Source organism: Onychomys torridus, chromosome 6, assembly GCF_903995425.1.
Source record: "Onychomys torridus chromosome 6, mOncTor1.1, whole genome shotgun sequence".
NCBI lineage: Eukaryota > Metazoa > Chordata > Mammalia > Rodentia > Cricetidae > Onychomys > Onychomys torridus.
In genome coordinates, this window is record NC_050448.1 from 44,068,350 (window position 1) to 44,356,707 (window position 288,358).

At 41.4% G+C, this 288,358-nt stretch overlaps 2 protein-coding genes across 2 annotated transcripts; one reads left to right on the forward strand and one right to left on the reverse strand.

The window, feature by feature from the left end:
- Positions 1–20,707: 20,707 nt before the first annotated feature.
- Veph1 (ventricular zone expressed PH domain containing 1) lies at positions 20,708–226,593 on the reverse strand. Its single transcript, XM_036189338.1, has 14 exons — positions 226,455–226,593; positions 217,402–217,687; positions 207,196–207,411; positions 196,378–196,552; positions 172,348–172,514; positions 164,051–164,260; positions 129,955–130,175; positions 113,854–114,069; positions 112,618–113,015; positions 83,146–83,285; positions 78,052–78,186; positions 50,029–50,146; positions 25,653–25,789; positions 20,708–21,429 (listed from the first exon to the last, which is right to left on the reverse strand). Exons 2-14 carry the CDS (start codon positions 217,537–217,539, stop codon positions 21,193–21,195), a joined length of 2,508 nt encoding a protein of 835 aa, XP_036045231.1. The 5' UTR covers positions 217,540–217,687; positions 226,455–226,593; the 3' UTR covers positions 20,708–21,192.
- Ptx3 (pentraxin 3) lies at positions 178,180–184,077 on the forward strand. Its single transcript, XM_036189339.1, has 3 exons — positions 178,180–178,482; positions 178,934–179,335; positions 182,864–184,077. The coding sequence occupies exons 1-3, from the start codon at positions 178,353–178,355 to the stop codon at positions 183,475–183,477; spliced, it is 1,146 nt and encodes a 381-aa protein (XP_036045232.1). The 5' UTR covers positions 178,180–178,352; the 3' UTR covers positions 183,478–184,077.
- Positions 226,594–288,358: the final 61,765 nt, after the last annotated feature.

Genomic DNA, 288,358 nt, shown 5'->3' on the forward strand with positions numbered 1-288,358 from the left:
TGAACTCAATATTCTTGTCAGGAGCAAGTTTCCTCATGAAATTGCAAAAAAAAAAAAAAACAAAAAAAAACCCCAAACATATAATTTAATTTATGTGATTTTTTGTCAATTCTGGTTCATTTTGCTGCTTTTGCCTGTTTATTTTCTTGGAGGGTTTTGACTGTTAAGCTTTTGAACGGAGGCCAGAAAACTCTGAGCTTCATTGACCTTGACTTGCCAAGTGGAGTGGAGGAAACCGGCTCCATCTTTTTATATTTCCGAGTGCCTACGATGAAGAAGATTATACCCCTAACTTGTTAGAAAGTGTCTGGTGAGTTTTTATATGAACACTGGGCAAGCCTTCAAAGTTCAGAGGGCAGCTCAGAGGCCCTGCTCACCACTCTGTCTCCTCTCAACTTGCCACGTGCTGGAGTCACTGTTTTCCACCCCAAGCTTCTGACTGCATTCCCAGATTCGAGTGTTGGACACTGGAATACCCCAGCTACCTTAAACCTAAGTTCTCTAGCAGGAAGTGAGTCCTCCAGCAGGAAGTGAGTCCTCCAGCCTACTCCCCTTTCTGTTAAAAACTTTCCAGAACCAAGAGTGACTTGAGTCAACCCTAACAAAAAGATAGTCAGGGACTCACAAAGGAAGGGTTCTCATACATGATCCCCTGATAACCATTGCAGACTTTGTGACTTTTCACAGAGGCCACCACAATATCACCCCCAAACCACATCTGCAAGGACATATGCCTGGCAACTGTCTGTTCAACCCCAGACTGGCACCACCCTTGTTATTGATCTTGAAGCCAAGGGCTATTGTTTCAAAATATCTTATGTAATCCTTCACATTGCATTTAAAATTTTCACCCTTGCCTCAACTTCAATGAATGTGCTCACCATTTTCGATGGCTCAAGTATTCCCATTTCAGTGTTCTCTATTTCCAAGTAAATATTATTCTTTGGAAAATCTCTCTTTGATTGTTATTTGAGTTGACAGTACCATCTTCTCATAGTTAATGAGCCTCCATGTATTTTTACTTTCTTTGTCTTCCACACAGGGGCAATGACAATGTCTGATGACAATGTCTACCATGACATCACCTCCCTTTCTCCCCACATCTAAAAGGTAGCCGCATTTGTTCAGACTCTCTCTACCATGTTCTCAGCCCCACTCCCTCCCTCCTATCTCTTTCAGCTATTACTCTGCTTTTATCACCTACTGGGCTAAGTGGCCACTACCTTCTCGATTTCATGCTGCAGATGGCAGCTGGAGTTGTTTTGTTGAGAAATCAATGGCTTCTGTGGCATGTCTAGTGGCAGCATCATTTTCTGTTCCCATTGCATCTCCTCCCCACTCCAAACTGCAGTCCAGCTGTGCTGTGTTCTGCTCATCTGGAACATCATGCACTTCCATGGCTCATGCTTGTTTCTCCTCCTGTCATACTATTCCGAGTGGTCAAATTACAACAGTACTTCTAAATCCAAGCCATTAGAAACATGTAACAGAATATGTTTAGAACAGAACAGGGCTCAAAATTATTTTTGGATTGAATTAAGTTGAAGTGAAAAATTAAAAACTTCATGATCCAAATAAAGTATGGGGGATTATTTTATTGGCTGAGAAGTATCATTGGAAGTTAAGAATATACCTCACATCTGTCCACTATTCCCCAATCTTTGTCCCTAAGCTCCTGCCGTTGGAATGGCCGGCCTTGGATAATTCTTGTCTACACCCCTACTTAAAAAGAATTTCTGCATATATATCCATATAGAACACATTATAAAATGTATTTTAGAAAATCACTTTGAAATGAACATATTTTGTGGACTTATTTTTAAAAGCACATTTGTAATTTTAAGTTCCTAGCAATGCAATTGTTGAATAAAAAGAAAGACAGATTAAACCATTTGATTTATGTTGGAAAATTTTAGTAACTACTTTAATTTAGTAACTAGCCAAAAGATGTTGAAGATGCTCAGGTTTCCTGTACTTCTCAAAAGTGAATATCATCAAACTCTTGTCCATTGTATACCCCAAATATCCCAATTACCTTCGTTATTGAAAAGTATAGTGAGCATCTTTTCATATGTGCTTTGGGGTTTTGTCATAGTGCAGACCCAGTGCTCATGTGGGCATTTCTATAAGACTTTATGGTGTTTCTGTGCTACAGCCCTGCCTCTCTCTTAGCTGGAAGTTTCTTGAGGTTATTTTTATAAAATATTTTTCATTACTTAAAACAATTTTTTAAATTTAAATCTATTTTGCTCATATTCTTTGTCCTTGAATTCCTTCCAGATCTTCTCTTTCACCCTACCCACCCAACTTTAGCTTCTTTCTCAATAATCAAATGAAAACTCAAAAGAACAAACCCCCAAAACTAAGAAAACAAAGTAAATCCCACCCAAAAGGAAAGAAAAAACAAAACGAACACCCCCCCTCCAAACTGTAATTAAATGAAAGCACACACAAACAAACTGCAGAGTCCATTATTTATTGGTCAACTACTCCTGAACATGAGGCCTGTTGTGGAGTGGTTGATATAGCAGTGCCACTCTATTGGAGAAAGCTGATTTTCCCTTTCTCAGCAGGAATAAGTAACAATTCCGTTGTTAACCTTTATACTAGTGGCTAGGTTTTCATTCATTTATTCATTCATTCAAAATTCAACAAGATAAAATATAATAAGATAAAACAAAAACCATCATGTTGAAGTTGGACTAGACAAACCAAGAGAAGGAAAAGAGCCAGAGAGAAGGCACAAGAATCAGAGACCCACTTGTTTGCACACTCAGGAATACTATAAAAACACTAAACTGAAATCTGTGATACATACATGAAGATCTGGTGCAGACCTGTGTGTGCTGTTTCAGTCTCTGTGAGTTCTCATGATCTTCGCTCATGGTGGTTTAGAGGGTCTTGTTTTCTTGGTGTCTTCCATCCCCTTCGGCTCTGACACTTTTTCCCTGTGCTCTGAGGGGAGGGGTTGGATGGAGACATCCATTTAAGGCTGAGCATTCCAAGGTCTTTCACTCTCTCTGTAATGTCTGGTTATGGGTCTCCATATTTGTTTCCATCTGCTGTAAGAGAAAGTGTCTCTGCGGAACAAGTTATATAGCAGAATATTATTAAGAATCATTTCATCACTACATTTTTTTCTTCTTTTTTTAGACCAGTATTACTTGGTTTTATCCTAAGTTCCTGGGCTATCAAATAGCAGGTTCTTGGTCACCCAAGCAGTGTCAGGTACGGGTTCCAACCTTTGCAGCAGGCCCCAAGTCAAATCAGTTATTATTGGTTGCAGGCAGTAAATCATTGTAGATAAAGGGTTTGTGGGTGGTTTGGTGTTTGCATTTCTTTTTTGAGAGTGTACAGAGTTTGTTCCTGTATCAAAGATGCTGGAACAGACGGGTAAGACTCTATAAAGGGACTGGCTCGACATCTTCATCTTCAATGTGGTGTGTAGGTGGTATCTTCAGCAATGGGGCCTTGCTGTCAGTTTGTGGAGAGCAACCTATAGTCTTGAGAACATCCTGGGTTGTTTGGGGATTCCTCATGGGGCCACTTTGGCCAAAAACTCAATTAGATGTAACCCAATTCCAGTATTAGAAGTTTTGCTTGGTGACAAGAGATGGCCAGTTAGGGCTCTGTCTCTCCCACTGTTTGGTGATATCATTTAAATTGCCTTCATATGTCTATATATTTTAGGAAGTTCTGCTGTATTAGGTTTCCATACTACCCCTCCAATGCCCTGTAATTTTAGCCATCTTTCCCTGCATTCCCTCCCACAATCACCTCTCTTCTTCCCGTCCTCACTTGATCTTCCCATTCCAGTGACCCCACCCAATCCATCCATAACTCTCTATTCTATTTTCATATTCTAGTGAGATTGATCTGTTTCCTATATTCCCTTGCTCTACACCTCTGTGGTTCTATGGATTGTAGCTTGGTTATCATTGACTTCACAGCTAATATCCAAATACAAGCAAATACACACCATATTGTCTTTCTGAGTCTGGGATACCTCAGGATGATTTTTTTTTCTAGTGCCAGTCATTTGCCTGTGAATTTCATGATGTCATTTTTTTTTTATGGCTGAGTAGTACTCCATTGTTTAAATGTATCACATTTTCTTTATTCATTCTTCTGTTGAGGGACATCTAGGTGGTTTCCAGTTTCTGGCTGTTATAGATAGAACAGCAATGAACATAGTTGAGCATGTGTCTCTGTGGTAGCATCTTTTGGGTATATGTCCAAGAGTGGTACAGCTGGATCCTGAGGTAGATTGATTCCCATCTTCCTAAGGAACTGCCACACTGATTTCCGTCGTGGCTGTACAAGCTTGCATTCTCATCAGCAATAGATGTGTGTTCCCTTTACTCCACCTCCTTGCCAGCGTGAGCTATCACTTGTTTTATTGATTTTAGCCGTTCTGAAAAGTGTAAGATGAAATCTTAAAGCAGTTTTGATTTGTGTTTCTCTGATCGCCAAGGACGTTGAGCATTTGTGTATCTCAGCCATTTGAGTTTTCTCTATTGAGAATTCTCTGATTAGGTCTGTACTCCATTTTTTAATTGGGATACTTGTTTTCTTGAGTTTTTTGTATATTTTGGATATTAGCCCTCTGTTCTTTTGAAGTCATCACTCCATAGATTTGGACCCTGATATAGAGTTAGGAAGCTCCTTTCTCTGTAATCTATGTCAATTACTCATTTTAGTTCACTTTTGTCAACAGGGAGTATACCTGTGTGGGTGGAAGTATTAAGGCAACTCCATGTAGCTAAAAGGGGGGTTTATTTGAGGGGTTTACTTACAACAAGTAAAGGGATAGGTTACAGGGTCTGGGAGAGGTGAAATGCATCCAGTGGTGTTCTCTGGAGAACTCTGCTCGGTCTACATCCAGCATCCAGGATCACCAGGAACCAGAAGAGCTTGCACATCTGGATCTTGGGTCTTAAGGGCTCCCATCTAGGCCTTGCCTTGTAGGTATGACAGTTACCTGAAGCATGTGTAACCTACAATCACTCTTTTATTTATTATTATTATTATTATTATTATTATTATTATTATTATTATTACTAATAATTTTCTGCCCCCTCAAGTGAGATTTTCCTTGGTCTTGGGCAGGTGGCAGTGTCTGGGCTGGGAGGAAGAATGTGACACCTCCCCAGCCTTGGGTGATCTCCAGCCCACTGTGGACAGTACAAACTATGACTGGGGTATAAACATTCAGTTCAGACCTTTGGATCTTGGTATTCACAGCTGAACTTCTGGAGCCCAAACTACCATTTGTCTCTCAAAAACCATTATTTAAAAATAGTCATTTTAGTCTTTAACAGGTTGTGATGGATAAGAACCTATTCCGGAACTCATGGCTGGGAGGGTAATTCTTTGTCCTTGCTGCATCAGAAGCGTCCTGGGCACAGAGAAGCCTTGGGTCACGGATGCCTGAGAGGAGGCTTTTACAGTATCTGAAAACTGATCTGCCATGGATTCCTGGCTGCACCCTGCGCTCAGTTCCTTGGTCTTGATGTCCCAGTTGGCTAGCAGCTCTCTGATGCTCTTAGTTGTTCTCTTTTGCTTTGTCCCAACTGCCTAAAACATTTATAATTGTAAACTGGCAAATTATAGTTTTATATAGTTACAGGGTAGGAAATGATCGTGGTTTACGGGTACAATATAGAATAATTCAATTAAGCTGATTAACATATCCACCATTCGAATACCTATCATTTTTGAGGTGCGAGCATTTGAGATTTACTCCCCTAGTGATTTTGAAATTAGAGTGTACTATTAACTACACCTAAACCATGCTATGCAGTAGATCTGGAAAAAGGAAACCTCTCTAATTTATTTCCCCTGTCTAATTTGGGTTTTGTATACTTTGAATATCAACTCCCCATTCCTGCATTCCTTAACCTCTGGTAACCAATCAATGCTTTTCTGTTTCAACTGAGCTCAGTGGTTTTAGATTCCATAAGTAAGTGAGAACATACAGCGTTTGTCTTTCTGAGCCTGGCATATTTCAGTGACTATAATGCTTTCCAGTTCCACACATGTTGTTTTAATGATAGAATTTCCTTATTTTTTAAAAGCTGAATGGTATGTTGTATATGTACTCACCACATTTTCTTTACTCATTCATCTACTGAATGACATTTAGGTGGATTCCATAGCTTGACTATGAACAATGAACAGAGCTTCAATAAACATGGGAATGCAGACAGCTCTGTAGCACGCCAACTATAAATCTTTTGGATAAATACCCAGAAGTGGGATTGCTGGCTTGTAAGATAATTCTTCTTTTCACTTTTTGAGGAATTTCTATGCAGTTTTCCATAATGGTTATGCTGATTTACGTTCCTACCAATGGTATGTAAGGAGTCCCCTTTTCTCCACACCCACTGTTTTCTGAGCGAGGGCTTGCTTGGCTTCTCTCACTTCTAAACTTTCCAAGGAGCAAAGTCTCAGAACATAGCTGAATCTGATGCATGAATCCTAATTGGTCTTATAATAAAAACCCAGAGCCAGATATTGGGGTAAATGCTGAAAGATCAGAAGAGACAAGCCACGGCTTGTCTCACCTCAACAACTTCTCAGCCCATCCTGTCTCCACAAATTCTCAGACTGAACGCCTCTGAGTCCTCAGCCGAAAGCCCTTGAGTTCCTGTCTCCTCATTCCTCATTTGCCTTTCTCTGCCCAGCCATTTCACTTCCTATCTCAACCTTCCTGGTGCTGGGATTAAAGACGCATGTGCTTCTCAAATACTGGCAGCAAAGGTCTGAGATCTCAAGTGCTGGGATTAAAAGTGTGTGCCACCACTGCCTGGCTCTGTCTCTTTTAGACTGGATTAATCTACTATAGTCTAGGGTGGCCTTGAATTTACAGAGATCCAGACAGATCTCTGCCTCTGCCTCCTGAGGGCTAGGATTAAGGTGTGTGGCACCACTGCCTGACCTCTGTGGCTAACTCTGTGGCTGGCTCTGTCCTCTGATCTTCAGGCAAGCTTTATTTCTTAGATTACAAATATCACCACACACCATTTGAGTGTGGAGCTGTCTACATTTCAAGCTTTTGCCTCCTGTCTCCCCTGGGAACCTCTTGATGCTGTTTCCTGCTTGTCTCCCGTTACAGCTGTCGGCTCTCCCCAGGGTTGCCCACATCACCCCGGCTCCCCGTCTGATAGGAGCACAGCTACAGTGTTCCTGTGTGGGAGGCAGGGTGTGTGGTGAGAGCAGGACACAGTGAGTAATGTAGACACAAAACAGAGTTACTTCAAAGAAGGACGCTGTTCAGGAGGAAGACTGCCGTGAAGAAAGTATCATGAAGTTTCTCAGGGGAGACCAGACTTGTTGAAAGGTCTAGCCTGGGCTTCTTCTTGGATCATCATTTCAGTACGTTTCTACAGTGAGTGACCTTTGTTCAAATTAAGTCTTTCCTGCTACAAGTCCTTATATCTCACGCTTTCCTCACAGATCCTGAGTGGGGTATAAGGAAGTCAGTTGTTTGTTTTCTTTGGGACAGAGTCTCACTGTGTATCTCTGGCTGTTCTGGAACTCATTATGTAGATCTGGCTGGCTCAAACTCACAGAGATCAGCCTGTCTCTGCCTCTGCCTCCCTAGCTCTAGGATTAAAGGCATGTAATACCACACCTAGTTAGGAAGTTAATTTAAAAAAAAATTGCTGGGTGTTGTTGTTTCACGCCTTTAATCCCAGATCTCTGGAGGCAGAGGCAGGCAGATCTCTGTGAATTCGAGGCCAGTCTGCTCTACAGAGTTCTAGGACATTCAGGAACATTACACAGAGAAACCCTGTCTGAAAAAAATATATAATATATAATCATGTGTTGTATTATCCTAAGTAACCCTCACAGCATGAAGTTTTAAATTAAATGAAAAATGCTTGAGGAAATAAATTACTACAAACGAGCAAGAAGCAATGTAATTGGGGCTCCTCAGCTAGCAGATAATGAAGATGCTGTTAAAAAATAGTTTATTTCAAACACTTAAAGTAGTAAAATATGCACTAAACAGAGACAAAGGAGTAAAATACTATCAAAGAAGTTAGAAGATTAAAAGAACAAGAATCCCAGGAAGGGCAATATGACAATTGGAATGAAAACTTGGTGTGTGGAAGTTAGGGTACAAGTGGAGAAAAGAGAGAGATCTGAAACAATTATGCAGACCGTGGTACAAAGAGATGAAAAGATACAGTAGAGAACAAGCTGTGGAGACCAAACATGCATCTGGAAGGTACTTCCTTCCATTCCCTAGGCATTTCACCCAACAGGAACAAGAACACAGCACAAACCATTTCACTGAAGAATGTTCATGGCAGGTCTTAAATCACAATAGCCCAAACCAGAAACATCACTAATGACCACCTGCTAGTGAGCAGATAAATACATTCTGCTCTAGTCACACAAAAAGTGTTAATTACCCTCAGTCACAAAGGTGGAGATGTTACACTGAGTGAAAAAAGTAATACATAAAGGAATACATGCATTACAATCTTATGTATTGGACCCAATTTAATTTAGGGTGGAGGCCTCTGGGAAAGGCATGAAGAACTTTATAGAATGACGGTAATAGTCTACATGTTGCTTTGTCTGTTAATAATATGGGTTTATGAAACTGTCAAAGCCCATAGCTTGAACATGTGTGCTGTATCCATTTTATTGCAGGTAAATTATACTTCACCAATAGGTAAAAATTAAAATATCAGAGAGAAGCAGAAGGTACATACATGAAACATATATCCCTTAAAAATTAAACTAAGGAGACAATAAATAATTCATTAGAGAAACATATAAAATATAAATAGGAATTCAAGGAAAGGAAAATTGGTAAGCCAGTAAACACATGGAAAAAAGTGCAATTTCACTAGTAAATACAGACACGCAAATTCAAATACCACAGTGTTGGCACCTACCACACACAAACAGGAATTAAGTCTAACACAGTTCTCAAAGGCTGACAGGATTTGAGAATGACAGATATTGCCACACACTGCAAGTGAGCGTTGAGACTGCAGCACTCATTTTGGAGAAGAGTCATTTGGCAACAGAAGGTGAAGGAGGCCTGTGAGCTCCATTCCTGGATATACCTTAGGTCACACGTTCTATACTTTCATATCCCAGAAGTTTTTTCCTGCCACCACCTCCTGAGCGCTGAGCTCACAAGTGAGTCCCCACAGTCAGATCACTCAGTGCTGGGCTTGGAACCCAGGGCTTGGTACATGTTCAACAAGCACTCTACCAGCTGAGCCACATCCCACGCCCTCAAGACACATTTAAAATAGAAACAATTTTATTACATTTTATTTTTTGTATGTGCACCACGGTGTGTGGATGGAGGTCAGAGAACAACTCTTCTATCACATGGGTCCCAGGTATTGGCCTCAGGTTGTTAGGCTTGGCAGCAGGAACCTTTACCCATTAAGGCATCCCACTGCTTGGATTTAATATACATATAAATATATGTATTTATATATAATATAATACACATATTTATAAACACATATATCACACATATTTATATTATATAAAAATAAACTTCAAGTTATATATAAATACATATGTGTGTGTGGTGTATGTTGAATATGACTTTCTCAAATATCCTTAGAGTTATTTCTATTTCCTGCTTCTTATTCTGTATTTAGCTACCATCCTCCCCCCCCCACCCCCCCTGCCAGTATGAAACCTGAAATGCTGAACTGCTAGAAGAAAACACAGGCGGTGTTTTATAGATCAAGAAGGGGGTTTCTGAACAGGACCCCATTCGCTCAGGAATTAAGGTCAAAAGCTGACAAATGGGATCTCATAGAACTAAAAAGCTTCTGTACAGCAAAGGAAACAGTCAGGGCAGTGATGAGGAGGCCCACAGAGTGGGGGAGAATCTTCCCCAGCTCTCCATCTGATGGATGATTACTATCCAGAGTTTACAAACAGATAATCAGGAAAACAAGCACAGCCCAATTAACAACAGACTACTGATTTGAACAGGGTGTTCTCAAAACGCAGAAATAAAAGTGACAAAAAGCTTAAAAATGTTTAATATCTTTAGCAATTAGGAAAACTCAAATGAGAACGCCTTGAGACTTCATCTTACCTAAAAAAAGAATGCTGGTAAGGATGTGGGTGCACAGGAAAGCTCATTCACCACTGGTGGGATTGCAAACTGATGCAGCCACTGTGTAAATCAGTGTGGAGAATTCTCAGAAACCTAAAAGTGGATCTACCATATAACCTGGATGTACTGTTCCCTGGACTTGAAATCCTACTCCACAGATATTTGTTCAGCGATGCCCATTGTCACTCTATTCATAATAGCTAGGAAATGGAGCAACCAAAATGTCTTTTTAACTGATAAACGGATAATGAAAATGTGGTGCATAGACACAAGAATTCTATCCAGCTGTGAAGAAAACTGAAATAATGAAGTCGGCAGGTGAAGAGATAGAACTGGAAAATTTTGTACTGAGTGAGGTAACTCAAGCCAGAGAGACAAATACCACGTATGTGCTCTTATTTTTAAATCCTAGTTCCAAATCTTTAAATTTGAGCATATAACCTAAAGTAACTTCCAAAGCTAGGAAATTAGAAAGGGACCATGACAAAGGTGTGTGGATGTGAGAAAGAGCTCTAGAGAAGGGGCTGGGAAAACAGTGGGACATACTAAGCTCCTTAAAGGCACAGATGACAACACGTTAGTCATCTTTTAGTCTAGGGTCGCAGATTCAAGGCAGGCATATGCTGAGCGTTCACTAAGCACTGGTTAAGTTACTACCTGACTTGCATTATTTTAAGGACGTCCTGGGGAATGGGAGCAGAAATGATATGTGGCTGCAAGAGAGAGAAGCAGGACTAATGATGAGAAGTCAGGAAAGGTCGCATTTCCTAAAGAACAACCTTTAGCAATGAGTAACCTAATGGGAGCCGGTATTTGAAAATGCCCTTGACTATTTTGGGTTCTGAATGATTGACTAACTATGAGGGATTTTTTTATTGCAGTTCTAAATAAATACCTGTTGCATTTTTTGAGTACTCTACAAGATTTGTTATTTTATAATCAGAGCAATTTTTTTTTTAAATTTTTGCTTTTTGAGACAGAGTTTCTCAGTGTAGCTTTGAGCCTTTCCTGGAACTCGCTTTGGGGACCAGGCTGGCCTCGAACTCACAGAGATCCACCTGCCTCTGCCTCCTGAGTGCTGGAATTAAAGCATGCGCCACCACCGCCTGGCTAGAGCAAATTATTTTAATGAAATGCAGACTGATGAGAAAGTCATGCTGTATCTGTCTCTGACACTGAGCAGCTAGAGATAACACCTGCCAGTGATGAGTAAGGGCCTTCTTTCTCTATGGGAGAAGGATGGTAGACCAGCAAGCCCCAATTTTCTCAACAATAGCTTGAAATGCTGTTCACTGAATGGAAAACGCCAAGTCCCTTCTTTGAAAGAACGTGGCCTAACTTACTTGGCTGCTTACATTCTGCTAGTGGCTTCATGACATTGGCAGTAGCAGCTGCAATAGGATTTAATTTATCCAACTGAAGTGGGTTCAAGAGATGGTGACATTGTAGTGATGCCCTAAACATAAGTAGATATGTTAGAGGTGTTCTTATGGAAAAGCACAGGATATGCCCCTGTGAGATATCTGAGTGGCAAGTGGTTAAAATGTCCTCAACTTCATGCATATATACCCTCAGTATTATGGTTAATTTTCCAAGATAGACATGTCCAAATGGTGGTTTGGGCTAGACTTAAAAAAAATGTGCCTTATCCTGATTTTGTAGTACATGAGCTAGTTTAGAAAACCAAATCATTTTTTTTTCTTTTGTAGAGAAAAGACACTTAGGTCATTTCTTCCATATTATGGTAGACTTAAATTAAGAGGGAACAGAACACTCCTAAAAGAAATCTGTGTAGATGTAACAGTCTTATTAAATAAGAAACACAGAGCCAAATGCAGAGTTAAAAGCCCAAGAGGTCAGAGCAGTAGCTAAGAGCTGATACTAAAAACCCTTTCTTACCCTTCACTGCTGCTGCCATCCTTCCTCTCAGAAAGAGACCTACTTCCTGTGTGTCTGTCTTTTTATTGACTTTCTGTTCTGCCTTCTCATTGGTTGTAAACCCAACCACATGACCTCCTCATCACTGCCTGTTTATACAGACCTCCAGGTCTTCTATGGTTGGTATTGAGATTAAAGGCGTGTGTCACCATGCTGGTTGTATCTTTGAACACACAGAGATCTGTTTGTCATGTGATTGGGATTAAAGGTGTGTGCCACTACTGCCTGGCTTCTGCTATGGCTTGCTATTAGCTCTGACCTCCAGGCAATTTTATTTATTAACATATAAATAAAATCACATTTCAGTACAAAGAAAATATCACCATAAATCCGTCTGCAGAAGTGACTGGTAAACACAGTAGAACACATGTGAGTTTCCTTCTGACTACACAAAATCCCAGTCTGGTGGTAATGATGGTGATGGTGGGAAGGTCAGAGCTATAAATTTAATATAATATGAAATAAAATCAATTTCTGCAAAGCAGAAAGCAGTGATTGTGTCCTCACACATGTGAAAGTACTGTGTATAGATTTACACTGTGGATAGTCTGTTAACATGAGCAGACTGGTAAATGAAAGTAAAACAAGGTAAGAAAAAAACTCTAAAATAATTCAAACTAAAAAAAAAATTCAGCTTTCTGATTGTTAGGAGCTGTCACTCTTGGCTTCTAATGGGACCTCACAGGACTCTGTCATTGCTGAGTCAGTGAGTCTGCCACTTAAGTGCTTTGTATGTGACATTATTTGACCACTTTGTGACTCTTCTAGATTCTCAGTACCAAAATGATATTTAGTCATTTATCTATCGAAAAGCAATAGAACTTGTTTTCTTTCTGTTTGATGGAAGCTTGAAGGTTTCTATAAAGAGACATAAAGGAACTATGTAAGCACAATGCATTTGCTGATCATTTCATAGACAACTACACAAGCAATGCAGGATTTCTCACCCATGTAGGCCCCCAGAGAAATTTTCGCTGAAGTAATTAATTCAGTATGTGCTGTAAATGGGGTTGGTGAGGGAATAAAAGATTGTTGATCTGGAATGTGCTTTGTCAAGGATGGGGTTCTCATGTTAGGACCCAGGAGCTAAGTTTCCTTCCAGATCTGGTCATTGCTATACAAATACATGGCTGTAGGGTCTTGCAAAACCTGTCAATAGAAGGCTACACATATTGCAGTGGAAATCTGTCATCAGAGTTGATTCAGTGAAAAATGCTCAACAAGTGCATATAAAAACTAGCCCCAGGAACTGTGTAGCATCTTTGAGGGTCATACAGTCAACTACCCAGCCATGCATCCTTGCTAATCTATGCCTCTGGTTCTCTAGCTTCCATCATGGTTGCTAACTTTGTCTTTCTGTTTTGTCTTTAGTATGTTTATTTTGAAAGTATCTTCTGGAAATGCTCTTTCTACATCATGGCAAAAGAGGAATCAAAGAAAGAAAGCTGAAATCAGTGGTAATAAAACCTTCAAAGGCTTACCTCCTGCTTACCTGAGACATATTTCCTCCAGCTATGTTCCACCTGTTAAAGGCTACACAGTCTCCCAAGGTTACACCATAGGCTGATGACCAAAATTGTGAACTTGTAATGGCACATGTCAGATTTAAACTATAATGAGAACCAATGAGCTGTTGCAGGAGGAGTGACCATAGTTCCATATGGTCTTGCAAAGCAATCACCAATGTTTTCTAAGGAAGGGAGACATAGGCCCACAAAATCAGTTATGTTTTCTTTTCTTACTGAAATAGACAGGAAAGAATTATATACCAACACACGTACCTGGAGCAAAGTAATTGCTAAATCTCTCTGAATAAGTTTAAAATGTCTTTCAGTAAGATCATTGCTTAGAACTATCATCAGTACAATGTATTGCAGTTTCATTGGTAAGATTTTTTTTCTCTTACTGGTAAATTAAATGGAGTGACTTTCTCCAGTTTCTATTAAGGTAAAGATCCTGTAGAATATTTTCATGTGAAACATTGCTTGCATCAGATCTGATCTTTCTTCACTGTTCTGCCCAATCTAGAGATGGAAGAGTGTAGCTGGATGTTTTCCTGTGTCCCGCCCAGTCCTGCAGCCACTCAGACCCAAGTAGAACACAAAGAGGCTTATATCAATTACAAATTGCATGGCCATGGCCTAGATTTAATTTTCTTGCTAGCTATCTCTTCTATCTTAAATTAATGCATTTCTATTAATCTATAAGTTGCCACATGGTCGTGGCTTACTGGTGTTATCACATCTTGCTTCTCTTGCCAGCAGCTTCCAGTGTCTCCTTCCTCTCCTTTCTCCTCCCACTCTCTCTCCTGGATTTTCCCCTGCCTCTAAGCTGCCTTGCCATAGGCCAAATAGCTTTATTTATCAACCAATCAGTGCAACACATATTCACAGCGGACAGAAAGACATCCCACAGCAGAAGAGGAGCAGGCTGCTCTAGGCAATAACCTCCTTTCATAGGGTAATAATTTGAGTTCTCATGAATCTGTGCTCAGAGGAGTATGGCATTTTCTTAGACTATGCCACAGAAGACATTTTTTAGCTCCTTTGTCTTTCGGAAACATCTCTGGGGATAACTGGAACAAGAAATCTTAAGTTATTTCTGTTTCTTTTTTCATATAAAAACTTAGAGAACTAGACATCCCTTATGAGGTTCTCACATCATGGTATTTATTTCTCTGCAATGCCCCTTAGATTCTGTCCACATCTCTCCCTCTTTCATCTCCTTTCATCTCTCTTTTGTTTATCTCAGCATCACAAACATGCCATTGGCTCTGAGGGGAAATAGGTAGCTAGAAGAGGAACCAGTTATCAGTGTATTTTCACATGGCCAATCAAAGATCAGTGTTAGAAAATAATTACTGAACTTTTTTTTCTTTTTTACTAAATTAAAAGTTCTCAAGAATAACCACATAAAGCTCGCACATATTTTTGTTTCATAAGTATTTATTATTTTAAGGCTTTCTGTAAGAAAAAAGAACCAAAATGAAGTAAGAATGAAAACAAATTGGATTTCTATTCACAATTACAAACTTGACAGCATTTTTTAAGGTTTTGGCCTATTTGGAAGAGCAGTTTCTTCTTCAGTCTTGGGAAGGCCTGTCTGTGGATGCCTGAGGCGGCAGCTGTGGAAATGACAGGAATCTCCTTGGGTGGAAATGGAAATGATTCTGATACACAACGAAACCAGGGGAGTTCACTGGTCTTTGAGACTGAGCATCATGGAATGAAACCAGAGGGATCTGGTTTGAAGGCCCCAAGAGCCAAGTTCCAAGTTAGAGGCATCTAGTCAAGTCAGTCACAAAGATTGTAATAAGTAGAAAAAGCAGCCACCTGCCCTCATAGAGCTGAGAGGTCTATGCTCTTTTTAGGCTGAATATTCAGTAGAAAAAAAGAAGCACTACTCGGCCATTTCAAAAGAATATTTATTTTATTATTTATTTGTGTTTGTGTGTGTGTGTGTGTGTTATTTTATGTTTGTGTATGTGCACATTTGTGTGGTGCCAATGGAGGCCAAGAGAGGGCATTAGATCCCCATGAATTAGAGTTACAGGTGATTGTCTATGTGGGTACTGAGACCCAAACTTCAGTCCTTTGAAAAAACCAGGAAGTGTCTTGACCCCTAATGCATTTCTCCAGCCTTCGACCATTGTTTTATTAGAATCTCTCCCGGTGAAAGGTGTGAGTGCAACGTTGGCATTCATCTTAATAACTCATCATGCTACCTAGCACTTTGTGACTATTCGATTAAAGCAACTAGAGTTTCTCTCTGGATCTTAAGAAGGGGCTGGTAGGGGATGGGGAGATGGCTCAGAGGTTTAAAAACACTTGATGCTCTCCAGAGGACCTTGAATCTAAACACCCACATTGTGGCACATCTGTAATTTCAGTTCCAGGAGATCTGACACCCTCTTCTGACCCCTGTGGGTGCAAGAGTGTGGTATATACTAAGACATCACATTGCACTCTGTTAATATGCATGATTTATATGTATTATTTTAATACATCTATGCATTAGTTAAAATAAACTTAAATTTAATAGGCTCTTGTAGGTGGCAAAAAATCAAATTCAGCATTTGCCTTATTTCTCAAACTGTTTCTATGTTTTTTTTTCTTTTTTTCTTTTTTTCTTTTTTTTTTTATCTCAGAGAATATCATCACCCACACAGTCTCCTAGGCAAATCCCTAGGAATGGGCATATTCATTCTTTTCCATCCCTGTCCTCCAGCTCCAGCCCCCAGTCCTCATCCATCTTAGTAATTCCAAATTTTATTAATTCTCTTGCCTGACCACTTGCCTTAGTCTGTTTCCCATCAGTGCAACAAAATATCGGAGTCTCGCTAACTCCGCAAAGAAGAGAGGTGTCTTTAAATTATAGTTCTTTAGGTTCAAGGACATGACCCTGGCCTGGGCTGGACTCTAAAGAGACATTGTAGCAGATGAAATCAGAGTGATGACAGCTTGTGCAAGAAGGAGAGAGCATCTGGCAAAACCGGAAGCCAGTGTGGATGGGGAAGGGCCAGGTGTGCTTTTAACAGTCCTCTCTGAAGAACTACCCAGAGTTCCTCTATATCAATTTCTTCCAGGAACAGCTCCCTCCATGACCTAATTTCTTGTCACTAGGCTTCACCGATTCCCAACATCTCCATCTGAGAGCAAGATTCCTATGTGAACACTTGAGGAAAGACACGAACCATATCCATCCACACAGTTGTATCATTTCTCTCTGTTGTGTCTACTCCTGCATCAGTTCCGGCCCTCACCACCTTAGAAGAGTCTTCCAACTGTTATTGTAGGGTTTGTTTGTTTGTTTGTTTGTTTCTGTGCAGTTTGGGGGATTGAACCTAGGACTTCATGCATAGTAGGAATTCACTCTGCCACTAGGCTATCATGTCCTACAGACTTGGCTCCAATTTCTGATATGTATTCCATTAATTGTACTACCATGAAGGTTATCTTTCTAAGTGTGAATCTGCTTAACACCTTGTAATGGTGCAATACCATCTTAACCATCTCCATTTCCGGAATGGACGGGGTGCTCCTTTGCATTTGCAGGGACGTTCCCTGTCCTGCTATTTTGCTCTTTGTTTATCCATATTGTTACTATTCAATAAGCTCAGGGAAACAGTGAGGGAGTGCATTAGAATGGTGTCATCTCCTCTGCTTCCGTATGACTGTGTGCATAACTTCACCAAGGCACTAGACACAAGCATGTGAACTTTTGTTGTATGTGTCTCTCTCTTTCACTATACATTAAACTTCTTGGAGAAAGAAATACTCCCCACCCCAGTGTAATTAATTTTAAATACACCAGGAAAAAAACAAACAAACAAAACACCTACAAATTCCTCCAATGGGGGAGTCAGTCTCTTCATGTCCTTTACTCGGTGCTTCTGCTTTCAATAAAAATCTAGTTTGCCGGGCGGTGGTGGCGCACACCTTTAATCCCAGCATTCAGGAGGCAGAGGCAGGTGGATCTCTGTGAGTTTGAGGCCAGCCTGGTCTACAGAGCGAGATCCAGGAAAGGCACAAAGCTACACGGAGAAACCCTGTATTGAAAAACAAAAAACAAACAAACAAACAAAATCTAGTTGAGGCCTGGAGTGGAGTGGGGTGGGGTGGGATAGAGGTTATCTTGTTATTTTGGAACCTACAGGCCAGGTATGATCTCTGTTGCTTAGCAGGTACTCAGTAAATTGCTGCTTAATACAGATTGTACACATGTGCTTGTATGTAGTGTGTGTGTGTGTTTCATGTATATGGTACATGCATGTGAGTCTCTGAGTGCTCATGAGTGTGGAGGTTAGAGCAGGATGTCAGGTATCTTTCTCTACAGCTCTCTGCCTTTTAGCCTTGGGTCTCAGTTACTTCTCTATTGCTGTGACCGAATACCTAAGACCAAGGCAACTTTAGAAGAGCTTACTGGGGACTTACAGTTTCAGAGGGTGAATACATTTCCAAAATGGCAGGGAGCATGGCAGTAGTTGAGAACTCACATCTGTGACAACAGCCATGTGGCAGTGTGGAGGGAGGGCTAACTTGAAATGGCTTGGGCTTTTGAAACCTCAAAGCCTATTCCCAGTGGCACACCTCCTCCAACAAGGCCACACCTCCTAATCCTTCCCAAATAGTTCCATCAACTGGGGACTAAGTAGTCAAATTTATAAGCCTATTGGGGCCATTCTCATCCAAACCACCATACAGGGTTCCTCACTGAGCCAGATGCTCACCATTTCCGTCAAACTGGCAGGCCAAGGAGCCCTTGGGATTCTCTTGTCTCCAACTCTCATTGTGGGGTTATAGGCTCCCAAAGCTGTTCTGGGCTTCTCATGTATGTGCTGGGGATTTGACCTCAGGGCAAGCTCCCTTATGATTAAGACATTTCCTTGGCTCCTTGATACAGAACTTGAAAAATTATTCTCTATCACATCTAGCAACTTTGCCCTTGCCTTCTCTTGTCTATATTTATTAAACTGTTTTCCCTCTTAAGATGACTTCACCTAAAAACAAAATAGGAAATTATTTATCTATCCTTGCTCTTTCACCTTAACCCCACCTTTAAAAAAAATGAAATACGACAGTCAATTACTATAACACATTGAAAGTTAACTTTTACTCCACCATTCCAATGAAATTGTTCTTATCAGTGACATCAATTGCTTCCTAATTATGAAAGTCAAGCTTTATCTTCAGGACTTCAAATTGCTGACATCCTGAAAATCCTTCTTAATTTAGCTTTTGTAATATCATGTCTCCTGGGCTACATCTTCTCTGAATACTGATCAGCTATAACCTGCCATTGCCTAGATATTGGTATCCCAAGGGGTTCTTATCAATTCCTCCATTTCTTTTTCTCCTTCAGTAATTTCAGCCAATTCTGCATCTTTCACAATTACTTACATATGCAGTAGACCCAAATTTAGACCTCTTGACCTCTATTTACAATGTGTAATAACTCCTGAGGCTCATAATCTCCTCAAAGTTTATGTATTAAAATTGAATTAAGTTTCTTTGCTCAAATATGACCCCTTTTATATTTCTTATGCCAGTGAGTTAACAGTGGTGTCAGTACAGTGACAACTTACTATACTAAAATACATAATAAATCATCTTTACAGAAAAAGTTATCTTTGATATATTACCAGGAGGATTTTGTATGAATTAATCAGTGCATAACAAATCACCACATGGTTTGCATTTAAAGCAGAATATAGTTATTATTGCACAGTTTCTGTGGGGCAAGCATCCATCTTGCCTGGTACATCTGATCAGAGTATGTCATGGCTCCCATCAAGGTGGTGGTGGGGCTAGAGAGTACATACGTTACTCATGGCTGCCACCGCAGTGGTGGCTGGGCTAGATCCCGAGAGGATCTCAGGGTCAGAGGCCTGTTGAAATGTAATACAATTATAGGAGAGACTATCCTATCACCTTGTCCTATTATGTAAGTTAGAAACAAGCTTCAGGTCCCACACTCCACCACTCAAGGGGTAGAACATTTTTCCAGGGCATGGGTCACTGGAAGTCACCTAAGGTGCCTATGATGGCTTAATTCAAAAGTGTATATGGATAATGGAAAAAAAAAATACATGCTTATAATTTGGACAAAACAAGGCTTACTACGAAAAGAAAACAGAATTTTAATTAAAAAGCTTCATTTAAGGGAGGTGATGCACATTAGAAAGGCATCTTTCCATGCTTACTCTGTCTATACTTAACTGCCTTGAATAGTAGATGTAACTGTGTGTCTAAATAGGAAAACCCAATTACTTTAACTCCAATTAAAGCCTACATTTAATTATGTAACTGGATGCAGAATCATCGTATTATGTGTTAGCACCTTTTGTATTGAGAAGAGAAATACAATGTGGCAGTTTAAATAGTAAATGACCCCCATAGGCTCAGGTATTTGAATGCTGGGTAGTGCTGCTTGAGGAGGTTATGGAACCCTTTGGAGGTGGAGCCTTGGTAGAGGAAGTACATCAGTGGAGGTGGGTTTTGTGGTTTTATAGCCTTACCCTTTTTCCAGCTTTCTCTGCTTCTCCTCCAAGAATGAAAATCAGCTGCTTCCTGTTCCTGCTGCCATGTTTTCTCGGCCTATTACCATGTGTTGCCTGTCACCATAGACTCTATGCCTCTGGGACCATAAACCAAAATAAATCCTATCTTCTGTAATTTGCTTATGTCAGAGTGTTTTATCACAGCAGAAAGGTAACTAATATATTAAAGTCAATGTTTTATTGTTATTGTTTTTGTTTTTCTGGACAGGGTTTCTTTGTGTAGCCCTGGCTGTCCTGGGACTCGCTCTGTAGACCAGGCTGGCTTCAAACTCACAGAGATCTGCCTGCCTCTGCCTCCCGAGTGCTGGGATTAAAGGTATGTGCTACCTCCTCCCAGTTCAAATTATTGGTTTTCTTCAGTGTACATTAGTTCAACTTTTCCTAATAGTTTTTGTTTTGTTTTGTTTTTCGAGACAGGGTTTCTCTGTGTAGCTTTGCACCTTTTCTGGAGCTCACATGGTAGCCCAGGTTGGCCTCAAACTCACAGAGATCCGCCTGGCTCTGCCTCCCGAGTGCTGGGATTAAAGGCGTGCACCACCACCGCCCGGCAATAGTTTTTTAAAAATATGTTTTTAATGTGATAGTTTTCTTTCAAGGTAGATCTTTCAGGCACCTGTTTCTAAAATTCCGTTTATTTATTTATTTATTTACTTACTTACTGGGGGCATGAATGTGCTGTGGTATGTGGAGAGCAGACGGGGCTAGAACTCAGGCCATCAGGCTTGGCAGCAAGTGCCTTTTACCTGCTGAGCCTTCTCACTGACCCCTTTACTGTTTTCTTACAGTCACAGATCGCATAGCTACAGAAGTTCCTTCCTTCATAACTTTCCCTTCCTAGCCCCCTACACGCTCCAATACGAACTCTATGGCTTCTCTTTCTCATGCACTTCAGGAAGACATCTTGGAGTTAACACAAGAGTTGTGAGGGCGTGGGAATGAGAACCCTGTCATTTTAGACCCTCCTTAGGGATAATGGTTTCACTGGTGTTTAGTGAAACCCAGTATGCTGCGGTGGATTTCTCTTTCTGTTGACATTGGCATCGCCTATCATGCACAGTCCTAAGAAGCGGTGTCCATGTCTCTACAGATACGTGGTCACTTCTCTACTTTCCCTCTCTTTCGCCTGGGCAAGTGCCACGTGGATGTACTGCAGCCACTCCTCGGCATTCTTCTCATCCTTGGCTTTGAAAACATAGGTCTTATTGTCTGTGAAGATCTCAAAAGCCCGAGGGAGAGAGCGATCCCGGCGTTTCTTAGCCACAGCTTTCACACTCTGCACTTTGCTGAGTTCTATTGGGGAGTCATCAGGATCATCTTTCTGAAATGAACGGAAAGGAAAGGTCACCAGTTGGTTCCTGCTGATGCCTAGGTTCACAGGCTCTTGGAATTTCCCAAGAGGGTCGGGTCCTTCATATCCGATGGCTCAAGACCTTTCTGTTTCTGGTGCAGAGGCACCTAAGGGTCATTAGGACAACAAAAGCCAAACACGTGGCCTTTAGTATAGCACCATAAGTCAGCACAAGATAGCCAGTTTACCAGAAGTCATTACAAGTAAAATTAGGAAAATGTTTAATTCATGGTACTTTGATTTTCTCTGACTTTCTATTTATATTAACACTATTAATAGAGCAAAAGACAGCAGTGAAATCTGGAATATTTTTACCTCAAATTTTCAGCTAGTGGAGGAGGCATAATACAGTTTTCCTTTGTACTACCTCTGGGGAAAGTTGTGCTCATTCTGAATTGAAAAACAGGATTCTACTTTCTGAGTAGCTTTTGGAATCTTTGCACTAGAAACATGCACTATCCACAAACATTAGTACATTTGCTTTTCGGGAAGCAGAGGTTTAGGGATCTCTGTGATACCAGAGTTATTATGTTGGGCTAGCATGAATGGTTTTAGGATAATTAGAAATGCCTAAAAGCAAGGAGGAAACTTTGTCTACTGGAAAATGTGCCTGTGGTTGGACATCTTGCCAACTGTTCTTTCCCACTTCCTCTCTGAGAGTTATCTCCCCCTGCTTTACAATGAAAACACACTCTTCCTACTTATCACAAACTTTCTATTGTGTATGTCCAGCTTGGAAAAGTCTCCAGAACACTGAACCAAACAAGCCCACAGTTCAACATACTAATGTTAGGGAAGTACTGACCAATCAAGACCACATAATTTTTTTATATCAATTCCATTAGTAGGCAGCACCCCCTTTATTTAGTGTATCTATGTGTGCATATGTGGAAGTCAGAGGTCCACATCAGAGGCCTCCTCTATACTTGCCACCTTAGTCTTTTGAGACAGGCTGTCTCACTGAACCTAAAGGTCACCATCTTGGTTAGAATGACTGACGTGTAAGGGCCCGGGATCCACCTTTCCAGTCTCTGGGGTTGGAGACAAGAGTCACTGTGTCTGCTTTTACAGGACTGCCAGGGATTCAAACGCAAGTCTTTATGCTTATGCAGCAAGTACTTTGCCCTCCCTTGTCTAGCATTTCTCTTTTTAATGTTTAATACTTATTTTTTAAATGTGGCATTATACTTAACTGTATTCCTAAATGATAAAACTTAAAAAGAGAAGTCAATCAGAAAAATGAATACTCAGAAGTTGATCACAGAAGTTAAAACAATTCATGTACATGATTTCCTTTATATTGGAAACTGATGGGGGAGGGGGACTAGAGAGGTATCTCAGTGATTAAGAGCATGCTTAAGTCCTGCTCTTGCTGAGGACCTGAGCTCAGTTCGAAGCACCCACATTGGGATGCTTACAACTCCCTGTAACTATAGTTCCAGGTGATCTGCTGCCATCTTCTGGCCTTCATGGGCACCTATACTTATGTGCACATACCCATACACAGACACATATAATTAAAAATAGAATTCTTACAAGTGATAGGGTGATTGAGATAAATAGCTAGGGAGAGGTAGACTAGAAATATGAGTTCAAGGGAAAGAGAAGTCATGCAAATATCTCCACTAACGGTATTATATATGCATTTTTGAAAAAGATGGATGATATTGAATTAATATGTTATGGTATTTTTTATTTTATTCTAGTAATTACATTTAAAGAGGAAATACATTCTTTTTATTTTAAAGTGTCAGTATTTATAGCTCAACAGAAATTATAACTGTTTAAACTTTGATAAATGTGTTGATAACATTTAAAATTTACAAGCTATTATTACATAGATTTTTTTTTCCCAAAAAAAATTCTATTAGGGACTACATAGGAAAAAATTTTAAGACATCTACACTATACAGTTTATGAGCCTAATTTGGTTTACACTAAGTGCCTGAAGATAATAAACTGTGTCAAGGTCAGTCTATAGCACAGAAATAACCAATGGAGAACAGAGAGTTCCCGTAAGGAGAACAGTAGGTCAATTAAGATAGGAACAGAGAAAAGAACACTGCTGCCTAGCTGACTTGTGGAAATTAAGACCATAAGGATGTTAAAAATACACACACTTTGTGTTTTTCAGCCTGAGTTCTCGTACATCTTCATAAAAGAAAGCTAGTAAGGATATGACTGAATTTCAGCAGGATTTCAGCCCTGGTGGGTTATCATATCCTTGTGACCAGAGGTATGTCGTTGTATACTATTTCTCACTTTTTGAGACACATGTTCTGTCAGATTTCTACAATGCTAATTCCCTGATAAAGATATCAAATAAAAGCCGGGCGTTGTTGGTGCACACCTTTAATCCCAGCACTCGGGAGGCAGAGTCAGGCAGATCTTTGTGAGTTCCAGGCCAGCCTGGTCTCCAAAGCGAGTTCCAGGAAAGGCGCAAAGCTACACAGAGAAACCCTGTCTCGAAAAACCAAAGAGAGAGAGAGATAGAGATAGAGATAGATAGATAGATAGATAGAGAGAGATCAAATAAGTTAGCTAATTATAAAATAGTTTATTCTTTAGAACTTAGTTAAAAGTTTAAAGTTAAGATGTATGTAGATCATTATTTAAGTACTTGAAAGTAGTCTTCTAGACTAATTCTGTTTTTGTCTTAAGGGGTCTAAGAAACACTGTATCTTCCTGTCTATTCCCGAGTTCTTGAGTAAATATAGGAAATTCAGATGGCCATTTTAAACACTTAAAAATGCTTCAATGTGAGCTTATGCCAAAAAAACCCATTTTTTAAAAAGTCCAGTTTAACTGTTTAAATTGGACACGCTTACATACTTACATTCTGAAAAGCTTTTTACCCAGAGAAAAGCCACCTCTGTATGACACAGACTGAGAAACTTACATAATTGCAAAGTATCAGAAAAATGCTTTTTTTTAATTCAAAAAAATTTTGAGGGAGGTCTTATTAAAGTAATACTTGCTCAGACTTCATCATAAGTCAGATGTGCTATACTTGACACTCAGTACTTAAACCTATTAATAAGACAATAGTTTAGTTTAGATTATGGTTAAATAGCTGTTAAAACATGATTTCTGAGTGTGTCTGTATGTTTCCAGAAGAGACTAGCATTTGAGTCAGAGGTGAAAAAGATTTGCCTCCACCACTGTGGATGGCATCATTCCATTTATGCACCATTGAAGAAAAAGACAGAGAAGAGCAATCTGTGTTACCCTAAAGATCTTTTCAGAATGAAAGTATAATGGCATGTTCAATGTAGACAGGCAGAACTCTGAGTATGAGGCCAGCCAGGGCTTCATAGTGAGATTGTTCCTCAAGAACACCACCACCATTACCATCACCATCACCACCACCACCACCACCACCACCACCACCACCACCACCACCACCACAACTACACACTGGTGCCTATTGTGGTGGCACAACCTAATCCTAGCACTCTGGAGGCAGAGGCACTATGATCACCGTAAGTTCAAGGTCAGCCAATGCTCTATAATAAGACCCTGTCCCAACACCTCCTCTTATAGTGTCCCTGTCTTGGGGAGCAGAGGCAGGAGAACAGCTTTACCATCACCCTCAGCAGCCTGGGGAATTTTCCTAATCTCTTAGAGAACCTGAGTCAGGTCAAACTGGGACTCAAGGATTCTACAGAGCAAAGAATTGCAGGACTAGCCAGTCTGATGTAGAGCTGTGTGGGATAAAGACTTTAAGACAGGCTTAAGCATGAGGTACTCAGAAGGTAAGATACTCGAAAGCCCGGGTATGGGCTTCTGAGACTCATACCTGTGTTTTTACGATAGTCATCTGTGGTGGTTTGAACGAAAATGGCCCTCACAGCCTCAGAGAATGGCAGTCCTAGGGGGTGTGGCTTTGTTGAAGTGGCCTTGCTGGAGGAAGTGTGCTCTTCCTATTGTCTGCTGATCCAGATGTAGAACTCTCAGCTACTTTTTCAACACCATGTCTGCCTGCATGCCACCATGTTCTCTGCCATAATGACAGTGGACTAACCTCTGAATGTAAGCCAGCCCCAATTAAATGTTTTCTTTATAAGAGTTGCTGTGGTCATGGTGTCTCTTCACAGCAATAGAAACCCTAGCTAAGACATCATCTATAGGATTTTGGTGGGTTTTGAAAGAAAGAAAAACAATCCAAGTTTAAGACATGACAAAAAACTCACAGATTTTCCTTTTTGAAACAGAAGTTGGTTTCCAGCCAATGTAAAATAACGTGTTTTCCACCTCTTGATGAACTTCCATCTGACTTGTTTCTCTTTAAGTTTTCCTTCTATGAGAGGCTGGCCATCTTGATTCACAACTGTGGAGGGGAACAGAATGATCGAGCATTTATTTTCCATTATTGATTTGGCAAGTGATCAAAAGTCAGAGTTGCAAAATGAACCAGATCCTGGTGAGCACGTTTGAAAAGTGGTCAATGTGGCTGGAGACATCACTCAGTGGTTAAGAGTGCTTGCTGCTCTTGCAGAGGGCCTGGGTTTGGCTCCCAGCACCCATACCATGGCTCATAACCACCTGTAACTCCAGTTCCAGGGGATCAATGCCTTTTTCTGGCATCAGACAACACCTATTAAGTGCATAGTACACATAAACTCACCTAGGCACATACAAATGCATTAATAAGTGAATAAATAAAAAAGCACCAATGATTTGTCAATTTCATTACACTTTTCTGCTTTGTGCCAAAAAGATCATTTCAGACACAATAATGAGAAAGTGTGAAAGGCCTCAATTAGTTTTTAAAGGCTTTATGTTCACTTTTAATTATATATGTGCATATATGTTTGTGCAGATGATGCAGTGTCCATAGAGGCCAGAGGAGAGCACCGAAGCTGCCTAACGTAGGTAATATGTCCTCTGGAAGAGCAATGAGAGGTATTCTCAACTACTGAGCCATTTCTTCAGCTTTCTTCAATGAGATGTTTTAAAGGAATGAGGTCATAATGCAAGAGTCTAGTTAATGGTATTTACACCCAGCTCCCGTGTTTCTGGATAGCTCTGTTCATAGTATTCAGTTCCTTAGATTAGATTGGAATGATCAAATTTGAAATTTTAGCCTAAAATATTTAATAATGCCATAAGCTTATTTTCTATGTTGATTCTGCCCATATCTAGGCAATAAAGCCATTTACATGCTTCATGTCACATGAATTACTTACAAATAACCCATAAACCAGGGCTACTATATTAAGCTGATTTTTTGTTTTCCGGCACACATCTTCCCTTTCTCCTCTCCGCCATCCTCCAGTGTTTTAGTTTGCTTTCCTGTTGTGATAAACACTCTGACTGAAAGCAATCTGGGGAAGAAAGGGTTTATTTTATCTTATGGATTACAGTCCATCATCCATCAAAGGAAACCATGGCAGGAACTCAAGCCAGAGCTTGAAGCGGAAACTGCAGAGCCCCTCTGATTACTGGCTTGCTCAGCTTCAGCTACCTTTCTTCTTTAGTACAGGTTCACTCACCTAGGGATTATACAGTCCGTGGTGGGCTGGGACCTCCCAAATCAATTAACAAGTAAGAAAACATCCCACAGATATGTTTAATGGAAGAAATTCCTTAGTAGTGTCCTCTCTTCTCATGTGTGTCAAGCTGATGATAATGGAGAGAGCCATTACCTCTAGCCAGCACTGGGCCATTTTTTATTTCAACTCAAAATATTTCTCCTAAGAATCTTTCCTCAAACCCAAGACAGAGAAGCCTCCATCCGTCTGCCCTCAGAGCTCACAGTGGTTCCTTCATGGCTGCCACCAACACTCATGAATGGTTGTTGGTGCTTACCTATTTAATCCCTGCATTCCCCATTCATCTGAAAGCTTTGTGAGGGAGGGTCTTTGCTGTGTTTACCACTAAAACACCTGATATCTCACACAGTGTGTGGGAAGTAGTAAAGGAATCTATAAATGCATTAAATGAGTAGATCAATTATACACTAAAGTAGAGCACATAATGATTACACATAGTCATAGAACTGCAAGGTTCACTAGAGTGTTAGAGGTTGAGAAGTTGTATTGAATAATTTCCATTCTCTTACCAACTTTGTAAGATTCGTTTTCAGATTTCTACGAAAGCATTTGCTTTAACAGGGAGGTACAATGGTGAACACCATTGAGAACAGGACAATAGTTACTGGTATTCCATTGCACTCAATTTTCATAGCACTTTATAAACAAGCTTATAGTAGTTGTTTTTTTCCATTGCTTTAGAATTTTAAAAATGGACAGTGCCTACTTGGCTATATGAACACAATCTGTCTTTTGCTATCTTCACAAACTATGTCCAACATAAAATAATCAAATGTGTGGTTTTCATTAGCAAAGTTCTATTAAGGTTAGTTTGACATCTATTTCTCTTTTGGTCTAATGGCTATTCAGTTGACTCTTCTATCAACTTAAAATCAAGGCTAAAAATAAAGATTATACATCACGTATTTTAGGTAAAGGTAAGGACAGTGATGAATTTATAATAAAGCATGACTTGGGGGCTAGAGAGATGGCTCAGAGGTTAAGAACACTGGCTGTTCTTCCAGAGGTCCTGAGTTCAATTCCCAGCAACCACATGGTGGCTCTCAACCACCTATAATGAGATCTGGTGTCCTCTTGTGAAGTGCAGGCATACATGCGGGCAGAACATTGTATACATAATAAATAACCTTTAAAAAAAAAAAAAAAAAGCATGGCCGGGTGGTGGTGGTGGTGGTGGTGGTGGTGGTGGTGGTGGCGGCGGCGGCGGCGCAGGCCTTTAATCCCAGCACTTGGGAGGCAGAGCCAGGCGGATCTCTGTGAGTTTGAGGCCAGCCTGGGCTACAGAGTGAGTTCCAGGAAAGGCGCAAAGATACACAGGGAAACCCTGTCTCGAAAAACCAAAAAAAAAAAAAAAAGCATGACTTGGGGTTTGTGTCCATATACTAAGTAGTCAGGAAAAGGCTTAGCCATGTGAGGGATGGTTGACCTGAGACCTCAGTGCTCAGAGGCTGGCCTGTCTCCTCAGAAGCTTCATGTGGCCCAGCACTAATGGCAGGAGACAGGAGAAGCAGGAGTTGGGCACATTAATTGACAATCAATATTAAGGAAAGCATTCTGCTATCTCTTTTCCTAGAAACCATCTGGATTGGAGGATTACTGTAATAAGGCTCTTCATAAACTTGAATTCTTCATAAACACTGTGGTTGCTTCTTTTGTGCTGCTCCACACCCAGCAGCAAAAACACCTACACACTGCGTCCTGTAGTTCCAGGTTAGGAACAGAAGAGTCAAGAAGGAAAAATGTCAATGAAACAAAACCAGCAGATGCCCTCCCAAAGGGCAACATGCAAAGCCTTCTAATAACAGTGCGTTTTTCTTCTCTGTGTCTTTCAAGTAATATTTAAACATATGGATCAACAGGATCTGCCACTGTATTTCTCCTCAAAGTAGAACCAAATGGTTTACTTGAAGGGCCTATTTGATGAAGTTTACTACCTTGGTAACACTGCTGAAACAGGGGCCATTTAGAGACACAACAAACAAGGTGTGATATCCACAAAACCCAAGAGAGGGGCAATGTAAACCATGGGTCTATCAGGAGCCAAGAGTGAAAGGCCTCAGAAATCTGCTGCTACCCCAAGGTCTCACTGGAGCCTAGGGAACATTATCCCAGAGAGAAAGTCCGTGGGAAGAATTTTAGGAAGGAAATGTTAGCAGAAGCTTACAGTAGTTGAATGTTAGAAACCAAATTTAGGCATCACAGTCAATGTCAGCAAATTCAGTAAGAGAAAGGAGGAAGAGGAAGCGAGGGAGGGGAGGAGGGAGGAGGGGACTTAATTCTTTTCCAGTTGCTAACTCTTGCAGACATTTTTGTTTACAATTGTGTATAGCTTATATATTATGGAACATATATCATTTTAATAAGTTTTTCACCTACAGTATTTCCTTATAAACAAGTAGAATATGATAGTACTGTGTCTTTATAGCCAAAATGATGAACATGAATCTTTTTCCTAAAGATTATCACATTTTATTGAAAACTACGATACTGAATAATAACATGGACAAATAGTGTTTGTAATACACAGAGAATATTAAAAGACTTTCCCACTTCTAATTAACACTTTACCTTACCCAAAGTAGCATAATTTGTTTAGGGCATTCTCTACCTGGATCTGTTCTTTTCTTTTAAATATCAGCAGACTGAAAAGATAGAGTAATACATTGAAATTGTTGATATACTTATAATCCCCCAAATTACCACGTTTATCAACTAAAACATTTTTTGGAATGTTAATTCAAATACTTATATGTTATCACTAGCCCCTTTTGTGCTCCAAGAGTCGAAAATACTTGATAAGAAACAAGTCCTGAAGGTGCTGTTTTATTCTAATGAGGTCAGTGAATAAGAATGAAAGAACAATAGTGAATCTCTTAGGCTGAGAAGCTCGCCATGAACGAAGCAACAGAGAATGTTCATCTGTCCATCATCTGTCTGTCCATGTCACAGGTGCTTCTGAGCAAAGAGACAGTATGAGGCACCATGTGTGGCTTGAGAGGCTGCAGAACCTGTCTTCCAGGGAGCTGAAACTATGCTATAAGATAGAGATAAACACTTAAAAACCCCACACTGCTCAACACAGAGATTGGTGAGTGACGTCAGAGACGGGAAGCCAAGTGTTCGGGCACCCAAGAGGAAATCCTGCTTTTAGCTGAGAAGAGATGACAGGTTGAGTTGAGCCTTCATGAAGAAGGGGAAAAAGAACTCTCCAGAAAGTGCAGAAAGGTGTGTGTGGAAAACCACACAAAAGAACCTCAAGAAGCTGGAAGACTCAGAAGCAAGTTCAAAAGCATCTGCTTGGGAGAGAGTCCTGGGCTGAGGGCTGAGGCAGTAAACCAGTTCAAGACTTTAAGTGTGTAAAATGCAGGGAAGAGATTGGTTATCAGTCATGGGAGGTCATACTGGGATTTGGGAGCACTGTGTTAAAAAACTAGCAAGGGATCCAGGGCTCTGAGGTGTCAGCCAGCACGGCAGGAAGCCTCACAGGCCCCATTTGGCATCTGCTGGATATCCTGCAGGGCCCCAGCAGGAAGCAGTTTGCATATCCAGGAAGTTGGATAATTGAGGGGAGTTCATAAAGTACTGTTGACACAGATGTGGGCAAGGAAGACACTATAGCACTCTGAGGCCAGTGGCCATGCAGGCATAAAGCCCCCTGCCTAAAGAGGAGAGGGGAGGGGAGGGGAGAGAGCAGTTAGGGCCTTGGGGGAGACTTGTCTGATGGGTGCCTGGCAGGAGCTGCGGCCTGGGAAAGCGGACACAGTCAACTCCCATTGACCAAACAGGGAGAGAATTTGTGGATCAATAATCCCACCTCAGTCTCTCCCCTTCTGCTAGTCTCCTGCAGGAGGAGGGAGTCTGTGTTGATGAACACATGATGAGCTTAACTGAGAGTCAGAGGTAAAGGGGACCATGAGTACAGTCTCCACCTGGTAGCCTGTCGGGCATGGAGTTTGGTGGGAGAAAGGGGAAGGACATTGTATCAAGTTGGGCCAAAGTTGGAAGGTAGTTCATAACCTTTCCTCTCAACTGTGGTAAGTTATGTGCTAAGGGTTTTATTTAGAGGAAGGATAGACAGGAGCAAAAAGGGAGGTCTGTGGGTCCACAGGAGGCGTGTGTTGGTTTTTATGTGGTGGCGCAATGTTATTCATTAAGTGGCACTATTACCATGCAAGAAAAGCCATGAGGCAAGACAAAACCCATTATCAGAGTTTTATTAGGAGGAGGGACAAGACAGAATGTGATCAGGCCTGTGGAAGACATGTGGGGGTGGGGGGAAGGAGTCTGTGATCTGCTTTTTATGCATTCCCCTGCACATGCGCATATGGGTTTATGGAGCTACACCACGCATGCACATAGATTGCAGGACCACCCTGTGTGCAAATTATGCGACCACTGTAAAGCTTTGGAATGACTAAACACTTGAACAGCACATGCGAAGTCATGTAGCTGGTGGAGTGGCCAGGAATTCCAACAATGTGTTCCTTTTAACCATTAGGAATGACATGGATTAGAGGCGAATGGGGCGCTTACCACGGTTTCCTATGCCAATACCGATTGGCATTCATTAATTCTTCCTTTCTTTTATTTAAAATGCCTTCTAGAATACCTACCCTAGTGGGAAGATAGGAGGATCTTCAAAGGCAAACAGGACAGCCGAAGTCTTTGAGACACCAAGAAATGCAGCAGGCTAACAAGTGCAGAGCTAGGTGCAGCACAATGGGGGAATCCCAAGGAAGAGCCCACGTGGGTGTTCCTGAAATATGTGGGCGAGACAGTCATTATAAGCGAGGCATAGGAGGAGCAGGAAAGCTTCCCGGAGTAGATGCTGCCTGAGCTGGAGCCTCAGGGATGAAGGATAGTCAGAAGGCAGTTGTTCTACCAAAACAACAACAACAAATCACACACAGCAAAGGACTGAAGCCCAGAGGGATGGGAAAGGCTTTCTGGGATCTGTGACTCATTCTATGTGACTGGGGTTTGGGAAAGAGTTAGAGATCAGGATGGGAGAAAAAGGTAAGAGATAAAGTATTCAATTCAGATAGACTGAGTCACCATGCAAGGTAGAACCTTAATACTTTGTAATACACAGAACAGTTTTTTAAATCACACAACTGCCATGCCTTTCTTTTTTTTTTTTTTTTTTTTTTTTTGAGGGTCTCATTATGTAGAACTGGCTGGTCTGGAACTTTTCTATGTAGACCAAGCTGGCCTCAAACTCAGAGATCCACCTGCCCCTACCCTAAAGTCAAGTGTTGACTTTAAAGGTGTGTGCCACCATGCCTGGCTAATACAATCCTTTTTCTCTCAAGAGGACAAGAATTGAACAACTCAATCTACCCCTTATTTTAATACATATTATAATTTTGAATAATTTTATTTATTTATATCTTTGTGTGTGTGATAACCTCAGGTCCTTGACTTCAACCTTGGTCCTGGCCAATGAGCCTCTCCAGATTCTGCTGCCTGTCTGCCATCTTGCTATTGTAAGGCTGGGATTACAAATGTCTGCTACTGCACCTGGTCAGGACTGAATTCAGGTCCTCATGCTTTCAAGGCTAGTGCTTTATCCACTGAGCCTCTGTCTGCTTAATTCTAAAAGTGTTTTAAGTCAATTTGAATGTATTTAAACATAGTGTGCCATCTTACTCCTTAACATAATAGCTCATATAGGGTTATGTGAAAACCAGTCTCTGACATAGACCTATAGTTTATGAGACAAGGGCACTGTCTTTGGAGCCTGGCCTGAGCTGAATTTCAGAACATGTCCCTTTCTAGCTGACTGGTCTTCAGTAAGCTGTTTAACCACAGCAAGTGTCAGTTGTAGCTCACAACAGGGTCAACACAAAAGACGGCAGATGGTTCTCAGGATGAGAGCACTTGGCCAAGGTGGCCAGTTGGGGCTGAAATCCAGCCTGAATTTTACTATTTGGGCCAAACATCCTGAATACATTAATTACATCCACCACAAATATAAATGTGCCATGAAAGTTAACAGTGGCCTTGTCTTTGCTGACAAAGACCTGACCATCATTAACTATCGTCAGGACCGTCATAATCCTGAGCACGACACAACTGTCACCATTATTTCCTTATAATGAAGAAATGCATTTTAGAGATGTCATATCTCAATGACTTCAGGAGAGGAGCGTCTCCCTCCATTTATTAACAAAGTAATGAAACATAAAAGGCTTTAAAGACATTTGTCTCCTGCCCCCCCCATGCATATGCATGTTAGTGGAATGTATCTCATGTACAGATGACACAGCACACAAGTGGAAATCAGAGGACAACTTGTGGTCAGTTCTCTTTCCACCATGTAGGATTCAGGGATGGAACTCAGATAGTCATCACCTGCTGAACCATCTCTCTGACCTTTAACTTTTTTTTTTTTTTTAAACAGTAACTTATGTATAAATGCTAAGAATAGTGAGAATTCAAAGTGAGACAGGAAGTCCTTTTGAGGTCGACATGATAGGTTTGAGAAGTCATTTAGTCTGAAAAGGAAGGAGTATACTTTTTTTGTTTGTTTTCAAGACAGGGAAACAGGAGTTCTCTGTACTTTTTGAATAACTGATTGACTTATTCACGAAGACTGTCACCGGTGGCTTGGGTTGCATTGGAAGCATCTCCAATGACATCTGTGGTTGTTCTCTTTTCTTTCTAGACTGTACTCTTGTCTTGGCAATATATTGGAAAGAATGAGTAGACAATAAGTAGACTTCCATTCAGACTTAGGAGCTATTGGTTTTGTATGCTTTTCTCACCTTGAAATATCTCACTATATATAAACAACCATATCTCACTGCATATAGACAACCATACCACTCTGCATATAGACAATTGTATCTCACTGCATATACACATCCATACCTCACTGCATATACACAACCATATCTCACTGCATGTACACAATACCACACTGCATATAGACAATTGTACCTCCTCAGTGCATATATACAACCATATCTTACTGCATATACACAACCATATCTCACTCCATATACACAACCATACCTCACTGCATATATACAACCATACCTCACTGGATATAGAGAATCATATTTTACTATAAATAAACAACCTGTATTTAAGGCCATCATGAATTTTGTTTGTGATATCTGAATTTTTATATATATATTTTTCTGATTTGTTATAGTTAAATGGCTTTAAAAGAAGGCATATTCTGGGAGAAAATATGTAATTCCCAAATGCTGAGTTTCAAAATAAAAGTTTTAAACTAAGAGCTGAGAAAAAGTACACAGTCACTCCTGAGATGACCGTGGATGGGAGCTGTGGCTTCTCTGCCGTCTATGGGGAATTTCTTTGTATGTATTGAGAGTCTCAAATTTGCTTCTTTTGGTAGTGTGTGTGTCAGTTCTAATAAAGCCAGAAGTAATTATAGAGAAAGAGAAGCATTAGCTGTGGGGTCTGAGGAGCCACATCGACTGAGTGTGGTTTTTGAAATCACTAAGGATCCTAACAAATGTCATGTTTCTTGTGTGCTTTAGAGTCTATATTTCCTTATTGGGGTGAGTAAATAAATAGATACAAACACAAAATAATCAGCTGTCCCTCCAAGATGCTGTGGGAACCAAAACAGGAGAGTGAGATAACCTTGTGAGGATACTACCAGACGCCCGAGTGGCCTTAGTGCTCCATAGTTTCATATTCACCAAGATAGAGCTCATTGCTTTTTAGATAATTTAGTTAAATATCTGACAAACCACTGAGAATCAGCCTGCTGGGTTGTCAGAGTTACACTTTATAAAGCCTTTAGACTGTATTTCCGGGACTGCTCTGGGGCCAGCTTCTTCAGAATCAGCTGCTAGTTTGGGAAAACACACTTTCCAAAGCATGTTGCAAATGCACTGACTTTTGGAGTGGTGAGGGATTCAGGAGTTTTAACGAGGTCTCCAGATTATGGACAGCAGCAATCTACTGTGTTGCTCAAGAACTCCTGGGAAGTTTTGAGTTTTGTCATGGTGGATGAGAATAATTGGTCAAATGACACACAAAAAAAGTAAAGCCAAAAACATCCAGAGGAAAATGGTTATAACTCTTCTACAGAATAAAATAATAGGATAACGGTACAATCATATACATGTTGTTGGCTTTATTCATTAAATTTACAGAGAAAGTGCTTAGAATCAATGTTGGTGGAATTATTATTATTATACATATATAATTATTATTACATTACTAATGAAACAAAAGCTCTTTTTTGTGTTTGTGTGTATGCATAACATGTATATGTATGGGTGCACATGCGTGCATGTGTATATGTAGGTCAGAGGGCAACCTTGGGTTTCATGTCACAGGGTCTTTCTGGCTCATTGGCCTAGAACCTTTTGTAGTAGGTAGACCAGCTGGCTAATGAGCCTCCTGTCTGCCTGTCTCTGCCTTCACCTTTCATCTTGCATTGTTGGGATAATCAAGGCATGCCACTGATGGGTCTAGCTTTTCATGTTCGTTCTGAGGATCTGAACTCAGATCCTCACACTTGCAAGGCAAATGATTTACTTACTGAGCCATAACCCCTGTATGGTGAGACAAACAACGTCTAAGGGCACTTTCCAAGAAGAGAGCCATTTCAGCAATTCTGAGTGGTATGTGTGGCCACCTGTGTACTCTTCTGAGAGCCTCACAACAGAGATTGGCTTGGACTTGGTGAATCGTGACTGAAAGGGACCAATGGGAAAAAAATCAGGAAGTAGAAAGAAATGGCGGTAATTGTTCAATCTTGGGATTAAACTTTTAACAAGAAAGAGTTTCATCCACATATCCCATGGAGGTCCCACGTGGTCTCATTAATGAGATCTTATGATAGGGTATTATTGGCAACATCTTGTAACTATAATTTGTGATCTACATAGCAGACTGTGCATGCTGAGAACTGAGCATGGAGACAACCTGCAGAGAAGCAGCTGACCCGGGGCTGATTTACATTCTCCCAGGAAAGAACTGATCAAACTGTGTGACAGCAAAATCTACATATTTTCTGGCTTTTATCTTGACCTATTTATTTATTTATTTACAAACTGTAAGGCTGCCACAGGGCTGGTGGAAAGAAATTTCATTTTTATTTCTCTCTCTAGGTTGGCCAAACTGTAAATAAGTCCATTTTCCTTTACCAGTTTCTGTTTCCTAATTTGTTTGGGAATACAGGGAAACGAAGATGGCAGGCCATGGACCTGTAATATCTGTAAATTGTTTTGGCCCAGCCATCTAGGAAGAAAATTTGTGGCCCATCCAATCCTCAAATTTAAGCCACAGGGGACAGAAAGCTCAGCTGCCCAGAGCTTTCTGCCAAACTCCCTTCACCCACCGAAGGTGCTGGTTGCCTGTAAACACCTATTGGTGAATTGGTAATGGAAAAAGCTTGTGCTTTTGGCCTGGTCTCATTTCTGAAGATTTTTCTGGGGTCCTTTGGTTTCATGACTTAGAAAGTTTGGGATAAACTCCTATGGTCTAGACTTTGTTTTGTGCTCTTGGGCAACTTGTAAGGGAAATTTGGAGCGAAACCAGGCACATTTGATACACTCGTCATGCTGAAGGCTCATCTGAGCCTTTTACTGATGAGTTGCTCAGTTGTTTGAAAGGAAAATTCTGAGTTTGTTTGGATTTTGCCTCCATTTTTGTAGCCAGAATTGGCGTTAGTGAAGCACAGGCCTGACTAAGTCAGGCCTTTATTTGGCAAGGCACCCATTGTCTGGGTAAACCCATTTGTATAGTTGGATTTGGCACTGTGTGCTTTGGTGTTGGTTGAATCTTTGTCTCTACACCTGAGCTTTGATCGCCATTTGGACTCCCCTCTGTCACTCTGTAGTGCCACGTGACGTGAAGTCAGTTCAAGTGTCTGAAGCTAAAAAAACTACTTTGTTTTGTTTTGGTTTTTGAGTTCTGCTCTTATGAAATGAAGATCAGAGGACTAAAATTCACAGGAAAGTTGTCTGCATTTGATTTTTTTTTTAAAATCTCTGTTGTAATTGGTGTAAACATGGGAAATGGTAAGTCTATGCTATTCTGGTGGCTTTAGGACAATTGTGTGACTAGTCCTTTCATGGTAATTTGTCTGGAGTATACATATGAGTTTATATAAGTACTAATTAGCTGATAAATATTTAGAAAGCTACCGAGGATGCTCTGGAATAAGTTTGGAAACGAACTAAAATTCTAAGGGCTTTTATAATTAATTGCTATTTAGGACATAATATCAGAATTCTTAGACTCATCAGGTCTATTTTTTTTTTTTCCAACACAGGGTTTCTCTGTGCAGCTTTGCGCCTTTCCTGGAACTCACTCGGTAGACCAGGCTGGCCTCAAACTCACAAAGAGCCTCCTGGCTCTGCCTCCTGAGTGCTGGGATTAAAGGCGTGCGCCACCACCACCCGGCATCAGGTCTATTTTTATGTGATATTTCTTTTCCTTGTCTCAAGGCAAAATTTCATGCAACTAGGTTGACTATAACCAAAGAGTTCTTTATACAGTTTTCTAGTTCTTTGTGTTCAAAGCAACCAGACTTCTTTAGAATATTGAACCAATTTTAGTATACTTTATAAAGGGGCTAACTTTAAAAGTACAAAAATCAAAAATTAAAAATAATTAAATATATTTATTTACTAATTATTTTTATTTTACATATCAACCCCAGTTCCTTCTCCCTCCCCTTCTCCCACCTCCTCACCTCCCTCCCACTCTACTCCCATCCACTCTTCAGAGTGGGTTAGGCCTCCCATGGTAGTCAACAAAGTCTGGCATACCAAGTTTAAGGAGAGCCTAGCCCCTCCCCCTTGTATCAAGTCTGAGCAAGGTTTCCCACCCCAGGGAATGGTCTCCAAAAAGTCAGTTCATGCACTCGGGATAAGTCCTGGTCCTGCTGCCAGGGACCCCACAAACAGATCAAGCCACACAACTGTCACCCACATTCAGCGGGCCTAGTTCAGTCCCATGCAGGTTCCCAGGCTGTCAGTCCAGAGTCAGTGAGCTCCAACTAGCACCAGTCAGCTGTTTCTGTGGGTTTCCCCATCATGATCTTGACCCCCTCTTCTTCTTCTTCTTCTTCTTCTTCTTCTTCTTCTTCTTCTTCTTCTTCTTCTTCTTCTTCTCCTTCTTCTTCTTTTTTGAATGCCGAATGCCGTTTATTGAAGGAGGGAGGAGGTCTTAAATACAGGCTTACAGCACAATGGGAGAACCCCAGAGGGCAGAAGTTCACTTCTGATTTTTTTTTTCAAAAATCAAAATTTAATATTTAATTTTATTAGGTTTTTAGTAGAGTCAGGCTCACTTAAATTTCTCTTTGAGCTGAAAACATCTCAATGGTCACGTTATAGTTCTGGCTAAACAGGTGTGTTATTGCACTTGTGTACCAGACGACTCTGATCTTAATACTGTTTTCAGATATGAGTGAAAAATCTTAAAATAAAAGTGCCTGTAGAACTATGATGCTGTTTTCTTTATCTGTGTCTATGATCCCTTGGGATGCCACTCTTTTAGAATGTAAAGTCTATACATGCTTACCAAGCTGGTATCATGAAAATGAAGATCATTGCCAGTCAGTGGTGGTGCATGCCTTTAATCCCAGCACTCTGGAGGTAGAGATAGGTGGATCTCTGAGTTTGAGGTCAGCCTGGTCTACAGATTGAGTTCCAGAACAGCCATAGCTACACAGCAAAACCCTGTCTGACAAAGCAATAAAAACAAACAAACAAACCAACTCCCAAATTACCAATTATGACAATTTTTAGTACGTATGTTCCTAATTATAGTATGACAATTATTTTGAGGCACAAACAATTAAATACACTCGAGCCCTTCCTGTCCTAAGCAGAACCAGTCTAATAGCTGACAGTTGTAAATATTGGTCCTGCCGAGTTTCCTGATGTCACGCTGTACACAGTAGGACAATGAGACAGTTTAGACATCTGTAGGCCCTTTGGGGTTTTGTTTTCATAACTTTCTTTTCAAGCTTTATAGCTCATATTTTCTTTTACAAAAGAAAGAACGAAACACTCATGGATTTCAATGGCAAAGTTAGTGTTTTTAACAGGCATTTCAGGGGGCTGAGGTTAAAGGTGACCTTGGATAGAAGGGCAAGGGGAAGCTCCTCTCAATAGCTGAGGAAGAGAAAGGCAGAACATAAATGGACCTGGAGACAAAGAACTCCCACAGTGTGGTAATAATAGGGGATTTTTCCAGCTGAGATGTAAAATACTGAAAAATTTAAGAATAGATCTGAAGTGAACTCAGCCTAAGAGCCCTTATTTCTAGACATCCGTGGCTTTAATTTGACCTTTGACTCTGGCCTCTGCCTGTCTCCTCCTTCCTGGTGTGGGACCAGATCAGATAACGAGGGAAAGAATTTTATCCTGGCAGTGACAGACAGGTAAGCAGCAATGTCTTAAAAAGATACAGTGAAAAGGAAAGACATAGAATGGAAATGATGTAAAGTCTGAGGCAAAGCCAGTCTGACCTACAGAGGCATCAACAAAGATGAATCACTGGGCCAGAACTAAAGCCAAGGGGCTAAGAAGGATCTCAGGCAATGCTTCTTGATTCTGGCCTGACTCCTACATATATTGCTTCTAGTATTTCTTTCAATGGACATATTTTAGAAAATTCCAGCTCCACAGTACTGGTATAGCATCCCCAAACCCCCAAGACTGGAGAATGTCAAAGAAGGAGGGGCGGCTGTGACAGAAGAACTTAGAAAGATACAACAGACCCTTCATGCTTAGAGCTGGGTAGCACCAGGCAGCCAGCTAAGGACAGGCAACCTGCTGAGAATGGAGGTGACCTGGGCAGAGACAAGTGGTCTCACAACAAAGTCTATGTAGATTACGGCTTTTGTCTCATATGTTTCTATAAATTTTAAGTCCAGCATGGTGGGGAGAGAACTTAGGCTGTGTCTCCAGTTCTGCTAAATATCAAATCAGTTCATTTTCCTGTCTCACTTTCTGTTTCTTAATTTCTTTTGGAATAGCTGGTAGGTTGTGGACCTGCATATTCAGAAACGAATGGGCCATAGGATGTTAGATAGTTTTAAACGTTGAGTACTTTCTCATACTGTCAGGATACGGTAGAGCTTGTCTAGGGTTGGGATATTTGGACATGAGATACTTGTGTAAAGTTTGTGATAGAAAGGGTCAACCTGTGGAGTGCCTTCTAGTCACTCTCTTAGCTGGACACATATGGTATTCTGGATTTTAAGGCATTATCCATAATGCTTTCATGTGATTTGAAAAGATCCCAACAATTTCCATCTTCTATAGTTCAGCATTTGGCCTCAAACTTTTGGACAACAAACCAAAATTTAATATGTCTATGTTAGAAGCATTATCTACTTTCTCTCTCTCTCTCTCTCTCTCTCTCTCTCTCTCTCTCTCTCTATATATATATATATATATATATATATATATATATATATACACACACACACACACAAGCATATGTGTATACATATTTAAGTATATATAAACACATGTTTTGAACACACACACACACACAAAGCTGTCACACATACTATTAAATAAAATGGTCCGTTTATAATAGTGCTGAAAAGAATTTGTCTATGAAAACATAGTTTATATAAAGAGTATATGTGACACTGCAAGTGTCATCAGATGAATTTCTGTTTTTCCTCCTAAAATGAATATTTGTGCTTTGTTACTACTGGCTGAGGAAAATTTTTACTACTGAAATTATTCTAAGATACAAGCTTTAGAGCTTGTGTAACACTTATCTTCAAATGGAAACATTACCTCCAGGAAGGATGGTGGAGGTTTGGAGATTCAGGAAGTAAACAACTCACAAATCTCAAGAAGTTCCTAAAATACACAAGATTCACAAGGCTCCTTCCCCAGGATTATGCAAACACTAAACACATGCCTGGGGTGGAGACTCCCCAACCACCAGCACTCCCTGGAGGAGACTCTGAATTGTCCAGCTGCCTGCAAATCAACCAGAGAGCTCTAAGATGCAGCCTTCACTCACTCAGGCTGGGTGAGCTCTTATTAATGCAATTGCCTTTGTGTTATCCACGCTCCATGTTGTAAGTGACATTTTGCCTATGCACCTGGAAGTTTGTAAAAATTAAAAAACAGTCTTGGCCACTTATGTTTCTTCTTTTGAGAACTCTGTTTAGTTCCATAGGCCCAAACAGTCCCATAGGCTCCTTTTTAATTGGGTTGTTTGTTTTCTTAGTGTTTTGTTTTTTGAGTTCTGTGTATTTTATGCACAAATCCTCTATCAGAGGTGTAGCTGGCAAAGACATTTTCCCCATTCTGTGGCTGCCTCTTTCAGTAGATCAGCAATTTTCTTTACAGTAGAGACTCTTTTGTTATCCTGACATCCTGCTTGTTGGTTGTGGGTCCTCGTTCCTGGGCAACCAGTGTCCTAATCAGAAGGTCCTTACCTGAGCCTACATCCTGAAATATATTCCCTATTCTTTCTTCTAGAAGTTTCAGAGTTTTAGGTATAACACTGAGATTTTTAGATCTGATTCGTGTGCAGAGTGAGAAAGGGAGGATCAGATTTTATTCCCCTACATATAGATATCCAGTTTCCCCAACATCATGCTGGCTTTTCTACAATGTGCATTTTTGACGGCCTTGTTAAAAATCAGGAGGCTGTAGGAGTGTGGACTTACAGCTGGGTCCATGGTTATTGCCCACTGATCAGTGTTTTTTGGTTTTGTTTTTTTCCCGAGACAGGGTTTCTCTGTGCAGCCTGGAACTCACTCTGTAGCCCAGGCTGGCCTTGAACTCACAGAGATTGCCTGCCTCTGCCTCCCAAGTGCTGGGATTGAAGGCGTGCACCACCACCGCCCAGCCTGATCAGTGTTTTTGTGACAGTCCTTGCTAAGAGCGCCCAGCTCATCTTGAACGCCTCAAGTGCTTCCTCTGTCTCAGTCTCTTGAGTGCCTGCGACCACAGAAGCAGAGCACCAGGCTATTTTTATTTAAAAAAAATTGATAGACGAACTTCAGAGTATGGATGGCAGATAAGAAATCGCTTCTCAGTAACAAATTGAAGAAGAGTCAGGATAAGAAAAAAAAATTCCAAAATTCAAAATTCACAAAGGAAGTAGATAGGCGTTTTTTTTTTTTTTGTTGTTTTTTTGTTTTTGATTTTTGGGGACCCACCACCCAGCTCCCAAATAAATCACACATGGAGGCTTATTCTTAATTCTGAATGTTCAGCCTTAGCTTGGCTTGTTTCTAGCCAGCTTTCCTTAACTTTAATTATCCCATCACCCTTATGCCTCTGGGCTTTTCCTGTTTTCTCACTTCTGTAAATCTTACTCTTACTCTGTGTAGCTTTGTGGCTGGTCCCTGATGTCCTCCTCCTTCTCTGGCTACTTCCCCCCCACCCCAGATTTCTCCTCCTAGTAATTCTTTCTGCCTGCCAGCCCTGCCTATCCTTTGTCCTGTCTTGCTATTGGCTGTTCAGCTCTTTATTAGACCATTAGTTGTTTTAGACAGGCACAGTAACACAGTTTCACAGAGTTGAACAAATGCAACATAAACAAAAGTAACACACTTTAAAATAATATTCTACAACAGATAGGGCAGTGGAAGCACACACACAATACACACACACACACACACACACACACGTATGTATTGTGTGTGTATAGTACGTATGTGTGCACACACATGATGAAAGTACAGAGACAAGTCTACCTGAGTATTTCTCAGTGCTGTGCATGCTTCCCGCAAGCTGGCTTTCTGTTAAGCACTAGACACCCCAAGGTGTGTGAACTGGGGATTTTCAGGAGGGTTTGAGGATCGGCATCCACAGGTTTCAAAGATAATAATGGCCAGCAGAGGGCGTACATACTCAGAGGCAAGAACTCAGCTCTACAGAGGTCTGGTAAACCACAGGAAATACATGAATCTGCAAGTTTCATGGACCCCATTGTGCCTGGAAGATTTCAATGCTGGAGTAAAGAAAACCACAAGTTGCCCCAACCCTTTTCCTGCCTTGCGTTTGCATCCTCCACCCCCACTTCCCATTTTACTACACTATCAATAACAGTCTTTTTGGCTCTGAACTCACTAGGTAACGGAAGCTTGAACTTCTGATCTGTCTCTACTTCCTATATGGTGGGATTACAGGAGTAATCTTCTTCTCCTTGACATCATTCTTCTCCGTTCTTCCACGTCCCCTTCATTCATTTTCTCTATATGACTTTTGTATTTACAGCACATTGGACATGATTTTTGCTCTATTCTGTCTTGTGGTCATGGGCGGGCTTATATTGATTGGTGTTAAGTGTATTCTTCTGTCTTGCTCAGAGTGGTGGTGATGTTACTGTGGTTTGCTCTATCTTCTCTAAGAGGTACCAAGGTCTGAGCCCCCAAGGGAAGGCTGACCATTAGGAAGATCCCCAAATAAAGCTATAGGATCCAGTTCCCCGCATCAGGGGAAGCTAAGTCGGCATACTTCGGAGCTATTACACAGCTGTTCTCACCATTGTACTGTTCCCAACAACCAAGCTGTGGAACCAGCCTGGATGGCCTCAATAAACAAAGAAATGTGGCAGCTATATATGGTAGAGTTTTGTTCAGACATAAAGGAGAAGGAAGTTATTTCATTTTCAGAAAAGTGGGTAGAACTGAAGAGAGCCATGTTAAGAGAAATAAGACAGAAAGATGAACATTTAATGTTTTCTCTTTGGTATACATTATTATGAATTTATGAATATGCATTATGTATTTGACATACAAGTAGAAGGGGAAGAAGAGATGTAAAGTGAAGGAGAGCAGAGAAAAAGAGAGGACAATGGGGAAAACAGATAAATATTGCTTGTCTTCTGTCACATACAGAATCTAGCTTTAATAAGTTTATATGCACACACACACACACACACACACACACACACACACACACAGAAGGGGGACTATTAAGGGCAGGGGAAGATCAACAAAGCGAGAGGAGGTGATGGGAGGTAAGATGAGTTAGCACAAGCAAGTTACAATGATGTGTATGTTTAAAAATGACATGATGGGATCCACTATTTTGTATACCAACTAAAACTAGTAAATTTAAAAGTCAGTAAGTCAGCATTAGATTTTGTTTGTGACACAGTCTTGCTATATAGCCCTGGCTAGCCTCCAACTCACGATCTTCCTCCTTCACTCTTGCAAGTGCTGGGGCCTTTTAACTCTTGTTTCAAAACAAATCCAATTTTCTATCATGCCTATGCCACCAATGACATGATTCACAAATTGCTTAATCACCCATCTTTTTGTCTTATTGAACATGGCTGTGTGCTAGGCCTGGAATCATACATAATGCATCCTTCATGTTACTGTCTGATGTCAATATGCCATGTGCAATGCAGACATGCAGGCAGAAGACAGAAAGAGCAAAGGGAAGGAGAGTTCTTTCTGTCTTAGAGGGGGTGTGCGTATGTTGGGGGGGGGCACTGCTGCTGCTGCTGCTGCAGCCTAGAACTAGACGTTGAAAGATGAGGAAGAGGAAAGAAAAAGAATTTCAAGATGATAAGTCATCTGCTATGGTGATATTTTATTTGTGCTTCAATAAATAAAGCTTGCCTGGAGATCAGAGGAAATGGCAAGCCATTTTAAGTAAACAAAGCAGTCAGGCAATGGTAGCACATGCCCTTAATCCTATCACTTAGCAGGCAGGCTTTCTGTGTGTTCAAGGCCACACTGGAAACAGAGCCAGGTGTGGTGGCACACACACACACCTTAATTCCATAGTAAGGCATATAGACGTGGGTAGACAGGGAGTAAATCTCATTTGGAAGTTGCCTAGTTGGTGAGGTAAGGTTAGCTGTGGTTTTCCCTATTTCCCTGATCTCTCTCAGGCTTTCACCATATATCTGGCTCTGTATTTTTTATTTAATAAGACCATTTAGAAATTTGTCTACAATCTGGGTTGATGAGTACATGTTTATATCATTATTGATAATTCAGAGTATCTGAACAATAAGTTGGGTTCAATATTACATAATCAATACAAGGCAATAGTCACTGACAGTGTGTAAATATGAACTGTGGAGTTGTGTACAATAGTGTTGTGCTGTTTTGGGGATGCTAGTAATATTTATCAGATAAGCCTATGCTTGGATATGTGTGGAAAGCTATGACAACCCCAGCCATTGCATAAGTCTAAAGTGGATTCTTTTCATTTTTTATTTTTTTGGTTTTTTGAGACAGGGTTTCTTTGTGTAGCTTTGTGCCTTTCCTGGAACTCACTTGGTAGCCCAGGCTGGCCTCAAACTCACAGAGATCCGCCTGGCTCTGCCTCCCGAGTGCTGGGATTAAAGGCGTGCACCACCACCATCTGGCGGATTCTTTCTTTATGTTTGAAGTTTTATGAAAGTGCCATTGAAATTAAATGGAAAAGTTTCCAACTAGTGGACTCACAAGCTATTTGTGGGCTATGAGTTGGGTTCTCTAGGGTCATTTAGCCCATATTCATGTTGGCATTTGGTGCAGAAAGGCATCTAGCCCACAAGAATGGTATGTATTGAAGGATTGCCACACCATAATTCCCATTGTCTTTAGTGTCTGAAGATAATCTCATCACTGAGGAGGCCGTTTCTACACTGAATTTATTTAGAACCCCCTTCCATTTGTTTGTGTGATAGAAAGGGCAGCATGCTGTCTCATCCAGCAAATATTTATAATCAGTTCTACAGAGGACTCATGATAGAACATTATTCAAAAATAATTCCATTTTCTTTTAGAATCCGTGGAGACCTCCTACTGACAACCACATTCAGATTCTAAATATCAAATGACTCAGACAATGACTATGTTGGGGATTACTTGGGTTTATAGAGGACACGTGTGCCAAAATTCTGAGCTTTCCCTTCCTTCTTTCACCCTTTGCAGGTTACGAGAACTAAGTCACCCCACGTGCTTCAGGCAGCAAGAGTGAAAGTCGTGACCTACTTCTCTCTCCTTAAAAAAGTGTGGCAGATGAGAAGCCCTGAGGAGCCCCAGGCAGCCCTCTGACTTCCTTTACTGTCACAGGCCTTGCAATTCCAAGACTCACAGGCAGATGATAAAGAGTCTGCATGGTTTTCCAGAAGTCAGTTATGTTCAGCTAAATCATCTTGCTCAACCTTTGTTCTTTCACTCACGTGGAGTAAGGGGATGTGCCGTAAATATCACCAGACAGGTCTCGGAGGGCTTCTTAGTTATTTCTGGGATTTTGAAATCAGCTGCTTTCTACTTTGTAAAATGGCTGTTGGAACTGAATCAGCAATTGGACTGGAAATAGTTTCTATTTTAATCACTGACTACATGTAATGATCACCCACTTATTACCATATCAAAGTTCCCGGACTTGTAAAATAAATCAAAGAGACAGATCACATCTAAACAATTAAACTTCCCTTTGGTCTTTACAACATACCATAACACTGTGAAATAATTTTTATTGAAGTTTCTAAAATTCTATGTTTTTAATTTGGACTGGCCCTAGAAGTTGAAATTTCAATTTCTGGAATTAGCTTATCTTGAAGAAAATGCTAGTTCTACCAGTGAATAACTGTGCAACTTTGCGGGAAATTGCTGAATCTGTTTTGATTTTCTTCCTTCCTTCCTTCCTTCTTCCTTTCTTCCTTTCTTCCTTCCTTTCTTTCTTTTCTCTTTCTTTTTTTCTTTCTTTCTTTCTCTCGTTCTCTCTCTTTCTTTCTTTCTTTCTTTCTTTCTTTCTTTCTTTCTTTCTTTCTTTCTTTCTTTCTTTCTACAATAATGACAACAAAAGAAGAAAAACACATGCAACATGCAATGACACGTTAGTTAGAATGGTAAATTGCCCTGATCTTAGGGCCTCTCTGCTGCTCTAGCATTTAGTTTTTTCTCTGACTCATTTCAACTTAATGGTATTGAGGACTAGACATTAAACTTCAGCGTGCTTCTGTGTGAAGATGGAAGAGATGGGAAGGCAGTGATGATGAGAATTTCACCAGGGTTGGGACATACGTGAGGTGGTGACACAGGCCAGTTGATGACTGTTGATGGCTGAAGGACTCCTAGAGCCTTAGTCTGACCATTCTACAAAATCTTCTATAGTTCTAGATTTCTTTCCTGATGTGTAATTGCCTTATGACATGTTACCCATTTATAGAGGTGGGCAGTAGTTCAAAAACATCGGAACACAGACTAGATGAGAACAATTACTGTGTCACTGGTTAGTCCCTGTGATGGTGGTGGATCAGTCGATCCAGTCTTTTCAGTTGGAGAGTGACCCTACTTCTTTCAAGTTGTCCTCTCACAGATGGCAGGCTATCTGACCCAAGGCAGGCACAAGGGCAGCCCAGGGTTGTGCACAGCACAGAGCTGGGCAAAATGTAGCCAGGTGTGAGGCTGACCATCTGGTTTCTTTTCTTTCTCTTTTTAAAAACTTGTTTATTTATTATCTATACAGTGTTCTATCTGCATACATGCCTACACACCAGAAGAAGGCATCCGATCTCATTATAGATGGTTCTAAGCCACCATGTGGTTGTTGGAGATTGAACTCAGGACCTCTGGACCTCTGAGCCATCTCTCCAGCCCCCAACCATCTGGTTTCTATGTGGTGAGTTCTCTTGTGGAGGAAACAGGACTAAACTTCTCTTGCTAGGTTTGCAATACCCTAAATTCGGTATAGTGATGTGTATTTGATATGGTTAACACATCATCACGGCCTTGAAGCATCACATGTTAATATTAAGGAGTATTTGATTGGCTGCTTTTGTTGTTGTTGTTTGTTTTTTGAGACAGGGTTTCTCTGTAGCCCTGGCTGTCCTGGAACTCTCTATGTAGACCAGGTTGGCCTTGAACTCACAGAGACCCATCTGTCTCTGCCTCCTGAATGCTGGGATTAAATGCATGTGCCTGGCGACTTGGCCGTTTTTAAATATCATATACACATTCATTTATTCAATGAGTATTTATTGTATGCTAAAGAATGGATGAAGAACAGAGTAAGATTTTCTCACAGAAGTCTTCTGGCCCTAACTGCACTGTGGATCCCTTCCAAAGCAGAAGCACTGCACCTCCCTCACCTTTCTGTCTCAGGCATCCCATAGAAGAAACTCAGCCTTTGCAAAAGGCACACACTGCATATGTGAAAAATGGGCCGCAACCAGACCATCATGCCCATGACCCAGATATTCATTTGTACGTCTTAGTCATCTTTCTAGCTGGAATTTAAGTACAATGAAAATGCAAATGCCTTCTCCCTGAAGAATACATTTGGCTGCAGGATGATGTTAGACCTTTTGCTTAGATTAAATATGTCATTTATATGCCCATATAAAAGGAAGATGAAATCAAGAACAAATATAAACTCTCCAGGGACTCATGAGTTTCTGAGTGTGAAAATAACAGTTTAAAAGAGGGCCCCTCTCTGTCTCAGATCCTCTTTCACGCAGCCCAAGGAAATGAGGAAAGAAATCCAAACACACACAAGTTTTTAGGGCCGGACATTTTGATTCAATATGTTCTGCTATAAAGTAGTTGGCCTTGTTAGAGCTTTTATTGCTCCGTGTTCCCAGTCTGTGCTTCACGGTGAGAAAAACAAATAAGACAGTGATGTGCAAAATGTTCTTTTCAAGTGCGTGGCAGCAAATTTGAGAAAATACATGTTAAAGGAACACCCCGTAACGTTTAGCACCTTTCCTGAGGCCTTCCTCAGCAAGTCTGACTCAATATTTATTGTATTAAGGACTTAGCTCACTTGGAGTGAGCACTCTGAAGGGCCCTCTCAGCTCCACCTAAGAGAAGTACCTTATTTCACCAGGCTCTCAAATGAGGCTGCTTTTATGCACTGTCGTTTTGCATACATGTGGTAAAGCTCTAATTAGAAAGTTTTATAATGGAGGCATGCAATTCCCCAATTTCTTATTTGCTTGAATTAACTTTTTACAAGCTGAGGTGTTCACTCTGGCATGGGCTTAATCCAAACTCTGTAATCAGCCTGCAATCTGTGCCTCACAAAGGCTGGCATCCTCCACCGCCAGCTTCTTCCTTCCATACCTTTTCCGTGGGGTAATGCATTTTAATTGGTACCTCTCTGTGAGCCCCTAACATCTCCGTCTGGTCAAATAAACACTTTTTTTTTTTTTTTTAAAATATCCAACCCTAACATCTTGGCAGTTAACAAGAGGATAGACTTGCCCCTATAGGCTATCTTTAAGATGATAAAATCCCCAAATTGGAAGAGAAGGTGCAGGAAACAAAGCATTTACCTCAATATTGCTGTACCGACTAAATGAATGCAGGCATCGGGCATGCTTAGCATGGAGCCTTGCTCATATCCACTGACAATTACTTTTAGTGAGGTTGGTGGACTAGATTCCTTGGGCAGCAGAAAAGGTGAGGAATGGTGAGTGGGTAGCAACTGGTTGCTGCCCATGAGCAGTGCACATGGATCACTCACCAAACAGCACCATAAGGAATAACCACAAGACAATGTGGACTGGGTGCTCACTCCCTCATGGGGTGTGGCCGCAGCTCTTTGAGGCACAGCTGGGCAGAATGTTTTCCCCAACCAACCTTCAGGGTCATTTGGGTGACATAAAGATAACTTTCATAGTGAAACATCTCTCTCTTCCTTCATTCGTTCATTCCTTCCTCCCTCTGTCTCTCCCTCTGTCTCTCCCTCCGTCTCTTCCTCCCTCCCTCCCTCCTTCCTTCCTCTCTCCCTTCTTAAAATAAATTCTGGAGGTTGGGCCCAGGATTTTGTATGCGCTTTGCAAGCGCTCCACCACAAAGCCATCCCGGCCTTGCTTAGCCACAGACAGGTCAAAGACTCCTCTCTCCTTTCTGGTTGTGTATCCCTCCTTCTGGCATCTTGCCTTTTTTTGCACAGCCATTCCAGTGAGAAGCCTCTCTCAGTATGAGGCAGAGATCAGACACTACTCTGTAAGTTAGTACAACGGGGGGCATTTACCAAGCAGAAGGCCAACCAGAGCCCCTGGGCTCACAGACCCCTGCCCATCCAAAGGTGCACAACTGGTTCTTTGTAACAAGGGGGCCACTCACCGGTTGCCTTTTCAGGGTTGTTGCACATAAAGCATTGCCATGCCCCTGCTGTTTCACTGAAGCCAAACACGTCAAAGAACCTCACTTCTTCCAGATGGAGCTGAACCTGCTCCAGATCCTGTTTCAGGAACACAAAGCACAAAGAAATGAGCAGGGCTGCCTGCTGCAGATTGCCGGAAGAAAGGGACATGGAGCTGGAATGGTCGGGGCTCAGCAGCAGGGCCGGGACCAAGAGAGCACACAGAGGGGTGTGACACAGATGAGAAGCGTACTAGACTCTGAGCCATTTGAGACCGGAACTCAGTCTGCTTTGATAACAGCTGCATCCCGAGTATCTAGCATAGCCCTGGGAATGGAGAGGCATCATTGGTTTGTAGGCCCAGTACAAATCCCGTTTGCCAAAGAACTATATGAAAGGCATAATGGCAATTTAAGAATTCTTTTTAGAGAACATTCATGTTCACCAGAAGTCAGACACAATGAAGACAGGGATTTTCTTTGTTGAACTGGATGTTTGAAACCTCAGCCTCTGAAAGTGCTTGTCACACAAATAAGCATTAAACAAACATTTCTAATGAAAACCACAGACCAGGCCTTTCAGCATCTTTATTAATAAAACTGTGCATTACAATCTGGGATTAGACATTTTGGAGGTTTAATATGCTGAATACAATATTTTGGATTCCTAACATTAGAGGCGTTTCAATAGACCCTGTGTGTGTATGTGTGTGTGTGTATGTGCAAGCACATGCGCACGCATGCGCATGTGCCCACTCTCATGAATGAAAGTTGTCTTAACAAAATGACTTAGAATGTGTTTATTGGAAAAGAGAGACTTTTTTTTTTTTTAAAGAATGTTCCCCAAGATAAAGACCAAAGAAGCACCTGGGAGCTTTGTATGTTTCAAAGGATAAAATCCATATTAAAATTTATGGGAAGAAAGCAGATGTTCATAAATATCTGTTTCAAAACTGCAAGGTCTCTGAAGTCTGCCCTTGGCCATCGGCATGCAGATCAGTCTTTGTTTCTCACACAATTAGAGATCAATTCTTCATTCCCCGCAAACACTGCTAGCAAACAAAGTACTTGACTAATACGTGGAGCTTCCTTTATTTTTCCTGTTCTGAGACCAGGAATGTCCCAGGTTGTTGCCTATAATCCACACTTGCCTTGGCAGAAAGATATTCAAGAAGTTTAAGACAGATGGCGGGCCATATCCCAGAGCCCAAGTCCTGTAGCCAAGAGCAGGTGTAGTCCTTTGGAGGACTGAGGTGTTATGCAAAGGGATCCGAGTGAGGAGGATGGACAGTAGTTGCAGGAACTATTGCACTTGGCTGTGACAGCCAGCTTTAAATGGATTTCAAATATCTGTGGAAACTCAAAGTGAGTCACAAAACAGGCAAGTGCAGACTGCCAGTGACATGTTTCGGAATTTGTATATCTTAAATGTGCTTGGGGCCATTTTTAAAAAGTTATCTTTACCCTTCTGAGTCCTCAGTTTTGCCCCAGAACTGATATACAGCCACATTTCCTTCCTCTCCTCCTTACTTCCTCTTCAAAACAAGACAACTTGTTTCAAAAAGTAGTTTAGAAAATCACAAACTTCCTTTTAGATATCTGGACTACAGAAGAATGATAAAAATCGTTCATATCTGATTCTCCATCTCTCTCTTGGTATTTCAGTTCAGATGGGATTGTGGCAGATGGGTCTTCAGAAGACCTACCAACAATGTTCATTTCTCAATGTTCAGCTGCTTGGATAATCCTTTACCCTTGAGTATTGGAGGCTCCTGTGTCTTTTTAGAAAATGGCAAAGATGACAGAATATTAATTTCGTAACACACACACACACACACACACACACACACCTTGCACATATAAGATCCATCTTGCTAGCATTCACCTACAAAGGAAGGCTCTCCTACTGGCCTTGGAGAAACAAGAAACTCGAGGAAACTATGAGAAGCTTCCAGTAGCTAGCAAAGATCAAGAACTGTGCTTATCCAGCAAAAAATAAATGGTATTTTGCCAACACTCTGGTCTTTCGACTATTCCCAGAAAGAAGGATGGTCCTACTCAGAAGAGTCAGTCTCCTAGTTACCCTTCAAGTCAGGTCTCAGCAAAACCTGAGCTACAATGAACTCACATTGTTTATGTGGACTTAGGAAAGAGTTACATAATAATACCAGTAAACTTGTTCTGAGGAGGATTTCTCTAGCAAGTGTTACTTAATTAAAAAAGTTAAAAAGTCACCGGAGGGAAAATGGTCTTGTAAACACAGTTGTTTAAATAAGATGGTCTCCAACTTTAGAAAAAGTAATTAATGAAATTAAGAATCTGGAAATCCATAAAGAAGTCTCTTGTAAATCTACTTAGGGAAAAATAAACAAGGTATCAGGAGAGATGAGCAGACATTCACAACATTATTTCATTATATTCTATAAAACTCTCTCTCTCTCTCTCTCTCTCTCTCTCTCTCTCTCTGTGTGTGTGTGTGTGTGTGTGTGTGTGTGTGTGTGTGTGTGTGTGTGTGTGTGTGTGTGGTGACAACAGGTAGCTTAGCAGGCAAAGACACTTGGGTAAAGGGGTTTTTCCACCAGGCTTGATGACCTGAGTTCAATTCCTGGAATCCGTGGTGGAAAGAGATAACTGTTCCCTCAAGTTGTGCCCCGCCTTCTGCATGTACACATGGCATCCATGCCATGCCCTCCTCTAAGCACATAAATAAATGTGATACTTGTTTTTAAAGTGTGAAGTGGGCTCTGGAGCTCATGCCATGGCTGATGTACTGAGAAGGTCTGGGAAGAGTTTTCTAGAAATCAGTCAGAGCATACATCTGGAAGAGCTTTGTCTTCTGGCACATTTAAATTCTGTTCTAAAGTTCTCCATGCACAGTAAGGAAACATGGGCTTGCCTTGTGTGCTGCGTGTGCTTCTGGTTAACAGGACTTCTAGCTTGAAAACTCAAGTTCTTATAAGAAATAGAAATGAAAAAATTCAAGAAGTCTCTAATGTTCTTGCACATTAGACTTCATGCCTTAATAGTAATTTCTAGAGTGTACACCCTAACTATAAGCAGTTCCAGGTACAAAATGAATTTATTGAGGGCATATAATCAATAATTCATCTGTCATTGAACAGGTATGATGTAAGAAACACTATGTTGAAAGCATGAATTAACATGAGACTTTAAAGAATGTCCACCCTCTAACTTAATCTTTTTTATTCTTTCAGCTACTGAAAAATACTGCTGTTGAATTCAATTAATAAAGCACAGTGTCAGAGCAGTTGGTGTGTCGGGGACTACGGATAAAGGGATGAAGGTGGCATGGATCTGCTGTCCCAGGAAGTGGGACGGGACACTGGAAGATGCCTTCTCTTTGTGTGTGGTGAGCAGCTTACTATATGAGCAGCTTACTATGTGACCTTGACCATCCACTGAACGAAAGCTCCTTCACAGGAAGATGGACTTTTGTGCTCCTTTGTCACTTTTGGAAATATGACGAAAAGTAATTTGTCTATAGTATAGTTCAATGAATTGTTATTTTACTAATTGAGCTACATAGATCGTATTTCTAATTTATACCAAGGGAAACAATTGGGTTTTCTATTTGCATGTTTATTCAAGTGTGCTCATTAAAGATGTGCAGAACACTTCTGTTCCTGTTTTTCAAGAAATGGGTCTTGCTGTGTTGCCCAGGCTGGCCTCAAACTCATGCTCTAGAAATTCTGCCTCCTTGGCTGGGACAACAGGTGCAGGCTACCATGTTCAAAAGAGAGCATCTTTCTGAGTCTCTAATCTGGGAGGTGAGGATGTAGGTCAATGGTAGAGTACTTGACTTGCATGTGCAATGCCTTAAGCTTATTCCCAACAATGCAAATACAATACAAACAACACAATACAATACACCCACATCTCTATGAGTATTATAGGAATTGGTTTTATTTAACAAGTATTTAGAATAAAATCACTAAGTGAAGCTGTGTAGGAGTCTGAATTCGCCAGTATGGCATGCTGGTTATTTCTAAGATAGTCATCTTCCCCAAATCATTAGTTCTCAGCTGGATTCAACATTAGGAATCTTGGGAGACCTGCTATAAGCATTATATGTAGCTTTCATCTGTGAGAGCCTAACGTAAGACTTTGGTCAGGTCTGAGAACACATGCTTTTCAACAAGTTTCCAAGTTATTCTGATGTTCACTGCCTGGAAAATTCTACACCTTTGGGAACAGATGTGGAGATGGCTGGCCTGTGTCTATTAATTGGTATTTGAGGAATTTGCCAATTTCCTGGTACATCTGCTCATACTTTCCCACAGTATTTGGTTTCATGTGACAAAGTATGTAGTCTGTTCCCAAAAGCACAATTTTCATATTTAAAAATCAGAACACGTCACTATTTGAAGTTGTTCAATATAGAAGGGAGAGATGAGCTGTGCAAATCACCAGGCCTAGTTTAGACTTTGGTAAAATGTTCTAGTGCTTGTGGAGGAAGGTGAGCATCAGGTAGGAGATAGCCATTTAGCAGTGGCAGCATGGAGCTAATCTGGACATGTAGGATTTGGTGTCTTAATCTTCAACCTGGATCCCACATGTGAGATGGGTTCCATTGGCTCTCATTTTGGCAGCCTAAATTAATAAGGGAAATCTAGGAATGCAAAACCAATGAGGTCCTCATAGCAGGCTTCCCACTATCAATAGAGACCCCAAACTAGACTCGAGTTCTTTGTGTCCTTTAGGATTCTGAGTCTGGCAGTTCAGGGCAGTTGTGACTCTGGTTGTGCCACCAACTGGCTGGATGAGAACTTCCACCTTTGGTTCATGGTAGACAGAGTTCTGGAAAACACCTTTATGTAAGAACTAAAAAAGGTGGCAACATGATTTAGTGCAAAAGACAAATCTTCACATTTACCTACACATAAGGCAAAAAAGAACATGCCTAGAGGATAGAGGTTGATGACGTAAGAGTTTAAGCCAAAGGTTTATGGAAAAGATCACAGAAGAGTATGGGGCCAAGTAGAAAATGATGGTCATGAGACATAAGCTTTATCAATATTTGATAAACACATATTTTTTTTTCCTCGTATGTCCCAAGCTGGCCTTGTACTTGCTATGTAGCTGAGGATCATCTGGAACCTCTGATTTTCTTGCCCATATCTTCCAGGTGCTAGTATCACAGATGTGTACCACTATGTCCAGGTTTTATATGGTGCTGCAAGTGGAACCCAGAACTCTGTGCATGTTAGGCAAGTACTCTGCAACTGTGTACACATCCCCAGCACCATGCATCACTTCTTTATAAACCAAAATTACTTAAATATTTTTTTGTTTTTTTTGAGACAGGGTTTCTCTGTAGCTTTGGAGGCTGTCCTGGAACTCACTTTGTAGACCAGGCTGGCCTCGAACTCACAGAGATCCACCTGCCTCTGCCTCCCGAGTGCTGGGATTATAGGCGTGCACCACCATCACCTGGCTATTTTAAATTTTATATCATTAGAACCAGCAATATATTTTATTGGTGTGAAAACAAGGGCAATAGGTTACTATTGTGCAAAACACCAAAAAAACTTTTGACATTGTTATTGTGGGGTCAGCAGTAAAATATTAGATTTTTAGAAATAATAGCCAGCATTTTGTGTTCTCTTTTTGTGTTGAAAAACAAAGAATTTCCATTCTTTTCTTCTAATTGATGGCTATCACCAGCATTTACCAGGTATGCTTTGGGTATCTACAGTGTGGCACAAGACCTGCCTCTTTGCAGGGACCTGCTTTCCCTTCCTTTGGTAAGAAGATGAGGGAACCACATTACTCAGTCATGGGTCTTACTCTGCTGGAGGCAAGGTTCTTCTCTTGCTCCCTTTTGTCCCTGATACCACCCTTTCCCTCAGACTGGTCCTCACTTTCTACTGATACAGATACTTCTTATGTTATGATACAGGTATAAATAAACTCACCATAATTAAAATGCCGTAAGTTCAATTGCATTTAATGTATCTACTCTACCATCCCAGTTAGGTTTCTGTTGCCATGATAAACATTATGTCCAATGGGACTCAAGGAGGGAAGGGTTTATTTAGCTTATACTTTCAGACAACAGTCCATCACAAGAGAAGTCAGGGCAGGAACTTGAAGGCAAGAACTGAAGTAGAAACCATAGCGGAACACTGGCTTGTTCCCTGTGGCTCATGCTAAGCCAGATTTCTTGCAGAACCCCCCCCCTCAGGGATGGCCCCACACATGGTGGACTAAGGCTTTCCCACATCAGTCAACAATCAAGACAATTTCTCATGACGTGTCAGTACAGACTGGGCAATCCCTCAACTGAGACTCCCTCTTCCCAGGTGACCCTTGTTTACATTGAGTTGATCCCCCCAAAAAACAAAACAACCCCCCCAAAACAAAACAAAACAAAACAAACCCCAAAAACCCCAAACAAACAAAAATAAAACTAAGCAGGACTCCTGCTGAACATCATAGTTTAGTGCTGTGGAACTTTCCATCTTCTAGACATGGCACAACCATTACCAACTTGCTATCAGAGCATGAGTGACTACTTGTCTGAGACAAGTAAGAAAAAGAAGCCTTTGTCTGAGATTCTAGCCACTCAGTCACACTCACTCTGGTGGCCTTCTTCAGTCCCCAACTGCATATGATCCTGCCCCGGCTATGAGTCTCAGGAGGTACTGAAGTGTAGAGAGATGGAAGAGTAACTGACGGGGGACTCTATAAAGCTTTATGGAGGTCACTGTCTGTGAGATGGGTAGGACTTTATGGAGGTCACTGTCTGTGAGATGGGTAGGACTTTATGGAGGTCACCACCTATGTGATGGGTAGGATTTTTTGGTCATGCAGCTGATTTGTGCTCACACATGCTCCTCCTATAAATAAGCTTAGGCCTACATTCTTGTATATAAACCCAATATACTCACTGGTTCTACTTGTACTTGGATGGAGTTTTTCTTTAGTCTGTTGGAGTCATACTTGGGGTGTGTTTGTTTGCCTCCCCTCAGGGAAGTCATGAGACCACCACAGTGCACAGATGGCTGCTGTTTACCCTGATGGTCTCCTGGCCGACTGTTGGCTGCTGAGAGTATCTTGTCATAGATCACCCAAAATTCAAAATTGGAATTATAATTTCTCTTCAAGGCATATAACTTTTATGATGCTAAGCAAGGCAGGCATGGACTCTTAAGGAACACACCTTTAAGATATTCCTTTTTTTCTGCTACACATTTGGAAGAAAACTCAGCATGCTCAGAGGTATTCCTGTTCTCCATCTTTCTGACACAATTGAGCATGCTCAAAGTATTCCTGACCAGTTTTTAAGCTCTGAACATGTGTGCGTGACCTTAAGCTAAGCATGTTTAAAAATGTGTTTGCCACTTACTATTTTTTAACTGTGCCCTTAAACTGAGCATGCTCAGAAATGTGTACACCCCTAGTGTGCTTTCCAAAGAATATGTGTGAACTCTGCATTTGGTTAAACTTTCATGTCACTGAAAGTGTGAGAGATTTTAAGTCAAGCCATTTTTATGTAAATATTTACCCTTTGATTTGTATCTTGGGACCAATACCTGTTCTTGAAAACATGTGTCAATGTTTAGGAGTATTTTCAGTTTTACAACTGGTATTATACTGTGGACTTCACTCTGTGTGTTTCACTCACGATCTCTCCATGAGGGCTGGGGATAGGGCTTGCTGGACAAAGTACTGGCTACACAGGTATGAGGACCTGAGTTTGGATCCTCAGAAGGCAGATAAAAGCCAACCAAATGATGTATGTCTGTTAACCTGGTGTTGAAGGGTTGGGACAGAGACAAGTAGATCTAGGATGGTTTCTGGCAAACCTTTCTAGCTGAAACAGTAAGATCCAGGATCAGTGAGACACCCTGTATACAAATAACAACAACAACAACAATATGGAGGGTTATGGAGGAAGACACTTGATAGTGGCTTGCCCTTATGTGTAAGCATGGGTGAATGTACCCTCTACATGCACAAACATGTATGTAATGTACACACATGTGTGCACGTAGCTCTCCTTATAATGCTGTGCTCACCATATTTCTAACCATTCCCTTGGCAATGGGTACCAAGCATTATATAACCTTTGTACTCACACAAAACCTGAAACAAATAATATCCTCACCTGTCTCTTTGTGGTATGAGAAGGGATGGTTCTGGGACAGTGTCTCCAGAATCAAATTCCTGGGTCATAAGGTATTCATGTTGGACTGTTGAGAAGATTCGTGTGTGTTTATGTTTTGTGTGCATGCTTCTGCAGAGTTAGGGCTTTCTGAGAAATTTTTAGTGAATAGTAGGACCTAACTTTATGGCTGACTAGAAAGTGAGATACCATCTAGGGAGATATATTTTCTCAGAAGTGTTTATGATTCAGTGTGGGGATGAGACCAAAGATCATGGAGAAATCCACATCTATTTGGGTGTCCAGTGGAGAATTTGGTCTCATCTTTCCCCTGGAGAGTATTCCAAAGGGCAAAAGTAGAAATCCAGGTCTCTTCCCAAGGAGTATAGATTCTTTCTTCCCTCCTTTCAGAAGGTGAGGAGGGGGCTGCTGTCCCTCTCCTACATGAGTGACCAGATTCGTCTTTTCTGTGTTCTTTGCCTGTAGTGCAGACCCCATAATGTGTTTGACATCTGGTTCTCATTGTGTTGCCTCAGCGTTAACAACAGAAGCCAAAGGGAACTGGCTATTTGCTCTCAGAAAATAATAATCTGCTCAACCCCAGAAACTTGGTTTCATGAGATATTAAACATTTTGCATCATGCATATCCTTAATGTCACTGGGTTCTGCCAAAGTGCTTTCCAGAATGACTTTCTTGTTCACATTTCCACCAGCTGAACACCAGGGGTTCTTTTCCATCTCACATTGGGAAACCTTTCTAGGCTCAGAGTTCTCTGGGAATTAGAATGTAAGTTTCTTCTTGTGTCTGAATAGGCTTTTGTGGGCCATCAATTCATGGGGTTTGATTGTGTTAGGTGCTTGTCAGTCTGTGATAACTTCTCAAGTGGTTGCTTCTTAAAGATTTATTTATTTATTATGTATTCAGAAGAGGGCGCCAGATCTCATTACAGATGGTTGTGAGCCACCATGTGGGTGCTGGGAATCGAACTCAGGACCTCTGGAAGAGTAGTCGGTGCTCTTAACCTCTGAGCCATCTCTCCAGCCCAAGTGGTTGCTTCTTAAAAAGCAGTCACACTTGTCTAGAGAACAGTTTGTTGTCCCTCGTGACTGCCTCTGGATGGTGAGAAGTGTTCCGGGTTCTGGGCACCAGGGCAACCATTTTTAGGTGGCAATCATTTTAATATGCCGATGCATGTCAACGTTTGAGCAACATCTAGCTTTAAGAATTATTTTGTCACTGTAGTAACTGCTTGAAGTAGTAAAAAAGGAGATGAAACTGATTCTGGTGGGTGGGAGAGATGGGTGAGCAGGAAAGAGCACTTGCTGCTTTTCCAGAGGACCAGAGTCTGGCTTCCTGTGCTAGCCTTTGTCATTCTCTTCTGGCCTCCATGGACACCTGCACACATGTGGCATGCTTTCATACATACATACACACACACACACACACACACACACACACACACACACACACACACACACACGTGCTGGGGGGGGGAGAGAGAGAGAGAGAGAGAAAGAGAGAAAGAGAGAGAGAGAGAAAGAGAGAGAGAGAGAGAGAGAGAGAGAGAGATTAAAAACAAACAAAGCTGCACTTGATTTTGGTGCTGACAGCACCCCTACAAACATGGGGAACACTCCTAAAACAAAAACATTCCAGGCTTTCTGAAAGAAATGTGTCAAACACAACCCCACAAGTGGCACAGTACATGAAGGACAAGGATTCTCTGCGTGTCCAAGGAAAGCTGTGTCACGACAAGCAGAGTGGCCATGGTGGGCAAGCTGAGTTTATTTCCACAGAAAGAGGAAAACCACAGAGAGGCGTGTGCAGAGGCTTGTGTGTGTTGAGCCCAAGTGCATGTCGAAGAGGACACTGGCTATCCAGAGGCAGGAGCATTCTGAACTGGGAGGCAAAAAGAAGAGAAAGGGCCACGATTTCATCCATGCTGCTGGAATTTTAAATATGTCCATTTAGTCATTCAACAGACAAAGCTCAGCATTAAGCGTAGGTGAAGTAACAGAGATTGAGGTAGATGCCATCAGCCAGATAGCTACTCTGTGCCAGAGAAACCGATACAGCAAACTGTGGTCTATTTGTACAATGCGAGCTTATATGGATGCTAAAATGTGGTGATCTACATTCATAAACATACTTGAAACTATTATTATTATTACTATTATTATGTGCACATGATGCATATGCGTATTTATCGAATGACCCAGAGGTTACATCACATAGGGCTTTTGGGGGCATGCACACCAAGTGCTACAGTATAAAGGACAGACTTGGAGCAAGAGGATCAGAGTTCACGCTCCTGCCATTCACTAGCATTCTGGGGGAAACATCCTCACTTCCTCTAGGCTTCCAATACACCACTCCAATGCAAAATACTATGACCCCTGAACTTCAGGGAGGAGCTGCTACAGCCATCATGGGTAATTACACTACTTCGAAAACTGTAGACAAATAACACAAATAGTAAAAATGACATCTAAAAATGAAGCTAAGCCTCGCTTTCACATATATTGAATATAATGCTTTGGATCTTTCAGCTAAGTATATGTAAATTTTTCTGAAATAAATGACTTGTATCAGAAACACTGATGTTATGTGCCCGAGAAACATATTTAATTTTCTAAAAGCAAGACATACTTATCTGCCTGTTTTTGTTAGTTGGTTGTCAAATCTGGGAACAGTGGCTGTAATGGGACGCCAACACAGAAGGATGCGAGGCGACATGAATGTTTCAGGGGGCCGTAATGACATGCACATGCTTGATGGGGCCATAATGAGGCAGACAAACAGAAACGCACACAGAGAGACACATCGGTAATGATGTCATGAGATGCATAAATGGATGAGTGTAATGATAAAGGCACGGGGTGGGGGGGCATGATGTGATTTGTAAACGGGAGCTTTAAATGGGGAGGGTGGGGGGGCAGCGCATGATGAGAAGCGGAGGGGAAGAATGCAGTGCCGTGTGTGAATGGAGGAGCGAATCACATGTGCATGATGAGGAGGTAATGAGATAAAAATGAGAAGGGATAATGAAGTCCACAGATGGAGGGGTGTAATGAGCTGTGCGGAAAGGGAGGGACGACAACAAGCATAAAAGGAAGAGTTTAATACCAAGAAGAAAGAAGTGGGCACAGAGAGACGCGGGGAACTGAAAGGGGGTGCAGAGGGAAGGGACGCGGCTGACGGGACGCAGATAACAAGATGAGCCAATTAGCACTCTAATGAGGCGCCGACATGAAAGGGTGCAGTGGGGTGTGTCCATTTAGGGGATAATTAGACACCCACATAGGATGCCAGTGAAGGACTCGGGCTCTGATGGGACACAGATCTAAGGCAGTGAAAACTGAAGGAAAAAAAAAATCCAGAAGAGGCCACAAAGGTATTTAAATCAGAAAGAGACAACAAAGCAGGTGGTTTAGACAGCCTTCAAGGTCTGTGATGAGATGGGTTTACCACTGCTGTGGCCAGGGCCCTGCTCTGCGTCAGGCACTCTGCTAAGTTATTTTTAAGAGACTCTATGGGCTCATACGTTCTAAGAAGCCCGCGAGGAAAGGGTTCATTTTTAGATTGAAAAAAAAAAAAAATGAGCTGCAGTTTGGGGAAACCATCTGCCCAGCACATTAACACATGGGTGGTGGATATGGAAGTCCCATCAGACGGGCTACTATAGCCTTTGCCTCCATGTTGGTGTTCTGGGAGAGCTCATGGCCTATAATTATTAGGATCACCTGGTATCTTGGCTGCTTTTCTATCACTGTGGTAAGGCATCACAACCTAGGCAACTGATAAAAGAAAACATTTCATTTGGGGCTCACGGTTGCAGAGGGGTAGAGTCCATGACCATCATGGTAGGCAGCATGGCAATAGGCAGGCAGGACACTGGAATGGTAGCTGAGAACTCACATCTTTATCTGAAAGTAGGAGGCAGAGAGCTAACTGGAAATAGCATGGGCTTTTGAAACCTCAAAGCCCACGCCCAGTGGCACACCTCCTTCAACAAAGCCACACCCTTTAATCGTGCTCAAGCATTTCCACCAACTGGGGACATAGGAGCCTACGGGGCCATCTCATTCAAGCCCCTACACTGGCAGAGATGCAGTGACACGAGTCCACCCCAGCAAGGGCACCATTTGCAAAATTTGCAGAAGCTCCAGGAACCTGTACAGCTGTTGTTTTGTTGTTGTTTTTTTCCCTTTTGTTTTTTGGAGACAGTCTCCTATATCTCAGACTGGTCTTGACCTTCTTATGCTCAAGGTTGACCTTGAACTTCTGATCCACCTGTTGCCATCTCCAGAGTGTTGGGGTTACAGGTGAACATCACTGTGCCTGCTGCTTTGTGTGGTGCCGGGGACTGAAGCAGGGTCTCTTGCATGCTAGGCAGGCACTCTACCAATGGAGCTCCAGCTCTAGCCTCAACCTGGCATTTGAAGTAGCTCCCTAAGCATGGGAAGTACTCAGGGAAATCAGCGCCAGTTTGTGTGCTGACGTAATGCTGTCCTCGGTTCCAGGGAAGGGGTGGCCATGTGAGCATGAGACATTTGGGTTCACTACAGTGAGCACTGTTTTGATAGGAGTCACCACTCTATTGTGGAGGCCCACAAAGGTTTCCTAGTGAGATCTGAACTTGCTTTACCCAACAGAGCTGCGTTAGAGAATTGTTTGACCATGTGCATGGTAACCAGGTATTTGGAAGGGTCTGCACTTGGATGTGTGGTGTGCTTTGATCTAGCAAGGGGAGGTCTTTTGCCCTGCCCCTTGGCATTCCTTTAAAAAACCCTTTAGAAGAGACAATAGGGGCCGGTGGATAAGGATCCAGGCCCTCCTGAGTCTATCCTGTGTTATCTGTCTCTCTCCCCTCTGTATTTCTATCTAAATCTCTTATCCCTCACCCCTCAAGAGTACTCTGGGAGAAAAAGGTGGGGGCAGGCCCCCCACAATCTGTATGAGGCATCAGGTGATTCCATGGATTGTCACTCAGCATGCAAGTTTTTTTTTCCTTAAAACAGGTCCCCTTCCTTTTAGATTGATACTCAATAGAAACAGCATTTTAATATTGAATATAAAAATCAAAATGTACTGAAAATAATTAGATTCTGAAAAGTATTTATTTCCTGAATTCAAACAAAACAGAGATCACTCCATATTCATATAATTGCTCAGGAGAAGAAGTGATATATTCTTAGAACCACACATTTGCCAATTCACAGGCAACTCAGGAGTCTAACATTAAAAACAAATGCCACTGACTGGCTGTTCTCTTTCCTCATGTGTCTGTCATCAAGAGCTGTAGATTATTCTGAACTTTCGGGGACAAACTAGAATTTTGTTAAACCTGAATGACTATTCACATTTAGGGGCACAAGGTCTAAAAAATTAAAATCCTTTGGGCCTTTCCTCAAAAACTTTTCACGAGTATCTCAGAATTGTTCTCAGAGTATTTTTCATCATAGAATAAGAGACTATAAAAAACAAGTTTCATTGCTTTCATGAAACCTTGTTTTGTTTATGTGTGTGTGTGTGTGTGTGTGTGTGTGTGTGTGTGTGTATACAAGTGTGGGTGCATGAGTGTGTGTGCACATCTTTTTGTGTGGGTGGTTGTGCCTGTGTCCCATGTGTCCATGGGAGCTGGTGAAGTTCAGAGGACAATCTGGGTGGTTGTTTCTCAGATGCCATTTACCTTTACTGGAGACAAGATCTCTCACCAGCCCAGAATTTGCCAAGCAGGTGAGGCTGGTTGGCTAGGGAGCCTGGAGGATCCATCTGCCTCTGCCTTCCCAATGCTGGGATCATGAGTCTATGCAACCATGCCTAGTTTTTAAAAATGCGGGTGCTGAGAATTGTACTCAGGTTCAAGAACTTTTCTAATTAAACTATCTTCCCATGACTGCAGTTTAGTTTTTACTGAGACATATTCAAATTGAGCCATTTCCTTTTATAATGCATCTGGGCACAGATAAATTTTGGGTTATCTGTGAAAATAAAACTCCTTTCCAATGGTGAAACTTTTGTTAGGATTAAGAATATATAGCCGTAGTGGGTGTGCAGAATGCAGACATGAATTGGAGGACCTCAATCCCACAGGTTATGAGAGGCATAGAGACATTAAAATGAAGTGATTCTGCAGTATGTTGATAAGGTTATACATGTCAGTAAAGAAACCAAGGCACAGGGCAATAAAAGAGCAGGTAAGGAAATGGCAGGGACAGGAGTCAAGCTCTGGTGCTATATTTTAGTCACCACACTATGATGTTGCATAAAAACAGGTTAGTGCTGGTGCTTGCAGGAACTTATATGCTCCCCATGAGAGCAGTGGGGAGATCCCCTCTGCTCTCATAAAGTAGAGAAAACTTATGCTTGCACTGATCACTTAGAAAACAGTGCAAACCTCCATTGGATTAGAACAGACATTTCAGAGGGACTGCATACCTCAGTTCCCCTAGGAATAGAGTTATTTTGCTAAGTATTTGTGAAGGTTAAAAAAAATCCTTTGACTGATGCAGAACATCTGGTTGCCTGTGAAGGCATGTTCACGACAGTGGTAAAATCGACATGCTTCATTATCAGTCTGGCTTGAGAAACACGGAGGAAATATGATACGATGATAGACCTGACTATCAGCTAACTGAGAAAAACACTTCTATGTTAACTTAAAAATAATTTAAAGCAAATGCACAGGGAAAGCAAGGTACATGTGGACAGTGGATAGAAATAAATGATAGTATATTTTCTTAGACTAGTGTAAGTAAGGATAATGATTTTCTAAGGGAACTGAGTATTCAAAAACAAGGATGGTAAAACAACAGATCAGTGTTTAACAATTAAAGAAATCTGGTTTTGGATGGTGAATAAACTGTCATTTAGTTAGGTCCATTGTGGCTACAAAATCATATGTAATCACTTAGCATAATGGGTCACGGGGCCAGAATTGTTTAAATATGGACCCTGAAGGATAGCTGTTAAGGAAAAAGAATGAATCCAGCCGAAGGTAGGGATCGTGTTTCGGGAGGCAAGATTCAGAATCTGGTTGGATTTCCAAACTCAGTGGTCCCAAGGCATCCATAACAGGCATGCGTGTAGAAATGTCCAAGGGCTGCATTATTCCTTTCAAGGACCCCTCATCTTCAAACCTCTCTTCCTATGTCAATCATGCCAACTGCAGATGAATGAGTATTTGGTTATGGTTGTGGAGATTTATTGACCTACAGATATATACTATATACAGCATGGTAAAAACCTATCTTGTGTTCTTTTATTATGACTTTGCAGTGTGAGCCTATTCTCAGAGTGTGATGAGAACACATTATGGTAAGTTAGCTTCATCTACCCTCTCCTCAAAGCCTATCTTTGTTAATCTTGACCAGTTTCAAAAATGCTTCTGTGGTTGCTTCCAAAGTCAATTTGCTGACCCTGGGAGGAGAAGCAAAGGACTCTTGTGAAGAGAAACATAACACAAATCTAGTATCTTCTCAGAAAATAATGGATCCCCACACTCTGGATCTGAAGACCCATATGCATTTCCAAAACTGGTTTGTAGGTATCTTGAAACTGAAGTTTCAGTAGTTTGAACTTTCAGTTTTTGGCTGTGTCTTTACCCTTGATCATCTCAAAAATACATCTCTCTTAGCTTGAGATGAACTGCACCTCAGCACCCAACGGTCTGATCACAGCTGGATAAACTGTTACCTCAAATCCAAATAGTTGCTCTTCAGTGCCCAGCAGCCCCACTGCATTCTTCTGGGATTTTCTTCTGTGGCTGAGTGATAGTTTATCACACACATATGCACACATAGGCCTATACACTTACACACACACATTTTCTTCATTCTCTCTTCTAGTTCTGATGAACCAGTCTGCCTCCATGACTTCAAAGCCATTGTATAGTAAAGACAAACTAGGCTCATTCGTGTTTATGTTTAAATCTGTTTCTCAAGGATTGGCATATCCTCCACCTGTTACCTTAATGACAAATGATTCTGTACATTTCTGTACATTCCTGATTCCAGGAAACAGCAACCATGCCTTTGTTTCAAATAACCATCTCACAACCCTACCATTTTTTAAGAAAGAGTTTTATGAATACCTGCTGTTATGACTACCTTGCAGTCATTTCTTTGTTTTAGGAGGTCAACATGGCTAACTTGTTATTCTTATGTTCTGCTCCTGGAACCCTTTATTGCCTGCCAAATTCTCCATTTGAAAACCCCTTACCCCTGAGCTATAAAAATGTTGTCTTCTTCACATCCAATGCTGACCTCTTGAACCCCAACTTAGGTGGAAGCAGCCCATGTATATGAATAAAGAAGCTTGCTCTAATTAGTTGCTTGCTTTAATTATCTTGGCCATGATGATTTGGGTCGGTGGTCTTTCTCCTCCCATCTTTGGGATCAACAGTTCCTAGTTGTAGCCCTCACTTTGCTTATTCCTTAATCGCTGGATGAGCTCCTTGGCCTAGCTTCTTCACTCACTAATTCACACCCCTTTCTGTGACTCCAAGAACTGGATCTTGTGAATAATGCAGCAACACACATGTGGTAGACATCTCTGGGTAGGCTGGCACCATTTCCTTTGGTTACATACCCAGACGCAGGATAGTAGAATCCTCTGGAAAAATCTAGCTTTAGTTTCTAGCGGAACTTTCACATGGCGTTTCCACATGCAGCTGTACCAATCTGCATTCCCACCAACAGTGTCTAGTCCATTTTCTCCATGCCCTATCCAGAGTTTATTAACTTCCATCTTTGAACCCAGGTAGGGAGATATCTCCTTGTAGTTTTGATTTGCATTTCCCTGATGGTTAAAGATGTTGAACATTTTCACTTTTTAAATTTTTTCTTATCTCTACATTTTTCTTTTCTGGGCTGGTAAGATAGCTCAATGGGTAAAGGAACTTCCCACCAAGGGGAACCTGAGTTCAATCCTTGGGACCCACACGGTAGAAGAGAAAAAAAACATGATCTCCTCCTCATGTGCCTACTGACATATGCTCTCCCCTCCAAAAGAATGTGACAAAAATGAAAAAAATACTTCGAGTATGTTTTATAATAAAAGAACACTGTGAAAACACAAACATGCACACACACACACACACACTGAAGGTGTGCTCACAATTCTGTTTCTGTTGTGGTTTGTTTTAAATGGGACATTTGACAAATTTGGAGGAGAACACTCTAATACACCACGGGTTTCCCTCCTCCCCCTCTTCCTTCCCTCTCCTCTGTCCTTCTTTTCCTCCTCCCCACCTCCTCATTGTTTGGATTTTTCCTTTCAAGGCCTTTGCAAATCATTCTCTTAGTCAGGAAAGCTTACCTGAAATCTGCTCAATGATTAGTAGTTTGTACATTTTAATCTAAAGGTGAGTTTCTCTTGTGGTCAAAGGAAAGTATTAAGGCATGTTGGCACACACCTATAAGCTCAGCACATGGGATATGGAGGCAAAAGCACCAGAAAGTCAAGGACAGCCTCAGCTAAATAAATTTGAAGTTAGCCTGAGCTACATGGGATCCTATCTCAAAGAAAACAAACAGCAAAGAAGTATATAAGACCTTAAGTTCTATTGCTTTATCTAGGTCAACATTAAAATTTACTTTAAAAAAATCTGTGAACATAGGTGAAGTTTATTATAAAATAATTTTATAAAGAGGAAGGAAGATCAATTGGTTTATTGAAGAAATGATGGCCTCCATGGAGCATCTAAAGAGTGCTGTTAATAATTCCATCCATGCATGTGCTGTCCATCCCTTTGAGGGGAGCAGAGCTCTGATTATCAGAGGACCAGACAGCTGGGGAATTGCTGACAGGCCAGAATTTGAGAGAGATGGAGTCTTTAGTGATGCACATGACCCAGTTTCCAAAGCATGGGGAAATCCCATATGCCATGGAAATGAGGTCTCCAAGACTGTACCCGTCATGGAAACAAAACTAGCTAAATGACATTTGCTGCTGAAATAAAATTTCTAAAAAATGTGTCCTAGCTGATTACCAGTTAGAGATTTGTTTTTGGTCCACATTGTTTCAAACACACCTGACAGTTCCCGGGGTAACTGGTCAGAGAGTTGAAGCATAAATAAAAGCAAAGTTTCAGTCCTGGGTGGAAGAAAATGAGACCTTCTGATGCTCCCAAAGGCTTAGATGTAGTGTGTCAAATGATGGTGTTAATGTGCTTGAACAGATAAATGCACGGGTAAGTAAATAGTAAGCTTATGCACAATTAGGTAAATAGTGAGCTTATGCACAGGATGCAACATTCAGAGCCTTCTGTGAAACTGCAGTGTGTGTTGGTAAGGCAAATTAATGAGGGTTGTGGAATGTAGGCCTCCAGGGAAGGCAGTGTGAGCCGGTGTCAGAAGCAGGCGGGCTAAGGTGCCAAATCTCCCTTTCAGATGGGAAGCCTAGATGCAGAGCAGGGGCTTGAGTCCATGAGTACAGAACCAGGCTCAACAGGAGGGTAGTATTAAAACAGCTGAGGCAAGGTTAAAGAGATTTTTTTTTAAAGGTGTAACTAAGAGTCTATTGGAAGAAGCCATGAAAATGTGTTCAGCTAGTGATGAAGGGGTGAACCACACGGGGGTGGGGGAGGTAGGGGTAAGGGGATGGGAGTAAGGGGGTGGGAGGAGTGGGGGCTGAGACTAGGAACTGGGGCAAGGGGCTGGAGAGAACAGGGTTCAAAAGTTTATTCAAGTGCAAATATCTGACATGCTTTCATGCTTTGGTCAGGAAGGGAGCTATTTGGAAGGACAAGGGGCTAAAATGCAGAGTTGGGAGACTGGAGAAATGGCTCAGTGGTGAAGGGAACTCCGCATTTCCAGAGGACCAGTGTTTGATTTTTAGTACCCTTGTAAGCCTGTAACTCCAGCCCAGTGGATCCAATGTCCTCTTCTGGCCTCCACAGGAACCCTCTCACATATAGAATGCATACATACAGACACATACTAAAAATAAATTCTAAACAAAGTTAGAGTTTAATAAGAAAAGGGGAAGAAGGAAATAGTTCTATTTAGAAAGAATGCTGTAGTAATAAGAATGCCTTTAAGTTCACAGGGTCAGCTAAAACTGTTTTTTTGTTGTTGAGTATCTGCTGCATACCAACTGAGTGTGTGAGTGTGTGAAGGTATGTGTGTGTTTGTATGTCTTTCTGTGTAAACATACACATAAATAAAAGTTAAAAAATAATGCAGGTTTTTTTTATGAGCACATGTTGAGCGGTCAGGGAAGGTTTCTCCATCAACCAGAGTTAACACGTGTACATTTCCTTGTATGTGTGTGTGAGAGTGCACATATATATGCATATACACAAAGGTGTATGTATATACATGCATATGTACACAGATGCTATTTAGATTTTATCAGTTTGATACAAGCTAGAGTCATCTGGAAGAGGAGATCTCAACTGAGAAAAAGCCTCCATCAACTTGGCCTGTATGCAAGTCTGTGGGGCATTTTCTGGGTGGCATTTAATGTGGGAGGGCTAAGCCCACTGAGGGTAGTGCCTTCCCTGGGCAGGTGGTCCTGCATTGTTTTTGTTATTTATTTATTTATTTATTTATCTATCTAGTTATTTATCTATTTATTTATTTATTTGGAGAGAGAAAGACTTGAAGTTTGGTGTGTGGGTGGAGGGGGTCTGAGAGGTGTTGGGGGAAGGAAAAGAATATGATCACAATATAGTGTATGAAATTTTCAAAAAATAAAAATATTTTTAAAAGAAAAATAAACAAGCAAAGAAAGAAAGGAAGGAAGGAAGGAAGGAAGGAAGGAAGGAAGCAAGCAAGCAAGCAAGCAAAGCAAGCAAGCAAGCAAAGCAAGCCTTAGGGAGCAAGCCAGTAACAGCAGGGCAGCGGCATTCTTCTATGGTCTCTGCTTCAGTTCCAGCTTTCAGGTTTAGGTCTTGAGTTCCCGCCTCAGTTTCCCTCAGTGGTGCACTGTGATTGGGACATGTAAGCCGAACTAACCCTTTCCTACCCAAGGTGCTTTCGGCCTCGTTCTTTATTACACACAATAAGAGGAAGCAAACTGGGTCAAAGACCTCTCACCTTTTCTGTGAGACAAGGGTCTCTCGTTGGCCTGGAACAGAACCAAGAAGACCAGGCTAGCTGGCCAGCAAGCGCCAGGGACCCGTCCGTCTTGCCTCCCAGTTTTCCATCCCTGGGAGTACAAGCCTGTGCAGCTTTGCCCAACTTTTTATGTAGATTCTTGGAACTGGGTCCTCTACAGACAGTACTTGCCCAGGTCTCCCTGGTTCTTTTAACAGGTAAGCCTCCTGTAAGTAATCTTCTAACTTGAACTACGACACTTAATGACACTGTTTCACACTATTAAAATGTTTATAATAGTTGTACTTTCTTAACATCCCTTCATGTGGATAATAATTTTAGCATCTGGTCTCCAACCATTTAAACGAGTTACTAGTTATTCCATATTTTTTTGTTTGTATATCTTATGTTCTATGTACATTTATATTATTTTTTAGAACAGAGTTTTATCTTAAGGATATTAAACCTGTTCCTTCATGTTTGGTACAAATAATATATTTTATGTTATTATGTATGATCGATTTTTTTTATCTTTTTAAAATCTTTTTGTGTAATCCTCTACTCCTTGACAGATTAAATTTATAGGTTTAATAAAATTAAGAAGACAGAAAAACAAGTACAAAGAATAATGTAATGAATGACCATGAGGTTCTCAGCTAAATAGGAAAAATGGTATTTTTTCCAGATTATTTAAATAAAACCTTGCAGAGCTGTTTGTTGTGGTCCACGCCTGTGATCCCAGCAGAGGCAAAGCGATAAGGAGTTGGGGGCCAGGGTAGACTGCTTAGTGACATCAGAGAGACCCCACCTCAAAAATCACAATGTAGAAGTAAAGTAATATCAAATAACAGGTGAATTTGAGATCTCCTTCATTCCTCCCACCAGCAAGACTCTCCTGCTTTTCTCAGTCTTGTTTACCCAAAAGCAACCCCATCCATCAAAGCTGCAGCCTGATTCTGAAGTGTATTTTTATAGCAAGCTAAGGCTGCTTGATGCATTTTAAAAATATATGCAAGCTATCACAGGGCTTATGTAAGTTTTGCAATTTGCTCATCGAAATCTTATATTCCAAAATCAGATCTTGTTATTTTATATGCTCATTTTGTTGTTAAGCCTAGCTCTGCGACCACGCTTTTCTTCAGTCTTTGGTTGGAGGTTTGTGCTGCTCCCGAAGGTGTTGAAACAGACAACACTGGAGTTCATATCTCTGCATGTGTTTCCTGTTGCAGGTGTGTGAATGCTTTGCCTAGACATGGAAGCACATGGTAATAGCACACATGAATAATACATAACCAGCTATTGCCAGATCCCTTTTGAGGAGTGGTGTGTGGGGCTGTTCTGGGTTAAGCCCAGGGCCTTGTGTATGCTAGGCAAGTGTTCTACCACTGAGATGTATCTCCTTGGGTTGCTTTTTAGTTTTGAGTCAAGATATTGCTTCTTTGACAAGGAAGGCCTAGAGTTCACTCTGTGGTGCATGCTGGCCTTGAACTGGTGATCTTCCTGGTTTGGCCTCCCAAGAAACTGTGATAGACCTATGATACCAGATATGGCTCAAGTTGACTTTTAAAGAAGGCTGTAACTGAGAAAATGGCCTTATGCTTTGTTTAGGACAGAGTGTTTTTGCATTATAATACAAAACTTCCTTATGCTTAAGTATTTTTTTTTTCTGATAAACTTAGCTATAATTAAGACTTTTGGAAAGACTATTCCTCATTCACTCTGACTGTCAAACTAATGATTACATAGATTTTTCTTAAGTATTTTTAATTGGGTCTACCTGCTTTGATATTAATAGTATATGAAATCTCCATTTTTTCCTATTATTGTCAATTTGGGCATCTTGGTATTATCACAAGACTTTATTTTAGTCAATCTGGATATTATAAAATTGCATAATGTTAAAAATATTTAAACCAGTCACTTCAGTGACATTGTGTCTGGACATCTTGTCCTCCGTGATTTGGTCACTTGAGGTCCATTATAAGTATTTCAAATACTTTCTCCAGCTTGTGTAAGTCTTTAACTTTGTTACAGTGTATTTAACTAGACAGAAATTAAACTTTTTAGATAGTTAAATTTATTCATATTTTCTCTATGATTTTTGCTCATTTGTGCCCCCAATTTTTTCTTGTCAAGAAGTTTTCAGATGACTTTAGGTATTTTCTTCTAATTAGTATAAAATTTTACTAATTATAGTTAGGTCTTCAATTTCTCTCCACAGTGTTTGAGATGGACCTAATTCTACCTTCTGAGCCTAGTAAAGACACAAATCTTCACACTATTTTATAAATATTTAACTTTAATATTTAATAGATGACCTGAAATCTCTCCCCTATTACTTATGGAATTCCATCTGAATTCAAGACTGGCTATAGACTCTGTTCTTTTATTTCTTTTTGCTTTGAGAGATAGTTTTGGAATGTAGTCCTGTGTGATTTAAAACACTGATGATTCTCCTGCTTCAGCCTCTTAAGTCAAGTGCTGGGATTACAACTGTGTACCACCATGTCTGGCTCAGACTCTATTCTTGTTTTTGGTGGTGGTAATGGTGGGGAGGTTGAGACAGGGTTTCTCTGTGTAGCCCTGGCTGTCCTGGAACTAACTCTGTAGAAAAGGCTAGACTTGAACTCAGAGATCCAATTGCCTCTGCTTCCCAAGTGCTGGGATTAAAGGCATTCACCATCTTGCTAGGTTTCTGACTCTACTCTTTATTGTTGATTTACTTCTGAAGCAGTAAGAAGAAACATGGGTTAGAATTCTTTTCAGAATAGAAAAATTTCCTCCTTACTTTTATTTCTTACAATTCTTCTGTTCATTTATAATTTAGGATCAGCACAAAGAGGCTGGGCCTGGTGGCATAGGCCTGCTACCCGAGATACTCAGGATGTTCAAATAAAGATGTCTTTTGAGTTCCAGGTCTTCCTGGACATTTAGTGAGACGCTACCTCAAAATGGAAAGTGGAAAGAAGGCTGACGATGCACGTAGTTCAGTGTTAGAGGATTTACCTAGCATGCACCGGGCATTTTGCTCAGTCCTCAGTTATGGATGAACCCAAACAAAAGCAAACTAGCAGTAATAACAAAACCAGAGTGAAGAAATCCTATAGCTGATATGATCAGGAATAGCACTGTATTCATATTTTCATCTGGAAAAATGTTTGTTGTGATAATGACTTCCTATTCATAGGAATGGTGCACCTTTTCAGTGTTGTGGAATATTAGTTGAAGATGTGTTACACTTGTTTATGCTGTGGAACATTTGTTTAATGATGCATTGATGTGTTACATTCTTTTATGTTGCATTTGCTTAGCTCTGTGAAGCTGTGTTACTGTGCCTGTGTAAAACACCTGAGGGTCTAATAAAAGCCCAGAGGCCAAAGGATATTTTTTAAAAAATTTTCTTGAGACGGTTTCTCTGTGGTTTTGGAGTCTGTCTGGAACTCACTCTGTAGACCAGGCTGGCCTTACACTCACAGATCTGCCTGTCACTGCCTCCTGAGTGCTAGGATTAAAGGTGTGCACCACCACCACTGCCAGGCCACAAAAGGAAATTTTAAGTGAAGAAAAGCTGGCTAGAAATAAGCCAAGCTAAAGCCAGGCATTTAGAAATAAGGATATGTCTCAGTGTGTGATTATTTGGGAGCTGGGTGGCAGGTCCCCCAAAGAGTCAAAAGAGGAAAGAGAAAAAACAACCAACATTTCAGCAATTCAGGTCTTCCAGTAAGGCCTTTGCTAATATAAAACATTTGTTCATTAAAGGATTCTTTTCTATTGTGGTTTGAATATTAAGTGTACACCTTGGACTCATGGGTTTGAACACTTGGTCTTTGGCTGAAAGTGCTGTCTGGGAGGGTTGTTAAACTCTTAGGAGGTGGAGCCTTGGTGTAAGAAGTGGGTCATTGCTTGTGGGCCTTGAGGTTTTAAATCCCAGCCCCACTTTCTGTTGGCTGTCTGTATCCTGCTTGAATCTGCAGTGTACCAGCTGGTGGACTGCTCATACCATGGAGGTCTTCCCTGAGTTGATGGAGTGTAGCCCTTGAAACAGCAAGCCAGAAAAACCCTTCCTCCTTTCAACTGCTTCCTGTCAGGCATTTTACCCCAGAGATAAGAGAAGTAACAAACATGGTACCTTTTTATTAAATGATTATTTTTACATTCCTTATAGATTTAGTTTTGTCATAAATGATATTTTTAAAGCATTTTCATGTCTAGGTTATTCTTGATCTTATATCAGATAACTTCTTGTTCCTCATTATAAGTTCTAAAAATTAAATTGTTTTGTATTTTCTGTACACATGATCTCTTTGTCCATAACTTCTCTCTGTGTGTCACCACCCCCCTCTTTCTATAGTTTCATCTGTGTCAATTCCTAGCGCTCTGAGTTCTCATGTCTTCCTATTAGACAGGAACTCTGGTTGAAGCATAAATGCTGAGCACGATAGTGGATATACTGCCAGGGACGACATGGTCTGTGAATAGAGCGGTGTGAGGAGATTTCTGAGACCTTACGAGAAAACTCTAAATATAGACAAGAGTCTTGTGATCTGGTTGCCCGTAACATGGCTGTTCTTGGGATGTATTTCTGTACCCCTCCCAGACACAGCAGATAGGAGGGAGCTGACTTCAGCTTGTTTGTTACAGCTGGTGATTGTTACTTATTTACATGCCTCAGTGAAAAAGCATGCTTTTGCCACGTGTGGCTTGTCCTTATGATGGTACACTTTACTCAGGTGACTTCTTAAGCCTCAGAATGTGAATGGATGTTCTGAGTAAAGTGAGCTATTGCATGAGACTTCAGTCTGCCTCATTTTTAGGCCCCACTCTCCCTGGTTCACACCACCAGCTAGAGCAGTAAACAATAGACCACTGAGTTTTAATTACAGCAACTGCCCTTACATTTTTCTGTATGCTTAAGTTAGTGCTAAGGATTTGATATTTATTTCTCTTTCTTGAAAGTTTTAAAGAAAATATTTAACTTCCTTTACATATTTTCCCCTTAACATACTGTGTGTACATATTCCTGATAGTTTCTGGACTAAACACTTTGTTCTATTTGACTGTGTGTTATTTCTTTTTTTTTTTTTTGAAGAAGTGGAGTGATTTAATAATTATACTTTTTTGTTATATTTTGAAATTTAGGTTAGAGTTCTCACTTTTTTTAACCTTAAAAACTTGAACTAACCTCACTTGTTTATCTATGTATTTTAAAAACTATTACTATTATTAACGTGCATATGGTGTGTGTGTGTGTGTGTGTGTGTGTGTGTGTGTGTGTGTGTGTTTAATGTTTGTGTATATTCTGGAGCATACTGTGGAAATAGAGAAGTCCCTGCTCAAGCCTCAGCTGTTTTGAACTTAATATGGAGAATGGTAGCAAGGAAGTATGATTGAGAAATTTGGGGACAGACAACTTTGCCATACCACGTACATCCTAGACACCAACATTTTTCTGTTCTCATGAATAAACCAAATTACGACATTTCTGAAACCTGGCTTTACAGTTACCTTTTCCCTGGAGGGTATTTGTTGGCATGAAGCAAGAACATGAATAACAGTAATAGCAAGTACAAAATTGACTGCCAAGTAATTTTTTAATCTCTTAGAACTTGAAGTAGGTGCCAGGTTTCAATTTTCTTGTTGTCTCTGGTCAAAATAGCTAATGCTTAAAAAATTTGTAAGAATTGGATGCATTGTCTTTAAGCATAATATAACAGTTGAAAATTTGAGTGAAATATGCAAAGAATTTCATTTACTTTCTGCTGACGTGTTTGTGGGATTTCCTTTCTCTCTCAATACCAAGCATCATATTCTTAAACCAAAGCCAAAAGTCAGGGGAACAGAAGTTGGATATTCCTCTGTTTTCTTTAGGCATCCTGTTGGCTATCCTTCATGTGAGAGATATTTTCACACTGTAACAGGTTTGGATTGATTTGCTGCTTGTTTATACTTCCTTACTGTGTACATGCATTGTGTATGTGTACATGCATTGTGTGTATGTGCACATGCTAGTGCACAGGCATGCAGGGCACAGAGGAGGACATTGATGTCTTCATCTCTTGCTTTCTGTCTCATTCCTGAGACAGGGTCCCTCACTGAAGCAGAAGCTCACTGTTTGTGCGAGGCTGGCTACCTGCCAGCTCTTAGGATTGCTTCCTGTCCCTGCCCCCAGACTCCTGGGGTCCAAGCGCATGCAGCCATGCCTTTTAAAAAATGTGATGCTGGGGCTTTGAACTCAGGCCTTCTTGCTTGTAGAGCAAGAGCCCTTACCCAAGGAGACATCTTCCAAGTTCTTGTTTGACTTTACTTAATACTGACATGCTTATTTCCTTTCTCAAAAGCAAAACCAGTGAAGGGAGAGAAGGGGAAGGTTGGTCAGATGGTACCAAGTTATAGCTAGACAAGAGACAGACATGGTGCAGTAAAGTGACTATAGATAGTTGACAACGAATATATATTTCAAAGAGCTATAATAACAGATTTTGAATCTTTTTCACAAAATACTAAATGTTTGAAATTGAGATATTTATCCTAATTTGAATATTATACAAGATATACATGTATTTAAGTATCCCATAATACTCCATGAAAATGTACAATTTTTAAAGGAAAAATCAGTAAAATGAGGTCAGAGACAATGATCAAATATATCAGAAACTCTGGATTTCCCACTTGGCATCCAACACTCATCACTGGGAATTCTTAAAAGTAAAACCAATAATCAGAGTCCTTGGTGTAGACATGGCCTATTGTGGGAATCGGGCAATGGTCAGAGAAGTTCTCAGTAGCCATCTGCATTTGCCACATGCCTCGTCTCTTGAGTGACCCAGTCTACGGTAATGATACCAAGCGCTACCTTGTGACTCCCAAATCCATACCAATGTCATACATTCCTCTGTGACAATGATTCAACCACCAACATGCACAAATGTGCCGCCCTTCCTATCTTATTCTGCTGATGTTAACATACTCCAGGCTCAGACACCTGCAGAATTTATTTCTTACAGTCCCAGAAGCCAGGATACCTAAGACCAAGGCCCTGGAAAGTGTGATGTATGGTAAGAGCTTGGTCTGCTCCCAATGCACACTGAACTCTGCCTCCTCTGTGGATGGCAGAAGGAGAGATGAGCTTAGCTGGTTCTTCCTATCATTTCTACAAAGCCCTTAATGGCATTTACAAGGGTTTTACCCCATGATTTAATTCCTTAATACCCACCTCTTTATTCTATTACACAGTACATTAAATAGGGTTAATGACATTTGGAGATTTGAAAGTGTCCATATTACCTCAAACCATGGCACCTTCATCAACCCCAAAGTAATCCAGCCTTCCAAGTGTGGTTCCTGTCTTTGGCCAGGCTTACAGTAAGCATTCCCTGCTCCACACAGCCCCATGGCTTTTCTTACAGGAAACTGAGCTCACTAGAGTCCCTGTATCACACTTGCCCTCTATCCAAAAGCCATGTCTATTCTGCCCTGTGGTATTTTTCTGGTCCAGCTGCCTGCTAAGGAGGTTTCAGTCTACCATGAGGTTGATACTATTGCTACCATGAGGGTGATTGCTATTATTGACTCAAGGCCTTACTATATAGCCCAGCTTGGCCTTGAACTTGCGATCCTTCTGCTTTGCCTTCCTGAGTGCTAGGATTCCAGGTGGGTACAATAAGATCAAATTCCAAAAGTAATTGTTTAATAAGTATTTTCTGATAATAACAGACGGGAAACAAAAAAAAAAAAAAAGGGGTAATTGAACCATTAAGAACAAATGCAAACCATTTAAACACAACATTGAATCTTGGTTTAAAATACCATGTGTGAGAAGAAAAGCATTTACCTTCTGCTGTGGAAATGTGGACTCTGTCATGGCATCTTCAAAGCTGTGGGTTCCGCTGGCCTGTGTCTTCTCCCACAGGGCTTTGAGGAACTGCACAGACCCACTCTGAATGGACAGGGGCTCGGGAAACAGGCTCTGCATGGGCATAAGGATGGAGACATTACATTCCCTCTTGGCCCAATGACACAATCTGACAGGCTCCAAGGTACTATGGAGGCCTGCTTTGAATGTCAATATGATATAACTTTAAGTGATACACCAGAAATCTATACTGAAGAGCAAATATATGATTTAGCTTACACATCTGAGTTTCTAAAAGAAATTTTAAATTAATATTTATATTCTTGCCTGTATATATATATATATATATATATATATATATATATATATATATATATATATATATACCTAGAGCTTGTAATATAATGCTATCTTAATGATTTCCCAATAACATTATTTAGTTGCAAAGTGATAAATGTAAATATTGATATTGAATTTATCAAAGATCTGAGAATGAAGGCATAAAGTTAAAACTGGAGTTTAAAAGAGTCTATTTATATACAAAGTGGATTATGAAGAATAGAGATCAAATAATCACTAGAGTTCATTATATAATTATGCAGTATTCTGATTGAGTATAGGACAAATAAAACATTCTTCATCCTAAAATGTGAAATGAGTGAATATTCTTAAAGCTTTAATGTTGTGTTGTCAATGAGACATTACATTAAAAAAAATCAATATTTAAATAGAATTCAGTACAGCCAATGAGAATCAGCTTTTAAATGGGCATGTTAAATGTATGCTTACATATTTATTAATCTATGATGTGACTGGTAATCCTTGATATGTTGGAAATTTCCATTTACAGATGTGAGAAGCCAAATCAATTTGAGAGAAGAATTTTGTAAAAATATATTGAACACTGATAAGTGACATAAATATCATTTATTCACATACAATACCATAAATGTTGTTATTATGAGGTAGGATACAGTAATGGGATTGGCTTATAAGTTATATTTTCACGGCAATGACTGAGACCTTCTAGACTGTTTGTGTACAAAACCTTCTACTTAGTGAGTGAGAAATACTAAATATTTCTCTAGGAAAATCTCATGATTGTTGTCATAATGAGTGAGTCTCCTCTTGTGCTGACTGTGAAAAGTGGAGAATTGTGGCCCCCCAAGTTAGTGACAGACAGATTTTTTTTTACTAACTTTTAAAAAATATATTAACTTTTTTTGGGAATGATTTATTTTTATTTTATGTGCATTGGTGTTTTTCCTGAATGTATGTCTGTGTGAGGTGTTGGATCCCCTATAACTGGAGTTACAGACAGTTGTGAGCTGCTGTGTGGGTGCTGGGAATTGAACCTGGGTCCTCTGGAGGAGCAGCTAGTGCCCTTAACTGCTGAGCTGTCTCTCTAGCCCAAATGACAGATTTGTTTTGTTTTGTTTTGTTTTTTGAGACAGGGTTTCTCTGTGTAGCTTTGCGCCTTTCATGGAACTCACTCAGTAGCCCAGGCTGGCCTTGAACTCACAAAGACCCACCTGCTTCTGCCTCCCGAGTGCTGGGATTACAGAAATGAGCCACCACTGCCCGGCCAAAATGACAGATTTTAAAAGTTTATGAGCCAGCGACTGACTGAAATTTACTTTGCGCACACACCCTGGATTTTCTGAGTCATTACAGTACATAATGTTTTGTTTCAAGAAGAGCAGGGCTCTATTTAATGAATCATTAATCCAAAGAGGAACAGGCTCTAAGTCTGAGAACTCCGTGAATGTGGGAAGTTGACATGACAAGAAGTGTTGGCCAAGCACACAAGACCAGTGATGGCTTTGTAATTACTAAATAAATGAAAGTTTGTTGTGGCTTTGCCCCAAGCCAGGATTTACCCAGATTGCATAAATCTTAAGTATGGACAAAGAAAAAGCACTACAATAAAATAAACTCAAAGAAAACCTTACAAAGATATACTTTCTGGTGGATTTCCTTAAAGAGGAAGAGAAAGAATCAGATTATCAATAAAACAAAATTGAAAGAATGAAAAAAAAAAGTTTTCTTTGTGTGTTTTCAGAAAGTTAAGAACAAAGCCAAACAGAGCCAAATACAAAATCACTGATGAAAACTATTTGAAAAAAAAATGAGTGGAGGAAATGGATATTATTATTCTAAGAAAAAAGAATGTTATTTATATGTTTATGTGCAATTTGGCTCACACCAAAGTGTGAGCTCTTCTTTGCAAGATGTTATTAAGTGTTCTTAAGAAGACATACCGCAGTAAAACCTGGCAGATTCTACACCTTCCCTTACTGTAGTTACATTTTATGACTATGAAGCAGTCAGCACTACATTTCACTATTTCCTTAATAAGCCTGACTTCATAAAGAAATGTTAGACTATTTTGACTTGTGACTTTTGAATTTTATTTAATTTTGATTTTTTCCTTGTCTTATAATATTTTGTCTGAAATTTTCATATATGCATATAAGGTGTTTGATCAAGTCCACTCCTCTATTCCCTCCTCTCTTTTCTACTACAATTCCTTCCCAGTTTTACATGGCCTGTCTTTTCAAATCTAGCAAACCCACTATATTCATGGGTATTTGATCACCCCCCTGGAGCATTGGTAGCCTCTCAGGGGCTGCATCCTAGAAACGCTAACTAGCCGTCTCAAAGCATCCATCAATTGCCAATAGCTTCTCAGCTAGTAGCAGAGCTTTGTGACCATCTCCAAACTCTGTGGTGATTTTTGTCTGGCCTGATCTTGGGCAAGCTGTTGCAACCACCATAAATTGATGTGCAGCTGTTACATTGTGTCTGTTTTGCTGTGGTCATCCACTACCTTTGGCTCTTAAAATCATTATACCCTCTCATCCATGATGATTCCTGCCTTGGGAGGAAGTGTGGTAGAAATGTCCCATTTAGGGCTGAGCACTCTGGGCTTTTATGCTTTACATGTTGGCCAATTGTGGGTCTCGGCATTAGCTGTTCATTGCCATCTACTATAAAAAGAAGCTTCTTTGATAAGGGTTGGGTGACACACTCTTGTATTGGTATAACAAGAAGTCATTAGGAGACAGTTTAATACTATGCCCACTTAGCAGAAAAATAGTAGTACTTTTCTCCCCGAGGGCCTGTGCTCTACCTAACCATGAGTTCTTGACCCTGTTAATGATGCCAGGCATGAGTTCCATCTTGTGGAGTGGGCCTTAAATCCAATCAGAAGCTGTTTGGTTACTCCTATATTTGTGCCACTATTGCATCAGTGTGTAATCTTTTCAGGCCACTTACTGTAGCTTGCAGAACTTACAGTTGGGTAAGGTGGATAATTACTTTTATCTCCTGGTAGCATGTACGCTGTCTTTCAGTATTGTAAAAACTAGCCAGTAGAGACAAGGCTTCCAAGTTGGTACCAGCTTGATTTCTCCATATTATTTGATTCAAGTATATCATGTCTTCAGCAATGGATGTTCTATCCATTATCATTTTCATGATGTTCTAGTGCATGTTATTCTCAACATGTGGGGTTGCAGCCCCTTTGACAAACCTCTATCTCCAAAAATATTTACATTCAAAAATATGATTCATAACAGTATCAAAATTTCAGTTATGAAGTAGCAACAAAATAATTTTATGGTTGGGGTTGCCACATGAGGAACTGTATTAAAGGGTCACATCATGAGGAAGACTGAGAACCATTGTTTTGTGGGGAAACACAAGTAACTGCAAAGCTTGTGATGGTTAGTCATCTTTGAGACCTAACAGGTGAGTAATTTGAAAAGAGGTAACCTATATAGGGTCACTAGGCTTTATATTTGACAGCCTATGATGTCTAGGAAAGGCATTGTCCACTTGTAATTTTTAAATAATTCCATTAAATGAAAAATTAATTAATTAATTATTTGTGTGTGTGTGTATGTTTATGGGCACGTGCACGCTATGTTATACAGATGTGCATGTCAAAAGACAACTTGCAAAAGCTGGTCTTCTTCCTTGTGATTCCAGTGAATTAAACCCAGGTCATCAGAGCCACTTCTATGCCTCAGGTGATTTTTGTAGGTACTATTATAGAAATATTTTATTAATTGAAGTAATTATATGGTTGAATCACTCGGCTTAATTTTCAACCATTTTATAACACTCAGATCCTACATTTTTAATTTTCAACCATTTTATAACACTCAGATCCTACAGTTTCAATTCTGCCCACCTTTCTATTACCTGAAATATTTCCCATTTTGTTTTCAAAATACAGACTTTGTTGGTTGCTTTTTACTCTCTGACTCTTTTGGGGGCCCACTACCCAGCTCCCAAATAATACAAGGAAGCTTATTCTTACTTATAAATGCTTGGCCTTAGCTTGCCTTATTTCTAGACAGTCTTTCTTCACTTAAAATATCCCAATCTACTTTTTGCCTCTGGGCTTTTATCTTTCTCTATTCTATATACCTTACTTTACTTCTTACTTTGTGACTTGCTGTGTAGCTGGGTGGCTGGCCCTTAGAATCCTCCTCCTCCTCCTCCTTCTCTCACTCCTAGATTTCTCCTCCCAGATTTCTCCTCCTATTTATTCTCTCTGCCTGTCAGCCCTGCCTATCCGTTCTCCTGCCTCAATATTGACCATTTAGCTCTTTATTAGACCATCAGATGTTTTAGACAGGCAAAGTAACACAGCTTCCCAGAGTTAAACAAATGCAACACAAGAGACTGAACACATCTTTGCATCATTAAAGAAACATTCCACAGCATAAACAAATGTAACACATCTTTAATCTTCTACAACACGCAGGCAACAATGAAAAGATCACTGTATTGGAGATCCAATGATCTGAGTTGTGCCCTTCAATTTCCTTAGTCAGTAAAAGTGGTGTTTAAGATCTCTTCTGGTACTGATATCTCACATTCTACCTTTATATTTTAAGTGCAAATTTAATGCTTCTAGTGAGCAGTTTTAAATAAGAATCTCTTTTCATGTTGCCATTTTGACATAAATTCTTCAGTGTTGAAAATTTTTCAATAAACGTGATTATAACTACACGTGCTAGCAGCTCATCCAGGAGCCCAGTGAGCTTGACTTATACACACCTGTTGGAAGAGGAACATAATCTGGATCCATGGCTGGGGTGCTTGGCTGATGAGGATGAAACTGGACTTGCTGTACAGGCAGTAATGACCCTTTAAGGAACAGGTAAAGAACAGCTTTGCCACACAACTTCTCATGGTATCTAGAAATAATATAGTATTAAACATTAGTTATGCTTTATGATACAACATGAAAGCACCTTTAGGAATCATTCTTGTGTTCTCCAGCAGTGAGCTAATGACTCCAAACAACTCTGGATTTGGGAGTGGATCCATTTCATAGAAAGTACCTATTTTAAATGTATATAAATGTAAATATGTTCAAATGAATATGGCTGAGACAGGTTGTATTCTGACAACTTTTATCTTCTTTTAAATACCATGCAATGATGAAAAGATCAGGCAACTCCCAGAGAAAGGAAAGCCATTGAGTTACTACAAAGGTCTGCATGTCACCATACTGTAGTCATCTGATAGACACATTGAAGTGGGGACTTTGGAGGATAAACTAATGAATAGAGGAAATATAGAGGAAATGGCAGTGGGTAGTGTGCTTCCAACTGTTGATGCTATTCTTTTGGCTGTGTATGAGCCATAAAGATAGCTTCCAATAAACTCCTGGCAGAAATGTAAGCTCCTGTACCCTGACCTTACCTGGTTGGAGAGGCAATCTCAATCTGAAAATCAATAACCTGTAGATTCAATGGGATCATTCCTTAAGGACAAGAAAGTGGTGGGAAGGTGATATGGGGCCAAAGCAGTGAAGGACCATACAATTAGGTAGTCAAGAATAAATGGATGAGTGAATGTTGTAAGTATAGGTTGAGACTGTATGTGCTAGGCACTGTGTGAAGTTCTAGACAGTAACATTTATCCTGGATTGATTTCCACACGTTTACATGCTGGATTCCTTGAATTTTTCCAACCCTGTAAGATGAATGATGTTATTGTTTGAATCTTAAATGTCACCCAAGTCTCCTATGTTAGAAGCTTGGTCTCCAACTAGTGGACTTTGAGGATGAGGGTGACTAGTCATGAGGATTGTAGCTCCATCAGTGGATTAATCCATTAATAAGCTAGGTGATGGCATTTTTGGGAGGCAGTAGGAACCAAGAGGTGAAATCTATTTGGAAGTAGTAGGTTACACTAAGGGCATGCCCTGGAAGTATATATCATAACTCATCCCTCGTCCTCTCCCTCACCCAGCTGCCTTCAGGAGAACATCTTCCCCTTTCACACATTCTACCACCATGATATTCTATATTACCTCAGGTATAAGCCACAGAAGCCAGGTCACCATGGACCGAACCTTGGAAACCTTGAGCCAGAAAACCTCTTCCTTTTTTAGTTAGTTCCTACTGGCATTTGTCATAGCAACGAAAGCTAACTAATACAGATGTTACTATTTCTCCTTTAAAAGTGAAGACTCAGATCATTAGAAAGTTGGTCTAGTGAACTGTTGAGATCACCTTGCTTACCCCTAACCCTGCACACTATGGATTAGTAAATAAATAGATTAACTGTGTTTAGACAGATGAATGATGTTCAGGAACCCAGAAAAAAAATGTTCATTTTTTAAACCCTTATATCAGTTTGAGCCAGGATTTGAACCAAGCAGGGCTGATGATACCACATTGAGATACATTAAGATCTACATACTAGAGGGATATTTAAATTTGTGGAGTTATATTGATAAATACCAGGAATTTATTGTTTCAGATTAATCTGACTTTTTTTTTGCCTGCATGTATTTCTGTGCCCCATTTGTGTGCCTGGTACCCACTGAGGCTGAAAGAGGGCACCAATTTCCATAGGACTGGGGTTCCAGATAGTTGTGAACCATCATTTGGGTGCTGGAAATTGAACTCAGGTCCTTTGGAAATCCATCCAGTGTTCTTAACCACTGAGCCATCTTTAAAGACTAGAGTTTCTTTAAAGTTTATGAGAGAATAACAGGGTTGACAGAATCAGTAACCACTAAAACCAGTACAATGATGTTGGTTATCTCAAAAATTTTGTTATAATGATAGAAAAATAACTAATACATGACAATGTATTAGTAAAAGTAATGGTATACAAAAACTAAATTTAAACTGATTGATGTTGAAACTGCCATGATGGTGCACACCTGGGAACTTAGCATATGGGAGGGTGAGAGGTGGGAAAATCATGAGTTCAAACTCAGCCTGGGCTGCATAGCAAGAACCTGTCACCAAGCTACCAACCAGCTAACCACCTATATTAAAGACACAGGAAATCAAGCAGTCTGTAAGTGTATAGACCCAATGCTTGAAGTGTTTCCCCCCAGAATTACAGTTTGAAAGTTTCTGGTTTCACAATAAGGTTTTTGATCTATTTTCAATCACAAAGTTTGTCTTAATGAAATCCATCACTTTGTACAGTTAATATATTCTAATAATAGAACATCGATCTTAGGTTTGGGTAACACCTTCCAAAAGGAATTGTCCCTCCGAGCACATAGCATCTACTGCTGTTCTTAGTGTAGGAGATTAAGCAAGACCACTTGATAAGTTATTCTAGAGGGTTTATTTGTGCAATATCTACTGCTTACTAAATATAGTTTGTTGCAGAATGCATGGTCATATATTTAGGTATTTTTATTATGGTAAAAATATAATAACAAAACTGCTATTTTAACTATTTAAAAGTATACAATTGAGTGCTATTAGGTATGTTAATGATGTGTAACTATGACTGATGTCTAGTTCCAGAAGTTTTTCATTGTCCCAAATGGAAAACTTATTTATTAAATAATTATTACTCACTTTCAAACCTCTGCCTCGTTCTTGGCAACCATAAATCTGAATTTTTGCTCTATAGATTTGCCAATTTTGGATATTTCTTCTTTTTTTTTTTCCTAGAGCTGAGGACCAAACCCAGGGCCTTGTGCTTGCTAGGCAAGGGCTCTACCACTGAGCTAAATCCCCAACCCCTGGATATTTCATATAAATGGAATCAATTGGCCTTTTGAGTATTGCTTCTTCATTTAACATGTCTTCAGAGTCATCCATATGGTAGCACAGATTAACATTTTCTTTCTCTTTTATAACATCCCATTGTGTGGATGTGATACATCATGTAGATATAAACATTTTGATATCTGTTTGTCTTTTGATGGGAATCTGGTTGTTTCTACCTGTTGGTTGTGATGAACAGTGGTACTTCTATGAACATATATAAGCACTTATTGTTTGAATGTTTGTTTTCAGTTCTTTGGACATACATATATTCATACACACATATATGCCAATAATAGCCAGGCGGTGGTGGTGCACACCTTTAATCCCAGCACTCGGGAGGCAGAGGCAGGTGGATCCTCTGTGAGTTTGAGGCCAGCCTGGGCTACAGAGTGAGTTCCAGGACAGGCTCCAAAGCTACACAGAGAAACCCTGTCTCGAAAAACAAAACAAAACAAAAATAAATAAATAAAATAGTTATCTTACTTTGGATAACATCTTTAAAAAAGAAATTCTGTCTAGCATATGGCACCTACAGCCACTATTAGTGTAGAAGGGTTAGCTAGACCACATGAGTTATTCTAGAATGTATATATGTGTATATACACTTATGTGTATATACACACATATGCAGTTATGGAATTTCTGGACCATATGGTATTTTTATGCCAAGGAGTACTCATATATTTTCAAATAGTGGTTTTCTTATTCTTATGATGTCCCCTATTGGAAATGAGGCTGTCCTAGTGCGAAGGAGGGGTGGTTGAACAGTGAAACCTTCCTGGTTTCTAGATTATACAGATGGAGAACAGTCTTAGGCAAATATCTCTCAAACCAGAACCTTTCTGATAAGGCGACTTAAGCACTGGTCCTCTCAGAAAAGGATTATTGTGGCAATACTATTTGCATTTTTAGACTAGTTTCAGGGACATTGCTAATAATCTCCCAAATATGATTAATCAAACTATAAATTACAAAATTTGTTTCCAATTGGACGTGTTACTGAATGACTGCACCACAACTTGCTTTTGATATCCACTAGAGAAAAGCACACATGCATCTTCTAACCCCAGTCCCACCTACCACTGTGGGAGCCTCGTGTAGTGTTAGCCCAATCATAGACCCCTCAGGGCAGAGCATTTGAAAGAATGCAATATTGCCCCACCATACCTCCTGATGCTTGCCAAATACAAGCTAGATCTCCAAACATAAAGATGCAAGAGAGAAGTCAACATCAAACAAAATCAGAGATACATTTAGGATATTTTCATAGGAGCTCTCAGAGTCTGTACACATGAAAGTACTTTTGGAATTTATATGAACTTTAAATCAAATGCATGACTTCCCCCCCCCCCCCACACACACACATAATGCTAATATAGTTGATTTCTGGCAATGATAGAGTCACTCTGTGGTTACACTGAGTCAGTGGGAGGCCATATGTTATAAATAAACATTTGGCTCTCCCAAGCAGAGACTTATCAAAAGTTGTGCAGAGGCAAATGAGGCTGGCAAGTTGGGATCCCCTGCAGGCAATGGCCCCCATTGTGACTCCTGCAGGCACCGTCCCACGTGCTACCAATTACTTTACAATTCTGCATAATACATAACAGCAACCAGATTTGAGGAAGAGAACATTTTAGAAAATTTTATGATTAAATTCCACTAAAATGAGCCTCTTGATATTTTTTCCCCTTCCTGAAGAGGGCAAGACAAGGGCAAGATAGTCTGGATGTGATTCATTTGCCTCCTCCGTCTCCAGCTGGACATTCTGAATTAAGGTCTTGTGTCTCAGCTGCTGCACACTGGTGTCTTGGCCAAGGGACTGACAATGTTGGTAAGTCTGTTGCATCTCTGAAAAGTGCATATCAGACTCTGAAGCTCTTGTTAGAGCTTACCCTTTTAGTCTTAATGATCCTGGCTTTCCTAAGACATTTACTACTTCTGTGTTGACTTAATAATTATGTGGATGTCATGAGCAAGTCAGGAGGCATCTTGTTCAAGTAAATGCTGCTAACTAAGGTTCACTGGATAGAAAGGAACTATCCCTGTGCAGCCAATTCTGGAGACATGCTGTGAATATGTATACCAAATTTAGAACCCCTGTCTGAAAACAAGGGTCACACTATAAAAAATGTGTGTATTTGAAGTGTATGGGTGTAAAAAATGATCAGTGTGAGGTTTAGCATGTGAAAATAGCTCTGGGAATCACTGACAGCAGAGGGGTTAGCCTTGATGATTGAAGCTGAGGACCCTAATGGAGCCACATCCTGGACACCAGCCTTGGGGCGGGGATGAGAACACACATGTGGACATCACTGAGGGCAGAGGGGTTAGAACTAATGGCTCTTGAAGATCAACAGCTTGGATATCGGCATCGGGGCAGGGATGAGAACACATGTCTGAGAAAAAGTGTGGGACCATAGCTATGAATCAGAATCAAGTCCTCACTGTGTCACCGGCCGGCTACATGATCTTGGGGTGGGTGGATTGACTTCCTGAGTCTGTTTTGTCAAGTTAAAGTAGGACAGCAGCTATATTAAGAACTTGCCCATCAGAGTTAAGCAAAGTTATTCCAGCTAGGCTGTGGTGCATGTCTTTTGCTACGGGCTAGAGGAATATATTATAAGAACTCAGCTGGTTATGGCAAAGCCACTACCTGAAGGGATCAAGGAATTCCTTCAGAGGAAGCCAAATTCCAAGGAGGTTTTGGTTTTACTTGGCTTGTTATAGATCAGCTGTCTTCTGTTATGAAAATTATGTGTGCCTTCATAGCTTTCCCAATTTATTTTTTCCTAAGAATGGCTAGCAGTGTGGACTGATCATATTTGGACATATACATTGGAGGTATTTGGAGAACAACCTCAGGAAAGACTTCCTTCCCTCAGGCCCATCTGTTTCTTCTTTTAGCGCTGGAATCAGATGTCTCCCTTAGCCACATTCAGGAATAACAGTCCAAACAATCACATAATAAGTCTCCTGAATTAAGGTAAATTCCACATGGAGACATTGCCTAGGTCAGGTGGATGTTAAGTAATAGCTTCACACAATTTAGTTCAGACCCTTCTTTTCTTACAGCCTTACTAACTTTATAGACCTCTACTCCTTACCTAACCACTTCTAGGAATATTTAGATAACCTTCTGCACTGACAGCTATGCTCAGCTAGAACCCCAGTTCAAGCCTCCCTGTAATTATCATCATTGGCAGCATACAGCCAGGTCCATCCCCAGTTGAAGGAAAGTACCTTATCAGAGATACCTCTGTACTCTCTAAGAACAGACTTAGCATCCTGTTTGAGAAGGCCTGGTGGATGTGCCAATTACGCTTAACTTTCTCCTTTCTAAAGTCTTATCTCTAGCTTTAGATCCACCCTTAACAATGAACTCAGAACTAAAGGGTTCCAGCTTACAGGTACATCTAGCTGTGATGGAAGTTGCCTAGAGACAGAGCACACTTGACAGGAACGGCAAGAGCAGAGATAGCTAGGAGAGATGAGGGCCAAAGGGATAAAAAGGTAGTTTTATTTTCAGAGAATGAGGATAGAACTTAGAGGTATAAGGAAACAGAGAGGAAGAGAGGGTAGAGAACTTGAGGATGGAGAACTGAGAAGGATAAGGAGGATTTTGACTAGAGAGAACATGTGGACGAGATGGGAGGTGAGGAAGAGTCAGACGGGGAAGAACTAGTTGGGTAAGAACAAGATGAGAAGCTCCTAAATGAGGCAGAATTAAGATGAGAGAATTATGATAGATGTTAGAGGTAACAGTAGATAAAAGTAGAGAGAAATCAGGCAGGAGAGAGTTAGGCATGAGAGCAGAACTGAAGCTGTGTGGATAGGATTTTATCTCAGAGGAATAAAGTAAACAGACAAAGAGCTTGGTGTACTTAGATTCATTTCCTGAAAATAATTCTTGCCGTTCATAGTTTTCTCTTCTGAGCCCCTGGGAAGTACAATATTAAGGCTGGTCCTTTTAATATTGTACAAGATTCTTTAATCCTAGCACTCTCGAGGTAGAGGCAGGGGGATCTCTGTGAGTTCAAGGTCAGCTTGGTCTATTTCCAGGACAGCCAAAACTACACAAAGAAACACTGTCTCTAGCCCCCCAAAAGAAAACAATAAAGTCATTTCATTTATTATTTTATTCAATTACTATTCACCATGCACCATAAACTGAAATTAATTGTTTTTGCTACTAATAAGCTTACAACGCATAAGCACAAGGTGATCTGGATCTGGGCCCAAGATGGACTCTGGAAATTGGCTACAACGGATCCTATGAAGGAGAAAAGGGCCGGGTCCCAGTCACACAGCCTTAATGACTACTTCCGACTGACTGACCTTCCTCTCTCATTCCTTCTCCTCTTCCTTCGTCCCCCTCCCAGCCTTTCTTTTTAAATTCATCTAACCCACGCCCCTGCTGGATGACTCCAAGTCAAGTTAGGCCACGTGACTGCTAAGGTCTTTTGGCATCTTGCAGAATAGAACACTGAAAACTATCTCTGGTGACAGGGTAGGCGGTGTCCTAGCCTCCATGCAAATACTCCCCGACTTTCAGACATCACAGCCACAAAAATCAGCTGAAACCAGACAGGTCCAGGTAACCGTGGGTCTATGCTGCATGCAAGAACCAGCAGTAAAGAGGGGGAATAAAGGCTGGTAGACTTAGTTTTATTTCTTTTTAAAGTACATCTTTTTGTTTGTTCGTTTTTGTTTTGCAAGACAAGGCTTCTTTGTGTAGCCCTGTCTGTCCCATAACTGGCTCTGTGGACCAGGCTGGCTTCAATCTCACAGAAATCCAGCAACCTTTGCCTCCTGATTGCTGGGATTAAGGGTGTGTGCCACCACCACCCAGCTAAAATAAATCTTACTTTTAGTTAGCACACACAGTATTAGGCTTCACTGTAGGATTTTCAAATAAAATTAGATTTTGCTGATTTTCTTTCCCGATTATCCCCCTCATGTTCCCTGCACCTTTCCACACCCCATAACTTCCTTTTCCTCACTTTCATGTCTCACGTGTCCTGTCACCCTCATGGAGGACTCCTTTCAGGTGTCACAGCCTAGACTGCACTGACCTTCACTTGTATACACACCTAAAAACAGAATCTAGGGTCCACGTGGGAGACAGGATGTGTGATTTTTTTACCTTTTGAGTCTGAGTTACCTCGTAATACAATTCTTCCCAGTTTTGTTTTCCTACATAGTTCATGATTTTATTTTTTCTTTGTGTCTAAATAAAATTCAATTATGTACACAGATGTGCCAAATTTTCATTATCTATTCATCTGTTGATGGACACCTGGGCTGGTTACACTCCCCTTATAACCTACTACTGTGGATAGAGCAGCAATGAATATGGATGTCTAGGTATCTCTGTGGTTTGATGTAAAGTCCTTTGAGTAGAAACCCAAGAGTGACATAATGGGGCCACATGGTAGTTCTATTTTTAAGTTTTTGAGAAGCCAGCAATGCAAACTAATTTTATTTCTGTTTCAAGGTTGCATTTGTCTGCATGAACCAGGGGCCCTTATTCTGAGAGCAGCTGTCAAGCTCTTCTTGCAGGCCTCACATGACAAATGTCCACTGTGTCATCCCCCTCTGACTTGATGAGTTGATTTTTCCCCAATTTAAGTATCGCATAGTATAAATCCAAAGATTAACAGCCAAGACTGGCTGTGGATGGCCTTAAAGAGGGTCCAGGGTGTGCTGTGACCTTCACGATCTGCACTGACATAAAATCCCAGTGGCTGGAACCTGAGGTGCCATGACGAACAGGAACATCTGTGGATGAGTGTTGGCACAAGCTTTCCATTCAGGAGAGCTGCAGTTTCTTTTACTTCCTGCCTTCTCTAGTCCATTTCAGGAACACGGGCTGCTGAGTTTGATTTGATTGGATGTTCTGTCAAAACTGAAATCAGAGGGCTGGAGAGATGCCTCAACAGTTATAAGGGCATGAGCTGCTCTTCCGGTGGGTCTACGTTTGGTTCCCAGCACCAACTGTCTGTAACTCCAGCTCCAGGGCGATCTGATGCCTCTGGCTTCCGTGGACACCTGCACTTATGTACACACCCACACACACCCTACAAAACCAACAAGCAGCTACCTCACCCAATAACCTTCATTAATGTTGTTATAATAGGCACTTCAGCCCACAAAGTAACTAAAGGCAGTATAAAAAAGTCTGATATCTCTTCACCTTCATTTTGTACTTATAACCCTTCAGTATCTCAAATGCCACAGTTTACAGTGTCTTTGTTGTTGTTGTTGTTTTTAGGCCCTGCCCCCCAAATGGCATCCAAACTTGCAGCTTCCTTGGATACCACAGATAACAGGTCAGATTTTTAGTAGACTTCTTTACTACAAGAAACTGGTTACCCTACATACCCTCAACACTATGTAGGGTACCCCAAACAAAGGTGAGCAGCAGATCAGTCACCTTCCAAATGAGGGCAATTGTCTATGATATCAAGGCTTCATCCTGGAGGGACAGCATCATCTTGTGGGAACCAGACGGCTCCATTCAAGCAACGAGGGCCGTTTCGAGCCACCTTGGGAACCGGATGCTCAATCAAACGACACCAAAGGCTGCTCACTTATGCACAGTCTTTATCCGCTGCCTCTCTGCTTAAAGCTATGTCAGTGCCCCAGTTGTGGATTGGGGGCCACTGAGCGACTTCAATCTGTACTTCCCAATGGAGTCACACTGCTCCAATCACCTTCCTTCACTTCTCTTCATCACCCGTCTCTTTAGTTGGAATATCGCTGGATCTAGCCTGTTGGGAACCTGGGCATTTTCTCTAACCTTCCAGTAGTACTGTCTCTCCCAAAGTCGGTGGGATGATCTTTGAAAGTTTGCTGTGGAAAAGTCAGCGTCTATGGCAGGGAAGTATTGGGATGTGTTTTCTCCTTGACATTCCCAAAGGAATAGAGCCACTATGCAAAGAGTGACGAAAATGTGCATGTGACAAAGAAGCCCAAATACAATGAAGTGAGAACATTAGAGATGGGAGAATACTGGAGATTCACTGAGGGGAAGAAGTCAAGTCAAAGAAGACAAGCATGCCTCCGTGCTCATAACCTGGAAGCTGGGATGCTTTCCCTGTAAGTAGTGAGGGCTGGGCTGGAGTATAACCAGCATCTGCTTTGAGATGAAAGAGGGAAACAGGACAAAAGGCAGAGAGGGCTTTACCAAATAGCCGGTCAACTTTGCATACTTCCCTTTTCTCTCATCAATTCTGTAAATGTGATGCTGGGAAAAGGAGACGTGAGTTCCAGTACAGGTGAGTGAAGCCTGTTCAGTTGGTGACAACCACAGTGACCCTTGAAGTTTGCATCCACTGCTACCAAGCACACCACTCCTCACCACAGTGCTCTGTCTGTGCTGTGCACAGTCCCCCGGCACCATAGCTACCAGCCTCCCTCTATCTTATCATTCACTCTGTGGACTGAGAGCCAGCCATGCACGTCATCACCCTAGAAACTCGCTTCCTGTCAGTCAGCCATGCAAGTCATCGCCCTAGAAACCCGGACCTGCTTCCTGTCACTTCTCGTCTTCCGGGTTTCGACCCCTTCCTCACTTGAAAGGCTCTCATCAGTGATGCTGAGTCAATGCAAATATTTCTGAGGGGCACTAATGGGGAAAAAAAAGAGAGGTGTTTTGGGACAGCCTAAAGGCAATATGAATATTGTAAACGTAACTAGTCGTTATTGTTGGCATTATTCTCTTCTTTCCACATATGTTACGAGTACCAAAACATTTAGTTAGGGTCAGAACACCCCCCACCTCAATTCAGTTACATACCTGGAGCTTTGTGGGTGAGCTAAATGTGGCAGCCTGGACTGACTGTGCAGTCAGGACCCTGCTTTCCTGAGGAGCAGCCTGCCTCTCCAGTGATCACTGGAAGGCTTCAATAGAACTCAGAACTCTTTGAAACCCTCCTCAGGAACCATAGGCAGAATCACCCAGAAGCATGTACTAAGTTTCACTCTAGCAAATATTTTGTTGATATCTCTTGCTTGGATGAATAAGAGGGGATGAGGAAAGAGGTGGGGGGACTGGGAGAAGATGGAGAGGGGAATGGGGGTGTGTATAATCCTAATATATTGTGTTTGTGTATGAGATTACCAAAGAATAACTAAAACTTTAAAAAATGAAAAAAATTCTAGGAAGAAATAAGTAAAATTTCTAACATTGGTCGGCTGGTAAGATTAAAGTGAGTTTTAAGCCTTTTCTATGATTTTTCAAATTTTTACACTGAACATTGTATTTTTATAATAATAGTATCTTCAGTAGGATTTTTTTTTTCCACCAGGAAATGGATGAGAATTGGGCTAACATACTGTGGACTTGAGTGAAGTGATCATTAAATTTATTTTATACATAAAATGATTTCAAGTAATACTAGCGTCAGAAATGCAAAACACTTCGAGACTGACTGTGTATTGGGGAGATTTCTCCACCATTATGATCACCAGCTGCTCTTCCAGAGGACTCACGTTTGGTTCCCAGCAGCCATAGAGTGGCTCACAACTCTGGCCTCCAGGAGCAGCCTGCACATGTGTGGCATAAAGATATACATGCAAGGAAAGCACCCCCCACACACACAAATAATAATGGAAATTATATGTAAAAATTGTGTATGAAAATTGAGTGCATGTAAAAACGAACAGCTCCTATTTTGAAGAATTAGCTGATAAAGGATGTATAGGTGTCCTGGGGAGATGACCTTCTGAGTTTATACCTCAATCTCTGTCTTTCTTATTGTAGAAGAGAGGGCTGGGGTGCAGGGGTGAATCCTGAGCAGAGACCCCTGGATCTAGCATGATTATGGAGCCTGCATTCCCATCCACCCAGCTGCCTCACCCTGTGTTTCTGATCCACTTTTATGAATAACTAATGGAGTTCAGTTATTCATCAGGAGCCAAGAATCACCATCACCTGTCTGGAAAGCCCCAGCCACTCTGTCTGGAGGACACAAAGGTTGCATTGTGTCTTAGAATGTGACTTAGGCTTATAATGTGGAAATAGCAGAGTACATTAAAAATGGGTAGTGAAGTTTTCTACAACATTTAAACGTGGTTATTGTATTTAGTGCCCTTCCTCTGTTATTACACACATTCCAAGGCAACCTCACCTATAATGAATGAGTGTTCATGTCTCCCTACGCAAACCTTGCTCATGACCTGTGGTGGGTATTGTGTTCCCTGAAATATTGTGTGTTCCCCGAAATAAACATATCTGGGGTCAGAGAACAGACAGCCACTAGAACAGAGCCAGAAATGGTGGCTAGAAAATGGGAAGAGTAAGCCATAACAGAAGTTGGGCGGTGGTGGTACACACCTTTAATCCCAGCACTTGGGAGGCAGAGCTAGCCAGATCTCTGAGTTCAAGGCCACTTTAGAAACAGTTAAGCATGGTGACCCACGCCTTTAATCCCAGGGAGTGGGGGCAGAAAGAAAAAGGTATATAAGGCGTGAGGACCAGGAACTAAAGGGGAAAAAGCATGTAGTCAGTTTAAGCTTTGGAGCAACACAGTTCAGCTGAGATTCATGTGGAGGAGGACTCAGAAGTTTCCAGCCTGAGGAAACAAGATCACCTGAGGAACTAGCAAGGTGAGATAGCTGTGGCTTGTTCTGCTTCTCTGATCTTCCAGCATTCACCCCAATAACTGGCCTCAGGTTTGGTTTCATTAATAAGACCTTTTAAGTTTCCTACTACAATGACCAGCTGACTCCATGTCAAGTTCCTATTATTTTACTGTGTCTTGAGTGGAAGGATAGGACCGTGATCAAAAGTAAGAAGAATTCTCTTTACTTCAGTATGGTTACATTCTGATGTGCGCCTGGTACTTCTTAACACTGACACACTCATTTCTTGGTAAGATTTCTGCTCTAGGGAAACATCCCGTGGAGATGAGAGCAGCTCCCCAAGCCATGTCCTGAGGGAGAAAGTGAAAATGAATTTGACCACATGGAGTACATGCTTCAAAAATGGACTTGAGTTCAAAAGATAACAAATGTAACACTTGGTTTAAAATGTTTGGGCATTTCTTAAGCCTCAAATGTTTGAAAGCTCAATTTCTGACTTGGAATGAGATGGTTCTTTAACTATTAGGGCATCATCATTTACACTAAATATATCTACAGATAATAATTTAACAAACTGTAGGCGCAAACATGCTATTCTATTTCTTTTTTTCTTTTGGTAATTTCCTCATATTTTAGTATTTAAATTCTCAAACAGTTTTATTCATATAATAGCTGAATTACTTCAAGGAAATAGAAGAATTCTTCTGTTGCACATAAGTTCAAAAAGCACAGTTAACTAGGGAACTCAAAGTCAAACATGACACATTTTTAAAAATAATAACACAAATATCTTAAATAGTTAATACGTATTTGATACTTGAACTATAAGGACAATATCAATACTGCAGGAATGTGAAGAATGCTGGTCTTGAATCTTTTACAGTAGACTCAATTTATACAAGTTTGAAGACTTTGCTGAAAAAGAACAAAAATTCCCATGGTATGCTTGTATTTATGAATTGGCATAATTGGAAAATAAAATTTCATCATGAAGATTTGACAATGACTATCCTGGTTAGGCCTCATTGTTAACTTGACAAGGCTTAGAGTCATCAGAGAGGAAAAGCCTTAATTGAGTCATTGCCTAGATAGATTCAATTGCTGTGGGGGCATGTTTGTGCTGCATTAACAACTGCTGTAAAGGGCTCAGCCCACTGCGGCGGGAGGAGGGGGAGGAGCCGGGGAGCACCATTCTTCCAGTGGGTGGTCCAAGGCTAACATAGCTAGCTAAACACAAGCTCATTTGAGAGCCAGGGAGCAAATTAGTAAGCATCATCCTCCATGGTTTCTGCTGTATTCATTGATTATCGGATCAGGGTAGCAAGCAGTTCTGCCTTCAGGTGCCTGCTTTGAGTTCCTGTCCTGACATCTCTCAATGATGGACTGTGGTGATTGTGCACCCTAATAAACTTATCTGGGGTCAGAGAACAGAACAGCCACTAGATAGACATACAGAAAATGGTGGCACACACACCTTTAATCCTATCACTTGGGAAGCAGAGATCCATCCGGTTCTCTGTGAGTTCAAGGCCACGCTGGAAACAGCTAGGCATGGTGACACACACCTTTAATGCCAGCACTTGAGATCTCATGTTTTGCTTGGAAAAGGCAGACAGACGCCTTTAATCCAAGGAAGTGATGGCAGGAAGAAGAAAGGTATAGAAGGCGCGAGGACCAGGAACTAGAGGCTCTTAAGCTTTTAGGCTTTCAGCAGCAGTTCGGCTGAGATCCATTCAGATGAGGACTCAGGCTTCCAGTTTGAGGAAACAGGATCAGCTGAGAAGTTGGCAAGGTGAGGTTAGCTGTGGCTTGTTCTGTCTCTCTGACCTTTCAGAATTTACCCCAATAGCTGGCACTGAGTTTTTTTTTAATTAATAAGACCCTTTAAGATTCATGTTACGGGGGCTGGAGAGATGGCTCAGAGGTTAAGAGCATTGACTCTTCTTCCAGGGGTCCTGAGTTCAATTCCCAGCAACCACATGGTGGCTCACAACCATCTATAAAGAGATCTGGTGCCCTCTTCTGGCCTGCAAGCATACAAGCAGACAGAACACTGTATACATAATAAATAAAATAAATCAATAAAAAAAAAAAAGATTCATGTTACAATGGACTGTGACCTGGAATTACAAGATGAAATAAACCCTTTCCTTTCCCAAGTTGTATTTAAGTGTGTCCAAGGTTCTTTATGAAGAACTAAGAAAAGAGTACGTCATACATTCAATAGAAGAAATGGTGATTTATAGTACAATGACAGTTCCCATAAAGAGGAATGAGGGCCAATTGGATTAATCACTGAACATCAATGAAGGTAAATTTATTTGTTTCACTCTCTTTTCAATGTTTTAAGGTTAGGAGAATATATTGCCTCCAACATATTTTTGCTTAATTTTAATTCTCTGTGTATTTTAAGTGAAATGTAATCCACATCTTTTACTTTACTCACTTATACATTTAGTGAGGCATTTTTAAGACACATTGGATGCAAGGGTATTCTGAGACTTACAAAACTACCATCCATAAAGAAATAAATACCATGTTTATGGAGAATCAGGACACAGAACATAAATTTAAACATATTCCCAGGTGTAAGTTTCTTGCCTTCTAAGCCCAATCATCTTTCTTAAAATGCACATCCAAGGATGCCTAGAACCACAAAATCAGTGCTGTGAAGAGGCTATACAGCTAACCCTGGTACCACAGAGGAAAGGATGGACTCAGTTAAATCGCACATTTCTTTAACACAAAAGTTCTTTTCAGTACTACTAGGATCTGATGGACCCTTTCATTCCTGGCTTCAGGGCAGGGCAAGATAACATTCTTGCTACCCTTCCCCAAGCTATTAGAGTCCTTTAATTTACGGACACTGTAGATTTTGTGACTGATACAGCTTCTGTCCTTTCTATCACCATTTGGTCAATTGTAACCACATTCACTATTGCAAAAGTCTTCAGATATAAATGTCTGAAGAATAACTCAACTAATGGATTTGTTTAATTTTCTGTGTTTATTTTTTCACATTGAATGAATTATCCGTCTCTTTCAAAATGTATTTTTGTTTGTAGATTTGGTGCAACTGAGGAAGGTAAACAAATCTATTGGAATAGGAATAGTAAACACAAACACAGTGTACCAATATGCTAATTAGGGTTATTTGCCATTTAATGCATATTAATGAATTTAAGCAAATAGTGACAAAAACCTCAAAAAGTCCTGATAATACAGCCTGTTTCCTCCTAACAGAAGCAAAACCACTAGAGGAAAAGGACAGGGAACTAATATGAAAAAGGTTTCTTTTGGTGTATGCTTATTAGAGATATAAAATTAGGTATAAAGTTGAAGCTGATTAAGAAAAGTCAAGTATCAGCTGGGTGGTGGTGGCACACGCCTTTAATCCCAATACTTGGGAGGCAGAGGCAGGCGGATCTCTGTGAGTTTGAGGCCAGCCTGGTCTACAGAGTGAGTTCCAGGACAGGCACCAAAGTTACACAGAGAAACTCTGTCTTGAAAAACAAACAAACAAACAAACAAAAGTCAAGTATCAATAGTTTCATACTTCTGCCACCTCTGGAATGAGATATTTGGACTTCATTGCATGCAGAACATAAAAGCCCTGGAAGTAACCCAGTCCAGAGTGTGTCACAGTACCTTAAGCTGTGGGACTCTTGGTTTAAGCATCTATGAGGAAGGCCAGTGTGCAAAACCACCTACATCAGAGCTGCCCAGCTTGAGGGCAAGAGGAAAGAGGATGGAAGACAGAAATTATGCATTAGATGCTTATCAACTCCCATAGGCCAAAGCCAATAGATACCCATAGTAACCAGTCCCAAACTGTGGCAAAAAGATGTCCTAAAACATGACTAAATCGTCTTGTAAACTTGTCTCTGAGTTAAACCACTGCTTTATTGCCATGACATACTGTGAATGACCCCAAGGCTTTTTAGGGAACACAGCTTGAAAACTTACAAATTCTTAGCATCCTTTGGGGAGAAGCACAATGATGTGAGAACAAAAGAAAAGAAGACACCTAATCAAGTCATGGGAAATGACTTACAGCAGAGCTGTGACTAGAACACAGGACAGGACACTTCAGAGCCTGGAGTCACTATTAGGGTTCAAGTTGCCAGCATCACTAGTACTGATGCAAAGTATTCTCATTAAAAGTTCCAAACTGAACTTCTGAAGAAGACTTAGGCTTTACTGGAGGCCAGGCTGGATTAGTAACCACAGGGTAAGACACTGCCCACCACCTGCTAACACTTCTTAAAGCCTGCCCAACAACCCCAGAGTGTACCTCCCCCACCTCCCCAGGCCCATACTTCAGGCCACAGACCTGACTGCTTTACCAAAGGCCAAGCTGGTCCTAGGAACTCCAGGTAAGACACAGCCCACTGCCTGCTAGCACTCCTTAAAGGCTGCCCCCAAACCCCAGACTGCAATCCCCTCATGCCCCAGCCCTGGGCTCCATATTCCAGCTACAGCTTTGGAAGAAGACTTCTGTTTACCAGAGGCCAGGCTGGATCTGGGAACCCAAGGCCCCCCCAAAAACACAGTGAAGACACCCTACTGAAATGGGAGACTCACTAGTCACCAGAATCCTTGGTTACTTCAGCCAGAAGACCAGAGAGGAAACAGAAACCAAAGAACAAAACACCTATCCAAAAATGATAGACACAGGAATCAACACCTAGACTTATAATCATCCCCAAAGCAGATGCCTAAAGGCCAGTGTGAGAACACAATCAATAACAGAAAGGGCAATATGGCACCACCAGGACCCAGCTATCTTGTGACAGCAAGACCTGAACATTCCAATGCAGCTGAAGCACAAGAAAATGACTTTAAAAATAACTTGAAGGTGATAGAGGTCCTCAAAGGGGAAATGAAAAAAAAAAAAAAAAAAACTCTTAAAGAAATTGAGGAAAATACACCTCCCCCCATGGAAGAAATCAATAAATCTCTTAAAGAACACCAAGAAAGTCAAGAAAAAACAAACATGCAGGTGAAGGAAATGATTCAAGACCTGAAAATGGAAATAGAAGCAATAAAGAAAATATGAACTAAGGGAATGCTGGAAATGGAAAATCTAGGTAAGCAAACAGGAACTACAGATGCAAGCATCACCAACAAATACAAGAGATAGAAGAGAGAATCTCAGGCATTGAAGATATGATAGAAGAAATAGATTCATCAGTCAAAGAAAATGTTAAATCTAAACATTCCTAACACAAAACATCCAAGAAATCTGGAACATTATGAAAAGACCAAATCTAAGAATAATAGGAATAAAAGAATAAGAATCCCAGCTCAAAGGCACAGAAATAAACTTTAAAAAAAATCATAGAAGAAAAATTTTCCAACATAAAGAAGGACATACCTATAAAGGTATAAGAAACTTACAGAACACCAAATAGACTAGATTGAAAAAAAAAGTTCCTGTGCCACATAATAATCAAAACACTAAGCATACAGAATAAAGAAAGAATATTGAGAGCTGCAAAGGAAAAGGCCAAGTAACAAATAAAGGCAGACCTATCAGAATTACACCTGATTTCTCAATGGAGGTTCTAAAAGCCAGGAAGGCATGGCCAGATGTCTTGTAGACTCTAAGAGACCACAAATGCCAGCCCAGATTACTATACCCAACAAACCTTTCAATCACCATAGATGGAGAAAACATTATATTTCATTACAAAGTAAAATATTTTCCCACAAATCCAGCTCCATAGCAGGTACTAGAAGGAAAACTCCAACCCAAGGAAGTTACCTACACTTACAAAAACACAGGTAATAGATAATCTCACACCAGCAAAATCCAAAGAAGGGAAACTCATACACACACACACATACACACACACACACACACACACACACACACACACACACACCAAAAAAATAACAGGAATTAGCAATCACTGGTCATTAATATCTCTTAATATTAATGAACTAAATTTGCCAATAAAAAACATAGGCTAACAGAATTGATATGAAAACAAGATCCATCCTTGTGCTTCATACAAGAAACACACCTCAACATCAAAGATAGACATTACCTCAGAGTAAAGTGTCAGGAAAAGACTTTCCAATCAAACAGACCTAAGGAGCAAGCTGGTGTAGCTATCCTAATATTTAAGAAAATAGAATTCAAACCAAAATTATTCAAAAGAATGAAGAAAGACATTTCATACTCATAAAAGGATAATCCACCAACATAATGTCTCAATCCTAAACATCTAGGCCCCAAATACAAGGTCACCCACATCTGTAAAACAAACATTACTAAAACTTAAGTCATACATTGAACCCCACACATTAATAGTGGGGGGCTTCACTACCCGACTCTCACCAATGGGCAAGTCATCCAGACAGAAACTAAACAGAGAAATCATGGAATTAACAGATATTATGACTCAAATGGACCTAAAAAATATCTACAGAACATTTCACCCCAATACAAAAGAATATACCTTCTTCTCAGCACCACTTGGAACCTTCTCCAAAACTGACCAAATACTTGGTCACAAAGCAAGTCTCAACAGATACAAAAAACTGAAATAAACCCCTGTATCCTGCCAGATCACCATGGATTAAAGCTGGAGTTCAACAACAACAGGAACTACAGAAAGCCTACAAACCCATGGAAACTAAACAACTCTACAATGAACGACAACTGGATAAGGCCGAAGTAAAGATGGAAATTAAAGACTTGCCAGAATTCAATGAAAATGAATACACGGCATACCCAAACTCATGGGACACAAAGAAAGCTGTGCTAAAAGAAAAGTTCATAGCATGAAGAGCCTGCATAAAGAATTTGGAGAAATCTCATATTTGCCACTTAACAGCAAATCTGAAAGCTCTAGAACAAAAATAAGCAAACACACCCAAGAGGAATAGATAGCATAGATAGATAGCAGGAAATAATCAAACTGAGGGCTGAAATCAATAGAAACAAAGAGAACAATATAAAGAATCATTGAAACAAAAAGTTGGTTCTTTGAGACAATCAACAAGATAGAGAAGCCCTTATCCAAATTAACTAAAAGTAGAGAGAATATCCACATTAATAAAATCAGAAACAAAAGGACATGACAACAGACAATGAGGAAATCCAGAGAATCATCAGGTCATACTTCAAAAATCTGTACTCCACAAAAATGGAAATTCTAAAAGAAATGGACAAGTTTCTTGATAGGTACCACACACCAAAATTAAATCAAGATCAGATAAATAATTTAAATAGACCAATGATCTCTAAAGAAATAGAAGCAGTCATCAAAAGTCTCCCAACCCTTCCCATCTCTCCCTACACTTCTCTCATCTCTCCCTGCAACTTTCCCATCTCTCTCTGCAACTCTATACATATAAGGACCCCTTCCTTTCCTTTGTTTATGTTCTTCTCTTTATTTTTTCTTTTATCAAAGCACTTACCATGTTCTAACATCTTCCCTACTGTGTTTATCCCTTAGTTAGGTTTTCTATCATTGTGATGAAACACCATGACAAAAGCAATTTGGGGAAGAAAGGGTTTATTTGGTCGTTGTAGTCCATCATTGAAGGAAGTCAGGGCAAGAACTCAAACTGGGAAGGAACCTGGAGGCAGGAAGTGATGCAGAAACCATGGAGGGATGCTGCGTACTGGCTTGTGCCCCATGGCTTGCTTAATCTGCTTTCTTATAGAACCCAGGACCAGCCCAGGGATGGCACACCCACAGTGGGCTGCACCCTCATTAATCACTAATTTAAAAAAAAAATGCTTTGCAGCCAGATCTTATGGAGGAGTTTTCTCAATTGAGGTTCCCTCCTTTCAGTAACTCTAGCTTGTGTCAAGTTGACATAGAACAGCCAGGACAGCTTATTTTTCATTTTTATTGTTTATTTCATGGCTTTTCAAAGTAGAACAGTCTTAATGAAGTTAAGATCATCACACTGAAGTTTTTCAGGTGCCTCGTGTGGTGCTGTCATGTAACAGACACTCAGAATATTGAAGAATGAATAAATGAACGAGCAATAAATGGGAAATAAGTAGAGCATGGAACTTTCAGCACATTAGGACTAATTCTGTATAATGAGGGAACAATGGGGGAGAGACTGAAGTGGGTAGTGGAGTCAGGGGGATATGGAAACATGGTCAGGGGACAGTTAACTAAATGAAGTGTGCATGAAGAAGCCACATAGGACCCTATGATTCTGCAACCCAAGTAGAAAATATAATGAAAAGGAATAATAGATCACATGTAATATGACTCAGAGCTAAAGGTTTAAGTGGGGATGGGGAATCGGTGTAGGGTGGTTGCCTAACTCAAACTAAAGATGTATGAAGAAGCCTTATGGAACCCCATTAGTTTGTAAACTAACTAAAGCATGGTTAAAAATAAAAAGGAGCTTGAACAGAGGCATCACTCATTGTTAAACAACTTTGCTTTCAGGGGACATTGGTTATTAAATGAAAATCTGAGGGCCAGGCACAGGTTGCTTTCCTATGAATTACTGGTCAAGGAGCCCCAGAAACACCAAAACAACTCCCACTATTGCCATTGCTCGTGGCTGTATGTCCTAAGTAGATGGTAAGAGGCTATCACAGGAGATACTACATACTTCAGTTGCAGGACACAGAGAAGCTAATCCTGAACTGACCAGGAAACTCTCCCTGATGGCTAACTGTCTTAGTTCCAGAAGGTGCTATGTAAGCTGCTTGGGAAGAAAAGACACCAGTAGTCTTAACTAGCACTGAATCACACATGCTACAATAGTGATCTGCCATGCAAGATATGCTCACTGGAGCAATAGTGTCAAGACTGTTCATGGGGGTAACCAATGGCTCTCTTTAGGCCTGCTCCACAGGAGGGAATGAACGCCTGGCACAAACCTTTGGCTAGGGAAGCCACAGGATCTAGAAGAGAACCCACTGATGTTTTGCTAAATGGTCATGCTGTCAAACTGCCTTTTAAATATTTATTTTTATAGCCATAGATTTGTGCTGCTCCCAACCTTGGTCGGAGAAACTTATTACATTTGGGTAGTGGTTACTACAAGGACTCATAATTATTCAAAGTACTGAAAATAAGTGGCTGAGTTCAGCTACAGATGATGGGACCACTATGTCAACCTCCACCTCTCCCCAATCCAGGCTCAGGGGACATAGAGGGACCAGAAAAAAACGTAAGAGACAGATGAAGGGGAGGAGGGCTGTAAAAGGCTGTTCTCTGGGCTTGACACAGTCGTCACACACATGAACTCATGGTTTCTCATGAAAGACCCCATCAAAACCAAGATTGCAGCGAGGAGGTGGGAGAGTTCCCGATGGTGCACCCGAGTGGAGGAGCTAATGGCAGCTGATGGGTGCTGAGGCTGAGAGATCACTTTACTTTGAGGGAGGGCATTGGTTGGTAGGCTGCGCATACCCCAGTGGATGATGTGAATGTATGCACAGCACTAGTTGGACTTGGTGGATTATTTTTAAAGATCCAAGCCAAGAATGAATCCTCATGAATCTTCATATAAGCTATAAGTGATAATGGGACAAGATAGTTTCATCAGCTGCATACCTGCTTTACTGCTATGGTAGATGGGCATTGTGCAGGTGTTGTCTCTGTGTGGGGGTGGGGGCACATAGACACTGCATAATTCTTCCCTTTATTAAAATTTTACTTTAATTTTTAAATCAGGGCCCCTCTATGTAGTCCTGGCTGACCTAGAATTTGCTGTATAGATGAGGTTGACCTTGAACCCACAGAGACCCTCCTGTCTCTGCCATCCAAGGGCTGGGATTAAAGGCATGTGCCACCATGACCACTGAAACTCCACACCTTTTACTTAATTTTTCTATGACTCTAAAGGTACTTAAAAAAATACCATTTATTACTTTTAAAAAAGATAGTCTGAACTCACAAGCCTAAAACCAAACTTTAATTCCTACCTCTTTGTGTTTAATGCCTATCTCTTCATATTCTCTCTTTCTCTAGTCTAAGCTGTCTTGGTAAAGGATGCTTTTATCCTTTGGGTGGCCAGGCCCAGCCTCTTTGTCTTCCATCTCCTTGTCCTCCATCTCCTAACCCCCGTCCCACCCAGTATTGCTGACAGCTTTGCTTGCAGCATACAAGGTGTGGACACTTTCTGACACCCGCATCTCAGCCACCCTGGTCCACATTTCCTCAGTGAAACACTCTTCTCTCTCAGAGTTCTGAATTTGCCTTTCACCCCTACCTCATCTCTTTAGACCACCAATGCAGGTCACATGGGTGGAGAGCCTTTCCCAGTCATTCCGTCTAACAGCAGTCCCATCCCACGTCCATCTCCATGCCTGGTTGTGTTCTGTTTTATAGCACCTACCATGCTAAAGAGATAGATGACAAGGTTCTTGGGCCTTGGGGCCTTGAGCATCTTGTTGGGGGACATAGTCATCTGCTTTTGTTGCTAGCCATGGAGGTAAGATGTTATTTTCCAGGTTAGCATTCCTTCAAATATCTAAATATATGTGATCATATGTGAAATATAGTTTTAACTTAAATTTTGTAGATGAGAAAGAGAATCACACTCTCAGAAGAAGGGTTTCGGTTTAAAGTGGGCTGGGCCAGAACTCATGACATCTGCGCTGGTTGATTTTTATATGCTTGATACAAAACTAGACATATCTTAATTGAGAGGATGCTTCTGTAAGATCAGCCTGTAGGCACTTCTATGAGGGTATTGTCTTGATTAATGATTGATGTGGGAGGGCCCAGCTCGCTGTGGGAAGTGCCACCCCCTGGGTCCTGGGTGTGTAAGAAGGCAGGCTGAGCAAGCTACAAGGAGGAAGCCAGCAAGCAGCATTCCTCCACAGTTTCTGCTTCAGCTCCTGCCTCCAGTTTCCTGTCGTGAGTTCCTGCCCTGACTTCCCTCAGTAATAAAACATGACCTGAGAGTTGCAAGGTGAAACAAACCCTTCCCTCCCCAAGTTGTTCTTGGTCATGGTGTTTTATCACAGCAATAGAAACCCTAACACAGACAAGGTCTGAAATGGGAGCCCTCCCTGTGAGAAAAAAACAGACGAGAAAAGACCCTAGGCTTGCCATGTGGAGACTCATCCCTAGAGGATGCCAGAGAGTCTGCCTTAGAACTTGTTTTTCTAAGGGGAGAGATCCATTCTCTCAGAGTTCTTGAGAACTCATGGCTTATTTTAATGTTGACATGAAATGCTTCATGTAAAATATTCATCTGAAAGAAATGATTATTTCCATAACATAGTTTTTAAAAGTTTGTTGAATCTTTCTATAAGATAAGAGAAAAAAGGTTTGTTATTTTTCTTCTTACCAGTTCCTAAACTGCAAAAAAGTAACCCAGGGATTGGCTGAGGGTCTGTGTGCTCATTTCAGGTCTGTCTGCCAACAGGTGCTCAGGTCCCTGTCAGACTCACCTGCTTCTGGGAACATGCAACTTTCTGAAGGTGAACCCTAACACACATTATTGAACACCTGGACCCCTGTCTGCCTACATTTTGGGCAAACACCTAGATATCCTCCATCCTCTGAAATTTGGTGCAACTAGAGGTAAGTTGCCCATGTCCCTCCGCTATCCATCTTTTCTCTGTCCCATCATTTCACCCAGCCATATTACCATTCTTCAGTTTCCTGGGTACCAGCACTTCAATTGCAACAGAGATCAAGATACAGTTTTTCTCTTCTTGTTAGGTTTTGAAATGAGATTTGATGGTGAGCAGAGGCTGCCATTTGCTTCTCTGCAGAGCAGTTTCACTGGGGAAGTTAGTGGAAAACAGGGTACACTTTACTGAGATTTAACCTGTAGCATTGGACTGGAATGCCCCCCTTCTGCAGGGGACACTCATTGTCTCAGCACCACATTTTATCTCTTAGAGCAAGCAGTCCCAAAACAATGACAGTGGATGACCAATAAGAATCTGAGTGTAAGCTCTTGTGAAAAAGAATGCGAAGACCGACTGCCAGTGAGTACTTCACCACATAACCGCATAGTTTAAAGATGCTGCCTTTAGAAGACTGCATCCAAGACACAGAGACACACTAGAGCAAACTGTCTCTGCTTATCTTCTCTTTAATGTGGGTTATCTCCAGGGTAAGGGGTATGAAATACATTTCTGTACATTTTTTTTTCTCATTTATAAGCTCGCTTGTGCATCTAATTATTTGTGAGCAAGGTATATTTAAATCTACCAGAGGCATGCCCAAGGTGAACGTTATCACAAAGGGCTGGTCGTTTCCGGGTTTTGGGTGCCTGGTTTCACTGACAGGCAGACAAACCTTTCTAGATCTCCACACAAGTGGCCTAGAGAGTACCAGTGCTTACAAAGTTGGTTGCATGTTATTCTCCAGTTAGGCAAATGTTCATCTCATATGTAGATAAACTTCACGTCCCAAGCTAAGACAGGCTTTGCAAGGAAGATTAAAAATGGCTTAATGACTTAAAACCCAATTTTCTTTTAAGCAGAACCTTTTGAAAACATAGCTAACAGGTAATAACAGTACTTAATGTCCTCTACTGGAATTTGGGGTGTGATAAGTGTGGATGGAAGTGTGTAACATCCTACCCACTGATTTGAAGTCATATGCCTGTCTAGAACTTATCCCTACTCTTGCTTTGGGACATGATACATAGAACAACAATCTGGTGTGAGCTAATGAAAGCAACGTGTAGAGGACCCTTTCAAAAGATCCACTGATCTTTCTCTAGCTGTGGCATTTGGAAATCTCTAGACCATCACAGGTGACTTGAATCCATACAAGTGTTGGCAAGAAAGTCATAGAGGAAGACTTCACCATGATTATGTCTGCCTCCTTTAGCTAAGACCCACTCTGTGGAGAAATGAGCTCCAGAGTAACACAATCTGAGAGAAGTCCCAGAGCACCAAGAAAAAAATTCTAGAAGCTGGAATTAGTGTTCCCTAATCAGTGTCTTGGGAAAAGGGCCAGAATGAAACAAGGGTGTCTTTTACTCTTAAATTCTGTGAAAAGTTTTCAAGTTGTTTTCCAGCTCCAAATTTTACCACTTTCTTGGTGGAGAAATTATCTTAATCCTGAAGCTCATGTATTAAAAACAACAACAACAACAACAACAATTAAGAAACGTCATCGAAAGCAGCAAATCGATGCACATTATTATCACTGCTAGACTGTTTTCGGCTAGGCAAGCCCAGTACCTTGAAGGAGAAAAGACTATCAGTGAGGCTTCTAATTGTCTTCCAACAGGAATCCGAATCATCACCCGAGGTTCTGTGATGAAAGTCCAGCATGCCTGGAGGCATTTGCTGCCCACCATCTTTATAGTGAGAGCTGAGCATGCCCACAGTGCTCTTGACCAGAATTTTAGCCCTTAGCCTCATCATGCATCATGACCTTGAGCTCAGCATGCTCAAAAAAAGTGCCTATCATCTATCCTTTAACAATGACCTTAAACTGAGTGTGCTCAGGTCTGTACCCAAGTCTAAAGTGCTTTCATATACCAACAGAGACAGTGACAGTGCCCCATCCCTAATAAAAGCTTCATGCTTCTTCCCATGTTCCCAGTTCGTGATTCAGTCAATACATTTCTCCACCCTTTTCTTCCTCAGGGATGCTAACTTTGGCTTTACATTCACAGAGATGTAAACCACTGCATAATTGTGCTAGAAGAGTGTAGGGACCTGTGTTGACACTTCCCTCTCAGTGACCATGAGTGTGAACTGGGCTACCTGCCAATGATAAGTTATGAGGCTTTATTTGCATGTAGGCATACAAGCGTTTCTTCATTTTTACAGAGAGTTTTATCTTTCTTTAAGGAAAAATCTTCTCATGTGGCCTGATTGGAGCAAGAACTATCTTCTAAAGTTAAAAATAAGCTTTCTGTAAGTCAGGATTATTTTTATACAATTAAGAAACACTTCAAAGTAAACCAAAGTAACACTGATGGGTTCTTACAAGCTCACAAGTTCTTTTCAGAACTCCAGAGATGGACCAGATTTTCAAAGATGTATTTAATACTATCTGTGTAGATTCTTTTGGCCTCTGATTATTTTGCTCACATTAATGAATACTAATGATTCAAACTTTTAAAACATCCTTAGCCAGATGAATCTAATTTTTCTGGTCCTGTGTGTAAATATAATCAACTAGTAACATTAGGCCATGTTTGCTTACAGATACACAGTTTTCAGTGACTAGTAAGCAGAAACAAAGCCATCCAGACTCATCAGAGAACTGGCTCACCCAATAACAAGAATATTGCGACTCAAAAGTGACCCAACCTCATTAAGACCTGGGGTTTGACACGTTTCTTTCCAGAGATGATGTTAGATAAATACAGATTCACTTCCCCACTACTGTTGGTTCCCAGTATGACCAAGGTCAGGGTTAACAATGTGATTTGTGACCTTGAGTCATCTTATACTGACTTCTGTGGTTTCCATGAGACTCCTATTCTTCTATCACTATTTATTATTGAAGTATCAGGTTGAAGGGCAGGAAACTGATGTTTTTGTAGATCAAAACAGTCGAACATTTTGTCTTTTCTGTCTTTCTCATATGAACCAACCTAATGTCCAGAGAGTTCCCTTATGAAGGTGTTTCATCATTTTTGCAGTGTGGGCTTTGTATAGCACTCCAAAATGCTACCTTGTTTTGTTGTTTCCTACTGCTTGTCTCTTTAATTAAATGTTGAACAAAGTTTTTGTTTGTTTCTGCTTCTTTTCTTCTTTGTCTCTTGATTGTTTTGAATAATTTACTCAGAAAGGAGATGCTTCTTTTAGGCCAACAACACACTTGACATTAACATAATTTCTCAGCCTGAATGTTCACTAAGGTTCTAAGGAAAGAGACGTAATACTGTTGTGCTGGGTGAGGACATGAAGCACATGAAGTCATGTCAGCCAGAGGACAGCTGGTGTCTACTGACTAGTTCACCATCTTTGGAATGTCAACAGTGTCTCCTGCAATAAGTCCAAGTGCTTCATTGGCAGATGTATTACCAAGGAGCCATATCAATATTCCATTCTGTACACATGCCCCTGCCCTGTACAGGAATTCCCTAGGAAATTACTAAAATGTGAATGAATTCTAAAATGTCAATGTAAAAAATACATACTCAGTTCTAGGTTATCCCTGGTTGGAAATATTACCATCAAAAGTAATTATACCTTTTTTCTTTTTCTTTTTTTAGATAATGGATTCATTCAGCATTTGGGGAAAAAGTCCAAACAAACCCAAATCATTTAGTTGAGTCTAAAGCTAATTTAACTCCTGAAATAATTCTTTGTAACTGGATGTTTAAAGTAATTCTGTTGGTTTACTTCCACAATTGAAAGTCATTATAGAGTAAACTTTCTATATTTTAGGCCAAATTTCACACACACACACACACACACACACACACACACACACACACACACTATTCTATGAAGTGAAATGTGTTTGGCTTTCTCTTGGATAACAGATACCCTTTATGGCACTTTGAAATTCACTTCTCCCTTACATTAACCTCTTCAACCTGTGTACATAGAGTATTGGCAAAATAGAAATTATAAAGAGGTCACTCAGATTGAACTTCGGTGTACTTCACCATAGAGAATATATTTGAATGTAAGCAACACCACTTTCATTTTTACCACTAGAGAATAAATATAGGAAGGCTGGTCAGATTACCACAGACATTGAAAGGTGTCAGCCTCTGTATAGACACAGCAACTAATTACACTTGCTACACTTGAAGCTCCTTTGGCTTGGCAGAACACAATCTCTCCTCTGTTTGGAAATGGGAAACAGGGTAGGAAGTAGAGTATGGGGAAGTGGACCCTCAAGGGATCCCCACTTTTCTGCTGTAGCCTTAGGGGGCTGTACTGTCTGGCTTTTTTCCTGTGGGAAGATGACATGTTGACACTTCACTTTAACTTCCAAGAAAGAGTGTCTGTTGTCTGAGGACTGCTGGAGTAAAGCCCTAAGAGCCCCACAGTGCCATCCAAGCTAGTCCAGTCTACAATCTGCCCTGGTGCCTGGTGCCCTGGTGCCCTGGTGCTCTGGTGCCCTGGTGCCCTGGTATTGGTGCACTTGTGTCTCAAACATTCTATCTTTTCCCAGAGTCAGAGTAAAGACATAAAATGTAAGAGAGTGTCAGGAGATTTATTGATTGATATGCATAGCATTAAAGAGACTAACATAACGCAAGAACTGTGATGACCAAAATGTCCAAATTATAATTAGAGAAAGACTCAATATACAGTGATTCTTTCTTTGGACCAAGCATCCTATACAGAGTGGCAAGAGACTGTGACTGATCTGTCACGACTTCAGTTTGACTGGGTCTTTTGTGACACTTTAAACTGTGTTCCTGTGGGAGGTATAGCCCCTGACAATCTTTCTCTACTTTGTTCTTTGTTGTCCTGGTGTCCCCCACAGGCTTGTTATCTGTCCCACCTCCTGGCGTGGCTTTGCTGTACTCCTCCTGTACCCCAATCTCTAGGAAATCAGGGACTGTCTGTCACTCAGATCTCGAGTCTCTGAGGGGCCAGAGCAGGGCACACAGCGATGGGCTAAGAGGACAATCTGTCACGGTCAGTGAGATGCATGGCTTCCCTGTTTGATTACATGGATGGAAGCATTCTCTGGATGCCCTGAACGCAGAGCCTGCTTCGAGGTCACTGTGTTGTTTCCCTTTTTGAACACTGGGAATAGGAAACAAAGCCACACAAAGGTTTGCAAAACTCCGGAGACTCAGAAGCATCTGTGTAGAACTAAAAAGACAAAAGTCAACAGATGGGACAGCTTCCCTCAAAGAGAAGAAGCAAAGATACTGGAAGGTATTTTCAAACACTCTATTTTAAAGCAAGAGGTCCATAAATAGGTACAAGTACATAAGTGTTTTGAGAGTTTTGTCTTTGTCACTGACACCTGAAGTTTCTTGAGTGTGGGAAGCTCAAAGCACTTACCTTCAATGGTGCACTGGTCTGGGACTGGGACCTTTTTTGCGATTTCCATGGCATAAGCCTTCACTTTACTGAAGTTTTCCTTTAAATGCAAGTACAGCTTATCTTGGTATTCAGTGGGACTTGTGGCTGTCTCTGGAATGGCTTCCTGGATGTTTTCTTTAACAGTTCCAGGCATATTCTCTGATTCTATATGTACAATACTTGGGTGTGAAGCTGAGGAATTTCTCAGCTGTGATCCACGGGCATCTATCTTAAGGGGCAACTTGCCAGTTCCGTGGCTAAGTGGGTCTATTTCTGAAAGAGAGATGCTGGCGTGTATTCCCGCCCTTTCTTCAGCTTCCCCATCTCCTGCTCTCACTCCATTTGTGAGAACAGTATTCAAAGCCAAACTCCTGGACCTGTAATGAAAGGTTAGAGGAGTTAAGGAAGCTCTTGTTCCCTGGCAAAGAAAAAACAGTCATACCAGGACAGAACTTCACCTTCACCAGAGGGAGACACTATTAATATACCGGATAACATGAGGACCACCAAGCTGTGTAACAACACTCTGAAAACATAGGGCTGGGGTTGTAGTTCAGCAGCCTAGTACATGCTTGATATGCATAAGGCCCTGGGTTTTATCCTCAGCCCTGCCGATAAGAAAGTAGAGAATGTTTAGGTACCTCCAAAAGAAGATTTAAATCAACTTCCTAGCAAAGTTGGCTGTGAAATGGTAGACAGAGAGTTTTTATTCTTTCTTGCTTTTGCCTCTGATTATTCACTAGAATAAGAGATGCAACTGGCAGCCATTTTCAAACTTAGCATGCTTAATTTTAAAAAGTGTTTAAAAGATCAGATGTTGGCCTTCTGTTTATAGTCCCTAAGTCAGTGGTTCTCAGCCCCCTTGGGTCACATATCAGATATTTACATTACAATTCACAACAGTAGCAAATTACACTTGTGAAGTAGCAATGAAAATAATCTTATGGTTGGGGGGGGTCACCACAACACGAGGAATTGTATAAAGGGTTGTAGCATTAGGAAGGTTGAGAACCACTGCCCTAAGTAAATAAATAGTAAGGTTACTTGAATAATGAGAGCACTATGGGTAATATTTTTTAACTCATTAAAGGATAGAACTTTGGTAAGCTATAGGTTAAGAAAAAAAATAATTAAACACCCCAAAGCATCACAACAATAAAAGCAATAGCCAATGTAAGTTCATACTTCAAAATGATGACCAAATAAAAATTATACCTGCTAAATCGAATGTTTCTTCGTTCCTCCTTAGAGATGTGGTCTAAGCTGTATCTGCGGACAGAGCCAGGGGAATTGCTCTCAGCATTTATTTTGTCTTCAAAGGCTTGGATTTTAACTTGGAGTTTTTCATGGTCTTCACTTTTAGGCTCCTCCATCATGGTCTTGGCTTCTCCAAGTTTCTCCGGAAAGCCAACCTCAGAGCTGGTTTTTCTCCTAAAAGAACAGAGATCATGAGCCGCTTGCCATCCATACCCTTTGGATCAGGGAGACTTCATTCCACTACCCTTTATCTGGAAATGAAAACTCTGCTGGATAACTTTCTGGCTAGTTGTGTAGCAAACTTTTGTTGACTATTTAGACACAGGCCTTTGATATTCCTTCTATACAGCTCATTTGCCAGAAGGTTAGAAACATTGGAGATGATGCCAACTCTGTATTAGAAATGCTTTCTGGGGGCTTGGGGAATGAAGGCAACTTGTGCTCACATTTATCACATTCCTTCTTAGAAACTCTGAGCCACCATGTGGTTTTTGGGAATCGAACTCAGGACCTTTGGAAGAGCAACAAGTCCTCTTAACCACTGAGCCATCTCTCCAGTCATATCTTCTCAATTTTAAGATATGGGAAAAAATAAGGTTATTTTGTTTTTTCTTTCTTTTTTAAAATAAATGATATTAGTAGCTTTCTCTCTATAGATGTGTGTGTATATATATATTATTGTGCTCACATATATATTTACAAATATACAAGATTTATTTGTACTTTTTATTTATGTGGATATGTACATGTATATGTGTGTATGCCATGTGTATGGGTGCCTGTGGAGGCCAGAAGAGGGAGTGAGACTCCTCAGAATTGTAGGTACAGGTGGTTGTGGGCTGCTCTGGAAAGCAGCAAGGGCTGTTAATTGCTGAGCCATCTCTCTAGATATAGTTTATGAGAGTTTATGAAACACTTTGTACATACTAAACTTCATCTTTTAAGGCTTAAGTCAAAATGTGGTATGATTTAAGGCCCTCTGAGAGCCTAGATTCCTTAGACAGGATTAAGAACTGCAGCCAAGCCATAGAAAAAACCTGCTCTGTGACACTCACTGAGCTGGACGATGATGACAGTCAAAAGGCGGAATGTCTTGGCTTATCTGCATTCAGATGACCTAGGGTTACTTTAATCTTTTAAAACAATTTACTTTTTTATGTGTTTGTACCCCAGCGTAGGTATTTGCATCACAAATGTGCAGGACACTAGAGCAGTCAGAAGAGGGCGCTGGAGGTTCTGGAACTGGAGTTGTAGGCAGTTGTGAGCCACTCTGTAGGTGCTGGGGACTGAATCTCGGCCCTCTATGAGAACAGTAAGTTCTCTTACCCACAGAGCCTTCTATCCAGCATGGGCTACTTTAATTTGAGTTACTTTACAATCATCACTGATTAAAACCCATTTCTATTTGCATACTAATCATGGTAAAACAAGCTGTTTTTAGATCCCACACTTCTGACATAAAATATGTATCTTTTATTCATACAAACTAATTCCCCATCCCCAACTGGGTGTCCTACAGTTCTATACACTTCCAGTACTAATTGCCTGGAGTTAGTTAGCATCGGTCTGCACAGATCTCCACGCTTTGTTATCAGTTTCAAGCATTTGCTCCCAAGCCAATAACACTGAATAACTTGAGAACAAAGTCAGAAGGTTTCCACACACACCTCTTCCCCTAGGTTCAATAATTCACCAAAGGAGACCTTAGGTTCAAGAGTCTAAAAAGCTAAGACTCTTGGCTACAAGTTATCCTTAGATGCCCACTAACCCCAAGAGGCACACACACATCATATACCTCTGGGCAGGGTTGCCAATAAAATACAAACATTAGGCCAAATAAGAATTCCAGATAAACACCAAATATTTTAAAGATGTATTTATTATTAAAATATTTATTACATTAAATATTCATATATTTTATAAAATGAAATTATTATGTATTTTTAGTGTTTTATGACATTTATTTATGTATGCGTGTATTTTATTAGTAGTAGTATTCAGCTATATTTTAGTATATTATTACTAAAATTTATTTCACTATATTAAGATTATATTAAAAATCCTAAATTTTTTCATCTGAAATTCAACTAGACATCCTGTACATTTAATACATTTAGATATCCAGGCCACCTGGCAACACTGCTTTGCTCCCTCATGATTTCAAATGCAGGGCACTCACAGCGGCCTGCAAGGTTTGTGGAATCTGAGAACCAGGAATGCCTGAAGTCTGAAGCCAGGCTGGCCACATCACCTCAGGTCTACCAGATGCCCAGGAGACACGGGCAGCTTCTACTGACTCATCCCAGCAGAGAGAAGCATTGCGTCAAATGCGAGGGGTAAAGATAGGCAGAATGTAACAGGGGGAACAAAAGCCCCCCACTTCTACCATTTTATATCTTGTCACTCAACCCAGACGGAGCACAGCAGGGACTTTGGAAGGGACCAAGTGAGAGTCAGGAATCAGTAATAAAAATCTCGGTCTGAAGAAATGGTCTACAGACATGAGGCTGATGACTGTGGCTCATGGGCTGAGCTGTGGCCACACAGGCTTTTCACTGCACACAGTTTCCCCTCATTTTGGGATTTTCAGACTTTGAGTGCACAGGAGTTAAGGAATGGGGGTGGAGGGTGGGGAGTAATGGATGACCATGACTCTACCAAAGCCTTAAGATGGGTTAAAGGGAACTTTTTGTCACTGGTCACCACTCCACCTGGACATGCCCAGTTTCATCAGGGAGCTAAGCAGGTTTTGGTTCTGGTAGGTTAGAAGGCCAGGAGAGAGTAGCTAGAAGGTTGGAGCTTAAAATACCATTCCTTAGGTGGGCGGTGGCGCACACCTTTAATCCCAGCACTCGGGAGGCAGAGGCAGGCAGATCTCTGTGAGTTCCAGGCCAGCCTGGGCTACTGAATGAGTTCCAGGACAGGCTCCAAAGCTACACAGAGAAATCCTGTCTCGAAAAACAGAACAACAACAAAAATCATTCCTTACTCATTAACTTCCTCTTTCATATAAAATATAATATAAAAAGTGAGAGAGAAAAATGTCTTTTAAAAAAACAAAGCCCCTTTCCAGATAAGCAGACCCCCCTCTGCCTGTCTCCCCAGCCTCCATCCCCCCCCCCACCCCCGCCTTCCTTCAAAAGCAGGAACTACACAACTGTGACCATGAGTGGGCTGGCAGGCCACGCCTCCTGTGGGGGTTTTTCTGGGATGAGGGCAAGTGGGCTGGTCTCTTGCAGGGGGCCCCTATTCCTTTACCATTTGTCACTTTTAACTCCAGCGGTAATTTACAGAATGCTCTGCCAACATTCTGTAGTCCCTTAAATATTAACTTGGCCTTAACTCAACAAGCCACATTACAAGAGGCTCAGCTGATTTGGTCTGAACAGTTTCTGGTCTCTGCTGCCAAAGTAAAGTCTTTAGAAGTGCGTCTAGGGATGCCCAGGGGAGGCCTGATTGCCTCCCTCTTGTGTGTACTGGGACTCTCCTAAGAAACCAATTGGCCCTTGGGCAGTTTGCTGTTCTCCCTCTACGCTGGATGATGAGACTAGATGCTGGTAGGAGTGGGGAGATTGGTGAGCTCTGTTCCTGACCCCTTAAATCAAAGAAAAATAATATTAGTTCATGTTTGATGATCTTGGCTTTCGATCCCATGTCCAGGATATACTCTCCTGCAGAGTTAAGCTTGCGATGGGGGAAGGAGACCTCAATGGGCTAAATCCATACCAGAGTCCTAAATTCTGGGGATGTTATATTTTTTTACTCCTCAGCAATTTCTTGGGTCATCATCAGTCATCAAAAGGATGACAGAGATGATCCCCTAGCTGAGAGTCCCATGGCCTGTTCAGTGCTTAATGCTGCTAGAGTCTGAAAGTGCAGACGTGCAGCTGGGTCCTGTGAACATCTGTTCTTGAGCTATTCTGTGGGCAGAAGTGGAGCCATGCAAAGGCCCAGTTATGTGGGGATTAGAATGTGGTCAAGTCCACAGTACTGTTTCACTGAAAAGAAATGCCACCACAGCTGATCTCCTTTATGTTAGAACTTTAAGAGGGATGTCAGGAGAGGATGCTGTAGAAACCTGGAGTGATCAGGGCCTCATGAGGGAGAGGCCTAGGGGCATGCCTCCAATTTCCCACTTACTAGTGAGTGATGTGCCAAGTCTCTTTCTGACTCTAAGGCACATTTTATTAAATAAAAATGGGATTAATGGTTTTGTATCTCTAGGTAGCTAAAAATGTCATGTAAAATGGTGTATCGAACAGTGTAGCCCCTATAGTATTGGCTTGAAAATTTCTATCGGTTAAACCCTAGGTGTTGCTGTCCATTGTGAACCTTGACACTGAGAGGTGGCCTGAGCCAGTGGCACTAAACTTTGAAGGTAAATGCCTGCTCAAAGCCAGGGAAGACTATCAAAGCCCTCCTTCGCGGTGGCATCCTAAAGCATGCACGCCAAAGGAGAGCAAGGCTCACGGTGTGTGAGCATGCAAGAACTGCCATAATGATATAGGGGATTTGTAAAACTTCTGAGCTTCGAGAATGAGTTCTGATGGCCGGGCTGGCAGCAACATTTGGAATCCCAGCACTAAGGAGGCCAAGGTAGGAGTTAGAAGGCAGGCTCAGTGACATAGCATGTTCCATGTCAACCTGGACTAGAGATTGGGGGCGCGGGGAAGAATATTAATTCTGAACAGTTGTAGACATTGAGAAGTCCCTGCAATCAGAACAAAAATATTAAGCTCCAATACAAAGAAATGGTCTCCTTAACACAGATGCTCAATCGTTTACACTCTCAGCCCTTTGGTCAGAGAGAAATAGGGAAGTGAGGGATCTGGAAAAAGTGCAAAGACCCTTGCACATGTTCTTCAAGTGGGAGCTGCAGACCAACAACTCCAAGTCCTTGGAGCTCATGGGAATCAGAGTATCCTCCCCAGACCTACAAAATCAGAATGATCATTGAACAATCCCGTCACACTCCCCCCAGCCAACCCCATGTTATCTGCCATGTGTACAGACAGGAGCAGCACAGATCAATCACAGGAAGAACAGACTGGCTCGGGGCAGAAGGCCTATTGTAAGACAATCTGTGCATCATTTGGAGTTGACAGACTTTACTGTCCGACCCACTTGGAGTCTCTGTAAATTCCAGGGTGAAGTTTTTTTTTTTATTTTATTTATTTATTTTTTTTAGTTTTCACTATCAACAGATACTGGTGCCGATGCACCCTAAATCTACAGTCAAGATTCTGGAGTTGAGGGTGGGCATATGGGAAGTCATGGTCCCCAGAACAGGAGGTGGCCCCCGTCTGTCACGTGGCTGTCTGGATGTGGCACAAGTTTTGAAATTTCAAAGGAATGTACAGCAGCGATGTCACCGCAATGCTCTGAGTCAGGACGGAACTGTGGAGGAAGGGTACCCATCTTTTTCTAGACTGTCATGCCCGGGAATAGGAGCAGGCAATGGGCTGGTAGTGAGCTGTCAACTGTGAAGACGTCATTAGTGTCCAGGATGTGACACTGGCAGAGCAAGAAAAAAAAGGTTTAATACCTCCTTCTTGACATTCCTCAATCATCACACGCGGCCCACTTTGAATAGGTAGAAGCCCACAGTTAGACTTGCTGTTGCTGTGGCCGAATACAGACAAGAGGCAACTAATAGAAGAAAGTGTATTTCAGCTTGAAGTTCATGGGGAGACTGTCCACCATGGCTGTGAAAGGGATGGTGGCAGGAGCTGAGAGCACCCGGGCACTTGTGTATTCAGGAAGCAGAGAGTGACCAGCAACTGGGGTCTGGCTAGAGAGCCTTGGGGCCTGCCCCCAGTGACACACTTCCCCCAGTGAGGCTTGACCCCCTAAAGGTTCCAGAGACTTCCCACACAGCACCACCAGCGGGACTAGCTGTTAAAACATGAGCCTTAGGGATCCAAAGCACTCTATATTTACCCAGCATTGGCAGAATGTCATTAGTTGAAAACATGTCACTGACTGGGCTGGGGTGAGAACTCTACACACTCTCCAGGTCAATTTCTAGCTCATTTAGAATTCAGCACTTACCTATGGAGAAGTCAAGTTATGCTGCCAGCTTAAAAGAAAAAAAGGTATACTTTTACCATAGATATAGATATATAGATATAGACACACACATATGCTATTAAGACTGGTTTTTGTCACAGCTGTAACTTGTCTCCAATGGCTGAAAATGTGTGTGTGTGTGTGTGTGTGTGTGTGTGTGTGTGCATGTGCTCACATGTGAGACCTTTTACCAGTAAGTCTTTTTTTCTTGGGGTCCCAGAGGAAAGTCTAGGAAGTAAAGTGTTGGATACTAAGGAGCCCCCTCAGATTGGTGTAGGCAGCTTCCCTGAGGATGGATCACAGCACTTTCCAAACTACTTGTGGCAAACAACTGTTTACTGTTTTTATTTTCATAAGCCAAGGACCCATGTTCCTGTAAGTCAGTACAGTACAGTACCAGAGAAACGTAAGGGCTAAACAAAGCTTGCAGAGTCTACTGGTCATGGGCTCGGCTGCTGCAGTAATGCCATATAGCTGCGAATGCTCCAAGCTGTGTTCAGCTTCTGTAATAATTTCGCTGTGGTCTGCTAAGAAAGAGTTTGCAAATGAGCACTTCTCTGTGGGCCATGCTCCAGGCAGCTCTGTATTCAAGAGTCACTACCCCAACGCTCACCTGGCACATAATGTGAACACTACCAGTTAACATTTACTGTGGGCCTTTAATCCATAGGCCACAGATGTTCTAAATCCAGTCTATCTGGGATCTTTTATCTTCAGTTTTGCTTGAAGGGTGGTGGGGGGGGGGGGGGGTGGGGAGGTTCAGTTACCTGTTACATCAAATGGAAAATCCCAGAGACAAACAAATCAATGAATGTTAAATTGGGCATCATTCTGAGTAGTAAGATGAATTTTTATACCATCTTGTTCTGTTTCATCCAGGACAAGTATCATCCTTTTGCCCAGAATATCCATGACTACATAGTATATACTATACTACCCCATTAGTTATCATATCAATTCTTGTACTGTTAAAATGCTTGTATTTAAGTAACTATCTTTTTACTTAGTAAGGGTCCTAAAGCACAAGAATAGTTATTTTGTCAATTTGAATAAGCTAAAGATGTGTTAGCGATTTGTGTTCACCATAATGTACTTCCTTTAGTGAAAAGACAAAGAGAGAACAATAAGATGTTATGAGAGGGTGAGAGAAACCCTCTAATACTATGTTGTCATGATTATTGTATTTTCTTAATAGTCATTAATTGTTATTAATCATTTACTGTGGAAAATTACTAAAATAAATTTAGTAGGTACAGAATAGATGTATATAGAAACCTTCACATATAGCATGAATCTTAAAGGTACTTGTTAATAAAAACAAACCTGAGGCTAGTTATTGGGGTGAATGCTGGAAGATCAGAGAAGCAGAAAAAGTCACGGCTATCTCACCTTGCTAGTTCCTCAGCTGATCCTGTTTCCTCAGGCTGCAAGCTTCTGAGTCCTCCTCCACATGAATCTCAGCTGAACTGTGTTGCTCCAAAGCCTGAATGCTTCTCCAGCCAAATGCTTAACTAACTACATGCTTTACTGCTTTAGTTCCTGGTCCTCACGCCTTATATACCTTTCTCTTTCTGCCCCCACTGCCTGGGATTAAAGATTGGGTTTCTGGGATTAAAGGCATGGGTCACCACGCTTAGCTGTTTCTAAAGTGGCCTTGAACTCAGAGATCTGGCTAGCTCTGCCTCCCAAGTGCTGGGATTAAAGATGTGTACCACCACCGCTTAACTTCTGTAATGGCTTACTCTTCCCATTTTCTAGCCACCATTTTTGGCTTTGTTCTAGTGGCTGTCTGTTCTCTGACCCCAGATATGTTTATTTCAGGGAACACACAATATTTCAGGGAACACAACACCCACCACATTCACACTGATTGGGAAGATAAGCATTTGCCTTCTTTTAGCCCCAACTGAAAAGATGTTCAAGATGCAGAAAACACCACCCAAATGAAAATTTTAGAATTCAAACATGATGGATGGAGCAAGGCAACAGGGACCATTTCCTGAAGCAAAATATCAAGCAGCTAGGTAACAAGGGTCTACTGAGTCCCTGCAGAACAGCCAGCACCTCAGGTGGGTAGGAGAAGGTCAAGCCTCCATTACATCTCCCACAAGTGCCTTTTCCCTCCTCCAGGCTAGAACCTGGGTCTTCTCTGCCTTGTTTGAAATGGAACACCAGGCCATCGGCGCTCCACAAAAGCCTGTGATTTGGTGTGTCCTGTGATTTAAAAACTGTGGTCCTGCGTCTCCTGGCAAGGCTGCAGCTGTGTTACTCACACTTCAGCAGGGCTACCACCATTCCCATCCCCCTTCGTCTACACCCTGCAAAGCTAGCTCTGCTGGAGTCTCACACTCACTGGCCTTGCTCCATTGTCTCCAAAGCAGATAATTGCGTCTCCCACCTATGTCTCTTGCTAATAAATGAATTCTTGAAATACCTTTAAAGACCTTCCTGTAGTCCTAAGTACTGGTTAAGGAAGGAAGACCAATGAAGTAAATGAACAACACATGGGACATAAATGGTACCACATGTCAGCTGCAACCTCTTTGGGATGAAGCCGGGCAAAACCTGAAGTGATTACTTCATATGTATGGAGGGGTCACAGCCACCACACAGCCACCACAAGAGGCCGTTAGGATTTTCTTCTGATACAGGACATATCTAGATGGAAAAGATGCACTCTTTTCTTATGGAAACCCCAGTTTCATCTTCAGATGTTACCTTAGCAGGGTGGAAGTACCTTCAACTTTTCCTAAGCAGGGGCAATACTGTCCAGAATGTCACATGGTTTTAATTATGTCCTGGAACTACTTGTGGCAATTCCTTGAGTCTACAGTTGGTCTCAAAAAGTCAGTTTTTTCCTTTGTGTAAACATATCTTGCCTTTTTTGGAAAAAAATAGTTATTATTATTATTATTATTACTATAATTATTACTATTATTATTATTATTATCACTATATTTCTTCTGTATACTAGCTCTCTAATTTGGAGGCAAGTAGGACACAAAGAGATATCCAGTGCTCCAGGAGCTGGAGAGATGGAGGAAAGGGGGATCATGGGAATCAGAGGAAAGTGGGATCATGGGAAAGAATGGGTGGAAAGACCTCACAGAGAAGTGGTACCAACTGCAGTTGTAGGGAACAGCAGCCTTTCATGGGAAGGGAGGAATGAAGAGAGTATTCTAGAATGTGATGGAAAAAGGAAGCAGAGTTGGCCTGAATTTTGGTAGGAATATGCAGAAGTCACCTGGAACATTCCTTTGAATTATATAACTGCTGTGTTTATTGTAAATCTCATCCACACTAAAATCTGAGACAAGACTAAAGGAAGAAACAAAAGGAAGCTTCGTGAATTATTACCTCATATTTATGCAGAAATGACTGCAGGACTACAGGGGGAGTGGAGGGTGAGTAGAGTCTTGAACTTTGTGCTAGTTTATTTTTATTTTTATTTTGTTGTTTATGTGTATGTGTGTGAGCCTGTGTGGAGTTTGTGTGTACCATGTGCATAGAGGAATCCGTGGAGACCAGAAGAAGGGATTGGATCTCCTGGAACTGGAGATACAGAAGGTTATGCGCTGCCATGTGGGTTCTGGGAACTGAACCCAGGTCCTCTAAAAGAGCAATAAGTACTCATAACCACATCTCTCTAATTCCTCTCTCTTCTAGGGGAACTTATTCCATTATGCTTTAATGAAGCCTCTACAATTCTGATGTACATTAAGATATTTTTGTGAAGATTAAATAAAATGGGACTGGAGAGAGAGAGAGAGAGAGAGAGAGAGAGAGAGAGAGAGAGAGCGAGCGAGCGAGCTAAAAGCACTAGCTCCCAGAGCACTAGGTATCCAGAGGGCCCTACCCACATATGGGTTCATCACCATCTGTAACTCCAGTTCCAGGGGATCCAATGCCTTCTTCTGGCCTCTGTGGGCATTGAGTGCACATGACACACAGAATACATTCAGGCAAAACTCTCACACACACAAAATAAAAATAAAGGAAAAGAGATGAAATAAAATAATATTGTTAGTTGTTTTAAGCTTGATTAGACCTATTAGCAGCATTCCTGGCAAAGATGTAGATGAGTTGTCCTCTGTTCTCTGTGATTTCTGTGCCAGTGAAGGATCATCATTCTCAAGTTGCCATTCCGTGTCTTGGGGTGAAGGTGTATTCCAGCCTCTCTCTTGGGCTAGCTCTCTTTCACATTTGCAGCTTTCCTTACTAGATACATCACCATCTGACATCTCAGCATCCCGTGGTTTCCACCGCGACTTAGACCTTACCTTCCCAGCTTCATTCTCAGGGCTGCCTTGCCCTGCCACACACACTGCCTGGCTGCAGCCACTTTCTGAAATTCTGAAAGATGTCCTCATGACCCACTTCTCTCTTGTAATCTTCATGCCTGCAAAGCCAATACCGTATGGACAACGCTGCCAGGTTACGTTGCCAGTTTAAGATCTAGCCTGACTCTCGTAGACTACCTTCAAGAGCCTTCAAAGCTGATCCTCAGCTGGGTGGTGGTGGCACACACCTTTAATCCCAGCACTAGAAAGGCAGAGGCAGGCAAATCACTCAGTTCGAGGCCAGCCTGGTCTTTAAAAGCTGACCCTAGAAAAACATTTCCTTAGGTGTTCATTAAGAGATCCAAGTTCAGGCTCTGCCCTTTCGAATATATTTGCCCTGCACACTCAAGAACCTCCCTTCAGTGAGTGAGGGCTTGCTCTTGGCATCTTTCCTGTTTTCCAGCACAAAGTTCAGGAGTTCTCTCACCATGCTAAACTTCTTCAGCAATCCTAACTGCCTTCTTTGTACCCTCCTTATTGGCAACATTAAAATTCTTTCATGTTTCTTTCCTTGCCAAACCGTATATTTTTCCAAAATTTTCTTCTTTACTTGCTGTTTTCTCTCACTGTAGACAGGAGTAGTGAGCAGTAGCCATAATTTTAAAAAGTCTGAATGCTCCCCTGTCTTGGAATTTTCTCCACCAAAAAAGAATCATCCATTACTTTTGCATTTAGCTCTAGTTGCATTGTCATGATGTGAACAGAATAGAGCCAGATTATTAGCTAAGATGTGACATGAATGGCCTCTCACTTCCCAGCAGAGCCCTGTTATAGGGCTCTGAAATGCCATGAGTCTGGCCTCCATTGTCTGCACTCCTCATGGCATCTAATCTTCCAAATTCCCACCAGAATGTCCCACTTAGCTCTGCTTACAGAGTTCTTGGGCTTTTCTGGTCTATCGCTTCAAACTCTTCCACATTCCTCCTACAAAACAATTCCAAAAGCATATGGACTGCGGTAAGGTTTGTCACAGCAACAGTCTCACTTTAGGGTACCAAGTTTTGGTTATTTGTCACTCATCTTGTTAATGTGACAAAAATAAGTAACAAACACAACTTAAGGCAGGAAGGGTTTGTTTCGGCTCAGAAACAGTCCTTTGTGGTGGGAACGGCATGGCAGAGGAGCATGAGGCAGGCAGTCACGCTGCGTTGGTGCTTACAAAGATGGATGAGTTGAATGCTGGTTCTCAGATCAACTTCTTTTCTGTCTAGAGCTCCAGCTCAAAGGATGGTGCACCCATCATTCAGGGAGTGTCTTCTCTCAGTACAATTTTTTTCCCCCAACAACCTCACAGACTTACCCAGAAGTGTGACTGCATGGTGATTTAAAACCCAGTCAAGCTGACCCAAAAGATTAACCATCATGCCATCCATCCCACATTAGTTTTATGCCTTCCTAATTTGTTTTGGCTATAGTTTTCTTCTTCTTCTCCTTTTTAACTTTAAGGCGTGCTTCTTTAAGACAAAAGAGAGACATAGCTGACATCATTGCTACTAAGATAACAGGAGAGCAAGTACCTATTTAACTAAGCAAAGATGGGAATCATTTTGTCACGGACTTTGCTTACAAACAACTTTCTTTCCTCTACGACTCCAGTGGCGTTGGCTTGGCTCTAGGCTCCAGAAGTCACATCTAAGGGAAGAGTTAGTCTGCTGCCGCCAATCCTTGGCTGGAGACCGTGAGTCTGTCCTCTCTCCTTCTGCTCCTCACTATTACATCCTCGTCCTTTCATCTTTTCTCCTCTTTACTTCCCTATCCCTCTTTCCACAATTTTCATTCCTCCAAGTTTCCATGTCCAAATGGAGTCTGACCTCCTGCTAAGAACACATGTGACGAACTGTCCCCTTCTACTGAGGCTGGATCAGAGATGCTTCTCTCGTGCAGAACATGCTTGGTAAAGGCATCTGCTTGTGGCTGATTTCTTAAACTGGATGGGAGGGTTGGGAGAAACAACTGGTAACAGCAAAAGTTCTGTGAAGGTGCAATGGCAAAATATCAGTTCAAAATCAGACATGTGGGCTAGAGAGGTGGCTCAGCGGTTAAGAGCACCGGCTGCTCTTCCAGAGGTCCTGAGTTCAATTCCCAGCAACCACATGGTAGCTCACATCTGTAACCAGATCTGGTGCCCTCTTCTGGCCTGCAGGCATACATGCAGGCCGAACACTGTATACGTAAAAAATAAATAAATATTTTTTAAAAATCAGAAATGTAACAACTCTGAGGTGCTTCTGGCAATGCTTATTGGGGCTGCATGCACAACTTCACGGGAGCCTTGGTTTGGAACATACAACAACACGTGCACTTGCCCCGTGCATTCGCCATACCACCTGCCACCAGCAAATGCTGCTTGGAACGCCTCAACTCAGGGTCAAGACTCCAGTATGTTTTTATTCTGTGTGAAAGAGTTTCCTGTTCTTATATAAACATGATGGCTTGATTATGGAAACAGAGACATTCAGTATCTTCCTACCGTCATCTCTCTGCACACGACTATCAAGTTACTGTCTTTGGATTGCATCGTGTTGGCATGTTTAGTTTTAGAAATTGCTACTTGAAAACCCAGCGAGTTTCATAAAAAAAAACAATACATCCTGATTTGGTATTTGGACAGAATTTCCGTATCTGAAGTGGACCTATATGCACTTCTGTCTTTCTGTACTATGTGTTCCTGTGCAGTGACATCTCAGCATTGATAATTATAAATTGAAAATAATGATCAACTCTAAACATTAGAGATGTTCTATGCCTGGCAGCATTAAATATTCAGCCAAAATTTAATTCTTTCTGTAAAAATAAACAAGGCCACCTCCCTCATTAGTATGCAAATCTGCTTTAATTGCCAATAAACAATAAAATTATATATATGTAAATAAAGATTTGTCTTATAAATTTCTTTGTGATTTATTATCATTGTTTGATTTGTATATTCATTTGTATGCATGCATATATAAATACACACACACACACACACACACACACACACACACACACACACACACATACAAGGTCACAGAAACTTCTTGTCTATAAAGAAGTTTCAAGTAGAAAAAGCTTGAGAAGCTGTGATCTACTGAAATGGTCACTGAACACCATGATTGCTGGGGAACTGCTCAGCCAGTTACACATTCACCAAGAACACACTCTCTCCTTCCCCAGTTTTGACAGGGTCTGACAGGCAAGCCGCCCAATGGTTAAGGGCTGCCCTGGAGGCCACAAAGGGCATGCCATTTGCAAAAGTATAGGTCTCTTTTCCTAACTCCTTAGTCACCTTGTCAATCCTGAGTCGCCTCCTTTTTTGTTTCTCCAGAATTGATTTCAAAATTTAAATGCTCTGCTTGGTTCTGTCATTTAGGCTTCCTTGGCTTTTATTTAAATACAAACAGTTAGAGACAGAGGAAATGGGGGGAAATGCAAACAGGCTCACCTGCTGCCCTTTACAAAACTCACTCAATTTATTCAGAATCTTTCTGGCAAGAGGACGGCTCATCTGCTTTGGTTTTTTCATTCTCTCTGGGATGCTGATTGTTTTTCTTTTGATAGTCTTGTTGTTTTGGCCTGAAGTCTAAAATCTGGCCTGCTGAGCTGTGTGTCTCATTTGTAAAGTAGCTGACATCTGCTTTGAGTTTTATCATCTTTAATTTTCTTTCAGGATCGCTTTGTAAGAATCGGGTTTTTGTCTTTGCCTCATACAAAAGTGTAGACCTTTCTGCTTTAGGGGCATGGACTCAAATGGGTGGAATCGCATGGTCCCAAGGAGGACTATTCAGGGAAAACATGCTGGGAGAGATGCCTTAGCAACCGCCCCAGAGAGGATGAGCTTTGGACACAAAAGGCTAGCTGTCCACACCACACTTCGGAGGTTCCCACTGAATAATTACAATCTGGTGGAAGGAGATTGACAGCAAGGGTTGAACTGGGAGAAATATTTTGAGTTGAGAGAGGCTGAGGTGGTGGACATATGTGGGATGAATGCTGACTTCTTATTTATCTTTTTCAGTGCTGCAGAGTGAAACCAGGACTTCACATGCAAGGCAAAGCTCTACTGAGCTACATAGCCCTGCCTCCCTCCTTCTCTTACTGTCCCTTCTTCCTTCCTTCCCTTCTTTCCTTCTCTTTCCCTTCCTCCCCCTCACTTTCTTTATTTCCTCGGGGTGGGGGGGGGAGAGGGCGGAAACAGTAAAGGGAGTATTATTGCTATATAGACTGAGGTTATTTATCAAAGATTAATTACACTGTTAAATTATTGAGCACCACAGCCTTGTAACTTTCCCCTACTTTATAGGAAGCTTTCATACACACAAGCTCAGCCATGTCTGTCAGCAGAATGTCCCCTGGCCAGGGCCTGTGCATGGGCTTTTCTTCTGGCAAGCGTGACCATCATGGCCAGAAGAGGTCACAAGCAGGTTGGCAAGTGTGACCATCATGGCCGGAAGAGGTCACAAGCAGGTTGGCAAGTGTGACCATCATGGCTGGAAGAGGTCACAAGCAGGTTGGCTGTGCACACAGTATAAAAACTTTCCTTAATACCAGGCGCAGAGACTCCATGGCACATTTCTGAAACTATATCATAAAACTTATTTGACAGTGGCTTTGGAGTTTCATATACGTTATTGCATGCTACTATGATAAAGCTATTACTATGTAAGTCAAGGGTGTGCTATTTTTGAATGGTAAATGTATATGTTTCTCAATCGGGGCACTTTTTGTCTCCTAAGGACATTTAGAAATGTCACAGACAAGTTCACAGTCACAACCAAGAGAGGAGACTGGTGACAGTACCTAGTGAGTAGATACTTGGGTTTCTGATAAATACTTTATAATGCATAAGATAGCCCCACAAGAATAGAAGGGCTAGCTGGGTGCACTGAACTCACTCCCACTCTTCAGTTACAATCGCCCTCTTTCCAACTCAGCCAGATTGTGGCAGCTCATTCATAACCGCCACCCATAATTTCCTTATGACAGTCCATTAATGTGTACTGTCTTTCCCTTGCTTGATCTGGCCTTGTCATCTTCTTGCCGGGACAGTCTCCATACTGAGACTAGAGAGACCTTGAAATGGGTTCTGGCTTCACCCCACCATGCACCAAACCTCACAGTGATTCCTACAGGATAAAATGGAAACTTCTTAGAAAGGTATACCAAGTCTACCATGTGTCATCCCTGCCTCTACCTCATCATCCTTCCAAATATTGCTCTTCTTGTAGCATATTCTTCACTTATACAAAATGATGCTCATTTCAAGAAAGATAGATATGTCACCAAAATGACAGTATGGAGCAATCTGGTTACCTCCTAAGACTTGGTCCAAAATGTCTCTTACTCTAGGAGATGTTTCTTGATCCCAATTTTACCCCTCTTCTTCCATACACAGGTAGACTCCACCATGTCATTGTTCCTCAAATTCTTTGAACCCATATTTATTAGTCTATTCTTCCTCTGGCCTCTAATTTTATTCTCTGATCCGTTGACTACCCAACCTACTGGACCTCTGTCTCTCTGCTTAGATTCCTGGTTCAGCATAAATAAGTGTCAGATGTTTACTGAGTCAATAAAAGAGAGCTACCTGGCACGGCCACTTGTGCTTCATTCTATTCCTTTACAAGTTTGCATTTCCCCCAGACTTTGGCGTATTGGTTTCTATAGATACCTGCCATTCCCAGCCGTGCTGTTTTCCAGTCGTCGGGAAAGCAGCTTGGCAATGTTGGTGAAGCTGTTGCTCATTCGGAAGATGTCCCTGCTGTGAGGGCCCAGGATGGAGGAGAAGGCATCAGTGATGCTCTTGATTTCCAGCAGGAGAATATGGTGAAATGAGTGCTCCATGTTAGCTAGCTGGCTCACCAGGTATCGTAAGCAGCTCCTGGCTCTTTCCTGCCAAAAACAATGAGCAACAACAGACGTTTGTATGATAATATAATATCGAAGTTCCATGAACTCCATTCCTTCAAAGAAGTGTGGGTGGTATTAATAATGTAGGCACTTTTGAAGACATCACATTTGCGTGAACTCATGATGAGCCATGTATCACAGAGACATCATCCATCCCCAACTTAGAGCCAGAAGATAGAAGTGGGGAATCTTCATCACACCACAGACCCATCCTAGAAGTTAGGAAGACAACACAAAAGGAAAAGGGTGGAAATCTACTGTCAAGGTGAAGCAGACAGACTGTGAACAAAATACTCATGTAAAAAACGTAGTGTGGCCGGGCGGTGGTGGCGCACGCCTTTAATCCCAGCACTCGGGAGGCAGAGCCAGGCGGATCTCTGTGAGTTTCAGGCCAGCTTGGGTTACCAGGAAAGGCGCAAAGCTACACAGAGAAACCCTGTCTCGAAAAACCAAATCAAACCAACCAACCAACCAAATAAACAAACAAAAAACCCAAAATACAAAAAAACAAAAATAAACATAGTGTGTTGGGTGGAGAAATGTGCCCCAAGACAAAAATGAAGCAGGAAGAGGAGACCCTGGGAAATTAATATTAAATAGTGCACTAGGCACATCCCAGAGAGAAAGTAACATTCAAATTCAATAAAGTTTTTTATAATTGAAATCCAGCATGCTCAGAAACCTTAGTAACAATTAGAGTAAAATTCATCTTGCTTGACCCAGGGTAGAAGGGAAACCTAGGAGCCAGGCTACATGGGATGTGATATTTTATTTACTGTTTGTCTCACGGACAAGTGTAACTTCAAACTTCATGTATGCTCCTCAGCCTCAGAATCACGTTCTGTTTTAGCATCCTGAAAAGTCATTCCACAAATTCTTAAGCATCCCTATGGCTCTCTGGAGAGGATTTCCTGGGCCGCAGATATAGATCAGTTGCTACAGCAATTTTGTAGCAGGGTGAGGCCCAGGATTGACCCAGGGATTCTCTCTCCAACCCCCACTCCAAAACCTTCCTCATCATAAAAAACTTAGAACATTCTTTTCTTAGAGAAGCATTTGTCTTCCTGGCAGTGAAGGCGACTGTGTGGATGTTTGCTGAAAGCAGCCTCATTCTGAACGATCCTCTGGCATCCAAACTGAGCTGCAGAGAGAATTCATCACATTTCGGGAACAAGGAAAATCCTAACTGCTTGGGACCCTGCATATGAATCCATGCCAACCTCACATCATTTGTTCTGAAACCTTGGAGCTCATCCAGGTTCCTCACCGGGGCAACAGATGTGATTCTGGATGAGAAAGTGTGATGTTGGGGTAAGAAGCGGGTTATGGAATTCTGATTTCTTTCTCAGCTCCAAAGTATTTTGTCTCTGAGGCTTAGTGGCCTCTTCTTGTGCCTTCAGTCTTTCCACAGTGGGGCAAGGTCAGCGGCACCTGTGTGTCATAATGTGGGCCATTAACTGTCCACTCAGACACAGACTCACTACTTGTGATTAGAATAAAAATAGAAGGTACACAGGGCAGTTAGTCTAAGTGTCAAGGCTCTCCCACATGCTCTTTAGTCTAAGTGTCAATCAAGGCTATTCCACATGCTCTTTAGTACTCATGGGATACTCTGAGTAATATTGTGAGGTAAGTAGTGTGATGGCTATCATTGTATGGGGAAGAAACGGAGGAGAGACTAATATACTTAAAGCCACATATCCTCTCTGTCTCTGACCATTGTGCCCTTGCTGTCTATGGCACCAGCCCTTCCTGCAAAGAACCAAGACCACAAGTTAGTCCATCCCCTTTGTGGTCTCTCATTCATTACAGTTGTGCAGTTCATTTGATTTACATAGTAAACATCATAAATACTCTGTAAATACAAAACATGCCAGCAATTTTCAAACCTTTTTGTTTGTAGGGTACCTTACCTCTTTTTCAAATGCTTGAAGTTCTCAAAGAGCTTTTGTTTGTCTAGGCTGTATTGATATTTGCCATTTACAAACTAAATTGATAAATTAGAATCACCAATTCATTTAAAAATAATAAACCATATGTATGTTAGAAATATTTGTTTATGAAAAAAATCTCAGTCTCTGAAACAGAACAGAAATCTCTATAGTATAGTGATTGTTCACATGGACAAAAAAAGTGTATTCTCATATCTGTTCTTTACTTGCTACATTATATATGGCCTCATATAGATTATATAGTTGGAAAAATTAGGATTATTTTCAAAATAGCTGTGATAATTATGCACATTCTTCATGGATAGTACATGAAAACTCAATAAATGGTAGTAACAATGTGTAATATTAATATTTTTGTACTCTGTTACACTAAAACCCATCTTGTAGTTTTAATGGGTCTTTTTACCCCTGCATGATATTGTAACATTAAACATCGATTATATGGCAAAACATCACTTCACTGAATTAGGCGTAGCTTCCAAGTGTAGATTCATTTTATTCTATAAGATCAGAAAACATTGCACTTGACAGAGCGGGAAAGGGTTCACGAGTTCCCACCCCAGGTAAGTAAGGAGCTACTGGTAACTGAAGGCTTTAAGCAAGGGAGAGAGAGTCAGTTTTCTTTCAGGGTGTTGCCCACAGTCCATTAGATTTCCCAACACCCATGAATATATGGGGAGCACAAAATGACTCAAAGGGTTATTGACAGAAAAAAGAGGATATAATGTTGGGAGAGGGTGAGAGTGAGGATTGGAGCTAGGAGAAGTTACAGAGAGGAGCAGGGGCAAATATGAACAAACATTCATGGAAGGGCATGCATAAATTATCAAACAGTTAATAAAGGTATTTTAAAAGGAGAAAACAATAAGAAAAAACTCAACTCTCAACTGTTCACATGACCATGCTTTTTTTTAAATCAGGAAATATCTCTCTCTCTCTCTCTCTCTCTCTCTCTCTCTCTCTCTCTCTCTCTCTGGTTTCTCTGTGTAGCTTTGCACCTTTCCTGGATCTCATTCTGTAGACCAGGCTGGCCTCGAGCTCACAGAGATCCGCTTGCCTCTGCTTCCTGTGCTGGGATTAAAGGCATGCACCACCACCACCTAGCTAAGGAAATCTCTTGCACTAGGGGAACCTAGTGGTGGTTTAGAGTGGCGGTTATAGATTTTCATAATTCTAATTTTCACTCCAACTTCAGAATTTTATCACCGGCAACTGGTACAGTTGTCAGTCTGTGTCCATGAGTTCCATATCTGTGGATTCAACTTACTGCAGATGGAAATACTCAAGAGGGAAATTGGCATCTGTGTTGCACATGTGCAGACCGTTCACATCATTATTCCCGAAACAATTTAGCAAGAAGATGGTCTGCACAGCACTTACACCATGTTAGGTGTTCTAAGTAGTTTGGAGATGAAATGACACACAGGAGAGGATCCACACATTAAGTGGTGTTTTCTGTAACGAAATCAAGTACTCTTGCATCTTGATATCCACAGTCTATTAATCCTCGCCACACACACTTTTTGTTGCAATAAAATGCCATATTGGAATCAACTTAAGACAAGGGTTTATTTGAGCTTATAGTTCAAGGGGATAATACAGTCTGTATATATGAATATAATCTGATACATTGCATTATCAGTCTGGAAATAGGAAAATGACAGGATTAGGGGCAGGCTAAGAATTTAAAAGCCTGTCCTCAGGAACCTACCTCCTCCAGTTAGACCCCACTTAACTGTGCTCCCCTCCACATACCAAGTAGAGGACTGTAATAGTCAGGGTTCTCCAGAGGAATAAAACATATAGAATGGAGCTATTTATCTGTCTGTCTGTATGTATATATGTAGTATGTATGTATATGTGTATACTTAAAGGGAGTTCAGCTAATCCAATAATAGCTGCCTATGAACAGAAGGTCCAAGAATCCAGTAGATGTTCGGTCCACAAGGCTGCATGTCTTTGCTGGTCTTCACTATACTCTGAAATCCCAAAGAAGTGGGATATAATTCTAGAGAAGAAATGGACTTGCTAGTGAGAGCAAGAGCAGAGAGAGAGAGAGAGAGAGAGAGAGAGAGAGAGAGAGACAGAGAGACAGAGAGACAGAGAGACACACAGAAAGAGACACAGAGAGCTTCCTTCTTGAATGTTCTTTATAAAGGCTGCCATCAGAAATTGTGGTCCAGATTAAAAGCTAAATTTTCTCACCTCAAAAAATATGGATTAAGGGTGTATCCTCCCACACCAAAAGATAAAAATTACAAATAGGTCTTCATTAAACTGAGAAAAACATCCCTCACAGATATGCTCAGTCATTTTAGTTTTAGTTAATTCCAGATGCATTCAAGTTGACAGTCAAGAATATCCACCACAGTCTGCTCCTTGTCAATTTGATACACAATCATATCTCTTTATGTCATGTTTAATTTCCAAATGAAAACAATAACTAAGTTATAATCATGCCTTACATGATATAACTGCCCTCATATGACCGCAAATGCATTATAAATTTAGAATAGGTGGCAATGTCCCTTGAAGGACATTCTTTCAGTATCTCAAACTAAAATATTATAACCACTGATATTCTCTTAATTGATTTTACATTACACAATAAAGAAATTGAGGAAAAACAACACAAATTTCTGTGTAAACACACTGTAAACAAAATATGACAGAAATACTCATGTCAGTTATAATCCTTGTTTCTGCAACTAGTTGCATGGCCTTAGCTGGCATTTATAACCACCTTCCTCTGCTATTGGAGCCCAAATATCTGGCACCTACATCCACATAAAACCTACAAAAGCTTTAAGAAGGTTGCAAACACACAAAGACGAAGCCAAATGTGTCTTCCTAGTCTCATGTCTTTCATGCTGGTCACAGTACCAGGAAGCATCTCCTAGCAGTTGCCTATGGGAGGAGCCAGCTGCCAGCCAGCACACACAACTGAGATGCACTAAGATAAGCTACACAAACAGTGGTAGACGCAATAGTTTAAGATTTATCTCATGTGATCAAAAAATAATACAGATGCTCAATAAAGACAGATTCGGGCAAAAACAAAGCACCTATAAATGGGTTATGATATGTTTAAAAACATACATAGGCTTGGGAGAGAAAAAGAAAAAGGGTAGAAACAGTCATAGATTAAAACATAGTTTAAATAATAAATTGCTTAAAAAAGAAATAGAATAAAAAGTATAATAAGCCACATAAAGATGGGAAACACACAGAGAGTCTGGATTCTGTGTATTATTGTGTTGCCCTTAGATTTTCTGATTGCTAATGAAGAAATAACAGCTGCTATGACACATTGGACTATAAAAACTGCTGAATTAAACCAATCTATATATTTTAAAAATGTCTTGACTTCCAAATGGAATTCAAAAGATATGTTACTTTGGGGAAGAGGTTATGCTTTTATTTCCATAGGAAAGGAGAGGCTATGAATTTGTTCCGGGTTGATATGGATCAGGTTTGATCGGGAAAGATCTCTAAACATCCTGACTACAAACATAAAGAAATAAACCTAGAAGAACTACAAGACACATGATGTATATTTTATCTGCTCAAACATAAAACAAAAAATAATCTTTGGCTGATTTATGTATAATGCACAGTCTATACTTGTATTAATGCAGATACATATGTTAACTCTAAAATATTATATATTTTTGCTGGTTGGTGGTGGCACATCGCAGCACTTGGGAAGCAGAGCCAGGTGGATCTCTGTGAGTTCCAGGCCAGCCTGGGCTACAGAGTGAGTTCCAGGAAAGGCGCAAAGCTACCAGAGAAACCCTGTCTTGAAAAAAAAAAAGTTTATGTATTTTCAGAACAAGGGGACCAGATACTAATAAAAATATATGGTCCAGGTGATCCAATATCTGGAACAGCTTCAAGGCTGCTAGCTGAGATGATCCAGCCTCACATAACACACCAGTCAAGACTTAATAACTATTCTGATTTTCTCAAGGTTCCCCCAAAGATTCCAGTGCCCCCAGACAACAGAAAGAAGTCTAGAAAAAAACAATGCCCACATTCCCAAAAGATGGGTTATGGTTGTTTGTCACTGTTTAAGGGGAGTTGGTTAAAAGTTGTTATTGGTCAGAGTCAGAAAAAAACTAAACAAAATAGTTAAATTCAAAGATCTCTTTCTAAAGGAAAAAAGGGGGATATGATATAGAAATGATGAGATAAAAGGGTAGATTACTGAATCTACTTTAGCCTCCCAAATAACTATTAATCTCAAAATATTTTACATTGGTATAGATTTTGGTTTACTGATATAAATTTAAAGTTAATTTTGTTATACCATATGTATGTTTCTACTCTTGTTTAGGGTATTGTGTTTATGCAGCTCATTTTAAAATGTAATATATAATTGAGAAATACAGATTAGGGCTGGAGAGATGGCTCAGCCATTAAAGGCTTGGCTCACAACCAAAAATATAAGAAATACAGATTAATAGTCATCTATAATAGTCAAACTTATAGTCATCTTAGGTATGTTTTTAAGGTCATACACAAATATATTTAGATAGATAAATGGTTTTCAAACACTTCAAAGACCTACAGAATATGGCATTTAATATGTTTAATAACCTAAGGCTTTTCATAACAATGAGACATGTCTGCTCCTGACAGCACCAATTTTCTTCAAAAGAGGATGATGGGCACTGAAGAAACCCCCTATGGAATTTGTTTTCTTTATATCAAAAGCTAACAATTTGGACAAAGAAACTACCCTTGCCTATGTTGACAGTATATTGTCCAAACTGGACCAGTAGGAACACACATAAAAGCAACTGCTGAACTTTGTCAAGACAAGGTACGACAGTCCTTCAAAATTTCTTGCTTCTCAGAAATATGTGTCAGATATACTAGGCCTATAGGCCAAAGTTGGGTGTTACAGAAGAACTTTGGGTGACAGTCCAGGCAACCAGATGTCCTTGTCATTAGGTAACATTATGCCCTCCTGGTGTCTTTGATGGAGCTAAAGATTAAATAATTAGATTTAAATATTTCCTTAATTATTTTAAAAGGTAAATTAGGTATAAAGCTTTAGAGTAAAAAAGATAAGAAAGATAATATTTTCTCTAATTTTGCCAAATATAAATGGACTGGATATTGTAACTTGATAACTGTTTTTGCTATATATATAGTTTTACTATGTTAAAGTTAAAATCTTTTTTAATTAGATGAAAAGGGGGAAGTGTTATGGAATAATGTTTTGGTACACTGTGAAGATGTATCTTTGCCAAGGTGCCTTCTGATTGGTTTAATAAATGAGCTGACTAGCCAGTAGCTGGACAGAAGGTATAAGCAGGACAGTCAGACAGAGTATACTGGGAGGGGAAGGGTGGAGTCTGGGGAGTCTTGAGAGACTGAGAGAAGCAAGATGAATGTGCTGTGTTACAAGAAAGTACAGCCATATGGCAGAGGTTAGATAATAAATATGGGTTAATTTAAAATGTAAATATTAGCTAGTAACCAAGCCTGAGCTATCAGCTGAACATTTACAATTAATATTAAGTCTCTGTGCATTTATTGGGGAGCCAGTGGTCCTGAAAAAACTCCACCTACAACTACCCATTCTGTACTTCCTCCACACCCAGCAAGCACCTCAGCAAGTCTTGGTTCTTCCCTTGGAGGAGTGACCCACACCTTCATTCCTGAAGGATCTGTGCCCTTTCATTCAGTCTGGATTAGGCTGTTGTAGTTTCCCAATGACTTTAATCACAGGACATGGTAGCACCCCTAAGGATCTCATGCATTCCAAACATAATTGCCTTGTCTTCATTGTGGAGAAGCAATTCAATGTCCCATTGGTAATCTGGATTCAATCACTGCTCCCAACTCTGTTACTCTTTTCTTAGCCTGTTGGCTTAAGGGCATCAGAAACCTAAAGTGGCCAGGGGGAAGTCTGAACTTCCAGTTTAATGGAATGTTTGCTGTGGCTCCTGGCAGGAGTGCTCCCAACTCTGGAACCAAAACTTCTAGGCCAGCAAAACTTAAAGTAGGGGAAACAGGAAGCAAAACTTTTCCTAGTGGGTCAATAAGGGTGATATTGAATGGAACTATTCCCATTTCCACCCATTGATTTCTGGACCCATGGATTCTGGCTATGGGAGAAACCACAACATATATTTGATGCTGATTAAAAGCATATATCACTTTCTGAAAAACACTACTCAGCCCTTCAGGCTGCTGCCACCTAATTGGCCATTCCATCTTTCTATCAGGACAGCTGCTTCAAAATGGTGGGGACCATGGTCAGAGCAGCAGAGTCCATGGTCATGGTTCCACTGTTGCACTTCTCTGGCTGTGAAGTGAACTCCTTAGTCAGAAGCAACACTGTGTGGAATACCATGACAACAGATAAGGCATTCTGTAAGTCTACTGATGGTAGAAGCATTACATACACTAAAGGCAAATCCATAACCATAATAAATATCTACTCAAGTAAAAGATAAAGCATTGCCCTTTCCATAGAGAAAGTGGTCCAAAGTGGTCAACCTGCCACCAGATTGCTGGATGGTCACCCTGGAGAATAGTGCCAGATCTGGGGCTCAGTATTGGTTTCTGCTGTTGGCGGATCTGGTACTCAGCAGCAGCTGTGGCCAGGTCAGCCTTGGTGAGTGTAAGTCCATGTTATCAAGATCATGCATAATCTGTCACCATGGCCACTTTGTTCATGGGCCCATTGACAGGTATGGCTGTTCATGGGCAATGACAGGAATGGCTGGGGGAAGGGGTTGACTGTGTCTCAGGGTTTCTATTGCTGTGAAGAGACACCATGAGCATGGCAACTTTTATAAAGGAAACCATTTAATTGGCTGGCTTACAGTTCAGAGGTTTATTTAGTCCATTATCATCACGGTAGGAAGCATGGCAGTGTGCAGGCAGATATGGTATGGGAGAGGGAGCTGAGAGTTCTTACATCTTGACCCACAGGCAACAGGAATTGGTCTAAGACACTGGGCAGTATCTTGAGCATATATGAGACCTCAAAGCCTGCCTCCATAGTGACATGCTTCCTCCAACAAGACCACATCTACTCCACAAGGCCACATCTCCTAATAATGCCACTTCCTTTGGTAGCCATTTCCTTTTTTAAAAAAATATATTTATTTATTAAAATTTTTTCATTTTACATACCAACCCCAGTTCCCCCTCCCTCCCCTTCTCCTGCCTCCTCACCTCCCTCCCAATCTGCCCCCATCCACTCCTCAGAGTGGGTAAGGCCTCCCATGGTAGTCAATAAAGTCTGGCATACCAAGTTGAAGGAGAGCCTAGCCCCTCCCCATTGTATCAAGGCTGAGCAAGGTATCCCACCACAGGGAATGGGCTCCAAAAAGCCAGTTCATGCACCTGAGAAGATGGCCATTTTCTTTCAAACCACCACAACTGTCCACAGGACAGGTCATCCTATCTACTTGATTATGGAACTCTTCCTAAGCTGCAGTCACTTTTGGATGAGCATTTACATGGGACACAAGTAACTTTACACCCTTTGCCCACTTGGAGAGATCTATCCAAATACTTCTTCCTCAGATATTTTTCTAACCAATTTTCCAATCATCTTCTCCCAACTCCCTGACTATCCATTGAATCCACTGACTACAGCCCACGAATCAGTGAACAATCTGGCCATTTCTCCTTAAAAAATGTATGACTGTGTGTACAGCCTGAAGTTCTACCCACGGTGAGGATTTCCCTTCATTGGTGTCTTTCAGGGTTACCCCAGAAAGGGGTTTAATACTGCAGCTGTCCACTTCTGGATGGTGCTTGCATGATGTGCAATTACCAGTAAACTAGGCCCTAGTCTTCTCTTCCTCAGTCAACCGATCATAGAGAACACCTCATGCGGTTACAGGTGCATACTTGGCAGCAGATGGCATTGTAACAGGAGTAAAATCCATAAGCATTTGTGCAAATTATTCATGTAACTTGCTTGTGTCTTCAGGACCTGCTGGGCCCGATCACATATATACTACTTCCATTTGATAATAGATTGTTGCTGTGTACATCCTACTTTAGGACTTGGTGGGTCAGATAACACCCAGCTCATGTTGGGCAGCTCGGATCACATGGTAATTTGGTGGCTCATTGTCAAATATTCAGTTTCCACTAAGACCCAATAACAGACCAAGAGCTGTCTCTCAGAGGGAGAACATTTGTCTGCAGGTAATGGTAGAACCTTGCTCCAAAATCCCAAAGATTTATTCTGTGATTCACCTATAGGGAGGGGCCTGTCAAAGGACAAACAGCATCCATATCTACCACTGCACCTCAAAGGGGCCACTGGATCACATGGTCCAAGTGGTAGAACATTCTTAAAAGCAGTCTGGACCTGTTGAAGAGCCTTTTTCTATTCTAGGCCCCATTCAAAGCTAGCAGCTTTCTGAGCCACTTGGTATATGGGCCAGAGCAACCCACTCAAGTAAGGAATGTGCTGTTTGCAGAATCCAAATAGGCCCACTAAATGTTGTGCTTCTTTCTTAGTGGTAGGAGGGGCTAGGTGTAATAACTTATCCTTCACCTTAGAAGGAATATCTCTTCATGCCCCACACCACTGGACTCCTAAGACTTCACTGAGTTAGAAGGCCCTTGAATTTGGTTGGATTTATTTTCCATCCTCTGATGCACATATGTGTTATCAATGAGTTCAAAATGGTTGCTACTCCCTGCTCACTTGGTCCAATCAGCATAATGTCATCAATATAGAAACTAGTATGATATTTTGTGGAAGATGCAGATGAACAAGATCCCTTCTAACTAAGTTATTATACAGGGCAGGAGAGTTAATATGTCCTTGGAGTAAAACTGTAAAGGTGCATTGCTGGCCTTGCTAACTGAAAGCAAATTGCTTCCAGTGGTCCTGGACAGGTATTGAGAAAAAGGCATTTGTGAAATCAATAGCTACAGACCATGTACCACAAGATGTGCTAATCTGCTCAAGTAAGGACACCACATCTAGTACAGGAGCTGCAATTGGAGTCACTACTTGACTGAGTTTCCAATAGTCAACTGTCACTCTCCACTATTCATCTGTCTTCCGCACTGGACAGATAGGAGAGTTAAAGGGAGATGTGGTGGGAACCACCACCGTGAATCTTTTGAATCCTTGATGGTGGCAATAATTTCTGCAGTTCCTTCAGACATGTAGTATTGTTTTTGATTCATCATTTTCCTTGGTAGAGGCAACTCTAAAGGCCTCCATTTGGCCTTCCCAAAGACAAGTCCTCACATCACAGGTCAGGAAACCAATGTGAGAATTCTGCCAACTTCTAAGTATATCTATCCCAATGATACATTCTGGAACTGGGGGAATAACCACAGGATGAGTTTGGGGAGCTATTGGACCTACTGTGAGTTGGACTTCAGCCCAAACTCCATTAATCATCTGACCTCCATAAGCTTCTACTTTAACTAGAGGGCCATGATATTTTTTTGGAATCTCCTGGAATTAGTGTCATTTTAACCAGTATCCAACAGACCTCAGAAAGTCTAATTTTTTTTTTCCTTTCCCTCAGTGTATGTTTCCCTTGTAAAAGGCTGTAACTCCCTCTGGAAAAGGACTAGGGAAAGACAACAGTAAAACTTTTAGGTATTTTATCAAGGTCCTTTCTCCAGGGAACCTGGTTGACCCTTCATTCAAGGGGTTCTGGGTGTGCAAACTGGTTCAAGACTGGAAATTTCTTTGTGGGCCAGGATTCCCTTTTTCCAAGATCTAATGTAGCCTTTTATTTGTTTGAGAATTTTCCCACTTATATAGGTCAAACAAAAATCCATAGGCTTTTTATGTATTTCATGTCTGATAACACCATTATTAATTAGCCTGTACCAAAGGTCCATATGAGTCTCACCGCCATAAAATTCACTTTGCCTGTGTTGACCCTTATGGGCAGGCCGTTATGAATATTGCTTTGTTAATTCTGCCCATTATGATAACTACAATCACCTTTTATTTGTTGATTAAATGCTGCCACCTGACACCTGCTACTTTGGGGCCCAATTAAACCCATTGCATTTAATTCATCCAACTGAGAAGCAGTGTCTCCAACCCTAAGGTCTGGTACAAGGAAAAGGGTGACAGAGATCTTCAGATGTGCTGGTACCCCTCACCATTTTGAGTCTTACAGAGTTAGTGAAGGGCATGTCTTCTGGGCCTTCCCATCGTGGAGGATTCGGTTTTACGGAGCATTCCCGCTCGAGCATTTCTATTTCCCTGAGCCTTAAAATCCCTTCATTAACACTAAACCAAGGAATATCAGGCATTTCTGACTCCTTTTCAGTAGACCATCTTTTGATAAACGCTTCAGGCAACTATCCAAACAAACTTTTGACACCTTTTTGAACCGATCAAGCTTCCATATTAAACCTAGAGTCTCCACTCAGAGGGCCAATATCGATAAACCGAGCCTGATCCAGTTTTACATTCCTTCCACCACTATCCCTTACCATTAAAATCTATTCCCACACACATTCTCCATACTTCTGCTTGAATGAACCAGCAAACTCATTAAGCTCTTGAATAGTGTAGCGCCCCTCCTCCTGAACTACACTTTCTACCTCTCCTCTAGGAGCCTACTTAGCTTTAAGTCTGATTATAGGCCTAGAAGCAAGTACTGGTGGGTCCTGAGGGACATCAGTATTGTCTTGCTTGGACTCTCCTTCACAGAAAGTCACAGTTTGTTTAGCAACACTGAAGGATTAATTTCCTCAGTCAAATGTGAAAAAGGCAATATTTCAGGGGGTGGGAGTACATCTTTTGCTGGGGGTAGAGTGACTACTTCCTTAGGTAAGACAAACCCTTGAGAATCTGAGGGTTCAAGGGTTCAAAGTTCTCAGCCTTAATAGGGTCCTCCCACATATTCCCATCCCAAGATATAGGATGCTATTCTTTACCAATTAATGCTCTTACTTTAACTACTGACACCCTCCAAGGCTGGGGCTTGAATTGTCACTGTAATTTACCCAACTTTATAATGAGTGTTTCAGTATGATTTTCCACAACTTGAGCTCTGTGGCTACTGGAGAGCGATTCTCTTCCAGGACACACTTAGAAACCTTGAGACTATTTATGAGCATCTGGAGCCAATCATTTTTTTTTCCACTGAGTTCATTGTCCTTTTCCATATTCTGAGATGCTAGAAATTGCTTAATTTAACACGGAACTCATTCTTTCCTTTGTCAGTTTATCCAGAGATGCTAGGAGCAACTGTTCAGCAATATCGTTTTCCTTACTTTTCCACAAACTGCCAAAGTATTACATACAGAGTCACCAAATCCATTTCCTCTCACATTTGGTGAATTAGGATAGTACACTCTGAGCTCCCAGGAGAAGCCTCAGCAACTGTAGCTCTTGGCAAATGGAAAGTCCATTCCAGATACTTAAAATATTCATCCTTGTACCTCTTGCTTCTTGTATCAAATATCTGTTAGTCAGGGTTCTTCAGAGGAACAAAACTTATAGAATGAATTCCTCTCTCTCTCTCTCTCCCTCCATCCATCCATCCATCCATCCATCTATCCATCCATCCATCCATCCATCCATCTATCTATCTATCTATCCATCTATAATGTAAGTCATTATATATTTAATATGTAAGTCATCATATATATATATATATATATATATATATATATATATATATATATATATATATATATGATGACTTATAGACTGTGGTCTAGCTAATGCAACAATGGCCGCCTATAAACAGAAAGTCCAAGAATCCAGTAGTTGTTCAGACATCCAGGCTGGATGTCTCAGCTAGTTTTCAGTATATGCCAGAATTCTGAAGAAGTAGACTCTAATGCCAGTGAAGGAATGGACTTGCTAGAGAGAGTGGGAGCAAGCAGGCAAAGAGAGAATGGGCCTCTGTATTCCACATCCTTTCTACATGCTGCCAGCAGAAGGTGTGGTCCAGATTAAAGGTTTATCTTCCCACCTCAAAGATCTGGATTAGCACTGGGTCTATCTACTTCAAATGATTTAATTATGAAAAAAAAATCCCCCATAGGTGTGCCCAGTCATTTCAGTTTTAGTTCATTCCAGATGTAGTCATGCTGACAAGCAGGAATAGCCATTATGAGGACCAAATGTTCAAACACAGGAGATTATGGGGGGCATTTCACATCCCAAACACAACACAAGGGGGCATTAGAACTCCTCTCAGGTTCCCAGGGGAATTATAGTAATATCCATAGTTTTGCCGAAAGTGGAAAGCTCATTCATCTCTCTAGATAACAGTTACCAACTCGTTCAAATGTATAATCATTGTTGTTTGCCAGTCATCTTAAGTAAAAAGCATTCTTTGAAAGAGTTATTCAGATGGTCTGGTAAGACAAAGGCCTAAGTTGCTTTCCTAATTATCCTCTATATTCCTGTATTTAAATGTGCATCGGAAATTCTGAGCCAAGACACACTTCCAACTAACCAATTTGAACGTGAAAAATATTCAGGGTTGAGATATAATAAAACTAGTCATTTCTATTATTACATTAATCTAAGCGAGTCCTTGTGAGGGTGGGGAGGTGAGGTCTAGAAAGTCAGTAGAGTAATGTTTGCCACCAGAGAACCTTTGGAGAATGTCTGGAGATATTTTTGGTTGTCATAATTGAGGGGACAGAGAGGTGGAATGGCAGAATCCAGTGGGAAAAGGCCAGAGATGCTGTCAAACATCAGGTAACACACAGGATAGCCCCCAGCAAAGGGTCATCTAGCCCAAAGCGTCAATGGTGTCAGGCTGAGAAATTCCTAGTTAAGTGAAAACTGGCTCTTCCCCTGGTCCCACAACTGTCAATACAATCTGGTGCTACTGTCCTGATTTGTGGTAATCACTAGAGGTTTTGCAAACTGTGACTTTGTGCTATCAGTGCAGGTGTCGACCCAGTAGACACAATAAACAATGTCTTATGAACACCGTGTTATTGTGAAAACAACTTTACCATCACAGGTCCCTTGAAAGGACCTAAGGAGTCATGGGTCACACTGAGAATTGATGAAGTAGAGTTATACTTGGCAATAATTTCTGTAAGGAGCAGATAGGAAATTTTTTTTTTTTTTTTAACCTAGTGAGTCACATGGATTCTGTTTCTGTCAACAGCTACCTGCCTGAGTGTGACTGGACTGGGCCACAGGCAGCTATTTGCTGACCTCTGAACTAGATTATGTGGCAAAATTGCATTGGCCATATTGTTTATTTGTAATTAGTGTTATCATTTAGTTTTAAATATGTGTGTGTTAACTCTTATCTCATAAATCTTTTATGTTTTCCCTTATCAAGATCATAGAATTTAAATAAGAAAATGACCCAAAAAAAGTGGTGGCCTGGTTATAAGGATAGCTTTGGTTCTGAGCAAGTCAGGACACTTGATAATTTCGTTACTTTTATACTATCTAGTAGAAACAACTTAATGGAGGGAAGGTTTTTTATTTATTTAATTACCTTTTTTGAGGGGCGGGGCAGGATCTCACTGTGTATCCCTGGCTGGTCTTGAACTCACTATGTATACCAGGCTGACAATGAACTCACAGAGATCCATGTACCTCTTCTGCCAAGTGTTGGGATTAAAGGTGTGGGCATGGAAAGGTTTATTTTGACTCAGTTTCAGAACTTTTAGTTCAACCAAGAAAGGAAAGCATGACGGAGTTCATTCAAGAGACATGCAGCTATGGACCCTCAGATCACAGTTACAGACAGAAAGCAGTGAACACAGGCCAGATCCAGGATCAGACTCAAGTGTCAAAGGTCTACCCTACTGTACTATTCCGGCCAGCCTAGTCCCTACCTCCTAAAGGCTCCACCAGTTTCAAAATAGTGCCACCAGCTAGACCAAGCATTGAAAACAAGCCCATGGAGGATATTTCATAAACCATACCTATCATCCAACTCTGGAGTCTGTGGAGAAATAGCAAAGTACTTCACTCAGTGGATTAAAAAACAAAATGTGCACATTTTAGTGATTCATTGAGAATTTCAGACATTCATATGAAGTATTTTGACCATATCCATGCCTCATTTCTACCTCTAACTTGTCCCAGATCTACTTCCTACCCTACTTCCCCTGATTCCTCCCTTCCAATTTCATGTCTTCTTTTTTAAAATAACCAACAGAAAATAATTTGTGCTGTGTAAATACTCCTGGAGGAGGGGGCGGGCATTCACTGGAGCAGGGTCAACCTACCAGGGGTCTGGTTCTTAAAGAAAACTGGTTCTCTTCCCGAAATGCCATCAGTTGTTAAAAGCCTCTCAACTTGGGATGGGGTTGTGAGCTTTACAGAAGTCCTTGCAGGTACAATGATGATGTATCATGTTATATACCTCTTTCTCTCCACATAAATATCTAAGTTATATATGCATATAGTATATGTATCACAGATGTACATATCACACAGAATTCTTTCTCACTCATGGTAGCTATGTTCTATGAAATCACCATAAATTATGAATTGGAGAACAGTAAAGTGTTTCTTGTAGGCAAACAGAGGGCTAGGTACAAGCTTCTGATTAGCCGAATTTTTGTCAACCAAAAAATGCATAAGCTTCTTTTGTGTGTGTTGTCTAAAGTCAGAAATTCAGAAATGTCTTTTTACTGGTATATGTTCGTTGTAAAAACATCTCATTTAGTACATATTGTTGATTCTTAAAATTGAACTCTTTGCCAACAGCTGTGTAACTTATGCCAGAATGATTTTCATCTAACATTTAGATTTCCTGTATAAGGTCTATCACAGCCATTTTGCACTTAGGGACAGAGAGAGAGAGAGAGAGAGAGAGAGAGAGAGAGAGAGAGAGAGAGAGAGAAAGACTGCACTAGGCCAGTGTCTCTGGGGGCTGGAGAGCTGGCTCAGTGGTAAAAGTTCCAACCACTCTTGGGGAACACCTGATTTAGGTTCCCAATACCCACGCCACGTTACAGTCGTGAACCACCTGTAACTCCAGTGCCCGGGGGCCTGATACCCTCTTTTGGCTGCTGTGGGCACCTGAACTCATGTACCCACACACAAATACACATGCAAATCCATAATTTAAAATAAAGAGAGAGAGAATGGCTCTTTTACAGTACGATAATTGAAATTTGAAGACAGAGTATCACGTTTCTTGACTTTACCTGAGAAAATATTTTGGCTACTCTGAGAATAAATGACCAGGAAACAGCATGAGCATTTGTTTAAAGTTACAAAGACATTTTAGTGAATGGCTGAATTTACTAACATGGAATCACTGGGGTGGATATAGATTGCAGGTAGGTAGACAGACAGATAGACAGACAGGTAGGCACATAAGAAGACAAGTTGATTGATGGGTATATATCTTTGTAGTTCTCCTAGAAAAAGATATTCCAAAATGTTAGGACATGATTTTCTAGGAAGGCACTAAATCATAGCCAGAGGAAAGCAAATGCAGTCTTGGGGGGCAGGGTGTCAGGTGGCTTTTCCTGTGGTGCTGGAGACTGAACCCAGGGTCTCCTGTGTGCTGGAGAGGTGCTCTAGTGAGCCATGTCCTGTAGCTGTGAGTCTCTTGCCTATCTTCTAATTTGTCTTTCCTTGTGCTTCCCATCACGGGCAGGTTTTCTTACTGCCTGCACACTAATTGGACTTTTTCTCATTAGCAAATGACTGGACATTAAAATTTACGTGAGATGGGGATGTTTGCCTCAAAATGTCATTCTTCAGCTGTTTCCAGAAGAAACAATAGCAGGCAGCATTGACTTATGCTGAAAGCTTTCAGTTTTCTCTCTGGATTCTACCAATAAACGATAACTGAAAAGATGCTTAAATAATGCCATTTTCATTTTTGATTTTTAAAAATCAATTTTACACATAGTGTATAGCAGTTAGTGTTCACTGCAGTCACTGTTAGCTCACTGACAAAGCTGAGCACTGCTCACTAATCCTGTTTATCTGACTTTTAAAGTTATTTTAAAGATGAAAAAATGAGAGTGCAATCCTCATGGAGTAAATATCCTTCGATCCTTATGCAGTTTTTTTTTTCCAGAAAGTGGTGTCCATTACTTTAGAATTATGTTAGCAATTTACCAACCAAATAATTGGTTTTTACATAGTATCTTAGTTAGAGTTTCTATTGCTATGAGGAGACACTATGACCACGGCAACTCTTATGAAAGAAGAAAAACATTTAATTGGGGCTGGCTTACAGTTTTAGAGGTTCAGTCCATTATCATCAGGGAGGGACATGGCAGCATGCAGGCAAACATAGTGCTGGAGAAGGAGCTGAGAGCTCTACATCTTGGTCAACAGGCAATAGGAAGTGAACTGTCACACTGGGCATGGCTTGAGCATATGTAAGACTTCAAAGCCCACCCCCAGTGACTTACTTCCTCCAACTGGGCCACACCTCCTAATAGTGCTACTCCCTATGGGCCAAGCATCCAAACACATGAGTCTACGGGGCCATTCCTAGTCAAACCACCACACATGTAAACTGAAAAATTACCGCAGCACTTTCCTTGATCTGTCTGTAGAAACTCTGAAACTGTGGGTCATTTCAAAGGACTGGCTCTTCATTGGCAGAATGAACTGCTGCCTTCAGCACCCCTGCCACATCAGGATACCCAAGAGACCTGCAACTGTCTGAGCTCACAGTCATGCCCGGTTTCTACAGAAAATCTGTACGTTTTGAATAAAGGTTGCTTAATTAAGGCAATACGTGGCCAGCACTCTGGGCAGAACAGCTTAAATTACAACAACAGCAGCTCTCATCTCAAGCAGGAAGGGGAAAAGCAACCAAGGCGGATGGAAGGGTCTGGCTGGGATGAGGATGCACAAGGACAGGGCAGGCTCACTCCCTATGGCCCTTCAGCTGTGGATGGCAGGTGTCTACTCACCTGGCTGGTGACTTCAGGTTTAGCATCTAGTACCTGCTCCCTTGACAGAGACCCTCCGTGTCCAGAGCCCATGCTTGCATGGTCTGAATAAACTTATTTTCAAAAAGAAAGCATTCATTTGTATTGGGACAGCAAGTTAGAGAACTCTTTGAGTTTAGCTATGGTTTGTTCTACAAAGGTTCACATGCTGAGACTCAGTCCCTAAGGAATAGTATTTAGAGGTTGTTCATGGGCATACTTCCCTCAGAAGTGACTAACAGCCATCTTGAGTGTGAATTAGGTCTCATAGGCATAGGATAGATTGATAATTAAACAGAGAATGGGCTATTAGAAGGCAAGGTCATCCTGTGTGTCTTATTATTGGATTATAAATGGTACTTAGGAGAAAGAAGGAAGGTAGAGTTCCTAGTGGTACACGGAAGTAAGGTACCACCAAGCTCTTAGCCCAAAGGCATTGAAAAGACTTATAATGAAAAAGAAAAGAAAAGAAAAGACTTATGGCAGAAATAGAGGTGAGGCTTGGGGAAATGAGCTGCAGTCTAGTCAATCTGATCCATCCACAAAGTGTCCAGGTCATGTCCTCACATGTTGTCTCCAGGCAGACATGCTCATTTAGGGAAAGAGAGAGAACAAGAAACCAGACCTCCCTCCTGTCATAAAAAACAATTTCTAAACTCACTCTCCCATTCTTTATGAATTTTTAAAAATTTTACCCAATGGGCACAAAAGCCTGTTGTTGAATATTATTTTAAGATGTATTACATTTGTTTATGCTGTGAAACATTTGTTTAATGATGCAAAGATGTGTTGCATTCTTTTAATGTTGCATTTGTCTAACTCTGTGAAACTGTGTTATTGTGCCTGTCTAAAACACCTGATTGGTCTAATAAAGAGCTGAATGGCCAATATCGAGGCAGGAGAAAAGATAAGCAGGAATGGAAAGCAAAAAGAATAAATAGAAGGAGAACAAGATGAACCAGGAAGCAAGATAGGATGAAGGAACAAGAAAAGAAGGAGAGAGGATGCTGGGGGCAGCCACCTAGTGCTGTGGATAGATTTAGCCTTTGCTAGTTAAAAACAACAACAACAAAAGGTTTCTGGGCTATGAATTGCTTTGATAGAACTGCTTCTGATAGTTGATGGTACACATGGCTCCAGACCCAGAGCTGGCGGTAAACTGTACCACCTCCATGTTGGGAAGCTGAGGTGGGCAGAGCCAGCAGCTACAGCTGCGTTTCAGTGTTACAAAGATGGATATTACACAGAGAATCTGGTTTATGTTGTCTTTGGGATTTTTAACTGCAGAAAAAGATTTGATCATAAAAGCTGTTGAGTTAAAAAATTTGTAAATTTTAAAGGTACCTTGACTTCAAAATTTGGATATAAGGATATGTTGCTTTGGAAAAGAGTCTCTGCTTTTGTTTCCACAGAAAGCCAGAGGCTGTGGATTTGTTCCAGATTAAGATACATCAGGTTTGATCAGACAAGACCACCTGAAAGGTCTCCAATGACACCATAGCCCAGATGATCCGACATCCAGAATGGTTTCAAGGCAACTGGCTCAGAGGTTCACCCTCATGGACTACTCCATAATCCTAAAATTTTCTTTGTGTCCCCATAAGATACAGCGCCCCCCTCCAGCAGGAAGTAGTAAGAGAAACTACGCCCAATTCCCCAAAATTATCAAGCTGGCTTTGGAGATGGAATTGGCTTGCTCCTTCTCTAAACCCAGACATATTGTTAAAAGAAAAGGTTAAGAGTTTCTTGTGTCCCAAATCAGAAGAGCCCTCTGGTGTGGGACAGAGAAAAAGAGGAAGGAAGGAAGAAATAAGGAAAGAAAGAAAGGAGAGAAAAGAGAGAAAAAAGAAAGGAAAGCTAGAGACAAATAAGCCAAACTATGACCAGACTTTCATAAGTAAAAGTAATAATGTTAGTGTGTGATTATTTGGGAGCTGGGTGGTGGGCCCCCTAAAGAGTGAAAAAATAAACAAACACAAAAATACAGAAGCCACTGGCCAAGGGTTGTTCTGGTGGTTGTTGAATTGTCTAGCACCCTAGCTCCCTAGTTATGCTCATCTGAGATGAGAAAGCCTTCATGGCTCTGAGAGAAACCACTATTCCCATATCAGCATCTTTGCTTTGTGCATGTGCCTGACCTGTGATGTCATCTTCCATGGATGCATCATGAGTCCCAGTGGATGCAGATGCTTAATCTTGCCTTCCCTGCACAGAACCATGATCTAAGCTCAGCAGCCTCTGTTATTTTGTTAGCAACCTAAACAGGGCCAAGAAAGAACCCATGCCTGGATGAGAAGTATAATTATGAGTGAGCCAAAGGGGACTTTTATTCAATAGCTTCTAATAGTTTTTGACATTGCTTCAGAAGATAATTGTGAAGTATCAGTTGGAGATTTTACTTTTGGAGATGGCTTTGCTTTGGTTGTTTATGACCATTTTTAAATTTAAAAAGATTAATTATTGTTATTGTGTGTGAGAGAGATGTGTGGGGCATGTGTGTGCTATAATGTACATGTAGGGGTCAGAAGATCACTTTCAGGAGTCAACACTCTCTTTTCACCCCAGGTTCTGGGGGCTTACCTCAGATTGTTAGGCTTGTCCAGCAAGGCCATCTTGCTGGTCCTTGTGGCCATTTATTTAAAGAGTTTTCCTCTTTCCCTAGGTCCACTAACAACTCAATATCCATTAGAAAAAGACGTTTTCCTATAGGGCAAACCTTGGCTACTAGAAATCTTTCATTCTTCCCTTTCTCATACATACCTGTCCCAGTCAATTTTATGTGTTGGTTTGACTGGAATAAGGACTAACCAGGTAGCTGACAGGAGATCATCTTTGGCTTTCATCCATATCTGCACACACTCATGCATATATGCCACACCATATCATACATGTCACATATTCATACACACATACAATCAGGAAAATGTATGTACGACGTTGGTAAAGAAAGTAGATATCAGAGGTTACCATATTAAAGAACTATGTGACAATCATTTTTAACAGAATATTGAGATATCAGAGGTTACCATATTAACGAACTATGTGACAATCATTTTTAACAGAATGTTGAGAGGACAAGTGTCCCATCACGCCTTTTTTTTTTTCCTGGTAAAATAACGTAAAGAATGAACATAAATCTTAGATATCTCTTTTGGGTCTCTAATTTTCTGATATTGAGACAAACTGAATTTTTATTTATGGCTGTGGGCATGCTATGTCATATGTGTGGAGGTCAGAGGACAACTCATGAGAGCTGGTTGTTTCCTTGCACCGTGTGGGTCCTGGGGGGTCTAACTCAGGTCGCCTGACTCTGAGCCGAAACGTCAGCATAAAACATTTTATTTTAAAGATTAAAATGTTTCACTCTTTTACTCCTTGCTCATATCTTGATTTCCTTATATATTCTCTTGGAGTAGTTAAAAATGGTTTTCCACTCATTGATAAAGGAAATTACATTAGGATTTAACAGTTTCAAAAATTACACAATCAATGTAAAAGAAAGACATTTCTACATTTACTATTTATGAGTCAGTTTGCATGATTGTAGGACCATGATTTCTGGAGTACATGGAGAGTAATAAATCATGCCTCGCAAAAAATGCTGTCTGGACAAAACAATTTTAAAAATACATTTCAGTAACAAAAGTGAAGAAATAGCTGATGAAAACAGATGTATCCTTTGTTTTGTATGAACCTCAAATTTTGTCACATGGCAAAAATGAAGGATAAATTGGACTGTGTTTAACTCTGTGCATTTGGCATAGAACACTAAGCTGAATTTCACCCATGCAGAGAAAAAAAAAATCAACAAGTCTAAGTTTTTCATTTATGAAGCAATGAATAGCTAGACATATTTAAGCCTGGAACTTACTCAGTCTTTCTCAAGAAGTTGTTTGAACAAAAATGATTTAGGATTTAAAATAGTAATCAGAGAAGGAAAGGGAGCTTAGCTACATGCCTGTGGGATTTGAAAGAATAATGTAATTGTGCAAATGAAGTCTTTATTTTGATTGATTTTTAAAGGGAAACAAGGACATAGTCTGCCACCAAGTAACTTTTTCCAATTTATGATTATTTGTCCTCAACTAGAACCCAATTTAGCCGTGTTTCCTTTTAAAACCTCCCTCCTCCTTGTTCTGGGTGGGAGTCCATTCTCAAGCATCTTTTCATTGCTTTAACCCTTCAGAATGCTTACAAATCCTAAACCTTAGAGAAGGCCATCTAATTTGAGCTTCAAGCACAGTGTTTTGATTGATAAGAGATTTAAGCGTTCTATAGTTCAGATTTACTCCCTAAGAGCTGGGGGCTTGGGAATGTAGCCTCTGAAAGGTAGACCTTTTGTGCGGACCCAGAATGTGTTCGATCAGGCCAGCGTTTCTTCTCCCACAGCACAGGGACCCCTCATGTAAATGACCTCTCATTGATTATCCCGAACAATGGGCCCACTATTTCTTTTGCTTTAATTAAACACTTTTTGAAAGACCATTGAGGACATAGCACCGAAAAACTTCTGGTGAACACAAAGCTCCAGACCATCTTAATCACACCAGGATCTGCTGGGCAAATGATGTGCAAAACAAGAAGGAGAGAAACTAAGTAATCATGGAAACCATCTGGAGGAAAGATGCTGTTGTTGGTCCAAAAGGAAAAAAGAGGAAAGAAGGAAAGAAAGGAGTGGGGGAAGAGAGAGAGAGAGAGAGAGTGAGAGCGAGCGAGAGCGAGAGAGAGAGAGCGAGAGAGAGAGAGAGAGAGAGAGAGAGAGAGAGAGAGAAGAAGAAGAGGAGGAGGAGGAGGAGGAGGAGGAGGAGGAGGAGGAGGAGAAGGGAGGGGAGGGGAGGGGAGAGAAGGAGAGAAGGGAAGGGAAGGGAAGGGGAAAGAATGATTGAACTTCAGTGTTTCCTTAGGTCAAAGAAATATGTGCTTTTGTTCATCAAGGAAAGCAACAAGGTAGTAAAAATTCAACTTAGTTAAATCGTGTCAGTCACAACAAAACTTTCCACAATTCACTCATTATGTAGTTAGATAAGAGGTACCTATTTTTCTTTGAACTTATTTCAAAACAAATAGCCAGACCATCTTACTGATGATAGTTGGGATGTAACTTCCCAGGGACAAGCTAGAAAGATTTGGGTGAGTACTATTTTATTACTCACAGAGAAGAATGAGATTTTATTTTTTTAAAAAGCCACTTTTTTTTTTCAAGCTATAATCCTGGTATCTTGCCCATCATCCATGCAGCTATGTCTGCTTTAGTTTATGAATTTTATCTTGTTTCTCCCCCTTACATCAAGTGTGTTTTTACTATAAGATGCCTTAACTGAATTAAGCAGGGGATGGATGGATGGATGGATGGATGGATGGAGCTGTGAAGATCCCAAGAGAAAAACATCCCCAAGAGAAAAATGTTTAAAAAGGTCTTTTCCAAAGCCAACAACCATGTTCCCGCTTGCCATCCACGGATCAGCTTCTGTGAAGTGTGGGCAGTGGAGTAAAGCTGTGCTGTACTGCACCAGGATCTGGAACGGATGCAGTGTTTAATCACATCATTCCTCCCAGGAAGGGCAGTCACCTCACTGTACTCACCAACCCGCTGCTTACTGTACGGGATGCTAAAATCCGTGCACCTCATCTCTGTGTTCATTCTCACTTCCTAAGATGGAGGGAGGTACTATTGCCTTCAGGAAACATCTGGACTGTTCCTGCTTCCCTGTATCCCTCCTCCACCCCTTCAGTATCAACTGTATTTCCCAGTCACGAAGGAGAGGGGTTGGTGGCTCCTGTGTTTTGAATGTTTATCTCCTACAAGTGTGTTGAAATGGAATTGCCATTTTAATAGTTTGTAAAGTTCGAGAGCATGAGACCTGTACGAGGTGATGAGGCTGTGTGTGAGGTTAGGTTCTGCTCCTTTTATAGGCTGTTATTTGGGAAAAGGTTCCTTACAAAAGGATACGTTTGCTGTTCACTTGTCCCTTGGACCCTCTGTTTGTCGTTCCTCTTTAGAATGGTGTGGTAAGGGATTACTTGTTATGTACAGCTCCTTTGCTGTTGGGCTCCCTAGCTTCTAGAACCACGAGTCAATGGTTTCTGTTAATTAGAAATTAACCAGCCTGCGGTATTCTATTCTAGCACTAGGGCAACTGACGGGAACAAGGAGTCAGAGCAAAAGAAGGGCTGGGAAGTGTTGTGGGTGAGAAAAGGGAGACTGAATGAGAAAGCAGCCCAGAGCGTGGTCTTCCGCTGAAGGAAGTTTGCCCTCTGAAACAAAAGTCTCTGGAAACAGACCCACCACATTTACAGTGGGTCCTCCCTACCTACACTAATCTGGATAATATCCCCCAGACACGCCCAGGATTTGTTTCCATGATGATTCAAAACCCTTCAAGTTGATCATAGTGAGTGAACTTTGCAATGAAGAGAGAGAATGACTCCCTTCATTTGTGTGAATAAACTGTTAACTATTTAACCTGTGGGGTCCACATAGCACCACACATGGGAAAATTCCCCTAGTCCATTTCCATTTCCTGAGAAATACTGACTTTCCATTCATCTAAAAAAGTATAAAGATAACTGTTTGATCATTTCTTCCTTCCTTCCTTCCTTTCTTCCTTCCTTCCTTCCTTCCTTCCTTCCTTCCTTCCTTCCTCCCTCCCTCCCTCCCTCCCTCCCTCCCTCCCTCCCTCCCTCCCTCTCTCTCTCTCTCTCTCTCTTTCTTTCTTGTTTTTTGAGACAGGGTTTGTCCGCATAGTTTTGGTGCCTGTCCTAGATCTTGTTCTGTAGACCAGGCTGGCCTTGAACTCACAGAGATCTGCCTGGCTCTGCCTTCCCAGTGCTGGGATTAAAGGCATGTGCCCCCACCCGGCCAGCCATTTATCTATTTCTTAACAAGAAATAAACTAATGTGAAGCTATGAGACTTTCCCTGTAGGGACTATGATTTTTTTTTTTTTTTTGGTTTGGTTTTTGTTTTTGTTTTTCAAGACAGGGTTTCTCTGTGTAGCTTTGTGCCTTTCTTGGAACTCACTGTGTAGCCCAGGCTGGCCTCGAACTCGCAAAGATCTGCCTGCCTCTGCCTCCCCAGTGCTGGGATTAAAGGCGCGTGCCACCACTGCCCGGCTGATTTCTTATATCTATTCTATGTGTACTCAGTCGTGCTGGACCTTATAATGAGTTATATAGCATGGGAACATTCATGTGACAGCCAATAGCCAGGTATGTCTTTCCTTACAGGGCTTTTGTTCCTACCTGGTAAGCCAGTACCAATTCCTCAACACACAACAAAATTAATTCAGGCTCAAATTTTCTGAGAAATAAGGATGAAATTGTAAATGTCAGTTCAAAACTGTATAACTGTAGGTTTTCAGCAGACTGTACCGGCTTTCAAGTGCCCTCGGATTTTTTTTTTTTTTTTTTTACACAGGGTTTCTCTGTGTAGCTTTGCGCCTTTCTTGGAACTCACTTTGGAGACCAGGTGCCCTCAGATATTTTGAGAGTACAAATCCAATAACGCTTTTACCACGCAGCACATTCTGCATGTAAAAAAGCTGCTTGGAGGTTTGTGACTACTTCCAGACCTTGTTTGAAATATGATTTACCAAATGCTATTTTAAAAATCAAAATTGAAACTCCAGCAGTAATAATCTGAGTAAAAATAAATGAGTAAAAAATCTCATTTATGTTCCCCAAGGTGGTTAATCAAGAACACCATCTTTCATTATACAGGTAGGAAGGCAGACTAAAGAATTGTAAAAACATTATCCGGGAAGGGTCAACTCATGACATTTTTGCCAGGTGAGGGACACTTCCTAAGTGAACTGGGAAAGCCACACCCTCTCAAAGCCCAGGGCAGAATCTTCTTTACTGACCAGTGCTTTGTTCAGAGCAGGAGTATGACAAGTGTTCATAAAGTCCTTTGTAAGTAACACGTTCCCCCTACCTGCTGTGGATATCGCTCTGTGTAAATAAAACACTGATTGGTCAGTAGCCAGGCAGGAAATATAGAGAGAGGAGAATTGGGAGATGAGGAAGGCACGGGAGACACTGCCGCCAGGACAAGGAAGACGTGAGGTACCGGTTAGCCACAAGCCACGTGGCAAAGTATAGACTAATAGAAATGGGCCAAATATAAGAGTAAGAGCTAGACAATGATAGGCTAATGGCCAAGCAGTTTAAATACTATAAGCATCTGTGTGTTTATTTTATAAGTGGACTGCCAGGGCTTGGCGGGGGCTGGAGAGAAGGGCTCCAGCTGCACCTACTCCAGGCTCCTATGCATTTTAGTGCTGTCCAAGACGGCAACGTCTTACAAGGTGTTGGTTAGTTACACTGGAGTGTGGCTATGTCACTACAGAAATCATTACTTTCTCTTCACATTCGTAACTATTTGTGGGGACTGTTTGGCCTTTCACTACTCTCTCAGTTCCTGGGGAGCTGGGAGGAATGTAGGCTTCCTTGCTTATACTATGGACAGAGACAGCATACTGTTCCAAACCACCTGGGCAGAGTAGAGAGAGAACACAGGCACGGTCTGCTGATTAATGAGGGGTTTTCACAAGCTGGCTTCCATCCACTGCCCAGCCCCAGCTTTCCCCCTCCTGCCCATTATTCATCCCATCCCCCAGGCCAGTGAAACTCTTCAGGGTTCCAGAACATTCAGGGTCTTTGGGGGGAGGGTTCGCACACAGTGTGCTTCCCAGTGGATTTCTTCCTCTTCCTCCATAACCTTGTCATCTTACAAGCCAAATTAGTAACACCGTTCCCAAACCCCCATGGAGGGTTACTTCTGTCTTTCCTTATCCAGTTCAAACTTTAGAACAGAAAGCACAAAATTAAATTCCAGATTTCTGTTGACATCTCTCTTGCCCCTTGGGATGGGGAGGAATGAACATCAGCATTTTTATTTGAATGTGTAATATATATATATATTATAAAATATAATAATATATATTATACACACACACACACACACACACACACACACACACACACACACATATATATATATATATATATATATATATATATATATATAATTTGTAGAACACCCCACACACATATTGTATCAGTCTTGTTTTTCTAGAGAACCCTCCCTTAACACCTAGCACGCACAGAGTTAGGTTAAATTCCCAGGAAAAACAAAAAGGAAGGAAGCAAAGTTATTTCCATTTTAGAACAACAAATATCTTCTTCAACTTTGTAGATTTGGATAGCAGGCAGCTGGCACCAACCGACAATTAACTTGTAAATTAAAAAAGCCTACTTCTTTTAATCAAGTTCATTATCCCTGGGGAAACTGAGGTTCCTGGCTGCAGCTCCTTCCTCTAGTTGAACAATCACACCCTCAGGTTCTTTCAGTCTTGATTTGCATATGGAAGGCATCCATCGTCCATCAACTGGCCCTCTCTGCTCTGCAGGATGGTTTACAACAGCCAGGATGAGGACAGCGATCTGTCATTCCTATCCTTTTCCTGCTGAAACTCTTTATGCAGGGCTACCGGATGTCACAGAAATGCAACCTGGTCAGAACGTGTATCATTTCTCTATCTGAAAAGTGTCCCTGACTCTGAGCCCAGAGAGGATGTCATAAACATATCCTGGTGCTTGGCCAGCATATTCTAGCCAGTTAGAAAAACAAGACAGATGGCACAGGACTTAACACCCATAATGGCAGTGACTGCACTTTGGGGCATGCCACTGGACTCTTCACAGGTGCAGCCTGGTGGTCGGCAGCTGAGGAAAAACAAGTGGCCACAGCATCCTTCCTCTGGCTATGAGATCACTTCACCTGTTTTTATACACGGGTCAGCTGCTTCCCAGGTCTGGAATGGACTCAAAATATGGTGGCAGAGCATACACCATATGTTGACCAAGGAGACCAGGCTTTAATGAGGATGTGCCTGGTAAAGAAAACAGCTTTACTCCATTGACCTGAGACTTAGAGACTTAGACAGGTGGAGAGAACCCACAGATTCAAGTTGGCTTCTAAAAAAAAAAAAGTGATTCCTGAAGGAGTCCTTTCCATGGTTACTAGTTAGGAAAGAGGTCTGTGACAACCTAAAAATGTGCTGAGACCCTTTGTATGGACAAGACCTCAGTGAAGAAATGAATGGAAGCTGGGTGACCCCAGTGAAGAAATGAATGGAAGCAGGGTGGTGGTGGCACACACCTTTAATCCCAGCACTCAGGAGGCAGAGCCAGGTGGATCTCTGTTCTAGGCCAGCCTGGTCTACAGAGTGAGATCCAGGACCAAAACTACACAGAGAAACCCTGTCTCAAAAAAACAAAAACCAGCCAGGCGGTGGTGGCGCATGCCTGTAATCCCAGCACTCGGGAGGCAGAGGCAGGTAGATCTCTGTCAGTTCGAGGCCAGCCTGGTCTACAAAAGTGAGTTCCAGGACAGCCTCCAAAGGTATAGAGAAACCCTGTCTGGGGGGGGGGGGGACCCAAAACAAACAAACAAACAAACAAACAAACAAAAAAACCCAAGCAAACAAACAAAAATCCCCCCCCCCAAAAAAAAGAAAGAAAAGAAAAAAGAAAAAGAAAGAAATGAATGAATGAATGGGAAAAACTTCTGTAATTGGAACAACATTCAGCTTTTGTCCTCCATGGACAAGAACGACACCCCACGTTGGACTCAATTTAGCCCCCTTCACATCTTACAAATGAGAGTTTAAAGATTAAAAATTGCTATGAGCATACTGAGTGGTTTTTGTAGGGGGGGCTGGGACCACCTGCCATTTATAGAAAGCAGTGTGTTTCTAGTGTCCCAAGAACTAAAGGCAAAACTCATGAAATATGCCCTTGCATTTCTGTTACTCTTGTTGTCCTGGGAGTGATGTCTATCGTTATAAATACCAATATACAGCAGACATCGCATGGAGTAGTAGTTTGTTCAAAAAGGTGAAGGTAACCGGCTCTGCACCCCATCTTTAATGATGCCTGTAGGTGTCTCTGGTGACCTGTTCTAATTCTCTTCACCCATAATTTGACTTGTCCCACATATACACATCCATTCAACATTGCAGAACCTATGACAAAACCCGTCATTTATATGGTTGCTGTCTTCCTAATTTCAGTCTTAGGCCCAAGTTTCAGCTTGTCTACTAACACATGCGATGAAAAAGTATCAGACAACAACCAGGGAAGGCAGAAAGTACTGACCTCTCCTGGTTATGTATGTATGTATTTATTTAATCACTGTAGTACAAGATATTGAACTTAGGGCTATGTGCATCACGTGCATGCTAAACATTGTGTTATTTGTCCCAACCCTCACCTTATTTTTTAATTGATAATGTTTGCATATATATGCGTATATATGTATGATACAATGTGATTTGGTTATTTTCCTCTCTTGTTATAACTATGTCCCCTAGAAGAATTAGAGATGATGTGATCAAACAAAACTGTCGAAGAAGAACCCAACATTCATATTATTAATTAATTGTACTCCTGAGTGCGCATTCATTTTTTGGCCAAGTGAATTCAGGTGCTGTCCTAATTCGCATTCACTGTCATCTTGACACAGCCTGGAATCTTCTAACAAAAAGTGCTCCATTGAGTGATTGTCCCTATCAGGTCGGGGTTGTCTTGATTATTAACTGATGCAGGAGGGCCCAGCCCACTGTGGGTGACACCATACAGAGAGCTGGACTTGGCTATGTAAGACACTAGGTGAGCACGAGCCTGTACACCAGAAAGCCATCCAGAAAGGGACTTAGCCAACAGCACTGTTACTTGATTCCTGTCTATAAGTTTCTGCCTGGAGTTCCTGCCCGGACTTTCCTTAATGATGACTTGTGACTTGGAAGAGTCCTACTTCAACTCTTTACTCCCCAAGCTGCTTTTGGTCAGAGTGCTTTATCCCAGCAGCAGAAGGAGCCACAACAGATGGACAGGAGGTGACTCTTGTTCTCTGGAATCTCAGCCACTGGAGGAGAAACTGACCTGGCATGGCTAGTAGATGGAGGCACAGCCCAAGCGTTGTGGGAGTATAGACTGGTGACTCACTTTCCTGAGAAAGCCTGCAAGAATTCACTAGGGGACAGCATTTGATCTAGGGTAGGCAAGGTAAGTGGGGGAGGAGGGTAAGACTATCCAGATCACAATGTATGCTGGAGCGAGGTGTGTTCAGGGAAGTATTAAAATTCCAAGTAGACAGGAGACAAGGGAAAAGTAGGAGGCTGAGGTGGGCTTAGCGAAGACAAATATTTTGACAGTTTCCCGTAATGGTAGATGAGCCCAGAGAAGAGAAGAGGGGCCACAATATCTTTGGGAATAAGGCAGGTAGCCCCAAGAGAGATGCATTAGAGTGGGAAGAAGCCCCCTTACCGGCCTTCTCCACATGGGCAGGGTTATTATGCTGCTGTTGTGTGGTCATTGAAACTCAATTGTTACATGCTAGGTACTTACATGAACTGCCCAGCTGCGTGCTTGGGGATGGACCCTGATAAGCCATTAAGAAGTTATTTGTGGTGTTAAAGGGCACTGCATTTCAGTCTCCTCACTGAGAAAGGAGAAAAAGGACCTTTATACTTTTTGCAGTGGTTAGGGTGAGTCTATTAAATTGCTATTTCTTGTGTGTGTATTTATTCAACTGAACATCCCAAAGGAGGAGAGTAAATCTCCAAGTGATGGAGCACTGATATGACCTTACTGGATGGAACAGGGTTGCCCCAGAAGCATGTTTCTCTGCCCTTTGGTCCCTTCCGTTTGAACTCTCCAGGCAATAATTGTGTTTCAGATGCAAGCACATGCTTGGAAACGGTCTACCAGTCATTACATGGCATCTCACAATGACGGGATCAGAACACAGCAATTTAGCATAGCTCCCTTTTTAACTTGGACAGTTAAGATTTCTGAGTTAATTTTGTGCGGCGGAGGAAACAGGCTTTGTAGGATTTTTGTGTTTTGTTGTATGCATACAACTTTCCCATGCTGGTCAATACAGATGGGAAAATTATGAGGCTGCTACCGAGCTGTTGAAACAGTTTGCCCACCCAGACGGACCCTGATTTAACAGATAATCACATCCAGTCTGGTTCCCAGAAGCCATCTACAGATCTTTTGCTTGGCTTCATGAAGACACAGAAGGTGAGACATGAGCGAATTAATAATGCTTAACTCTACCCTGTGGCTGTCTCAGGCTGATGACTGCATACTTTTAGGATGCAGTTGCTGGAATTCAGACAGTTAACAAAGATCTAACAGGAGGCTCCCTCCGCTCAGCTCCAGTTTGTATATCTCAAAATTTGGAACAAGATCTGGAATTTGGTTTGACATTTCTGTGTTTCTATAATCTTTTGAATCCCCGATATGCCGAACTCCTGAACATAACTGAAATGTTTGATTGGGTGTCAAGGAGAAAAATTCTAATTATGTTAATTTTTGAATAAGATCAAATATATGATAAAGGAGATGCTCAAAGGGCCAGGGCTTACAGCGGTCACGTGGCTGTCTTATAGTGAGCACCCACAATCATCCTGTGTCTCATTCATTCCCACATTCCACCAATTTCCCATATCTTCAGTCCTCCACACAGACAGCAGTAGAGTTTTGTTTAGAGCAAAGTTTTTGCTTCTCTGTCTATGTTAGACTCTCATAGGTGCCCCAGATGCTGTACTGGATGTCGGCCTTCATGCTGACTCTGCATGTGCTTCAGTGAAATTCCTTGTTCCTTTTGGAAAGAGCCTGATAGAAATGCACAAGCAGATAAATCCAGCTGCTTAGCTCTAGCTTTTGACAGTGTCGCGCTACAAGTTCTTCTATGCGGGGAAGAACACATTCACTCATATTCAGCGCTAACTTGATGCTTAGTCCTAAGACACATGAACTTTAAAGTTTCTCAAAATTCCAACCTTAAAGCTAATGAAGGACTTTTTTTTTTTTTGAGCTGAGGATCGAACCCAGGGCCTTGCACTTGCTAGGCAAGCACTCTACCACTGAGCTAAATCCCCAACCCATAGGACTTTTGAATGGTTAGATTTTTAATACTTTTAATCATTTGTTGGTACTTGCAATGAAAACTACAAAGGTTAGTAGATTCTGTTAGTAGATTCTGTTAGTAGATTCAGAAGATCCTCTGGACCTGGAGTTATAGATGGTTTATGAGCTGTCATGTGGGTGCTGGGAATCTAACCTGGGTCTTCTGGAAAAACAGTCTGTGTTCTTAGTAACTAAGCCATCTCTCCAGGCCCTTTCTGACTCTTAACTTTATGTTATACAGAATCAAGGCACTAAATTTAGATGAACTATGGGATTCTTTAAAAATATTGAGCAATTTTATATTTATCATTCAAATTGATAGTTGTATGCAAGCCAGCTAAGTGAAAACCTCTGTGATATATTTACTTTTATTTTTTAACAGATAAATAAGAATTCTGAATACCTATGTAAAGTTAGCAGAGATACACAGTGCATACGTGCTTTCACATGCACAGCCTTCAAAATCTGGCCTGCTAGATGCACTCTCCTTGTGTAATGCTCCTGATGGTGCCCCGTCACTCTTGCAAATATTTACACCAGAACTTCTAAACATCCACAGACATTTATTTATCTCTCCCAAATAACATCACCAAGAATGTTCAGAGCACTCTTTGACATAGTAGCTGTGGGCTTTCAGGATGGGTGTCTCCAAGACCTAACTCTGCTCACAATCTCCGTGCTAAGCACAGCTGCAGCAGATAATGTGATGAACCCCTGCTAAGGGCTGTTGGCATTACACAGTGGTCTTGACTATGCCAAAAATATTTCTATTCCATTTTAACCCTCCTTCTACATCAATGGACACAATAGCAATGAAATTCCCAATTCTGGAACTTTCTACAGACCCTTGCTACAAGGCCATGTTGACACAAAAGTTTCAAAAAAAGAAATGGAAACTCTCAGAAGTCCTGAACAACTCTGGAGGTTAGAGATGTTTCTAAGTAACTCAGGGAGATGGGAAGGAAGGAAGGAAGGGAGGGAGGGAGGGAGGGAGGGAGGGAAGAAGGAAGGAAGGAAGAAGGAAGGGAAAGAGAGAGGCCAAACTTACTTCGTCCACATGTCCAACAGCGCCAAAGATCCTTGCTATTTGTCCGGTGAGGTAGGGGACTCTCTCCCCAATCTCCTTCAGCATGGGTAGAAAGCTGCTCAAAGCCAGTGGCTCAAAGCCTACTATTTCTATGAGGATGTTTAGGATGAAGTCATTGTGGGTTGAATCCTTCAAATGCCTGATCAGGAAAGGAACACATTTCTGAACCACCTGCAAGGGGAGAGGGGAGGAAGAAAGGAGAAAGAGAAGAACAGTGAGAAACATTAGTCAAATCAGAATTACTTTCAAAGGAAAACTTGGTTGTGACAGTCCCATACATAGCATAGGCTGGACTCATGGAAACACTCCTCCTGCCTCAGCCTCCTGAGTGCTGGGATTATAGGCACAGGGACACCAACATATTAAATATTACCGTCTCAGGCAATATATCCTGGGATTACTAAACTCGTGGTAAATCTCCAGACTTTGGAATCTAAAATTTACAAGAAAACCATCTGCACCCGAGTCTGCTTTCCTTTTAAGTCATGCTCTGCTACTGAAAAGTGAAGTCCACAAAGTTCTCATGTCGTGGATGCCCAAGCCAAGTGTGGATGTGCTACGGGAATGCTTGCATTCTTCACCAGCCACCAGAGCTGCAGCAGAACAACCAGTGAGTAAGAACCCTTGCTGACTTCACTAAAGCCTCCAGTTTGGGAGAATTCCATTTAGAAATGCTTCATAGTGGAGACAAGAAAGCAGGAAGCCTTCTCACTTGTTCTCAATCTCCAATTCTACCAGAGAATGTCATGAGAAGGTATAATTATTAAAGCAAAATGATTTCCACCACATTCCCATTGCTATATAAGAATTAATATTTAAAGAGTGACTTTCTGTGAAATAAAATCACTAATACACACAGATATGAGAAGGGAGCCATACATAGAATTTGAACAGGGACAAACCAAGGATAGTTTGAAGATAACTAAAATCATCCTAACACAGAGATTTAAACTTCATAGTCATTTAAGTGCTTTGGGAGGAAAGAACATGGCTAGTTCCTGACAAGCCACACATCTGCAGCTCTGTAAATGCTGCCTGTGCACTGGGGAAGGATTGCATGTCAGGAGACACCATGAGAGGTCCCTGGCACACACAACAAAAATGTCAGCCAACTGCTCTGGGTCAGGGAAACATACCTGACCTGAGGCATTTGGAAATGGAAAATGCTCACACATTTCCTGCCCCTTCCAGAAAACTCCATATCCTAGCCCTTGCCCTTCAGATCCTATTCCTGGAACAAGAAGTTTCTGTGACACCTGGTTCTTTACATGCCAATGCTGAGTTCTAATTTAAACCCCAGCCACATAGCCAAAGTCTCACAAGGCTGTGTTGTATCTGTCCATTCTTCCATGGATAAAAGGAAAAAGAAGGAGGAAATGGGGAAAGGCAGAGGAGAAAGAAGGAGAAAAGAAGGAAAAAAGAAAAAACAAATCAGAAAAGCAGGCAGGCACCAGGCAAAGGAATCCCCCAACTCCCTGAGAGGGACAGATGACTCCAGAGAAGGCCCAGAAAGTAGAGCCATCTTAGATACTGTAAACAGCAATGACGACTTTATACATGAAACAAAAGCTGAGTATTTCACTGTGGATTCCTATTGTACCAAGTTTATTATGACAGTGATAGCGAAGAAAGATATTTCGAAGTTTGTCCCACACATTGAAAATGATGCCTTGGCAGGAGAAATTTTATCTTCCACACGCAGGGCCCGAGTCTCCAGTGCCGTCTTGTTGGGTTGACCTCATGTCTAGGAGCAAGCCCTATCCCAGCTGGGAGCAGAGCAGTCACAGAGACAGCACAGACGGCAGGCAGAGAGGAGGCTGACATCACCATCATTCCCCTGTCCCTAACACTGAAAGAAGCCCCCAGTGGCCTCCTTTGTCCCTCCTGCTTAGTCTCTCCATTGCCTCCAGAGTACCTTGCCCTAAAACTCCAATCTGATGATGCCAAGCTTCCCTTAGAGACTTTCAAAGACTCCCTCACGGCCCAAGGCCAGAAGCCCAAGCTGTGGCCTTGCAGGGTCTTCACTTAGGGCTGTTTCTGCTGTTTCTTCCCCACGCCAGGCCTCTCTGGTGCTGACTGCTTCAGCGGCTTGACAGAGGAAGCCCCTGCTTTTACATTGGACTTTCCCTTCCACCCATGCTAGAGACAGAGGACTCAGGGCTAGGGTACCAAGAGAGTCCTTCCTGCACATCACACATCCAAATATCCAGCAGTACTTGTAATCCTCCTACCTGATAAACGAACCTTGTAACAATCTGTGATACTTCATTTCGACTTGCACTCTTTGGCCTGGGTGGAGGAAATAAAGAGAAATGACCCCACCCCCTGTGGCTATCTCAGGCTTATTTGAGACACTTCTCAGGAATATGAGGTCACTTAACAGAGTAAGGTGGACCCTAAAAATTAAAATTTCTCCAGAAAATATGTTAAGAAAAAGAATAGCTTGAAGCCTGTTTCCATGAGGGGATCCCCCTCAGGACAATTTCTCACAGTTCTGACAGCTTACCTCACAGCTAAATCTACTGACATGCACTTTCTGGCTGTTCCACTCCCCCTGCCCTATAAATTGTATGACTACAACAGGAAAGATGGGAAAAACTAAGAATTTTCCCCCTTTTGTTCTGGCCGAAACTGTAGATAAACTCATTTCTCTTTACCAATTCCTGAATCCTGTTATTTTGGTAAGATAAGCAAGCAAAGGACTCATAAGGGCCATAGTCAGTCATACTCTTGGAGGAGCTTGAGCTGGCATGAGCCTGCCCTGCAGAAACAGCAGAGGCAGGCTGAAGGGGTCTAAAAAAATTCCAAGGCCCTAGTGCCCTGGGCTGTGCTTAGTGGGGGATGGGTTTAAACTAGAGGGCAGGCAGGCAGGGGCTTGAACAGAACTCTCCAAAGCAAACAGCCAGGGCAGAATCTCAGCCTGGATTCTCTAGTTCTTCCTGGACACCAGGCTCTTCTCTTTGTATCCCCCATAGCAGTTCATAATGTTGGCCTCATCACAGAGTTGAAATTCTGTGGCTACCTTTCCCAGAAGCCAAGGGCACCTTAAGAGTAAGGCCATCGGAAAATTATGCTCTGTTTGGTTGGTAGTAAATTTCATTTCAAGACCTGTATATAGAAGATAAGGCAAAGTGTGTGTGTGTGTGTGTGTGTGTGTGTGTGTGTGTGTGTGTGTGGTGTGTACACACTACCACTTAAATTCATCCTCTGGCAAGAATTTCTATTTTAGTTAACTCAGCTAGTGTCAAGACTTCATTAGTTTCTATGAATCTACAAAGCTGATTGCCATTCTTTCTGTTTACTACTTATTTCCTCCACACTGATGTTCTGGGAAACAGGTTCTGTTCTGCAGACTGTCTCTGAGTGGTCTATACATCTCATTGCTCAATCTCCTCATGTTTTGTAAATGACTTCGAGTATTTATGCAAAGTGACCCATGAGCCTTGTGGGCCTGGCAACTGGCCTGGTGGATGATGTGTTAGGTGTTGTAAGATTTGGCAGGAGAAGAGGAATGTTCTACTCTGTTGTGTGAAACCCAGGAAATGACTCTCTTTTCAGGACTGGACCGCAAAAGCAGTTCCTCTGGGTCTGAACACTGAGGAGGGAGAGTTCCACTTGCCACTCTCTGTCACTCATTTTTGCATGCCTGGGGCCAGAAGCCCATGCCTGGGGCTAATAACATGTATGCATGCACATTAATAAATTATGTTCTGTTTGCTTGCTAGACTGCAGGATGTCCCACAGCAGCCAAGAAAACACCAACTTTATTCTTATAAAGGCAACTTGGAAAACTGACCACACAGACTTTTCCTATAAATGGATCCTGAGGTTCCCCTGGGGATGCTGACCATGAGTCACTAGCCAGGAACTGCCTTTCTATCTGCAAAGAATAGTGTCCTGTAAAGAATGATACTCAGTGTCTGTGAAGAAGGATAAAGGTGTGCCTGGCCACCCATCTGCTTCTTAGAGCTTACAGATGTGTGGATGCTGAGAATTCATGGACTATAGCTTTGTGTAGAGAAATTGTCTCTGTAGGGCCTTGAATAGGAGTCTCCAGAGGGGCTGCTTTTACAGGGAGGGAAGGGCTAACAAAGGGAACAATCCCTGAACTAGATCATGGTCTGAAGAACAGTTTCTCAACGGCCCACTACTGACCAATTCTCAGAGTCACTGAGTTCTCACTGGTCACAAAGGGTAGGTGGTGAGAATCAACATTCAACAGACAGACAGACAAACCCAACCAATCAATCAAACAGGAACCTGGGAAACACCGCACCGATTAGAGATATCACTAATAACCTCTGTTTTAGTTATTTTTCTTCAACAAGAAAACCGAAAGAAGCAACTTAAACAAGGAGGGATATATTTTAGCTCATGATTTCAAGGATTTCAGAGTATCATGGTGTGGAAAACATGGTTTGGGAAGCTCAGTCCCTGTTGGGGGTTCTCACATCATGGAAGGCCATGAAGCAGATGTAACCTCCAAAGGTCTGTCCTTAGTGCAAATTTAGGCGAAACTTTAACTTATTCATACGAGAAATATCCATGAAATATATCTACTGTATGCCAGGTACTAAGCCAGCCATGGGATCCTTTGTTGGCTGTGATCAACATTAAGCAGAGTGGTACCAGAGCAGGATAGTTCTCGTATCTCAGGGTGCTTTAGAGGGGAGATGGACCAGGAATTGGGGAAATGGAATTGATTCTGAGAAAGATTTAACATTTTAGTGGCTGCCTCAAGGACAGGACCGGAGTTGTGAGCTAAGAACCTTCCAGAAGGAAACATAGCATGCTTGTGAATACCCACTGTCCATGAAACAATACCTACCAGCAGACCACACAGACTAGCTTTTTGAAGTTTTGAGGGCAAGAAGTGATGAGAAGTAACTAATTGGAGTCATAAGCCCTTTCTCTTGCTTCTTGGCAGCTGGAATGTTCTGACAGGACCTCTGTGAATGTCCCATGTAGAGCATCCTCAATCTTGGACCTCTTTGCATTAATTAGTGTGAGTGACTTCAGAGCATTTTCTCTTCCCTCATCCTTTAACTGAGCCTACACTGGCTTTGTTTGCCTTCACACTCAGTCCTCGGCCTACGGGAGAGGAGCTGATATAGATCAAATTAGTCTTTCTAGAACCATTGTCTGAAAATCACATTTGTTTTGTTTTAGTTCCCAGGCCACAGACGAAATGGGCACCATGTTTAGCCTTTTAGTCACTCAGGGTTCCCTATCTTCTAAACACCTCTTCCCTAGCTCCATCCCTGGTAATCATGACAATGGCTTCCCATAGGGGACTTATAAGCCTTTCTTAAGGTAGTCTGTGAGAACGCTACCTTATATGGCAAAAAGAACCAGATGTGATCAATTGTGTAGATGTGATCTTGAGGTGAGGAGATTCCCTTGGACTATATGGGTGGTCTCAATGGAATGATAAGGGTCTGGAGAAGACAGTCGGGGTGGACCAGTGTCTGAGATGTGGAAAGGAAAGAGAGGCAAGAGTGATGTGGATCACGTGTCTGGAAAGCCAACAGTCCCTGGAAGCCAGAAAAGGCAAGGAAACAGACTCATCCCTAAAGCCCACAGAGGGAATTAGCCCTGCTGACCTATTTTGGACTTTGGCCTGAAAAACCCCAAGCCCATCTGTGAGCTTTCAAGTCACTGAATTTATGTTGTCACTCTAAAGCAGTGGCAGTAATGAAGAAACCCAGCGTCGTGCCCATTCAATGGCCTGCTATTAGGTGGCTCAAGATCCCACAGCTGTGCTTCTCACCCATCTATAACGGATGTCCCCAGCTTTCTGTCCTTCAGCCTTTCTGAAATCGACTCCTGCACTTGTAATCTGAACTACACCACCTAAGGTTCCCTGGCATCTTGTTTTACATTGCACTTCCTCTCACATCTTCTCTTTATTCTTATTGCGTTATTCATTTTTCCTGTTTTCTTTGGATTTCCTGAGTTGGCAGTCCATACTCACATGGTCACTTCCTAACCTTTTCTTCTACCTGCAACCCACAATGAGAATCTGCCTCCATTCAGCACAGCCCCACATACATTGACTTTTTTGGGGTCATTGACTAGCCTAGATGGCCAAATCCAGGGTCAATTCCTATCTCAAGCTCCTTTGCTCCTCTAGATCATGATTTTCTTGAGTCATGTTTCCCCCTTTAAAGACTATACTACAACTCTTCCCGGTTGATTAAGGCTTCTACTTCCTTTGGTTTCTTATTCATTCAATAATCAATTCATATCTTATTCATTCAATAATCTCTTCCTCTAACCACTTTGGTGTGTGTATATATGCATGAGGATTCCTATTTACTTATGTGCACATCCATGTGTGTGTTTGTGTGAAGACCAGAGGTCAACTTCAGGTATTCTTCTTCAGGAGCTGTAGGCCCTCTTTGTGGAGACAGGGTCTCTCACAGAGATCTGGGGCTTGACAATTGAGCTAAGATGACTGGCCAGTGATCCCCAGGGCTTTTTAGTCTCTGCCTTCTCAGTCTGGTATTGCAAGCATATACTACTACGATACCTGGCTTTTTTATGGATGCTGGGGATTGAACTGAGATCCTCATTCAACAAGCACTTTACCTGCTGAGCTATCTCTTCAGTCCCTATTGAACCCCTACTATCTGCACAGCATGAAGTTATGGACTAGTTGTGAATATGTAGACATGTCCTATTGTCTTCAAGGAGTTTATAGTAAACTGGAAGAGGCTGACAAGCAATAATAATAGTAATTGATAAGTTATAACAATAAGTTATTGATAATAACATACTATTGTTATTATTATTATCCCAAGGACAAAAGTGAAGATGCACAGAGGAAGCAGACAGCTCCCAGTCTCCTGCCAAGCCTCTGACTTTATTTTCTGGTTTGTGATCCCTGTAGTAACAGCCTATGGCTTATGCTTGATCTACTGAACAAAGATTTCTGAGGATGCAGCTGAGGTAAAGGCTAGCTTCCTGATCTCTGTCCTGGGGCATCATGGGAAGGCTATACTTAGTGTTTAGTGACTCCTAATCCTGCTCCTTTTCCTGGAGGTCCATTGTCCCTCTGCCCTCCCTGGCACAGACTGTGAATTTTTAAGGCTCTAGCTGGATGCTACTCCCATGAGAGGACTTCACTGTACCATTTTCCCCCAAGGCTGAATCCACAGCCCTCCGAAATTTACATCAGCTACCTCTTCCTCAAAGTATCTGATTTCTATTGAGAAATGGAAAGACAGAGTGAGATATTATTTCATTCTCATTACTTGGTCTTTTAGACCAAGCCTCATGTAAGTTTTTTGTTCTTGTTGTTTATTTCTTTACTATCGCATTACCTATAAATTCCTTTCACCACTGAAACCACCGTGGTTGGCTAATTACAAGCATCCACATTGTCAGTATGCTACTTGGATATAAAGAATGACAGGTGACTTGCTATCTAGAAAGTGACCTTTTGCTCCCACTCTGGGCACATTTACTCACAAATCAACTCATGTGTAATTCTTTCTCTTGGCTCTGCTTGTGAGAATACAGATTCTTAGAAGCATGTTTGCACATTCAATTGCACTGAAGTTACCCTGCAATGGCTGAAGACTCACACCTGTTGCTTTTTATCAGTGTAACTGTGATGGTTAAGTTTGTGTCCATTTGATTGGATCACAGGGTGCCCAGATGCTTGTTAAACATTTCAGGGTGTCTGTGGAAATATTTTTGGGTGAGAACATTTGAATGGGAAGACTGAGTAAAGGAGATTTCCCTTTCATTATGGACAGGCATCAGTCAATCTGTTGGGGACTTAAACAAAGGGAAAAGGCACGGAAGAGATAATTCACACTCTATGTGATGTCTTGTGCTAGACCACCTGCCCTCTAGTTTCCGGTATTTTTAAAGTATAATTGAGAACTGTGCCCCTGGCTTTTCTGCTTCTCTGGGACAGATGACAACCTTCATAGTGATATGAACCAACTCTCTCCCTCTCCCTCTCCCTCTCTCCCTCTCTCCCTCTCTCTCTCTCTCTCTCTCTCTCTCTCTCTCTCTCTCTCTCTCTCACACACACACACACACACACACACACACTCACACACACTCCTCTTGTACAAATGTATTATAAACAGGTAGATGCTTTTGCTTATATATGTATGCACAAGGAAATCCTAAGCACATTAATCTTGCTCAGATGATCCAGAACTATATCTGGCTGTGTGGGCTATCACAGTGAGTGTGTATCGTAAACAGCGTATATTAAGCAGATGCAGTGCACTTTTTACCTCCACATCTTTCCTCTTTGCTGCTACATGCAAAAGCCGTAGTAGATGGTACTGCTCTGTCTGCTCCAATTGAGACATCAAGGCCAGGAGTTCTGCCAGGTGTCTGTTGATTGCTTGTGGCTGCTTTTCATACACAGCAGGTAACACCCTCAACAGCATGGCATTTCCTATTGGGAGAACAATAAAGGCAACAGCGACTTTATCAGCCTCAAAGCAATAGAAATAACATCATTGTCAATGTAATAATCTTTGCACTTAAGCAGTACAGTCAACAGCCAAATGTTCTGTGAAAATTAACAGACTAGCTCATTCTGAAAAAAATTAGTCACTGACGCACGAGTCCAACTGATTTCACAAGGGGGGTATTTTATGATATAACCAGCATTATTATCTAAGGAAATTTTTTCCTGAATAATGCTCCATGGGGGTTAGAGGCACACTTAACAGTAACCAGACCACACCCTAAGGAGACAATTCCGATAAAGAATTCCTGACGAGAAGCCACACTTGGATGCCATTGAAATGAAAAGTGAGCAGTGTTACAAGCTTGAACCTAAACGAAACTGAACCAAAAAAATGTGCAAAGGAATGCGCTCACATTCCTGAGAGGTGGGGGACGTGCTTGAGACCATGGACATATGGAAGCTATGCCTTATTTTTATGAATCGTTTACAGGGTAGCAATGCAAATTTGAATCCTTGATTTCTGCACTATTTCAAGGGGGATTTACACTCAGGTTGTTTGTCGCATGTGATTTGCCTCAAAGACATGTGTGACCACTGCATTTAAAATGGTAAAAATGAAGAAAAAAATCTCCCATAAACTGTGGGGACTTAACTGCACCAACACGTGGGGAACAGCTGCTTATCGCTTTATGTTATGGATCCCCCCTCAAAATGCTGTCAAGTGCTTACTTAAGTGTCTTGGGATTTGGTTTCTAGAAGAACACTTTCTCGATTCTGTTTACACATTTGGTTGTGGCGGTGGTGCTGGGGTTGAACCCTACACATGCCGGGCAAGCACTCTTCAATGGCTACATTTACTCCAACCCAGTTCATGGTTTACTTCCACTTTGAAGTTAGCTTTATTCACAGGAAAAAAAAAATACACAGAAAGAATCAAACAAGCGGAAACTACACATATGTAAACGTACACATATGTACGTGGTGAGGAGAGGTTAACACACAAAAGACATTGAATTATGAACTTGAAGGAAAGAAAGCTTGGAATTCTAGAATAACAGTATTTATATTCAGTTAAAATGGGCAAACAATGTGTTTGGGTAAAAAAGTGAGAATTGCTTTTTCATAGAATTAGTTTCAAATGTGTCTTACCAATTTGTCTACAGAATAAAAGATTTTGGAATACTTTCAATTTTTTAAAGAATTTGTAAGAGCCAGACTGAGGAAGGATGATGACCACAAGGTGGAGTCCGTTCTGGCCTGTATAATGAGTTCAAGACAAGCCTGGGCTACACAGCAGAACCTTATCTCAAACTGAAACTAAAAACTAAAACATAAAGTCTTTCCTGGGATAGAGATGGATCAAGCATTTAAGAGCACTGGCTGCTCTTCCAGAGAACCGGGGTTTGGTCCCAGCACCCACATAATAGCTCACAACCATCCATAACTCCAGGTACAGAGAACCCACGCCCTCTTCTGGCTTCCATAGGCATCTGGCTTGTGCTTGCAAACAAAACACCTGTATACATAAAATAATAAAATAATTTAAAAAATTGTTCCCATCACTATTTTCAACAATTTAATACCAAGCAATTTATTTTGTTTGGGTTCTGCTTATTAATATTTATATAGAACTTCTCCTTAAATCCAGGAAATTCAATGTACAATTGATGCAGAACACATTAGGTCATAGAATTTAGCTATGGATGCACACTGGTCAGCTGATGGGAACAGTCACATTGAATGAGACTGTAGCAAGAATCTGGGACAGAAACTGCTGGGTGACTTTTAGTACCATCTCCAGCATAGGCCCTGGGTGCTTTGAAGGGGAAACCCCTAGATTACTCATTTTCAACTGACTTCAATTTCAATAAAATAAACACAAAAATAAATGCAAAATAATTTATCTTCTTTTTTTTTTTAGAAACAGATGAGGAAATCTGGATGAAGAAATCCTGTAAAAATTCCATTCATAAATGTATATGTTCTTTTTAATACAAAATGTTTCAAGCCCGCAGGCAAGCATAATAATGAAAGGAGCAGTGGAGTACCCATCACCCAGCTTTACCAAAACTTCACCTTGTGCCACAAGTGCTTCCTGATAAGTAGTTATTTCTCCTGAGAGGCAATCATCACCCTGAAGTTAGCATGTCTCATCGTTGTGAACGTTTTTACATCTTATTTACACATGTGCATCAGTATAAACATCTTATAGCTGTTTGCCCGCTTTATAATTTTACGTGAATAGGTACAGCCCCCTCGGCAAACTGTTTTGTTCCACTCAACATTATGCTGATTTTCATTCAAATTGGCCTCTTACCTGTATTCTTCCTGCCTGCTCTTCTATCCAGGGGAACTGATTTGTTAATGTTTTCTGCGGCTGAAAGACATCATTTTCTATGGTTTCCAGAAGAAATTAACAGGAAAAGGCCTGAAATCACTCAGATTTGTTAGCTTCCTTTTTCAGCCGCCTGACAAGAATTGCATGGCGTTAAAGGTGTAGGCAAGGCTACCATAGTCCTTGCAGAGTCTCCAGAACCATTTCTTCGGCTCTTCTAGCTTCTAAAGCAGTGGTTCCCAACCTTCCTGACACAGCGACCCTTTCTATAGTTCCTCACGTTATGGTGACCCCCACCCATAAAACTATCTCATTGTTACTTCATAACTGTAATTTTGCTACAGTTATGAACCATAAGGTTTCATATCTGTATTTCAAATCATATCTGTTTTCTGATGGTCTTGGGAAACCCCTGTGGAAGGGTCGTTTGTCGCCCACAGGGATCATGACCCACAGGTTGAGAACCATTGTTCTAGAGTCTGGTGTGTATTTCCTGGCTGGTGGACCCTTCCACCATGTTCAAGGTTAGAGACATGGTGATGCTATCTATGATCCTGCTTCTTTCTGTTGTCATCGTTCTTCATCTGATTCCATCTACTGCCTCCCTCTTTCAACATGTTAGTTATTATGTGTGTGCATGTGTGTGCACGTGTGTGCTGTGACGTGTGTGTAGAGATTGGAAGACAACTTCCAGGAGTTGATTCCCTCCCTCCACCATGTGTTCCAAGGATCGAACTCATGTCAACAGGGCTTGCATGGCAGGAGCTTTTATCCAACAATGCGTCTCACTTGCCTACGCTCTTTGGCTTTTAGGAACCCTAGGGTTGTTTCCTTAGTTGGTGTAGTAACTTTAATTCTATCTGGAGTACAGTAATATAAAACATGTCTGCAGGTTACAAGGACAGGCACACGGACATCTTTTGGGATCCGTTATTGTGCTTGGCACCAAGCCTCTAAGAGCTTACACTTCCTTCAGCGGTGTGAGGGTGTCTGCTGCTCAGATTCTCATCAATGCTTGGCCTTCACAGACTTTGGCTCTCCTTGCCTTTTGCTAATTTGATGGAGTATAAGATTGTATCTCAGTTTTTGTTTTCATTTTCATTTTCTTGATTGCTTGTGACACACATACACACATTTTTTTTTTTTTTTTTAAAAAGCAGGTCATTTCCTCTCTTGTGATTTGGCCATTCATAGTCTTTATTTACTTTATATCAATATATTTATCTATCTTCTAAATTCATTAGCACTTTCTTTACTTTGCCTAACTTGCCATTTTATCCATTACTGATATCCTGATCTTTTAAAAGAATTTTAATTCACCTTTCAAGGATTATGGGAACTGCTAATGGTCCTTTACAACATTCAGCTTTTGCCTTAACAGCCTTTTGAGTGTGTGCATTCCTGTGGGTGCATGTTTATGTAGGTGCATGTATGTGTGTGGAAGGCTTCCAAGTCAACCTCTGGTGTGATTACAGTCTTTTTTTTTTTTTTTTTTTTTTAATGTGGAGCTGAGGATCTAACCCAGGGCCTTGCGCTTCCTAGGCAAGCACTCTACCACTGAGCTAAATCCCCAACTCCGATTACAGTCATCTTACACATTTGTTTTTAAGATTTACTTATTTTTAAGTCTCTGTGTGTGCCAGCATAAGTTTATATGTATCATATGTACTTGAGGAGGTCAAAGGACATAGGATCCCCTGGAAGTGGAGTAGATGGTTGTGAGCAGACTGATGTGGGTCCTGGTGCTTTGAAAGAACAGTAAGCATTGTTATCCAGCTCTTCCACATTGAATTTTGAGACAGGGTCTCTCAGTGGCCTGAACTTGCCCAGTATGCTTAACTGAGTAGCCAGGGAGCCCCAGAGGCCCTCTCCCCAGCACTGGTGTTAGGACCCTGAATCACCACACCTTTTCAATGTGGATTCTGGAAATCAAACTTGGGTCCACATCCTTAAGAGAGAAGCACTTTACTGCCTGAGCTGTCTACACTGCCCTTTAAACAATATCTTATTGTCTCACATTGCCATGTCTTTCTTTCTTTCTTTCCTTTTTTAGGCTTTAAAAATGGTTTCAAACACACTCGTTTTTTAGCTGCTATTTTAAATAAGTGAAGCTCTTGAGCGGGAGCTTAATGCCTTTTGATTTCCTGTTGATTCTTATTTATGATTCCTTCAGATGTCTAGATATGTTTAACTGTGAATTCCTTTTTACTGTGGTGGTTGGTATGCATGTGCATTCCAGATGCATGAGGGAAAGCCCCTACTTTCAAACTTAGGGGTCTTGTGGTACTCGGTCAGGGAAAGCCATGCATTCCTTGTGCAAGGGCAGGAGGGGGGTTTACCTATGGAAATCCAAAAGGCAGCCTTCTGAGAAGCCTGACTTGAGGGTCCTCTTACCCTCATGGTTGGATGGCTGTGACTGATAACCATTCCCCTGCATCTCCTCTGGGGACTCTGGTCTCAGCTCAGTAGCTGACCCTCTGGGCTTTGTTCCTTCTAGATCTTTGGCCACTGTCTATTGTTGCTTTATTTAGAGTTCATCTGAATATTTTAAGTTTTTTTTAATCACTATTCTTATGGCATCAACACCTATCTAGGTACTTTGCACAGGTGGGATTTTCAGCTCTCTCTCTCTCTCTCTCTCTCTCTCTCTCACACACACACACACACACACACACACACACACACACACACACACACCAGGACTCACTAATTTAAATTTAAAATAGGATCTTTGCCTCTGAGCTCTACAGGGCACTCCCACCCAATGCTAGACTATCTATATCAGAGAATACCCAAGCTCCTGAAGCCAACACCTCCCCTCTCCCAGTTCCCCATTTTGTTAGAGGTTTACTTAGTTGTACTGTGTTTGTTAGTTGCAGCTCCCGAGGAGTAAAGACAAGGAAGCCAGGATGGATTTGACTTATGGAGTTAGAAGTTCTTAACGTGTTGGGTTATCTTGAACTCACAGAATTATTTTCTATAGCGTAGACTTGAGAAAGTGTCCAAAAGGAAAGTGAAAAAGTTTTCTATAACTTAAGGGGTTATGGAATAATGAAAGCTCACACAAAGTTCCAAAATAATCATCTGCCCCCCTACCCAACCTCTGGGTTCCCCACCCCCAATAATGCTACCAACTCAGGTTACAGTAACTAATCTTCATGGGGACCAGCAAAGTCCTGCTTCTCTCCCCCCCCCCCCCCACCCTCCTCTAATTAATCTGCCTGCAGTGTGGACCTTTGTGGTTTAACATTGTGCAACCTCTTCGGCTCCCCTGCCTTCCCACCCAACCCCCTCCCCCAAATCCAGGGGAACTCCCTCACGCAGTGCCACCGGCATTACTCATTCATCCCAGTTCAGGCTTTGGAGCCTTTATTAAGGGCTTCGCTCCTGCCTCGCTCCATCTCTCCCGGGCTCAAATTCGGTTCACTGGAGAGTCTGGCTTTCTCCCCTACGGCAGCTGCGGAGCAAACTTGGTCTCTCCAGCAATGTATCTTCCTGTGGTTCTGCTTTGTGCTTTCTGGTCTGCAGTCTTGGCTGAGACCTCGGATGACTATGAGCTCATGTATGTGCATTTGGACAACGAAATAGACAACGGACTTCATCCCACCGAGGACCGTAAGTTCAAGTTTCTCAGCTCATCCCAACTACATAACCCACTTTTGGGAAAGGGGGGGTGGTGAAATGCAAATAACATATATATAATTAGTAGCCAATGAAGCAAGCTAAAATCGTACTTGGTTTTATAAAAGTGAGGACTACCTGAGGAAAGCCAGAGATTCTAAATTATTTTTGCAACGTATATAATGAGTTAGACCGAATAAAAATCGCTGCTCTTTAACTGTTTTTAAGCTACATAAATGGCAACTCCCCAAAGTTAGCTTAAACTTATCCGGTAAGGAATGGTTACTGTGTCGTTTTTGAGAAATTTACACACACGCTGTTTTCAGAGCGATCCTTAGAAGGAGGAGGGTTGCTGGGGCCAGGCTGAAACGTGGGGGTCCCTGAAGGTGCAACCCACCGGCCGGGGGCAGGCTGGTAACAACGTTGTGTGTGTCCCGCGCTCTAGCCACGCCGTGCGACTGCCGCAGAGAGCACTCGGAGTGGGACAAGCTGTTCATCATGCTGGAGAACTCGCAGATGCGCGAGGGCATGCTGCTGCAGGCCACCGACGACGTCCTCCGCGGCGAGCTGCAGCGGCTGCGGGTCGAGCTGGGCCGCCTGGCGGGCGGCATGGCGAGGCCATGTGCTGCCGGGGGCCCCGCGGACGCCAGGCTGGCGCGGGCCCTGGAGCCGCTGCTGCAGGAGAGCCGCGACGCGAGCCGCAGGCTGGCGCGCCTGGAGGACGCGGAGACGCGGCGGTCCGAGGCGACGGGGCCCGGCCTGGGCGCGGTGCTGGAGGAACTGCAGCGGACGCGGGCCGACCTGAGCGTGGTGCAGAGCTGGGCTGCCCGCCGCTGGCTGCCAGCAGGTAAGCACCGGGCGCAGCGCCCACCGTCCGCTTGGTCCCTAGAGCCCGCCGCACACCATCTCACCAGGCACGCTTTAGTGGGGACCCTCACCCTCGGAGCCCCGGGATTTTTCGTATGCACGCTCACAGAGCTCAGACACACAAAGCAGACACGCTGCTTTTATAAAGTCTTTCCCAGCGCGAGGAATCAAGAGAAAGTGGGGATTTAACCATCAGTCTGGAAGTAGACGTCAGAGGTCCCTGATACCGGATCTGACCAGATATTACAGGAGCTCCATTGGCAGGTGTTTAACTGTGACCCTCCTGGCTGCCCGGAGTCCCTCCGTTAGGGATTTCCACGTCTGCTAATTTGATCCGGTCGCTCTCTTTAGGCGAGCTCTGGTTTCCCACACTGTTTCAAGGCCAGGGCTTACTTCAGCGACTTTCCCAGCCTCTCCGCCGACTCCTCCCCCTCCGCTTCCGAGCTGACTGGAGCCTAATTGGATCTCCTGCAGAGTCAGCAGAATCCCGCCAGGGTTTCCTCTGCCCAGTTAGCTGCACAGTGAAGGTCAATGGGTGTGGGCTTTAGAGTAAGTCCTGTAAAGTCAGGAACTGGAGTCAGGGGGTGTAGATGACCACTCCATCTAGACGCCAGGGCCACACAAGAACAAGACTGTACAGACTACGCAACTTGTCAAAGGCCACCCTCCATAAAATTCTCAACTGATGAGGGCCCTCAACGGTACACTTTTAAAGTTAAAGAAACAGAACATCACAGCCCAGGAATACGCTTCTTAAGTCAAATTTCTGAGGAGGCAGTGATATACTGATGTAAATTATTCTAGAAAAATTAGTATCCTCCGTCGAGAAATATCCCTTGTGCTTCTCATGAGTCTCAAAACAATGCCAAACAATGCCACCCTACCCTGTATTTCCAATGGAACGAAGCTTCTTGAATGAGGTAGGAGGGAGGACACAACAGAGCAGGCTGCATTCCTTCACAGAAGCCATGCTACAATCAGTCCTAACTAAATAGCTGAGGACTGTTTGTCAGTATGGAGGCTACACAGCCTTAAACCTAAATAGGTCTTCAGAGAAAAAGCATTAAGTTAAATCGAAAGCAAAATCTCACTCAATCTGGTAATTCTTTGACAATTTTAAACACATGGATATTTAGTTTTGCAAATTGGGTAAAGTCATGTACATATAATGTACTCCCCCCTACCCAGCCCCAGAAAGAATTACTCTAATGTGTATCCTCACCTATGCTAGGAGAGAGATGTATACATTTCCCAGTTCCAAACTGTTGGTGCTTAATACACCCAGTAACACTTCACACACAGACTTTGACTTGCCCTCTCTTTCTGTCCTAACTTGGCTCCCAAAGGGTTCCTAATCGTGCTGTCGTCTGCCTCCTAAGAACCTGGTTTTCATTTTGCTTGGTCTTTGTTAATATCATTACAAAGACTTATTAGTTAAAAGCCATTTCATAAGAGAGTTTCTGACATTTCAAAGAGGCCCCCAAAGACTCTACCACTGTTCTGTAAAAGAATCCCACAAAATCTGCCTACATACTACTTTACAGCATGAACTCAAGTAGCTGCCAGACCCTACAGGGATGATGGGTGTCCCAGACATAGTCATGGAGAGCCTTGGAATGCAACCCTCACTTCCTGGCCTTATTTAAACAGGAAGGCAGATAATTAGATTGTAGTGGATGCCCTCTTGAACAGCATTTTATTTAAACTTACAGAGGCCAAGAAATTTCAAATGCACACACATGGCAATCTTTTGTTATTTGATTTACTTGTTGTAGCTAGAGAAATAATTCCACTTGAAAATGCCTCATTTAAAAAATTTTTCATGGATGATTAGAATTTCCAAGTGATGCTATTATTTGGAGGCACTGCTATCATGGCTGCTCGTATGTAGTTTTCCTATATTTCGATATTTTCCTTGACTATTACTAAAAGATATGGGCTACGTTTGTTTGATACTTTCTGGACAGAGCCTAGCTCAGAGCCACTTGCAGGAATTTACAGGACATTTGATGCCCACAAGTTCTATTGACTCACCAGTTAGTCTTTAAATGCTTGGGGGACTGACTAGCCATCTCTCAGCATCTCCTTGGGGTTCTTATAAAGTGAAAATCCAGCCTTCTTTAGTGTTTTCAGATAGTAACATGAAGTAGAGCCCATGTGGTCGAGGCTTTAGCATTTCCTAAGTCTTCACTTCGGCATCTTAGCTGCTGATGCAGCCTGAGATCAGCAGAGGTGGGAGGGAGTACATGTGTCCTCATCCCTTTGCTCAAAAGTCCCTGTCTTCTGAATGTTCTCAACAGAAACACAGTCTCTAACAAAATCCTTTGGAAGACCCTCCTTTTAAAGGGTTTTCTATAGTGGTGTAACTAAGTTTTAAAACATATTCTTGGCCTGCCCAAATTTGAGCGTTGTATTCTTGTAACTTACAGACTTGAAGAAGAGAGCCTCCTGCTCCCCGCCCCCTCCATACTTTATATATAGACAACACTAAAGACTGGTGAGATTATAGGCTTCATCAAAAGCTGCATATTACTCACCAGCAGTAAATTACTCTGAATCCAGGGCTTCTATTAACAGATAATATAATGTGTTGGTCTCTGCAAAAGATCCCCCAAACTAAAACCCAAGTTTAAAATTTTATCAACTATAGAAACATAGGTAAGTTATTTTTGCCTCAGTTTTCTCACCTATAAAGTGGGAGTAGGGGGACTTTGAAAGCAAGCAGGAGGACGTATTAAGATGGTGAACAGATTGGTTAGAACACCATCTGAGACATAATGAGTACCTGATAAACATTAGTCATCACTGTATACTTGGCTTCCAGTCCAAGGGCAGTTTGCAAACTGGCCCTCGTGGTGTACACCAATAAGTTCAGTCCTTGAAGGTGGAGACAGGAGAATCAGAAGAACAAAGTTATTGCTAGCTGTATGCCCTGCATACAGAGTTTATACTCTGCAAAGTTACCAATATCTGAGATCACATGGTACCTGAAAATGTATTCCCCACTGACATCACTATTCTAAAAGACATGCTGATAATGACTACCTAGAATAATTAGGTCCATTGAGTTTCATAGGTTTACTGTCTTAGGATCGTGGTAGAGGTAAGAAGGAAATGGATGGATTTTAAATCCTTGGAGATAATAGAATCCTCTGAAGTTAACTCATTGTGATTCAACCTATTAATTAAAAAAAAAAAGGTAAAACTGAAAAGTGGATTGAAAGGGAGACGGTTATTCAATATAGTTTATGGTCTCTGTGGGTTGAGTTGAGCTTTCCTTTTGTTTGCAAACTCCTTTGTTAGGTTGTTCCAGTGAATAAGCCAATTGACTCTTCCTCACCTTTATTCTCCTTGCTCTGCAGAGATCAAACTGGAGGCCCCGTGAGTCATAACACACCACCATACATAGTTATCTAGTACAGTTAATACGCTTCTGTTAACCTAACTGACTACCAAAGTAACTGAACGCATCCGAAGTTTTCCCTCTTACTCTTCTTCACTGCTCCAGGTTGCGAAACAGCGATTTTATTCCCGATGCGGTCTAAGAAGATTTTTGGAAGTGTGCATCCTGTGAGACCAATGAAGCTTGACTCTTTCACTACTTGTATCTGGGTTAAAGCCACAGATGCATTAAACAAAACCATCCTGTTTTCTTACGGCACAAAGTGGAACCCCTATGAGATCCAGCTGTACCTCAGCTCCCAGTCCCTAGTGTTTGTGGTGGGTGGGAAGGAGAATAAGCTGGTTGCAGACACCGTGGTTCCCCTGGGAAGGTGGACCCACCTCTGTGGTAGCTGGAGTTCAGAGCAGGGAAGCATGTCCTTATGGGTAAATGGGGAGCTGGTGGCTACCAGTGTGGAGAGGGCCACAAGTCACTCTGTTCCTGAGGGTGGACTCCTACAGATTGGCCAAGAAAAGAATGGTTGCTGTGTAGGTGGGGGATTTGATGAAACCTTAGCATTTTCTGGAAGAATCACAGGCTTCAATATCTGGGATCGTGTTCTCAGCGAGGAGGAGATAAAGGAGAGTGGAGGAGTCGAGTCTTGCCACATCAGGGGAAATGTCGTCGGGTGGGGCGTTACAGAAATTCAGCCACATGGAGGAGCTCAGTATGTTTCTTAAGTGTTGTGAAACTCTACTTGAAGCCAAAGGAGACTCATGCTTTAAATACATGCCAGTTGAGAAAGGCTAAAAACTTCGGTGCATAATAAGAACACTTGAGACTAATGAAGGAGAGGCTTGAGTTCGTCTTTATTTATCTTGGCAAAATACTGAATAAACAGTGGAAGGGAAGGCATAGGAGAAGGCTTGGGGACGTTGTTGCTAAGCCTTATGCCTGTGGTGCTTTCGGATTAATGTCTCCCTCTGTCAGATAAACCCTCAGATAACTAAGCAGGGCTGGACTCTGAACAGAAGGACAATTGTGCTACTCTTCTTTGGTTAATTTTGTATTGGCCAGAGACATTTTTATACTGGAAGAATAACAAAACAAGCTCTGTTGCCCATTGTTCATTCTTCATGGTGTACCTTGTGACAAAAGGGATAACGAGAAAAACATATTTATACCACAAAGTGACTTATTAACAAACATAAATGTAGCTTACGTGTCATGATCCAGTGTTCTACTTGGAGAGATAGTTGTGTAACTTATATTGTGAAATGGGTTTGTATTAATTTTATTTTTGTAAAACTCTACTGTAAATAAAATGTTTTATAAAGCTAGTCTGTGTCCTCTAATTCAAGTTTAAGAGCTGTTTTGAAGGAAATCTACATTTTTCCTCTAGAGCAGGCAAGCTGTTTGCAGAGACTGCTATGAAAAGAGCAGTTGTTAATATTGTTAGAAGCAAATTCTGTCGCTGCTATAAGCTTTGGTGCCCCACAGAGTGTAAGAAATGCTAAATGCACTCATCTCTTTGGGTTTTAGTTTTTTCAACTATGGAACTGAGGAAGAAATGATTAGCTGAATCTATGAGCTTGTACAATTTTCTACCCTGTTGTAATGCAAACATACAAACATGTATTATCTGACTTCTCCAGGTAGACATGACACATGTAAGTGATAGCTAGATGCATGTATCAGCTCTTGACATTGCTACATACAGCTGTCATCTAAAAAATTCATATTGAAGAGATGAACAATCAAGTTATCAGAAAAAATGCAAAAATGAGTGAGTTTATACTGTTTTAAGTAAGTTGGCATTTTGTGCATTCATAGACCTTCTGGGTGTATGGCCTACAGGCCACCTGTTTCGAGAACTATGAATCTCAAAAAGAAGCAAGGCCTACTCATTTTTGTCCTTGCAAGGGGATGGCCAATGAACCCTTCACATTCAGAAGTCCTGGTAAGAGCCTCACCAGGTTATCTCCTCCTGAGGATTCTATGCAAGGACTTCTAGAACCTTCTAAAGCTGCTACAGAAATACCATGGAATCACAGCATGGATCTTAAAGATACAGTTGAAAAACATTCCTGCTCATGAGGTGTGGCAAGTAGGGCCAGGTACAAATCTGTAGCTATCTAGCTGATCTCCCTTAGACGTTTGCCTTGATATTCTCAGGAATAAAAAGGACCATAGACCCAGTTCTTTCAGAATCAAAGTTCCATGAATCTAATGTGTTCAGAGGATGCTCATGGAATCATGCTTCACTCCAGTCTTGAAATCTGTAAAGTTAGGCCTATGAGCCTGTAACAAAATTACTTGCAGTTATAAGCTGATATATAAGTTAGTCTTCTACCCTTGAGAATTATACAACTCAATATTTCTGATACATTGGCCCCATGCTAAGTCTCTATCTAGCTATTGTGTATATGAGTGAATTCTCATCTGGAAGAAATACTAGACCCAACCTTAGAGAGTTAGGCATGTGCCTGCACAAATTAAATCTGTATAAACACCTCAGAAGATATGGGCCAAGATAGGTACCAACTCATATGCTGGCAATATTAACTGTATGTTGTTAGTCAATATTGATCATTCTAGTATGCATTTATATATGATTTGCACAGTGACATTTTGTGTACATTCGCAAAGCACAGTTGATGTTTTCCTTGTCTATTATAGTAAAAATTGGCCTTTAAGTATTAATTATCTTATATCTAGAACATTTGATTAGTAAGGATGTATCATGGGATGTCAAAGCTGACCAAATTAGCTGTGATCGAGAGCAGTGAAGGAACAAACAGAAGAGAACAAAGACATTGGGTTATAAATGTTGACATTTCATCTGCCACACCAGCAAGTCTGGATAGATAGGATTCCAAGGACTTTGATTGTTCCCTTATCTCAATTTTACTTCTTTTCTGAAGTAACAGAATTTACATGTTAGTGTTATGCATAGCAATTAAGACATCAATGTTTCTCAGTATTACTTTCCAAGTTCTGGTCAGTGATGAACTATTGAATGTGATCTACGTGAGTTCTCTGTCTTTCTGGTTTTTGTCTGTTTTGAATGTGGTAACAGTGGCTAGAATTTCAGCAGCCACATTACATCATGAGGTTTGGAGCAATAATACAGAAGAAGCCTAGGTTTCTGGTGATTGGAAAGCCTACTCTGGACAGCTTTCTCCTCGACTTCTTTGACATGAGAGAAATGTACATGTCTATCTTTTAAAATCCATTATTAGTTATCACAATCTAATCCAGATTCAGTAAATAGGAAAAAAAACTTAAAAAGACAATGCACTTTATTTTCTTCAAAACACTCAGTGTGCAGATAATTTTTTTTTTTTTTTTTTTTTTTTTACAAATTCTCAGGAAGCTAACTAAAAAACTAACCATACTTAAGGAGTTTTAGAATGCCAGGGTGTCAGCAAGAAGAAAAAATAAGCAACTTGTAGAACTGAGACAAAATATCCCCAAAGAAATACCAACTTGCTGGCTTGCTTTAGCTCCATGGCATATGATTTTATTCACCATGTTGTTATGAGAGTGTTGTCACGTGATGGTGTAGTTAGATGGTGTGGCATAGCAGAATAACTGTACAAGATGACTTGGGTCATTGGGATGAAAATGTATGTGCCACTAATATACAATACTGTCTATACAGTTAGTATTATTACTGATATAAAGTAGGGTGACTACGTTTCCTGGGCCTGTTCTAGCTTTATCGAAGTTGCCATGTCCTGGGGTAAACTGGGACAGTTGGTCACCCTAGTGTGTATTTATGTATGATTAGTGGGGCGACATTTTATGTACATGAACGAAGCGCAGTTCATTTTCCTTGCCTATGATGGTAACAATTGGCCTTTAAGCATTAATTACTTTATATTTAGAACATTTGAATTTTAAGTGTATTATCATAGGACATCAGAGCTTGGGTTTAGAGTTTGGCCCTTAATTGACCTCCCATTCATGGGAACTAGACTGACAAATAATAAGATCTTATGATTGATTTTGATTTCATTTATTCTCTATTCATATATTAGGAAGCTCTTTATTTGAAAAAATACCAGGACCAAGTATCTCCAGAATTGTCTTTTAGCTAGTTAGGAAGCAACATTCCTAAGTGTAAAAGCCTTAGTTAGAGCAACTGTGCGTACTGATTTACATTATGTTTGGGTTCTATGACTATGAAGGTATCAGATTATTGGTCCTTGGTCAATCTGAAGTGCAGAAGAAAGTTTGCAAGGGCTTCGGGTCAGAAACCCAGTGTTCAAATCCTGGCACCACCAAGTACTCGCTTCCTAGTCAGCAACACACCCAACTAATCTTCACACATCTTAAATTACATAACAAAACAAAATCCCTAAGCAGCTATCACACTTAAAAGTGTTTTCTGGCTCATCAAATCACTTTTGGAATAAGATCTGCCCTCAAATACTTCCCATGGTATTCCCATGTGCTAAAACATAAATAAGCAATGGAGCCAAACTCTAACAAAGAGATGAGCCTCGGGACTTTCCCCGCATTGTGGTTGGTGTTTTTAGATCAGCACAGACATGCAGGCTGGCACGTTTCCTTCATTACCTCACAGCAACACCTGCTGGTGAAACAGTGAAGGTGCAACCTGCCTGGCGCCAGCTTCAACAGCCACACACAAGTCCCTCTCTGGAGGAGTCTCTGCTTCTCAAACCATGATTGGATCGACTTTTTACCACGTTATATTTAATCTTTTCCTACTCCTGTCAACATTCAGGTTGGATATTTGTAGTAGGACTTCAATTTAAAGGATGAAATTTTACTCTTTCCATAGTGAAAACCAGGCTGCTTGTGATAATGTAAAGTTAGAAATATCTTATTCACACAAAGGAAATCTACAAGATATTAATAATAAAGAAACACCGACTACCCTCCCTTGAATTAAAAACTAAGACAAGAATAATTGTACAGGATGACTTGGGTCACTAGGGTGAAAATGTGTGTGCAACAAACATATAGTAATGTAATATATATCCGGTTCATGTTACTACTTGTGAGAAGTGGGGCTAGCAATTGTCCCTGAGCAGGGTGTGAGATAATAAACTTAGAACGTTTTCTTTAACAATAACTACGTCAAGGTACTTGTGTGTGTGTGTGTGTGTGTGTGTGTGTGTGTGCATAGGTGGACACACTTATGTGCATGTACAGAAGCTAGAGGACAGCACTGGGTGTTCTCTTTATCATTCTCTGCCTTTCTCCCTTGATAAGGGTTGTCTCTGTGGGAACCTGAAGCTTACAGTTAATAATTTATCCTGCTAGGCTGGCAGCCATCAAGCCTCAGAGATTCTCTCTTCCACCTCTGCTTCACATTGCTGAGGTCATAGGTGTGTGAAGACCATGGTTGGTTTGTTATGTGGCTGCTGGGATCCAAAATCAGGTCACTGCAGTTATACAGCAAGCTCGTGCTCGTGCTCGCTCGCTCGCTCTCGCTCGCTCGCGCTCGCTCTCTCTCTCTCTCTCTCTCTCTCTCTCTCTCTCTCTCTCTCTCTCCAAGACAGGGTTTCTTTGTGTAGCCTTGGCTGTCCTGAAACTCATTGTGTAGACCAAGTTGGCCTCGAACTCACAGAGATCTGGCTGCCTCTGCTTCCCAAGTGTTGGGATTAAAGGTGTGTGCCACCACCACTCAGCTACAGCAAGTACTCTTTTTTTCTTTAAGGTTTACTTTTTTATTTAAAGTTGTTTTTTTTTTTTAACATACCATCCACTGTTCTCCCTCCCTCCTCTTCTCCTGCTCCCCACCCACTTCCCCTCATCCCACCCTTCACCCCCTCCTCATAGTGGGTAAGGCCTCCCTTGGGTATTCAACATAGGCTGGTATATCAAGTTGGGGCAGGCCCAAGCCCCTCCCCCCCGCATCAAGGCTGAGTAAGGCATGGCACCATAGAGAACGGGCTCTAAAAAGGCCAGTTCATGTACTCGGGATGAGTTCTGGTCCAATTGCCAGGAGACCCACAAACAGATCAAGCCACACATCTGTCACCCTCATTCAAGGGGCCCAGTGTGGTTGTATGCAGGCTCCCCAGCTGCCAGGCCAGAGTCTGTGGGCTGCCACTGGCTTGGGTCAACTGTCTCTGGCTTTTTCCGTCATGATCTTGTCCCCTCTCAGCAAGCACTCTTAACCACTGAGCCATCTCTCCAGCTCCTGTCATGAACTTTTAATGGCTGAGCATCTCTCTAGGGATTATGAACCTCTGTGAATGGATATGGCTCTGCCTCCAGTATTTTAATATGAACCTGGTACAGTGAATTAGAGATGATGGGAATAATACTGGTGACAGGAAGAAGAACCACAGTGATCAGTGTGCTGAGTGTTTTGTGGAGTGTAGATATTTTATCTGGTCAAGCTTCATTGGCAATGTGTTGCATATAAAATCAGTGCTATAACATATGAGGAGTCAACTTTCTCTGTTTTTCTGAGACAGCTCATCATTTAGTGGTTTGGATTTTTGTCTCATATAGAGAGAGAAATGAGGTAAATTTATCATAATTAACTGGACAGTCTTTTCCAGGCTGTTGTCAGCGAGTCAGAAAGGAATCTGGACTTTTGCTGAGACAACATTTTATTTTCTGAAAGATTTTCTACTTAAGTTTCATATCATTTGAGGTCTTCTTGTGGCTTGTGCAAAAGGACTGTATACAAGGTCTGAGGATGGATATTTCTATCCTTACCTCTGGTTCAGAGAGGGAGAGGAAAGGACAGCATCACATGCAGCCAGTCACTGTGTCACAGTTACAAGTCAATATTTACAAAAGGCTTCCCCAGGGACCCACAAATAACCACATGAAGTTGAAGACACTCTTATAGGCCTTCTGTAATACATTGTCAGCTGCATGGGTGAAAGATATGCTAACTCACACTGCACTGAGCAATGGATGTGCTTCTGCTTTCTCATACTGGACAAGCAGCAAGGTCTACCTTCACATGGCAAAGAATAAGTCTGGAGAACTATTTGGGACTAGATTCTGATGTTGCATAATATAAAATTACACATGGTGTAACTGAGGCAGAAAATAAATTCATCATCCTATGACATACTTGCCTTAGATTTTAATCCAAGGGCCTTGTATTGTTTTTTTCTTTAGTGTAATTTAGTCAAGGTTCATTTTTGTAGATATTCTTTGTTAGAATAAGAGCATTACTGATTAGACACACACACACAGAGAGAGAGAGAGAGAGAGAGAGAGAGAGAGAGAGAGAGAGAGAGAGCACTTTACTAGCTTTACTAATGGAAACAACTAGAGGTTTGTATTTTACATTTAGGTCTTTATTCTGTCTGAAATTAATTTACATGTGTTTTGATATGGACAATTATTTCAGCAACATGCACTAAACAGTCTACTCTTCTCTATTGCAAAGACTTCCTACCATGCCTCCGATTTCCATGATGCCCCTCTACTCCATTACAGGACTATTTTTTTTTCTCTTTTTGCATCACTGATATGCTGCAGTAATTACTTCATAGTCACGTTCTCCTTCTGAAGAATTGCTTGAGCTTTCTGGCACACTTTATCTGACTTGTACATTTTAAAATCAGACTTTCCACTGGTGTTTTACTAAAATTTCACTAAACTTATTGAAGATTATGTCTTTGCTACATCAATGTCTCCCATCCATGAAGATGGTATAGTGCCCCACATGTCCATGCTTTATTTGACTACTTTCAAAGTGATTTGTAATTTTATTCTCAAAATGTATACATATAATTTCCTAGATGTTGTGTACAAATCATGTTATATACAATATTTTCATTCACTTCTGACTATAATGAGTATTATAATTTATTTTGGGGTCTAGGCTATGCTTTCCAGTGCCAGGGTAAATAGAAATGACATAGAAGTATCTCTGTGTCTTTTCTGGCCTTAGAGGCAGGCTTCTGCTCATTCACCATCAAACATATAAATGTTAAGGGACTTCTCAAAGTCTTCTAGTTTGGTTTGCTTTTAATCTTGTAAGACACTTATACTGATAGCAGGATACCCTCCCTGCTCAGTTTTTACTATTCGGTAATTCAAATAGGAAACTATTTTGTATTCCTGGAATAAATCCAGCCAGGTCATGATGCACTTCATAAAATGGGATGGCAACAGTTCCTCTCTCATAAAACACAGGAGGAACAATGCAAGTCAACAGGAAAGTCCTGGAGATCAAGTCTGCACTCAATAAATGTCATGTAGCTTCCCTTAAGCATCACTAGAGTCATTTCCTAATGTGTTTCTTCATAATATCTACATGTATATCCATGACTAAGAGGAGTGTGTGTTTTCCTGTCTAATAATCCCTTTGTCTGGTGTTGGTTTGTGGATATAGCAGACTTATAGAATTAGATGGAACATGTACTTGTTTTTCAATTTTCTGGAAAATTCAGATAAGATTTTAATGATTTATTCATTGAATTATTTGTTAAAATTTTCCAACAAAGCTAAATGAGACAGTGTTTTTATGATGGCTGACTTAAAGACACTAGTATAACTGACTTGTGAGTATTCAAGTTTGCTAGTCCTATGTCCAATCAGCAATCACTCTGTACTTTTGTGTGTGTTTATTTTTTATTAAGAAATTTTTAAAATTCATTTTACATACCCACCACAGATCCCCCTCTCATCCCTCCTTCTGCTCCCCCCAGCCTTCCCCCTGCAACCTACACATCCCCTTCTCCAAAAAGGTAAGGCCTCCCACGGGGAGGGAGCAAAGCCTGGTACACTCTGTACTTTAAATTTTTCCAAAAAGAGAACCTTTTACAATTTTTCTTCTCATTTCAAGAAGTCATAGGATACAAAATAGGGAAGTGCAATCTAAACAACCTGAACAAAATGAATTTTGTACTTAGATTTAATTAAGCTAAACCTACCTACCCAGTAATAAGGAAAAATTATAAAACTTGGCTTAGAATTATTCAAACATTTTCCTTTAGGCATAAATATACAATCCCATCTCATATAGTTTCTCATAGTTGAATTATAAACATATATGAGGAATTTGATTTGCAATATACAATACAATTTTGAAAACTATAATCAGTAGACTATGATGAGCCAAGTCTCAAGGTAGCCAGTACTGGCACAGCCTGAACCTTACAGGGTCAACCTTTGAACTGGTGTTTTGACGAAAGAGTGGCACCAACCAAGGAATTTATAGTTGACAAAGACCTCGGAAGAAATGCAAACACATTGAAATGCAAGAAACATATTTTGTAAGCCTTGCCCTGGAAAAGCATTGAGCTGAATCCCATGGGGGAAAAAACAGTAAATAGTTTAAAATGTAAGTACTATGTGAAGCTTAAAAGATTGACTTAAAACCAAGAACACAGAAGAAATTGCTGAATATACTAAAATAACTAGCCTGCGTGTGTGTGTGTGTGTGTGTGTGTGTGTGTGTGTTTAAAAAAGAAAACCTTTGAAGATGTAGTGGTTGAGATCAGTAGAAATAAAGATATGACTGTGTGGCTGGCTGACTAAAAGAAACAACTTCAATTTAAGGTTGCATTAAGCTTCTAAACAGAGAGACATCCATTTAGTCCTTATGGAGACAGCTTAGACTATTATGATTATGATCAGCAATGAGCTATACACTGCCCAGTGCTGACAAGAAAACAAGAGAGAATTCAAGAGGGCAGGCCACATGGAAGGGACCAGAGGACATCTTGCAAAGTGACTCAGAATTAAGTCATCTTTGGCTGAGTCAGTGAACTAGCAGGGAACCTGCTTGTTATGACTGGAGAAGAAAACAAGGGTACAGACATGAGACATGAGAAGTGATGCTCCATCTTTGAAAGCTCATCACACCAAAGAGACCCAAGAGGAAGGCTTTAGCCAAAAATGAAAGGCCACAAGGAAAGAACATCTAATTCATCTTAAGAACCAAATACTCCATAAAGATGTAGGTTTACACAAGAAACAGTGGGTCTCCTGGCACTAAAATACTCAAATATAGGCAGGCTGAAATAATTGTTACCACCACCATCTTAGCTAATATCCATCGAGAACAAACTAAGCTGTGGTGTTATGCCATTGTCTGAACATCTCAATTTACACAAGAAGAAACCAGTGCTCAGAAAAATACAGGCACAACCAAGATTCAGTGGAAAAAATACAATCACAACCAATATTCAATGAAGCTGGGATTCAACAGCAGAGGTAGCTTTGAGGTGAAATGGCCAGGGTTTAATTCTAGTTAGCTGCTTGTGTATAAAATGGCATGGTGGGCATTTGTGGCTTCCACACAGCCTCTGTTCATCCACACAGCAGCCTGCCCCATTTTCTGGGATCCACTCCTCCCTAACTCTCCACTCATGTGGGTTTGCTGCAGTCCATTGCCAGCTCCTTTTCTGAGGTCACTCATGATCTTAGCAGACAACTGATAGACAGTATCTACCTGCAATGATGATGTGTCAGTTCAGAAACAGTCAGGTTGCCAGAGTTGGATCGAACACAGAAAATCAGATTGGATATGGACTCTGTGCAATTGGTGTTCACAGTGATGTGAGCTGGGCACGCTGTGGGACGTAAAAGCAAAGCAATACAGCAGAAGATGCTTAGCCACAGCTTTCAGAGTCACCAATGAGGCCCACGCCATGAACCTTTCACGTGCCAATAGAGTGGCTCCTCTTCTTCACCCTCCTCTTCTTTTCTTCCCTCTTTCTCTTTCTTCCCCTTCTTCTTCTTCTTCCTTTTCCTTTCTCTCTTCTTCCTCCTTCTCCTCTTTTCACCTTCCTCTTCCTCTGTCTCCTCTTTTTTCTCCCTCTCTCTGTTTCTCCTCCTCCTTCTCCCTTTCCTTTCTCCTCTATTTTCCCCTTCTTCTTTATCTTCTTCTTTCTCCTCCTTTTCTTTCTCCTCTCCACTAAGCCATTTATACCAAGGGTTTTGTTTTTGTTTTTGTTTTTTGTTTTGTTTTGTTTTGTTTTGTTTTGTTTTTTTGTTACTTAAAGTGTTACTGCCCAGGAAATGGATAATAGGATTTCTGTTTTGCAGTTCTCACAATAATGCTGATCTAGTTTGCTCAAATGCATTAACACAACGTTTGACGTGAAAATTGTCTGACTTTATTATTATAAAGTCACTGTACAGATGTATGTATCGTCATTGAACAGATGACCACTAACCTTTTTGTAAGAGTAGACGTCCAGGAGAATGAAGATTGGGATACTATAGATCAAAGACGATAGTCCCAGATCAAAGGCAACAGCCTAAAGATTAGGATACTTCAGATCAAAGAAGACGATGACAGATCAAAGACAACAGTAACGGTGGCAACACTACACGCAATGAAGAGAGACCCCCAAGGAGCTCACTAAAGCTGCTCACAGGGAGCATCAAATGGAGACTTGCAGAGCAAAGAACTCACTACTCAAAATCCCTTTTGCTCTGCAACTCACATGAACAGTGGATGGAGCTTTATAGTCCTGTCAGCCCTCAAAATCAAAACCCTGGAATATGCAGCCCCATCCATTCATAGGTCAAGTTACTATTGATTCTCTGGCAATTTTCAGAGTGCCAGATCAAATAAACCAAATTATTTGTTTATTTCAAATGCTTGCAGTGCACTTGTAGTTGATTTTGTGTTTCCAAGATCTCTTTGTTATTGAAATAACATTTAAAAAGCCTTAAAAGTATGAGCTAAGCTCCTGGCAGCCTGAAAGAGAGAATTCATAAATCTGTTGCTCACAAGTCTACTTCCCATAGTTTTTAAATGCCTGGTGTGTTTGTAGTTTTTATAATTTTTTAAAAAAAGTTTTCAAGGTGGTAAAAATAAAAGCATAATTGCTTTTCTGGACTTGCATCAAATTCAATTACATGGGAAGTAAAATTAGCAATTTGATCCTGAAGCCAAAGAAAATTAGGAATAAAACCACTGACTAATATTACTAATGGCCAATCTTTGCGAAGAAGCACAGGCTGAGCGACACACTTCACCATCCCTGGTGGTCAGACATATCTGGGCATCTGGCAGACAGTGGGATAGCCTGGCCAGGAGTCTTTGGTGACATGGAGGAGCCTCCTTACAAGAGTGTCTGATACTTGAGCTTGAGGTGAGGACAAAACCTTCCTCCTTGGCAGGCAGTAGGCATTCCAAGAATGCTAGAGGGAGTAGGGTGAAGTGGGGTGTGGGAGAAGATAGGGTGGGATAGGGGCTATGCATGGATGGACAGTTAATTTCAGATTTCAGGAAAGGGAGTACTCCCCCCCCCCTCAGCCTCAGCAATGGGGATTTAACCTCTTGCCTTGTTCATCTGGGTCTACCACTGAGCCACATATCTGGAAGAGTGTGCTCCCTATCTTACTGCAAACCAGCAAAGCAGCATAGTACCTGAAATCAGCAACTGTCTACAAAAGTGTAACCAAGGTGTAACACCAGGGAGAATGATTGCTGTTCTGCCGCCAGAGGCTGCCACGTGGACTCATGGCTCCTGAAGCTTCCTTCAGGTGAGGAACTGCATGAGGGCAGAGGCCAGCATTCTGGCAGGGCAGCATGGAGCCTCCACATGGCCCCTGTTGGGAACAGTCATGAGGAGAATGCTACCACAGTGTACTAAGCTAAGAAGCCTGGTCAAAAGGACATAGACTGTGGGCTGGCCTGGGTACACTGGGCACAGAGCACATTTAGGACGTTCTTGGAGACTCCAAGAAACCCTCGGACTAAGAGCACAGGAGCACTTTGCAAAAGTTGAGCCTGTCCGGTCTGAATAAATCTATGGGCAGCAATGCCTGTGGACTTCATGCATTTTTATCAGTGAGGAATGGGAATATCTGGATGCATACCAAGTCATTTGATATACTGTCCTCTGACCTGAAATACCTTAAAAAAAAGAAAGAAAGAGAGAGAGAGAGAGAGAGAAAGGAAGGAAGGAAGAAAACAAGGTTTCAGATAGATAAGACCCACCCCCCTAAAAAAGGACATATTATGTGTGAATTAGTTTGAACTCCTTTATTAAAATGATATAATAACAAAGATGTCCTTATTTATTTATTTTGGTAGTATTTAATGCACTTGTAAATTAGTTTCAAGTCATATTTGAGTTAGAGAGGTCATCATATGTCTTCCTGTGTATTTTATCTTTTGTTTTGATTTTTTTTTTTTGGACAAGACTTCACTATGTAGCTCCAGCTGTCCTAGAACTCATTATATAGAGGAGGTGATCCTCACAAAGATGCCCCTGCCTCTGCCTCCCAGGTTGAGATTAAAGGCATGTGCCACCAAACCCGGCTCTGTGTATTTTATGCAACCAAGGATACTTCTTAATTTCAAAAATGAAAAGAAAGACTGTTTTTAAATCAACCACGGAGATCCCTGTTGCAGAATGAGCTCTCCACAGCAGGAATTGGACACTTTGACAGGAATCATGGGCTACACAGCTTTCTGGACTGAGAATCACAGGACTGTCAGGAAGCTCATACTTTCTTATTGACTCTACGTACTTTATTTTCCAGGTAAAGAAACATACTCAACTGGCCCAGGAGACATTATGGCAAGATCGCAAGTCAACCATCAGCAGAGGACAAAAAAAAATCTCACTCACCCCTTTGTGTACTAGGCCTCACTCACAGGGGCCATGAGCAATTCACTGAGTTTCTTTTAAACACATCCCAGCTCAGTTCTTGAACTGTACCTTGGAGTATGCTCTTTATTATCCCTTCGATGTGATCAGCCAGGAGATCGGCCTTGGTGATGGCAGCCAGGGATAGGTAGTTGGACATGTTCCTACACAGCTCCTTGTTACCTCTGTGGAGGAATTTCACTGCAATGGGGACGGCTAAGACCATCACAGGAGTCCGGTTGTAATTCTGAGGAAATATGAGAAGGCAACAAACATTCGTTATTCATTCATCTCAAAAGTATTTGCTGGGCTCCTCAAGTGCAGCTGTGGAAACACAGGTCCTGCTCTGTTTACACAGCATGCGGCCCCCTTGGTCACATAGGAAGATTAGGGGCAGCTGACAGCATTCACCGGAGGTTCAACCTGTGAGGTGCAGGTTGCTAAGCAGCACCCATCTAGCTTGGAGGGGTCAAGAAAGACTTCTAGAGGAATGGGTGCCTTAGCTGGGACTGAAGGGATGGGTTAGGGTAGCTGGGTGATGGTGAGGTAAAGACTGGAGAAGGAAAAGCCATTGTGGAGGTGCAGAGGTGAGGGAGAACGTGGTCTCCTAGGGAGCTGTGGGTAACTCAGTGTGGCTGTAGTGTTCTGCAGGGAAATCAGCAGTGGTAAGGCCAATGGACCTGGGTATATACAAGGAGGCTGAAGAGTTGGGAATTAACCTGAGGGCAGACAGGGGTCAAGGGGAGGGACAGAGCATCAGATTTACATTTGAGAAAAACAACCGAAGGAATGTTGACAAGCTTGATGTCTGTTGTAGTAGAATATTATTTTAAGGTGTGTTACTTTTGTTTATGTTACATTTGTTTAACTCTGTGAAGCTGTGTTACTGTGCCTGGGTAAAACACCTGATGGTCTAATAAAGAACTGGCCAATAGCAAGACATGAGAAAGGATAGGCGGGGCTGACTGGCGGAGAGAATATGTAGAGGGAGAACTCTGGGAGGAAAGGGGTCTAAGATCTAGGAGCCAGAGAAGGAGGAGGACTCCAGGGAACAGCCACCCAGCTATACAGCAAGCCATGGAGTAAGAGTAAGATTTACGAAAGTTAGAGAATGGGAAAAACCCAGATGCAAAAGATAGACGGGTCAATTTAAGGAAAGCTGGCTAGAAACTAAGCCAAGCTAAGGCTGGGCATTCATAAGTAAGAATAAGCCTCCATGTGTGATTTATTTGGGAGCTGGGTTGCAGGCCCCCCCAAAAGAGCCAAACAACAATCTACAACAGTTTGTCTTTTAGAATCAATCAAGAAGATGTGATACATGCATACATGAATACTATTTGCTCATAAGAAAGAATGAAATTATATCATTTTCAACAACATGAATGGAAGTGGAGAGCACTGTAAGGTATAGTTAGCTAGATGTGGACATAGAAATATTACACGTTCACACAGTGCAGTTAAAACGGTGAGTGAGTTCACATAGATAGATGAACTCATCACTTCAGTCCCAGCTAAGGCCTCCATTCCTCTAGAAGTCTTTCTTGACACCCTCTGGCTGGAAGAGGACTGAAGATCTGATAATGGGTACCAAAAACATTTGTATAGGACAAGCGCTAATATTTAAAGCTTGTCAGGACAAATGACAGAAATACTAGTGGTCTTGACATCATTGCACATTACAAGTAATGATTGAAACACAGTACACTCTGTCAGTTAAAAATGCTAACATTTTAGTTAATGATATTCAAAAGAAAAAATAAATATAAGGCTAAAACCTGAAGGCATTTTAGATTCTGAAATAATTCTCTTATTTATTCTGTGACTCATAACAAATGCTGCCAAGGCACTTAGATAATTAGGAGATCATTATAGATAAATTGTATGTATTCACAACCACCATCCCTACCACACAGACTGACTATGGGCAGAACTGTTTACATGCAATGTGTTTGGGAGCTGACTTCATATTGCTATATCATTATAAATAAAAGGGGTTGCTTTTCCCTGTGTGAAATATACTAGTTATTCCATCCATGGGTGGCACTTTCTACTACTTCTAACAATTTTATGCTTATGGTAGGTCCTTAGTAAACATGATAGACTGAATAACAAGTGAATACATGTAATTAGGCTAAGTTATGGCCATCACCTATCACCCACATAAAAAGCTGAACATGGTGGCAGGTTCCTGTAATCCCAGCACTGGGAAAGCAGACACGGGAGGATTCCCAGGGCTTGCTACCTGATAGTCTTGTCAAATTGGTGAGTTTCATGGTCAGTGAGAGACCTCGTCTCAATAAATAAGAGCGGGCTGGAGAGACGGCTCAGTGGTTAAGAGCACCGGCTGCTCTTCCCGTGGCCCTGAGTTCAATTCCCAGCAACCACATGGTGGCTCACAACCATCTGTAATGAGATCTGACACACAGGTAGAACACTGTATACATAATAAATACATAAATCTTAAAAAAGCAAATAAATAAAAAAGAGCACAGCAACAGAGGAAGACACCCAGTATCACCCTCTGTCCACATGCAGACACATACACAGACATACAGACACACAGACACACACAAACATGCACACATGCATATAGCACACATACACAGGCAGGGAGTAGGGAGGAAGAAAGAAGATAATGTGGATACGTGGTGATGGCTGTCACTGCAAACACAATGTGTTGGGAAGGGCATGTGACAGAAAACAGACTCTGGAGTCTACTCGGGTCTTTGTCACCCTCTAGATGGCTGAGATGTTACCCAACTCTCCAGATCGTTTGTAACAGTGACTGTCATCACATTTTCCCAGTGAGCAGTCTCTGATAAGTAGGTCTCAGGGTAGACACAATATCAACTGACTGGCACAAGAAGACTCTCCAGGCTGCTTAAGGATCAATGACCTTGGAGAGAAGGTCAAATAATGACTACACTCTAAATAGGGCATATACTGAGTAACTGTTGAGGTTACGACAATGTCTAGGTTACTACAAGGATCAGATTATGGTCATTGAAGGGAAGCCTGGAGCGGTGGGCAAGGGTGATGGGATAGAAACTTCTACCTCTCCAACAGTAAATGGGTTTTCCTTTTAATTTAGTAATCGGTTTCTGGGTTTCTGCTGGGGATAGCCACATGATTGCAGACAGCATTTTCCACTTTCTTTGCAATCAGATGTGGCCACATGCAAAGCTTTAGACAATGAGACAAGGAAGGCTTAATGTGTTCAACCTTTTGGCTACTATTAGCATGATGTGACTTGGCTTTTTAATTCATTTTTCCCTTTAAATCTAGTTGGAACAAGGATCCACTAACAAGGACTGAAGTGGTGGTTTAGGACCATGAGTTAGAAACTGTGTGTAGTTCAGAGAAAAGAGAAGCCTCCATATCAGCCCTGGACTGACACTTCTGAATTGTCTGATGAGAGATAAAAATGCCCTGTGTAGTTTAACTGACTGTTCTTTGGGGGCTTTTGCTATGGCAGCTGAGCTTGCATCCTGACTAGAAAAGTGCTAAGGCTGGGTCTTCATTTTTGAAGCATTCTTAGTAGCTTAAAGGGAATGTTATATCCTTAGATGGTATGGAATATAACAAACCCTATAATAAAGACCAAAGAAGGAACATGAGGCCAAGATTGCCACTGATAAACAGCATCTCTGAGCAACATCACAATATCTTAGATATAAGGTGATTAAGTCAAAAAGGACACTTAATAGGAGAAAACAGTGTCTTGACCACTACCATTATGGCAACCAAAACAAAAATAAATTGCCTATCTAATAGTAAAAAATAAAGAAAAGGTGAGAAAAGAACATATTCAATGTCCCCAGTGGCTTTGGGTCAGTGAGAAGTTCCTCAAATCTAACTAAAACATTACCATAAAAAAAGGAATATAAAGTGGATAAGGACTTCTAACTCAGTGATATTCTAAGAGAATAAAAAGATAATCCAAAGGACACGTATTTGTGATCCATTTATTCAAACAGGGCTAACCATTACTAGAATATATACATACAAACAAACTTGGAATCAGTAAGAAGAAGACATACAGCCAAAGGAGAAAAGGGACAAAAGGTTTGAACAGATGCCTCACCAGTAGGAATATAGAAGCTGACTGAACACATGAAAATTTGCTCACTTCTATCACAATTAATTTTGGTCTGGGGCTAAATTACAAGGCATCATCAAGATATGAACTCTTTTCTGAAAGAGGCAAAGCTCTCACATTCAGTTTTCAGTTAGTTTCTGAGTGGATTAAAACCTGGTGTAAGTACAGGTCTGAACATTCCGTGCCTATCCAGATGCCATCTATTTTAGGGTTTTGTGAATGACCATGACATGTAGCTGTGGGTCCAAGACAGTCAACAGTACACAATGACAGTGCCAGTGCCCAATGAGCCAGCTGTTCACACTGAGTATGTGAATCAAGTAAAGGAAAAGTTAGGGGGTAGCTAAGACACTCAGTGAGTTGGGAGCAATAACTCTGGAACACTCTGAGTCCATAAAACTTCCTAAAGTGACAGAAAATGGTATTGTGATGGTTTCCTTTACACCTCCAGACCTCAGACTCACTAAACCTTGCCCAGTGTCTTGCTTTCCTTATTTTGGATATTTCACATTAACTCCTCCTTCAGGAGTTTTTCAGTTCTTCTATTGATGGTATTTCTACCCTTGGTCTCAAGAGTGATTAAGTGACTCAGCCTAGCAGAGAGCCACGTTTCCCTGGTTCAAATAATGGCTCAAGAATAAGCCTTGAACAAATTTCATTAAGGAGTTTTCAGAGGACTCTGTGATTGTGATTTTCCTACTGGAGTCAAGGTACTAACAGTTTATGGGTGTCACTATCACGTGACCTCAGTAGGCAGGAGAGAACCTGAATGAAACTTGAGGAAATACAGGGTCAGAGAGGCAAGCTGGAAGAAATCAGGTCCTCTTAACATTTGAGTTCCATGTGCCTAGCCCATCTCCATTCCTAAATATTTCAAAACAAGCCAATTAAATATATTTTGCTTAAGTACTCCTATTTTCCTAGTCACTAGGAACAAACAAACAAACACGCACACAAACAAAATGGCTAATGTGTTTTAACTCATTCCTGTATTCCATCGATTTTCCATATACAGAGTCAAGACCATGGTCTGCCTTGAGAATTCTCTGATGGCTTATCTGATTATCTTGGTCTGCCTTCCCCACCTTCTGGCAAGTATATATGGGCCTGATTGGACTGGCCATTGCTGATGTAGTAAGTCATGAAGCCTCCCTTCTTCCCAGGCCCAGTACTCATCCACATAGAATTGCTTGGATCTACTGAGGCCAACTCACACCAAGGGATGTCTAGAAGGCTGACACATAATAGTGAAGCCAAGGGACTCATCTACAGCAGGAGACTTTTTTTTTTTTTTTTTGGGTCAGATCAAAAGTCCCTCTCACATTATCAAGGTACCAGAGGCCAGGCCAGAAACCAGTTTCCTGAGATCAGGTGAGCTCAAAGAGATACTGAAATGTATCCCATCAAGACCACAGTAGAACCTGGTTAAAATAGCACACGTATTCTACAATCATCTGTGATGACCAGAACATTTCATCCATCAAATTCAGTCTCTAACACCTGCTCTGATTAACACTTGAGTATGCATGTCAAAATAGTGATCCATCTTCCTTTTGCTAATACACTCTTCAGGATGTGGTGTTCAGCAAGGTTTTTACTTTTCTCAGTGATGCTATATTGTTGCTTCTCTGGATTCACATTCACGTTACTTCTGTCATAGCACCGGATGCTACCCTAGCCCCCAGTCTGTCCTGGGCTGTGTTCATAGCCATCCAATCTCTCCATTACATGGAGGCTTCTGACTGTGGTGGTATTATGTTCCCCAAAATATTGTGCATCCCCAATAAACTTATCTGGGGTCAGAGAACGGAACAGCCACAATATTAAACAGAGGTTAGGTAATGGTAGCACACGCCTTTAATCCTAGCATTCCAGAGGCAGAAATCCCTCTGGATCTCTGTGAGTTCAAGGCCACATTGGAAACATCCAGAAATGGTGACACACACCTTTAATCCCAAGAAGTGAGCCTTTAATCCCAGGGAGTGGTGGCAGACAAAGGAAAGATATATAAGGCATGAAGACCAGAAACTAGAAGCATTTGGCTGGTTAAGCTTTTAGGCTTTGGAGCAGCAGTTCAGCTGAGATTCATTTGGATAAGACTCAGAGGCTTCCAGTCTGAGAAAACAGGATCAGCTGAGGAACTGGCGAGGTGAGGTAGCTGTAGCTTGTTCTGCTTCTCTGATCTTCCAGCATTCACCCCAATAACTGGCCTCAGGTTTGATTTTGTTAATAAGACTCTTTAAGATTCCTGCTACATCTGACAGTTAAACTTGTCTCTACAACAACTGGTCAAAGCCCTAACATTGAGAACTTTCCAAAAAAGAACTTCATGTCAAAGGGACTTTTGCCACATGGAGTCTTTTGCCAAGAATAACTTGAAAGTAGAAAGGTACATGTCTTCTATTGGAGGAATAGATCTTCAGGCACTTTTAAATTTTTTGTTATTTATTTATTTTAGATGGGAGTCTCACTATGTAGCTCTGGCTGGCCTTGAACTCACTACATAGACCAGGCTGACCTCAAACTCACATAGATTTGCCTGCCTCTGCCTCCTCAGTGCTGGGATTAAAGGTGTGCACTGTGGTCTCAAGCATATGTATGTGTAATGTATAAAAACCAAAGGGGGTGGCAGCAGGAGGGGCCTGCTCACTGTGAGCACACGACAAACACAAGGAGGGATCAGATGAATGGAACATTCTTTCCTGTGTTCAGCTCAGGAGTGAGCTAGCCCTTGGCAAGAGCACTGAAAGAATAGGCCTTCTGACCCAATCAGACCGTATTCTTTTTAGAACGGTTCTGGATGCCTCTGACGTGTGGATCCAACACAAAATCCTCCCCTCAAGTGTATAATGTCATCACTAAAAATCAAAAGCAAAATGAACTCTGACAAACTCGATTTTTTGTCTTCTCCCCATGTGTATCATTTGGAAATCTCTCAAATGAAACAAAAAGTAAAACATTAAGCAAAAAGCAAAGAAATCATCTAAATTCTGAGCGGTTACCACCAAAGGCACTCCATCTCAAAACAGTGTCTAGACAGCCTCTACCATATCAAAAGCCACAAGCCCTGCTGAGGACAACAGGATGTGAGTAAGGGGCTGGAAGCCAGGATGACATGGACAAAGAAGAATCCCAGGCACCTAACAGATAACAAACAACTTCACCCCAGCGGCTGAGCTTCATTTCAAAGGCACTCTAATGCAGTAGATTTGGGCCCAGCAAGTCATTTTTATCTTTAGAGTTATTTGGATCACAGGGCTGCTAATGGGACGCAGGCAGAGAAAGTCCTGTGGTCACCATTCTACAACAAATAAACCACTTTAACAGCAGCTGATAATGCCACAGCCTATGACGGAGTTTGGCCCTCAGCACAGATGTGAGCAGGCTGGTGTGAATATTATCTTCCAAGTTCAGAGCTCAGGGAACAAATGGAGGGCACTGCAGTATGGCAATTAACCTACTCCTGTGGACTGCTACACCTCACTGGAGCCTTGAAACAAGAGGGCCTTGTTCCACGATGCCAAGGATTCCATTTCTCAACTTGATTAGCACCATTTGAGCTCTTGGTAGAGATTTTCCTTTTGAAAATGTACTCTGGGAACCTTTCTGAGTGTTTTAGAACTGGAAAGAATAAAGCAAAGCAGAAGAGATATAGATCCTGGGTGACAGCAACAGAGAGGCCTTCTGTCCCCAGGGATTGAATTCAACTGGAGCCATAGAAAAGCAACAATCTCAAGAGATGTTCAGCTTCACTTATTAAAATAGGGCTCCAACTTCATCAAACAGACAGACTGCTTGATTCTTACCAGTATAGCTATCTAGAAATCTAATTGACACAGTCATCTGGTTTTCTCAGTGGGTTCTTGAAAGGTGAGAAGGGAGCAGGCCTGTTTGTTGATTTGTCCCCATGCTTCACATTTCATCCTCCTGTTCAAGGACTATGTCCAGAAGCCCACTGGAGAGAAGCCTAGTTGCTAAGGAAACCACAGGATCGTTACTGCTCCTGAGCCCATATATTACTTCATTCAGTAAATGCTACTGAGCACCTACTGTTTGCCAAGTGCTATTTAGGTGCCAGGACTACCTCCATGAAAAAAAGCAAACATAATTTGGGGAGAGTAGAGACAGGCAAACAATCACCAATGGTTGTAATTACTGAATTACAGCTTGTTGTAAAGAGTCGAATGCTGGGTTGGGTGATGGCCTAGTGGATAAAGCACTTGCCACATAAATATGAGGATCCTAGTTAGGGGCCCCCTAAACCCACAGGAAAGCTAGGTAGGTGTGGTGGCTTGCCTCTTACCCTAGCACTTGGAGGTGTAGACAGGGGCAAGCTGGTTAGCTCTGGTTTCATCAAGAGATCCTGACTCAATAAAGTGAAGCACAATGAAGGAAGATGATACCCAATGTCAACCACAGTGAAGGAAGATACCCAAAGTCAACCACAATGAAAGAAGATACTCAAAGTCAACCACAATGAAGGAAGATACCCAATGTCAACCACAATGAAAGAAGATACACAAAGTCAACTACAATGAAGGAAGATACCCAAAGTCAACCACAGTGAAGGAAGATACCCAATGTCAACTACAAGGAAGGAAGATACCCAATATCAACCACAATGAAGGAAGATACCCAATGTCAACCACAACGAAGGAAGATACCCAAAGTCAACTACTAGCCTTTGCATACACACGAAACACACACAGGCAAAATAACAATAAAAAGAGAGTGATATCCTGCAGATGATAGTATCAGCAGGCGTTAATGATCACATGGTATTGCCTATATCCCAAATGTTTTTATTATTTTATTTTATTTACTATCTGGTCATTTTTTTTTCATCACAACAAAACCACAAGGCAATTACTCCTCTAATCTGTACTTTATAGATGAAGCAATAAAGACACAAAAGTGTGAATTTGTCCAAGATCACCCTACAGGTAAATAATAGAGAGGGGATTGCTTGCTGAGCAAACTTCTAACTTTAAACAACCAGTTTCCCCCATAAGAATTCTGAAGGAAATATGCCATCCGAGGTCCTTTCACTCAAAGCTTTCACACAGTGTTGACTGAGGAAGCCTACACAAGCAGTGTGCGTGCAATCAAGGAAGCTAGATATTAGGTCCTTTTACAACAGGAAAACATATGCTTCCTGATTCGTGGATTACTTCTAGTCCCTTTTAGACCCCTTGTCAGCCATCTTGGATTATTTCCCTCTTCATAGGCTCTCCCACAGCGGTAACTGCGGTGAGACAGTAGATATCACAAAGCTGATTAACATATGACATCGGGTCTCCTAAACAAGGTGGTTGAGGAAAAGTGACTCATATGATGAGGTTAATTAAAATCAGGTATTTGTAGCATGAATCTTAAATGGTCTTATTAATAAAAACAAACCTGAAGCCAGGTATTGGGGTGAATGCTGGAAGATCAGAGTAGCAGAACAAGCCACAATCTCACCTCACCAATTCCTCAACTGATCCTGTTTCCTCAGACTGAGTCCTCATCCAAATGCTACTCACAGCCTGAAAGCTTAACCAGCTCTAGTTCCTCATCCTCACGCCTTAAATACCTTTCTGCCATCACTTCCTGGGATTAAAAGCGCTTGTTACCATGCCTGGCTGGTTCCAGTGTGGCTTTGAACTCACAGAGATCCTGATGGATCTCTGCCTCTGGAATGCTAGGATTAAAGGCATGTGCTACTACTGCCTAAACCTATGTTTCATATTATGGCTGTTCTGTTCTCTGACCCCCAGATAAGTTTATTGGGGTGCACAATATTCTGGGGAACACAATGCTACCATAGGTATTAGCTCTGAGACGTCTGTCAGTTCTCTGGAGTTTCATTTTAGTGTATCAACTATGCCGATAGTTATAATACCCTGTGCCACATTTCACCTCACTGCCCTCTCCAAGTCTGTATTTGTTTTAGACAGCAGAATGTCTTGTGTATCTTTCATTTCAGGCTTTCTCTAGGAGATGGGCAACAACTGAATCCATACAGTAACTTGGTCAGAGGAAGCTCCTAGCCCTGGGTAAGTTGTGGTTTGAATTAGGTGCTCCACATCGTGTCGACAGCACATATAGAAAGCTTTGTGATGAAGGTCCTTCTTCATGTTCATCCACCATCACCAGTCTGTAGTGTGAGATTTTAACCTTTTTGTGTCCTAGTTGGAGTTAGCCAGAAACTTCTTCCTAGTGGCCTACGAGGCTGTGGATTTGTTTGCTAGCTACAGATCACCATGTTTACTGATCACTGACTGACTGAACTGCAATTGTCATAGGTAAAGCACTTCACATGCCATGTCACCTCCATGTCTCATCGTACCAAATGGTGGGCATTGCTACCTTTGATTTACAAAGGGCAAAGAGACTTAAAGACATGGGTTTGCCAATGTCTTATGTGTAGAACAGATGGGTAGTCACAGTACATAGGGAAATAAAATGAGTTAGTCAGGCTGGGGAGATGGCTCAGTAGACAGAAGCGTTTACTGTACAAGCATGAGGGCCCAGGTTCAAACCTCTAGCATCCACATATAAAGCTGAGCATGGCTGAATGTGCCTGCAATGCTGTGAATTCTTTATCATATAGCTCACACACAGCAGGGACTCAGTAGGATTTTCTCAGTTTATTACTTAGCATCCTGCTGGTTTAATCTATCAGTGGTTTATGGTGTCTTTTTACAGTATCTAAGAGGCACACAAAATTGCCTCTCAGTTCAGAGGCATCATGTTCACATAAGCTGCCAACACAGTATCGAATCGCCTGCTGTCACACAGTGGCATACCTGCAAGATGCAGCTCATGATGTCAGATGCGATTTTTGCATGTGGAGTATCTTCATCTTTCCCTGCAGGTCTCAGGTTGTGTTCCAAGCAGGAATCCCACAGTCCCACCAGGGCCCTGGCATGCTTTTCAATAGATTCCGTCTCTCTGATGGCTGTTGTGATCCTTGTGATACAGATTTCAACCACTGCCTGGTCATTATTATTAGTTTGGTAATCCTATTTAGAAAGAAAACCTTTGAGTTAATAAGCAGTCTAAGAGGTTAGTTGCCCTTAAAAGGAAGCAGTAATGAGTCATTTTGAAAATGCCATGTGTCGGTCACCATGTGCTGAGGAGCAAGGCTGTAAAGCCCTTTACAGTTGGCCTTCCTCTTGTGGAAGAGACAGAACATACACCCAAGCACCTGCTGTCACTAACAAAAGGGAAGGTGACAGCTGGCCAGAGGAGCGGGATCATTAGTGTGCAAGCAGGTGACTCTTCAGGCCATTTCAGTTTCAAGTCCATACAAGATTAGAAGTTACGTCTTTTCATAGTGATGTTTTAGTCATACTGCTTTATAATTTTCCCTTATCAGCTCTTTTTCAGAATCCAGTAGAACACAGTGTTTCATTTCTTCCCTTTCAACTCAAATAAGTAACAAACCCAGGTTAGCTTTCCCCACCCAAATTTCCTTCCATCTCTCTGTCTTAATTACCTTCCAAATATGTCATCATCTTTACTAAGAAAAAAATATGATCCCTTACAAATTTTAAATGTGAAAAAACAAACATACAACAAAAATGCTTATTGCTTTGAGTTGGAAAGTGTGTCTGACTGAACACCACATTGGGAGTCTCACAGAATGGGAGACTGTAAGTAGACAAGCATTCAGATGCCTGCACCATCCCACTCAGTTGGCCAACTGGGAGTTCTCACTTGTAACATTATTTTTTACTAGTGTTATAATAGGGGCAATAAACATCTCGAACCTGTGATTACCTGTAGCCCAGATTTCTTTTTCCACAAGAGTAATTTTCTGAGGCAAAAGACAGGAATAATTTTGAGGCTCCTACTATATGCCATTAAACTACCTTCCAGAAAGATCTCACTAATTTAAACTTCCATTGTCTGGGTGAAAATATAATCTCTTCATCATGCTTTTGCAGGAACCAAAGCATCTTTAATTTTTGCTAATTTGATCAGTGGAAAACAGTATCTCATTACTGGTTGGCGTAGGCACTTTCTTAAATCAAAGCGAGAATGCCTCTTCATGTGTTTATTGGCCATTTGTGTTTCCTCCATTGGGAACTGGGCAATGAGTGTTAAATCTATTTTTCCTAAGCTGACTTCATTTTCTTTGTTTTCCTCCTTTGGAAGAATATTTTCTCCTACTAAGGATATTAAGGCAACATTTGAGTTATAAATCTGTTCATGCTTCATCACTCCTTTTCAAAATTGCTGTTTATTAACAGACTAAGAGTTTTAGACAGTTAAATCAATCAAGCTTTTTGAGTTTTGTGATTTTTTTTTCCTGTTGTGGAATAAACTTTTGTACACTGTGAAGATGTGTCACTCTGGTTGGTTTAATAAAAAGCTGGACAGCCAATTTTTAGAACCGTAATACAAAAAATCTGCCAAATACAAATGGACTGGACATTGTAAATGTAATTCTTATCTGATAATTGTTCTTATTGTATATAGTTTTACTGTGTTAGAGTTAAAACCTTTCCTTTTTATTTAAACAAAAGGGGGGAATGTTATGGAATAATCTTTTTGCAAACAGTGAAGATGTATCACTCTGGTTGGTTTAATAAAAAGCTGAACAGCCAATAACTAGGTAGGATTTTTGTGGCAGAAAGAACATGGGAAGAAGAATGTGGGGTTGCCAGCCAGATGCAGAGAAAGCAGATGTGCAGGAGGAGAGCTAATAGCCACAAGCCACATGTAAACTAATAAAAATGGGTTAATTTAAGTTATAAGAACTAGTTAGAAACAGCCTAAGCTATTGGCCAAGCTTTTATTATTTATAATAAGTCTCTGTGTCATGATTCGGGAGCTGGCTGGTAGGACAGAAAAATCCACCTACAATTTTCCTTCTAAAATTAGAAACTTAAACCATTTAAACTTTTAGATTTAAATATTTTTAAAGTTTTTTTTTTTTTCCATTTTATGTGTACGGGTATTCCACATGCGTATACACCCATACAACACATAAATGCCTGAAGAGGACAAAGAAGGTATCAGATCCCCTAGAGTTATAGATGGTTATGATCTGCCACATCGGGGCTGGAATCCAAACCTCAGTTTGGAAGAACTGAGTGCTCTTAACCACTGAGCCATTAATTAAATTGATTTCCATTAATTTAAAAGACAAGGCATAGACTCGGTACAAAAGATGTAGAAAACAAGCTGACGGGGCAGAGCCGAGCCCCATAAGCCCTTTTAACCCTGTTCCTCAACCCCAGTTCCCTCCCCAGTGGAGACGTGTCCCCCAGTGCCTTGTGTTTTACAATGGCATCTCAGCGTCTCAGAAATCATTCACCTTCTTTGTGTGTGAATTCTTTCACTGCATTTCAAACGTGATTTTTAATTTTATGTGTGTGAATGTTTTGCCTGCATGTATGTCTGCACAGCACTTCTGTGCCTGGTGCTCATGGAGGCGAGAGGAGGGCGCTGAGCGGGTTCTCTAGAACTAGAGTCAAGCATGGTTGTGGGCTACCCCATGGGTGCTGGAACTGACCTGGGTCTTCAGAAAAGGCAGCCAGTGCTCTCAACTTGGCTCCATCCCCCACAAAATGTACATAGACAGATTGTCAGAATTATAGGATAGTGGATTAAGTTTGGTGGATATAAAATCACTAAGAAAAAAAATGTATGAAGGGTCGGTGAGATGGCTAAGCGGGAAAGCGCTTACTGACCAATGATCTGAGTTCGTCCCTGGACTCATGGAAAGTGGAAGGAGAGAATGGATTATAAAAAGTTGTTCTCTGACTTTCACACCTATGCTCACTCCTACCACATCCGTCATACATACAACACGAACAAATAAAGTAATTGTGTTACATTCACCTGAAAAAAGTAAAGATTTTTTTTTTTTTTTTAAAAAGAATGTCATCTTTAGCTTGTCTTACCAGGCCTACACAGTAAGGGACAAGCTGCGTTCTGGAATGCTCCATGTACAGCATGCATAAGTAACAAAGAATCAGTGTAACAACCGAAAAGAACGTTAAAGCCCTTGAAAGAAAAAAAAAGAAAACAAGCCAGGTGTGGTGCCGCACACCTGTAATCCTACAACCTGAGAGGCTGGGACAACAGGATCTAGTTCAAGTCTACTTGGACTCCACAGACAGTGCTCGGCCAGCCTCACTCTGTAAAGTAGGACCATCTCAATACCCCTCCCTACAACAAAGGAGAAAGAGAGAGTAGATCTAGAAACGGCACTTACTTATACAGACCCGAGTGGTACCTACCACACGGACACATGAAAAATAGTTGCCCTCACTAGTAATGAGTTACTGATCTGATTAGCACTTGCATACTGCTTCACTAGACTTATTTAGGTCAAAACTAAGTTTTAACATCTGACAGGTGCAGGACCTGATGAAGAGAGCAGCCGGAGCCTTTACACACCCTTCACATTAGAAAGCGATTTGGTGCATGTTATAATACCGGAAGTCCAAGGATCTCTAAATGCAGTCGTTTTACTTTATACTGAGACCTGTAAAATGCATATTTGCCAAAATAATCAACAACAAGAATGTTTGTAGCACGATTTAAGTAGTGAAAGTCGATCAAAAATGAGAATGGATAAATAAATAGTGGTATGTTCATATACTGGAACATTACATCCCCTAAATGCATGAAACTACACGTGCCATGCTAGATAAATTAAAATAGTATCAAAGCTATGATAGCATTTATACGAAATTTAAAACCTTTTCTAGTTTTTATATACTTCTAAGGTTCTTGGTATAAAGAAAAACAACTGTTTTTAGAGATCTGTGCGTTTCAGATATTATGAGACACACCAAATAACTGGAAAATTTTTCTAGTTGTTAAGCATTATATAAAAGTGTAATATAATAACTTACATAAAAGTTATTTTCTACTAATAATTTTTGAGTCATGCATTTCTAATCCAGAAGTTAAACAATCCATGACTGAATGCCATAGTCCAGCTACAGGTTAACTTAAGGGTCTAAGGGAGGGCAATTGTACTGGAAAGAAATATGCAAACATTTCTATTGTGCCAAGCTTCCTTCCTTCCTTCCTTCCTCCCTCCCTCCCTCCCTCCCTCCCTCCCTCCCTTCCTTCCCTTTTTCTTTCTTTATGACTTTGTTATTTCTTTTTAAAAATACAACATTCTATCAACTCTTTTAGAATTTCATACAATGTATTTTGACCATATTCACTTCCTATTTTTCCCTCAATTCCTGTCAGATCCATTTTCACCTCTTCACCAGCTTTCAACTTTGTGTCCTCATTTTTTTTGTCTTTTTAATAACTTCATATTGAAGGCTGGAAAGTTGGCTCAGTGGTTAAGAGCACTTGTTCTATTGCAGAGGACCCAATTTCAATTCCCAGTACTCATACGGTGGCTCACAAGCCTCTAGAATTGAGTCTCAGGTATCCAATGCCTTCTTCATTTTTATTTTTCATTCATTCATTCATTCATTCATTTATTTATTTATTTATTTATTTATTTATTTGCTTTTTGAGACAGGTTTCTCTGTGTAGTTTTGATGCCTGTCCTAGATCTCACTCTGTAGCCCAGGCTGGCCTCAAACTCACAGAGATCCACCTGGCTCTGCCTCCCGAGTGCTGGGATTAAAGGCATGCACCACCACTGCCCTGCCCAATGCCTTCTTCTTACCTCTAAAGTCACCAGGCATGCATGTGTTATACATACATGCCAGCAACACACTCACACACATAAAAAATAAAATAAATAAATGCTGCTCCTCAACTAGGGGCAGGGGCTTATAAACTCCTCCCTCTTTCATCCTGGAATGTTGACTGGCTTGATCTTGCACAGGTCTTGGGCAGCAACCACGGCTGCTGGGAATTCATGAGTTCAGGAGCCTGTCATGTCCACAAGACTCTGTTTTTCTCTCAATCTTCCTGACCTTTGGGTCTTACAATCATCCCTCTTCTCTTCCTGAGCCCTGTGGAGTATGGGGTGGGATGATACAGAGGTACCATTTTGTAGGTGTCTAATATTTTAGATGAAGTAATACTGTTTGCCCAATTTGTTTCACTGTTTTAAAATATCCAAGAGAACTGGAAGGTGGGTTGGGCATGGAGTAAGAGTGTACTGAAAAGTTGATGATTGGATAAAGAGATGATCTCACTTGAAGTTATCTGGAAGAAAGCTAAGTTAATAAGAAAGAAAACTATTGATAAAAGTAGTCCAAAAAGGATTTGGAATAAAAAGCCAAAATTAAACACATTTTTGGGGACTTAGTGAGAAATTCCAATGAGGAGTTCAAAGCAAAGCAGGAAGCAAAATGTTTAATAACAATGTGCTGATAGGTAGGGAAAGTGGCCACAAACTGGGGACTAAAATCTAGTAAGGGCTGATTATTTTGCATGTAACTCTGGGGGAAAGAATCTAGGCTTGCCTGACAAATGTTCTGATTCTACAAAGCTTAGAGTGATGACTAAATGTATTTGACAGAATCATGATGTCTAAGGGACAGGATTTCTCAGCATAATGATCTAAACATAAGAATGTGCTTGCAGTGGTTTAAATGTAATGTAAACCATTTAAAAAATGACATGGCTGTAAGATTTGATCCACCCCAGAAGTCTTAGAATGTCCCAGGATAAATGTGGGAAATGAGTGTTATTGCTATTAAAATGGTAGTTTAGAAGCAGAGCACTTTATCTGATGAACATTAGCAATGGCTCTGGGCAACTGGCCCAAGGACAAAAACAATGATAAATTGCAATAATAAATTAAGATGACCCCAAGCAAGGGGATCCAGAGTGTTGAGAACGTGGGTAGTGCTTGGAGCTACAATGAAGTATTCTCTGAGAACTTGGATACAAGATTTCTCTTTGAGAATTGTGGAATATTAGTTTAAGATGTATTACATTCATTTACGCTGTGGACCATTTGTTTAATGATGCAAAGATGTGTTGCATTCTTTTATGTTGCATTAGTTTAACTCTGTGAAGCTGTGTTACTTTGCCTGCTGAAAACACCGGATTGGTCCAATAAAGAGCTGAACGGCCAACAGTTAGGCAGAAAAGAGGCGTAGGTGGGGCTGCCAGGCAGAGAGAATAAATAGGAGAAATCTAGGAAGAAGAGCAAGAGGAGCAAGCGAGGAGTGAGAAAAAGAGAAGGACAGGAGGATGCCAGGGCCCAGCCATACAGCCAGCCATGGAGTAAAAAGGAAAGTTATATAGAGTAAATAAAGGTAAAAAGCCCAGAGACAAAGACATAGTTAAAGAGAAATGAGATAATTTAAGTTGAAAAGCTGGCTAGAAACAAGCCAAGCTAAGGCCCGACATTCATAAGTAAGAATAAGTCTCCATGTATTTATTTGGGAGCTGGATGTCAGACCCCAAAGAGTAAAACAAAACAAAAAGAAACAAACAGAAAACCTAACTATAGAGAGTGAAATCAATGAATTCTACTTGTATGGATGGGATTAGCCAGCTCAAGGGCCTCAGTAGAAACAGTCTGTAAGAGATTGCACAGGTGAGTTGGAACTGAGGCTTGACTTATGACTGCAATAGGGAGGGTGGAATATAATCAATAACATTTCCTCTCCAAAAGTCAGAGCAGAGACTTGGTCAGAACAACAGGAGACATAAAAATTCTGATACATATGAGTTATCATTTTTATTATAAATAGATAAATTATTGTAACTTACATCAAAATTGTATTTATATAGCATAATTTGTATAGCTTTCCCCACATACTGACAAACTGCATTTTGCGGATCACAGATTTAAGAGTTTTATGTAGGATGTCAGGAGGTACAATCTTTCCCTGACACAGACACCTTCCTTATCCTGGAAAACCCACAGATATTAAAGAGAAGCCACAGGTATGGAAAGAGAAGCCATAGGTGAGACCTGACAATTGTTTTTCAACGGTTTAAAGTTTTTCTCTTAGGAACTGAGGCTGGAACTTAATGGCTAAAAACAGAGACTAGAACAAAAAATGAGTAAAATGTTTGAGGAGCAAGATTTCTTCTGGGTAAGAGGAGGAATGTGGTATGTCTTAGTTTCTTTTCCTGTTGCTGTGATTAATACTCTGACAAAAGCACCTTAGGGGAGAGAGGGTTTCCTGGGTCTATAATTCCAGGCTACTATTCATCATGGCTGAGAAGTTCTGGTAGAAGGAACTTGAGACAGCTTGGTCTAGTTGTATCCAAAATTAGGAAGCAGAAAACAATGAATATGTGTGCTCTGTGAGCTTTCTCCTTTTTAGAAGTCCAGAACCCAAGCCCAGGGAATGACGACAACCATTATTAGGGTGGGTCTTTCCCACGTTAATACAATCAAGGCAATTCCTCACAGACACGCTCAAAGATGAACCCATTCTAAATGATTCACATGTGAGCTTGGAGATTTGTCTCCTAGATGATTTCAGATCCTGTCAAGATGATAATCAACACTAGTCAACACACACAGTAACTTTTAACTTCCAACAGTTGTTGGAAGAGCTTTGTCTTTGTCAAGATTTTTTTTTTTTTTTTTTTTTTTTTTTTTTCTTCAAGACAGGGTTTCTCTGTGTAGCCCTGGCTATCCTGGAACTCACTCTGTAGACCAAGCTGGCCTCGAACTCAGAGATCTACCGGCCTCTGCCCCCCATCCATCACCCAGTGCTGAGATCAAAGGCATGGGCCACCACCACCCAGCAAGATTCTTGAATCATAAGCAACAGAAGTCCAGACAAGCATAAAATGATGATGATGATGATGGTGCTGCAGCAGCTGCTGCTGGTAATAGATGGTGCACAGACTTGAAGGCAACACTGAAGTACTTGATCTCAGAAGAAAGAGTGGGCAAGACAGACACAGTTTTAGAGAACAAAGAAACGAAGTACTATCTCTTCCGGCTACTAACATGATAAATCACTGCCTGCTGATTTCTTCCTCAGAATTCCTAGGACTAAATTCTGATTGCTAAGCTGCGATGGAGGATCTCGCTCTTTCCCATCCTTCTGTTAGTAGCAGAGTTGGAGCAAGTAGGCGCCTTGCTTAAGGACCCATCAAAGGACCTTGTGATACAGAGTCAATAGTTAACAAAGAGAAATTTAAGAGGGAGAAAAACAAAACGAGAGGTTGGAAAAGGCAATTCAAAAGGAAACTGCTAGTTCTGTTCGTGAAGAAGAACTAATTACTATGATCCAGGGTCATCAGGAAAGAGCCAGACTACAAGGGAGACCTGGGCCACATCCTAAGAAATAGAGTTAACAGAGCTAAGAGGCAGGTCAGCCAGGTCGGCACAGCGGACTGATCCTGATCGGAGAAGGAAAAGGAGGAGTGCCTGGCTTCCACTGCTCCCTGGGGCTAGCTGGAGGATGAGCAGTGAGACCGCAGTTAGCAGAGTCAGGAACTGCTGGCTAGGTGAGGTGCTGGCTAGAGGACTCAGTCCCAGCTGCCCTCCTAAGGACGACATATTTGCTGTTAGACTTAAACGGCACCCTCACTGAACCAGTGGGGACTCGTAACAGGCCCAGTCCTAAAGTCTGTGAGGCAGGTTGAAAGAAACAAAAGAAAGCACAGGCCACTAGTGACCTCTGGTGGAAACAGCACAGGCTTTCGGAACTTAGTCTGAGTAGGCTTGTTTTTCCAAGGAAGATGAACAGCAATGGCCTATTCCGGAGGGTGGTTTACTTCTAGAGGAGTGAAGGAGGGGCTGCTGGAAACAGCACAGGAATCGCTAGTGCGGATTCCTAGGGATTTCCCAGAAAGTGAAACTGCACTTGCAATGCCGCCTGTCTTGAGTCAGAATACGTTGATGAACGGTCTGGAAAAAATAGGAACACGTAAATTGCTGTCAAAGAAGGATGTTAGGGCAATGACCTTGTTGGCCAGTGGGGGAATTGGTGCATTAAGAGTGAAGAGCAGGGGGCTGGAGAGATGGATCAGAGGTTAAGAGCACTTTGACTGCTCTTCCAGAGGTCCTGAGTTCAATTCCCAGCAACACATGGTAGCTCACAGCCATCTGTAATGGGATCTGATCCTTCTTCTGGTGTGCATGAGGACAGAGCACTCATACATAAAATACATGACTAGATCTTTAAAAAAAAAAAAGAGAGAGAGAGAGAGTGAGGAGCAAGCGAACATGACGACAGGCATGTGGAGAAAGCCTCGCCGCTTGCCGGCGCTCCTTTTTTATAAGGATTCCCCTGAAATCCAAACACATGTCGGTATCTCAAGTCCCACAGCTTCCCCCTCCCAATGGGTGTCTGTGCTAAGTGTGGGCAAACACTACTGAGTCGTGAGGATGTGGATGTGACAGGTGCTTAGCGCTTGAGCACTTTGAAGCGGGACTAATCTCCAGGAAGGTCCGAGCCTAACCAGGAAGGTCAACGTCAAACCACACTGCACATGTCTCTGCTTTGGGATGAGTTTTCAGACTAATTTTAACAAAGAGACAAAACAAAGGGAGGGGGGATCGATTGGGATCTTAAAGGTTTGTGCTCATATTTGGGACTAATCACGGAGTTGAATTAGCTGGAGACTGGAGGGTAGAAAATGAAGCAAAGGAAAGGTTTTTACAGAGAGCGAGGCAATGCATAAGTAAACAGAATCAGCATCATCAAGCCCTGGGCAACTGTCATCTCTGGCAGCAGCGCTCTGGCAGTCCGTGTCTCATATTACCAGTGTGCCAGAGGCGTCACCTGCCGCCCTTCATTATTCAGACGCCACATACCCTGCCTGCCTTGTTTGCTGATGTAGTTGTGCAGCTTGGCAGGTCTGCTTTTCTTAAAGTTGTTACACCCCTCTTCTCCATGACATTTCAAGGATGTAAAAATAGTCTCCAAAGAATCCATTTGTGAGATTTCCAGCATTCAGGTTTCCATGAGGGGGCAAAAGCTGGCCTAAGATAACGGCTTGTTCAGTTTTATTTTTCTAGGATACCAATTAAACCACACATTATAGATATCACTGGCCTTTCCTCGTTCCCTTTGCTGGGAGGTATATAATCTTTGGCTCCAAGACTGGACACTTTAGAGGTCTAGTCTACAATTCAGTTTACTTACCAAAGATGAGCTAATGACTTTAATCTGTTCCAAAGCTTCTGTCAGGCTGTCCTCAATCTCAGCGTCATCTAAAGAGAAGAGGTCCCCAGCTCTGGAAAGATCTTTTTGTCCCAAAACCAATCTGAAAAGTTGATGCATGATGAGTTGGATCAGCTGGCTTTCTGAGGACCCAGGGCCATGCTCAGCTCTCCACCGTTAGCGAGAGAAAACCATGCAGCCATAGGTACACTTCATATTCCACAAAGGGCCATTGTTCTTCAGACTTTGGGGTCTCCTTTGGCAGTCTCTGTAACAGAAACAAATGACACAATGTGGACAGTGGCAGCATGGCAGATGGCATGAGCTCAGAACGTGACCTTGATAGCAGGGGCAGGGAGGAGAGGGAGAGAGAAAGCGGGAAGAGAATTGGAAGCCCATACACAGAGTAATTAACTCTTGTTTGCTGGTATCTGAATGAGCTCTTTCTTATTTTTTTTTTTTTTAATCTCAGAAAATTCTTTCTTTCAGAAAATATCAGATTTCCCAAGAATTAAATTTGAAGCTTTGAAAGAGCGACACAAGACTCACACACGTCTTCCTGATCTGTCTTTTCTACACCGCCGCCCCGCTTTTCTCCGTGAGGCAGGTAAAGAAGAGAAAGAGCAGGGAACAAGTCCAGTGCTTGCTGGATCCCCTGCAAGCAGAGCCCATGGGAATTCAGAGCAGTGGAGGCTGAGGGAAATGGAGAGCACAGGAAGCATCTTTTGGAGCCACTGTTCGGGGCTCATCCCACCAGAACCTGACAGAAGGCCTAGTTTACTCCATTGGCTGCACGTCCCACCAGCACGGCAACAGAAGTCCCTCCTTCTTCAGTCTACAGAGTTATCTCCTCACGTCAGTCCTGGGCACTCTATTCAAATAGCCATGAGATAAAGGGCTTCATCTTGGTATGTGGGTTCGGGAGATCTCTCCTGAAATTGAACTTGAGTGCTGATGTAGAACGTGATAGTACTGCAGGGCAGGCTAAACAGGAAGGCCTTTGGGATCAGGTATCCTCCCTATGTTACTCAGTTGGAATAAGACAATTTCACTTCACTTCTCCACTATGTAACAGAGTTCACGGAGAATAGAGCAAGGGGACAAGTTGGATACCTGGTTATTCTCTTCAGTTCCCTTCTGGAGCTAATGGAATTATAGATTGTCTGCATCAGTAGAGACCTCAGCAGGCATTTGGTGGCCAGGGGTGTTTGATGACTTCCTCCAGGTCCCTTAGTAGCTGTTATGGGGCTAATCTGCTTTTGGGTGAGTGGACTTTCCACCACAGTTTACAGTGAAGTGGAAGCTCTTCTTTCATGAAAGCAATTGGTAAGTGTAGCCATTTTCTCAGAGAACAAGAGCCCAGAGTGAGGTACTTAAGAGCAGTGGATGATTCTGACCATCATTTCGGCATGAATGAGTTCCCCAGAATGAGAGGGAGAAGAAAGAGGACTCTGGTTCCCTGGGTACTCTCAGATCTCCCCTGGGAGCTACTGCTGTGGGAGCACCTCTCTATGTTGTATGCAGTTTTAAAGTTCAAGATGCTTATCCTCTGTTTACTGTGGTATCTAGGCACAAGCCAAATCTTTCGTGGAATCTTTCAAGCCAATCTATCTGCAGTATTTCAATTATTCATGGGCCCTTTTTAGGGGTTTCAAGGGCATTCTTATCTGTTGTTGTACAATTTTTATACTATCTTCCAGTGTTAGAAAAATAAGGTTCACTCTGGCCAGGGAAACAGGTAGGCTAACACATCAGATCTTCACCTCTCCATCAGCTACTCCAAATCCAATCCCCCAGTCTCAGTCTCATGCCTAGCTCTACAGCAGACCACCTACTTGCCAACCTCACCCCCACCACCCATCACGAGCCTTCATCTCCAGGAGACTACACAGATGTTCCCCTCCTTACCTCTCTCCCTCAACTCTTTGCTTTATCCCACTCCCATCTACTCCAGCCAGGGAAGCAGATAGGCACCTCTCCTTCTGTTTCTTCAAATCCAGTCCCCCAGCCTTGTCCCCAGCCCTGCAACAGAACACCTGCTTCAGCCTCCCTTCCCCTTTCCCCTTATCTCCTCCGGTAAATCCCATAGATACCCCCCTCCCACAACCTCCCTCCACAAACTATTTGCTTTGTCCCAACCCCCAACTCCAGCAGGACCCTGGGAAGCCACAGGACACTTTGACTAGGCAAGCAAGTAGGCTAACTGCAGAACCTCCTCTTTTCCTCCATTTCTCCAAGTACAATCCCTTAGTCTCACACCCAGCTCAATAGTAGACCTGATGTGACCTTTCTTCACTGTCTGGACCCATTCCCAGTAGACGAACTAAACAGATCCTGGTGGAGTTCTCTGCTTTCTTCCCTCCTGTGAATCCCCTCAACCCACCCCAACCCATCCCCATTCTGCAGTGTCAGCTCCCAATACCCAGAAACACATTTTACCTAGAACCCCCAGTTCCCACACCAATAATAATAATAATAATAATAATAATAATAATAATAATAATAATAATTTCCTACCAGGCAACACACAGCCACTATGCTCTACTAAGAACCAGAGAGGATAACAAAACTAAGGAACAAAATATCCACCCAACAAAGACAAGAGCAGATATCAATACTTAGAAATTACAATCTTCCCAATCCCTGATGTCCAGATTCCAGTATAAAAACACAATAACAGTCAGGACAATATGTCTCCACTAGAGCCCAGCAACCCTGTCAGGTTCTGAATATCAACATAACTGAAACACAGGAAAATACCTTACAACAGGCTTTATGAATATTATAGAGATATTTAAAGAGAAAATGAATACGTCCCTTAAAAATATATGGATCCATTACCTATGGTGGGACACCTTGCACAGCCTTGATGCAGGGGGAGGAGCTTGGTCCAGGCTTTGCTGACTCCCCATGAGAGGCCTTACCTTTTTGAAGGAGGAAAGGGGGTGGTTTTAGGGTGGGGGAAGGCTGTGGGAAGAAGGGGTGGAGGGAGGAGAGGGGGATCTGTGGTTGGTGTGTAAAATGAATAAACAATTTCTTAATAAAAAAACGAAGAACTGCTGGAGGTATCACTATTCTCAATTTTCAGTTGTACTACAAAGCCATAATAATGAAAACAGCATGGTATGGGCATAAAACTGACTTATTGATCAATGGAATAGAATTAAAGACCTAGACACAAATCCACACACCTATGAACACCTGGTTTTTGATAAAGAAGCCAGAAACACACTGGAAAAAAGACAGCATCTTCAACAAGTGGAGCTGGTCAAATTGGATGTCTGCATGTAGAAGAATCCTAATACAACCATACTTTCACCTGCATAAAACTCCAAATGGATCAAATACCTTAACATAAAACCAAATACACAGAACCTGACAGAAGAGAAAGTGGAGGATAGCCCCATTGATTGGCAAAGGAGAATATTTTCTGAACAGAACACCATTAGTTCAGAAACTGAAACCAACAATTAATAAATGGGACTTCATGAAACTGAGAAGCCTCTACATGGGAAAAGACACCATCATTCAGACAAAGCAGCAGCCTACAGAATGAGAAAAGGTTTTTTTGTTGTGTTTTTGGGTTTTTTGTTTTTAACCACTACACATATGATAGAGGGTGTGGTAGTTTGAAAGAAAATGGTCCCCAAAGGGAGTGGCACTATGAGGAGATGTGACTTTGTTGGAGTAGGTGTAGTTTTGTTAGAGGATTTGTGTCATTATGGGAGTGGGCTTTGAGGTCTCCTATACTGAAGCTACTCCCAGTGAGACAGACCATTTCTTGTTGCCAGGAAGATGTAGACAGCACCAGGTCACCAGCATGGAACCATGCTCCTGCCATGATGATAATGGACTGAACTTCTGAAACTGTAAGCCACCACCTTAATTAAATGTTTTCCTTATACGAGTTGCCATGGTCACACTGTCTCTTCACAGCAATAAAAACCCTAACTAAGACAGAGAGCTAATACCCAAAATATATTAAGAAATTAGGTAACAAGAAAACAAATAATCAAATTAAAAATGGGGTACAGATCCAAAGAGAAAATTCTCAATAGAGGAAACTCAAATGGCTGAGAGTTTAATAAAGTTCAGCATCCTTAGCATCAAGGAACTACGAATCAAAACGACTTTGAGATTTCATCTTACACCTGTCATAATGACTAAAGTCAACAAAATAAGTGACAGCTCATGCTGGGGGAGAATATGGAGCAAGGGGAAACACTTATCCGTTGCTGGTGGGTGTGCTAACATGTACAGCCACTATGAAAATCAGCGTGGTGGTTTTCCAGGAAGATGGGAACTGATCTACCTGAAGACCCAGCTATTCCACTCTTGGGCATATACCTAAAGGACACTTCATCCTACCACAAAGACATTTGCTCAATCATGTTCATTGCTGCTTTATTCATAGTAGCCAGAAACTGGAAACAACCTAGGTGTCCCTCAACAGAAGAATGGATAAAGAAAATGTACAGTTACACAACAGAGTATTTAGAAAATAGCATTTAAAAATGGCATTGTGAAATTTTAATGGCAAATGGATGGAGCTAGAAAAATTCATTCCGAGTGATGTTGCCCAGAATCAGAAAGGCAAATATGGTTTATATTAGCTTACATGTGGATATGAGCTGTTTAATCAATGATAACAAAGCTACAGTCCCTAGTACTGAAGAGGCTATGTACAGAGTAAGGGACTAGAGGGTACAGATAGATCTTGTTAGGAATGGGAAATAAAATAGATAATTATGGATGAATCGGGCTGACTAGGAGGATCCAGTGGGGAAGAGGAGAGGAGAGGGGGCTGAGGGAGAGAATACAGGGAGAGACAGCTAAAATTAAGGGGTATTGAGGGGCAGTATGGAAACCTAATACAGTAGAAACTTTCTAAAATGTGTACAAATATGAAGGCTATAAAAATGATATTACCAAATAATGAGGGAGACAGAGTCCTACTGGCTGTGTCTTGTCACCAAAAGAGGTTTCTAGTCCTGTGATGATATTTTGTGTGTACTCTAATAAATAAAGCCAGCCACTAGATAGCCACAGAGGCCAGGCAGTAGTGGCAGACACCTTTAATCCTAGCACTTGGGTCTCATGCCTTTGCTCCCAGTACTTGGGAGGCACACACACCTTTAATCCCAACACTAGGGAGGTGAAGACAGGAAGTGATATGGCTAGGTGGAGAAAGGAATATAAGGTGGGAGGAGATAGGAGCTCAGTCTCCTCAGGCTGAGGAATTGGTGAAGTGAGAGGTGACTGTGGCTTGTTCCTTTGTCTCTCTGATCTTTCAGCATTTACCCCAGTATCTGGCCCCAGGTTTTTATCAATAACGATTAGGATTCGTACTACATAGTACCAAGACTGGGTTACATCTAATCCAGTTGTCGGCCAAAGTGGTCCCGTGGGAATCCCCAAACAACCCAGGTTGCTGGTAGAACAATATGTTGCTCTTTACAAACTGACAACTAGGCCCCATTACTGAAGACAACATCCACACAATACAACTCACTGAACATGGAGATGCTATGGGATGTCTTTCTGTTATGCTATGAATAATATGTGGTGCTCTGACTGGTTGTTAAATAAAGCTGCACTGGCCTATGGCAGGGAAGGATGGGGCCAGGTGGGAAAATCCAAGAGAGAGACAGGAAGAAGAAAGGCAAGAAAGATGCCAGCTGCTGCCCAAGGAGAAGTAAGATGCCAGCAGACTGGTAACGCCATGACCATGTGGCAAAACATAGATTAATAGAAATGGGTTAATTTAAGATGAAAGAGCTAGCTAGCAAGAAGCCTGCCATAGGCCACACAGTTTGTAAATAATATTAAGCATCTGAATGACTATTTTATAAGCAGCTGCAGGATGCAGGGCCACAGGGCCTGGTGGGACCAGAAAAACCTTCCAGCTACATGGAGAAGTTGCTGTTCCAGCCACTGTTAGAAAGAAATCTCCTAAAGCAGTGGTTATCAACCTGTGGGTCATGACCCCTTTGGAGATGAATGACCCTGTTATAGGGGTCGCCTAAGACCATCAGAAAACACCAGTATTTACATTATGATTCATAACAGCAGCAAAATTACAGTTATGAAGTAGCAACAAGAATAATTTTAGGGTTGGAGGTCACCACGGCATGAGGAACTGTATTAAAGGGTTGCAGCTTAGGAGGGTGGAGAGCCACTGCTCTAGAGTAACACTAACATTTAAGAAGGAAGGTGTGGGGAGAGTGAGGAAGTGGGAACATGACTGTGTCTTCTGCCCGGCACCCTTGCCCATTTACACCCTGGGGTTTAGAAGAGCCAGAGAACAGGACACGCAGAAGAAAGAGGAGCTCTGGAATGTAAAAGGAAGGGTGGTAGGGAGACTTTGGGGGGAGAGGCAGAGTGAGCGCATTCCAAAATATTATGCTCCCTGGAAAAATGAGGAATGATGAACTTCAGTATCTTAAAAGGATGTTAGGTTAGTTCTTTTTTAACACATCCTTTCTCCAGTTGCAAGGGATAATCTCCATAAAATAATAGCCAGAAACATAAATAAGGGATAGAAATGAGTTTTTGCTTTGGTCACTGGACAATGTCTGCACTTCATGGAGCAACTGAGCTGCCCGAGACACATCAGAGACGGAATCAGAAAGGAGGAGAGGTGCATCCTATGGAGAGGAGCCCCACAGGCAACTGCTCCCTGAGCTCCTTTCCACTCTATATGATGCCTGCTGTGAAGCATCTCAGGCATGTTTCCAGCTTGATCTACTGTTCCCTTCATGTGAAAACATTTCTTTAGGCACCATGATGTTTATATTGATTACCAACTTGATGGAACTTAAACTCACCATGGAAACTAATCTCTGGGCATGTCTTTGAGGAATTATGGAGGTTAGGTTAGTCGAGGTGAGACCACCCATTTTAAATCTGGGTGGCCCTGTTACTTTAGCTGGAGTTCCAGACTGAATAAAATGAAGAAAGTGAGTTGGACATCAACATTCATTGCTTTCTGCTTCCTGACTTTGGATGTAATGTGACCAGCTGCCCCTGCTGCCATACTTCCTCAACCATGATTAACTGTATCCCCTGGAACTGTAACCAAAAGAGAGAGGCCCTTCTTCCTTAAAATGGCAATTCAACTAAATAGTCTGCCATGTGGATATGATCTAGAGAACAGGCTCCTGGGTATTACAAAAGAGAATGAGGGAGTCAGAGGCAGTCCACCATTAGCAGAAGAGGACACTAAAGGCTCAGTAGAGGAAACGGCATTTGAGCAACATCTTTTCGGATACCAAGGAATTTACAGATTTCACTCATCACACATGTGCTAAACTCAGAGCAAGAGATGTTTTTTAAGGTGAGGTTGGGATTATAAGCCTGAAGGATCATGGGTGCATACTTTTCCTTGTGTCATCTGCAAAACGGGTCTAATGCAGGGCTATTCTACCACAATATACTAAAGATCAAAGTTGATGACATGTAAAACGAGACTATTGGGATTAAGAAAACAATACCCTAAAGTGAAGGTGCTAGAAGCTGCCTCGGAGTGAAGTTTCAATATGACCTGGTGTCCCCCTGTCTCCGGATGCCTTTTCTCCTCCCCTCCCTGCAGAAAGCAAGCCACAGCAATTAGAATCTCTCTTCTGCAAGGCAGGTCACAGAAGCTAGAGCAAAGCAAACCACAAAGGCGAGGATCTGCACTCTACTCTCTTGCCTATGTGTTGGCGCTAGCGATGACATTCTCTATCACAGCTTTCCTGACAGAAGACTTCCTCTGCCCTATAACCAAGAAGGAATGCCACACAGAGAGGCGAAGAAAGATCTGAAGAGAGGCCTTGCTGGGTCTCCCCACTCAGTCTACTCACATTATATCAGACCCTTTCTATGCAGTCAGATTTCTATATGGTTGTTTATGCATCAAGGAACCCAAGCTTTAAAAAGGAACAGTTTACTCCGAGTTTATGGGTCTTCAGTTTGAAAACTCTTGTATCACATAGAACTGTGATCTAATACACCCTTCTTTGCCCGTCCTTTGATAAATGGTGCCAGACACGATGGCAAGAAACACAACCAATGTCTTTCCCCCAACACAACCAAGAGCTGGTGTTTGCCATCTTCAAGCATTACTCTGAGTGCTTCCCAAGTTTTGAGTCATGTGATTACGACAAGGCATGCAATGAAAACCTGAACCTAAGAGAAAAAAATAAACAGCTGCTCAAATGCCCAAAGAACAGTTGCAGAGTTAGGACAGAAAGCTGTAGGTCTCCAGGTACAAAGCTCTCCCAGGAACTTTCGTAGCCAAAGACACTACCATGCATGATTATGACAGAGCTGCCTCCCCATCCCCTCACTGAAGGAATGTTCCACTTGGGCTGCACCAAACTGTCTCTCTCTCTCTCTTTTTTTTTCTTCCAGAATTAGGATTGGCAAAGCAGTTATTTATTTTCTGGTCAATGTTTTGCTTAGATGTCTGGTTTCTCCTGCTTGTTTATTTTGTAACTGAAGCTGAAGGCATGGCCTGAGCCTGGTCAGATCTGCCTAAACTGTACTATTTATCTTTCTAGATATTATAGTACTGTGGACCAAATATACGCATGTATGTGCACGAATGGTTGGCACCTATGTGCACACATGAAAACATGCATATACATGTGTGCATACTCAAATCCTTTCTGAGCACTAAGCTCTTAGTTAGACACTTCTCAATATACCCACTAACCTAGTGGGTGGATATAGAAGAGCACTCATTCATTACTTTAAATGCCTTTCCTGAGGTTATACAAAACCAAGAAGAAATCTGTTTTTATAAACCGTCTTTTTACTCTGCGCTTTTCATTTCTCTCTTAATTTGCTCCCCTCGATGTGTAAGGAAACCTAACTTGAGACCTACTCTCTTTTCTTAGTTTTGAATGTGTTTGTTTGTTTTTTAAGGAGGTACCCATTGGCAAGTTAACTTTCCTAAAAACAAAAAAAAACAGGCGCAACGAAAGAGGAATGATTCTGCGTGGAGCGGCCCATTTCAGGGAGTCGCAGCTGTCCCCGCAAACTCAGTTTACCTGCGAGCTCCTCCTCCTCCAAGGCTCACTTGCTGTCACTGGCCGAAGGCTTCTAGCCGGCTGGGGCGGGCGGCGGACAGAGAACCCGCAGCCGTCCACCCGCCGCTGCCGCGAGGAAGAATTCCAGGAATGCGGCGGAAGCCACTAGCTGCTCCCGGGGCGGGTCAGGTGACCGGCTGCTCGCCCTGGCTGGGCGAGCTACCTCCAAGCACAAAGGCGGCTCCAGGAAGGGGGAGCCGCTGCAGCCCGAGAAGACAGAGCGCCCTGTGTTCGTGGAAATCTACACTTTCCCTTCCGAGATTGGGTGGGGGCGGGGAAGCCACGCAGGAAGCCGGTCCGGTAGGTAGGCCAGGTTGGAGCAGGTGATGGCAGGGCCGCGCCCCAGCGGGAGCAGGAAACCCAGAGTGAGATACAGAAGTTCAAAACAGGGAGCCCTGTCTGGGTAGAGTCACCGCCTGGAAGAAATGATCTTCCCTCCCTGCCTCTGCATTAATGTCACTGCAAGTTTAAGGATGTAGGGAGTTGCTAGTGGACGGCACAAACTCACTCTGTGAAACCACACATTTAATTTTCCACTCTGTTTGCAGGGATGTCCTTCGTGATGCTCTACTTCGGTGGTTTTAGTACAGTTCCTCCTGCTGTGGTGACCCCCACCCCAACCATAGTTATTCTCGTTGCTAGTTCATAACCGTAGTTTTTCTACTGTTATGAGTCGTAATGTAAATATCTGTTATGTGATCTCTGTGAAAGGGTCATTTCACCTGCCCAGGGGTTGAGACCTACATGTTGAGAACCATTGATCTTCATGATTGACTTGTATTTTTAAGGACTGCTACAAGAGTCAGAAAAAAGTTTATCTTGCTTAATCTATTGACACCCCAAAGTGTGTGTGGGGGCATCTAAGCCCATTTATTTGTTTGTTTATTCATCTATTAAACAGTGTCTCGCTATGTATCCTTGGCTGGCCTGGACCAGACTTCTTATGTACACCAGCTTGACCTTGTACTCACGGAGTCTGCCTTTGCCTTCGGAGTGCTGGGATTAAATGTGTGAGCACTACACCCAGCCTCTGAGTTGTTTAATCAGCTGAGTGCACATTTAAAACGATGTTTTAGGGGGCTGGGATTTAGCTCAGTGGTAAAGCACTTGCCTAGCAAGTGCAAGGCCCTGGGTTTGGTCCTCAGCTCCGACAAAAACAAAACAACAAACAAACAAACAAAAAACTATGTTTTAAACAATGAACTGTATTCTTTTAATTCACCTGCAATCAGATTATGAAGGGGGGTCTCCTGCAGGTAAGTCTCTCTTCAGCATGACAAAGATGTAGACACTGTCTGGCCTGGAGTGCTCCCCACAAAGGTAAGTCAGGGGCTACAAACAACATTCTGAGAGAATAATGCCATGAATCATCCCAGACACTTGGCATTCCATCATATTTTCTCACTGCCCTTACGGGCAGAACTGTCCACATGAAGAGTTCCTTGATACAATCATTGCTCCCAAAGTGTATTCTTTCTTAGTAATTTTCCAGCTTACAAAATAACTCCTGAAGTCTCCCACATTGATGGACTAGAAAGAGTCCTTTTGATTTTACTCTTCTGACCGCTAGTTTTGAAATCCTTAAATTTTGTTCAGTGTTCTTAAATGTCTTGAGCATGTCGGGTCTGGAACTTGACATTCCATACTGTCAAGAGGAGCAGTAGTAAGTGTGCTGGGACCTGGAGACACTCAGTCTTCAGTCTCAGCTGTGCCACGTGGCAGTGGGGACATGGCCGGTGAATTAGCATCTTTGAGGCTGTTTCAAACACAAGTGGCACCTATCCTGTCCTTTCAAGTAATCTGCTGCCTCTCTGGTACTGGACCTGAAACCCAAAGCCTCATGCAGGTCAGGCCAGCACTGATCTACCGTTGATCTATATCCCCAGCCTCTTTTTTGCTTTTTATTTGGGGACAAGATCTCACTAAATTGCTCAGCGTGGTCTTGAATTCACTCTGTAGCCAGACTGGTCTTGAACTTGTGATCTTCCTATCTCAGCACCTGAGTAGGTAGATTAAAACTTTATGCCTCCAGCTCTTGGGCATTTTTGTTGTTAACACATCATTACATCGTACCGTTTAGATGTCAAAACCCTATGGTACTATTAACTAGATTCAGTTATCAGCATAAGATACTTGGATTTTTTGTTGTTTTCTGTTTGTGCCATTGTATCATACAAATTTCACTAACTTGACAGGATCCCTGTAGATCTGAGGGCAACTCTTATTTCTTGGAGAAGTAGCTTTACTGTGATCTTTCTTACCTCCACCATGACTTAATAACAGTGGTTTTGTTTACAGATCATAGACAGACTAGGATGAAATGTATTTTAGACTTTTCATGGCTGGGTAACCCAAATACCTGTGTTTTCCATATTAGTATAATATTTACTCTGCTGTTTACCAGGCAGAAGGGAATGCCGTTCCAGAGAACCAGGTACATTCTTGGTGACTTTTCAAGGTGACCTATACTCATTGTTCACTTATAAATACATTAATAATTTACTCTATCGTGGCCCTGTAGATTCTGCTGTATGAAAGTAACCACAGGGCTCTGTCCCTCTCATATTGGGATAGTGCCTGTAGAACATAGAAAGCTCTTTAGGGGATGATTTTGATAAACATAATTAGCTCAAGAAGCCAATTTCTTCGGAGGAATTCAAGCCTCTACTTTACAGGCTAGGATAGGCCTGATTTCCTATTTCAGAAAATTCTAGAATAGCAAGGTTTATATTTTGAGCAACATGACTCTGCCTCAAAACATTTTCATTTAATTTACCTGAATTTAAAATGCCTACTGACTAACTTAGGCCCATTTGGATGCTAAGAAACTGAATAAATTTCCCAGATAGAGTTTTCTCTTGAAAGAGGGATTAAAGATTCTTTTGAAGGAACATCTTTTTCACACAGTGTGAAAAGACTACAGGCGTTCCCATGGGAATCACCGGAATATATTTCAGCTGTGCCCACAGATGGCTATTCTTCCCTAGGCAGCTCTGGGTCCCTTGGCCTGGCGTGTTGCAACATTTCACTTGTACTAGAAGCTGCCAATGCTAGATTAGCCCAAACAATTCTAAGAGACTCAGGCCTCAGGGTTTTTATCAGAATTCCTAACTGCAAATTTGTAGCAAGCTTCTTGTCAGAACCTACAAAGTTTGGTCATCTCTTTAGTCAAAAGCTGAAAACATGTCATTTTAAACACAAATTGCAAGTTTTGAACACAGGTGGAGAAGAATTGTTTCCCTTTATGGGCAACGAGAGGCAGTATATCACATCCAACAAACTTTATAAGCTGAGAATTCAGTGGTCTTTCAGGATGATTTCATAGTTTGCCTACACACGCACTTTCACCTGCAACTTTTGATGTGGCAGGTCATATTTTCTCTAGAACAACATATATCTTGGTTTTAAAAAATCTGAATTCAAATTCTATCGGGCTAATTTTTTTCAGGAAACATGCCCACATTCTCAAACCGTGAGGAGCACACAGTGTTGAGCACGTGATTGTTACATTTAAATTCCCAACATTACTCTGATGAACAATTCACATGATTTCCTACCTTTACAATCTTAAAAAAATGGATTCCGTGGAACCCGATTGTTGATCATTATGCCGATTTGAACTTGCATTTGAGAGAGCAAAGAAGTGGTTAGATTAGATCATGATTTATAAGATACCCCCAGCAGCAATGACCAGCACCAGTGAGTGTCTAACCCACTGACTTTGGAATCATGTAATGAAGGTAATAGCAGGGACAGTTCCTCTGCTCATGGCAAAGCTTCCTCAGGTGAACGAATGTGTGAAGAGAAGACCACAGTTATGGAGAAAAACAATACAGAACACACTAGGAGTCTAGCATGATTACCTGGCCCTAGTAGTTTAGAGACATGTTTTAGTAACCCACAGAAAAGCAAACATCCGTACCCTAAAAACTAAACTGTACACATATGTGGTCACACACACACAGAGCTCCTAACTGCATTTCATCTGCATAATCAGCCAGCCCTTGGAAGTTTCTCTGCTCTACTTCCCAGGCCCCCCTCCATTCTCGCCTCCCTGCAGTTTCTGGGCTTTACTTTGCTTGGCTTTTGTTTCTGCCGAACAAAAGGGCAGGAAAGAAGACAGGCATACCTCCTAACCCAGGACACTGGCAGGTGCAGGCAACAGAAGGCAGATGCTTGATCCTTAGAGTACTTCAGCGGGGACCCAGGACCGTGCTCAGAGGCAGCCCTGTAGCGCCTGCCTGCCCTGTCCGTGGCTGTTGGCACCTCTCTTTGTGTTTGTCAAGCTGGCTCTGCACGAGAGTCCCTCCTGTGGACTCACCAAGCCGGATCAGGCGAATGAGTAACTTTCCTCCGTTTTCCGAACTTCTGTGTAGATCTAACAATTGGCACAAAGCTCTGCTTATTTCCTTGGTAGATTTACAGCAGCTCCTCTGAGCCAATTGGTAGTGTGAAAGGATTGGATTTGCTACCAACCAGTAATTTAGGCTCTGTCAATGAATAACTCACTTTAAAGAATCAAGGAAGTTTTAGGTTAATATCAGATGTGGGGCCTTTATAATGACGTGAGGGAAAAGGGGTGGGGAGAGATGGGGTCATGGATTGAGATGGTATTTAAGCCAAATATGATCGGAGAAAAACACTATATAGCAAAGAAAATGTGTCTGAAGGCGCAGCCGTCCAACTACACAGCTATCAGCATTGCTAGTGAAACACTGATTAATTGACTGGGGCATCCCTAGCAGTCCCAGGGTTTTCTCCAAGGCAACAGGGTTTCTTCTTGTGTCCATTGAAAGTGCTAGCTCATTTTCTTTACCTTCCAAATATGGAACTGTTTCTCATGCTTCATGTGTAGGGGATTCCTTACAAGCTGCCCCATGTCTCCATAGATCTCCCTCTTCAAAACCTCTACTATGGTTGGTACCAAGAGGACTGATACATGCAGAGAATCTTCTCTCCCCTATCAGATATGAAAAGGTCTTCCTTCCTTCATTGATCCGAGGTTTTTGCCTACATAGACTACTTCTGAGTCTTTCTGGAGCTTTCTGCCAAATAGGGTGAATGCACGGGAGCAAAGCAGAAGAGGAAAGGGAGGCGTGAGGTACACAACCAAAAATATTGTATGTCTTTGGCAATTATCCTGCCATGAATACAAAAGCCACACTCAGTGTGGGCCCCTTTCTCCTGTTTGCCACCCCAACATCCCTTCATTCTAATCAGAATTGCACTCAGTTTTCCCATGGGACTCCGTATTCTTTGGGTAGAGTTGATGCCCATGTACATACACGAAATGGGCCTGTTGATTTTGGTGATTGCATTGTTGTGATCACAGTGACTGATTTAGGGAAGGCATATAGACTCTTCCAAGTCAATCAGAAAACAAAGGTAATCGTGTGATCTCAGCGGGAATTATCTTTGTTGCTGGTTTTGATGACAAGAAGATACCGAGTCATATTGCTTTTGTCCTATAGTGATTTTGGCTTAGCCTCTCTGCTGTTTCCATTGGGGGGAAAATTCTGCCTGACAGAGTCAGCCTGACCTAGGTTTGCAGGTAGACTCTTGAGAGAGCACACCTTGAGCGTTAGTAGATAGCTATGGCCCTTCACTGCCAATCTGTTGGAGAGGAAAGGCTTTGGAAGGGGTGCAGTTACTCAGTGTACCTTTCATCAGGGTTTTAAAATTAGTTTTTCTGAACATCTCCACTTCTCTGGAAGTTCTACTCAACTTCCCGGACTAAAATGACAGTGCCTGATGTGAACCCAAATAGATCTAATCGCGAGTCTTTCATGCATGCAGTTTTTATCAATTTGCTTGGTTTTACAGAGTTTGCTATGTCTCTACTTTTTCCTCTAGTCTTTTATAACTTGAAAAACAAACAAACAAACAAAAAACCCAAAACATTATCTCTAAACCATGAAGCAAGAAGAAGATACTTCCTTTACAACCCCCCCCCAAACAAAACAAAACAAAAAACCCCAAAACAAAACCAACTCAAACCCAACAAAACAAACAAAACCAGGTAAATGCTAAGGTAACCTTAAGTTGGTGAAGTACATATAAGTGTCGATAACTCTATGTAGCTCAGCTAGGCCTTGAACTCATGAAGATCCTCTAGCCTCAGTAGGACAAGTAAAGAGGATTACAGGCATGTGCCACCTTGCCTGGGCTAAATAAACTTGATTTTTGTTTGTTTTTACATTTTGTCAAGTGCACCATTTCTGTGTTCAATCTCCCAGCACATGTAGAGTACATTGTAGTCACGGAAGTGCAAAAATATTCTGAGACTCCATTTTAGCTCAGCAAAATTGTGTGGGGATCAAACCGTGCCGCCAAGCTTTTTAAGAATTAGGGAATCAGGCTGTGTGGCTAAGGCTTATTTAGTTTGTTTCACTATAATAAGGAGTATTTTCATAAATATATGACGGCTAATGCTTTGTCGATGCCCATGGGAGGCCTACCCCTTTCTGAACGGAGACAGAGAAGTGGATGGGGGTGGGTAGATAAGAGGAGGGAGGGGAAACTCAGAATGTAAAATAAATGAAAAAAAAATATATGATGGCAAAAGCAATACTGTCTACCACCCGATTGGAGAAGACTCATTATTCACTCCAAGTAGTTTTTCTCTGTGTGAAAAGCCTGTTCTATTTACCAGACAATCAGATGGGAAAGTAGAGGACCATCCTACATTCCTCTGTCCATGCCTCATTGGCATTTTGAGACAAGGTTTTTCACAAGGTCTCTCTATTTTAGATGCTTAATATTTCTTATGATCTGGGACTGATAGCTCCTAAAGTGACCCTCAGTGATGTTGGCTAGTCTGTATGCTCTAGAGTAGTAGTGTGGTTTTCCCTCCTTGAGTATGGCAGGGTCTGTGACTTGCTTCTAACACACACAGCATTATCAGGAGGCTAGAACGTTTCTCCTGTGGCTCCCTTCTTATCTAAGACACCATCATGCTGCCAGACTCAGCCTAAATGTTCTCCTTTCTGGTCCAGAGAATTAATTGTCCATGTGGAAAAACACATGGTACTAGGAGCTAAGGGTGGCCTCTAGGAGCTAAGGGTAGTTTCATCAAAAGCTAAGAAGAAATCAGGGCCCTCATTCCTATAGACACCCAGAAAAGAACTCTTCCCAAACTACAGGGAATCTGGAAAGAATGCTTCTAGGTATGAACTCAGCTCAACCAACACATTGGGGTTATTCTCTTGCAAAATCCTTAGCAGCCACATGGTGCCAAGGATATTTATGAATGTAGCCCAGTACACAATAGTAAACTTACTCAAAGCATTTTGTTTTGTGACTTTTTAAAAAACAGTTTATTTTGGATTAAGAAGTTGTAAACACGTGTATATTTCTGTATGTGTATGTGTACACACCTGAGGAGGCCATAAGAGGGTGTTGGATCCCTAGGAGCTGGAGTTACAGGTCTTTGTAAGCTGCCCATTGTGGGGTCTGGGAACCAAACTTGGGTCCTCTGCAAGAATAGCAAGTATTCTTAACTGCTGAGCCATTTCTTCATCCCTACAATTTCCATTGTTTTGTAACTCTATTATGTGACTCTCAAGCATGAATTTTAGGTGAAAAGTTGTGTTGCAATATCAAAGGGTTAACATGTCTGGGTACTTCTGAATGATTCTATTAAACTAGATGTCATAAAATACCTCCTTTTCTTAGAATGTCTTTCCATCTCAAAAACAAAGTGGACAGCACCCCAGGTTGACCTCCATCCTCCACACACGAATTCCCACATGCCCAAGGTCCATTCAGTGGCCTGAAAACCCACATCTGCTATGGCTTCCCCTTCCTCCACACCATCAGCATCCCTTATCCCTTTTGCTTTTGGTAGCTACACTAAAGTTGTATGAATGTCTTTGCTGTTCCCAAGAGGCCTCTGCCCTTGCTGCTGCCTCTGTCTCAGGAGGCTTTCCCTCCTGAGAGGCCCATTGATTTGCTCCTGCTTGGGCCTTGAACCTGGACCCGTGAACCATGAACACAACCTCATGTTCTGACAGCTTGGCTCCCAGCTTGCGGCGCTGTTTGGAAGCTGTGGAGCCTGTAGGTGGCAGTGAGTAGGCCTCTAGCGGAGGGTCTTTGAAGGTTATGCCCACTCTGCTCAGGTTTTCAGCCTGGTTTCTCTGCCTCCTGGTCTACGTCATGTGAATAGTTATCATACACATCACTCTCATTTTCTCTCCCTTTTTCCCTTCTACTCTTCCTCTGCCTCTCCCTTTCCACCTCTGTTTCTCTCCCTTCCCCTTCACAGCTCCTTCTGAAACGTACACTGTGGTTAATATTGGTGCTTGCTGTGAGGTTGTTTCCTACAACCTGTATAAAAGAGCCTGGTGAGACGGTGCACAGTTGTAATAAGAGAACTAGGGATGTCCAGATTGGTAGAACCCCGGGCTGACTGGCCAGGCAGCCTGGTATAAACAGTGAGTCCCAGGGCAAATAAGAGACAGTGTCTCAAAAAATAAGGTAGACAAGACCTGAGGTTGACCTCCGACCTACACACACACACACACACACACACACACACACACACACACACTTGAGAAGGCAGAGATTGTATCTTTCAGTTGTTCCGTGGAGTTTTGGATGGTGTCTGACACATAGTGTGAATCTAAGTTGTTGAATCAACTTAGATGAGGTAGAAGTCAACTTAAGCTCAGGACGGCTCTCCAAGCAAGACTGTGACTAGAAGCAAACAGTCTGAAAATGAGCAGCTGTGCAGACACTGGGCTGTCACTGACCGGGAGAGAAACTTCCAAGGTTTATGGTCAGGCATGGTTCCTGAGTCAAGTCCCAGGCACACACTGGGCCAAGGCAGTGGTGGTGGTGTTCTTCAGAACCCGGAGCAGCAGCTTCCTCAAGAGCCTGCTCTTATCCAATGTTGATGTCTAGTCCTCCTAACAATTATGCAAACTCCTATTGTCCTTTTAATAAGTCATTGCAGTTTAGTTAGTCAAGAGCTGCGTCTGTACCTTGTAACTAAGAGACACGTGCTGGTGACGTGGTTTTCACCTTCTCTTCTGCCTCTGCCTTTCTCTTGCTGTCCTCTCAACAAGAAAGACTCTGACTATGCCACCACTCCATAGCCAGAAACGCTGCCTTCTCCCTTCTGGAGAAAAATCCATGTCAGGTACAGTTGATCATTTTTCCTTTGTCTCTACAGGACCACTGCTAATCTGAACAATCTCATTCTCTTCTAGTAGCTGACCAGTCCTCAAGGAGAAGGGCCAGGATTTAGTTCATCAGTGTATTTATAGCTCTGGTTTACTATTAGAACAAAGGAAGAATTCAATTTAAAAAGCATCATAAGGGATTTCTGCATAAATGCACCAATAAAATAATAATAGTGCTAAAAACAATTCTTATGCAGAAAGGAATATATAAACAGCAAAGAAATCCCTGGAGTGAGATGTAGTGATTTTTCAATTCAATTTGTAAAAAATTTAAATTTCTAGTTTTCTTGGTAGCAGCAGAGTCAAAAGGACAGAATTTATTTTTGTGAGGAAAAAGTTGCTAGCCAGACAATTTTAAAAACAGAGATAAGCCACAAATCACCAATATCAGGGATAAAAGAGTGGACATCTCTCTCACTGTGTCAATATGAAAAGAAAACTGTAATAAAGAGCTCTTCAAGATTGGGAATAGAGGCAGCCACATTCATATGTTCCTGCACAAAGACAGCTGAGTATTAAGACGTGTGGTCCTGGAGAATTCCGGAAATCAACAGGAGGAGAGTGGAGACCTTGTAAGATCCAGAGATGGAGACAACAGCAGTGAGGGAAACAAAATATCCTAGCACCTGCCACCCTGGCTCTGCACCCAACGGAGGCGTAAGATGGAAGAGGGCACCGTGTCAGCGTGGATACTGGCAATCCAGGTGATGGAGAGTTCTGCAGCTCTTCCAGCCCTGCGGCCTATTGTAGAACTAACCTAATATATTCATGGAACCAACTTTTTGAAGTGGGATTTACATTTTTCAGCCAGCATCCATGGTGCTGTAGCCAGGAGCCTTCTTGAGTGGAAAGAACCTACTGTGTGAATTTGGAATCCTGTCTTTGGGAGCCCCCACCACATTCTAGTGCACTGCCTTAGTAGTTGGATGTCTTAGATGTGGCTAGGCACAATGACTCTGACACAAACTAGCTAAGAATACACATTAACTTATGTTAATAGTAAAATCATAATATTGAGTGAAAAGAGCAAGCCATGGAAAAATCCATTTAGATCAGCTCCTTTAATATATGCAAAGGTCATTAGAATATATTAGACAACATTATCCTGAGGAAACTCCCACACGTAGTAAAATTACTTTTAAAGCGGCAACATAATATTCAGAATTAAATTCAAGATAGCGTTACAACCCTGCCTTTGAGACCAGGGGTTTACATCATGTGTGGTTTCATGTAAGTGCCAGTACTTAGTCACTCATGTAACATATGTCTCTGGGTTCTTTCCTGTTCCTGGGGCACAAAAATCTAAGAAGATCTGGAGGTAAACTTTGCCTGGTGCCTGTCACATTCCACTCTGGCTCACTCCCAGGACCACTCCAACTGAGAAGGATTATTCCTCCTAACTACAACTTCCTCCTGCTCAATGCTGTGGCTAAAATAATTGGAAAGGATACAAGTCCTAAGTACATCAAGTGAGGCACATGGCTGAAGAGGCCTGAGGTCCTGTGCTTGTGTGGAGATGCTCACAATAACAGCAGAGAGGACCAACATAACTTCTGCAGCCACCACACTCATGAGAGTCTACACCACATGTTGTCTGCGTACACTTTTGGTCATAGGCTGTTGATAAGACTGGATGTGAAGAGAGCATATCAATACAGTAAGCTCTTATCAATATAGTAAACCATTGGATGGCATAGATGAATAAGAACGGAATAAAATGCTCTCAAAATAACCAGAAGTTACAGAGAGGGAGCTGCCATTTCTGTGGTTAATGTGCTTCTCCTTGTGAATCACCTTGATCTTTCCTGGATCTAGTCAGAGACAGGGGCTTCAAGTCTTCCATGGCTGTCAGTGGAGCCAGCACTAAAAAAGCCTTCCAAGCAACATCAACATCAGTGGCAACTGAGGAATCCGTCACCCAATAGGAGCCACCATTTCCATTGTAGAGGTAACCACACAGGGTGCACCTCAAACATGCCTGTCTATGCCATGCCTGCCTCGATTGCTGGAATGTTTCCACTCCCATGAGACCCGCAGAAACAAAACAGGGACATCCCCATATAAACTGGGCTGGAACTTACTAACCACAATAAAAAAGCAAACATCATGGAGTCCAACTGGAAATCAACTTAGTGTATAATAAGCTGATATCTGAAGGTACATTTTCAAGTGGAAGCTGCTCACTGAGAAAGCTATCCCATGAAACCGTTAGATATAGCCCTTCTACCAGATGCACAAAGCTCACTGGAGGAGTACAGAAAAAATGAATAGGGTAATGTGACTGCTCTTAATGATCACAACTTTCTAATAATTTCAATGATGTTAAAACAGATGAAATGTATGATAAAGGATTCAAAAGAATTGTCTTTTTAAAAGCTCAATGGGATCCAGGAGAATACAAATAAATAGCTAAATTTAATTAAGAAACTACAGGGTATGTGTTGTTGGGTATTTGTTCACTGTGTGTTAACGTATCACTGTGATTGGTGTAATAAAAAGCTGAATGGCCAATAACTAGGCAGGATGTATAGGTGGGACTTCTGGGCAGAAAGAGGAAGTAGGGGGAGATAACTGAGGAGCAGTGGAGTTGCCAAGAAAACATTGAGGGAGTCAGACATACAGAATGAAAGAAAGGTAAAAAGTCGCATGGTAAAATGTAGATTAATAATAGCAGGTTAATTTAAGTTATAAGAGCTAGTGGGACAAGCCTAAGCTAAGGCTGAGCATTCACAATTAATAATAAGTCTCTGAAAAGGTAATAAGTGAAGTAAAAAATTCAGTTGAAAGCACAAGACAATAGACTAGATCAAGCAGTTAAAAAAAGACTATCAGAGCTTGAAGACAGAACTTCCAAAAGTATCACATTCAGACAGACTTTAGATCTTCAGAACACCATTAAATCAACAAGGCTTTTTTATCCTTAGTAGATCCAAAAGGGGGTGAAATAAAGGTTAAGGACATCGAAAACATGCTAAATGAAACAACAGCAGAAAACTTCCATAATTTTGGGAAAGACATGAGGTCAATATACAAGAGATTTATAGAACTCAAGAGAATCAAGTCTCATAATTTTCAACAGTCACATCTGAAGAATTAAAATCCCCAAGAGAAAATCAACAAATCACAGTCTTGGGCAAGCACATTAGACTAGCACTGATTTCTCAGCTAGTAGACCAGGAAGACCCAGAATGACACAATCTCAAGTCTTGAAAATTACTGTACCAGAAAGTTCTAATTCATAAAGGAAGAAGAAATAAACACCCCCTAAACAAACAAAAACCAAGGGAATTCATTATCACTAGACAAGTCTTTTAAAAGATGATTAAGGAAGTCCTCTATCCAGAAGAGGAAGAAAGACAACTCCCATCATGGTAGCATGCAGAAGTATAAATTCCACTAGAAGAGTAGATACACAGATGAGAAATAGAAATGAATAAAATATCAAGCTACAAAGATGAACAAAAAAGGAAGAACTGGACAAAAGGCACTCAAATAACCAGGAAAAAAATCAACAAAATGGCAAGAAAAAGTTTGTAACTTTCAACAGTAACTTAGCTATTCAATTAAAAACAGAGAACTATTGTGGAATATTATTTTAAGATGTGTTACATTTGTTTATGCTGTAGAACATTTGTTTAATGATGCAAAGATGTGTTGCATTCTTTTATGTTGCATTTGTTTAACTCTGTGAAGCTGTGTTACACTTGATAGTCTAATAAGGCGCAAAACAGCCAATAGCAAGGCAGAAGAAAGGATAGGCTGGGCTGGCAGGCAGAGAGAATAAATAGAAGGAGAAATCTGGAAGAAAAAGGAGAAAGAACAAGAGAACAAGGAGAGGAGGATTTCAGAGGCCAGCCATCCAGCTACATAGCCAGACATAGAGTAATAAGGAAAGCAAAGGTATACAGGAATAGAGAAAGGTAAAATTCCAGAGGTAAAAGATAGATGAAATAAGTTTAAAAAAAAAAGCTGACAAGAAACAAGCCAAGCTAAAGCCAGGCATTTATAGTTAATAAGCCTCTGTGTGTGGTTTATTTGGGAGCTGGGTGGTGGGCCCCCAAAAGAGAAAAAGCAAATAACACAGAGAATAGTTAAATAGTTTTAAAGATAAAAGAAGAACCAACACTGTGATGTCTATAAGAAACTCATATTACTAGTAAAAAAACAAAAAACAAAATACAACAACAAAACAACAACATCAACAACAAAAAACAACAACCCCACCACTGTCAGTGCAAGGATGGAAAGATGATATTCCAAGCAAATGAAATCCTCAAACAGGAATATTCATACTTATATTCAACAAATTGGACTTTTAGACAAAACCAGTGAGAACTAAATAAGATAACTATATCATAATCTTGGGATTAATTAATCAAGAAGACATAACAATTACTAATCTATAGACAATTTGGAGCAATTCTCAATATTACAAAACAAACGGTACTAAAAGGAGAGATGAGCTCTAATAAATATTCAGGGATTTTAATGTTCCCACTCTCATAAGCAAATTAAGAAGCCTAAAATCATATCCTGTATATTATATGATGACAATGCACTGAAACTAAAATCCAACAGGAAAAACTTCAAAAATTGCACATAGAGATGGAACAACATAGTTTTGAACAAATAGTGGATCACTGAAGAAGTGAGACGTTTAGGAATTCCTTGAATTCATGAAAACGGGGTGTAGTACACTGTTGCAGAATATTTGTTTATACTCTTAAGATGTTATCTTTGCTAAGGCTCCTTCTGATTGGTTTAATAAAGAGCTGAGTGACCAATAGCTAGGCAGGAAGAAGTAAGGCAGGACTTCTGGAGACAGAGAGAACCCTGGGAAGCAGAAAGGGGGAGATACCAAGAGACACAGAGAGGAAACAGGAGGTGTATGATGGAAGAGAGGTAATACCATGTGATAGAACGTAGATTAATATAAATGGGTTACTTTAAGTTATAAGAGCTAGTTAGGAACAAACCTAAGCTATAGACCAAGCTTTCATAATTAATAAGTCTATATGTCATTATTCTGGAGCTGCTGGAAGGACAGAGAAAACTCATTACATATGGCAATCAATGTGGTGGCTCGAATATTCACATAGGGCTGAGGAAGTGGGTTTTTTTTTGGGGGGGGATAGGCTCAGCATACAGAGGTGTGGCTCTTTTAAGAGGCCCTGCTGTACAGCGGAGCATGCGAGCAGCTAGTGTGCTAGGTAAAAATGCCTGCAGCATCGTGGACATAGCAGCTTCCCAGAGCTGAAGCATTAAAAGCGCCAGGATGAGGCTAGGCTCTCAGGGAACAGAGGGGTTGGGGCCCACTGCTAGAGTCACTCTGCTGGCATGACTGTTTAAGATTTGTCTCACATGGTCAAAGAATGTTGCAGACTTGTAGGAAAGCCAGGTCCAGACACAGAAAACCTCTAAAAAGGTACAGTAGGTTTAAAAAATGTGTTTAGTTGCTGAAGAAAAAAAAATGGGTATAGACAGTCATAGAAAAAAAAACCAATAGTTTAAAAATAATGAAGTCTTTAAAGACAGAGTAAAGTAATATATATATATATAAAAATAAACCATGTAAAGATGGGAAATATTGGATCCTACATGGTGCTTTGTTGACTTTGAATTTTTTTAAATGCTGATGTACAAAAAAAAAATAGCTGCTGAGAGACATTGGATTATGAAAGGGACTGCTGAATTAAACCAGCTATATACTTGAGAAATATCTTGGCTTCAAAATGGAAATCAGACATATGTTGTATTGGAGGAGAGGTTTTGCCTTTGTTTCCACAGGAAGTAAAAAGTTATGGTTCTCTTCAAAATTCATGGAGATCAGATTTGACCAGGGGAGACCTCCTGAGGATCTTGGCTACAGACATGAAAGAGAAAGCCAAGAAAGACTATAGGACAGGTGACGAAGATGCTGATCCCTCGATATGGGAACATCTCTGTAATGGGATGAAACATGATAAATCTTGTTGGTTACAGAATCCTCATGCTTTATTATTACATGCCATTCTTTCATATGGCATGGATAGAGATTTGGATATACAGTCCAAATGGACTTATAAAATTGAAAGATGCATTTTACCTGCTCAAGCATAAAACAAAAAATCATCTTTAGCTGACTTGTACACACTGCACATTCCAAACTTGTGTTAATGCAGATATATATGTTACCTTTAAAAGTTTGTGTGTTTTCAGGGGGAAAAAAAAAGACAATACACCAATTAAGACAAGACAAATAGCCCAGGTGATCCAGCCTCTCAAAATGCCTCTGTTATAGTTTCCTCAAAATACTGTATCCAGAACAATTTCAAAGCTGCTAGCTGAGATGGTCCAGCCTCACAGCTATCCAGCCAAGACTCAGATAAGCTCTACACTCTCCCATCACACAGAGACCAAACAATACAAAAATCATGCAGCTAGCCCTCCCAGGATTTGACCTTTATCCCAATTTTCTCAGGAGCCCCTAAAGATGCTGTTGCCCCAAGGTAACAGAAAGCAGTCTAGAGAATATGATGCCCACATTCCCAAGAGGTGGGGTGGGTGGTTTTTGTGTATTCTATGGGTTATGGATGTTTGTCATAGTTTAGGAGAGGTTGGTTACAAGTTGTTGTTCATGGTCAAGAAAAAAGATGAACAAATATTAGATTCAGGGATCTCTTTCCAAATGGAAAAAGGGGGGATACAGTACAGAAATGGAGGAATAAAAAGGTGGATTGCTGAGTCTATTTTTGAATGACTACTAGTCTCAAATATTTTACATTGGTATGGATTTTTGTACATTGATACAAATTTAAGGATTTTTAAAATACTGTATATATGTTTCTACTCTTGTTTAAAGCATTATGCCTATGCAGCTCATTTAAAAATGTAATGTAAAGCTTTAGTCCTTGAAAGCTATTTAGGATAATAAAGAAAGACAAGTTAGTAACTAGTCATGTATAACAATCAAACTTATAGTAATGTTACATATGTTTTCAAGGTCAAATAGAGATATATTTTAAATAGAGAGATGGTCTTCAAACACTTCAAAGATCTACAGAATGTGGCATTTAAAATGTTTTAATAACATAAGGCTTTTCATGACAGTGAGACATGTCTGCTCCTGGCAGCACCAATCTACTTCAAAAGGGGATAATGATAATGGGCATCAAAGACTTTTTATATATAGTTTATTTTCATTTGTGGCAAAGTTAGCCACTGGTCAAAGAAACTGCCCTTGCCCTGACTGCTGACAGTATGCTGTCCTAATTGAACAAGCAGGACACAAAACACAGTGACTGTCAGCCAGGAGGTGGTGGCACACACTTTTAATCCTAGCACTTGGGAGGCAGAGGCAGGCTGATCTCTGTGAGTTTGAGGCCAGCCTGGGCTACAGAGTGAGTTCCAGAAAAGGCATCAAAGCTACACAGAGAAACCCTGTCTTGAAGAACAAAACAACAACAACAAAAAAGTGGCTGCCAAACTTTGCCAAGAAAAGGTAGGGCAGTCCTTCAAATTACCTGCTTCACAGAAAAGTCTGTCAGATGTTATAGTCCTGTAGGCCAAAGATGGGTGCCCCAGTGCTGCAGTGGAATCTTGGATGACTGTCCAGGCAGCCAGCTGTTTCTGTCATTTCTATAGTTTTGGAAGTTGCTTGCTCTGCACTTCCTGCATACTCAGGTAATATTTTATCTTTCTGGGGTCTCTGCTGGGGATTGAAGATTAGATAATTATAGTTTCACAGTTTTTTTTTTTTTGTGTGTTACCAAATTCAGAAAAGAAACTTACATAGAGATGTAAAGTTTGTAAGATTGAGAAAAATAAAAGCTTAAGTTGTTTCTAAGAATATGTTTTAAGGTCTAAAAAGATAATTTTAAGTTGGTGATACAAGTTATGATAAAAAGTGGTTTATGTATAAAACTTTGGATTCACCAAGATAGGATAGATAATAGAGTATTTCTCCAAAATTGCCAAATACATATATGGACTGGACATTGTAATGTAATTCTTACTTGATAATTATTCTTGGTTTTTTGTTTTTGTTTTTGTTTTTGTTTTTTGTTTTTTGTTTTTTTGAGACAGGGTTTCTCTTTGTAGCTTTGTACCTTTCCTGGAACTTACTTGGTAGCCCAGGCTGGCCTCAAACACACAGAGATCCTCCTGGCTCTGCCTCCTGAGTGCTGGGATTAAAGGCATGTGCCGCCACCACCACCCGGCGATAATTGTTCTTATTATATATATTTTTACTGTTTTAGAGTTAAATTCTTCCTTTTTTATTTCAGAAAAAGGGGGAAATGTTGTGGAATAACCTTTTTGTATACTGTGAAGATGTGTCACTCTGGTTGGTTTAATAAAAAGCTGAATGGCCAATAGTTAGGCAAGGTTTTTGGGGCAGAGAGAATGCTGGGAAGAAGGTTGGGCTGCAAGATAGATGCAGAGAAAGCAGGACATACAGGAGGAGAGCTAACAGCCACAAGCCACATAGAAAGACATAAGTTAATAAAAATGGATTAATTTAAGTTCTAACAGCTAGTTAGAAACAGCCTAAGATATGGGTTGAACTCCATAATTTATAATAAGTCTCTGTGTCATGATTCGGGAGCTGGCTGTTGGGACAGAAAAATCCACCTACAATTTTCCTTCTAAAATTAGAAACTTAAACCGTTTAAACTTATAGATGTAAATCTTTTAAAAGTTTTATTTCTTCTTTATGTGTATGGGTGTTCCACATGCATGTACATCCATGCAACACATGGGTGCCTGAAGAGGACAGAGAAGGTATCAGATCCCCTAGAGTTATAGATGGTTATGATCTGGCACATCGGGGCTGGAATCCAAACCTCAGTCCTCTGGAAGAACAATGAGTGCTCTTAACCACTGAGCCATTAATTAAATTAATTTCATTAATTTAAAAGCCAAGGCATAGATATGGTACAAAAGATGTAGAAAACAAGCTGACAGGATAGAGCAGAGCCCTATAAGCCCTGTTAGCCCTGTTCCTCAACCCCAGTTCCCTTTTCCAGTGGGAACGTGTTCCCCAGTGCCTTGTGTTTTACAATGGCATCTCAGCAACTCAGAAATCATTCACCTTCTTTGTGTGTGAATCCTTTCACTGCAGAATATCTGTTTCCACTGTGAATATGTGTCTTTGCCAAGGCATCTTCTGATTGGTTTAATAAAGAGCTGAATGGCTGATAGTGAGACAGGAAGGTTAGAGGGGATTTCTGGAGACATAGAAGACTCTGGGAAAAGAAAGGGGGAGACACCAGGAGACATGGAGAGGAAACAGGAAATACAAGATTGAAGAGAGGTAATGCCACATGATAGAATGTAGATTAATATAAATGGGTTAATTTAAGTTATAAGAGCTAGTTAGGAACAAGCCTAAGCTATAGGCTGAGCTTTCATAATAAATAATAAATCTCAGTGTCATTATTTGGGAATTGGCAGAATAAAGAAAAATCTTACTACAATACACCAAAGCCTGTTGGACACAGCAAGAGCAATATAAAGATGAAAGCTTTAAGCAATAAATGCTTACATAAAAATGGAATTAGTTTAAACAGCCTCACAAGCTGTTTCAATCAGTTTCAAAGGCAAGAATAAATCCAATCTTAAATTAGTAGAAGAAACTGACTAATGAAGGTCAGTACATGAATAAATGTCATAGTCTGAAAGATTAACGCTATAGGTCAATAGAGCAGAGTTGGTCCTTTGAAGAGATAAAATCATCATCTAACAAAAAAGGAGGATGGAGAAAAATGCAAGAAGGGAAGGATAGACGAAGGGTGAGCACTGGTAAGTAAGAGAAACCTCAAACTTAGCATTGAAAAAAAGAAAAAGGATACATTACAACTGCTACAAAAATCATCCAAAGGACCATCAATGATTATTTTTAAAAAATGTATCTTAACAAATTTTAAAAATCTAGAATAAGTGGACAAAATTCTGGCCATATCTGGCCTTCCAAAATTAATAAAAAAAATTAAAAACATAAACATGTGAATAACTAATACAATTCAACTAGCCATAAACAGCCTTCCAACAAAGAGCCTAGAACCAGTTGCCTTAGCTGAAGAATTTTACCGAATTCCTAAAGAACTAACATTAATACTCAACTACTGTATAGACTTGAAAGGAAGGAGACTTTTTCAAACTCATTTATGAGAATACCATTACTGCTAGTGAACTTGGCAAGTACACAACCACCACCACCACCACCACCACCACAACAACAAAACTATAGATCAATATCATTTTCCGCATAAATTAAAAGATGCGAAATTCTTTAACAAAATACAACTAAACCAAAAAGCACACCATGATCACTTGTTTTCCTCCCAAGATGCAAAGCTGGTACAATAAGAAACACAGCACATGAAGTAAATATAATGAAAGGTAGAAATCATGTGATCATTGCAATAGGTGTAGATGAAGCATTTGATAAAATTCATTATCTTCATGAACAAAAAGTTCTGCAGCTGAGAGGTAGTTCAGTTTATAAAGTGTACACACAAGCATGAGGACCTCAGTTCATATCCCTAGCATGACTATGAAGAGTTGGAAGAATTGATATGGTTATAACATCTGTACTACTGAAATCCATAGTTAAGCTATAGAGTCATCCTGGCTGTCCATAAACAGAGGAATGGCTAAAGAAAATGTGGTTTATGTATATGGTGAAGTATTAGTCAGTCATAAAGAGAAATAAAACCCTGTTTTATTCTTACAAAGTAGGTGCAGCTGTAGGACATTATATAGGTAAAATAAGTCAGACATAAATATACAAGTTTTTTCTCTTATATAGATTAAAAAAAAATACTCTGAAAATTCAATTGTTGAAACAATAGCAATTTCTAGGATCTAGAAAGAGTGCCACCATGAGAACTGCGATAATAAGGGTAGCAAAAAGGTGAACCTATATAGCTATGCCTTATGTATATTTATTTATTTAGTATCATTTTTTCTTTATTAAGAAATTTTTTATTCATTTTACATACCAGCCACAGATCCCCATCTCTTCCCTCCTCTGGCTCCCCCCAAACCTCTCCCTCAACCCATTCTCCCATTTCCTCCAGAAAGATAAGTCCTCCCATGGGGAGTCAGCAAAGCCTGGTCTATCCAGTTGAGGCAGGTCCAAGCCCCTCCCCTTGTATCAAGGCTGTCGAGGTGTCCCGCTATAGGCAATGGGCTCCAAAAAACCAGCTCATGCACCAGGAATAGACCCTGATCCTACTGCCAGGGGACCCTTTAAGCAGATCAAGTTATACTAACACTTATATATGCAAGACATAGGTATTAATTGAAGAGAAAAGAGAAATAAAGAAATATCAGAGGGATTGGAGAGACAGCTCTTCTGTTAAAGATTAGGCTTACAACCAAAATGTCAGAAAATATTAGAAAATTTGTGTTAATAAATTTGACAACTTAGATGACATGGACAAATTCTCTGAAGGACAAAAATTGTCAATGAGCAGCACTAATGTTTTAGCAGTGAACAACAGCTGTCTAATTGGACTCAAGGCTAAGGAGCAGGAAGGAAACCATGCCTGCTACTGAAAGCCTTGCAAACTGCATGTGGCTAGTGAGGTCATGGATGAGAAGAGAACCTGCTATTGTCAGTTTCCTAAGCCAGTATGACCCCCTAACTACATTCTGAAATACTTAACCTTAGGTCCATCGACATGGGCTGTTCTCACCTCTCATCAGAGGAGCTTCTTTCTGTAGCACAAGGAGACCATCGCTGAAAACCACAACTAGTGAGAAGGCAGAAAACTAACCATGGTGTGCCCGTCCCCAGCAGGAGCATCTCCAACATAAGTACTGCACCTAAGGCTCAGGGAACCATATGGAAGAGGGGATGGGAAGATTGTAAGAGGCAGAGGACCAGAAAGTCTGCTGTGAGATTTGTGCCTTCTAGTTACAACAGGGAAGCCGCACCCACCAAAATCTCAACACTGCTCAACAATAGCTGCCTTAACAAAACCGGAACAATCCCAACAACAACCGGCGTCCTAAATAGATGGGGAAGATCTCGTGGACCCACACCTAGAGGAAGAGCCGCGATTAGCACCCGCTGGCTGGGACGGGGAGAATTACTCTTCCCCAAGGATGAAGGTTGGTTATCTACTACCAATGGTCAGCCCGAAGCATATACACGCAGGCCACACGGAAAGGACTCAGCAGCTTGTATATTTACTCATTTACACGTATATGTAACACGGTTAAAGTAGAGGAGGCCATGAATTTGAGAGGGGGGAGGAAAAGTGGAGATGGGCGGGATAAGAGGAAAGAGATAAGAAATGATAGAATTATGTTTGAATTAATTAAAAAACCCTCACTCTAAAAAGGAAAAAAGGAACACTCCCCCAAACTCCAGAAAACTGAATAACCAGAATGATTCTATATTTATTTATTTAAAAATTTTAATTATCATTTAAAACATTTTGTGATTTAAACAAACAAACAAACAAACTTGAGGCCCACCCATCTCCATCCACAAATCTTACAGTGATCGTGAGAGAGAAATAGGACTTGGCTAATGCAGACTCTGTCAGAAATCCATTCCTTTCACACTCTTTCTCCAAGGTTACCCCTTGTCAAAACAAAGAGCTGCCACTCAGCCCAGCGTTTCACACACACACACACACACACACACACACACACACACACAGGCACACACCCACACAGGGGTGGATTTTGTGTAGCAGCGTGTTGGGGGAGAATAGTTTCTTCCACAAAGGACTCTGGAATAACAGGACACTTATGTATTTGAAAAGACCTATTAATTTACAATTCAATGTAACAATTGATTAAACAATTTGAATGATGAACCAATTCAAAAATCTATCCTAGACCTAAGAGTGAAGGCTAAAACTAAAATTTTTAAGAGAAACATTAAGACATGATATTTTTAGCTCCAGATAAACTCAAGTTTTCTTAGAATTAGTACCAGGAACATGATTTATAAAAACTTAACATAAATGAATTTCACCAGAAATGATTTTAAGGTTTGGAAAACACACAAGAGAGATTGAAGTGTCAGGAGGTAAAGACGTGGAAGAAAAGAGATGCCCTGGGAAGCGAAGCAGGTAGTGTGAGGTGGTTCAAAGCGAACCTGAATCTGGATGAAGGAAAATTAGGAGGTGAGTCACTGTTGGAGGCAGGGCCCTGGTGGAGTGTCCCTGCCATGTGCCCCCTAACCCTCTCTTTTGTCCATCTCGTACTCTTCTGGTTCACATAGGTGGGGACATGTGACTATGGGCTGAAAGCTCTGAAGGGATGAGCCGAAATGGACCCTTCCTCCTTTTGAATCTTTTCTTTCCTGTGTTTGTTACAGCAATGGAATACTAACTGCTACAGAATCCTAAGCAGAATCAACAAAAGGAAGTCACCCCTACTCACATATCAGTATCCTTGCTGAAATAGCTAATTGAGACATATAAACATTCCTCCACATGTATGTAAGTTTAAACAGGAGGAATAAAATGTGCTTGTTTATATTTGCTTATGTCTGAGTTAAGAAGTTTTTAAGGGGTGTATGTTTCTTTTTATTTTTTGGAGCTGAGGATCGAACCCAGGGCCTTGCACTTACTAGGCAAGCACTCTACCACTGAGCTAAATCCCCAACCCCAGGGTGTATGTTTCTTAAGACTGAGGCTCTAGCAGGAACAAAGTAGATGGGAGACAGGTGTGGTCATGACTAGGTAACACTTTATACTTTTTGCTCCTAACATACATATTTAAACCATTTAAACTATGTATGTTCCTTGAGTTTTTAAAAATAGAAGGTAACTTTTGATTAGCTAAGACCTCTATATACTCTAAATATTATTAAAGCATAGGTTACCAAGAGAACATTAGGACCTAAAATGTGTAAAAATACTAACTCAAATCAGTAAGAAAAAAGAATATTTGTGTGTGTGTATGTGTGTGTGTGTGTGTGTGTGTGTGTGTGTGTGTGTGTGAGAGAGAGAGAGAGAGAGAGAGAGAGAGAGAGAGAGAAGGCTGCAAGTTTTAAAAAACTAATTTATTTTATTTTATTATATGTGTATGAGTGCTTTGCCTGTATCTATGTCTGAACCTAGATGTAACACAAGTCTTAAAAGGTCTTATTAAATAAAAAACCTGGAGCCAGATATTGGGTTAAAACCTGAGAGATCAGAGGAAAAGGAAAAGACACAGCTAACATCACTTCACCAACTCCACAGTTTCCAAAGAGAGCTATTTCTGTATACCCACTTCTATATGCCTTTCTGTTCTGCCAACTCATTTCCTCTCTGCCCAGCTACATCACTTCCTCTTCCAGCCCAGCTCTGCCACTTCTTGTCTATCTGTACGGATCTCCAGACCTTTATGGTTAGTGCTGGGATTTAAGGCTTGTGCCACCATGCCTGGCTCTATTCCCAGTGTGGCCTTGAACTCATAGAGATCCAGACAGATCCCTGCCTCCCGAGTGATAGAGTGATAGGATTAAAGGCCTATGCTACTATTGCCTGACTTCTATGTTTAATATAGTGGCTGACTTTTTCCTCTGATCCTCGAATAAACTTTACTGGAGGACACAGATAAAATATCACCACACTTAGATCCCCTGGGACTGTAATTAGAATAGTTTTGAGCCACCTGTGGGTGCTGGGAATCAAACCCTGGTCCTCTGTGAGAGCAACAAGTGTTCTTAACTGCTGAGCCATCTCTCTAAGCCCCCAAGACTGCAAATTTGAGTTGACATTTAAGATACTTTATAAATACATTCATAATTTAAAATACATTTAATCTTATCACTTACCACTAAAGGCTCATTAAGAAGGTACCACGTTCATCTACCCATCAATGAAATCAAGGCATTTTAAAAATGTAGTCAGATGTGAGACAAAAAGGGAAAATGTTCTTCTTGTATACTAGACTAACTTGTGAAATTTCCCAATATTTTATAAAATTAACGTTTTTCACATCTGACTACCCAGAATTGTCCTTTTGGGTAAGGACATTACACAAGTCCCTGCTACTGTGCACAAGGAAGCACTTACAAAGATACTCTTTCTGATGTGTGTTGAACAAACATTCATGTAGCACTTACTACATTCCAGCCATAATTCCAAGAAGCATATAAATATTAACCCATAGGATCCTCATAACTACTTTATGAAGTGGGCACCATTAAAATCTTCACGCTGTTTAAAAAAAAATCAAATACTTACAAACAAAACTAAGAACACTGCCCAAAGTTACATGGCTTGTAAATATTAGGACATGAACCCAGACAGCCTAGCCAGAGTCTGCCCTTCTCACCCAGCTCCACCCAGCAGCTCAGGTTATTAGTTATTTTTGTTGTTGTTGTTGCTATGATAAAACACCATGACCCAAAGCAATGTACAGAAAAGGGAGTTTACTTTGGCTATGGTTCCAGAGGAAGAGTTCATAATGGTGGGGGCATGGCAGCAGGCAGCCCGAGCAGGAAGCTGAACAGTCACATCTCCAATCACAAGCAGAAACCAGAGCTAGGGGACCAGAGGTGGGACAAAGCCACAAACCCTCGCAGCATGCCACCTCAGGTCGTGGTAAACACCGCTGGATGCTCAGGCTTCCCTCTTTTACTGTGTCAGCACTGTGATACTCACAGCACTTTATGGGTGTCCTTACAACCAAGTCCCATCCTTTGAATATCTGGATCAGAGTACACCTCTGAAGATCTGACAAATTAACTCCGTCCTTCAGAGGATCTAGGGCTTACATGTATGTCAACAGCATAGGCATGTGTCTTTTCTCCATTTTTGCCAGTACGAAGTATAATTTTTAAACATGTTTCTTGGTGTAACCCAAAACAGCTATGTGTATTTTAAGTGTGCTCTTTGATAAGTTTTGAAGAAGTTTACATTTGGGAAATCATCTCAATGAAGACAGTGGCTTACCATTTTCCTCCTGGCTCTGTAATTCCTTCGTGTGTCTGACACACCCCCCCCCCCTACCCCCCCCCCGCCCACCATAGTTAACTCATCACAGATCTCTCTGTAACTGAAGATTGGTTGGACTTTTTGGTTTTATTTAAATGGAACCAGGCAGCAGAACTATTTTAGTGGCTACTTTCTGTAGTCCAAAGGTTTCTGTGGTCCCGCCCCACCCCAAGGTCTCATGGTAACTTATAAAATAATCACTCAGAGGCTTAATATTATTTAAAATTGTATGGTCTATGGCAGGCCTCTTGCTGGCTAGCTCTTATATCTTAAATTAACCCATTTCTATTAATCTATGTTTTGCCACATGCTCCATGGCTTACCTGTCTGCTGGCATGTTGTTCCTTGGGCGTCAGGCTGGCATCTCTCCAGACTCTGTCTTTCTCTTTCCCTGTTTCTCTCCTTGGATTTCCTGCCTGCCTCTAAGCTGCCTTGCCATAGGCCAAAGCAGCTTATTTATTAACCAATGGGAACAACATTTATTCATAGCATACAGAAAGACATCCACAGCAACTTTCACAGTGTATAATTATTCTGAGATTCATCTAGGTGATTGAATCTTTATCTGACTGAATAGTGTATTGCAATTATATGGATAAGTTGCAATTTACCCATTTGGATTTGAGTCTTTCCTAACTTAGAATATTACAAATAGAGCTGCTACAATATTCACATACATTGGTGTATAAGTGCATTTTCATATGATTTAAAAAGTACATGTATTCTAGAAATACACTGAATTTTATTCTGCATGTGCTTAATTAGCATTTAAAGTATTTTTGTATCAGCTCTGAAAGGTTAGGTTTTTTTTTATGACTTCTTTTATTTTTTTTGAGATTATGACATAATTACATCATTTCCCCCTCCTTTTCTGACCTTCAAACCCTCCCAGGAACCCCTCCTTTTTTTCAAATTTGTGGCAAGTTTTTTCATTAATTGTTTATAATTGCATATTCAAGTACAGCTAGTAAGGCCGATAGGAAACGGATGTGGAGAAGGTAAGACCATGAAATCAAGCATTTCTTTTTCATGTCAATACTATTATCTTTATCCTAACTAAGTCAAAATGAGTGGTTTGTAGGCTGGATGCAGCCCATTCTTGATGCACTTCATTATTAAAACAACACTTAATTAAGTGGCAGACAGAGCCAGAAACAGACTGTGGTTTAAGGAAAGCTCTTAGGTTATTTTCAGATGTTTCTAGTTTGGCAAATGCTGAAGAATATTTGGCTGAGCACGTTTTATTCCGCTGTGTATTTTAAGGGAAATCTAATCCATGTGTTTTATTTTGTTAATCTTGCCAAGTTAAATGCTTCTCTTGTAAGATGTATTTAATGTTACGCTACTTTTATGAGGCTTTCCCTTTGGATTGTGAATTCGTATATCACCTTAAGTAAGTGTGCTTTTATCCAAATATCTTGTAGTTATAAAGTCAGAAACCCACAAAACTTGGGTGATTTCCCAATAGTGCCAAATGTAATATTTCACCTCTACTACTAACATCATGATTTTCTCCTCATAGTCATCCATCATCAGCTTACTGGGGAGCAGACATCTGCCTTTGTAAGCCCTGCTCTTTGATAAGTAAGACCGTGCCCCAACTCAACATGGCCACTAACCTCTAATTGTGGGTGTAGTTAGTTCTAAGTACATGGGTTTAGAAGGACAAAATTGTAGTTGCAGTTACTTGAAAGTATGATTTACATCAGACACATCAAAGGGTGTGATGCCTGCTAACCCATTAGAGGGGCAAAGGGAAGGGGGAAGGTATGGAGGACTTGTGGTCAATGCTGGCGGAGTGGAAATGAATGGGATGATTTAGCAAATAATTCAGAATGGCCAGTTGCAGCTGTTGGGTAAACTAACAACTCAATGGCTGATTAAAGCCCTGGAGGAAGTTGTACATGGAAAGGAGCACACACACACACACACACACACACACACACACACACACACACACACACCAAAATTCAATGCTGTAGTAAGAATCAGCTAGAAAGAACCTAAGTGCCCACCAGTAAGGAAGGGCCTCATGCAATGTGCTATTTATACATTGGGTGTATGAATGGCCAATGAACACAAACGATTGAAGGCCACTTTATCCGCAATGGGGTTCTATCTCAAAAGATAGCCGAATAAAAAGGGAAACCAAGTGATAATGGGATGAGGTAGCATGGTTGTATTTACATGAACTAAGGGTGTGCCCCAAAGTGTTTAGTGTTTAAAAATATACAAATAGAGAACTGAGAAAACCAAAACACTGGGGTGATATAAATGAAATTGCTCCTCCCTGAATACAGAAAGTAGAGGTGGGGGCTTAGGCCAGAGCTCAGTCAGTAAAGTACTTGCCTTGCAAGCAGCATGACCTGTGGTCAATCTTCAGAACCCATACTGGAAAAGAAAAATTGCCAGTCACAGTGGCACACATTTTTAATTTTAACGCTGGGGAGGTGGAGACAAATGGCTCTTTGGGGCTAGCTAACCCAGACAGCCAGACTACTTAGTGAGTTCCAGTTAGATGAGAAATCTTGTCTCAAAAAGAGGAGTTGGTACTTGAGGAAAAACACCCAAAATTGTTTTTTGGCCTCTATACGTATATGCAATCACACACACATGAACACACACACACACACACACACACACACACACACACACACACACAGAAGGAGCTTCTAGGAAAGCACTAGACTTTTGTTTTTTAAAGCTGTGTGATGTGTAACAGGGTTTTTAATCATTTTGTACTTTAATATGCAATTATAAACAATTAATGAAAAAACTTGGCACAAATTTGAAAGAAAGAAAGGAGGGGTTTCTGGGAGGGTTTGAAGGTCAGAAAAGGAGGGGGAAGTGATGTAATTATGTCATAATCTCAAAAAATAAAAGAAGTCATAATAATATGTTATAATTCCATATTTATTCAACTTAAACTCAATGAAAAACACAGACTGAGGCATGCAGTCAACATACTGGATTATTTACCAACAATATCAATTCCAATGCAAAGCCAATTTGCCATCATCCAGTAGAGCTTGGTCATGTGCTTAAAGCCTGCCGGAATCCTGTCCTGACTTTAGGGAAAATTTTTGGGTGTCTCTCTCTCTCTCTCTCTCTCTCTCTCTCTCTCTCTCTCTCTCTCTCTCTTGCTCTCTCTCTCTCTCTTCCTCTCTCTCTATAGCTGGGCTAGTTTTCATACTTTTGGATTAGATTAAATACTACCAGGTGGTTTCTGTCGCTGCATATAAGTAGTAGTGATGGTACTATCAGAGTAACACAACTTAGCAGTTGATGTTTGACAAGCAGGTCTCAGCAGCAGCTGTCAGTGAAGCCGTCATCACGCAAAGACACAGTGGGCTACACTCTACAGGAGAATGCTGCTCTCCCTCAGTCAAGACAGCCATGAACTCCTTCCAAACAACAAGGAATCTATTTGTTGTACAGAATCAATTATTTGCAAGTGCAGAGCAGCCAGGCCCACCAGTCCTTTAGAAGACTTTCTTCATTCCTCTCTTCCACCAGATTTATTAAGTAAGTATTACGTTCCAGATGTCAATTCTTCACCCGTGCACTGGTGTTCCAAACAATGAACTTGCAGCACTATACTTCTTTTTTGTTCTGGGACGCATGATCCTTAGTTGGGTCAATCGAAGGACCTTTTAAAAGCGTTTGCCCCGCTCAGTGGGGACCTGGAGCTGTATAGGATGGAGAAAGTGAGCTGAGCATTAGCATTCACCTTTCTGTTTCTTGACTGCTCACGCAAGGAGACCAGCTTCCTAAGTGGTTGCTGCTGTGACTTAGCTGCCATGATAGATTGTACCTTTGGACTCTGAGCCAAAATAAACCTATTCTCCCTTAAGCTGCTTTGGTCAGAATATTTCATACAACAGGGAAAAAAAACTAAGACACTGGATTAACCTCAACCTGTATTCCCAGCCATGGTCATTCACACTTGACGTCAGAATAATCTATATCTCATCCCCTTTCAGGAGATCTGTATTTTGCATTAGCACACTTCACCAACTGTGAGACATCCCCAGCCCTCAAAAGTTCTCTATACAAATATTTTTATGAATTCTTTCCCAAATAAATACATTCAAGTGTAAGTATACTGAATTCAAATATGTGATTCAACTTTTTGCCTTGAATCATACCCTTTCATGATATTTTTCAATGTATTTTGATACATTGATTTAATGTGGACAAAACTCTAAATCCTTTCCTTTATTGCTTGTGTTTTCTCTTTCTCAAGAAATCCTTCTCTTCACAGAAATCAGAAATGCATTCTTTTTTGCTGACTCCTATACATGGTTAAAGCTTTGCATTTTCTGTTAAGTCCTCAGTTTATAAAGAATTATGTGTGGTATGATGTAGGGATCTATCTAATTTTCTTCAGACTCTCTACACTGGTCAGAGAACCATCTGCTTCAAGGCTTCTCTCTTCCACAGTGACCTGTACTGTCATTTCCATCTATGCCCTTCTCTTCCAGGGAATGGTTTGCTTCTGGTTCCTTTGGATTAGAATCTCCTGTTGCACGCATGCCACATCATCTTATTTACATACTCTATAGGCCAACCTGCTTGATTTTTTTCTTTAATATTATTGTAATTACTCTCAACCCTGAGCATTTCCTTATAAACTCCAGAATCAGAGTAAAGTTCTTCTCTAGAATTTTTGGTGGGATGGCACAAAACTAGCAGATGATTTTGGAAGAAATAAATCCTTATAGCATTGGAACTTTCTATCCTTGATCATGTCCTAATCTCCAAATTACTTTGGTCTTCTTTAAGCTCTCTGATACACTGTGTTTTCATCTGTGGCTTGCATTTTCTTTTGCTAGTTACTTCATTTTAGCGGCAATCAAGAGAATATATATTGATCAGAGTGTTTTGAAGGCAGGGCAGTGCTGTCATCTAAAGGAGCAGAAGCAAATCCTAGACCATCAATGGCAATTCCCAGCCTGTGCTCCTGGGAAGTGCTTTCCATGATGACAGTGGAAATACAGTGGTCAAACTATTGGGATATATTCACTGTAATGGTGCATATGTGAAAAATGACTGAATCTCCATGTATTAACTTGTGTTAATATTAAAATCATAATGTTGAATGAAAAGAGCAAATCGTAGATGGGGTGGGGAGATATCTCAGTGTGTAGAATGTTTGCTAGGCAAGTATATGGACCTGAGTTCAATACCCAGAACCCACGCAGCAAAGCTGGGCATGGTGGCATATGCTTGTAATCCAGAGCTGGGGATGCTGAGACAGTGGCTCACTGGCTAGCCTGCCTAGCCTACCAGGTGAGTTCCAGGTTTATGAGAGATCTGGTCTCTAAAAACCAACTAGAACAGGGCAGGTGGAGCACACCTTTAATCCCAGCACTTGAGAGGCAGAGGCAGGCACTATGGGCTTCAGGCTAGCCCAGGCTACCTAGCCAGTTCCAGGACAGCCAGGGCTACATAGAGAGAGCCTGTTTTCAAAAACAAAATAAATAAGTAATAAATAAATAAATAAATAAATAAATAAATAAATAAATAAATAGTAAAAAACAAGCTCCACCCCCAATCCCCACCAAAGGAGATGATTCCTGAATGGGAACACTGACAGTTGACCTCTGGTTATTGCACACGTGTCCCCACACATACACAGACAAACCATAGATCAGATCACAGAAAATATTTTGGAACCACTTGAAACTTCATAAACATGAGTCACTTTCGTTTCTTAATTAGTTGGAGGGGACATTTGGTTTGCTTTTAAAAATTGGACTTATGTACATTGTGGCAGGATATTTGCTCTAACCACGAAACTCCTAAACTGTGTAAATAAAATTAACCTTGGATTAGGGGGTGGAGCCAGTGACTAGTTGACAAGAATTAGCCATAGTGAGTACAGATGACCCAGCAATACGAATAAATAGACACAGAAAGGAGTGGGGAAGGACTTGGAGATTTGCAGTCCTTTTGGGTTGGGGTGGTATGGAGAGGTTCTCTCTCTTGCTGGGTTTCTGGCTGAGAAGGAGGGTCAGCTGGTTGCTTCTTGACTTCTCTGATCTAACAGGTTTTCACTGCAACATCTGACTTCTGTGTCTTTATTGGTAAGTAGAACAACTTAGACATAAACAACCTTTGGTGGACACAGCTGTGGCTGAGCCATGCCAGGGCCGGTGGGCCAGAAATCCTGCCATGCCTCTGTCTGGGCAGACTGCGTGCTGACTGCCGGCCACAGGGCACAGATAATAGTTAAAATATCAGTAGCTTCAGGTGTGGCAGCTAAGCAGCCTTAAAATCAACAGTAAATACATGTGTATATATGATACACATATGCATAGTTGCATGTGTTCAATATGTATCCATTGTAATGACATCTTATTACAAATATAATCAAGTTATCCCTAATTGAACACTAGCTTTGGTAATCCAAACATGTCTATGGCTTCATGACGGTTCCTTGATGTGTGTTCACATCCAGGGCAATTTCTAGTCCAGGTTTCTCATTTCCTATCTTAGTGTTTGCTGAGGAAATAACTCCAGTGACAGGCCCTTTGCTTTTCTAGTGTGACTTTTAAAATGAACACTTTCTTCTTGATGTTAGAAGGAGATTTGTGGAGTCTTGCAGGGTGCCACAGAAATCTAGGTCCGGTAGTGATGCAGCACTGAGTGACAGACTATGTCATTACAAACACAGTATGGAGATGATATCTATTAACCCTGGAAGTCTTCACTGCCTGACCTTATGCTGGCCAACTTTCCTCAGCTCATGGGACGAGTGGGGAGTGAAATGTGAGACATATTTGAGGCCTTTCTTTTATGGCCATTCTCCCTCCATTGCTTTCTTTATTCCTCCACCTTCTGCTTAAAATTTTCTATCTCAATATGCACACACACCGGATTGGTTCATAGACTGAACTGTAGGAGATTTTACTGACCCAAATATTCCAGTCTCAATTTTCATTTTTTTAACTGGCTATTTGAGAGCTCTTTTATAAATTTCAACAAATGCATTCACTATATGTGTTGCTAGATATAGACTGCCTTTTCTTCAGTTTTCCTTTGATTCACTTTTACTATCTTAACCTTAAAGAAATACTCATGAAGTTGTGAGCATGCTGCATTATCCCTGGTTCATCAGATACTCCTGAAAATAGAATTGTGCTGTGAATATCTGTAAAAGTCAAATGTCTTCATGTGCCGTGTCTGACCCAAAGCCATACTCATTTCACTTGAGAGAATCTGATCAAAATTAGAATGACAAAAATAAATAAATAAGTACATAAAAGTAAAAACAAAAACCCCTGTTCCCCTGTCCTCCAATAGTGTCTAGTGAATGGCAAGGCAGCCAGCCGGCAGGCAGGCAGCTCCAGCCTAGGCACTCAACAGCCTGCCAATCTTCCCCTTTGTCTGCAGAGCGTTCCCTTTTGGATCTGCTTGCCACCGCCCTTTGTTTGGGACTGCCACGGTGCTGTTGCTGGGCTCCCTCTGAAAGGTGGGTAAGTCTATGCCCTGGGAACGCAGCATTCCTGCAGCTGCAGTGCCAGCCGGGCAGCTCAGATAAAGCCGCTGAGCAGACTTACCGACTGGTGCTTGGTCCCCATTTGTACATGGGCCAAGTCACTGGGGCATATGTGGCTGTATTCAGAGTGGGCTGTCAACCTCCCCATCAGCATCTTGTCAATAGCAGGGGGACAGCAGACTTCTGTGACAATCCAATTTGCACATCTCGTCTGTGATCATCTGCCACTTGGGCTTAATTGATTTATATTCTTTAGCCAACTCTCTGGCTTGAGCATTCTTGGTTTATTAAGTCCTGATTCCTTCTCAATGGCATGGGGGCATTTCTTAAAGTCTTTGATTAAAGAAGCCGTTTTCCTCCCTCCTCATCCTTTCTTTCCTTCATTCTTTTCAAGGTCAGATGGCTTGGCTAATTCCAGAAGACTGCCACTGCCTTTTAGTGCCACATGTGTCTATGATGCCACTGGCAGGCCCTTCCACTTGCATGGCTGAGTCTATTAAGAGCCAGCGAAGCCTAAAAGGGAGAATCAATGTTTCATTTGCATCAGAAGGCTCCACATAGCATCACATCCTGCTGGACACAGGCTGGACAGCGTCTTAATGCCAATCAGCTTGAGCCAACATTGAATTTTAAGGATTTCTATTTTGAAACCCATAAATGTTAGCTCTGGCCCTGTCCATGTTCTAAGACACTCGTCTGCCCCCTTGCCAGACTGTACGATTTGACACTCTTGTTCAGCGACTTCTTGCTCATTAAACTGATCAAGATACAAAACTTGTTAGTTAATTTTTCATGCACTTGGGGGATCTGGTTGCATATTTTAATGATCTGCTCTCAGAATGTGCTGATCAAACTGCATATTTTGTTGATTCGCCGTGACATAGCCTTTACTACAGAGTTGCTTGTGCAGGGTCCTGGTTGATGTGAGCTGCATCCAGGAATTGCTGAGTAGATACCATGTGTGCTAATTGAGCTGTGCAGCTCCACAGAGGCGTTGACATTCTTTACTGATTGATCTGAATAATAACCATTTGGAATTTTCATATTCCGTATCTCAGGGCTCGGATGATATCAAAACCAATATTTATTTGAGTAACAGTCATCCTAGTCAAACCTTAAGGCATTTCTTTCTCATTTCCTTGAAGTAAGGTTGTGAAAATGGAGGAGATAGGCACACACACACACACACACACACACACACACACACACACACACACGCAATGTATGATGGAAACAAAGAAGCCAAGAAGCCAAGGAGTGAATCCAGACAAGGCAGAGCAGAAAGACAATTGCAATACTTAGCTGGTTTTTTTTTTTTTTTTAGATCTTACTGCTACAGAGGGCTTATGCATCGGCTTTGTGCATTTGGAAAAGAAACTCTATATAACCCGATATCTCTGGCCCCAAAACACTGACAGGTGGAGGTGTGCAAAGCCACTATAAATGAAGACTCAGAAAATTCCAGGACCTTCCTCAGAAGGCCAAGATTGTTGAGCTTTTGTCTAGACACCACATGTGACTGCTTATACCTCCTAGCAAATAAAGCAGTCTTCAGACCTCATTTGCTAAATCTGTTTAAAGAAAAGAAACCTGTCAAGATCATAGGAACCTTCAGCTTTTGAATCCTCTCAAGCAGAAATAGCCAGATCATGAGTTTAAAAAATAATCCCAACCAAACACATACAGAGACCCAACAACTGGACGATGTGAAGAGAGTGGGAGACCTTGGAACTCTTAGTCCTAAATGGGGTGTCCTCATCAAACCGTTCACCTCAGAGATCAGGGAACTTTTCAGAAGAGAAGGCAGGAGGAGCCAGTGGGGATGGAGGACACCAAGGAAACAAGGCCCTAACACAGCAAGACTGACACGCGTGTGAACACAGAGACTGTGGCCACAGACTCGGATGCATAGGTCTAAGCCGTATGGGATCCCAGCAGTGAGAGAGGAAGTGGACACACCCCTATCCCTAAGCTAGATGCTGTCTCCAACTGATAACTGTTCTCAAAGGAAACATTAGTTTTCTCCCATAGAGCCTTCCTGGGTATACATACCACAGTTAGGGGAACGCTCCACGCCCAGCAGTAGATGGTCAGCACTAAACAAACTCAATGGTATTTGTGGAGGGTTTTGTAATCAAAATGCTTTGTCTGGATTTTTCTTTCTTTTACCTTACAGGTATTTTGTTTATATGCTATGGTTTCTGGTTTTGTGTCTTTATGGGATTTTTGTGTCTGTGGATGTGTGTGCCTCTGGGTCATGTGTTTCTTGTGTTTTCCTTTTGGCTCTTTTTCTGTTCAGTTGTTTGTTTTTATTTTACTGTTATTTTCTCTTTTCCCCTCTCTCCTTTTTTAGAGGCTTGTCTGTTTTCTAATGAGAGAGCGCAAGAAAGGTTGTGGATTGGGTAGGTGGGGAGGATCTGGGAGGAGGCTGGGGTGGTGAAACTAATCAGAATATGTTGTATGAAAAAAACATCCATTTTTCAATAAAAAATAATCCCAACCAAGGAAAATTACTTTACATGGTAGATAGTGTTTTATATTCTACCAAAGCATAATACTAATAAAAAATGGAAATTAAAGTTAAAAATGGGTTTGAGAGTAGTGGAGTTGCCTGTTCAAGCAAAACATTTGGGCAGGGGCAGAGTTTTTTGGCTGTTGCTCACTATGAACCCATGGAAGGGTGATACAGTAATATGTGGCTCGCATATTTTCTGTCACACGCCCTGAGCTCTTCCTATTCTAGTGGAGAAGTTACCACGAAGCAGATTAGTGTGGGCTGCCACATGCCCATCAAAGTTTGTTAAAGTCAGACAGCTGCTACGTTTGACCCAGAAACAGCTATTTGTTTATCTGTAGTACAGAGCACTTCCCATCATCCTTCAGTCAGCCTTCCTGTCAAGATGAAAATAGTAGATACCTTATGGGCATGCTGGGAGAGTAAGACGAGGGAGGAGTGTGTGGTTTTCAAATGCTTAGAACTGTGACTTAGCTATAACAAACATCAGGACAGTATATATAAGTGTGGACTACTTTAACACTCTTACTTTAGGAAAGCCATCGTATGTGTCATTACTGGGTTCTAGAACTTTCTTTGTGACCTAATCCATCAGGGCCTTTTTATGCCAGAAGCATACAGAACTGTGGTGGCCAGAGATGAGACAAGAGATGACCATATTATGGCATACAGCTGGGATACACCAAGAATACTTAACTTCTCAGATGCTCCACTTACATGAAGTGGTGTCGTATTGTCAATATTGGCATATAATTGGTGCTACATAATATAATTCTCCTATAAACCTTAAATGATCTTTGGATGATATATAATACCTAAAGTGGTGCAAATGCATCACTGAAATGTTTTTCTAAAATATGTTTGAGCCAGTTTGTTGAAATCAGTGAATGTGGAACCCACAGACATGGAGGGATATATGTGTATATATACATATATGTGAATATGTATGTGTCATAGAGGATGTGTAACTTTGACAGAAGGAGCAGCCCAAGACACAGAGGTTCAAGCCCAGCATGGGAGATCAGATGACAATTTTAGGAGGAAGCAATTGCTAAACTTAAGTATGAAAAGCCAGTGGGACTTAGCCAGCCAGGAGGACAATGGCGTATGGATGGCATCATGAGGAAGGTAGGGTTTAGTCAGACAAGGCAGCATAAGAACAGCTGTGGTAACTGGATTGTGTGGATGAGAAGTGATGAGGAGAGCAGGAAGAGCAGAAGGGAAACATGGAGAGAGGGCACTGTGTTGTAGAATAGTATTTTAAAATGAGTTACTTGTGTTTATGTTGTGGAACATTTGTTTTAACAATGCAAAGATGTGTTGCATTTTTTTTTTTTTATGTTGCATTTGTTTAACTCTGTGAAGTTGTGTTACTTTGCCTGTCTAAAACACTGGACTGTCGGAATGGCCAATAGTGAGGCAGGAGAAAGGATAGGAGGGCTGGCAGGCAGAGAGACTAAATAGAAGGAGAAATCTGGGAGGAAGGAGGAGCATGAACAAGGAGAGGAGGATGCCAGGGGCCAGCCACCCAGCCACCCAGCCACCCAGCCACCCAGCCACCCAGCCACCTAGCCAGCCATGGAGTAAGAGTGAAAGTAAGATTACAGAAGTAAGAAAAGGAAAAAGCCCATAGGTAAAAGATAGACGGAATAAGGTTTAAGTTAAGAAAAGCTGGCTAGAAATAAGCCAAGCTAAGGCCAGGCATTTATAATAATATGATATAATAATAAGTCTCTGTGTGATTTATTTGGGAGCTGAGTGATGGGCCCCCCAAAAGACAAAAGAGTAAAAAGAAACAACATCAGCAATGAGTGTCGAGAAAGAGAAGGTCCGTTAAATGTTATAAGGGCAGTAGTCAGTGGAGATACATGTTGACATCTAAGTCACAGAATTTGCAGGAGCAGCAGGAATCGGATCTCAGATTTCTTGGGTACTATCTCACCACTGGGATAAATGCCCTGAGAAACCAGCTTAGGGGGCAAGGGCTTGCTTTTGTTCACAGTTCTGGAGGGACAGTTAGTTCATCACAATGGAAGAGGCAGGACAGCAGGCAGGGGTAACATGGTGGCAGAAGCAGAAAGCTGGCTGGCACACTACATTCTCACTTGGGAACAGAAAGTCGGCCGAGATGTAAAGCCTCCAGGCTTGCCTTGAGGACCTACTTCGTCCATTGAGGCTCTTACTTCCTAAAGGTTCCAGAGCCTTCCCAAATGGGACTACCAGCTGAGGATAAAGCACCTGGACACATGGGCCTATGGGAGGCATTTCACATTCACGTTATAACAGTAAGTATCACACACAGAAAAGAAAATCACATAAGGGAAGCTTACAGAGGGGGTCCTTAACGGAACAGGATGCTGACGAAGGGCACCAAGTGTTTTAGATTTCAGTAGAAGGTAGGACCCGCCTTGCAGAAAGGAAGAACTAGAGGTATAAAAGAACCGCAAAAGTCATTCTATGAAGTCAAAATATACCTGGGTCTCTTTAAGCAGAATATGCAACATGGTTTCCTGAGAGGAGAAAGAGGTGGCTTGAGACAGGGCGGAGGTGTGACTCAGATAGAATGGGTGACACACTGGGACAATAAGGACAAAGGAGCAGAACACGGGAAGGAGGCCTCGACATGAATGACATGAACGTAGACCCTGTCAGCTAATGACTGTCGAGCCAGATAGAGAAAAACAATCAGGAAATGTCACTGACCTTGTGGGAGCCGACTAGGTGGGAACTGCAAGAAACCAGGGAGAAGAGAGGACTGAAGTATACTTGACTCAGGCCAGGGGTTCAGCCAAGGGAAGCCAGAGACCAGAACGGACACACAGAGTCTTGGGAGCCCAAGACCAATGGTGAACATCAGCACGACATTCACTAGGATGGATTGATTTTCGCAGATAGTTGAGCTGCCTTTTATTAAAATGGGAAATCTAAGGAAACTTACCCCTCCCTCCTGTGTGGGTGACTTCCAAGTACTAGTCCCTTGCACTGAAAGTCCCCATAGATGACTTTTTCAGGAAAGCAGCATTTGAAGTTCAGCTTGGAGTGAGATTTACAGTCGTCTGTCCTCATGCCACCTGCAGGCTTCCGTCCGAAGAGCAGGCAGGACTGGGTGAGGCCCTCAGCCCACAGGCACAAGCCACCTGACTTCCTGCCATAAGAGCCTCTCTCCCTACCTCGAGATTTGTAGGGCATTTTGACGTACTTAAACCCTTGAATAACCGGCGGCACATTTAAGGGAGTTAAAAGATAAACACTGTTTTAAAAGCATCTTTCAGAAAATTCCGGCAATCTTCCTGTTTCTCTTCTGTTTGCCCATTGGCACGGTGTTACTGCTTGAGTGGACATGCTTGCTGCTTGAGAACAGTCTCTCGTGTTCTCCTGGAGTATGGCCCCTGAACCCTTAAGGTTCATCAGCAATGAGTGTCTGATTTTTTTTTTTTTTTTTTAAATTTCTGCCTTTACTTACCACTCACAGTGAATTGGCCACCTACCCACAAACCAGCCTCTCAGTGTATACAAATGTATGCTTGGGAAACACTTGAGTGCTCACATTCACATGGCATGGGTAGACTCAACCTGGTCTCTGGAACAGCCCTACAGAATGACTTCGCACCTCCAGCCCCACAGTGTTCACAGGTATTCTTGTGTGGTTGGTGAACGCCTGTATATGAAAGCCATTTTTAAAAACAGCTTAGTGTTCTTCACTGATTTTAAGTGCACACACACTTGGGTAACAGAAATGGGCATCTTAGGAGACATTGCCCTAAAAAAATTTTCCAGGCGTCATTTGCTCCTCACAGTACTTCTGATCTATACCAAGGAGCGTCTAATGAGACACCGTGATTGTTTTGCAAACAGGATGACTGAAACCTAGAGCAGCAAAGGAGTGCCTCGACTCCACATAGTTAATCAGAGCTGAGATCTGCACCCAGGCGGGCTGAGCTCCGGAGCATCCCTCTGCGCTGCTGGGCCTCATGTATAAGTCATCATCAGCTGATCAAGTTTTCTGGAACCCGAGACTGTCAGCTTGGCTGGTCCAAGTTCTCCTTCCCTTCTGCCTATGCTCCTGACGTGCCACCTTCCATCATGAGGTTTTTTACAAGGTGGTCATCAGGGTTTATTCATTGTTTCTTGCCCCTTTCGGCCCTGGCCACCTTCGAATGTCCGTGATTCCCGCGCACAATGCGGTTTCCGCTCGACCGACCTCACCGTTCCACAAGGGGGCACTGTCTGACCGTAAAGCCGTGGACGTTCTTGCCTGCAGGCTAAAATACAGCCAGCGTCACCCTAATGCTTTCATTCTGTTATAAGAAATGACCTTATTCAAGCTACATGCCTCATTGTTATTTCACAGAGAGGAAACAAAAGTAAAAAAAGGAAACCATATAATGTTCGTGGACTGCTTTACCATAATTCATTCACTGGGTTTCTGTTAGGCTGTATGGAATCCATTAAGCAGGATATTGAAGCTTATGAATGGAAACCTAGTAATTCCTCTTTAATAACATGAGTATCTTTATTTCTTAGACTTTATTAGGCACTTACTCAAAACATTACTGAAAAACGCTCGTTAATAATATGAATGATGATTTTGATTCTGTTTGCATTATTACTATGTCTAAAGGCTCCAAACACAATGTCTGTGTTATTCACAGAGACTGGGAAAATGGCTGGCATTTGAAAGTAAATCTTTGTGCCTGAGCTTAATTCCATCTTGACACTTCTCACCAAACCATGTAAGGAAGGTGGTGGCGCCTACCACAGTGGTCTTTTTGTGCTACAGAAGAAGCCAGAGCACGAGCCTTCAAGAGTCTCCTCTGAGGGCCAGAAGGGGCTAGGCTTGGTTTCCTATAGGAGTAAAATGGAGACGAAACACACACACACACACACACACACACACACACACACACACACACACATGCACGCACGCACGCACAAATGCCAACCTAAGCATTGCTTTAAAGACCAATCGACCTTGTCTTCCTACTTGCCAGATTTCTGAAGGTTGGGCTTCTCCTGAGTCCCAGGCTATATCTCTGCCAAGAGGTCATGTTCTTTTCATGACTTTGAAGGACATCCCTAGTGAAGAGTCTCATGATCTCTTCAGACCTCTCCTCTGACACACAGTCCCCCAAACCATCTAAATTACTCCCTGAAAATTCATGGAGGTGACTCTTGGCCATATCAAACCCTGCGAATTCACAGTGGAGCAAACTGAGTATCACCATAGCTCTGAGAAAGTGCCAGCACCCTCCCTCCCCTGGGACTGGTCCTTGTGAGTACCTCCTTACTAGGACCAGGCACCCGAGAATCATCTCAACAAGCAGCTTCAGCTCTTCCAAAACATCAATGACTTGGTCCTCTTGTTCCATATCGAAGAACACAGCTTGCATTTTTCTATTTTCTCCCATCCCATGCTTCAGCTTACTTCAGGATCTCTTTGCCTCTGGCCTGACTCCTCCTGTAGCAGCTTGTCACTGGGACCCATCTCTGTGTTTGTTTTCTTCCCTAACAATTCAGCCTCACACAGAACTTAATCTCACCCCAACCAACTTAATCTCAAAATATAGATTTGATTGTAATTCCTCCTTCTTAAAACCCTTCCATAGCTCACTGCACACAGCATAAAGTCCAAATCCAAACCTATAATCATGGCCCACAAGGTCCTATCAATTCTGTTATTTTGCCTGGCTGCCTGGTATCACCTGACTCATTGCCATAGAAAGGTGGCTTAGTGGGATGCATAGTGGCCCAAGTTTTTACACAGCATGGCTTGTGCCATCTCTTCAAGTTGTCTCTAATCACCTTGCTAGAGGGGCAGTGACTATATCCTGTTACCACAATTACCTCCTTCATAATGTTTTCTCAGCCTACTATTTTTTTTATTAACTTATTCTCCTCATTTAACCTTTTTCTTCAACAATGTAACTGTTAAATCTAGCTCAGCAAAACTCACTGTCCATAACAGAGATGTAAAACCACCACCACAACAACAACAAAACAAAAACAAAAAACCCATAGTAAGCAAATAAGAGAATTTGTTTGCAAATCTCAATTCTTTTAAAATTAAAAAAAAAAAATGATGGATGTCCAGGTGGTTCTCTACCCACTTCCCTATACCCAATGTGCAGCACTTACATGGTTATTATCAGAAAGCCCTCATGCTTCCTGTGGACACCAGAACTCACCGAAACATTTGCTGTCCTTCAGTTCTCTGTCAGTGGCTCACAGAGGGCACAGGAGACATGTTCTCCTCCCAGCCACTAGCTCCCTACCCAGATCATCTGGCCTGTGAAGCTCACTGTCACTGAGTGGGTAATTGGGGTCCTTGGTCAGGACACATCAACATCTGGATTCCTGTTGCCACCTCTTCAGCCTCCCTAGCCTCTGTGTCAGGACCTTTCCTGAAGGAAGAGGCATGAACATAGGCTGGAGCTCCCCTTACCTTTGGGAGTTGCAGAGATCTGGTCTACAGGAAGCCCGGTGTTGAAAGTCAGTTGAAAGTCAGAAGACAATGAAGCACTCCCCTGCTTTCTGTTCTCACACCACTTTCTGAGTCATAGAACTTGATGGCTGAACTAGGTGAGAGAGCTTCACAAGGAGGTAGCAGAAGCTAGGTACAGTGGGGTGGTGTACGCTTTTAATCTCAGTGTGCATAAGGCAGAGGTTGGCAGATCTTTGTGTGTTTATGGCCAGCCTGGTCTCTACAGCAAGCTGAGGCAGCCAAAGCTACACAGGGAAATCTATAAAAAAATACATAGAAAAATGAGATAATAATACTGATACCTCATAACACAATGCTTAAGATATTTGCAATAGAAACTTGGAAACTGAGTGTGCTCTAGTGGTTTATACTTGTAATCTCAGGAGGCTGAGGCAGAAGTTCAAGGCAAGCTGGGCCTACATAGTGAGTTCTTGCTTCAAAAAAACTGACTGAATGAATGAATACATGGTTAATGTGTCAGAAACCTACAGTTAGGTAGATAAACATATCAGATCACAAACTAGAAGTGATGAATGTTGTTCATTACCCTCCTATTTGATCTGCCCAAGTTCACCTTATTACCCCAGTCTGAGACTTTGAAATGGACACACCACTATGGCCAGGTCTTCATAGGTGATAACAATCACTTAGCATAGTTCTTTGAATTCCTTATAGCAAAATGCAAAAGTGAGAGGATTAATATCTTTTGTGTAAGTCAGTTTATTATAATGCCATTTCTGTAAGCAAAATATTTGCCAAGATTCCTCAAAATACTTGCTGAGTTTCTTCCACTGAATTGTCTTGTGGCCTCTCTTACAACATAATGCAATGAATAGGCATTTAAAGTTTGTTGAGAACTTAGATTAGCCCAAAAGGAGACCAGCAGCTCTGCACCAAATGACCCCTTTTCATTGGTATATAGATTAAAAAAACCATGATTCTTGAAGAGAGAAGATTGTGGCACTAATTATTTCTGTCTTTTTCCTAAATTACTTTTTTACAGTAGCACACAAAGTGTGGATTTCATCATGGCATCTCCACAAACACATGTTATGTGGCACCAATTATAAAAATATAAAACACACTTGTGCCCCGTGAAGCAGCATCTGCTCCCTTACTCTGCAGTTCATTCTGTAAAATTGTATTGAACAATATCTACCTAGGGGTCATTTCAAGGTCATTATTAACCGAAAGAGTCCTATAAATTACTTACCTGTCGCAAGACCCAGTAAATGTTAGCTGTTATCGGGTTATATTATGTTATGATATTTTATAAAGCAACAAAGCTTCTTTTCCACTTACCTACTGCTGCACAATGAAACATTTTCAACAATGGCCAACATTATGTCACAGATTCTATGGACCAGAAATGCAGAAAGGGCACTGTGGGCATTCTTGACTTCTATTTCATGATGTCTGAAGCGTCAGCCACTTTGGAGTGACCCGACAGCTGGGGCTCCATCCTCTGAAGGCTGTCAGCCCAGACGTCTGGTAAATCAGTGCTGAGAGTCAGTGATCTCTTGTCTGGGTCTCAGGGTTGGACCATCTACCTGGCATCCACACTCTCAGCATAGTGGGTAGGTTCTAAGTGTGAGCAACCCAACGGTGGCCAGTGGAGGCTGTGTTATCTTTTATGTTTCAGTCCTGGAAGTCTCATAGGATCACTTCGGGCACATCTCAGGTTCAAAGTTTAGTGACACAGACATTTGGTGTCGAATGGAGGGATGTCCAGAATCATTTCTTGAGAAAACATGTGCCTTATTGTAGCTATACTAGACAGTGCGCTGTGTCAAAGTTGCCATACTGACAATATATATAGTGGGACACATGCATGTTAATGTAGCTATTTGTTATTCCTAAATTAATTTGTATTTTTGTAATTTAACGCCCTTGAACATACCTTGGATGGAAAAATATTGAAAGACATGTTCTTCCCCTTTATGGGGTTGTGTAGTTCGACTACAGAAGCCACAGGATTCACGTGCCAGAAAGTACAGCAGAGGCTTGACCTGGGAATGAGAAAATAGCATCTCTGGCATGAGCATCATTCACTCTGCTCCTAACCACCACAGGTAACTGAACTGCCTGCCCCAACAAAGCTCAAGAATGTGTGTAGGAGAATAAAGATGCTGTCCCATAAATGGTAAAATTCAAAATATATGGGGTAAACAATGTAAAGATCAGGCACATGGGAAGGCAGGGAAGCACCGGCTCATCTGTTTCACTTCATGGATTCCTGGATTATTACCTGGTTCAGGCCACACTAATTCCAAGACTTACCACTGCAAAGCTGCTGTGATCAGGACAGTGTAGCATGGACAGAAACTGGAGAAAGAATAAAACAAGGAAACAGTGAGCAGGCCAGAAGAAAAGCCCAATTCACATCTGGAAACTATGTTTAATAACTGACACTTCAGAACATTGGGAATATAACACCATTTGGTAAATGGTGCTTGGGTAAATGATTAGTCAAATTCCCAAAAGGTGCAAAACCGTAATTTTATCTCACATAGTAAATGAAGTGCGTGTACAGATAAATTAACTGTTTAAGGTCAAAAGTCAACTTCAAAATTTTTAAATTAGTTTCTTTTATGTGTATGGGTGTTTTGCTTGCATATATGTCTGCACCAACCACATTACTGGTGGCCACTGAGGCCAGAAGGGGGCTTCAGATCTCGGGGACTGGAGTTATAGATGATTAAGGTGCTGGGATTGAACCCAAGGTCCTCTGGAAGTTCAGCCAGTGCTCTTAGCCCAGATTCATCTCTTCATCCCCTATAGAGACCCTCTCTTTCTGAATTGGGGATAGAAAAATATTTGTTAAGACAAAAAACTAAACTTTAAATGCATTAATCAAACTTAATTATAGAAGAAATTTAAACTTCTGCTAACTCAAAGGTAGCACAAAAATCCATCTCCAGCTGGAGCAAGAATATCTTCAACGTAAAAGATTATCCTGTGGGTTATATAAGGAATTAGAAAGAAAACAAAGTGAACTCAGTTTAGAAAATGGGTATAAGAAGTCTGTAGGAGAGGAAGGGTCGATGTTGACCTGTACTAGAGACCAATAAAATGCAAAAGTCATAATTTCGAGCCCATCAAAGACAGAAGTCTAAGGAGCATCCAAATACTGAGAGTTGCTGAGGAACACCGGCTGCTCTTCACTGTGGGGAGGTGTCATGTCCCCTGGAGTTGGTACTACCCAGCGAAGCTGACAGGCACGTACCAGCATTCCATCTCTTTGTAAGAGCCCTACATAAATGCATACACATGGAAACCAGGAGGTGTACAAGAATGTTCGCAGCATTATTTCTGAAAACTCTTCTCCTTAACCATTTCCCATTTTAGTCCATTATAGTCAAGGCAAGAAGCAAGGAAGCTGTCACGCTAGGCCTAGCTTGACCTCCACAGTGACAAATTTTCCCCAACAGGGCCACACCTCCTAATAGTGCCACTCCCTGGGTTAAGCATTTAAACACAGGAGTCTATGGCGGCCATTCCTATTCTAACCACCACAGTGTCTTAGCACAGTAATGAGGTAACTAAGACAGTTACAGTGTTAACCACAGGTTCAGTGGGCAAAAGCTTGATGAGCTGAGTTCAAAACCTGAAACCCATAATGGAAGAAGAGAGCTGACTGTCCTGAGTTATCTTCTAACATTTTTTTTTTTTTTTTTTTTTGTTTTGGTTTTCTTCTTAGAAATAAGAATGAGCTCATAGTAATTGAGACCCAACAGCCAACTTTAGATGGTGAGTTTGGAAATGGAGGCCATGAGCATTGAAGAGCAGGAACACTCATGAAAGTTCTGATGGCCCACCTTCGTGTTGGTTTATGGGACAATGGAATCCACTTGTGTTTTGTCCAAGCCTCCATCATATCATTGCCTCCTGCCTCATCTATTTGTTTATATTTACATTTGATGCCGGAGCACATGATATACAAATATAAATAAAATCTAAAAATATACCAAGAAACCTGCTTGCAACAAAGACTGGCATGTAGTGGTGAACATCTCTGGAATGGTGATTCCTGGTAAAATGAGACACTGGGGAGGAGATGGGGAATGTACACACAACACTGAATTTCATGTTTTTCTCTATGTCCATTTTGTACGTTGTAAATGCTGGCTCCATACCAGTAAGACTCCAAAACTCAAGAGGCCTCTGGGAGCAGAAATCACATGAGGTTATCCTACTCTCTGCCTTCCACTTACCTCTTATACCTCCTTGCCCCTATGATCCAAGCTAGATAAACAAAAATCGATCTGCTGATGCTCTTGACTCTTCCTTGAAGTCCCAAACATCTCATCTCCTTCACCTCTGCCATTTTCTCAGCCCTTTCTTGTCTCTCACAGCGACTCAAAGGTCTAGAGAAAGCCAGTCCTTAGCCAGAAGTCATGAACATTGTTACACTTCCTTTCCAGGGGTCACCCCAACCTGCTTGCTTGGAAAGGAAGAGCAGAAGGAGGGGAGAGGCCTCTGCCTTCTCTGTACCCTGGGATCACATGTTTTCTCCTCCTCAGGAGGCTTTCCTGGGCAGGGTGGCATCATCACAATCAGCTTCCGAAGTGGAGTGTACCATAGGTCAGCTGTTGGTGCACCAGGCTGCCGTTGCCCCCACACTAAGAGGATGTCAAATTTGTTGGACATTCAGGCGTATGTCAGGACATTCAAGAGCAGAGCATCTCCTACTGTGACAGGGAACGATTTCCCTCTGCAGTGTTTCATAGACAGGTTGATGGGATTAGACAGTGTGCCTTTCCTAAAAGTCGTTATAGACATGACCACTTATATAAAGATGAAAGTGGTGTTTTGGGGAAAATGCCAAGTTGCAAATCTGAGGTGGAGAAGATGTTCCATTAACCTTGTATATACTAGGCTGTCTATTAATTTCAGATGATAAAGGGATGTCAGATAAAGCCAATTAGCATAAAACATTCTTAGTCAGCTCTGAAAACCTTCAACAAACAGCAACAAGGATGAAGGGCATTTGGGAATGGACCTGTTCCAAAGGGTTATTGAAAGTGATGGTGTCTTCGCTTGCTTTCTTCTTGTGTGCTCTCCATGCTAAGTCCTAAGGCAACTACTAAGTGATTTTTGAAACCCACTCTTTGTCTTTTCTTTATGACCCCATGTCCTGGTTTTCTTGGCAGAGAAGAGAGACGGTGGCATATTCACCTGATCCCACTTGATACCCAGAATGCCTAGTAGTCCCTCTACCTGCTACTTTTATATATTTCTGTATTCTGCGTAAATAGAAATAGGATTTCTGCTTGGGGTTAATTCAGCACTAATGAGTTAGAGCTGGGGCGCTGTGGATGAACATTCCAGCCATACCACATAGCCTTCTACCCCAACAGGAAACCAGAAGCCAGGGTCTGTGCATACCTGGGCCTCTCTAATGAGGCTCATTCTTAACTGTGAGTCCATGCTTCCATGGACTCCAGTCCATATCCACACAGTTGGGTCTGTGTGTGATGATAACTCTACTTCTCAAATACATCTCGCATATATTATTGCAGACAATTTTTTAAAAAAAATCTTAAATTTATGTGTGTGTGTGTGTGTGTGTGTGTGTGTGCATGCACAGGTATACTCATGTTCATACCATGGTACAAACTTGGAGGTCAGGGGACAATGGTGGGGCATTAATTATCTCTTTCCACTGTGGATCCCAGGATCAAACCCAGGCCATCAAGCTGAGGTGGCAAATGTTTTTATCCACTGAGTAGTCTTTTTGGCCAGGATAGAATTTTTTTTGTACTATGTCTTTGACTTAATTTAACAATTAATTTATTTGACCAACTTTTCTTGATTGCTTTGAGAGAAAGGAAGGATATAGGAGATCAAACCTAGGGCCTTGTACATGGTAGGCCAAGTGCTCTACTGGTGAGTTACACCCCCAGCTCAGATTGCATATATGCCACAAGGCAAATAGGGCTTCCACTTTGCGGAAGAAATCGAAAGCAGACAAATAAAATGTACTGTGAAGGCATAATGGTCATGCAGGTGGAGTTTTAGGGTAGACCTTTCGTCTTCCACATCCTGACAATTCTGGGTCCATCACCTTGTTGCAGGTAAGGTTTTAAATGCTCTCTCTGAGCTTGGGTCAGGGCAGATGAATGAGGATGACCCAGGGTCTGTCCAGGTTTGGAAGGGATTTATGTCTTCCTCATCTTTATCTATGTGCCTGGCACATAGTGGGTGCTCAATACAATTTTTGTGTGAATGATATCCTCAAACAATGAAACAATGGATGATAGTACCATATATAATAATTACCGAAGTGTAAAAGCACAGAACCTGAACTATAGTGATTCAGCAATGGCAGCAGCCAGCAATTAGCCTGTGCTTACTAAGCAGCCTCGTACTGTATGATCCTCAGTTGATCACAAGAGTGGCTATTTGCAACGGCTCCAACAGTTCACAGTCTGCAGAAAACAGCAGAGTATTCGCGCCTCCAAGTTCACTGTATTCAGACAGGCCGATGGAGTTTCTGGGGTTCCCTGGCTCCATCCACCTTATTGCTACTTCGTTCCCAGTGTGTCATTTTGTAGAATGTTTCCATTATTGGCACTAAGCTGACAAACGAGGGAACAACAGGGCTAGGAGTCCAGGTGTGGACAATACTCATTCTTTCCCAGAGCCCTCTTGCTTCCTACTCTCCCAGCTTCTGGGGCTTCTAGCATGCCTTGGCTCATAGCTGCATCATCTCAATCTGTCTCCTATTGCCGCCCCTCTTCTTTGTCAAATCTCCCTTTGCCTTCCTCTTACTGGAGCATATATGACTGTATATAGAGCTCAACAGATAACCCAGGGTAACCCCCTGCCTCAAAATCTATAAGGTAAGTCATATTTGCAAAGTCATTTGATTCTATTGCTATGTAAAGGGACATATTTGTTAGGTATAAGTACTGCATAGTTGTCATGGGAAAAGGAGAGAAGGCATCTATGCAGCTTATCAGAGAAAGCCTGGCTTTAAATGTTTGTTTATTATGTTTACTTGGTGTGTGTGTGTGTGTGTGTGTGTGTGTGTGTGTGCAAATGCATCTGAGTGTGTGATGGTATGAATTGTGTATATGACCGGTGTGACTGAATGCAGGTGAATTCGATGCATATTTGAGTAGCTATTGGGGTGAGAGTGCACACAGAGAGTGAGTAGGTGCTGAGTGCACTGTGTACTCAGACATGTGGCACCGCTCTGGCAGAGGAATGATCCTGTCTGGGTGGCTCTCCAGCAGCCTGCAAGTGTCATCCCCCAGGCCTAGAGTTCCAGTCCCTATGCCCTGACTCACCTGGTTCTGGGTGCTTGTCCTCATGGACCCCAGTGGACTGGGAGAGACCAGACGCCAGGCTGTGTGAGTGTTGGGTTGGAGGACTTTGGTGTTAGGATCAGGCCACAGATAGCAAAGGTACACAGGCTGTAGGATGGGCTGTGATGTTCTTAGTAAGATTTCTGAGTAGAACTGGGGAGACTGCAGAGAAGTAACAATGCTGAAGAAGATCCTAAGTCCTTCTACCATGACCCCAACTCCACCCAGCGGGCTTGAAAAAGAACGGAGTGTGTCCAAGGACATGGAAAAGCCTGTACTAGCCTGGATGTCTTGGCTGGAACCTCCACCCAAGAAGGAGCAGTGGCAGGTGGGAGCATTAGACCTTGGGTGTGTACCAAGTCCAGCAGGAAGCTGGATGGGATATGCCCACCACAAAGGGAGGACTGAAAGACCAGCCTCTGCCCTGCCCTGCCCTGCCTTGTCCTGGCCCTGCATGCTTAATCCTGGTAGTTTTTCCTCTCTGCCCCAGTGAAGGTACCTGTGTGTGCTGCGCATGTCTCTTTCACCAGCTTTCTCTCTTTGTCTGAGGTTGAAATCCACTTGGCGACCTCCAGGGAACACGGCTTGTTGTTGGGTTATTGTGATGAGAAACCTGAGATCAGCTTTTTGCAGAACCTTACCCTCTCCCACCCTGTTCATCTCGACTCCTTGAGCAGCTGAGAGGACGTGAGTGGGCCTGTGAAAAAGGCAGATTTCCTGGTAGGGGCGCAGTGAGATGAACTTTGAAAAACTTTTGGAGATATATGGCATAATCTGGCACTGAGGAAGGTCCCTGGACCCAAGCTTTCAGTACTGGGTTAGGTGGGAGTTAGTCTCCTTTGCCCAAAGAGCTAGGACTGTTAGCCAGTGAGGTTTAGCCTAGCCTTCAGGAGTTCAAATCCCTCCATCCCATGACCTTGGCCAAGCCACTTAACCTATCCAAAATGGGTTTTCCCTTTCTCTGTGAGCAGTGATGTTTGCAGAACATCTCCTACACACCTTCCACTTAACAGACCATCCATACATGGTTATAGTACCTCGTTACACTGTTGCCTTGTTTAATGAGACCTGGGTGAATAGGGCTCATTGAATACATAGAATAAATAGAGGGGAGGGAGAGAGACGTTGAAGGAGGGGTGGGGAGCACAGTTTAGGTTTCACTCGTCACCTGCAGACACTTAATATTTCAGGTGTTGAGAGGGGGGGTCACCTGTTGCTATCAATGCTTTTGATGGATGAAGATGTAAAAGGACACGTGATTTTGTGGTTTCCTACTTAGGTTGTAGATTTCTGGTACCAAAGGGCTGTGTGGCTGACTCTCAGTCAGCAGCTGCCACGGTAAAATTTCTAGACCCATATCTCACAACTGCCCCCCCTTCAATGACATCTAACTGCCAATATGGGACACACATGTAGGGATGGCTCACTGAACTAAAAAGGGGAGTGTCTGTTACCCCAGCACTCCTATAGGAAGATGGAGGGAATTGATGGGAGAACTGGCAAGAAGCTTGTGGGCCAGGGAGCCTGGAGTACTCTGAATAGAAGAAAGGATAAGAGAACATGCTCTAAGGTGAAGGTGAGAAGTGACTCCTGAAAGTTGCCCTCTGACTTTGACACATGAGCTCTAACATGCGTGTGTGCACCCCCATGAAATAAATAATTAAATAGATAAATAAATAAATAAGAAAATACCCCCCCCCCCCCCAGACAGGGTTTCTCTGTGTAGCTTTGGAGCCTGTCCTGAAACTCACTTTGTAGACCAGGCTGGCCTTGAACTCACAGAGCTCTGCCTGCCTCTGCCTCCCGAGTGCTGGAATTAAAGGCGTGCGCCACCACAGCCTGGCAAGAAAACACATTTTTAAAATGAGATGTCAAGTCTTGCAACCACAAGAGGGGAAAGTTAAATTCACGAAATTGTCTTATTTAAATTCTACTTCCTCCAACCCCACTCCGCCACATTTCCTAGGGCTTTGGTGACAAAAGACACAGTGGGTGATGGAAGAGATGACTGACAGCCAGGTCAGAAGCCTCTGACTGTGAACTGCTTGTACTGCAGTTTCAGTGCCAGCTTAAGTCTAAGATGCCCTCATCTGTGTGAAAAATGGACTCCATCACTGTGTTGGTAAGAAACATGATCAGCATTGTGGGGTTTGCTTCCTAAACCCATTTGAAAGAGAGCTATAGAGAAGAGGAGGGAAGACCACTGGAGAGGCTTCTGCTCCTGTTGACTACTTATTGAAGGCACTCAGAGTCTCTCAGAACTTCAGTGTGGGCACGTGTAAATCATCAATCATACTTCTTGCTTTTGTAAAGACGAGAGAAAATAGAAGCAAGAATCTCACAGTGCTGACATGTGATATTTTAATTGTGCTGAAATGTGATTTTATTTGTATGTTAATAAATAAAGTTTGCCTGGAGATCAGAGGTCACAGCAAGCCAGGAACAGAAATCAGGTGGTGGTAGCCCATGCCTTTAATCTAGACATGGTAGGCAGAGTCTCTGTGTGGTCAAGGACACAGCCAAGCATGGTGACATGAGCCTTTAATCCCAGTACCAACCAGAGAGACCTGGAGGTCTGTATAGACTGACAGTGATGGGGAAGTCATGTGGCTGGGCGTAGAGCCAATGAGAAGGCAGAACAGGAAAGCAATAAAAATACAAACCACACTGGAAGAAGGTTTCTGTGGGGAAGCAACCATGACAAGGTAGTCGTGGCTCTCTGATCTCTTTGGCTATTACTTCTGTATTTGGCTCTGTGTTTCTTATTTACTAAGACTGTTTAGAATTTCGTCTACACTGACACATAATATGAACTTAATCAACAGCCTAAACAGAAGTAAACAAGGAAAGGGCCACTTGATACTATGTGAATAGAGCAGTCTTCCCTGACTTGTGTGTACAGCGGCAATATGTGCCAGTTTTTAAAACTAGCTTCTGATTTGCTGTGGCTCTGCGCTGGGCTGGGACTCTACATTTTAACAAGATCCTGGGGTGTGTGCTGCTGGAAACTGACTTGCCTCCTGTTGTCTGAGCAACACAGAGCTGGGGAGGGCGCTGATCTGATTGAGTTCCTGCTGTGTGCTGGCCTGCATGGTGTCTGTAGCTTCATGCTGTGCTCCATATTTACCATTGTGATTTGGGAATTGGTGCTCTGAAGTTAACCTAATAAAATTGCAGCTGTAAAACAGCAGAGGCAAAATTTAAAGTAGACTTACTTGCCTTCTACAGATTCATGGTCTGCCTACTAAGCTCTGCTAATGTAACCATCCACTTCTTTGCAGAAATACTTCTCTTGCAACATTTCCACATCACTGGACCATGCTGAGACATGTTGATCTTGCACAGGGGATTATGGAGAAGAGGCAGTGGGTTCATCGTGAGAAGGCAGTCTTCTGACTTTGACCCCTGTTCTCACGCTAAAAAAGAGACTGTAGTATTCCAAATTAGAGAAATGAACTGTGGATGTAGAGAAAAAGACAGTCATGGGCAAGACCAGAAAAGACATTTAGCAAAATGTTTTTAACCACAAAGAAATAAAACAATTAAAAACAATAAATAATTAAATAAACTAATAAGTCTTTAGGTAGACTGAGCTAGACATATACCACACACACACACACACACACACACACACACACACACACAAACACATACACAAACATATACAGACACTGACACACAAGATGCAAAAAAGATCAAAGTGGAAGTGGGATCATTGCACCTGCTTTATAGAGATAAGAACCGGCAATGAATGCTGTCAAACTAGCTAACCATGATGAAAGGGACTAGTTTTTCGAAACATGTATTCTACCAAAACTGACTCAGAAAAAAAAATTTAAAAATTGAACAAATTTATGAAAGGAAAGGGATTGAATTTGTAATAAAAATCTCTCAGCTTTTAGGAAAAGTTCAGAATCAGATGGCCTCAAGAGTACTTCCCACCAAACTTTAAAAGAAAATTGATACTGGTACCTTTCATTTTTCCTCAAAGAGTAGAAGAAGAAAGAACTAATTTAGCTTATGTGGGTGGCATTATCCTGGTACCAAGGCTGGAAAAGGCACCACAGGAACACAAAACTAGAGACCTTAAACTAACCTAAATCCAGAAGTGATTAACCAAAGACTAGCAAATTAAAAACCACAGAAAATTAAATCAATTATCTTATGTAGGAAAGGAGGATTTATGTCAGGAAGACGAAGGTGGGTCAACATCAGAAAACCAATTTAATACACCATATTAGCAGAACCAAGGAAAACAAGTACACAATCACCTCAATTGTTTTAAAATAAACAACAAATAATTGATGTAATCCAGTCCTTTTCATGATGAAAACACTCTGTCAACTAGAAACAGAAGCAGCTTCCTTCCCATGATGACGGGCACTTGGGAAAACCCATGTCTCACATCCCAAGTGAGGAAGGACTAAAGCCTAGCCCTGGAGGAGCAAGACAAGCATTCCACGATTCTCAGTGCTGTTTGTCGTTGAGGTGGGAGCTCCAGCCAGGGCAGCTTTGCAAGAAAAAGAAAGAAAAAGTATCCAAATTGGGAGAGAAGAAAGGAAACTACCTACACTTACAAATGACACTATGCTACCTCTAGAAAGTAGAAAATCATGAACCTGAAAACTTACTCAAGTTGTGAGTGCCCAAGTTGCAGGATATGAACTCAACACACAAGGGACTGGCTATTTCTATGTAACAGCAATGAACGATCTGAAAAGGTAGTAAAAAAACAAAAACAAAACAAAAAAACCAAACAAAAAAAAACAATTTGAGCAAAAATGTGTGACATTTATTTATTGTGTGTGGTGGCAGGGGGCCTGGGGAGGAGGACAAAATCATGCAAAGTATGAAGGTCAAAGGACAACGTGTGGGGGTCGGTTCTTGAGGATCAGGCTTACAGTGTCAAGGTTGGCAGCAAGAGCCTTCACCTGCTGAACCATCTCACTGGCTCAAGCAAACACTTACTTTGTACCATTAAGAAGAATAAAATATTTAGGAATAAAATTAACCATAGAAGTGAGAGACTCCTGAAGAGTACAAAGCATTACTGAAAACAAATGACATCTAATCCAATCCCCTAGTCCCATCTCCTGAGCAGATTCCCTTTGGTGGCCTCCACTCCCTCTTTGCCCCCATCTCCAGCAGACCATGCAGATTGTCTCCTGCAACCTTTTTTCCCTGCACTCATTCCCTTATCCCAGCCCCCAGCTCCAGCAACATTCCCTGGGAACCTACCAGCTAAGCCTGCCAAAGAAGCAGGCCAGTGAAGCAGGTAGTTGAGTTTCAAGATCTCACTCTCTCTCCTTTCTTCCAAGTCCCACACACAGTCTTATCCCCAGCTCTGTGGGTGATTTTCTGCTGTGGCTCCTCCTCACCCTCCCCCCACTCCCAGGGGACAGATCCTGGTGGAACACCCTTCATCTAGGCCATCCCCATTCCTAAGTATCAGCCCCAATACCCATAAACACATTCTACCCAGAACCCCCAGTGGTTACTCCTAGCAGGACCACAGAAGCATTCTGTGCCAGGCAACAAAAAGTACCACCCTCTCCAAAGAACTAACAAAAAAATAAAGAACAAAACACCCACTCAACAAAGACAGATACTAACATCTAAAATTAAAATAATCTCAAACTCAGATGCCTAGATGTCAGGGTAAAAACACAGTCAATAACAACTAGGATACCATATCTTCATTAGAGGCCAGCAACAATACTACAGTAGCCCCAAGAAGCACAACATAGTTGAATCACAAGACAAGGACCTTGAGACAGCCTTTATGATTATGATAGAGGCCCTTAAAGGAGAAATACATTAAAAATACATGAAAATATAAATAAACAGTAGAAAGAAATGGATAAGACAGTTCAAGACCTAAAAGTGGAGAAAAAGAATCAATAAAGGAAACACAAACTTAGGGACATTTGGAAAGGAAAAATTTAGAAACTGGAACAGAAAGCTCAGACAGTAAGGCTCACCGGTAGAGTATAAGAGATGGAAGAGAGAGTCTCAAGCACTGAAGACAAGATTGAAGAAGGCATAGATACCTTGGTCAAAGAAAATGTTAAATCTAAAAAACTCCTGGCACAAATCATCCAGGGATTCTGGGACAGCATTCAAAGACCAAATCCATGAATAACAGGAATAGAGGAAGGAGAAGGAACCTAGACAAAAGACACAGAAAATATTTTCAACAAAATCAGAACCTAAAGAACAAAGTACCTATCAAGGTATAAGAAACATACAATGGTGATATTTTATTTGTGCTGAAATGTGATTTTATTTGTATGTTAATGAAGTTACCTGGGGGGTCAGAGTTAATAGCAAGCCATAGCAGAAGTCTGGTGGTGGTAGCACACACCCTTAATCCTGATCACATGACAGGCAGATCTCTGTGTGTTCAAGGACACCACCAGCATGGAGACACACGCCTTTAATCTCAATACCAATCATAGAAGACCTAGAGGCCTGTATAGACAGGCAGTGAGGAGGAGGTCATGTGGTTGGGTTTATAACCAATGAGAAGGCAGAACAGAAAGTCAATAAAAAGACATACACAGGAAGTAGGTTTCTTTTCTCAGGGGAGGGATGGCAGCGGCAGCCAGGGGTAAGAACCGGTTTTAGTCTCAGCTCTTAGCTACTGCTCTGACCTCTTGGGCTTTTAACTCTGCATTTGGCTCTGTGTTTCTTATTTATATAAGACTGTTACATCTACAACATACAGAACACCAAATAGACTGGACCAGAAAAGAAAGCCCCCTTCAGCATGTAATAATCAAAACACTAAACATACAGAACAAAGAAAGAATATTAAAAGCTGCAAAGGAAAAAGACCAAGTAACATATAAAGGCCAGCTGATTAAAATTACATACAACTTCTCAGTGGAGACTCTAAAATCTAGAAGGGCCTGGATAGATGTGCTGCAGACTCCAAGAGACCACAGATACCAGACTAGACTATTATATTCAGCAAACTTTCAATCTCTGTAGATGGGGAAAAATAAAATGTTTCATGACAAAACAAAATTTAAGCAATATCTATTTCTACATGTCCAGCCCTATAGAAGGTGCTAGAAGGAAAACTCCAATTTAAAGAGGTTACTACCACAAAAACACAGGGACTAAATAATCCAGGCCAGCAAAGTCAAAAGAAGGAAGGCATACCACTACTACCACCACCACCACCACCACCACCACCACCACCACCACCACCACACCACCACCACCACCACCACCACCACCACCACCACCACCACTACCACCACCACCACCACCACTACCACCACTACCACCATCACCACCACCACCACACCACTACCACCACCACCACCACCACCACCACCACCACCACCACCACCACCACCAAAATAATAGGAATAAACAATTATTGATGTTTGATATCTCTCAACATCAACAGTCTTAAAGCCCTAATTAAAAAACACAGACTAACACAGTGGATATGAAAACTGGATCCATCCTGTTACATCCAAGAAACACACTTTAACATCACCTCAGGGTAAAGGGTTGGAAAAATATATTCCAAACAAATGGACCTAAGGAATGAGCTTGTGTAGCCATTCTAATATCCGATAAAATAGATCAAACCAAAAATTAATCAGAAGACATAGGGAAGTGCTGTGAATATCGCTCTGTATAAATAAAACACTGACTGGCCAGTGGCCAGGCAGGAAGTATAGGTGGGACAAGAGAGAAGAGAATTCTGGGAGGTGGAAGGCTGGGTAGAGAGATACTGCCAGCCGCTGCCATGACAAGGAAGATATAAGGTAATGGTAAGCCATGAGCCATGTGGCAAAGTATAGATTAAGAGAAATGGGTTAATTTAAGATAGAAGTAGATAACGAGAAGCCTGCCATGGCTATACAGTTTGTAAACAATATCAGTCTCTGTGTGCTTACTTGGTTGGGTCTGAGCGACTGTGGGACTGGCGGGTAAGAGAGATTTGTCCTGACTGTGGGCCAGGCAGGAAAAATCTAACTACAGGGAAGGCTATTACATCTTCATCAAAGGAAAAAAACCCACCAAGAGGACACTGAAATTCTTGACGTCCCAAACACAATGGCAACCAAACTTGTAAAAGGAACACTGCTATAGCTTGAATCACACACTGACCCTCACATGGTGACCCACTCTTGCCAGTAGACAGAACCTGGAGACAAAAACTAAGCAGGAGAAATGATGGCGTTAACTAACATCAAAGAGGGACCTAACAAACATTTACTGAACATTTCACCTAAACATAAAAGAATATACCTTCTTCTGAGCACTTCATGGAACTTTCTCCAAAATCGACCACATACATGGAAACAAAGCAGGTCCCAACAGAAACGAAAACATCAAAATAACACCCTGAATTTATCTGACCAATATGGATTAAAGCAAGATATCAACAACAACAGAAACAACAGAAAGCTGATAAAATCATGAAAACTGAATGATAACTCACTACTGAAAGAAAAATGGAGTTAAGGCAGAAATTAAGAAATAAAGATTTTCTAGAATTAAATGAAAATGAACATACAACATATCCAAACTTATGGATACAATGAAGGTGGTTCTAACAGGCAAGTTCAAAGCACTAAATACCTACATAAAGAAGCTGGAGATATATACTAGTAACTTAGTAGCACACCTAAAAGTTCTGGAACAAAAAAAAGAAATAACACCCAAAAGGAGTAGATGGCAAGAAACATCAAACTCAGGGCTGAAATCAATAAAAACAAAACAAAACAAAAAAGATGCAAAGAATCAGTGAAACAAAGAGAACTTTTTTTTTTTTTTTGAGAAAATCAGTAAGATTGACACTTAGCCAAATTTAAGGAAAGGTAGACAGATTACCCAAATTAACAGAAGTAGAGATAAAAAGGGGATATGACAGACACTGAGGAAATGCAGACAATCATAAGGATATACTTTAAAAACCTGCACTTCACCAAACTGGAAAGTGTAGAAGAAATAGATCATTTTTGATATATACCACTTGCTAAGGTTAAATCATAATCAGTAAGCAATTTAAACAGACTGATGGCCCTAGTGGAATATAAGCAGTGATTAAAAGTCTACTGACCAAAAAAGGCCCAGGGCCAGATTTTTGTAGCACAGAATTCCACCAGACTTTAAAAGAAGAGTTAATGCCAATACTCATCAAATTATCCCACAAAATAGAAATAGAAGGAATATTGCCAAATTCATTTTATGAGACCACAATAACCATATAAAGACATAACCACATAAAGACCCAACAAAGAGAATTGCAGACCAATTTTCCTTATGAGCATAGATGTGAAAATTCTCAAAATATTTGCAAACTGAGTATAAGAAGATATCAAAAAAGTCATTACCATGATCAAGGAGGCTTCATCTCAAAGATGCAGAGAAGGTTCAAGATATGTAAATTGATAAATATAATCCATCATCTAAGCAAACTGAAAGGCAGAAACCACATGATCATCTCATTAATGCAGATCTGATCATTGATGCAGAACAGGTCTGAGAAAGAAATCAGTGAAACAATGCTTTTTACAATAGCCTCAAAAAATATAAAATATCTTGAGGTAACTCTAATCAAGCAAGTGGAGACTTGTATGACAAAAGCTTTAAGGCATCGAAGAAAGAAACTGAAGAAAATATCAAGAGATGGAAAGATCTCTCATGCCCATGAATCAGTAGGATTAATATAGTAAAAAATAGAATCATATCAAGAGATTCAATGCAATCTCCATAAAATTCCAATACAATTCCTCACAGACCCTGAAAGGACAATTTTCAACGTCATGTTGAAATACATACACAAATATAGGATAGTTAAAAAATTTCATAATACTCAAAGAACTGCTGGAGGTCTCACAATCTCCAACCTCAAATTGTACTACAGAGCTATAGTAATAAAAACAGCGTGGTGCTGGCACAGAAACAGACATGTTCATCAATGGAATCAGATTGAAGACCCAGATGTAAATCCACATACCTATGAACACTTCTTTTTATAAAGAAGCCAGAAGTACACACTGGAATAAAAACAACTTCTTCAACAAATGGTGGTGGTCAAACTGGAGAGCTGTGTGTAGAAGAATCCAAGTAGATCCATATTTTTCACCCTGTATGAAACTCAACTCCAAATGAATCAAAAGACCAGATAGAACCTGACAGAAGAGAAAGTGGTGAATATTGTTGGAAACATTGCTACATAAAAAGACTTCCAGAACAGAACACCATTAGCAGAGACACTAAAATCGACAATTAATAAATGGGATCTGAAACATTTCATGAACTGAAAAGTTATTGCATTACAAAGGAAACCATCATTAGGGCAAAGTGGCAGCTTACAGAATGGGAAATTTTTTTCCAACTATACATCTGAAAGAGGGCTAATATCAAAAATATGTAAAGCAAACAACAACAACAAAAAAACCCCTGGATATCAAGAATACAAATAGCCCAATTTAAAAATGTTGCACAGATCTAAACAGAGAATTCTAAAATGAGGAAATTCAAATGACTGAGAAACACTTAGAGAAATGTCCACATCCATATTCATCAGGGAAATGAAAATCAAAACTACTTTGAGATTTCATCTTACACCTGTGTGAATGGCCAAGATCAATAAAACAAATGACAGTTCATGCTGGCGAGGATGTGGAGTAAGGGTAACACTCATCCATTGCTGGTGGGAGTGCAAATCAGTACAATCACTATGGATACCAGCATGGTGGTTCCTCAGAAAAATGGGAATCAATCTACCTCAAGATTCAGGTATACCACTTTTGGACATATACCCAAAGGACTCTTCATCCTACTAAGGAGACACTTGATCAACAATGTTAATTTCTGCTCTACTCATAATAGACAGAAATTGGAAACAACCTGTGTCCAACAACAAATAAATAAATCAATAAAATGTGGTACATTTACAATGGAGTGTTACTCAGTTGTTAAAAAAATAACATCACAAAATTTGCAGGTAAATGGATAGAACTAGAAAAAAAAATCATCCTGAGCATGGTATCACAGATGCAGAAAGACAAATATGGTATGAATTTGTTTGTATGTAAGTTAAGTAAAAGACAAGCAAGCTACAATCTGTAGAACTATAAAGTAAGAAAATTGGGGGAGGGACAGATCCCCCTGGAAGGGAATAAATAGTTTTGGATGGATTAGAATTGATGATCAAATCAGGAGTAAGAGGGAAGAGAGGGGCAAGGGATGGAATACAGAGAGGGTCAGCTGTTATAGAATATTATTTTAAGGTTGTTACTTTTGTTTATGTTACATTTGTTTAACTCTGTGAAGCTGTGTTACTGTGCCTGTCTAAAATATCTGATGGTATAATAAAGAACCGAATGGCCAATAGCAAGGCAGGAGAAAGGATAGGTGGGGCTGACAGGCATAGAGAATATATAGAAGGAGAAATCTGGGAGAAGAGAGATCTAAGAACAAGAGAGAAGAAGGACTTCAGAGGCCAGCCACCCAGCCACCCAGCTACACAGCAAACCATGGAATAAGAGTAAGATTTACTGAAGTAAGAGAATGAGAAAAGCCCAGAAGCAAAAGGTAGACAGGATAATTTTAAGTTAAGAGAAACTGTCAAGAAACAAGCCAAGCTAAGTCTGAACATTTAGAAGTAAGAATAAGCCTCCATATGGGATTTATTTGGAAGCTGGGTGGTGGACCCCTCCAAAAGACAAAGAGTAAAAACAAACAACTGTCATCTATAGTTAAGGGCCATTTGAGGGATCATGTGAAAACTAGTACAGAAGAAGATTCCTAAGGTACATACATATATGAAGGAAATCTTAATGAAATCACCAAATAACTTGGTAAACAGAGCTACTACTGCCTATGTACCTTCACCAATGAAGATTCAGTACTAGAAGTAGGTTACATCTAATTGAGTTGTTGGCCAAAGGAAGGCCCAAACAACCCAAGCTATTGTCAAGTCTATTGGTTGCTCTCCACAAACTTACAACACGATTGTATTGCTGAAAATAACATCAATACAACTCATTTAACACTTTTGATCTGGTGCCTACACAGAGCCTTGACACCTCCTGGAAGGTACTGTGTGCCTGCTACCACAGGAGAAACTTAAATCCCAACCTAGCTACAATGGTGTCCTGACTGCAAGATACACTAGTGTTAATGGTGGCTCAAAACTTGTTCATATAAATGCCAATATCTTTTTTAAAAAATTATTTATTTATTTTATATCCTGGCCTCAGTGTCCCCTCCCTTCCCTCCTCCAGTCCCTTCCCCACATCACCCTCTGTCCCCACCCTCCCAATCCACTCCTCCTCTGCTTCTGTTTAGGAAAGGGCACATCTCCCATGAGTATTAGCAAAACATGGCATACCAAGTTGCAATGAGAAAGCACTGCCCCATGTATTAAGGCTGTTCAAGGTGACCCAGTATGAGGAGTAGGGTCCCAAAAGCCTGTAAAAGAGTCAGAGACATACACCATCACTCTTAGGGCTGAGTAATATTCTTTTGCATAGATATACTTCTTGTGTTTTATCAACTCACAAGTCAGTGGACTTCTGAGCAACTTCCTCTGACTGTTACTACTATGAGCATGTATGTGAAAGTCTTGAGTATGTATCTAGCAAAGATATTTCTAGGTCATATATTGATACTATTTTTAACCTTTTGAAGAGATTATTTGTAGATTATTTTCCACAAAGGATCAACCATTTTATAACCAGAAGCAATATGCAGGAGTTTTAATTTCCACAAATCCTATAAGCACTTGTCATTTCCTTTAAAAAATTTTAATTTTACTATAGACATCCAGGAAGTGTGAAGTGAATTCTCTGATTGTATTCATTAAGGTTCTCATTTTCACTTCCCTAATAATTAATGACATCAAGGATTTTTTTATGTACTTCTTATATGTTGTTTGAGAAATATCTATCCAAAAT

Bases quoted from the DNA above. Each gene is read 5' to 3' on its own strand.
- Veph1 (XM_036189338.1), bottom strand. From the start codon at position 217,539: ATGCATCAACTTTTCAGATTGGTTTTGGGACAAAAAGATCTTTCCAGA. The intron at 172,515-196,377 runs GTACAGTTCAAG...TTCTCCCAATAG, and splicing joins AATAAAGAGCATACTCCAAG to GAAATGCCATGCTGTTGAGG. The intron at 83,286-112,617 runs GTAAGTGCTTTG...TATTATTTCTAG, and splicing joins AGACCAGTGCACCATTGAAG to ATACCATGAGAAGTTGTGTG.
- Ptx3 (XM_036189339.1), top strand. From the start codon at position 178,353: ATGTATCTTCCTGTGGTTCTGCTTTGTGCTTTCTGGTCTGCAGTCTTG. The intron at 178,483-178,933 runs GTAAGTTCAAGT...CCCGCGCTCTAG, and splicing joins ACTTCATCCCACCGAGGACC to CCACGCCGTGCGACTGCCGC. The intron at 179,336-182,863 runs GTAAGCACCGGG...TCACTGCTCCAG, and splicing joins CCGCCGCTGGCTGCCAGCAG to GTTGCGAAACAGCGATTTTA.